General features: G+C 43.9%; 4 protein-coding genes, 1 long non-coding RNA gene and 1 pseudogene across 8 annotated transcripts; 1 reads left to right on the forward strand and 5 right to left on the reverse strand.

The window, feature by feature from the left end:
- Window positions 1-22,123: 22,123 nt before the first annotated feature.
- CDRT4 (CMT1A duplicated region transcript 4) lies at window positions 22,124-114,792 on the reverse strand. The gene is made up of 3 exons (XM_084861451.1): window positions 114,231-114,792; window positions 83,307-83,411; window positions 22,124-23,877 (listed from the first exon to the last, which is right to left on the reverse strand). Exons 2-3 carry the CDS (start codon window positions 83,365-83,367, stop codon window positions 23,420-23,422), a joined length of 519 nt encoding a protein of 172 aa, XP_084717577.1. The 5' UTR covers window positions 83,368-83,411; window positions 114,231-114,792; the 3' UTR covers window positions 22,124-23,419.
- Window positions 114,793-114,899: 107 nt separating this feature from the next.
- LOC311610343 (Golgi apparatus membrane protein TVP23 homolog B) lies at window positions 114,900-132,048 on the reverse strand. Of its 3 annotated transcripts, XM_084861449.1 has the most exons (8): window positions 131,791-131,848; window positions 129,452-129,586; window positions 128,840-128,922; window positions 127,444-127,588; window positions 122,810-122,899; window positions 121,289-121,420; window positions 117,324-117,452; window positions 114,900-116,050 (listed from the first exon to the last, which is right to left on the reverse strand). In XM_084861449.1, the coding sequence occupies exons 4-8, from the start codon at window positions 127,489-127,491 to the stop codon at window positions 116,024-116,026; spliced, it is 426 nt and encodes a 141-aa protein (XP_084717575.1). In that variant the 5' UTR covers window positions 127,492-127,588; window positions 128,840-128,922; window positions 129,452-129,586; window positions 131,791-131,848; the 3' UTR covers window positions 114,900-116,023. The 3 variants fall into 3 exon arrangements, with proteins under 3 accessions (XP_084717575.1, XP_084717574.1, XP_084717576.1); XM_084861448.1 differs by lacking the exon at window positions 129,452-129,586 and having other exon boundaries at window positions 131,847-132,048; XM_084861450.1 differs by lacking the exon at window positions 129,452-129,586 and having other exon boundaries at window positions 131,791-131,847.
- A 2,597-nt stretch (window positions 132,049-134,645) lies between these two features.
- On the reverse strand, window positions 134,646-174,588 carry FBXW10B (F-box and WD repeat domain containing 10B; the record flags this gene model as incomplete). The annotated part of the gene is made up of 14 exons (XM_084862301.1): window positions 134,646-135,502; window positions 138,529-138,678; window positions 140,958-141,223; window positions 143,144-143,302; window positions 152,224-152,366; window positions 153,216-153,364; window positions 158,586-158,707; window positions 161,387-161,587; window positions 163,210-163,319; window positions 166,699-166,821; window positions 167,571-167,698; window positions 167,795-167,995; window positions 171,220-171,378; window positions 174,090-174,588. 14 exons carry the CDS (start codon window positions 174,586-174,588, stop codon window positions 134,697-134,699), a joined length of 3,216 nt encoding a protein of 1,071 aa, XP_084718427.1. The 3' UTR covers window positions 134,646-134,696.
- A 9,162-nt stretch (window positions 174,589-183,750) lies between these two features.
- On the reverse strand, window positions 183,751-203,333 carry TRIM16 (tripartite motif containing 16; the record flags this gene model as incomplete). The annotated part of the gene is made up of 6 exons (XM_084862202.1): window positions 183,751-184,885; window positions 189,636-189,731; window positions 190,194-190,359; window positions 192,533-192,766; window positions 195,783-195,878; window positions 202,638-203,333. The coding sequence occupies 6 exons, from the start codon at window positions 203,331-203,333 to the stop codon at window positions 184,302-184,304; spliced, it is 1,872 nt and encodes a 623-aa protein (XP_084718328.1). The 3' UTR covers window positions 183,751-184,301.
- LOC311610684 lies at window positions 201,081-203,576 on the forward strand. Its single transcript, XR_014793007.1, has 3 exons — window positions 201,081-202,084; window positions 202,268-202,523; window positions 203,162-203,576. It is a non-coding gene; the product is annotated as an uncharacterized lncRNA (long non-coding RNA).
- Window positions 203,577-240,076: 36,500 nt separating this feature from the next.
- LOC311610780 (phosphofurin acidic cluster sorting protein 2-like) lies at window positions 240,077-263,414 on the reverse strand (annotated as a pseudogene). Its single transcript has 11 exons — window positions 263,280-263,414; window positions 262,242-262,353; window positions 260,250-260,314; window positions 258,946-259,057; window positions 245,255-245,366; window positions 245,102-245,156; window positions 244,730-244,840; window positions 242,587-243,192; window positions 242,217-242,503; window positions 241,685-242,046; window positions 240,077-241,318 (listed from the first exon to the last, which is right to left on the reverse strand). The product of its transcript is annotated as a phosphofurin acidic cluster sorting protein 2-like (transcript).
- Window positions 263,415-279,752: the final 16,338 nt, after the last annotated feature.

Below are 279,752 nucleotides of genomic sequence, written 5' to 3' on the forward strand. Positions count from 1 at the left end.
TGAGTTCTGATGTTGGGGCCACTAAACAGGTGGATCGACTAAGGCTGCCAATAAGTGATAGGTTCCCAATGTGACAAAATCCTCAGAGTATGTTCCCTGCTACCAGCCAGCCCAAGGCGTGGCTCACTGAGTGCTAATAAAGGTGGATGATCAGATGATCAGATAACAAGTATCACAGAGCTTGATTGCACTGAATTTGTTTCTCAATGTACACTATCCAACACAGCTAGCCACTGAGCCCCAGAAATGTGGCTAGTCCAAATTGAGAAGTGCTACAGGTGCAAAATATGCACAAGATATCAAAGACTTGGTATGAGGAAAACGATGATATCTCATTGAAAATCTTTGCATTGATTTCATGTTAAAATGATAATATTTTGCATATGTGGGGTTAAATGCAATGTATTATTACAATTCATTTCAAGCATTTCCTTTTGCTTTCAGTGTACCACTTTAAAGTTTAAAATTACACATGCGACCCCCATCGTACCCCTGTTGGTCAGCGCTGTTCCGGGAAGCTCTTGGTTCCAGAGGCCTCTTTCTGCGATTTGGTTCCAAGACTGTTGACCAGGGTCTGACTGGCGGGGTGGTGACTGATGGTGGATGCACGGTGGTTGCTGACAGGACAGGGATGTGAAGTGAGAGCGCTGGCGCCGAGCTGTTGGGCACCAGGGGCCTCTGCCTTGTCCCTCCTCGTCCCCACCCTGGAGACCATGGCCTCCAGGTCTCCACTTACAGTGTCAGCAGGAAACCCAGAGCAGCCGCAGATCAGGGATGAGCTATGTGACTGTCTACAGCCCCTCAGAAATGGAGCATGAAATCCCAAGCTGACTGTAGGCCTGAGGGCACAGTGACCCTCAGGATGATGGGACTTACCTGTAGTTTGAATTAGGGGGCAGAAGGATGACCCTACACAAGAGATAAAATTATATAGAACTAAATACATACAGACACATGCACCTGGATAGTTTCTTACAATTGCATGCACATCTACAATTTTCCAAAGTAAAAATGTTTAAAAAAATACAGCCCTATTTCTACACTCATGTTCATAGCAGCATTGCTAGTACTTGCAATAGTCAAAAGATAGAAGAACCATGTGACCATAAACAAAATATGGATATACGTAAGTGGAATAATTCAGACACAGAAAGGAATTAAATTCTGACACATGCTACAACATAGATGAGCCTAGAAGACATTAAGCCAAGTGAAATAAACCAGCCACAAAAGGACAAATATTGTATGACTTCACTTATGGTGCCTAGAGTCATCAAATTCATAGAAGGAAGGTAGAATGGCGGTTGCCAGGGGTGGAGAATGGGGAGGAGGCTGAGGTGTTTAATGGGTACATATTTACAGTTATCTGGAGAGGGTGATGGCAATGGTTGTAAAACAATGTGGTTGTGTTTAATGCCACTGAACTGTACACTTTAACATGGCTAAGATGGTAATTTTTATATTGTGTGTTTCATCACAACTTTAGAAAATTTAAAAATTTGACCTAAGGATCAATGACTCTTACAATTTACTCTGTTCAAGGAGGTAGAACCAGCAAGCTACTGAGCGTGTTAGTAGGAACCAGACTGCCAGCTTCTGGGTGATGAAGTTGCAGGAGGAAGAGGTGAGCATGTCCTTAGCAAACGTGTTGGGTGTTGGCAAAGGTGTAGGCCAGAGGAGCCACACCAGTGCCCACATCTCACCTCAAGCACATTGCACACCAAACAAATCTTTCACACCATCCAAAGGTGGACCTAAACCTACTAGTAAAGTGCTAGCCTCAATAAAAAATATGAATAACTGCGGAGATTAGGGAGGTGAAAATCTGGTGGGAAATGCTGATGCCTAGAGCTCAAAGGGCTTGGAAAGGCAAAAACTAATCCCAGAATCAGCAAATGAAATCTAATCTGATGTGAGCTGTGGAACTGGCATCTGAGGATGTACTCCTCCATACCATCTCACTGAACTCACCAGGTTTTCCCTGTACAAACTAAGAGGGGTAACTTTATGGGCCACCCCGACTGTACAGTTGAAGTAGCCCTGAGTTTCCTAATTGACAGGAAGAGTGTAAAAGAACCCACTGAGTGGGGTATGGCAGGGGGCCTCTCTGCACACCAAGAAATCAGTCACCCAAGGGAGAGGACTTCAGTGCACCTCCACTGAGTCACTCAGAAACATGGGTGGGTGGGGAGGAGGGAGCTGCCAGAATGGGAGTTATCAGAGAGCACAAATAACCAGGGTCCAATTTTGGTTACGGGGCACCCCCAGAGGTCTTCCCCCTAAAATTCATGCTGGCTGCTCAGAAGCCCCTGAACTGCCCGGCCTGTTTAAGAATGCAGAGATCTCTGCAATAGTGCTTGAGCTCAGGGTCATTCATTACCACATGCAGTGCCTGCCACCCCTCGTCACCTCACAGGCCATCACTCAGACCTGTGCCAGACAGTAGCTTCAAGGGGGTAGGGTCTGCCTCTGCCTGTGACAGACATGAAGACATCTGTCTGATTCTGCTCTGTTTTGAGTTTTCCTCAGCCACTGTTCCCTAAGCCAAGTGATCTGTGTGTAAAAAACAGCATTGTTTTCCCTCTTGGGCATGTAAGTCAAGGGACATTTTTGTGTGATGATGCATAAATCCCAGAAATTTGGGTTGAAAAGGTCTCGAAAGTGTGGGAGTGTCCATAAAGCAAGCCTGGAGATTTCACTGGAACAGCTCCCTGGAAGCCCTCGGGACTGCCCGATGCCTTCATTAGCAAGTCCTAGCAGTTGACTGCTGGATGTAGAACTTTTAAACTCAAAATGATAATCAGTCCACCAGCCAGAAGTATCAGAGTTGCTGGGAATGGTGTGTTTCAACTCACTCAAGGACAACCCTCTTGTGAGCCCAAACCCCTCTGATAAAGCCATTGTAACGTGTCATAAGTAAGTTAGCTCTTCTCTTTGAGAAGTTTTTCTTAGATGTTTTACTCAGTCCATCAATAATTACTCATGAGTGCCTGTATATCAGAGTGTGGCTCTGATTCCTCTTCATCAAGAAAATTAACTTGCCTGCAACCCTCCCATAATAATCTAAGTAGTGGCCACGGAAAGTGGACAACTAGCTCATTGTCCGGAAAGGTGGAAGGACTCACAAAATAGTATGCACTTAATACCATTTTTTAAAAACCAAAGAATACATGGTGATCCCACTTTTGTAAATGTGTATTTATAGATAGATACATATATAGATAGATTTCAATACAACGAATCTGAAAGGATATATACAAGTTCATTGTGATCTTTAATTAGTAGGATTCTTTTTTTTTTTCTTTTAACTTTTCGGGTAAATGTACTACATGTGAAATCAAAAAACAAAAATATGTCTTAAAAGAAACATTGGCACTGAGAGTAATGGCAGTAGATGGTGTGTGTGTGTGTGTGTGTGTGTGTGTGTGTGTGATTTGGGAAAGTCGGGGTCCTTGCTGAGATTGGGAATCTCTACACAAACGGTTTAGGCCTACACAAAGAAGAGTGTAAATTTTGTATTTTCCTATGTGACTGGGATTAAAAGTACATACCGTTGACCCTTCAACAACATGGGTCTGAACTGTGTGGCTCCACTTTATACATGAATGTTTTCCAATAAATACTATAAATATATTTTCTCTTCCTTATGATTTCTTAATAACACTGCTTTTTTTTTCTAGCTTACTTTATTATAAGACAATTCATAATACATGTAACATACAAAATATGTTAATCAACAGTAGGCCATTAATAGTTTAGTTTTGGAGGAGTAAAAAATTATATGTGGATTTTCAATTGCATGGGGAGGGTGTCAGTGCCCTTGAACCCAATGTTGTTCCAGGGTCAGCATATCTCTGTGTGTGTGTGTGTGTGTGTGTGTGTGTGTGTGTGTGTGTGTACTTATCAGATATGTGATTATTTATCAAGGAGCCTTATGACCACTAGCATTATAATGCTTATACTTATTAGTGCACCAATCTTAGCTCTTACAATAGGAATTCCACTGCCTATATCACATTCACTAATCAACATAAATTTAGATGTATTATTTATACTAGCCAATTAAAACCTTGCTGATTATTTCATTTTCTGATAAGGATGAGTTTCTAATTTAAAATATACCTTAACCTGGCCTGTGTGGCTCAATGATTGACTGTCAACCTATGAACCAGGAGATCAGAATTTGATTCCTGGTCAGGGCGCTCAATCCCCAGTGGGGGCTCTGCAGGAGGCAGCCAATCAATGATTCTCTCTCATCATTGATATTTCTATCTCTCTCTTTCTCCCTCTTCTCTCTTAAATCAATAAAAATATATTTTAAAAAATAAAATATATCTTAATTGATGCACTCTGAGGAGTAGCACAAATAATTTCATATGAAGCAGCTTTGGTAACTTCAGTAATTACTCTATTTTCAGCACTATCAATCAGATGCATTAAGTAACATCTTTGCAACCTTCTCTTGGAAAGTGAAGATGGACTCTTGTTTGGCCTTTGTTGTTCTGTTTGGGTCACAGACTGGAGAAGAGCATAGAAAAAAATAGATAAGAGAAGCTATTTTTATCTACATAAGAAAAAGCATGACTTTACCAAAACTGGAAGATGGGGTGAAAATACACAAAATAGGGAAGGAAGTTGAAAGAGCATGGACAGAGCTTGGCCGGTGTGTCTCACTGGTTCAATGTCAACCTCTGAACCAGGAGGTCATGGTATTATTCCAGATCAGGGCACGTGTCCAGGTTGTGTGTTCAATGCCCAGTAGGGGGTGTCAGGAGGTAGCTGATCAATTACTTTCTCTCATCATTGATGTTTCTATCTCTTTCTCTCCCCCTCCCTTCCTCTCTGATATCAATAAAAAAAAAAAAGAATATATATATATATATATATATATATATATATATATATATATATATATATATATTTAAGTTCATGAACAGAGAAAAGAGGCAGATGCAGGGAAGAACCAGAGAAGCTGCGATTATTTAGAAGAAAAATGAGAGGAGAGAGGAAGAGAAGAGTGGAGCAGCTGCTATGTCATGTGGGAGTTTGGGAGAGGGAAGTGGAGAGAAGAGCAGGCGACATTAATTACAAGAAACTGAATCTGACACATTTTGCCTCCCCCTCAAGAAACTCTTCAGTAAAGAGTTGCATTCCAGGTTTGGGCTCAAATTTGTGTCTCTGAGAAGTATTGGCTGTCAGTCAGGAATCCTGTTGATCTGATAAGCTGAGCAAAGAAAGGGAGGCCCTAAGAAGCAGGGGACACAGCCCCGCCCTGACCCTGCTGAGCAGCCTGGGCAGCTGCTGTCAGCTGTGACCCATGCCCCATACCCCATGCCCCATTGTTCCACCGCCCCCACCATGGCTGGATTCATGGACTTCTGGGACCAAGTGCCACATACTGGTGGGTGTGTGTGGGGGGGTGTGCTTTAAAAGAGAAATTTACCATCTCTGTTCTGGAGGCTCTGTTGGCCCCTACTGAGGGCAGTGAGAGCAGCATCTGCTCCCGGACCTCCTCTCCAGTGAAGACAGGCACTGTGCCCAGTGTGTGTGGGTGCTGTCCCCTGTGTGTGGGGGCTCTGTGTGTGGGGAGAGTCTGTGCCCTGTGTGGGGGCACTGTGCCCTATTTGTGGGTGCTGTACCCTGTTTGTGGGTGCTGTCCTCTCTGTGTGGGTGCTCTTCCCTGATTGTCACTGTGCCCAAATCTTCCCTTTTCATAAGGGGTCAGTCATGTTGGATTAAGGCCCATGCTAGCAACCTTATTTTAAGTTGGTCGCCTCTATAAAGATTCCTTATACAAATAAGGTTTCCTTCTGAGGCACCAGGGCTTAGGGCTTCAATGTTGAAGTCTGTAGCACAGTGTTGAAGTGGGAACACAATTCTACCTCTAATGCCTGCTGATACCCATGGCCCACACAGCCCACAACCTGGGAGGCCATGCTGGGAGAACCCCCTCTTTTTCTGCACACCTGCTCACTCCCCTCTGCCTATGCCTTCTGACCTCTTGGTGTCACAGAAAGTCCTCACACTATGGTGCAGCTTCACCACGCCGCCCCAGCCAGATGCGGAGGGTTTTCCAGGTGCTGTATCTCTCGGGACTCAGTGGTGACCCTCAGAATCCCACTTAAATCCCCTCACTGAGAAGCTGCTCCCCGGATTTGAGGCCCACATTGGAAGAAAATTAATTAGAAGAAATATTTTAATATTGCTATTCGCCTTTTCTCTATAATAGAAGTGTCAACCAAATTCACGATCAACAATGACAGATGGAAACACATGGGTGTGATTGGTGTCAGCGAGAGCTTTATATGTATCGCGCATGCACGAGTCAACTTAGCCTTTACATATATAGAATAAACTTCCTTAATTAGACCTGCTTTCTGATGTAGCTAAACTTTTCCAAACCAGTAAAGAACCCGATCTTTTCTTCCACATAATTGTCAGCAACACAGCAGTAAATATTAACATGAAGCAGATTATTATTGTAGATCACTCAGGGAGAACAAAGGGTAAAATATTTAACTGCAGCAGTGTTTGACTATATTCTGCGCAGTGAGAAAACCTGAAGTCATTTTCAAGGACCACCATTTCTTCTTCTCAGTAAGGTCAAGTTTCTAAGCTTTCTAAATCTCCGTTTTCTGGCTAATGAAAAGAAAATAGGATTCCACCGAGTCTCCTATCTACCTACCCCAGGCCTTCTCTGAGGATCAAATGAGATGAGGCATGGGAAAACACTTCACAGACATTTGGTGTAGGTGCTGTCTGAAATGTTTGCACCTGGTTATAAAGCAAGTTCTGCACAGAAGAAACTGCAAGGACGCTAGTTGTTGCTAGAGAGAGGAAGCTGGACATTGCCACCTGACGTCATTAACATGCTCCCGTAGTAACCATTTAAAGGCTGGGCTGGCTAGGCTGTGGGCCGCATTTTGTGCCATGGGATCTCAGCAGCATTGCATCTTTCTTCCTTTCTTTCTCTTTCTTTCTTCCTTCCTTTCTTTTTTTCTTTCTTCTTGTGAGAATCTAAATATTATTTATTGTTTAAAGTATTACATATAGTAGTACATAGATCTCCTATTTTTTCCCCATTGACCTTCCCCAGCCTCCCCTAACCCCTGTCACATGCCCTCATCCCACACACACCCCAGCGTCTTGTGTCCATTGGTTGTGCTTATATGCATGCATACAAGTCCTTTGGTTGATCTCTTCCCCGCCATCCCCTGCACTCCCCAGCCTTCCCGCTGTAATTTGACAGCTGGTCCTGAGGTAGTGAGTTATCACAATTGATTGTATACAGCGTTGCATGTTTCTGTTTCAAAAGAAGCAGGTCACAGGGCCACTGTTCTGACATTCCCATCTTGGGGACTAACAATTCTAACATTTGAACACAGGGTGCAGTAAGCAAAGTGTCTGGGAGGAGAGATATCAGGTGACCGCCTGCTGTAGGCCCCACTTTAATTCTGTTCCCCAATATCAGTGGGGCTCCTTCTGTATGGAAATCACTGTGCTGAGCACTGGGGGTTCAAAGAGAGAAAGAAGGGTTCTTGCCTTCAAGGGGCTTCCAGTGCCACTGGGGAAAGAGAATCTTTTGACAGATGATCGCATGTCCTGTGGAAAGTGACATCTGAAAGGGGCACCATTCTTGTTCCAAAGGTTCCCAGGCTGAAAGGGGAAGCCTCCTGGGGCCCCTGGCAAAGCCACCTGCAACACCGTGGCAGGGCTCTCTGTATGGACTCCTGGTCTGTGAGTTCTTTCTGCCATCGCAGATGCACTTCGCAGGAGCTTAGAAACAACCTGGACATCCATTTAGCTGAGCACTGGTCTGAGGCTGGAGCCCTGGACGACACACCATAGGATGGCATGCTGGATTTCCTCAATACAGGGGACTCACTGCACCTATGGGGGAGGGGTTGGGACTACCTGAGCACCCCCTGAGAGGGCCAGGGTTTAGAGCCCGCTCCAAGCATTAGGGAGCGTGAAGGCTGAGGAACAAGAATGATGTTCCCGGTGTGTCTGTCTGCTCAGCATGCCCAGGGCCACACACACAGGGATTTGGGGGCCTCAGGTGCAACTCAAGTTGTGTAAACTGAACCTGTGCTGTTCTTCCAGCAGGGCGTGTACCCCTCAATGCAGCCAGCTGGCCTCAGAGGGTTGGGGGAAAATGCACAGTGCCCTCCACAGTCTGCTCCAGGCTCAGCCATGGGTCTGGGGTGACCTGAGCTCTGACAGGGCTCTGGCCTCAGCGCAGCTCAGCAGGTGCACTGTGCTTAGTTTAGCCATGCTGCTCGCCTTGCTTTGGAGAGTTCTAATTTCACTGACATATTTTTATGCGAGGGCTTCCGGCTCATATTTCTAATAGCATCGAAGGTTCTCAGGAGCATAGGAGAGTGTCTCCATTAAGCTTCTCCAGGTAAAGTCCCATTATCTGCACACTGTCACTCAGAGTGCTTTTCAGCCCCTGGCTGCCTACAGACCCCCCCTTTTCTCAGCCACAATGGCACGTTTAGCCTGCACCTCACCAGGTAGCATCCCCAACTGCATCCTGCCTCCTGCGAGTTCCCACACTTGCCTCTAGGTCATCCTCCTCCCAGGAAGCACCCATCTGCAGAACTGTGTCTCATCTGCCTCTGATCTTCTATGAAGCACATAGACGTTAGTGAAGAAATGAATACAATTTGAGCCATGCCTTAAAAATATATATATATCAATTTATGGGGGGAAAGGAAATGATTAGAAATCATCGCCAACAAGCAGGTGTGTGTGTGAGACAGAGATGGCCCAGAGTCCATGCCCAAGTGCTCAGCAAGCAGGAAATGGCTTGATAAACAAGATATGTACACAGCCGGCTTTGTCCTTCCCTGAGCATTAGCCATTACATCTAAACACTGAGCAGCTCTTTCCTTCGGCACTGCATTTGGTTTTACACCAACATAAGGAGAAATGTTATCATGAGAGGATTGCATTGGTGTGATGATTTGCATCCTGTGAACAAACCATCTTCATGTGCCAGTGATGGGCTGGGTGGTTGCTGTAGCTCCTTCTAGATTTAATCCCATATTTTACAGAAATGCAAGAGACATTCCTGAGTTCCCACAGGGAGGTGTGTGTGGACCTGGAACTGCACGTGACCCATGCCAAATCCACTGCCCTCTGTGTCTCCTTCCCTTGCTTCTCCTGGAGTGACTTTCTTTACAACCCCTTCAAATGACCTATTGGGAAGCATCTTTGCATTCAGGAAAAAGCTGTGGTGGAGCACATTGAGACCCAACTTACCCAGTGCTGACAAATTACTCATCACCAACCCAATCACCACTAACATTCTTCCAGCCTGCCCCTGAGGTTCTCCAAACCATTTGCCTTGATCACAAGCCCTTGTAAGTTTTCTTCTGTTCCCACAGTGAAGTCCACAGGAGGTAAACCCTTCCCTAATTATATTTTATCATTCTGATAAAGATGTTTTCTCCATTTAAGAAATCTGGGAAGGCCCATTTTTGGGGGGGTGTTTTGATTTTTGTAGGAGCCAATTCTATGATTATTTCTATGTCAATAGGAGTATAACATTAGTATTCATGCTGGTAAAATGTTTTTTTCAGAAAGAAAAAAAAAAAAAAAACACAACAAAGCAAAACCCTGATCTGTAGTGTTTGATAATTCCTGTGGTGTAAACACTCCCACCATGGTCAGTTTCAAGCTGCCAACATAATGTCATGGAACTGGCCAGCGGCCAGTCACACGTGGTGTTGGAAAGAGGTATGCACACTTGGCTCCTAACAAGCTGGTACAAGTGGTGGCTGCAGCTACCACGTATACTAAAATTTTTTTGAGGTAGACACATTCTTAGGCTCACTAAATCCTAGCACTTCACTGTGATTTATCTCTAAAAATAGAAATAATGGAAATACTTACCTCACAGGTTTTGTGAGGTTTGAATGAAAATGATTTTGAGTAAACAGTGCCTGATACATAGTAAACACTCAATAAATACACAGAATCATAACTGTCATTATCCCTATGTACCTCATCACATTTAATCTTTCCAATAGCCAAATGGGGCAGCTGTCCATTGGACAGCTGATGGGAGCCCCTACTTGGTGAGTACGTGTGTGGTTAGAGCTAAGAACATCATGTACAACTTACTGGTCTCCTGGGAAGGCAATGCAATGTGACACATTCTTCTTTTGACTCCAACTCCCAGTTTACCAGACCTCCTGAGGATGACTGTGATGGCCAATTTTCTGTGTCAACTTGACTGGGCGAGGGGATGCCAGATAGTTGGTGGGACATTTTTCTGGGTGTGTCTGTGAGGGTGTTTCTGGTCGAGATTAGCATTTGAATCCATAGACTGAGTAGAGAAGATAGCTCTCACTGGTGTGGGAGGGCCTTCTTTAACACACTGAGGGCCTGAACAGAACAAAAGGGCGAGGCAGGACTAATTTCTCTCCCTGCTTGAACTGCTTTGTCTTTCCCTGAGACATGTACCTTCCCCTGCCCTCAGACATTAGTGCTCCTGCTTCTCGGGTTTGGGATTTGTATCCTCCTTGATGCTCACCGGAATTGCACCTCCAGCTTTCCTGATTCCTCAGCTGGCAGAGGGCAGATTGCAGGTCCTCTTGGTCTCTATAACCAGATGAGCCAGTTCCCATAATAAATATCCCCTGGAAACCCTAATACAACAACAAAGTGAGGAGCTCTGGGAAGAGAGAAGAGGCACCTATGTTGCACACATCTTGTGCAACAGAGAAGAGCATTTTAACTGAAAAGATCAGCACAAACTAAACTGAGTGAGAGAATAAGAAGACGTCTTCTCACATTGCTAGCTAGAGCCAGCCAGGGCGGCCTTAGCACCAACAACTATTCTGATCACCTAAGAGACAAGGTTGCAAATTTACTACCTAAAAATCACTCACTTTCTTTCTTGCCAAAAGGTCCCACAAATCAAGCCACTTACAGGTGTGTTAGCCCATCTTACCCCACCACTGGGGCAGGTCCTGCAAAACACCTATCAGGTGAACTGGACATGAGGGCTGAGAGGGTGCCTGAGTTGAAATTGTGTTTCTTGGCATATGTGTAAGGATGAGCTAGGCACATCTTGACTTATAAGTGTCAAGTTCTGGGCACCTTCCTTCCCTGTTGGTGAGGTCTGAGTGATTCTGCAGCAATAAGCACTTGAGGGAAAGAGAAGACCTGAAGGCATCCCTCTGAGTTCTCCCCCCTGCTTCCCCCTTCTCTCTGTCAGGGTGAGGCTGGGCTGGGGTGAGCCTGGAGTTGTCTTCTAGTCGTTTCTCTGTGGGATTGAGCTCTGCAAACTGGGTTCTCCATGCACTCAAAGATGGATGAGGCCGCAGAGGGCACCCTTCCCAAGCTGCCCAGGGCAGGGCTGCACAATGGGGGCCTTTTCCTGTGGAAGCCAGGCATAGTCTGTGCGAGAGAAACCGAGAAGAAAAAAAAGTCTAAATATCTGCTTTTGCTTCCTACGCCTCACCCACTGAAAACATTAACTTCATACCAAGCTCCCACTAAGGAAGTGTTCAGGGACTTGAGGCGCCCTGGGGGTGGAGGGAGGTTCCACACTAGCTCTGGCTGCCTGGCTTACCCCAGACCCCAGGATTTTGTTTTCTCTTAAACATTTGATGGAATCATTTGCACAGTCATTTTCAGGGTTCCAATGATGGATATATGTTTCTGACTTGTATTTTCTTTCCATTGTGATATTTTTGCTTAAGTAGAAAGAGTACACCTTTAGGCTGCTACATTAATTGGTAAATTCAAGTATCTACCCTTCCAATCACACCTTCTAGAGGTAACCAGATCACAGCACAATTTCAACAGTTGGGTTTGCAGGCAGGTTTATAACTTTGGGGAAGTGAAGGAATATGGCCAGCTTGTATCTGATTTCCTTTATTATACTGTTTGGCCTTTCAGCAGACAACAAGGCTTGTTCTTAAGAGGATCAAGGAGCCTCCATTCCACTAACCTTTCTGATCATCTAAGAGAAAAGAGTGCAGTTTTGCTACCTAAAAGTCAATTTCATTCTTACCAAAAGGTTCAGAGACGATCAGGAAAAGTTGCCCAAAGGTACTCTGGGCTCATGCTTATCAGACAACAAAAGAGATTTTAAAGCTGCACTAATGAAAACAACTTGATTCTGGCACATAAATAAATAGACAGATCAAAGAGCCAAAATAAAGAGTCCCAAAAGAGACTGGAAAACAGAGTAATTTAATGTATAAGAAAGGGAAATTTCCAGTCACCAAGGGAAAGGTGGATAAATATTGTTAGAAAGGCTGGCTCACCCTGGGGAGAAAAGTTAAACAGAGTTCTCCTTCATGTTCATATAAGTTAATTACAAGTAAAAATATATGTAGGAGGTCATGGTTCAATTCCTGATCAGGGCACATGACTGAGTTTCAGGCTTAATCCCCAGTACGGGGCGTGCAGGAGGCAGCTGATCACTGATTCTCTCATCATTGATGTTTCCATCTCTCCCTCCCTCTCCCTTTTTCTCTGAAATAGGTAAAAATCCTATATAATAAAAACCTAATATGCAAATAGACCAAACTGTGGAACCATAGGTAGGACTATGATGTGTACTGAACACCAGGGGGCAGATGTTCAATTAAGGAGCTGCCCCCAGCCCACAGGCCCCAGGCCAGTCAAGGCAGGTGCCAGCGGGGGGCTACCCTGATTTCCCCAGGTCAACCTGCTGAGGGAGGGGACCAGTGGCAGTAGCTGGGCAATTAGTGGGTAAGGCCAGCAAGTAGGCGGTGCCAGGCTGGCCAAGGCAGGTGGCAATGGGGCCCCTGCCTCCAATCACCATATAGGTTGCCCCACTGATTGGCCCTGATCTCCAGCCAGGTCTAGGGACCCTATCCGTGCACAGATTTCCTGCAACAGGCCTCTAGTATATTTATAAAAAAAGAAATAAACTCAAATATGGTTCCCAGCTGGTACATCACAGCCAGGACACTTCAATGTCCTCAGAAGCAGGTCTCAGAGAGTGGCTGACACTGAAGGAAGTGGGTGTGAGACATGAAGGGAGGGGGCCCTCAGGAATGACACAGGGTCCACTGCAGCAAGAACTGTAATAAGGAAAATCTGGTGCAACTTGAACATCCCCTAGGGGAGGAGCATACCACACAGTAATCCAAAAGGAAGGGGACAGTTTATACACATCCACAGGGAGGGATGTTAAGTGACAAGAGTGAGTAGCAGAATATGTATTCCATTAAAAATAGCTGTGTATATTCTGATATGTATGTAGAGTTTGTGCATGTTCATTAAATACATCCACAGTTGCATTGAAAAAAGCAGGCCTGGGAGGATATATGACAAAATGTAAGAAATGGTTGCATCTTGGGGTAGATGTCCAGGGAGAGCAGCTTCCATGGTTTGCTTAGCTGCTCAGTAGAAGAAAGGTGTTGAAGTCATGACAACTGACCTTAGGCCCAATTCTCACCATTTTCAAATTAAAGTGCACGGGATGAAAAAAAGAAACCAATTATTTTAAAACTAAGTAATCAAGTATTTTTACAAGGAAAGTTGGCTAATTGTGCTGTAGATTTCTTAAATGCACTAAATAACAAGATGTAGCAGTCATCTCTGGATGACACCCTCCTTTGCTCCCAAGAGGGAGCACTCTGAAGAGTTTCTCAGTGCAGAGATATAGGGTTTCTTAGGGTGTCCAGACTGTGAAATAACCCAAATACAGATGCCTCTGATGGAGATGTTACATGATCTGTTGCTCAGTGGTTCTCAAACTTTTTAATGCCTCGACCCTTTAATACAGTTCCTCATGTCATGGTGACCCCCAACCATAAAATTATTTTTGTTGCTACTTCATAACTGTAATTTTGCTACTGTTAATGAATTATAATGTAAACATCTATGTTTTCCTATAGTCTTAGGCTCTATAGCAGTGGTTCTCAACCTGTGGGTCACTAGCAGAGTTGCTTAAGACCTTAACAGTTAGCTGATGTAAAATATAAAATAGGTCTTATATTTCCAGCTTTATTGAGACATGGCTGGCATATAACATTAAGTTTGTATACATTTATGAATTGCAAATGGATCACCACTCTACTATTAGTGGTCATCTCCATGTCACATAATTATCATTTCTTGTTTGTGGTCAGAATATTTATGGTCTGTTCTCTTAACAACTTTCAAGTAAGTGATAAAGTATTATTAGCTTTAATCACCATGTTGTGCATTAGATTTCTAAACTTGTTAATCATAGCAGGATGTTTGAAACTTAGATCAACAGCTCCCATTTCTCTATTTCCCTGGCAACCTCCACTTTAGTGTCTGTTTCTCTGAGTTTGTCTTTTTCCAAATTCCACATATCATATAAGTAAGATTATGCAGTTATATGCCTTTCTCTGTCTTATAACATTGGTCTTTTATTGAGACTGTGTTTTTGATGGTTTAGGAGTAATTTTTCCATTAAGACTGGACTTTCATAAATTTATTCATTGGTGATGTAATAGTGTTGGTGGTAATGATGGAGTTGCAGATGGAGGAGGTGAAGGAGGTGGTGTGGTCATAGAGATGGAGTTGGTGGTAATGATGGAGTTGCAGATGGAGGAGGTGAAGGAGGTGGTGTGGTCATAGAGATGGAGTTGGTGGTAATGATGGAGTTGCAGATGGAGGAGGTGAAGGAGGTGGTGTGGTCATAGAGATGGAGTTGGTGGTAATGATGGAGTTGCAGATGGAGGAGGTGAAGGAGGTGGTGTGGTCATAGAGATGGAGTTGGTGGTAATGATGGAGTTGCAGATGGAGGAGGTGAAGGAGGTGGTGTGGTCATAGAGATGGAGTTGGTGGTAATGATGGAGTTGCAGATGAAGATGGTGATGGTGCTGCTGCTGCTGCTGTGTGTTCCATTCAAGAGCTGACCACTCTTGGACATCAGGAGCCATTACTTCCCCCACACACTGGCAATGGGACCCTAAAGAGGATGAGACAAAAGCTCTCGTTCTGCTGAACTTTCCTGAAGCCCCAAGTACATGATATTGAGTACTGTGAATATCTTTTCCAGGCCAGGAGAACTAAACCACATTATAAAGGTGAGGGAGTGGCAATTTTGGCTGTGACCAAGAAAAGAGGGAGGCTATTTACAGGCAGAGGTGTGGACCCAATATCTCCAGGATTAAGGGGAATTGGATCTGGATTCTGAGTTCACGGAGTTGCACTGAGACTCATGTTGGAGGCAGGACTAGTCATCATCAGGGAACAGAATTCAGATTTAGGCATGTGGGCCTGCCAAAGCTGACACTTCTGGTAGCAATTGCAGTTTACTCTGTTGTGCTTCTGCTGTCCCCAAGTCTTCGGGGCAGACTTGACTGCCACAACACCAGCAGGGCTATGCTTTGAGGAGCTTCAGGGGGACCCAATGGCTAGGTTGAGAAGCGAGACAGCAGTGGCCTGTGTCCTTGGAGTGAGAAGATGGTGGGATTGCCAGGTGATCATGAGGATGACTTTGTGGAATACGCAAGCATTCCTTAGAGCTTTTCAGAAAGTTCCTGGGAACTTCCATTGTCCTCAGAATAGCAGCTCAGACTCCTGGTGTCTGAGCATTAGAGGGATGTGCCTATCCTCCATTTTTTTTGCGGTCAGGGTCACTCTAGTCTCTCACATTTTAGGGAGCCTGAGTCTCTTTAAAAAAGCATTTAAGTTTACGATAACAAAAAATAAATGCAATAAAGATAAAAAGGAAAGGAAGGAGGAAAGAGGGAGGGAAGACGGAGGGAGAGAGGGAGGAGTTATAGATGTAATCACATAGAGTAGGGAGATGGAACAAGGGCAATGCCTAGCCAGATCATGGTGTGCTTTCTCCCAGTGTTGACATGCACCCCGCCCCAGTCTACATGGGGCCTACAAATGCCTGGAGCAGCTGGCAGGAAGCAGGGACTCTGTCATGGAGAGGAAATGGAAAGCCAGAACTAGTCTTCTGCTCTGGAGACCTGGGCAAGTTGAGATGAAGCTCAGTGAGACTCAGATTTGCTCAAAGTCTGGTGGGAACAGTCAAGGGCGGCTGTCTTCTTTGAAGCAGCCCAACCCGCTCCTCCAGAACAAAAAGGTGGGCATCTGTATTGTTGCCAAGGGCCAAGAGGGGAAGGCCCTTCTCTAAGCACAGCAGAGCTAGGTGACAGCTCCATGGTGCTGCAGAAACAAACATGAAAGTCAGGGCCAAGTATTGGGTCGGCAGCTAAGTAATTGCGGGTTTCACACATATATGGCTTCAGTTGAATTTTTAGTTTGCAGACGTAGTACAAATGTAAAACACATTTTGTTATTTGATAGTTGGCTATTCAGCTGTTAATCAGTAAAAAAAGTTTTTTGATCTGTTTTGTAGTTTTCGTTTGGCGTTAGTTGAAAAATGGAAAATCAAAAGGAACATTTTCGTCATATTTTGCTTTTTTATTTCCGCAAAGGGAAAACGCATCGCAAGCTCATAAAAAGTTATGTGCTGTTTATGGTGACGAAGCCTTAAAAGAACGGCAGTGTCAAAATTGGTTTGCCAAATTTCGTTCTGGTGATTTTTCACTCAAAGATGAAAAACGCTCTGGTCGTCCAGTTGAAGTTGATGACGCCCTAATCAAAGCAATAATCAATTCGGACTGTCACAGTACAACACGTGAGATTGCAGAGAAGCTTCATGTATCACATACATGCATTGAAAATCACTTAAAACAACTTGGCTATGTTTAAAAACTCAATACATGGGTTCCTCACGAACTGAAAGAATCACAGTTAATGCAACGCATTAGCAGCTGCGATTTGCTAAAGAAACGTAATGAAAATGACCCATTTTTAAAACGACTGATAACTGGCGATGAAAAATGGGTTGTTTACAACAATATCAAGCGGAAAAGATCGTGGAGCAGGCCAGGTGAACCAACTCAAACAACATCAAAAGCTGATATTCATCAAAAGAAGGTTTTGTTATCAGTTTGGTGGGATTACAAAGGAATTGTCTACTTTGAACTCTTACCACCCAACCGAACGATCAATTCTGATGTCTACATTGAACAACTAACGAAATTAAACAATGCAGTTGAAGAAAAGCGGCCCGAATTGACAAATCGAAAAGGTGTTGTATTCCATCATGACAATGCAAGGCCACACACATCTTTGGTCACTCGGCAAAAATTAATGGAGCTTGGTTGGGATGTTTTGCCACATCCACCATATAGTCCTGACCTTGCACCATCTGATTACTTTTTGTTTCGATCTTTACAAAACTCCTTGAATGGTAAAAATTTCAATAATGATGATGATGTCAAATCGTACCTGATTCAGTTTTTTGCTAATAAAAACCAGAAGTTTTTTGAACTTGGGATTATGATGCTGCCTGAAAGATGGCAAAAGGTCATTGATCAAAATGGGCAATACATTACAGAATAAAGTTATTTAGTTCCATGAAAAAATTGTCTTTGATTTTCTTTAAAAAATCCGCAATTACTTAGTTGCCGACCCAATATAAACTGAAGGCAGCTTTGCAAAGTTTGACAAATTTACCAGGCCACTAAAATTCAACTTGGCCAGAAAGTCACGGTGACCTCACTCCTTTTTATGAGCAGCTGTCCTGATACTAATCCTGCCTCCTTCATAATCCCTCTTTCATGAGACTGGAGAGAACATATTATGAGCCTAAAGCAAATGCCCTCTCACAGAACCCTGTGCCTCTGTGTAACTTGCATCACAATTGCAATCTGATAATGTGATTGTCCAATGTCTCCAATGCCAGCTCTAAACCTGAGCGTGTCTGCCACTTTCGAGGTTGGGCACCAGGTGCAGTGCCAGGCACCAGCAGGCACCCAATGTCTGTCTGTTCTTGCCCATAGCATGGCTGTGAACATGGGAACTGAGGGAACATGATGAGTCTGTGAAGTTATGTCCCTTCTGACAAAGGCCAGAGGAGAAAAGATAACTGACATTGAATTTCATCAGGTAGGCATGGATTGGTGGTTCAAAGGAACAGAAGAACTAGATGTTAAGTTTTAAAACACAAACTCCTCTTCCTTCTATTCCTCCAGCACCCCCTATAGAAGGGCACATCAGAAGCACCTAATGATCCTTTATTTGAATCATCCTGTCACGACTAGAAGGAACTTTATAGCCAAGTTCCCTACTCAGCTCCTCACATTTTCTACAAAACCTGGCCTTGAGGTTTTTCCAGCCTCTGATTATTATGAAGGAAACCACCTCTTCCCAATCCATTTTGGTTTAGAGGTTAAGACTCACTGTTGTAAGTAATCTCGATAAATAGTTAAGCACCGACTACGTGCCAGACCATGATGGACAGGGCTCTGGGACCATGACAGTGAACATGTCTGACCTCATCGAGGTTTCCTGGCATTTTCTAACTCACCTTCCTTGCTCTGCTGGTCTGGCAGCACATGATAAATTGTCTCTGGGTAACTGTGCCTCTCAAAGCCATTTCACAGCCAATGGCACCAAAGCTGAACTGGTGCGTCAGTGGCCACAGGCTGAACACACCTGGCAGACTTGAGGGCACATGGGGTGGGGTGCCACTGCTGAATCAGGGAGGTGGCGAAAGGGACCTGGGTATAGGGGGCAGCTGGCCTTTGAGTGGAGAGCCTCGTTCCAGTCCCAAGGGGCTTGTTTGTTTCAGTGTTGGCTTGTCTACCAGAAGCCAGGATGTAAGCGGCGACTCTGGCACTGACTTTGCTTCCCATAAAAGCACCCCCCACTGACCAACACACGGAAATTGTCCCACAGAGGGGGGTTTCAAACTTCCCTGAAATTTTTGGCATCTCACATCACTTGCCCACCAAAAATAATGGAATGTTCCAGAAGCTGAACAACTGAAGCTGGAGCACAGGTGACTGGTGCCCTGAGCCTGGCTGGGCTCCAGCGCTGTCACTTGGGAAGGCCTCAGGTAGAGTGACAGTTTCTACTGCCCTGGGAGAAGAGATGGAGGTCTTTACACCAAGTCCAATGTCCTTTCATGACATGGTTTATCCTGCCCTGTCCCAAATGGAATCCAGGTTATGGTCAGGGTCAAGGGGTGGCAGTGGGTCCCACCAACACTTGAGCTATTCCTGCATTCTCTATGGACCCTCATCCCTGGTGCCCTGAGGAAGCCCATGTATGTACCCAGTGCCATGAGCAGCCTGGTCCAACCATGTACTTTGGATTTCCATGTACCTAAGGGGTTGGATGAGGCTTTGGAAGAGTGAGAGTTTTCTGATTACTCAACAAACCTAGATCTAAACTCCAGCCCGGACCCTGAGGATGTCAGATCAATAAATCTCAAGTCCCGTTTATTCCCCTCCCCAGTCTCTCCTTCAGCCTTATCTGCACTATAAAGCACAGTTGTGACAGTGTGCAGGGCACTGGAGGAGGTGGGGACTCTCAGGCTTCTAGGACTGAAAAAGCACGCTGAAGAGCACCACCCTGTGGAGACGCCGCCCTCTGCCTGCACTCATCTCCCAAAGTGCCCCAGGGTCTTTCTATGGTATCCCAGCTCCAGGGACACACCTCAGGTCCCTGGTTGGAAGTCCTGTGCAGTAACCTCTATTCCTTGAGATTTCTGGGCTACCTCCGAGGATTCCCATAAGACCCCAGGGTCAAAATCCCCCTATATCCAGGCCTCCTCCTCCAGTTTCCCAGGTCAGGGAGGTACCGTATTTTCCGGCGTATAAGACGACCCCCTAATTTTACAGTTAAAACATAGGTTTAGGCTTATATTCGCTGTATAAGACTACCCCCCACTTCCGAGGCAACACCAGTTCTTTTTTTAATAGACCGCCTCTCTGACTCTGGCCAATCTGAGCAGGCTTTTTACTAGAAAGCAGGCTTTTTACTAGAACACAGTGTAGCTTAAGCCTGCTCAGATTGGCCAGAGTCAGAGAGGCGGTCTATTAAAAAAAGAACTGGTGTTGCCTCGGAAGTGGGGGGTAGTTTATACAGTGAATATAGGCCTAACCCTATGTTTTAACTGTAAAATTAGGGGGTCGTCTTATACGCCGGAAAATACGGTATCTGTGTTGTATGTCCTGAAGGAAGAGACTAAGGGGTCTGTAAGGCAGTCTGTACCCCAGTGGTCGGCAAACTCATTAGTCAGTAGAGCCAAATATCAACAATACAACGATTGAAATTTCTTCTGAAAGCTGAAAACCGACTTCTGCCCAAGGGCCACCAAGTTTCAGTTGCGCTGTATGTGCACACCTGTGGTATTTTATGGAAGAGCCACACTCAAGGGGCCAAAGAGACGAATGTGGTTCACGAGCCGCAGTTTGCCGACCACTGACCTAGGCCAACAATGGCAAAAATAGGACTTCTGGTCACTCCACACAGGCCACCGGTGCTGCTGATCCAGTCTGGCACTCACAGGCCTGCAGTTAGGTTCTACCCCAGCCTCCTATCCCTGGTAGGGCTCCCAGGCCACCAGGCAGCTGGCTGGCAGGATCCTGCACCAGCACCTATGTTTATGTGGTATGTCCTTGAAGACTCCTGCAACCCCTTATCTGTCAGGCAGCCTTATCTCCTTCAAGATGTGCCCTAGGCCCTGACTGGGCTGCCTGTGGAGCTGTCTGATGTCCTGACAGCCCGGCCAGAGCAAAAATGGCCAGCAGGCTGTCACATCTGAGGATTTCAACACCAGCTGTGGAATTTGCAAGTGGATGAATGCCATACTGTGCCCGGGAGCCAGAGAATGTGTTCAAAAACAGCTCCTCAGTATATGTCGCATGGGGCCTTAGTGACACAGCTCCTGGGCATGTGTCAGAGGGGGCCTTAGTTACAGCTACACAGCAGCCAACAGAGAACCCTGCTTCTGCTTGAACAATACCAGCAGGGAGACTAACTGCCTCAGCTCTCATGCCAAACAGAAAATTCCAGGTGCTGAGGAGATGAGAGGAGGCAGATGTGGGTTGTGGGACATCCAAGAAAGCTAGTTTCCTCTTAGAGAAGGAAGCTCAGTATGTCCAGCATAACCTGAACTGCCCCGACCTCGGCTTGGAGGGCAGATGCGACCATACTAGGAATAGTCCGCATTCCTGCCTGCGCCCGCCTGCAGGAGTCGGCTGGGCTCAGACCCTGGAAGGGCCCCAGGCCTGCTCTGGGAGCACCCGGGATGCCTGTTGTGGGCGGGGCCCAGGATGCCTGGCAGGTTCTTATGAACAAAGCTGACGCTGCCATGTGTCCACTTGGCTCCACCAGACCTGGCTGCAGCTTTGCACAGGCCCAGGCAGTGGGCCCCATGTGCTGGTACTTGTGAAAGCAAGAGGCTCTCTCCCTAACTCTCCACTTATATTGCAGGGCCTTCCAAGATTTTAAACAAAGAGCCCTTGAAAAGTTGACTCCATGGAGCTCACAAAGATCTGCACCAGGAGACAAACCTCAGCAGCAGCCACCAGTTACTCAGCTGCCCCTCTCCCCTGGCCAAGACACGGCTGCTGGCTCAGCTGGCCTCACCCAGCTGCTTCTTCCCTGGAGGAGGGTTTCCCAGCAGCCTTCTTAGCCTTGTGCACATGTGGCTAGACCCGTGAGCCCAGCGTGGGCTTGAGCAGAGTCCACATTTCAAATAGAATCAGACATTTTCAGTATTAAAATTGCCTCAGGAGACAGTCTGAACTGCCACAGATGCAACCCATTCTCGTCACACGTGGAGCTCAGTGTTGTTGTGGTTATAATAGACCTTGAATTAAATTAATCTAAACCCTATTTATAGACACTCATTTAAATTTAGAGAGTATAACTTTTCATAAGAACTATTAAACACCTAGAAATTTAATTTTAAAAACTAAGTTCTCTGCTCACAAAAGGATTGGAAAAAAAAATAATTCTAAATTCCTGCAAACTGTAACCATGGCTTTCTAAATCTACTCTAGTAATAAACTTCCATGAAAGGACAGATAAAAATTCTTGTTGGAGGAATGTATCCTGATGCCTGTAAGCTCTCGATGCACACAAAACACAGCCACTTGGATGAGATGGGTTCACTTGTGTTCTTTCTCGAACTCATTCTGGCCAGAGCTGAGATGCAGGATGGGTGGAGCCCCTCTGGGCAGCTGCTCCTGCCTTGCTCACAGCAGCCAGAGCTGAGCACACTCTCCCAGGCTCTGGGGTAGAAAGGACACATTTGTAGGGCAAATTCAACTTTTTCCAATGGCATTTATAGCAACAGGCACATTTCATCCTCTACATCTCTGTGAGGGAAGCGTGATAGGTATTAGCTGCTGTAGAAATAGAAACACAGAAACTCAGGGGAGGTTGAAGGGAAGAAAAGCCCCTGGAGGAGCTATGCTCAGAGGTGAACCTGCACCTGAGACTGGCTGGGGCCTCCCTCGTGTGTGAAGACAGAGCCTGTTTGGCTGGGATGGTGGTTTAGCAACCCATGCTTTGGCCCCACGCAGGAGCCGCTCAGAGCCTGAGTGGTCCCAGTCTAGCTGTACTTAAACAAACAACAGCCGAGGTCCAGCTGTGGGCTTCCCACCAGCTCTGCTGCACAAGGCAAGCCTTAAAAAGGTCAGGGAGAAAGTCCTCCATTTCCTAGCAGGGGACAGCTGAGCCTCCCTGCACTCTGTAAACCCTCCAAAGCAAGACATCTCAATACCAGGTTCAGATGCCTAGTGGGGCAGCGAGGTGGGACCACAGGAACCCCATCGTACTGGGTCAAGCTAATTTTCTCATGGCTTCAAGTCCATCCTTTTATCCTATTCTTTGAGATGCTGGGCTTGGGATTCTGCAACCCACATTCCTGCTCTCCGGCCTGATAGGCTCTGCCCACAGTGAGTACTAGAGGGAGCCCAGAGGCTGGAGACGGAGGAAGTAGCTCATGTTTGGTTTACTTCCTGCTTATCTCTCTGGGCTTCCTGTGCCTGTCCGATTCCCTTAGCAATGCTTTTGTTCACTCAGGTAATGTCAATTCCTTCAGAAGCATTTGAGGATAGCTTTTTAGTTTTCCCAACACGCACAGAATCAACCTCAGCCAAAACAGCCCCCTCCTCACTGAAGGAGCACCATCCCCACGGGGGCTCTCCTCTAAGCTCAGGCACTAGCACCAGCTAAGGAGCATCCCACTCCCTCACCTCGGGAACCTAGGATTCAGCCCACACCCCCTCCAACTGTCTCACTTTTAGGAAGTCCAATAGCTTCCCTTTGTCTTATCCACCCGCGGCCTTGGAGGTGATACCTGCTTCCTGTGTTTTCAGTTACCTGGATAATAATTCTTTCTATTCAATTATCTCTAATAATATCACTGGTGTGACTTCTGTCTCCTGTCTGGACACAGCCTAGTTTACACACAGTTAAGTCCCACAAATTGATAGTGGGAACTAGAGCTTGGGCTTCTCAGCCTGAGCAGGGGCAAGTTCAGCCTTGAAGGACATAGTGAAACTTGTGGCAAAAGAAGCTTAATTTCTGTACAATCTTGAGGGGTTGTTGCAGGGACTGCTTGCTAAACATTTAAATGTTTTTCCTTGCTGGCCAGAAGGGAGCTATATGGAAGCATCCTCATCAGAGGTTTTCGAGAGAAGATGATCTTGTTAAAGCTTGCAGTGGGACTTTCTCTGGGATCCATGTGATAGGGTTTGGGCTCTGGGGTGACGATGGGACCTGTGGCTGATGTCGAAAAAGCACTCCACACCGACAACAGGGCCTCAGACTTCGAGTCCTTGAATGCCATTTTGCTAGAGTTCTTGGATGACTTTTTCCTTTTCAGCTGGACCATGCTGGACCCCTTGCTCTGCCTGTGAGTCCTTCGGCTTTCCTCCAGAGCATGGGAGCATTCCAGTTCTCTAATTTTGCTTTTCTCAATGAGTCTTTGCACCATCGGGGAGGTATATGTGACATAGGCTGGCCAGGGGTCTTGTTTTTCAAGCAGTTCCAGAGGAAGCCCAATGTTTTCTGTGAGTTCTGCCAACAAAACAAAACAAAATTAGGCAATTTAGAGGCTCTCACAGACATCAATTCAATTCTTCAAAGAAGGAGAGGGTATAGGAAGTACATTTTGAACTTCCCTTAGTCCTATAATAGCTGTCTCACACCTCTGTTTGGGGGAATAAAATTAATCCAAAATTAGAAAACAGAATGACATTCCAGAGAGCATACCAAGTAAAGAACAGCATGGTAGTGAGAGCTTGGATCACCCAGGCTGGGTTTCAGATCTTTATATAAGACCAACTTGTTTAGCTCTGAACTTCTATTGTTTGACAATAAAAAAGGTTACCGTAGGCTACAGTAAGGATTAAAACCTGTTAACCGAGCAGGACCTATAAATACGTCAAACGTAAACAATATCGGGAACGGGTAGGACGTAAGAATACATCTTGAAATATATGTTGTGCCCTGAGAGGGACGGTATATATTTTTTGTAATCTTTATAATTGTTTGTAAAATTTATAATTTTTTAATTCGATGTTTCCATTTTTTTGTTGGTATTCTTTTCTATTTGTTTGTAATTTTGTATTTTCCTTTGTGCTTTATGTATAAATAAATGAAAAAATATATTTAATTTATTTTAATTAAGTATAAATAAAAAAATAATAATATGAAATTATGTCCTCCGGGCATGACGTACTGACACTTCCTAGTGAAAGAGTACGCGCCCATTACAGGTTGCGTAATTAAAAAGAGAACTCCCCGGTTAACAGGTTATTAAATAATGTGATGTATTTCAGGATATGAACATATGGGCTTCTCACTTCAACTGCTTCTCTGCCACCTTAACAGCTGTGAACTTCCAACAAGTGTTTTTATTTTGTCTCTTTTTAAAAATGTATTTTTAAAACATAATTTAAAAAATCTTTATTGTTGAGAGTGTTACAAATGCCCCCTCCCTCCCTCCCCCACGTCATTTCCCAGTTCCTACCCCACACCAGGCCTTCACCACCCTATTGTTTGTGTCCATAGGTAGTACATATAAGCATATAAGTTCTTTGGTTAATCTCTTCCCACCTCTCCTCCCCTCTTCCCTCTGAAATTTCTCAGTATTTTCCATGTTTCCATGCCTCTAGTTCTATTTTATTCATCAGTTTATTTTGTTCATTAGATTCCTTGTTCATTTATTTTGATTTTTAGGTTTAATTGTTGATTATACACACACACACACACACACACACACACACACACACATATATATATGTATATATATATATATGTGTGTATATATATATATATATATATCTCCATTGATATATATATCCATTGATATAGATAGATAGATAGATAGATAGATCCATTTTATATCTGTTGAGATATATATATATATATATATATATATATATATCCATTTTATTTTTCTTATTATTTAATCTTTTTTTTCTTCTTCCTAATTGCTTTTCTTTTACTGCTTTTAAGATTCTCTCTTTATCTTAACCTTTGACATTTTAATTATGATGTGTCTTGGTGTGGGCCTCTTTGGGTTTCTCTTGTTGGGGATAATCTGTGCTTCCTGGACTTATAAGTGCATTTCTTTCACCAGGTAGGGGACATTTTCAGTCATTATTTTTTTCAAATAAGTTTTCAATATCTTTCACTCTCTCATTTCTTCCTGGTACCCCCATAATGCTATTGTTGATACACTTGAAGTCGTCCCAGAGGCATCTTATAATATCTTATTTTTTTTTTAATTCTTTTCTGTTTTTGCTCTTATGATGGGGTGTTTTTTGCTTCCTCTATACTAAATTGTTTATTTGATTCTCAGAATCCTCTACTATTGAATCCCTGTAAAGTATCCTCTATTTCAGCTAGTGTATGCTTAGTTTCTAACTAGTCCTTTTTCATGTCTTTAAAATTCTCACTATGATCTTTGAAAGTCTCACTAAGTCCCTTGAAGTCCTCATTAAGATTCTTGAGTTAACTTACAACAATTGTTTTGAACTTTGTCTAGTAATTTGCTTGCTTCCATTTCATTTAGTTTGTTTGTTTATTTATTTATTTATTTATTTATTTATTTATTTATTTATTTATTGTGTGTGTGTGTGTGTGTGTGTGTGTTTGTGTGTGTGTGTGTGTTTCCTGGAGATTTCTCCTGTTCTTTAATTTGTGACATTTCTTTGTATCTGCATTTTGGCTGCTTTCCCATATTCAGTTCTATGCATTAGGTAGAGCTGCTGTGTCTCCTGAAATTGGTAGAGTGGCCTTGTGCTATAGATGTCCTGTAGGTCTCAGTGGTTCAGCCTCCTCATTCACCTGAGCTGAGCATTCTAGGTGCACCCATGTGTGGGGTGTATTTTGCTAAATTTGAGTCTTGGTTGCTGTTGGTGTCACAGGAAAGAATTGACCTCTAGGTCAAATGGCTTGGAGGACCAACTTCAACTACAGAGGAAGATCTTCCGTGCAGGAGACACTCCTATGGAGTAGGACTTGCTTGAGTTGGGCTTTTATTCAGAGAGGAAAGGGAAGGGAGGAAGAGACAAACATTAATGATGAGAGAGAATCACTAATCAGCTGCCTCCCACACACCCTTCATGGGTGATCAGCCTGAAACTCTAGGCATGTGCCCTGACCAGGAATCAAACCATGACCTCCTGGTACATAAGTCAATGCTCAACCACTGAGCCATACTGGCTGGGTTCAAACAAGTGTTTTAAACCTTTCTAAACCTTAGTTGCCACATGTAAAATGGTGATTTGCATAAGATCAACTTAGGGCTTTCTGTGGATTAAAAGAAATAATTTATGTAAGGTTTTAGTACCATACCTGTCCAGAGAATTTCAGGTTTTCTACAATTCATTAGTTTATATGCTCAGTTTTGCCACTTCTGTGGCCTCTGAACAGGTAAAAGTATCATGGAGCATTTCTGTTCTTACGTGCCAATGCCCATTGAACAAGTCTCAGGTGATTTATAACAAGTTTCCCAGGAGATGCTGATGATGTTGGTCAGGAGACCACACTTTGAGACCATCATTCTAGGAAAATGCTCAAATTTTCATGAGCACTAGAATCACCCAGAAAGCTAGTTAAAACACAGAAGGATGAGTCCTACCCCAGTGGATCTGATTTATTAGGTCTGCTTTGGGGATCTGAGAATGCATTTCTGAATAACTCCCAGGTAATTTACCTGGCCTGAGGACAATAATCTAAGAATTTCTAATTTAGACTGAAGAATGCTTTTAAACCTTCTTTAGCTGACTTGCTCACGTGTGAAACACTTCCCTGAAATAAGCAATTCCCAAGTGTTCCACCCTTTATCTTTCTACTCAAAAGAAGCTTTGTAGAATACAAGTGAGTGTGTTGTACATAGTAGAAGCCTCAAATTTCACTATCTTTATAAAGTAAATTATTTACAAATGTTAGCATGTTATTATAATGAAAGATAGCATCTTAGAGATTTATTCATATTCTTTTTTTTTAAGCTAGCTTTGTCAAACCTCTGATTCAGGCCTGACAGAGTCCCTTTTATTGTCTTAGTGAAAATCATTCATGACAATACATTATTAGGAGAATTCAATGTCATTTTTCTAAGGTGAGGGAAGAAGTAATGCTCAAATAGTCCTCTAACCTTGAGAGTTTCACATAGTAATAAAAAAAATTGGAAGTGAAAGCATCTTACCTCTTTAAGACCTACCATGGGATCTCAGAATTTCAGTGCATCGTTCCAGGTTCCTAGTAATATAGAGTATGACCCCCAAAATCCCTCAGCCCACACCTGACTATCTACAATGGAATTGACTTATTATTCATATTTTTAGAGCTGGTAGGAATGTGTTTTTACTTCACCTCATATGTACAGTAGGGTTACTCAGTCATGCCAGATGGTGACAAAACTGTCTTGAGTTGGTGGTATTTGAGGAATTTTGGATAATTATTTTTATCCTTCCCTCTAAGTTTCTAGTTAATGAACCTTGAAACCTCAAAGAAGTCCAGTTATTAATAAGCTGTTTGTTTCAACATTAATCTACAATTGTATAAGTCACCATCTTATTCAAAACTCTTACCATACATTTCTGGACCCTACAGCAGTCCTCTGGCCAATAGCACAATTCTAGAAAATGGCAAGATTGTCTCCTACCTGCTGACCCAGGAACTAAGAAACTAGAAAATTAAGGGAGCGAATGTTCGAGACAGCCTTAGAAAGCATGGGGAGAACTTATTTGAAAATAAGAGGAGACAAATAGTTGACATTAAGTCTGAAGACAAGCTTTGGGCTTTGACAAAGATTCCATTCTCTCTGTAAATGAAATGCAGACCAGCAGTCTTCAGATAGAAATAGCCCCGATGAAAGGGCAGGAGGCACAACACTAATGTGGTTTTTGTGTTTCTCCCTCAGACACAGGCCCATGATCCATCCACTGGGTTTTCAATCCCAACTCCTTCCCATCCCTATCCCATCCAATCTCTTATCCCACCATTTCCAGCATCCAGTCTGATATGCTGGATGTGATCTACATAAATTCAAAAGAGTGACACTTGCATGGAATCTGGCATGAATGCATGAGCTTGATCATAATCCTTAACTTCTTGGGACTTCTGTTATCAAACAAGGTGAGGATGAGGATAAATTCCTGACCTGCTTCTCTCACAGAGGCACTGCTGTTATAAATATCTAGAAATAAAAGTGTTCTAAACCAGCGATCCCTCAACTTTGCTGCACATTGGAATTACTAGCGAACCCTTAAATATTCAAATGCCTGATTCCCACCCACAACATTGTGATTGCACTGGAATGGAATGCAACATAGGCATCAGAATTAAATGCTTGATTCTAATGTGCAACAAAACTTGGCAACTGCTGTTTATTTTTTAAATATATTTTATTGAGTTTTTACAGAGAGGAAGGGAGAGACATAGATGAGAGAGAAATATCAGCTTCCTCATGCACACCCCCTGCGGGGATGTGCACACAACCAAGATATATGCCCTTGCCTGGAATTGAACCTGGGACCTTTCAGTCTGTAGGCTGACTCTCTATCCATTGAGCCAAACCAGTTTTGGCAGCAACTGCTGTTTAGAATCTAAACCATAAAACACTGAAGATTTATAGGATATTTGCTATTTAAGAAATGGGAAATGGATCCAGATCATTCTAGTACCCTGGCAGTTCTAGAAGTACATTTTCATTCAAGAACGATCAACCAAAAGATGTGTATGCATGCATATATGCATAACCAATGGGCAAAGACAGCAGGGGGTGAGGGCATGTATGGGAGCAAGGTGGGGGGCAATGGGGGATATGGACACATATGTAAACACCTTAATCAATAAAAAATCAATTAAAAAAGAATGCTTTGTTATATATAGTCAGTACTGCATATCAGTAACTTTTAAACATTTAAGGTGTATGGAACTTTCCCACCACCACCTGCCTATTCTGGAATTGACTTAAATATAAAAGCCAGTACCTTAAAGCGCTAAGCTAAGAAAACTGTGGCTGTGAATGATATTCTCATGCAAAACTCATCTCACCCTGTCTGAGGCCCAAGCTGCCTCCTTATCTCAGGAACCATCTTACAAAAGGACTTTGTGGTTTTCAAGGAGGACTGATGGATGAATGCACTAGCATAAGTCAACCCCACTCAAACCGTTAGCCCCAATAATGTTATGAAAGTAGTGCCATTTGCAATCTCATGATTGCAAGACATTATCTTAACCCAGTGTTTCCTAAGCTTGTCCCATAGAATGCAAGGATATCTCAAGATACTAATAAGTGTTGGATAAAGGGGGAAAACTATCCATGGCAAGGATTACTCTATATAATCACATTCATTTTTTAGTCCGGAGCACTATCAACATAGTCTATGGTGTGGTAGGCTATAAGTTTGGTAGACCTGTCCTCAGTCAGGTAAGTTTAAAAACTGACATGTTAAACAAATTCCTTTAGTGCAGGGTTACTCAGAGCTGGTGCTATGTTGACTTGCTCTGTAATCTTCAAAGGTAGGTTGATTTGTAGCAGGTAAAAAATGTAGCATCCCTAATCTCATTTGACCAAGGGAACCTTCTTTCAGTCATGCACTCATTAATGGAACAAGTAACCAGGAAAACGTTTGTGTGGATTCTGAGGTATTTCTCCAGCCCTTGTTTCCAAACAGTGAGCAACAGAGAATGTTATAATATAGGAGGATGGAAGGATGAACTTTCTCAGTGGGTAGCTGAGTCTTTGATGGTTCACTACCTCTGAAATCCATCTCAGAAGGTTGGTCCCTCAAAAGTGTCCATATCCAGAAGTACAAGCCAGCATGAGGCCTAGTGTTCCATCAGAAACCAGACTTATTTCCCTCTGTTGACATCTCTCCTCTCTTCTCTACTCCAATCTGCAGCTGCCTTGTCTAGCTGTATCTTAGCTCTCACTTTTTCCTCAGCCACACCTAAGAGTCTTGTCTTGCCCCAGAAGGACAACCACATTATCTGAAACAGGAAACTGATGCAGTTTTGTTTCACTCTGACATGTTATCCTCCTCAACCTCTTATTTCCTCCCCTTCCCTATTTCTTTGTCTGCCCTCTGGCTGCTCCTCATTTATTTTTAGCTGAAGAGGAAGCTGCCACTTAGGCCAGAAGACTTTTCTCTAAGATGCAGAGCAACGTCGCTGGCATGAACCAGCCTGGCGCAGGGTAGGTGTGTTCTTCTTGGGGGTCTTCATCCCCAGTGCCCCCCATCTTAAAGACTGCCCATAGGCTCTGACCCCTGCATTTTAGGCCTAGGAAAGCACGATGCTCACCACAGACTCCCCATTTGCCCCACTGTATCACAGTTCTCTCTACCTCTTTACCTTGCCCCAATCCCACAGAAGTTATGGAAATTCTTGCCACGGTCTCACCTCCACCTGAGGGCTCTGAGGGTACTCACAGACAATGGTTTGGTGTGCCTTTAGCATCAGTGATGCTGGGAAGCACTGGGAACCTTAGAACTGTTTAGACAGAGGGAAATGGGGATTGAGAGGGGTAAGTTAGCCTTTCAGAAAAGAAGAGTTCTCTGGCCCCTCCTTATGCTGCCCTCTTCTCATCCTCATTGCTGCCCTTTCCAAAATGCAGGCACACTCCAGGGAGAGGAGGAACAAGCCCATTCTTGCACTCTATTAAAAAGTCAAGTTGCACATGAAGAGCAGCTTTGGTAATTGTGTGTTCTGATACAGCCATGTCTCTTTCTGGGGGAGCAATTTCTCTAACCTCATCTGGGCAGGGAGGTGGGAGTTTAGTCAGAAGTGCCATCTTCTCATAGATAACTGGTATCATCAATTCACCACTTATAATGTGTGGGAGGGGCCCACCCTTTTTGTGGAAATGCTTCTGTATGCTATGTATTTTCTTGGAGAATTATGTGTATACCTTGAGAGACACAACAGTGGAGAGAGAGGTCAAGTGTCTATGGTCATGCAACATCAATTCATTCATCCATTCATGCACACATTCAACAAATCTATATTGGGGGAGGGGGGTGCGCTGCTCCCACACAAAACACATCATGAATTCTTCACACTCACCTCTTACTTTGAACTCAAGCAAGAGGTGCTTCTCAATGTCAAGATTCCACAAAGCATGTTTGTTTCCCATACCAACAACTCAAACAAGAATAATCCATGTCAAATTGTCATCAGAAAAAAAAAAAAAAGGAGATACACCCTTGTACATAGGTCCAAACTCTGCAGGCAGGTATTGGTGTCCCCATGTGCCAGGAAGTGCAGCAGGTCCTGGGGAGATGGAGCAGGAGGAGGCAGAGCCTTGGTTCAAGGAGCCTGCAGCCCCATGAAGGGACAGACACAGCCTGCATGGGAAGATGTCAAGAAACAGGTCCAAGAAGAGAAAGGTGGTGCTGATGAATCTTGAAGTACAAGGAAAATGATGGGCAGTGGGTGTTAAATGTCAGCCAGCCTCAGTGTTTTCAGACCCTGAGTGAAAACAGGGTCAGTGGCCACATTTTCATCCCAAATCACATGGGCTGTTTCCCAACAGCAAATTTTCTGCATCTGAACTAAAATGTTGAGTGGGCTGAATAAATGCTTTACAAATTCACCATGGGAAAAAGTACTGAAGCATCGTATACCTATCAAGTACAAATATGAATTTAATTTTATACTGATCCAAGGAATATTAAATCATAAATATTAAAATTCTCATTTTAAGATGTAATATGAAGATCCATTAGGCACAAAGCATATGACCATATGATCTATAGATCAAGTTTAAAGTTTAAAATGAATATTTCAGAACAAGAAAAACAGGCACGATTGGAGGAGAGCCTCTCAGCCTGTCCTTCTGTGGACAGTTTGGGGGGGGGGGGAAGTTTGCTCTAATGGCCAACAAGTAGGAAAGATATAGAGAAACAGGTCCTGCAGCCCCACATTGAGGAAATTGGACATGACAGATGTTAGACGACGTATGCTCAAAGGCCCTCCCTCTGCTGACAGCTGGCTCCTGAGCAATGAGCCCATGGAAGTGCGTGGCTTCTCATGTCTAATCCATCAGGAAAAGGAAGTCCTGCTCCCTGGAACAATGGGGGCATTGTGCACCTAGAGAAGCAAGGGGAGACCGACAGGCATTTCCCAGGACGTGCCTCAACCAATCGACCAGGGCGCCCCTCCTTTAAAATGCTCAAAGCACTTGCGACTCAGGCCAGTGTCTGTTTTGAAGAAGGTGATTTACATTTGAGGCTTTGCCTAGAAGCAAAGAACTAAAGTAGCTGCCTTTCTATAGGATTCAGTCGTTCCATTAGCCTATTGACATCATGTCCTCAGTGTCATGATGTCAATCACTTTCCAAAACCCCCAAGTTGATGCCCAACTGTGAGAAAATCCATGCATTGTACATTGTGTCCAACTCTCAGCTAATAGATATCCTTCAAATATCTATAATAATCTATAATAATAAAAGCATAATATTCTAATTAGACTGGACAGCCAAACATCCTTCTGCACAAAGCTGCGGCAGCTATGAGGGCCAAGGGCAGACAGCCATCATGGCAGGCAGTGGCAGCAGTGGCGTGGTGATAGGGGTGGTGCCTTCCCCTAATCTGCCCAGTTGCCTCCTGCAGAGGGGCCTAAGTCATAAGTAGGACATCCCCTGAGATGTCCCAGACTGTGAGAGGGGGCAGTCTGGGCTGAGGGACCCACCCTTCCTGCCCCAGTACACAAGTCCTTATAGTTAGAGATGAGTGTTCCTGAGATGAACCACAATCTAAATAAATCACCTCCTGAAAATCAAGTTTGTACTTTGCCCTGAATCTCTTTTAAAAAAGAAAAACACAACATTTGGGTATGAAGCAAAGCAGGGAAAGCTCTGAAGATGGTAATCAGCCTGTTGAAACAGAAAACGGAGTGAAGGAGGTTATCTCCATGCTGTGCACAGACAACTCTCTCCAATGAACAGAGTCCCAATCTTCTCCTCTTGTGCCCCTGGAAGACCAGGGGAGGCGCCAGAACAACCATCTCCCCTCCTAGAAGAGCAATTCCTATGAATGCCATGTCACCAAGTGCCAGGTATATTTTGCTGTATTTATTCTACGTGTTCTCATAACTGAAGTTATACGTCAGTGTGGTAGAAGGTTTGGAAAATGTTGTTTTTCATCTTGTAACTCCATTAAGTATTGCTCAGTTGGTGCCGGTGTACTCTACTGGCTCTTACACTGCCATGGTCATCAAATGCACATATCTTTTTTAATCCATCATTTTTGCCCTAGCATTATATTGTATTTTCTCATGTTCCTAAAGATTTTTCATGATTATTCTAGAGGCTACTTAATAATCCATCCAGTGAAGAACCAATATTAGTCATGTCTCCATTGAGGAAGACCCTTCAAAGTGTTTTTAATTTTAGCTGCTGTAAGTAATAAGCTGTGTCTTTTAAAATGGAAACTGATCAGCATGCTTCCCCTATTTATAAACCTCTGTGTAGCAAGGTGTTTGGCAAATGTTGGCCACTGATGGTTGCTAGTCTCCGCCAAAATTCAGTATTGCCAAAAACTACTGCCCCTTCCTCCTGAGAGGTGGGTAGTGTCCTCCATGTTCCCCTCTCTTCAGAAACAAGAAGCAGCGAGGGTATTTGCTGCATTGTTCCCTAGGGGTCCTCCCAGCTCCAAGGCCTCCCATTCACTAGAATACAGGCTCTAGTGATGAGGCCAGACACTGAAATGGAATCTGTGAACAAATGCTCTCGGCACCAGTGTGAGGTAGACTTCAGGCAAGAGAGCCAGAGCAATAGCCCCACTGCATCCCAGTCACAGGAGGTCCAGGGAAGAAGTGAAAAAGAATCAGCTCCCTGTGGCCAAGACCAACTACACACAGGGAATTGCCCCCAAAAGTGTCTTACACATTTGATGATTTGTTAAAATTATATGTGCCAGCAATGGGATCAATGAAAAATACTATCTAAGCTTCAAGGTTTGGTGCCTGGAACTCACACTATAGGAGCCAAATGAAGGCCACCTAACAACCCTCTCCAAACAGAAGATGCAAAATCATTCATCCAATTGTCAAGACATGGTGTGTGACACTTGAAAGGACCAAGAACCACGAGGAGCAAACCAATTTCCTACAGAAGCACAGAGAACATGAGCCACCTAGTGAAGGAGCCACTGGTCTCAATTCCCCCTCCAGTCCCCAACACTAATGAAGCCATTCCAATCGTGTTGCTCCCACTCAAAATCATTGGTGCTCTTAATGAAATCCCTGAGCCATCATGAAATTGTCAAATTGTGTCTCATATTTTCTGTCGAGAAAGTAAGAAAGTGTAGAGAAGATCCTTCTAATGTTTGCAAGTTTCCTCCCATGCTGTGCAAAGGACAGGGTGCCATGGGCTTGGGAATGTCCATATTTGTTCTCTGAGAAGTGAATAAATAAAAAGAGGGGAGGGTCATTGGCTATATAACTCAATAAAAGTGTCCCCTTTTGTTCCTGTTCACTCAGCAGTCTTCTGAAAATTGATATAACAAATAGCACTTAGGTATATGTCCCATTATAAATTATTACATTGGCATCCTAAATTATTAATCATTTTCTTTTTAGTTTGGTCAAAATTAATCACTTTCCAAAAGCTTTATTTCTGTGTCTTCAGTACCACTGAGATCTGGATAGTTAACCAAAATATATTTCTAGGAACCATCTCTCTCCTAAGAGATTCTTATTTCCAACTCCTTATTAAATATGTGTTGCTTTTTCATCAAATTTAAATCTGTTCAAAATGAAGCTCAGTATTGCCACCCACACTTCTACAAACATATCTGCCTTCATGCCTTCTTCTGTCAATGGCATCACTGTTCTTCCTGACCCTCAAAGTAGAAACTTAATTTTTCCTTCTCTCTTATACCCTGAATTCAGGGTACATTCCCCAAATGGATCTTCCAACCTCTCTATTCTATTTCCTCCTAGTTTATCCTCCTCATGTTAATGCAAGAATGATCATTTATAAATATATTAATCCATTCATTCAACAAATACTTACTGAATGATTATACTGTGCCAAGCACTACACCAGGCATACATTCTAATGAAAGAAAACCAAGGAAAATCTGATTATGTCACACTTCAGTTCAAAACTTTCGTATTCTCTATTGCCTGTAAAATAAAATGCACATTCCTTAGCAAGACCCTTCAAAGTGTAGTCCTAGGAAACCTTCCCAATCTTGGCCCCTATCACCAAACTTCATACACATACAAAGCCAGAAATGCACACTTGACAGCCCTGTGACTCTGATACCGCATCATCCCACCCTCGCCAAGCTCTCATGCCTTTACTTCTTGGTATGTCCTGATGACCTGTTGCCTTTGTCCTCAATTCTCTTCCATCTCCCTACTTCTAAGGAACTGCATGTCCTCCAAAACCCAGACTGCAGCTCAGCTACTCGGAGACCTTTCCTAATCCTCTCCCCCCTCCCCTCTCCCTCCCACCCCCAGCAAGAGATGCTGTTCTTCCCTGTGCTCTCAGAGGAAGGCAAAAATAACCCTAGCATAAGTAGCATTCCACATTATCTTAAGAAAATTGTCAGGGAACAAAAAGTGTGGGATTTGCTCCGAGTTTTGAGTAAACTGTTAAAATGCAGCCAAAATCAGAAAAGCTAGGGATAAAAAGCTGCTATTTGGAGACACTACTACTACCTCCATGCATCCTTGAGACTTTCTGCCAAGAATGCTTTGTCAGATCATCACCAAAGAGACTCCCTCTCCTTGGTCCCCACAGGTCTCTCAAGGGAGTGCTATTTGCCCGCTCACAGACTACAGGTTTCTGGACCCCAGATGGTACTTGTCCCCTGTCTTCCCTCTGCCATTCTCAAGCTATTTTTCTTTCTGCATCTTTGAAGCTCATGCCACCCCCTCATCCACCTGGTTGCTGACCCTCAGTCACTGACAATTTTACCTCCTGGACACAGGCTTCCTTTTCACTTTTACTTTTACCAGCATAGGTGGTTTTGTCATCATCTCATAAATGATTTATACAAATTCTTAGCCCAACCTTCTTTGACCAATCTCATCCATTAAAATGGAGACAATATAGCAACTAATACACATCTTCCTTTCAGTCTCTTCCACACATTTCTGTAGCTAGTCCATTTTTCTCATCATTACCAACTGCATATATACACAGTCTCAGCTGTGAACACCCCAATCTGTTACCTCCTCTATCCTTCCAGTTCACTCCCTCAAGCAGCTCCCAATCTAGCAATTCCTCTATTTCAACCCACTAATTCTACCTTCCTCTCTTAGGAAGGTAGAATTAGTGGGTTTGTGCCCTCCTTTATGCCCTCATTTCTTGCTCTATCCTGTTTAAATTCCATGGTCTCTCCTTATAATCTCTTGCAAATGACCTTAATCCCCATATCCCAACCCTACCATATTTGCATGACCAAGACCAGTACTAGTGAAACCCAACTATTGGGCTCTCCTGAGTGTGCCTCAGGCAGTATGAGAATTAAGTTAGTTACTGTAAGTGAGGTGCTTAGACTGTGCCCAGTACATAGTACATGCCACAGGAACTGTAATTATCATTCTCTGTGAGACCACAGTGCGGGTGCATTTTTTCTCCCAGATTGATCAGCTGTTGAGGTCTCTTGACCTTACTCCCTAATATCTTCCTTTCCAGTCTTTTTCATTTTAGAGAGAGATGCCATCATTCAGCAAATTGGCTCATTCAAAAATCTAAGTTGTCTTTGATTTATCTTGATTCTTCACTTATTATAGTCAACCCATTATTCTCCCCCCCACCTCCCTCTACCATTATTTAACTTCTCTACATCACCAGTCTTAACTAAGACATCAACATCTGCTCATTGGACTACCAAAGACCTTCTAAGTATTCTTCCACTTTTTTCCCTTTCAATGCCTTCCCCACAGAACACCCAGAGCGATAACTTTTAAACATAAATCAAATCAAATCCTCCTTCTGCCAACACTCCACAGGCTTCCCATTCCATTTAAGACATAACACAAATTCCTTACTTTGGCCTACAAAGTCAGCCAAAGAGTTGAGTGGCTCCTGTCTGTCCTTGTAGCCTCAGTTGGTGCCACTCGCATCACTCACTGCACCAGCCTCCTCGGTCTTTCTTGCCTTCTCATACACAACAAGTTTGTCCCCATGTTAGGGACCTTCTCCATCAGGTACCTCTGCCTAAATAGGCTTGCCCCTTATCTTCGCATGGATGGTTCCTTCTTCTTTTTTAAAATATATTTTATTTTATTTTTTTACAGAGAGGAAGGGAGAGGGATATAGAGCTAGAAACATCCATTATCTGCCTCCTGCACACCCCCTACTGGGGATGGGCCCACGACCAATGTACATGCCCTTGACCAGAATCTAACCTGGGACCTTTCAGTCTGCAGACCGACGCTCTATCCACTGAGACAAACCGGTTAGGGCAAGGATGGTTCCTTCTTATAAGTCAGCCTGAATGTGAACTCTTCAGTGAGGCTTTTCATGACTGCCCAAAGCAGCTTCCAATCACTACCATCTCTTTTATTTTAATTTTCTGCATAGCACTATTCCTGCTGGCATTCCTTGCCATCTTCTCATTTGTTTGTTTCCTCAACCAACTAGAAGGTAAGAACAGGGATCTTATTGATCACATTCATTGCTCTGTCCTCAGGCACTTGAAACAGAATCATTAGATGAACAGGTGTTACTGCAATTGCCAGAGCAACTTCCCCTGGGGTTGCCAAGGGTTGCTGGGAAGCCAAACTTCAGGGAGCCACACACTTGCACAGGGAACCATAGATTAGCTGGCTGACAGTAGCCACTAGTGGTGAAGGTCAACTGGCAGAGGTAGGTGTTATCCTAATAAACATGAAAAATAAATATAACTAATGGGATGGCCTGAATTCAAATCCTAGCACTGTTACTTACTATTTTTAAGTGGGTAAATCTCTCTCTCATTCTCTCTTTCCCTCCCTCCCCCCTTTTCTTCCTCCCTCTCTCCCTCCTTCTAGGATTTAACTTTCCCATCTGTAACATGGAAATGACATGCCTCCTTTGCAGAAAGACTGTGAAGACTGAATGACTGAATAAGACCTGCCTGTGAAGTGCCCAGAAGAGCAACAATAGTATAGGGAGGTCTACAACAGTATAGGGAAGTGCAGCCCTGTCTGATACAGAAAGTTCCTGGGGCCCAAATGTACCCAATTCAAACTCTGCTTTTCTTCTGAACTTCCGTGTCCATTCTTACTGGTCCATCATTTGCTCCATTCCAACAGACATGGCCAGGTCTTACCACTATCAGATGCAGTGCCCAGGGTACCTGCCACTTGCTGTTAGTGGGCATACTTGCCTCTTCACAAACGTGTTTTCTTCCCTCAGAATGACTGTAAATATAGATGTGTGGCCCCTGCTCTCCTGGCCCTTTCTCTTTCCTTCCAGAACTGCTCCTATGACTCTCCTTAGGGGAAGCCGGCTAGCCCTCTAGGTAAGCTTATCCATAACTCCCCCTTCCCCCCATGCAGTATCTACTTAGGACTGCTTAGGATTGCCCATCCCACTATTACTTGCTTTGTCTCTCCCTCTCTCTCCTAAAGTATTTCTTAAAAATTGAGGCAAGATAATTAAATTCCAGCCACAAGTTGTCTACTTTAAAGACTAATTATGATCCACACCAAGGCCAGACTGACTTGCCTGGTTCTGATCTCCTCTAGTGCTCACTTTCTGGCTGGGAGCTTTGGTAGGTCTCTGGTGAAGCTCATTTCGCTATGTTTCTGAGAAACAGAATGAAGGAGGTAAACTGGCAAAATATAAATATAATGTAACTATTATGGATTGTTTTGTGGGAAATTGACAAATATTGCCTAAGGTTTCAAGAGAAAATAACAACTATCAATTCCCCCGGAGGTCAAGAAAGAGGCCTTTTGAAATTGAGGAGAGATATTCAGTATATTCAAGGCACAAATATACTCAAGTGGTATACAGTAAGATTGCTAGCCGTGTAGAAAATATGTGTGGGTAACATGCCAGGAGATTTTTAAGTCCTGACAAAAGGAGTGTTTGTTGAGTCAGAGTCCAATCAAACAGGGGCTGTGATGTGTCTGATTGGCACAGCCATGAGATGCACAGAATCCTTGTAAATCTGGGAACAGCCCTTCACAGAGTGTGCCATATCACATGGCTGCCCTTTCCCCAGGAAAGGTCTGGCCCTTAGCGTCCACCTCTGTGTGGCATGGCAGAAAACTAGCTCGCTCCTTGCTGCTCTTGTGGTGTTTCTGTAATGTAATTACATATGTAATTCAATATCTCAAGAGGGCAACTAGTAAGAGAACTAGCCAAAGTTCCTAATAAGGAAAAGCTGCAAATTAAATAATTGTTTGGACTTTGGAGACAAAGTTTGGACTTTGGAGACAAAGTGTAGCATAAAATTAAGAGCATGTGTTCAGTGCAGGCCAACTGCTTCTTAGCTGTTGGAGTGGAGATGTTGAGTGGAGATGAGATGCTTAAACTTTTGAAGTCTTATTGTTCCCATCTGTAAAATAGGGACAATAACAAGAACTATCCGTGGATTGCTCTGAGGATTTTTGTCATGAGATAATTCACATCAGGCATTGGGCACAGGGCCTGAGTGTGTGGTGAGGACCCATTGGTTAAACCGCTGTCAACATTAGTATGTAGGACTGTGGCATCCTCCACAATGTCAAATAGCTGGTTTCAACTTTCAGTCTGGAGCAATAAGTAGCAGAATGCATCCCATCAAAAAACAGGTCAATAAGCCCTAGCCAGTTTGGCTCAATTGATAGAGCGTCGGCCTGTGGACTGAAGGGTTCTAGGTTCGATTCTGGCCAAGGACACATGCCTGGGATGCGGGCTCGATCCCCAGTAGAGGGTGTGCAGGAGGCAGCTGATCAATGATTCTCTCTCATCATTAATGTTTCCATCTCTCTCTATCCCTCTCCCTTCCTCTCTGAAATATATAAAAATAATTTTAAGTAAAGGTCAATAAGTAAAGATCAGGAAAGAGACTAGAACAGCAGAAGGTAAGAGGATGGGCTTGGGGGACCCTGCAACACAAATGCTACCACACTGCTGCTCCCACCCCACTTTGCAGATCCACACAGCCCTCTTTATGTCACTTACACCCTCTGCTCACAAAGGAGACCCTCTGCACAGCATTCTTGACCTTGAGTAGTTCTGAGGCATTTGTGTTCACCTGTAGGCATGTGTCCACATGCACATGTACACACAGAACCTTGAGTGGGACATATAAATGTTCTCTGGGATGACCCACACACTCAGCATGCACAGATATGTGCTCACATGCATGTGCACACACCCACTCACACACACACATTGTGTGACTAACTTGAGTCAGCAGCTATGTCTTCCATGCAGCCTCCAGCATTGACACCTCCTTACTGGCTGAGTTCTATGTCCCTTCTCAGGTCTCTACAACCTGCTCTGAAATGACTTAATGAGTGACACTGGGCCAAGAAGTCTCGCCAAATTCCTACTGGGAATAATCTGGAGACTGAGGAATGCAGGCAGTGTTAAAGGGGACATGGGGTGGAGATGGGACTTAGTGTTGGGAGAATTGCTTTTGAAATCCGGCTTCACCTTTTTATGCTTAATCTTAAGCCAGTTCTTAAACTTTCTAAACTTCAGTTTTTTCATATCCAGGATGAGAAACATCCTGCCTCAATATATGTTATGATGATCCAATTAATTCATGACTGCCCTGGCTGGGGGGCTCAGTTGGTTGGGGCATCATCCTGTGCACCAAAAGGTTGCAGGTTCAATTCCCAGTCAGGGCATATACCCAGGTAGCAGGTTCAGTCTCAAGGGATCAATGTTTTTCTGAGAAGTCTTCCGGATACTCGGACAGCAAAGCTCTGAGGAGTGGACACAGAAATCGCTCCCTCTGCCTGTCATGGCCACTGGCTGGTCAGAACTGCTGGGCAGCCAGTCTGTAGGCTGCACAGGCTCCACAGCAACTGGGCTTCCTCAAGGAGGCAGCCTCCAGGATGACCCTATTGGTTCACCTCCTGGTGCTCACATGCTGATGAAACACTCCCCTTGAGCAGCAGCTCACTTCTAACAAATAGAATATGCAAAGTGACAGGATGCTATATCTGAGATTAGATTATAGAAGTTTGGCTTCTATCTTGAACTCTCTCTCTCCCCCATCTCATTCATTCTGTGGGAAGTTATACAATGAGCTTCCCTCTGGAGAAGCCAGCATGCCAGGGGACTGAGGGAGGTTTCCAGACAAAGGCCCTTAATGGAGCAGGCTGTGAGGACTTGATCTCGCCAATAATTATGTGTGTGTGGAGTGGAGCCTCCTGCAGCTGAGCCTCCATGTGGGACCACAGCCTCAGCCAAAATCATGCCTGTCTCTTCTGCAGACAGAGGCACAGAGGAAGTCGCACCCAGATTCCAGGCATAAAGAAACTAAGACAAACGTTTGCTTCAAGCAACTAGTGTGGGGTAATTCATTATACAAGACGCTGCCCGCCACTCAGAGGAAACTCCTGCACGAGGCTGCCCAGCAGAGGGCTTGCACTCTGCCAACCATGGGAGACACTCCACTGAGTAACCACTCCTCTCACCCATCCTCACTCCCCACTCCTCCCACCCATCTCTACAGGACAAAACCATTGCTACTGAGAGAACACAAGTGAGTTATAAAATAGCAAAAAATGAAGCCGTCATCAATTTTGAAGGGGTCATTTTGAGACGGCAGACTTACTCTGCCAGCGGGGTCAGGATTGGAGGGAGGGATGGGACAAAGTGTGAAGGGGATGCAGAGCTGCTGCTAGGGTGCCTGCTTTGCACGTTACTTGAGGGGTACAGAAAGCTGAAATTTTAATGGTTTGTTTTTAAAACCAAGTAAACATACCCTTGGCATCAAAATGGCTTTGTGAAAGCAGCCAGATCAAATGACAAGTTCTCTTAGGCAACTGTTTTACCCAACCCCACTATGTAAATACTGTATGGACTCTACCAGGTCCTGAGGTCAGGGTTGCCACCACCTTAACTTCCTGCTGTGCCTGCACAAGCTCACACATGCATTCACACCACACACACACACACACACACACACAAAACCATAAAAGGGGCTTTGGGGTCTGAGAGCACAGGGTCTAGAATGATATGAGTTTCAAGGCCACAGTCTGCCCCATGCCATACTCGCACTTAGGCTGTTCTGAATGAAGAGGCTGAATGGTGCTGGCTGGTGTGGTTCAGTGGGTTGGAGTGCCATGCCATACACTGAAAAGTCGTGGGTTTGATCCCAGTCAGGGCACATACTGAGGTTTCAGGTTTAATCCCTGCTTGGGGCATGCATGGAAAGGCAACTGATCGATGTTTCTCTCTCTCTCAAATTAATAAAAACATGACTTTGGATGAGAAAACAAACAAACAAACAAAAATAGGCTGAACAGCATCTGCACAGAGGCCAGTGCTTTGCCAAAGACTCCACAGATGCAAGTCATCTCAGAGTGGCCCTGAGTGGTCCTCAACCCAGAACACTGGATGAAGAAACTGTTTGCTACATAAAGCAGAAGGGCACCATTATCTTTGAAATGATTTTATTGGTTTCCTGAAGTTCTTGGTGTCCTTCCAGCCATTGATTTATCAACACTTACAATGAAGAATGTCTTTCATGGGTTGTGTTGTCATTGGTCATTTTGCTCAGCAATAAATCATAGCAATAGGTACAGGCGACTACAGTCTCCAACCCCATGGTTCTGAGAGCTTTAACCAGCCAAGCTGGGGCCAGGTCTTCCCAGCCTGATTTTCTATCCTTCATGTCATTAGGCCTCCCTGGGCCTAAGTTTCCTCCTGGGTATAAATGAGGATTCGGGTTTACCACCCTCAGCTCCATCTGGCTTTGCCCTCCTGGCACAGCAGGCCCCAGAAACCGGATGTGCTCACATTGCCAGGACCCACCAAGTGAATCCCTCAGGAGCCCAGCTCCTGGGTTTATACTGCAGAGAAAATGCTGCAAGCCAGACCGTCAGAACTGGGCTGGCTTTCGCTCCCTGCTGCATTTCAAGAGGAAAGCTGATTTTTGCTCTGAAGGGTGGGAAATGCTAAAGCACAGTGAAAGTTCTGAGGGGGGCCCACAGAGCCGGGCTCACAGTCTCTCCATCCACCACATGGAATTCCAGACACTGAAGGCGCCCAGCGGGCCCACTTCCACTGCCTGCCAGCTGCCATAGACCTGGGTTTGTCCGTGCAGCTGCAGTGTGGAGCCAGAAATCTGGAAGAATTTAACACCCTGCCGGTTCAGACATAGGCAAACATTGTTCCAAGTAAACACTGGAGTCCTCCTCATCACCCAGGAATGTGCAGCCAGCAGGGTTGAGATCAGCAGCGGCTCTGCCTGGCTGAGGCCTGGGAGGGCCTGGGACTCCAGAGCTGCTTTCTGTTTGAGCCACGGTCAAGGCTGAAAGGTCAGCACATGGGCTTTTCCCCTGACAGCTACAGAACCCACAGGAGCCCACAGGACCTAGCCTGCATGCAGAACCCGCATGGCCCCTGACCCTGGGAAAACATGAGGCTCATCCCCGTAGACTGAGCTGGTCAGGAGGTCTGGGCCTTTGGGCTCCTTGGCCTGCAGCAGGCTGTGAAAGAAGCACTTTTCCTGCAGGAAGAAAGGGGCTCTGTGCACAGGGAGGGCGCAGGGCCTGCACCAGAAAAGGTGTGCACGATGGGCTGTGGCCACCAGAGGTCACGAAGCCTTGAGGGAGACCGAATTCACTCTACCTCTCAGAAGCCAGGGGCCAGGCCCCAGCGCTTTCCTCCCCCCGGAGAGCAAATAGCAGCATTTGACTCATCAGGGGCCATGCGATGGGTCCAGGAAAAATGTTACCCCTCAAATCACTGTGTCATTGTGTTCCTCTGCCTAACCTGCCCCCCCCCCAAAAAAAGCTGCAGACATGAGCTGAATTGTTAAAGGACTCCTTCAAAACAAAACCCTGCAGGTTAGAAAGGGTCCCCCAAGAATGCAGAGTCCACAGGTGGCTGCTTGGCCACAGGAGCTCCAAGCAGAGCCCTGCAGGGCTACCCAGGAGCAAACCCAGGGACAGCCTTTCTCTGACTCAGCACAGCTCTCACCTCAGCATCAGCCCTTAGGGGTCCACAGAGGTGCATTTAATTTTCTCATTTTCCTAAGAACCAGGAAAGCCAGAGGGACATCATCCCTCCTCTCAGGGAGCATGGGACCTGGACAGGAGTCCTCAGGCTGGTCTGGGGACCAGCAGCAGCACCATCATGGCAGCGTGTTAGAAATGCATTTTCTCTGGTCCCATCCTGGCCTAGATCAGGCACTCAGGGGTGGCACCCAGGGACTGTATTTTAATATGCCCTCTTGGAGATGCTGATGCCTTTGAAAGTTTGACAAGGAAGTTTAAGAATTACCCAAATCTTATCTGTGTTCTCCTTACCAGAGATCAGAAAAGCAGAAAGGTTAATGATTTGCTTCAGGCAAGTCATAGACACAGTGCATTAATATGCTCCTAGATTCAGAACAGCTGTGCCAAACTGTGATGTCACTGGAAACATTGAGTTCAGTTTCAGAAAGACTTCTTCACGTTGGCCACCTTTTACTGGTGGTTTCTAAGCAATCAAACAAATGGGATGTCTTTCAACTTGTGCCTCGTGGCTTCATTTGAAGGCTACTTTGAGAGGACGGTTGTCTTTGGGGTGTCCTCCTCACTAAACCTCAGTGGCCATCAAGGAGATTATAACACCAGACTTTCTGAGTTGATTTTTAAGTGAAAGTACCAACCGATGAAGTAAAATCTTAGTTGTCTATTCAGCAAATGTCTTCCATGTTTCCAAACCCAATTACCTACTTTGTGTTTGCACCCAGCTTGTCTGGCCTATTGCAGCGATGGAACTTCCGGCCACTCTCCAAACCCCTCTTCCTCAGCTCCATCCCTCCCCCTCTGCCTGGGGTCACCACCTCACTGCATGCTCTTTCAGGCTCTTTGCTGGTTTTTGCTCCTCTGCTCCACTACCTGGGTGCCCATCTCTTCCCCAGGGAACCCTCTCTCAGAGTGACCTCATTACTGTGCCACGCTCCCACATGTGTCTCCAGCCATGGACTCATATTTGAACTCCAGGTTTACATAACACATCTCTAAGGGAATAGCCCTCCTTGGAAGCTGACAGTGCCTCAGAATTACTCTATTCCATATATACACACACTCCACACCTGTTCCTTCATTGGTCTCCCATGTTTTATTAAATAGCACAACCAACACACCATTTGCCAAAAGAAATAGGAGTTTTTTTCAACTTTCCTTCATCCTTAAAATCCAATTTATCATCAAGCTATGTCAACTCAGCCTGCAGAAATACAGTATTTTAAATATATTGTCTTCTCTACATTCTCCTCTGACAACTGCTACAACTACTACTAATAGCTCTAGCATGGGTGCCCATGATTTACATGTATTAACTTGTTGAGCCTTCCCAATATACCCATGAGTTAAGTGCTACTTTGAGCCCCTCTTACAGAGGGTAAAATTGAGGAAAATGGAGTCTCAGTGACTTTCTCAAGGCTATACATCTCTTGTGGCGAATCCAGGGTTGGTTGTTGGCACCTGGAACCAGAACCCATGTGACTAGACTCCATGGCCAACACATAGAGTGCACACAGAAGGAGGGAGAGGGTTGTAGGGAGAAGTTAGTTTGTAAACAAAGGTGGAAATCAAACCATGAAGGTCCCACCTTGGTGTGCTGTGCTCCCTGTTTCCTCACCTGGAGCATTCATGCTGAAGAGTTACCTTTAGACTGGGCACTGTGGTGACTGTTGAATGGCTTTAAGCAGGGAGCAGCATTGTCAGCTTTGGCTTTTAGAAAAATCCCCATGGCAGAGACCTATAGCTATCCACCAAGGACTTGTACATCCTGTCCTTTGTATCAACTTGATGCTGGAAATCAATGGCCCAGCCAATAATTCTATTTCCTCCACTTTGTATCTAGGAAGTCTTATGTCAGAGTTCTGGCTACCTGCAGACTTTGTTCCAATGTGACTCTTCATTCTCTTTCTTTCTCTGTTTATAAACTTGAGGTAAAGGAATCTAATTTCCAAGGAGATAGTACCACACAATGGAAGGAACCTGGATCCCTGAACATCACATGACAGTTGACCACAAAACACCCAATTGAATTATACTTCTATTGAGTGAAGTCCCTGATATGTGGATGGTTATTTGTTACAGCATCTGGGATACCTTAATAACCCCTATGGCCTTGCTGTAATAATGGACTGGAGCCAATAAGGCTGGAGGATAAAAGTCAGTAAATAAGCTCCTTGACAACTGGGGGAAAATATATGAGAAACTGAACCAATTTAATGGCAGTGAAAATGAACATAGGGGAACAGAATGCAATCACAACTAACTATAGGGATGGAAGAGAGATGGAGTCTAGAATGATACTCAGGTCTCTGAGATGAATGGTAGAGAAGAGCAACAGAGAAGATCCATTGTGGGGAAAGAGTACTTAGTTTCACTTGAGGCATTTTAGAAAATTCAGGAAGTGTGCCCAATGAGCAATTGGTTGTATGAATTTGGTATCCAAGGAAATGGCAATGGTTATAGAAATAGATTTGGTTAATAGTGAGGACAAAGATCATCATATACCTTATTTGCTTAAAATGAGTTGAGAAAGGGATTGATCCTTGAACCATGACTGAGTGGAATCCATCAGAGAGAAGAATGTGGTATAATAAAATTATTTTTAAAAAATTGTTCTGTCTTTGCTGTCTTCCTGGCGCAGAGCTCCTAAAACCTTTGAGACATATGTCTTTTGTAGGCTAATGATATGGCCATGGAGGACCCCTGGATGGCTTCAAATGAGGCCTATGGCCAGAAAGACCAGCCAAGTGATTCAAGGGCTCGGACTTTGGGCCCCTCCCAACCACCATGGAGGGGAGGGGTTGGAGACTGAGTCACTGGTCAGTGATCTGTTCTATTCTGGCTACATAATGAACCTCCATAAAATCCCTGTAAACTGTGGTTCAGGGAGCTCCTGGTGTGTGGATACATGGCTGTGCTGGGAAGGTGGCATGACTGAAAGGGCATGGAAGCTCTGTGCCAGCCTGTCTCTTCCATGTGGTTGTCCCTGACTAGCAGCATTTATAATGAATTGGTAAACCTAAGCAAAGCATTTGATCTACAAAATGATCAAATCAGAGGAAGAGTCATGGGAACCCCTGAATTTATAGTCAGTTAGAAGAACAGATGGCCTCCGGAACTTTAAACTAGTGTCTGAAGTGAGGGCAGTCTTATGAAACATTGCCCCTAACCTTTGCGGAGTCTATGCTAACTTTGCATTGTTAGTGTCATATTTGAATTGAATCCTAGGGCACCCCATTGGTGTTTGAGAATCGGAGACTTGGGTGGTGTGTGACACATCACACATTTGGTATCAGAAAAAAAGACATCTTAGGGATAGACATGTCAACAGCCACAGGAATGTCAAGAGACTCAAGGTCTAAATGAGCCCATTGGAGGTGACATTAGAAATTCATTTAGGAGGGTAATTCCATTAAATGAGAGGATAAACGCCAGCCTTTGACACACTGTGGAGATCACAGGGAGGGAGGAAATGAGGGCCGTGTCTGTAACAATAGATCCTAATGGAAGCCTGACCAGACCTGCTCAAGGAACAGATGCTCCCTCTCATTTGTTCCTTAGCGGAACCTATGAGAGTGCCACCATTCTGTAGTGAGGGAAACAGCCTTGAAAAAAATCAAGCAATGTTTTCAAAATCCTACATCAGATGGTGAGGTTAAAATTCAAAACCAAGTCAGTGTGATTCTAAAACCACTGTTCTTCACTTGTACTCTATGATTGTATGTATAGAAACCCAAATAAATATGTACACAAGCCATAAGCAATGGTGAGGTTAGCCAAGTTGCTGACATAATTACAGTATACAAAAATAATTTGCATTTCTAAATATCAGACATAAACATAAAATAAAATGTCTAAAATGATACAATTGCTTCAAAAATATCAAAGTTAAGAATGAGTCTAACAAAAGATGTACAAAACCACCATACAGAGAATTATACATGAATGGAAAAAAAAATCTTTACAATCTAAATAAATGGAGAAATGTACCATGTATATTGTAAACATGTCAGTTCTCCTAAAATTGAGCCATGGATTCGATATAGTCTTAAGAAAAATTCCAACAGCATTGTTATTAGAAACTGACAGGCTAGTTTTAAGTTTTATATGGACATTAAAAAAAAGCTAAGAATAGAAAAGGCAATCTTGAAGATGAACAAACTTGAAGAACATATTATGTTAGTTTTAAAAATGCATAAGCCCCAAATCATTCAAAACAGTGCAGAACTGGTATAAGCACAGATAAACAGGCACATAGCATAGACCAGAAAGGTCAGAGAAGTTTCCTTGTGACTCAGAAGAGCGGTGAGGGAAGGAAAGTATTGAAAATACTGGATCACGTGAATACCCATGTGGAAAAATAATTACATCTAATTCCTACCCTCTCACAAGATCCAAGAAATCAAGTCTAGGTGGGTTGTAAGTGTTTGCAATGGTAGAGCTAAACAGCAGAGCCTCTAGGAGATAGCAAAGGGAAACACATCCCCACCAGCAGGGCAGAAAGAGATTCCTTAAAGTTAAGAATTTCTGTTCACTAAGAGATACCATTAAGAAAATGAAAAGGCAAGCCTCAGTATGGGAGATTTTTGTACTCTAATAACCAAAAAGGGCTTGAATACAGAATATATTTAAAATTAAAAAAAAAAACTTACAACAAGTTTTAAAAGACAAAAAAAAAAAACACAATCAAGACATGAATAGGTTCATCACAAAAGATGATATCAAAATGGTAAAATAAACAAATGAAAAGATACTCAACCTGTAGGGAATATGCATTATAACCACAATGAGATACCGCCATTAGAATGGCTAATATTTTAAAATTAACAATGTCAAGTGGAGAGCAGATATCCAGCGATGAGAATGCCCATAAGACTGCCAGTGGGAACATAAATTGAAAATGTTGACATCATCTACTAAAAATGAACTTATACCCACTCTATGAACAAGCAGTTCCACACCCAGGTCAGAAATCTGTGACATGAAAATGCAGGGTCAAGAATGTCTATAACCACACTATTTATATTAGCCCCAAATTGGAAATGACCCAAATATCTGCATAGAGTGAGCAGGACAGTCGGATGGAATAGAATGGACAGTGGCATATTCATTCAATGGAACACATTATAGCAATGAATATAAATAAGTTATACCTATGTGTAACCACATGAATCTCACAAACATAATCTTGAGTGAAAGAAGTCAGGCAAACTATAGTATTGGAGACTACATTTCCTTGGTGTAACGCAAGGGTGAGAACACCACAAATTTCAGAGAGTAGTTACCTCTGAGGCTTAGAGGTAAGTAATGGGAGGACCTGGGAGGACTTGGGGGTTAGCAGTGCCCTATTTCCTGACTTGAGGGATTATTAGAGGTGGTCACTTTTGCTAAATCACGAAGATGTAAGCTGTATGTCTTTGTGCACTTGATGTAATTTCACATTTTAAAATATTTTCTAAGATGTAAGGGTGGTAGGGCTAGACAGGGGGGTGGAAAAGGTGGGAAGTAATAAAGTAAAAAGTGCTAAAAGAATGAAAACAGAAGATTGTGTGTAATTGTTTGGTTGTTAAGCCAACCACTGTTAGCATGATTTTAGGGTTACCAGTGCAGGAGGTGGGAGGGGGGCGCGGTAAGTGTGGTGTGCATGTGTGTGTGTGTGTGTATGCATACAATGCATGCGAGTATGTGGGAATGTAGATGTGGGTGTGAATAGGTGTATGTGTGGGTGTGAATGGATGTGGGTATGTATGTGTGGTTGTGTGGGTGTGTGATGTATGTGTTTGAGTGGGTATGTGGATAAGTATGGGTGTATTGGGTATGGGTGTGAGTGTGGGTATTGGATGAGTGTGCAGGTGTGTATGATTGTGTGTATGTGTGTGTTTAGGTGGGTGTGTGGGGATAGGTGTGTGTGTGAGAGAAAGAGATTCTCTTTAGCATTACTGAGGAGACTTGGATTAGGTGGGGGAATAAGAGACAAAAGATCAGGGTATAGTGGAAAACAAGGGGCAGTGGGGTGGGGAGGCTTAGAGTCTTCCAATGTGAGGGAAACAATGGGCCGCAGGGCCTGGCTGGAGATGAACACAGTGTCTGAGATGCACTGCAGGCAGCCTGCACCTCTCAGGGGCCTGGCCATCAGCCCGTGGCTTTAGGCTGTAATTAACCAATTGGCCCTTGTTTCTCTAAGGCCAAAAGCAAGTCTCTAAACCCAGAATAAAATCATTCTTTCTCATGTTCCTAAAAACCTTAGGAATTACAAAGATAAAATGAACATTTATTTTAGAAAAAAACAATGGAAATTAAAAGTCAAAGTAGTCCAAGTATTTCCCAGGCAGCCAGCCTGACCTCCTAGCACACATTCTAGTGTCTGGTTTCAACTCACTGTAATATAACAAACTTTTCTTCCTTTCTCATTGGTTCTCTAGCATAGGGGTGTCGAACTCAATCAGAGAAGGGGCCAAAATCTAAAATCCAGCCTAAATCGTGGGCCGAATGGTTTACTGAACAGTCATAAACTGACAATGTCATAAACTGACAGCGGAGTGCAGTGATGACAGCGCGGTGCGGGCCACATTGCAAGGCCTGGCGGGCTGGATTTGGCCCGCGGGCCTTGTGTTTGACACATGTGCTCTAGCACATTCTGAACAGCTGCACCCATGGAGAGCCATGGACTCACTGCCCGCCTTCTCCCTGCACAGCAGACTCCCCACCAGGCCACGTACTGGACGTGAGTTTGGCCCACTCAACTTAAAATACCTCCTCAACACCTTCCTTTGAGCCTATCTTCCTGCCTGCCTACCTGTAGGTACTGTCACCAGAGATGTGGCGGTATGAGGGAAACTGGGGTTGAGGAAGTCTCTTGATGTCCTGGGAAGAAGTAGCAGGGGTCCTCAAACTTTTTAAAGTGGGGGCCAGATCACGGTCCCTCAGAGAGCTGGAGGGCCGGACTATATGAACTACTAATTCCTACTGTAACACCTCGGCTGCGCTCACTGCCCAAAAAACCTGGCGGGCCGGATCAGACTCCTCTGCGGGCCACATGTGGCCCGCGGGCCATAGTTTGAAGACCCCTGAAGTAGGGCAAGGGTCAAGTCGGGGGCCAGTAGCTGGTGGAGAAGTCTGAGCTGAGATGCATATATGCTGACTGAAGTTTAAACAGTGAAGGGCCAAGTCGGGAGCAAACAAATCAATATTGAAGGTCAAACACTCAATAAAGTCAGAACTCAGATGGGGCCAGGGACCATCTGAGAATATGTCATGGGAGTTCAAGTGTGGACCTTGGTATGAGATGATACTAGGTTTAAGTCCTGGTTCTGGAATTAGCTAAATGTGTAACTCTGGGCTTGTTACTGACCTCTCCTCACCTTATTTTTTCTCTGGTAAAGTGGGGATTGGATGGGCAGGGGGATAGGCATGGGCATGGGGTTGGACATGGGATGGGGATGGACATAGGAATGGGGATGGGAATAGACATGGAGTTAGAAATGAGATGGGGATGGACATAGGAATGGGGATGGGAAGGGGGATGGGCACAAGGATGCAGATGGAGATGGGGATGTGCTTGGGGAGGGTGAGGAGACAGGTTTGGGAATAGGAATGGGCATGGACATGGGCATGCGTAGGGGTGAAGATTCATGTGCTAGGCAAGCTTTCAAGTGCGACTGATACATCCATACCCCAATGGATCCTGAGCCTGTAAAAGGCAGACTTAGCCCTGGTGGGAATCCCAATGAGGAAGTGAAAATACCTGGGTGCATGAGCAATAATATTAAGCTCACCTGGGTGTTTGCCTTTTCTAAGCTTGCTTATTCTGTCGGCTCCTTTGCTGGTGGAGTCCATTCCCGACTGTGACAGCCCCGGGTGCTGGGGTCCCAGCTCTCTCCAAGCCTGGTACCAGTCCTGGGGTGAGAGCAGTTGAGCTGATACCCATTTTCCACTCCTGCCCTCACACTCCTCCAGCCTCTCCCGTACAGCCTCACTCCCGGCCTCCTCTCCAGCATTGCCAAGTGTCCCTCTCCACTGTCCCCTCTCTTTCTGCTTTCAATTATTCCCAAGTCTCCCGCTCCTCTGAAAAATTCTTTCCTTGACCCCAAGCTTCCTGACTTCTATTTTTCTCCTTTTCTACAAAAACTCCCAGGGAATGGCCTGGGCCAGCTGCTGCTCTTTCCACACTCCCCAGAGCCTCAGAGCCTCGTGTCCATCCTCGACTCTGACTATCATTGCAGGAGGAGCAGAAGGTGCAGCCAACAAGGGCCTCTGGAAAGTGTGGGCATGCAGGCACACACATACAGAGATACACACAGACACACAAACACAAAGGCACACACACACAAATACACATAAACACCTGTGTACACTCAGAAACATGGACACACAGACACACAGATACATAAACATATGGTTATACATATGTACACAAACAGACACACACACATGCACAGAGATACACAAAGAAATACCCATAGACACTAATACACATATACTCTCAGGCACACATAGAAATACACAAATACACATAGGAACATACGCACAAACATGCATACACAGGCACTCAGACATACACAGAAACATGTTCGTGCACACCCATGGACATGCATGCACAGGTGCAAACATGGAAATACACACAGAAATACAACCACATATACACAGAGACAAACACAGAGAAACAGACATACACATGCACCGAAATACAAACATAAGCTCATACAGACACATCAGAAACACATACACACACACACACACACACACACACACACACACTTACCCATCCAATATGGCAGTCAGGGGGCCCTCAGTTCAAGGAGATGAGGAGGAAGCTGCAGGCCACCTCCACTCAGCCTGAGGACTCCAGATCCCCTATCCCCCAATGGTGGCAGCAGGAGGGTGAAGTGGGGCCCAAAAGTTCTGCAACTAGGGCACTTAGAAGATGTCAAGAGATTGAAGTGCTTGTCAGGAGGCTTGGAGGGAAACTGTGACCTTGAGACCCAGAAGGTCAACAAAACACACACACACACACACACACACACACACACACACACACACACAGAAACAGGAGCCACCACCCCTGCCAGCATGAAGCAGATCGAATCTGAACCCAGGAACTCTGGCTTCCCATGTGCTTGCCCTTTCTCGTCTTTCTGCTTCTCTCATGCTGACTCAATGGAGTGCAAACAAGTGCCAAACCAGAGCTCCCAGCGCAGAGCGGCCTCCAGGTCTCTGGATGCAGAAACACCACCTCAGGTGGTACCTGGGGCTGGCAGAGTAGAGAGGAGAGCACCTCCTCACCCATAAATAAGACTCCTGCTCTCTCCTCACTCCACAGGGCCTGCATTGATCATAAGGTTTATGAATTGTTCTTATTTACTGACACTTTTAAAATATATATATTTTATTGATTTCAGAGAGAAAGGGAAAGAGAGAGAGAGAAAGGGAGAGCGAGAGAGGAATATCAATGAGAGAGAATCATTGATCAGCTGTTCACATATGCACATGAACATAAATGCCCCTTACTGGGGACTGAGCCCACAACCCAGGCATGTGTCCTTGACCAGAATCGAACCCAGGACCCCCCAGTCCTCAGGCCGATGCTCTATCTACTGAGCCAAACCAGCTAGGGCTACTGACACTTTTTATTTTCTGTTCTTTGATATGTTTAAATAAGCAACTTGAATATTCATTATTACTTTTTAAACTCTGCTGTCCATGTGGCTGTTGACCATCCTCCCAACAGCTGTCTTAACGGAACAGAAAAGGCACTTACCTGCTCGCTCACTTCTCCCTGGTGCTCAGCTCTGTCTGGATACCAAGCATCACAGGGGGACTCAGCTAGCCCCTCACCCCCACTATCCAGGAGGAAGCATGGTTATGTTACTTGTGTTCCTTTTTAAGTAGAGTTGTCACTCTGACTGCATCTTGGGGTCACCTGACTGTTTCTAAAAGCCAAGCCTTCTGCAGACAGCTCATCAGAATCGGGGAACTGAAACCGGGCTGTGGGATGTTTTGGGGGTCAGGGGCTGTGCCAGCAGATCTGGGCCACGGATGCTCATTCCGGGCTCTGCAGTCCTCAACCAGCAGGAGGCTGTGAAGGGCATGGCCTCCTGGCCCTGGACTCTGCATTTTTACCTTTGCCCTGTGCTCCCACTCAGCCCACTACCTGTCAGATTCTGAGGTCCCCTTGTGACCCTTACCTGAAATATTTCTGAGGTTCCCCATGCTTCCTTCGGTGTCTTGGTGGTTCCTCCAGGTGCTTATGTTTTGTCTGGAACGGTTCCAGTGTCCTTGATTCCAGGTCACACTGGGTCAGTTGCTTTGCTGCTGCCAGCCATGCTCTCTCTGCCACCACAGGTGGTCCAGGAGCCTGAGTCCCGGTAAATGGGGGCATTGTGACATCAGCAGTTGCCATGCACCCACCCTTGAATCTTCTATCCTGTTCTCTTCCTCCCCCGAGCCCAGCCTGCCCCAAGGACGCCGTCCTCGCCTTACCTGCCGGGCCTTACACCAGCTGCATGGTCATCACTCATGTGACATCTCTAACACAACGGGGGACTGACATCACTGAGGTCACTTCATTCTAACAAATATTTTCTGTGCATCTGATCTGGCTGGGTACAGAGGTGAAGGAGACTGGTAGTGGGCTCAGTGCCAGAACCATCTAGAGCTGATTAAGACCCACTGTGTGGGGTCCCACCTCACAGTTTCTGACTCAGTAGATCAAGGGTACAGCTCAAGAATTCATCTTTCTAACAAGCCTCTCTCAGCATTCTCCTGACACAGATGCTCAGGATAAACAGCAGAAAATCACTATCACCAAGAAGCTGTTTGGAATCAGCCCCACAGCCTCCAGTGGTCTATCCCTATTCACAACAGGGCTCCTGTGCAGCTCATCTCACTGCAGCCTCAACTCTGCAACCTCCTCCAGGATTCAAGGAGGCCTGGCTGGAGCAGTCCTGGAAGTGTGGCCTTGTTCCTGCCGCAGTGGCCTGGGGACAGCACCGGAGCCAGACCTGACTTCTCTGGCAGTCCCCGCACACATTGGGAGCCCCTCAAAAATGTCTCCTGTGCCATCGCCTGGATGCTGCCCTCCCCCCCCCCCCCGAAGCTAGTCCGCCCCACAGCCTGCCAGCCAGGACCCCAATGTCCCCTGGCTCTGTCACCAAAGCCAGATCTTCATCCACCCCTGCATCACCACAACACCCTGTGGTTTCTCTGCTGCGGCTCCCCTGGAATCTGGGGAGAGAGGTGCACACTGGGCAGGCCCAGGACTAGAAGGCAGATCTTTCTCTTTGCTGTCACATGATGGTGGGGAAATGTGTCCAATGTTCCCAATGTTTCCTTGCTGCCTTCCCTTACTGCCCACGAACCAGAGCCCCTCAGACCTTCCTCATTGCTGCTCCAGAGTCTTCTTCTGCCCCATCCCCCTCTTCTTCAGTCAGGTCTCCCCTCCTCACTCTGTAACGGCCAGCCCAGTGGGACGGAGCCTCTAGTATCTCCTGGGCATCATGAAAGACACTGCAAGCAGGGACTGAGCCCACTCCCAGTTGTTGGAGATGCTGGAGGGCACGCATGGCCAGGGGAGGGGTGGTCTGGGAGGGCCTGAGTTCTCTCCGGGATGTTGTAGGGGAAACTGGACACCTCTGTGTGCACAGGCCAGGAGCAGGCAGAGGTCTGAGGTGTGGGGATAGCCAGTGAGCTGCCCCCTGGTTTCACAACAACCGCACTGCAAGGGACAGACCAAGACCCAGGGGGCGTCAGACGCCTGCACCCACTGGTTAAAGAGCCAGAGTGGCAAATGGGGGCCAACTACCCTGCCACTTGCCAGCGCCCAGACAGCAGCTGTGAGGATGGGCTGTGTGAGGGTGCAAGGCAAGCCTGGTCCTCCCTAGCACTGACCAGCCCTAGGACACCCCCTGCCTTCAGGGTCCCTCAGTGCACCCCAGAGCCTCTGCACTGGTGTTCCTTACAGGCAGGGACTGAGAATGCCCTGTTCTTTCATTCAGGGCAGATGAGTTAGGCCTCCTAGGGTTCCAGAGCTGGCTCAAGGTCACTCCTGCACGCACCCAGTGCCAGATCTGTTCTCACTTGTCATGCACTCACTGACCCTGTGTTCAGTCTTCCATACAGACCTAATACGCATTTAGTCCCCATTTTACAAAAGAAGAAACAAGCACGGAGAAGTTGAGTGACTTGCCCAAGGACACGCATTCACAAGTGGAAGAACCAGATGTGCAAACTCTAGAACATGAGCCACTTCAAAGGGGAAGCCCAGGCGGTTCTGCATCGATCCGATGGGAGGTCTTCCCTGGAGCCCCACAGTGAGCTTGTCCACACCACCTCCTCCCTCCCTGTGTGAGCAAGGTTTTGGGGAGGTTTATTTTTTTAATTACTAATTTGGTTTTGTTAGCAATTATTGGTCTGTTCAGGTTTTCTCTTTCTTCTTGATTCAGTCTTTGAAGATTATATGTTTCCGGAAATTTATCCATTTCTTCTAGGTTGGTCAATTTGTTGGCATATAATTGTTCATAATTTTTCTTATATTTCTTTGAATTTCTGTGATGTCAGTTGCCATTTTTCTTCCTTCATTTATGATTTTATGGGTCTTCTCTCTTTTCTTATTGATGAGCCTGGTTAAAGTTTTGTCAATTTTATCTTGGTTTTATTGATTTTTTTCATTTATTTCTGCTCTTATTTTTCTACTCATTTGGTCTTTGTTCTTCATTTTCTAGTTCATTGAGGTATAAGATTAGACTGATTGTTTAAGATTTTGAGTATTTACTGGGTAAGCATGTATTGCTATGAATTTCCCTTTTGGAATTTCTTTGGCTGTATCCCATAAATTTTGGGCTCTTTGCATTTTCATTTTCATTTCCCTCAAGGTATCTCTTGATTTCTCCCTTGATTTTATTGTAGTGGCATGCTATTTAGCCTCTACATGTTTGTGTGGTTTTTTTTTAGTTTTCTTACTACAATTGATTTCTAGTTTCATCCCAATGTGATGGGAGAAGATGCTTAATATATTTTCAATCTTCAAAATTTATTGAGACTTATTTGTGACTGAAGTTGTGGTTTATCCTGGAAAATGTTCCATGTGCACTTGAAAAGAATGTATATTCTGCTACTTTAGGGTGAAACCTTCTAAAAATATCAATTAAATATATCTGGTATGGTGTTTCATTTAAGGCCATTGTTTCCTTGTTTATTTTCTGTCTGGATGATCTATCTATTGATGTCAATGGAGTATTAAAATCTCCTACTATGATTGTATTACTTTTCTCCCTTTATGTCCATTAATATTTGCTTTATATATTTAGGTGCTTCTATGATGGGTACATAAATGTTTATAAGTGTTATATCCTCTTTTTGGATTGATTTATTTATCATTATAAAATGTTCTTCTTTCTCTCCTGTTATAGCCTTTGGTTTAAAGTATTTTTTCTGTTATAAATATTGCTATGTCTGATTTTATTATTTTTCAATTTGCATAAAATATCTCTTTTTTCCCCAGGTTGTGTATGTCTTTCTATCTGAAGTGGACCTCTTATAGGCAATATATGTATGGATCTTGTTTCCTTATTCATTCATACACCCTAATTGAATCATGTAATCTATTTATATCTAAAATTATTATAGGTATGTAATGCCATTTTATTATTCGTACTTACGTTCTTTTCTTCTTATTTTTGAATAAGTTTTTTTAACATTATTTGTAATACTTATTTGGGTGATGAACTATTTTTATTGTCTGGGAGTTCTTTATCAGTTCTTGGATCCCAAATGATAGCCTTGTGTGGTAGCATAACCTTGGCTATAGATCCTTGCTTTTCATCACTTTGAATATTTTATGCAATCCCTTTTAGCCTGCAAAGTTTCTATTGAGAAATAAGCTGAGCCTTATGGGAGCTCCCTTGTATGTAACTAATTGCTTTTATCTCACTCCTTTTAGGATTCTCTTTAACCTTTGGCTCTTTAGCTATAATGTGTATTGATGTAGGCCCCTTAGGGTTCATCTTCTTTGGGACTCTTTGCATTTTTTTGGACTTGTATGTCTATTTCCTTTGCCAAATTAGGGAAGGTTTCAATCATTATTTTTCAAATAGTGTTTTAATCTTTTGTTCTCTCCCTTCTCCTTCTGGTAAGCCTATGATGCAAATATTGTTCATAATGGAAATTTTATGTCTTTATTTAAATATATTTATTGATTTCAGAGAGGTAGGGAGAGGGAGAGAGAGACATAAACATCAATGATGAGAGAGAATCATTCATCAGCTGCCTCCTGCATGCCCCACACTGGGGATGGAACCACAACCTGGGAATATGCCCCAAATGGAAATTGAGCCATGGCCTTCTAGTTCATAGGTCAACACTCAACCACTGAGCCATACCCACCAGGCTTATGTCTTTATTTAAATGAATGAGACAAACCTATATAGACAATGATCACAATAAATATTTAAGCAAAAATTGAAAGACCTTTAAAATACTATAACCCAAGAGAAACAAAACAAAACTAATTAATGTCGGCTATACATGGGGAAAATAGGCAAAAGTAGGTGACTTTTGAAGCTGAGTGACAGTTATGTGAGGGTTCATTGTACTTGTCTCTATTCATGTGCACATTGATAAAATAGCTCTTTATTATATAGGAGATATATATATATATATATATATATATATATATATATGCATTCCTAATACCTTCTTTTTCTTGTTCTCCATAGGAATCATTTTTCATCACTATAACATCCTAATCAGCTTTGTAGTGAGCACCTGTATCTTAATCTGAGGCTTTCTGTACTCTTCTAGCCTTTTAAAATGACACCCTAATGCCTCCAAACTTATCCTGGTTTCCCATCTGGTTGGCTAATTCCTAAGCTAGCAGAGCAGTGCACAACTGCAGGTCCTTCTTAATTAAACCAGCTTCCTTAAACTGGTTTTTATTTTCTAAAGATAAATTCTAAATTATGTGCACTTGAAAAGTGTGTTAGTTTCTGTCATTTCCCCAGTTTGTATGAGCACTCACTTGTTTTAATCAATTGAATAAGGACCTTTCACAATTTCAATTTACAAATCAATTCTGGCAATACTATCAGGCAGGAAAATACACCTTACTATAGCATGCATACAAATATATACATAAGCACACAGGCAGCACAATATACAAAACTCAAAAGGAAAATTATGGATTCAAACCTGTTCCCTAGCACATGAACTAAAGTGAGGCTTTGCTCAGATGGCCCACGTTTTTGCATGCTGTAAGAATCTCTTTAAAGATGATTTTAAAATCAAAGAATGCACTCCATTGTCTCAGAGGTTTGAGATCCTCTTCTTTAAAGTTTCCTCTGAAGGTGGGCTTATCAAAAAATACAAAAAGAAAATATTGACAATAAAGTTGGAAAGATCAGGAAGTGAAGACAGTGACCTTTAAGGCCTGAGTTTTAAAAGGGCAGATTTTGCCCAGCAGGCATCGCTTAGTGGTGGAGCATTAACCTTTGAACCAGGGGTCATGATTTGATCCCCAGTAGGGGGCATGCAGGAGGCAGCTGATCAATGATTCTTTCATCATTGATGTTTCTATTTCTCTCTTCCTTTCTCTCTGAAATCAATAAAAATATATTTAAGATAAAAGCAAATAAAAGGGCATATTTTCCAGGGAAGAAGATTGAAAAATGGCTTCGGAGGTGAAGCTTGATGGTAAGAGGGCTGCTAAACATCTGTGGGCAAAGAAGGGAGGGGAAGGAAGGGGGCATGGGAGAGATAGGGCAGGAAGGGGGTTCGTAAAGGAGAGCCCTACTGGGTTGTTTGCTAAACCTGACTTTGGAGTCCCAAGCACAGGGGTCAGAGGAAAAGTTTTCCAATGATCCCTCTTTTGTTCCAGCTTCATGAGCACCAGTTTCCTTTTTAGTTTTATTAAGGCATTTGCCCAATTTAGAATTGCTTTTCCCTGAGGGAGGTGGTGGTACCCTCTACATTTCATTTAAAACTCTCAAGTTACCAATTTAAAGGAAAAAAGCTTCACATTGTTTCTGGAAGTTATGGCATTTTCTTTGTTCTAATTGAATGTGCAAATAGACAAGCTTTGGGGTTTCAAAGAAACCCCATCTTGGCCAACAGAGCTTGAGAACATGTGTGGTTTTGTCCAGAGGCCTGGCCAATCACGATTTTCTGGATTGCAGTATTTGGACATGCCATCAGCCAAAGTGCCCCTGCCACCACCAGGAGGTGCTGATGAACGTGAGAATTTTAGAGCATGGGTTACCCATTTTGCACTCCTCATGGGCAGCATCTCCCCTGAGTGCCCATGCGTGTGAACATTCTCACATGCAGCCCTCCATATGAAAGCATCCTTGTTGGTGCCCATTAGTGTAGGACTACTCCCAACCTGGAGAATACACCCTTGGTACCAAACGCAATGAAGGAAAGCCCTCCCTGGGTGATACCCTCCCTAGTGCTAAATGTGAATGAGGGATGCCCCTCCTAGGCACCAAACTCAAATCGTATGGAGGTGCTCTATTGATTCAAATACATAAGAGGTCACTGGATGAGGTCTCCCCTACCTAAACTGCATAAAATCTCCAAGACCTCGACCACAAGTGTGAAAGGTCTTGGACCTAAAAGGTCTTAACCAAGACCCTCTGGCCCTGTAGGCACCAAGTATGTTCATTTCAAGATGGTGTCAGGTTGTCACTTCAAACCTGAGGTCACATGGCATGTAATGTCAACAGATGTAAACAGCCCTATTGTGCTAGAGCACAGCTATGAAAACAGCATGGCTGTGGAACAGCGTGACTACAGGAAGCCCAGAAACAAGGTGACCCAGGGGTAAGGCAGCCTGTAGTCCAGGCCCCTCTCCTCTGGTCTATTCCTGTTAGTCCAGGCCCCTCTCCTCTGGTCTATTCTCTGGTGTTTCAGCTCCTGCAGGGAAAATGCAATCTTAAGTCTTCGGTGAAAAGGTAAAATGTACTCTGATTTATATAGAGAGCAGTCCCCACCCCTGGTTCCTGATTGGGCAGTGCTCATGCACATGAGGACTCCAAATCCTCCCAGTTTGATTGCTCCAAAAAGCACTGTCCTAACTGGTTGGTGAAAATGCTAATGCAAATGTAACTACACAGCCCCGATTAGACAGGTAATCCTCAGTCCTACTTGCTGAAATAGGACTCCAGGAAGTCTTTTATAAGGGCTGGCTCAGATGGCAGAAACAGTATTGGCTGGCAGTTCAGTGTGGGAGTCAGGAAGCTCAGCACAAGCCTCTCCTTGAAGTGTGGTTTGCATGAGAGAACTCCGTTTAGAAATAACTGTTAGGCTCTGTTTTAAATTAGCCACCAGGAGTCCTTCTTAGTAGGCATCTTCTTTCTCAGGTCACAAAAGGATTCCATATTTTATGACTCCATTACATGAAATGTCAAGAATAGACAAATCCAGAGATAGAAAGTAGAGTAGCGGTTGCCAGGGGTTGGAGGAGGATGGGACAGTTGGGAAGGTGACAGCTAAAGGCTGTGTGGTTTCTTGTTGGTGTGATTAAAATATCCCAAAAGATGACTGTGGTGATGGCTTCACAACTCTGTTACTATACTAAACTAGAGGCCCAGTGCCCAAAATTCGTGCATGAAGGGCAGGGCAAAGTAGTGTCCCTCAGCCTGGCATGCACCCTCTTGCAATCCAGGACCCCTTGCGGGATGTCCGACTGCCAATTTAAGCTCACAGGGATCAGGCCTAAACTGGCAGTCAGACATCCCTCCCACAATCCAGAACTGCTGGTTCCTAACTGATCACCTACCTACCTGCCTCATCATCCCTAACCACTCTGCCTGCCTGCCTAATCACCTCTAACCACTGTGCCTGCCTGCCTGATTGCCTCTAAATGCTCACCTGCCTGCCTGATTGCCCCTAATTGCTCACCTGCCCATCTGATCACTCCAAACCACCTCTTCCTTGGCCCCTGTAGCCATGGCTTTGTCCAGAAGGACATTTGGAATGACATTCAGAAGGTCATTCAGCTGTCTGGTCTAATTAGCATATTATGCTTTTATTATTAGATAACATTGAATTGTACAATTCAAATTGGTGAATTACATGGAATGTGAATTAATATATTAATAAAGCTGTTTAAAAAAGAAAAATGCCTGTTGATTATCTTTCCAGATATATTCCAAAGGTTAGATGAGGATGAGAGTAGATAAAAGATACATTTAATAAATAACAGATAATGGTAGATTAGATAGCTAGCTAGGTAGACAGAGATCTAAAATAAATCACAGGCATGTTTCCTGTTTATTTTTTCATCATGTTTTCCCTTCCAAGATCAGCAACTGGAGAGAGTAAAAGATCTATCAACAAATCATAATTTGTTACTAAGTTATCAAGAAGTTGACAAACAACAAAGAAAGAGTATTAAACACCAAGCACACACACACACAGGTGCTCCTTAGTCCTAATGTCCAACACTATGTGGATTGTCTGTTAACTCTTAGATATACATTAAAACCCACAGATTTAAATTGTACCATCACGTTGGAGCACAAGACATATTTTACCTAGTCAGCCTTCAACTTTCAGCTCAAGAAAAAATGCTGCAATATAGTTATCTGGAATATCAGACAAACCCATAGGAATTTTTTAATCTTTGGAACACTTTGTATAATTTATTTTGTAAGAGATCCACATATCTAATTTGTTTTTCATTGGCAACTATTAATATGAGTTCATGTTCTTAGAGGAAGCTCTGTAACTAGACAGGGTGTTGGCAGAGGGTGTGAGAGGTGAGACAGGAGAAAGAGCCAGTTCTTTGAAACAACAGTCCAGGAACACAGAAAGGAAGGGTCTCTGTGTCAAGCTGACCTCACCTACTGTGGGCCCTCACCTACCCATCAGCTATGGACTTCTACCATCCCACAGCCACAGAATCAAGGGAGAGGAGAGGCTCAAATGCTCGTGAGGGGATGGAGGCATGCCAGCAATATCTTGCCCCATAAGAACTAAACAACCTTTTGAGGTTTCCCTATGAGCCAACCCAGTGGTATCGATGTGATGCTCTGGAATAGTAATTTTCAGCCTTCATCGTGTCATGGCATATAAAATGATTACTAAAATTCTGCAGCAGACCAAAAAATATATATTTTTGCCAATCTGTTAAAAAATTGGTATAATTTTGATTCATTCACACCAGGAGACTATTGTTGTGTTGGCTGTTATCATTTTTTTTAATTGACAACCTAAGGGAATAGAAGTTGTACCCTTGACTAAATAGTCAGGTATAGCAGGTTTTAAATTTCTTGTGGCACACCGGTTGAAAATCACTGCTCTAAGAACATTACCATTCCCAGCTACATCAGGCATGTTCTCGCCACCCCACCCCTGTCTCTCTCACACAGGCACACACACACGGACACACACACACACACACACACACACACACTTGGATGCCCTCTTCTCCTCCCTACTCTGCAGAGCTCTACTCACCCTTAGAGGCAAGGCTTCTGTGAGGCCTTCTCTGATTCCATCAGGCAAAGCTAATCACTCCTTTTTTTCTTTTTTTTTTTTAAATTCTCCTAACACTCTGTTCATACTTAATTCCCTGTAATATTGTTGGTTCTTCATGTGTTTGTTCATTTCAGTGGTTCCTAAGCGTAGCAACTGTGTTTTAGTTACCACTGCATCCAAGGCACAGAGAACTGGCCACAGGCCTGCTGCACTTCCTGCTGAGCATTATTGAATCGTTATATTTTGGAAATCCTATAATTAATTTAAAATAGTGCAATTATATTGCGCTGTAGCTTTAGTATATTGAAAAGCATGGCCTGGTTTTAAAGACATTATTTTTAGATGAGTTTCCAATTTAAACAAAATTGAGAGGCTGATATAGAAATTTCCCAGATACCCCTTCCCCCACACACAATATGTCCCCCATAATCAATATCTCAGCACAATGGTACATATTTTATCAAGGACAAACCTACAGTGATGCATTATAATCACCCCTAATCCATAATTCACCTTAGGGTTCACCTTTGTCATTGTATGTTGTATGTTCTATGGAATTGGACAAATGGATAATGATATATGTCCATCATTATATTCCACAGAACATTTTTGCTACCCTAAAAATCCTCTGTACTTCACCTATTCATCTTCCTCCCCAACCCCCTGGTAACCACTGGTCTCCACAGCCTTGCCCTTTCCATATATCGTGTAGTTGGAATCATACAGTGTGTAGCCTTTTCAGATTGCCTCCTTTCACTTAGTAATATGCTTTTCAAATTTATCCATGTTGTGGCTTGATAGCTCATTTCTTCTTAACGCTGAATAATATTCCATTTTTCTAAATGTACCACAGCTTACTTATTCATTCACCAATTAAAAAAATATCTTGGTTGCTTCCAAGTTTTGGAAATTATGAATAAAACTGATAAAAATATTCACACGCAGGTTTTTGTGTGGACATAAGATTTAGTTCATTTGGATAAATACCACGAGTACAATTCCTGGAACATACAGCAGGAGTATATTTAGTTTTCGCCCTAGCCAGTTTGATTCAGTGGATAGAGCATTAGCCTGAGGACTGCAAGGTCCCAGGTTCAATTCCAGTCAAGGGCACATGCCTAGGTTGCAAGCTCGATCCCCAGTGGGGGGCATACAGGAGACAGCCGATCAATGATTCTCTTTCATCATTGATGTTTTTATCTCTCTCTCTCTCCCTCTCTGAAATCAATAAAAAATATGTCTTTAAAAAAAGAGTATGTTTTTTTTGTAAGAAACCTCCAAACTATTTTCTTATTGCTGTATTTTGCATTCCACCAATGAATGAGCTCCATTGCTCCATACCCTTGCCGTCACTTGGTGTCATCCATGCTCTGGATTCTGGCCATGCTAATAGGTGTGCAGTGTTTTCTTATTTTAATTTGCATTTCCCTGATGATATGTGATATGGAGCAAAAAGGCGTTACATTTTCAATGTGAGCGTCAAAAGTATCACAGCGAAATTGAAAACATGTTTCTCACTCCTCCTTTTACAATTCTAGGCACCCTGGGGTGGCTGTGCTCTCGTGACCTCTAACAGACCCTAGGATACATCAAAGTCCTCAACAGGGAGTGTCCAAAAAATAATTGCCACTTTTCCCAAAAATTCCTTTAAGATGGAGATGGACCAATGCCAGAAAATGGTGATTCTTCTATTGGGAAAAGAACTTGATACTTCTCCATTTCCTGTGCAGCCCGAGGCTATTGGGTGCCGCCTGCCCACACTTGTCCCGTAAGGCCTGTCTCTGCCATCTGACCCCGCCTAGCAGCACGTCCCCAGGACACATTCATCCTGGAGCTACTGAACGTCTGTACCCTGAACATCTGTACACCCCAGGCAGTGAGTGTCCAGTCCCAAGCACCTTGTGGCTCAATAGAAAGGGTTTGGATTCTAATTTGTACAAACCCAGGAGCCTTAGGGAGGCCTTTTCTTCTTGAGGTAGAACCATTTCTTCATCATAGAAGAGACAGCAAAGTAACACCTGCCCGGCTCACTTTGCAAAGAGTGGTTCTGACATGCGCCACCACCCACCCTCCCCAGCTGAAAGCCACTGTTGGGGCTACTAAGTCTTTCCATGTGCGGGGTTTATAATAATAACTATCATTTGTTGAATATTTATTGTGTGCTAGGGCCTGCTCTAAACATTTCATAGGTGCTGACTTATAAAAGCAACAGCTTTATAAGATATGTATTCATATTTCTTCCATGTTACAGGTGAAGAGGCTGAGGCATGGAAAGGGGAAGTAATTTGCTCAGACATATAGCTAAAGAGGGACAGAGCCAGGCTTTGGGTCCCTACATTCAGTTTAGTCAACTCCCTAACAAAGCACTGAGCCACTCAATGGGCTTCGATTCGGTTTCCATTTAAGAGTGAATAAGCTTTTGGGCGCATCTGCAGACTGAGCTGCTGCCATAGGAAGCCCACCAAGAACAGGGCATACCAGCACACCCAGCAATGAGCTGCTCTGGGGTGCCGCTTCTCAGAAGCCCCTGCTTATACCCACTCAGACTCCAAAGAGTCTTCCTAAATGTCCCATGAAATGTCCCAAAGAGTCTTCCTAAATGTCCCATTGGTGTTTCTCTTCAATGTTCCTGGCTGAGAAAACTGACCTGGACAACACGGCCTTCAGGCGGCCAGAGCACATTCAGACCCAGGTGTCTGTGGAGCCTGCCTTTTCTTACCCTCCCTCCCCCTCGCACACCCCTGCCCAGGGCTGGGAGAGCCTCCCAGGTCCCTCGGACACCACATGGCTCCGTCCTGGGTGAGGAGCACGCTGAGCTCTCATCTCTAGAGCCTGAACAGAGATCATGTCTAATTTCCCAGAAGCCCAGCTCCCTCAGGAGGAAATTCTAACCCTTGCCCAGCCTGAAAGCTCCATAGATTTTCAGAAAAATTCAAAAACCCCATGTAATAAGCATTTGTTACATTTCTAAAACATTTGTCCAACTCTTAAAAATTGATTTTTTTTTTTACAATGAAGCCTAAAAGCTGCTGAGCATAAAGAAGAGAGACATGGTATGTGCTGTTTTAAAGCACAGAAAATACTGGAAATTGGTTATACTATCAAGGCTACATACACAACCAAGGTTACAACCAAAAATGAGACTTCCTTTGGCAAGAGGGTGTAGGTGACATAAAGTCAGGAGGACACCTGATGAGAGAGAGCAGCACCAGGCACGTGCCCCCCGTACAGCCCTGTACAAGCCCACTGAAGCCACATGGCAAACAAAAACCTGGCAACACCCTGGGCGCAGAGGGTGGCCGTCACCCACAGCTGTGCGGGCAGCAAGCGGGACTGCACTAAGGGAGGCCTCGGCCTGTCCCTATTCCCTGAGAAAGAGCCATGTGACAAGAAGCAAAGGAGAAGCCAGGAAGGTACCATGACGTCTCCCAGGCCGGAGGGGCACTGGCTGGAGGAGAAGGCTGCCGTGGAAGGACTGGCACCCACACCCAGAGTCCCAATGGGGAGAGATCACCCGCCCCAGGCTCAGAGCAGAGCAGAGCGCCCCAGGAGCAACACGGAGGCCAGACCTTTCTCTGCCTTGGTTCTCTCTAAAATGTGGGGGAAGGGTTTATGCTGTTGGCTTGGCTGCCCCAGAATGGAACGAAGACATCACTAACCCATCAGAATGTATGCCCCTAATACTCCAGTCTGTTGCTCTTGTTCACTGTGGCATCCGCAACACCTAGAACAGCGCTCAGCATAGAAGAGAAGATTGCTTTTCTGGTGTGGACTTGCTAAGAAACGAGCCAAAGAGAGATGTGCAGACATCTTCCATCCGTTCAGGCCCAGGCGGCCTGCCACAAGGAGCTGCCTGCCTGTGACATCAGCTCCCGTGTCGGGACAGCCCCAACTCCAGCTTCACCCTCCTCTTCTCACATCTTCAGCTGCTACTGGGCTGGGTAACCTGTCACCCAGAGAGAGACTGTAACAATACCAAATAAATACAGGAACCCCTTTGCAAGGAAGTGATAGTAGTCAGCTTAGATGTGTTTTTATCCCAGGATTACTAACTCATGAGGAAAAAAAACATAGGACTGTGAAACTTGGGCCATACATGTGGAGATGATTGATAGATAGATAGATAGATAGATAGATAGATAGATAGACAGATGGGAAGATAAACATGGATCGGTAAATAGAATTACATAGAATTCATATATATAGTACACCAAGCATGTCAAACTCGTGGCCAGCAGGCTGCATGCCTCACTCATTTAAACTCACCGGCCGTGAGTCTGACATGCTGGCTGTATACACATGTATGTCTATATCTGTGTGCATACACATTACAAGAAATGTAAAGTGCTACCTTCTTTTCAAATCCAGTTTGTTGTTTATTTTGTTTCTGGCCTCCTTTCATCCAATCATATGGAAAGATTGTATAGGGAAAAAATGAAAATTCCTGCTATTTATTTGGAAAGCTTCTATAAAATACAGGATTTGCTTTATGAAATGGAAACATTAAGCATGTAAGGTTTCACCCCACAACAGGTATGGCATGGGCTGAATTGAGTCTCCTAAAATGATGTTGAAGCCCGAACACCCAGTCCCTGTGCATGTGATCTGATTTACAGAGGTAATCACGTTAAAATTAGGTCACTAGAGTGGTCCCTAATTCAAATTAACTGGATGTTAAACCACCCAGGGTGTGTACTTGGCTACAACAGTGCTAGGAAACTGAAACAGGTGCACGTGGCTGAGGAGAAGCAATGTCATCAGAACTCGATTTTTCTGTTTCTCCAAGCTCCACTTTTCTGTCTGGGCCCCCCTCGCAGGCAGCTGTCACTCATGGTGACAGACTCCAAACTTTCAGTTTCAAGGCTACTAGGGGACTGAGTCTTTTCCCAGGAATTCCAAAAAATACCTGAATTCAAGTCTTAGTGACTTGGATCTTGGGGGTTGGGTTAGCTAGAGTCGGAGAGTGAGATAAGAATTTTTTTCTCCACGGAAGTATAGGGTTCTAATCTTCCAAAATGGGGAAATGAATGTTGGATGGTAGGAAGGTGTCTAGACTGCATTTTAACATTCAATAAACAAGTATTTATTGAGTGCAAAGCATAATTCTAGGTACTTGCAATACATCAGTGAACAAAATGGACAGGGATTCCTACCTTCCTGGGGCTAACACTGGTGGGAGGAGGAAGAGTAAGTCACTGGAAGCCAATGAAATCCCTGTGGAAAAAGATATCAGTCCCTGGTATCTTATGGGCTCTGGCTACTTGTTGGATGAAGAAGTAAATGGAAATGAAGGCAAGTAGATTTGCCAACTGAATTCCAGCTACATCTAAAAGCTCATAGAGATAGGACTGTAGGATTCTCAAATGCCATGTAAAATAAATTTCAGTAGAGAAAGATGGATGGATCTCTGAACCCCAGAAAGTGATAATAAATAATTTCATCCATACTGGAGACACTAATGCCTGGTGATGTGACATTCTGTGACAGACAAACAGAAAACTGGTTTAAAAGGGGAAGGGGGGGCATGCAAAACTCCTATTACAATGGTCCTTTTATGGTTCTAAAACTGAATGTCTCTTAAATACTGTTTTTCTGTTTCTTCAGGGAACTCCTCACCAGGATACTCTAGTGTGAAAAGAACTGTGATTATTCTAAGGGGGGAAAAGAAGAGCATGAAGTCACCCTATTTTGCAATGAGGATTCTTCAACAGCCAAATGTGCTTAAATCCAAACACTCCCTCCCTAAATGAGATCACAAATGGAGTGAGAACTTGCAGCTGAGTTGGTGAGCTTACGGAAAAAAAAGAAGAAAAAAAAAAAAAGAAAAAAAAAAAAACTTCAACCCATGCAACTACCTTTTCCCATTTGCTTTAAACAAGGACAAAGATGCTGGCCACTGGTGAGGCTTTAGTGATATTTACCACCTTCAAAGTCATCAGTGATATTTTTGCTTGTTTATTCACTCATCAACAAATATTTTTTGAGCATTGTGTCCAAGTGTGAAAACACTGAATTCCTCCCTCATGAAGCTATGACCTATCCTAGCTTAGAGTTTGTACAGCCTACAGAGTGGCATCAATCAATCCCAAATAAACATACAGTTCAGGTAGCATGGAGCATAAATTGGAGATTGGACCTAATTGGGGGAGGGGGGGAGTGTCAGACTTCTCTTCTGATAAATTATAAGAAGACTTCTGATAAATGATAATTACAGAGAAGTGATAATTCAACTGAAATGTAAAGGATCAAGTAGAAGGCATCTAGTGAAGAGACAGGAGAAGGAAACATTCCAGGACAAGGAACAGAATGTACAAAGGTCAGTAGTAACAAAGAATGTCCCTCAGATACTCATGGGCGGGTGCAGGGATGAGCCCAGGAAAGCTGGCAAGGTCAGACAGTGAGGAGAAGCCACGTGAAGAAGTGCTGTCTTCATCCTGGGAGCCTATGGTGTTAAGCAGGGAATGAACCATGCACATTTGTATTTGAATTCGTGGTAGACACAATCTGGGAAAGAATAAAAGGATCATGAAGGAAGGTGGCTGAGCACTGAGGAGGCTATCCTGGGAGTGCCTGTGAGGGCTGATGAATTTGGATGGAGGAGGAGGAGGAGGAGGAGGAGGAGGAGGAGGAGGAATGGAGGATGAATTGAGAGTCATTCAGGGGGTCAAAGTGGCTATCATTCTGATTAATTAGGTGCAGAATTTGAGAGTGAAAAGGTATCAAGGTCAACTTCTCCATTTCTGGCTTGTATAATTGGATGCTTGTTGGAACCATTGATTGAGATGGGGTAAACTGAAAGATGAGCTGGCTTGAAGTGAGTTGGTGAGCTTTTGTTGTTGATTTAATTAACATTGTTTTTGCAGCAGTTTTAGTTTTATAGGAAAACTGGGAAGAAAGTACAGTGTCCCCACATGCCCTATCCCTCAGCTTCCTATTGTTAACACCTTGCACTAGTGTGGTGCTTTTGTCACAACTGAGGAATCATTGAAACATTATTATTAACTGAGGTCCATAATTTATATTGGAATTCACTCTTTGTGTTGTATAGTTTGATGGGTTCTGATAAATGAGTAATGTCATGGATTCATCATTGCAGAACCATACAGGTAGCTTTGCTGTCCTAAGCCCCCTGTGCTTCTTCTATTCATCCCTTCTGTCCACTGAAACTCCTGGCAACCACTGATCTGTTTGCTGCTTCCCTGGTTTTCACTTTTTCAGAATGTCATAGAGCTGGAAGCATATAGTCCGTAGCCTTTTCACTGAGCAATATGCATATAACATTCCTCCATGTCTTTTTGTAGCTTGATAGCTTGCTTATGTTTATTGATGAATAATATCCCATTGCTTAGATATATGCCATCCACCTACTGAAGGATATATTAGCTAATTCCAAGTTTTAGCAATCTATAATAATAAAAATGTAATATGCTAATTAGACTAGATGACCTTCCAGAAGACCTTCCGGACTAAACCATGGTATCCAAAGGGCTGAGGCAGAGGCAGCTGAGGCAGAGGCAGCCATTGCGGTGGCGGGGACTGAGCCCCTTGCACGAATTTCATGCATTGGGCCCCTAGTTATGAATAAAGCTGCTGTGAACATTTTATGTGAAGGATTTTTGTGTGGCATATGTTTTAAACTCCTTTGGATAAATACCAAGGAGCACAAATCATATGGTAAGAGAGTGATTTGTAGTATAAGAAATGTCAAACTGCCTTCCAAAGTGGCTGTACCACCTTGCCTTCCACCAGCAATGAATGGGCATTCCTATTTCTTCACATCCCTACCAGCATTTGCCATTGTTCCTGTTTTTAAAATAGGTGTGTAGTGATATCTATTGGTTTAACTTCATATTCCCTGGTGATATATGATGCTGAACATCTTTATATTGTCTTTGGTGAAGTTCCTGTTCAAATATTTTGGCCAGTTTTTAATTGGCTTGTTTGTTTTCTTCTTGTTCATTTTAGGAGTTCTTTATGTATTTTGGAGATAACTCAGTTATCTGATATGTCTTTTGCAAATGTTTTCATCCAGTTTATGGTTTGTCTTTTCATTCTTTTAACAGAGTCTGCTTTTAACAGAGCAGAGCAGGAGTGGTGAGTTTGATTTTGAACTTGTTTCCTTTGAGCAGCCTTTGTGGCATCAAGAGGGAAATGCCATGCAGGTGGCAGGAGGGAGTCCCAGAGATAGGAGGGACATGTGAGCCCCAGGGACAGGAGGAGCCTGTGAGTCCCAGGGACCCAAATGAAAGAATGTGGCAGGAGCAGAGAAAACAAGACTTAGTCTGTCTACTCAGGGGCCTGTAAGTTTGGGTGAGGAGTTTGCTTTCTTTCTGATTGAAGAGTTGATTCCTGAAATTCTGGTGAGTCAGGCATCTTTGAAGCCAAGCCTGTCCATTCTGGTAGAGTTAATATTGCAGCCAGATCCCTTGTAATAGGCAGTGAAGCAAATGGCACCTTAGGGTCTAATCCAGTGCCTGGGTTGAAAATTTGTTTAATCAATATTTGTTGGTTAAATGAATTAAATATCTAATATATTGTGTGGTGGCATTTATATAAAAATCAACATGATAAATTTATTGATTTATTAAATATCTATTTCATGAGTTACTATTGTCTCAGACACTGTACTATTTGTGTGAACAAAACAGACTAAGATTACAGTCCCCTGGAGCTTATATTCTATCGGGAGGAAATAGTAAGTAAAATATAATACAAACATAACAAGTAAATTATATTGGGCATTAAAGGGATTGTCAAGTTCTAGGAGGAAAGGAAATGTAGATAAAGGTAAGGTAGTGCCCAGATTGTGGTGTTAAATGGAAGGCCATCGTATGCTTCATGGTAAGCGACATTTAAACAAAGATTTTAAGGAAGAGAGGGAATAGCCATATGGATACCAGGGGGAAAGCATTGCATGGATAGGAAACAGCTGGTGCAAAGGCCCTGAGGTAGAGAAGTTCCTTTAAAGTTCAAGGAACAGCAAGGAGGAGGCTGGAGCAGAGAGAGAAAGGGGTAAGAGATGATATTCTAGGTGACAGGAGGCCAGATCCCATAAGACCCTGCAGGCCAGTGTGTGGACTTGGACCTTTTCTTCACTGAAATGGGGGAGTGTTCCCAGTGTTAAGTGGAGGGGTGATATAATCTGGCCTGTATTTCAAAAGGATCCCTCTAGTCTGTTGAGAATAATGGAAACAAGAAGAGATGTTAATGACGGCAGTAATTCAAGCAAGAGATGACAGTGACCTCATTCTAGATATCTCCAGAAGGCAGGTTTCACAGGTTTTGCTGACAGAGTGGCTCTGGGGGGAGCAGAAGATAGGCAGCACAGGTGACTTCAAGGTTTTCGACTTGAGTAACTGGAAAGATGGGTAAAAGTACAATCGATTGAAATAGGAATGGATGCAAGGAGAGCAGGTTTGGGGCGGGGTTGGTTTTGAAGTTCAGAGGCCTCAAGAGCTAACGTGGAGAGTTGTCAAGTGGGCAGCTGGCAGGATTCTGGCTGGAGATTTGAAGTTGGAAGTCTTAGTGCAGAGAAGACATTTAAATCAGGACTCTGAGCGAGGTCACAGGGAGTGGAGATGGAGAAGGGAATGCAGAAGGGACCTGGATTCTCTCACCCGCCACTCCTTACCACTTCCCCTGCTGCCCCCAACCCAAGCCCCTCACCAACTGCACCTCAGCAGCCCACCAGCTCCACGTGCCATCCTGTGCACCTTCAGCCGCTACACAGTGGCTAGAGAAGTCCTGTAAAGTTCAGTCCCATCCCTCCTCTGCTCATCCCTGCTGTGGAAAACAGCTGGTGTCCATCAACAGACAAATGATATGTAAAACGTGGTGCGTTCACAGAACGAAATATTATTCGGCAATCAAAATGGCTGAACGGTGGATATGTGCTTCAACATGGATGGTGCTCAGAATATGTTAAGTGAAAGAAAGCCAGTCACAAAAATTCCATATTGTATGTTCCATTTATACGATATGGTCAGAACAGACAAATCCACAGAGACAGGAAGTAGTTGATGGTTGCCCAGGGTTTGAGGGAGGGAAGAATGAGAAGTGCTTGCTAACAGTTAAGGGCGTTCAAACATTGCATGGTAGTGATGGTTGCATAACTCTGAATCTACTGAAAACCACGGAGTGGTACAACTTAAATGGGTGAATTGTGTTGGCCATAAAGTCTCTGTCCACGTGCCTGTGTAAAAATCCTGCTGTGGATCCCCATCTCACACCAGCCTGGCTGCTCAAGGCCCCCGTCCGGCTCATGCTGTCCGTCTAACCTCTGATCTATAAGCCACTCAGCCTCCTCCTCCGTTCCCTGGCCTCAGCCTTCTCTGTTCCTGATAGGCACACTTCAGACACATCCATCTGCACCTGCTGCTTCTCCCTCTATGAATCTGCATGTTTCACTACCTCACCTCCCGCAGTTCGTCATGCGAACGTTGCCTTGTCACCTTGCCTACAAGGCTTCCCGGCAGACCACACCTGCCTACAGTGGCACCGCTCCCTTCAGCATTTCCTCCACCTCCTCCTCACCATCCAGCCCACTAGCTACTTACCCATTTAGTTTTCTGCCTGTGTCTCCTCTGGAAGGGAAGCTCCCGTGTGGGTGAGACTTTACATTGGTTTTGTTCACTACTGAGTCCACAGGACTTAGAGCATGGCTGCCTGGAGGCAGTCAAACAGCACATACATGTGCAGTGAATAAAGGATCATCTCTGTGCTGCCTTAGGGGTACCTCCAGAGTTTGGTTTTTTCCGAAAGTGCTTTTTTCCTGCAAGTTTTCTACAGTGAACATGTGTTACTCACATAGTCAGGGTTATATAAACGTTATATAAGGAACAATCACCCAGCCACCACTCTCCACAGCTCACAGGATGAAATCCTACACTCCTTAGCAGATCCTGTCTTTTTTCAAAGCCAAACTCCACGTCCCTCTCTCCCCTTGAAAGTAAATGCTTTCTGAACTTCTGAACTTCAAATCTTCGAAGATGTTGAAGAGGGTTTCCTTTGCTTCAAAGATGTTGAACAGGAGGCCGTGTTTGTGTTGCTGAGAGCCTTGCACATCCTTCTGTACACAGGGGACTTGTGCGAGGCCGTGCAGCAGGCCACGCTCTTGACACACTGGCCCAGGCACCCTTTTATGGTGGCTGGTCTCCAAGCACCAGAGTCCCACCCGAGCCCTTGGCAGCCTGGAATCCTTGTGGCTCTCAAGATGACGCTGCTGGAACCCTCAAGCCTTCTCCGCTCGCCGAGATGACGGGCTGGAGAACCCAGCAAACAGCGCCCTGCCCGTGTGCCTTGCTCCATCCTGCTCTAATTGATGTCACTCCCCTGTGTGGCTGCAGAACCATATGTATGATTAAAGCTTGTGTTATACTCATTGCTTGAGTCCTTCTCAAATACTTAAATGCCTGCTTCCAAGCCAGACTATAAGGCCCTAGGCACCTGGGCACCTGGGCATCTGGGCACCTGGGCACTAGACTCTGGGTCCAGGAAACTAGTGGTGAGAAAGTCCACATATGCCTCCTTTCAGCTCCCCTTTCTGTGTATCCGGCAACTGAGGGAGCGTGTCCAGGATATTTTTTTTAATATATTGATTCCAGAGAGGAAGAGAGAGGGAAACAGAGAGAGAAACATCAATGATGAGAGAGAATCATGGATTGGCTGCCTCCTGTACATCCTCCACCAGGGATGGAGCCCGTAATCCAGGCATGTACTCTGAGGGGGAATCAAACTGTGATCATCTGGTTCATGGGTCAATGATCAATCACTGAGCAACAGCATCTGGGCTATATGTCTTTTCAAGTTGGTGTTTTTGTTTTCTGTAGATAAACACCCAAAGTGGATTGCTGGTAGTGCGTATTTTTACTTTTTTGAGGAACCTCCATGCTGCTTTCCATAAGTGGCTGCGTCTATTTACATTCCCACCAACACTGCACAGGGTTCCCTTTTCTCTACATCATTCCTAACACTTGTCATCTTTGTTTTTTGAATAATAACCATCCTAACAGGTGTGAGGTGGTAGCTCCTTCTGGCTCTGGTTCACATTTTTCTGATGATTAGTAATGTTGAACACTTCTTGTGTACCAGTTGACCATTTGTGTAAAATGCCTGTTTTTAAATCAGGTGATCTGGGCTCTGAAATTAACCTGGCCTGACTTGATTGTGTCAGATTGAACCTAACATCTTCTACCAGCTCATTAGTTGGGAAGGGAGTTATTTAGAAAAAAAAAACAAAAAAAAAAACAAAAAAAAAAACTGTCACTCGGTGGAAGGAGGGCTTATCTGTTGGGACTGGGAGTTGGGAACAATTCACTAATTTGAGTCAAACAACGTCACTAATATTATAAGGGTTTTGGGTCAATCACATAACTTTTCTGAGCCTATTTCCTCAATTCTAAAATAAAAAGATCTTAGAGATTCCTTGAATTCTAAGACTAAAGATCAACTTAGATGACTAGCCCTCAAGGTTATATTTTCAAAAAAATTTCTTTTAAAAACATTCTAATGGCATATTGTTCTGCCTTATGTAGTGCAGCTTCATGATCTCCATGGCCCCCAGCAAGAAACATCAGCTGAGATTCTCATGCACCTGCCAGGCCCTTCCCAGGTGGTCTTGGAGAGGGGTGTGCAGTCAACATTTGTCTGGGTAGAACATTGGAGACTCAGGTCAGAGAGAGCTGAGTGTTATGTGCACCCACCCAAAACCACCTCCCTTTGGGCAAGCCATATCCAGAGACCACATTCACAGGCCAATGCAAAGCACATGGTCCTCGTGTCCCATCAGCATCCTCTCTCCATTCAAGCCTCTTGTCCTGATTTAATTTGGGGGGAAATGATCACTATGGCAATAGCTTTGTTCCTCTTGCAGGCAAGAAAGCCAAGGAGAGAATGAGTCAACTCTTCCTCTGAGTACAGGGAGGAGGACAGGGAAGAGGAAGCAAACAGAAATCCTAGAGACAGTCATCAAAGCTTTCATCATGGCATTGGTCCTGGGACCCTCCCTGCAGAGCATGAGGGGCCATTAATCTGGCTGAGGGAGGAAATGGCCCTGAATGGGTGACATCTCAGACAGGAGAAGGCACAGCTGTCTGTGCTGGCTGAGATAAGAGGATTCTCAGGAAATCTGAGTCACCTTGGGCCAACTCTTTTTTGGAAGCATGGAGAACTCCAAGCAGCACACCCCAAAGGCAATGCCAGCACTTCCTTCCAGCCAGGAGACCCTGGGAGTCCGCATTTCCTGTTGGTGTCCTCTGCCCTAGGCAGTCACCACTCATGGGAAGTTTCCAGGTACCCTCACTAATGGACTGTGAGTGTGCTGTTAATGGGTCTCCATCTCTCTGCTCATCTTGCATTGGTTTCCTCTGGAATGTTCCAACACCCTGTATCACCCTGGCTGGAAATCTGAACATTCCAGGGTGAGAGGCTTCGTGTGACTCAGCCTCCATGTGATCTCCCAATGAAAGACCCTGAGACCTGAATTCTGGCCCAGGTCTACACACTTCTGACAGGGTGAAAGCCCCTCTCTGAGCCTTCATTTCCTCATAGGCCAATTTGAGGTGAGGAGAAGGTGAACCAATTTTGGAAAAACAGACTTTTAGAATTGCAGTGATATTAGGACCTTTGTGTCTCCTGCAAATGGTTTGCTCCCTGCTGGCCAATGCCTGCCATCCCATCATTAAATGGAAAAGAAATACTTTAAGTTGCTAACACGCATGTGTCCTTAGTGTCATTAAAGATCTAAGTAGATTTTCAATAGAAGCAAACTAATGGTAAATTACACAATGCCAGTTCCCTTTGGGGGATAGAGGAAGCCCTGGTGAGGATTGGGAAGGAAAGAAACACAAATAGAAGATGCCACTCCTCACATTTCTTAGGATATGACTTTCAGAGATTGTGACATAGGAAATAGATGTTAGAGGGGGAAAAAAACGGTCAAATTCAAATAATCCACCCTTGATTTTCTAAGTAGGGACACCACAACTTCAGCATTTTATCAAGTTCCTAAAATCAAGAGCAGTGTCTGGTATCTCATCTTCATAGCTCATGACTTTGGAAAGCTACTCAACTTCTCCAGTCTCAGTTTCCTCAACAGTTAAATGGGATGACAGTAGGGTTGTGAGGAATACGTGAGACTATACCTAGTATGCTTGGCAATTGTAAGCATGCAACAAATGTTAGAATAATAATAATAATAGTACCACGCAGGTTTGCCAACAACTCTTTCCCCCAGAACTACAGCTAAACCATACTTCTAACAAACACTCTATACTCTTCTGTAAGATTTTTCAAAAATGGAGGTAATATAAAGTAGTTCTAATTTTTCACAGCCCCGGTTGCCCAGACCTACTGTGGTAAAGATGGAAACCCATCAGTCACAATCCTGCCTCCTCTGGTGGGAGAGTGGGTTTACTGTAGGGGTCATTCAAAGGAATGGATGCTCAAACTCTCAAAGAGAAATGGCATAGAGGTGTGATCAGGCAGCAAAAGGGACTGAAGAAAACGCAGCCAAGTGTGTTCTCAGAGACCTTTCATAGGAGAAGACTACACCTGCCTAAGTCTGGGTCTCACTTAGAAGCTGAAAGAGGGAGAGGACACAAGAGAGCAGGACATGGGGTCCAGAGCCTGCCTCTGGGTGGTTGCCAGGGACAGTGCTGGGGGCCAGCTTCCATTACTGAGTTGTGCTGGCCCTGAGAACATTAGTCTTTGTCAAAAGAATGCATTGGCAACTCAAACCCCACAGGGCTTCAGCATTGTGGATCTGTCTGTCTGCATTTCACTCTGGGCTTCATCCTCTGGTGAAGGTGATTCTCCGGTCACACGGCAGCCAGAGCAGCAATGGCAGCAACACGCAGCCTCACCCTTTCATGCCAAGAGCTTTGTGTGGTTTTGGCCAGAGCCCTGTGCTGGGGACAGTGACAGATACACAGAATCAAAGCAGCTGGGCCTGCCCACAGGGATTTGCCTGCAGAAGAACCAAGAGCATGTGAAGCAATGAGAATGAAGTGCTGTCTTCCTTGAGCTCTGCCATTCCCACCTAAATACACATTACTGACAGTAGCTCAGCTTCCTTAACATGGCCATTGAAAACTCACTACTCCTGGAGTTCCTCCTTCAGTGTTTCACCTCCAGGTAGAAATGCAGTCTTCCCTGGAAAGGAAAAGTGCACTCCCAGAACTAGAGGGAAGCTGACTTACATAGACTGAAGTCCCTGCCCCTGGTTCCTAATTAGTTTGTCTTCATGTAAATGAAGACTCCAAATCTTTACAGATTGATTGGTCCAAAGGCACTATCATGCTTAGTCAGAATGGAGTCATTCTGATTGGTCAGTGAAGAAGCTGATGAAATATAGCCATGCAGCTTTAATTGGATAGGGAGAGTCTCAATCCTATTGGTTGAAATAATATTGCAGGAACACCTTTATAACGGCTGTCTCAGATGATAGGAACACAGTTCAGGTAGACAACTCAGTGCAGAGGCAGACAGCTCTGCACTGAAGCGCAGTTTGTGTGAGAGGCCCCTGTATAGAAATGGCTGCTAGGCTCCGTTTTTTAAATTTGAGCCCAGTTAGCCTTTGGAAACCCTTCTTAGTAGGTATCTAAAGAAGAGTATGTTCCTAGTAGTTGTTAAAATCTAAATTGTTAAACCTAAGTCTGGGTACAAATTACACAGACTGCACTAGGTTACCCATCTTAGCTTACTTTCTTTTGATAAGATATGGTTTATCTCAATTAATATTTCTCATTATTTGACGGTTATTTCTTATAATGTTTAGGTTTCTTTTTTGTTATTGTTACTATTGTTTCATGGTATAGTGCTATAACACAAATGAATCAAGGGTTCTAAAGCAATTCCATGTGAAATTAAAGTAGTAATGAAACCAATGGCATAGGGTATACTCAAAAAAACATAATAGAAACAGAGTACATCTTAGAATAACAATAATAGTTAACTGTAAGCACAGCCTCAATGGCAATTCAGACTGATAATTTATAAATTCCGTGGCTGGTAAATCTGAAAATTCACTCATTTCTAATACAACGTCAAAAATAAAAACATGAATAGGAATTATGGCAACTTGTATCTTAAAATTGAATTTAATTTGAATGATTCAGTGGATTATCAGTTAAGAAACTATTAAATCACTTGCAGGTAACTCCACTAATTTTTTTTTTACAAGTGTAGTCATGTTTTTCAAGAAAAAAAAAAAACTAATTCTGTCACTAAAGGTGAAGAAGAGATTTTAAGTTATGCTTTAGTAACAAAGCAGTTCACACTATTTCTAAGATTCTGAGGAATAAAAGACTTGAAAATGAGGATAAATGTTGGCTTAGAATAAAAACACATGCTTTTATTTTAATTTAGCAATAAATTTATTTACCAGATGATAATAAAATCAATATGTAAAAGAAATTACTACTGAGTGTGACAGCATATATTTTCATTTGTGATTTGTCTAAACCAGTGGTTCTCAACTAAGGTCAATTTTCCATGCCTGTCCACCTCTGGTGACATTGGCAATATCTGGAAATATGTGTAGAAAATCCAGGATGCTACAAACATCCTACAAAAGCACAAACAGTCCTTACAACAAAGAGTTATCTGGCCCCAAAATGTCAGTAGAGCTTAAATTGAAAACTCTGGTCTAAACCACTAATACGCAGAATATGGATTATCTGTATGAATAGACTGAAAGAGAGAGGGGAGAGATGGAAATGAACTTGAAGACTTGGTCTGTCTTCTCTTGAAAATTCATGCTGTAGAAGAAGAGATGCTGTTGTTAAGATGATAGTACTTTGTGATTCATGATGCTCACAAAGTCCTGGGCCTCCACACAGAGGACAACCAGATGTGTGCAACCATCCCACGTACACCTGCTTGATTAACAGAGACTAGGCCAACAAATTCCCTCCGTCGTGATTCAGTGTTGAAGTAAATTGTGAGAACTGAGAATATGGTCAATTTGTGGTCACTGGAAGTTCATCTTATAAGCTCATCTCATGAGGAAATGAGTCCAAGTTCAAGATTCTTCTTTTGCGCCTGCAGAATACAATACCAGGGGGGAAGCACTTTCTTGGGGTTTTGAAAGGAGTATGTAAATTACAAGAGAGGCCATTCTCAGGACCTCGAGTAGCTTATAAAGGTGGTGCATCTCACTGATATGTTAAGGATGAATTTTCAAGGCAAAAGCTGCATTCCTGCTCAGAGCAAATAGACTTCAGAAGTGAGCCTGCCAGAGTTCCAAGTGGTGAGCATCAGGGGTGCTCTTTGTTGTTGGATTTCCGAATCCATTGACAGCTCTTTTATCCCCCACCACCCCAGGCTTTGGAGTTAACCTTGTAGGCAGTAGACATGTGGCCTTCTACTCTCATTTTAGGTGAGAATGTTTCCATTCTCAATGGGAAAGAAAAGGAGAGCCTCCTGCAGAGGGTGCCCAGACAGCTAAGTTCCTCATAGAGTCCTGCACACTCCTGGGGTCAGGGGAGTGGCTGCATTCTTAAAGGTGGCAGGCAGAGGACCAAGAGCCATAGACCTGAGATCAGAGGGATAAGATACCAAAACATGTGCAGTAGGCACTGCAAGACTTGTAGCCAGTGAGGATGAAGATGCAGGATTGGTACCAGTGCAGACAGCAACATCTCTCAGACCGATTCTTCTCTCCCCTGCCCCCTGTTCATCTTAGATATTGGGCAACTGGACTCAAATACTTATTTGGAAAAACAAGAAAGGTAAGAGAACCCTAGATTTGAATTTAAGGAGAAGAAAGAAAGAAAAAAAAATGTGAGAAAATATCTGCAGTGGGACTGAGTGTATTCTGAATATTCTGAATTAGCAAAGTTGTTTTTTACTCTTGGGTAGAATTGAACTCAGGATCTAAAATCCAATGATGCTACTGGAGTTAATACAATGATTATAATAAACAGAGCCCCTTTCTTACAATGCTGAGTACAAAGTTTGAAAATCTGCATCCCACTGCACCCCAGAAGGTGTAGATTTCTATCAACAAAAGTTAGAATAATGCTTGTTGACCAGTGTCAACAATTAGAAACTCACAGCTGGGACAGCTGCTCTTGCCTGGCTTTCCCCCTGAGGACCACACAATCACTTGCTGGGTGACTGTGCCAGGAGGGGTCTGGCCCAGAGAGCACGGAGAAAAAATATCTGTCATAGGGCATTTCCTTGGAGCAGATACTTGGGCACTGGGAGCTTCATAGAATTTTATTTACAGAAACCAGGGTGCTGGCCAGGAACTGGCAAAAAGGAGATGGTTATGAGAAGTTAGAGTTTCAAGGAGCCTGTGGATTCTCCCAGTAGAAGAAAATGAACAGTTTCAAAGTGCTGTCTTGGAATTTCCATATAGATGCCAATCCCCAGAAGGCAGCAGGTTGTCAAGTGGCATCCCTGGCCTAGTCCCTCCTCTCTTGCTGAGTGGGAAAGGGTGTAAGCACATAATCACAATGACTTACAAAGCATCCTTTAAAGCTTACTCCAAAATTAACCACACGTCCACATAAAACAGCAGAATACAAAGCTCATCAGATATCAGGGCTGAGAAGTGCTTCCAAAATTATCCAGTCTGGCGACTCCATTCTGTGACCCAGAGACCCAGAGACTACATGCCTGATCTTTGTGACCACGTCAGGTATCGGGAATAAAATTGGAAATAGAACTCTGGCCCTCAAATTCCTAGGGCAGACTGCTTTTATCCGTTGCTAACATTTTTAAAAGCAAAACCAAAAAACGCTGAGTTGTTTTTGTGGAGGATTGGTTTGTTTTGTTTAGTTTTTCTGACTGACTTGCTCCAGGATGACAATGGGACACAGCGAGGAAATAGAGCACAACAGTGTGGCCCAGGAGGTGGGAAGGGGCAAGGGGGTCCCAAGTGCCAAGATGAGCAATGGCCCTGAATAAGAAAGAGAGTTGGTCTCAATAGTCCTGAGCTGTGGTTTCCAAATGTGTTGATCACCTATTGCTAAAATGTCTTAGCATTAAATTGTAGCTATGTTCTATTATATTTGTATATTATAAATACAAACATGTGCACCAAATATAGAAAATTTTAAAAGATATTTTAAAAAATAATTTTAATAGAAGTTGACTTAGTCAGTATAGGCTAATCACTATAACAAACCACAAAAAAATCCCCCCAAATTCAGTGGCTTGATACACTAGTTTATTTCTTGCTCATGTCAGAAGCTAGTGTGGGTTGTGGATGGGGTTCTGCTCCCTGCATTCGTTGGAGGGTTTAGGATCCTTCCATCTTATGACTATTCCCTCCTCCAGGGCCTTGGGGTCTTCCTCATTCAACCAGCAGACAGAAAAGGAGAGGAGATCTTGATGACTGCTCAGGAGAGGGGTGGGGACAGGGGCAGTGAGGAACACACCTGGAAAGGCAGCATCACAGCATCTGGGCTGTCTGGATTCCACTAGTCCAAATGCAGTCATGTGGCCTCAGCAAGGGAGGCTGGGAAATGCAGTCCAGCTTGTGCCTGAGAGGAAAAGGCAATGGGTTGGTGATCACCTATCATAGCGGTCGGCAAACTGAGGCTCGCAAGCCCACATGCTGCTCTTTCGCCCCTTGAGTGATTTCTACAAAATACTTTGTGTGGGCGCGCATGTACAGTGCGACTGAAGGAGTACCCTAATTAAGGTAATAACAATGTACCTACCTATATAGTTTAAGTTTAAAAAATTAGGCTCTTCAAAAGAAATTTCAATCATTAAACTGTTGATATTTGGCTCTGTTTACTAATGAGTTTGCTGACCACTGACCTAGCAGACTCTGAGACAGTCTCCCTCCTTGTTCCCAAGGAGTTACTGAGCCCCCTGAGAGGTACATGATCCTGCCCTTAGGAAACCATTGGTCTGGAAAACTCATCCTGTTGCCTCCGCCATTTTCCTCTCCCACAGAACAGGACTCCCTGATGAGAGCCAGTTTTGGGGTAACATAGGAAGATGTCAATAATTGCTAATATTACTGAGCATTTCCCCTGTGTCCAGCACTAACTAAGCAATTTACTTGTATTGACTCATGTAGTTCAACAAGCAACCAAAAGGGGTTGATGCTACTTATTATCCCCATTTTTCGTATGAGGAAACCAAATCTCAGAGACATGAGGTAACCTGTCCCACATTACACAGTGGCAGATTGAGACTGAACCTCAGACACTAGCTCCAAAGGCTATGCTGTCAGCCAGGGGGAAACTGGGAGATTAGCTCCCAGCTCCTGCCAGGTATCCCTTCAGGTAGAGAGAAGGCCTGAGAGGAGCCAGGCTGGGCTGGGTGGCATGGGTGTGCATTGAGTGGAGGCAGCCAGGCCCAGGGTACCTGGGAGCAGGATAAAGAGCAGGTGGGCCTGCAGAGGTGGGCTGTTGGAGCCCCACAGTGAGCAGAGTCAAGGGTTCAGAGAACCTACACGGTCCCCGGTTGTGTTGGTGCCTCTCCTTGGTTGATCTTGGCATGAAAACTGGGAATAAGTTGGCCCCATGGGATGGTCTCTTAAGGTGGAGGGTGCGGCAACTCCTCCAGACTCCAGCAATGGGGTGAGGTGAGCTCTGGGTCTCACCTGCCCCTGAGAGCCCACCTGGCTGGCCTTACTCTGAACTTGAATAGGTGCTTTCCCAGGAGGAAGCCCGCATGGTGGCTCCAGCGTCCCATCACCATCATCACTATGCTCTCTGAGCCAAGCGCCAACAGGCCTGGGTCCGACCTGGGCTTGATCATGGCTGAGCAACAGATGGTCATACTGTGTGGCCGAGAGTTGCTTCTGACTGCAGGACACAGGCCATTCACCTCGTGGCTCTGTGCCTCTTTTCCCTCCAGTAAAATGGGCTAAAAGTGATGGCTCCAGCTTCCAAAGAAATTCCTCAGTAGCTCTGTGTCTCTTCACCTCATACTTCTTATTCAGAGTGAGTGGCTGGCTCTTCCTCTAAAGATATGTGGTCCTAATGTTCCCCGAGGGACCCAGTTATTCTAGGTCTGTCTGCATGGAAGAGAGGCCCCTCTCTGCCAATGCCAGCGTGCCAGGAATGTCACAGAGGCCGCTGGTCCATCAGCAGTCCCCTTTCTTGGGGGGAGCTGTCACTCTACTGCTAACAGAAGCCTCTGTCACCAGGAGCCTCCGCCTTGTTCAGTGACCCTCCTGGACCACAACGCCGGCTTCAGGAAACAGGGAGGACTGTGGCTTCTGTTTGCATTTTTGATTGTTTTAATTATCCCGCTTATCAGCCCCCACAGTGCACCATTGGTTTTAACCAGTTGGAATTGGATGTGCTCTGAATGGGCAGGGAGTATTAGGTCCTGCAGTTCACTCAGAACCCTCAGTCTACCTACTGCTGTCCCAAGCTCTGCCCCCACACAGTCCCTTTAGCCCCAACAGCAGTGCCCGGGGAGCCCACTCCCTAGCCCCACTGTAGGGATGATGCATGTGAGTCACTTGGTCAAGTTCACAGAATCAGTCTGTAGCTGAGGATTCAAACTTCGGAGTCACTTTTCTCCAAATCTCAGCCATTGTCACTTCACCCAGCCTCATCAGTGAGAAAGTAACATGAGCCAGATGTATTAGTAGAAAGAAAAGAAAGAGAGGAAGTGAGGAGACACAGTCAGGGGAGATTTGACTCTCCAGTCCCTACATTGTATGACTAATATGGCAGACTCTTATCTATTTGATTTCTTCAGACTTGCAAACTGTTTTCCAGTCTATAATTTATTCATTCATTGTTTCAATAATAATTTATTGAGAAATTATCATGTATGAAAATCTTATAAACCTTATACTTTAAGGATATGTGGAATTATTATTAATTGTCAAGCCTAGTTGGAGGTGCAAAAGATATAGAAGACATCACTTCTGCCCTTAAAGAGCTTATAACTTGTAAAACATATTTCCCCTAAGTTTCTTAGACCAAGGCTCTAGCATCTTCTATTAACAGAGGGAAGGTCTGGAATGCAGCTGAAGTATTTCTGGCAGGGTTTCCTAGTGCCTGTGCCTTTCCAGCAATGCCTGATCCTACTGACTCATTTCAATTTGGGATTCACTATGATCACTGGATCCTTTTTTTCTGTCTTCTATTCCTCTTGGAGTCCATTCTGACCACTTGAAGATTATTTTTATTCCATATTCACAGTGTCTACCTCCCTAATCTTGAGATGACTTGGCAGCTTATTAACAAATAGTGACCTGATACATAGATTCATGCACATTGAAAGGAAATTAATTAGAAGGTGACTGGTGGGGTGGGACTGCACTAGCCAAGCTGGACACGCCCTGGAGCCAACCTCCCATAGTTTTCCCTGGTAACCCACTCTCTGACATCCCCCAAGGGGTCCCAGAGTGCAAGAAAGCACTCTGCAAAATTGCTGTCCAACAGGGTGTGGAACGCAAATGGAAGTATGCAGTAAACCAGATTTGGGGCAGACAGTGCCCCAGCAACAACATAACCCATGGCCAAAGGTGGAATCGTGTTACCCCACAAGGAATCAGGCTCCCTCCTCTCTGGTTCTAGGGTGTGTCACTTGAGAACCGCCGCTGCCAAGTCACTGCAGCTTGGCAGCCCCTTCATTGAGTGTCTGCCACCGGGTTGTCAGTGTGCATCATAGTGATCAGTCAGATGGTAGGAGGAACACTTAGCATATTAGCCATATATATATATATATATATAATGAGTGGCCAGATTATTAAGACTACCCCATCAGTACTTCATTGGGCCACCTTTTGCCTTCAATGCTGTGGCAATTCTTCTTGGCATTGACTCCACGAGATGTGAAAGGTGATGCGAGGAATCTGGCACCATGCCTGATGAATAGCACTGTCCAGTTCTGTTAGATTTTGATGGTTGTGGAGCCAGCTGCCTGATGGTTCTTTTAACTTTGTCCCACAGATGCTCAATTGGATTGAGATCTGATGATTGTGGGGGCCACTTAAGCAAGGTAAAGTCTCCCTCATGTTCTTGAAACCACTCCTGCACAATACAAGCACCATGGCATGGCACATTGTCTTGGAAGAAGCCATCTGCATTGGGATATACTATCAACATGATAGGATGAACTTGATTAGCAACGATACTTAGGTATGTTGTGCTATTCAGATGCTGTTCCATACAAATTAAAGAGTCCAAAATCATGCCAGGAAAATATGCCCCAAACCATAGCACTGCCCCCAACAGCTTGAAGGGTTGTACTCATGCCTGTGGGATGCATGCTTTCATGATGTTTCCTCAAAATTCTCACTCTGCTATCTGCATGATGCAACTGGAAACATGATTCATTGGACCACATTACTTTTTTTCTCTAATGCTCGACTGTCCAATCCTTATGTTCCTGTGCTAATTGGAGACATTTTGTCTTGGTAACTGCAGACAGCAAAGGTGTTCAAACAGACCTTCAGCTTCCATAGTATACAGTTAATTTGCCTACAAGCATCAAGTGGTCATAATAATCTGGCCACTCACTGTATATACTGTATATCTACAATAATAGAAGACTAAGATGCAAATTGACTGTACCTTCATGACACCCACCAGCCAATCAGAAGTGAGTATGCAAATTAATCCAACAAAGCTGTTAGGTTAATTTGCATATGCAGGCACCAAGCGGCCGGGGGTGGGGCAGGATAATTGTGCCATTGCCATTGCAACAATGCAGGTGTTTTGCACCGCCCCCAGCTGCTCCTGGCCTCTGGGCAGCATGGGAAGACAGAAAGGCAACTCTGGCCAGAGCAAAGGCAGTGCAGGCAGCCAGAGGAAGAAAGGCCCATTCTTGCATGAATCTTCATGCATCAGACCTCTAGTAGATAGATAGATAGATAGATAGATAGATAGATAGATAGATAAATAGATAGATAGGTTCTATTTCATGCAATTTGTCCCTGCGGAACCTGGCATTTGTAGGACTAACTATAGTATTCTTCCATTCAGAAGCTCATGACTTGCTACTAATAATCCTTCCTCAAGGAGTTCCCTGGGGAAGGGAAGGCAGGGAAGGATCCAGAAGTCAGTTAAACTGGCCTGGTGGCTCTGCCTCGGAGCTCCGAGCCCTTTCTCCAGCACAGGCCCAGGAAACACAGCCTCCAGGCACAGTGGCTGATGAACTGGTCCATGCTGGGGCAGCCAGCGAAATGGCTTGAGATGGAAACACAGTCAAAGTATAAAATGATTATATTTAGGGGCTGCCACTCACCTGAGAACATGGGTAACCCTCAGTGGATAGAGCTATACAGAGGCTGGCCCAACTCCTCTCCATGAGGAGAGGCCCCAAGAAGAGGAGGGAGAACTAGACCTCACTCTCCAAATTGGAGAGTCGCCACCACTGAGGTGCAGCCCAGAGGGGTGCCCAGCTGGCAAGACCCCCATCTTCTTCCATGTCCTCCCCCCTCTGATCTCCTTCCCACCCAGAGCAATATCTGGACCTCTTAGCTGTCTTTGCCAGCACTAGGCACTTGGTAGAAAAATCAGTAAACTCCATCATGAAGGCCCAGAGAAAATAAAAGATGAAAACAAATCAGGGAAGGAGGTGGGTAGAAATACAGATTTCCTGAAATTAGAACCTCTAGCCTTGCCCATTAGTCACCCAAATAAGCAAGAGTACATCAACCACATAACATACAAAGGAGGGAGGTGGCAGTCTCCCAGCTCCTGCTGTTTCCCCCTGGGAGGGACCCATGCAGGGAGAAGGGACTGGCAGGCCCAGAGCTCAGGGATCCATCTGCCATCCTTTGTTTGGTCCCTGTTGGCTCCCTGCTTCCTTCCTCCAGGCTGGGCCTTGTCACCCAGAGCGGATGTGCAGGGGCTGGACCGGCCTGGCAGGGGCAGAAGCACACCCTTCCCAGGAACTAGGCCTTGCTGTGCTGCATTTTCTCTGCCTCTTCCCCTCCCTAATCTCTCCCTCCCTCTCGCCCTCTCTCTCTCCCTCCATCTCCCCCTCTTTCCCTCTCTCCTTCTCTCTCTCTCTCTTCTAAGGAGGTGAAATTTAAATTTGTGGAGTGTAGTTAACAAATTCCAGATGCCAGAAGAAATCTTGGCCCAGACTCAGCAGTTCTGCCAGGGCCTCTCCCCAATGCCTTGCCAGAAAGGCCTAGGAAAGCCGGCAGCCTGGCGCCACCTGTCGGAAGCAGCACAGAGCTCAGCGGAGAGGAGGAGGATTTCAGGGTAGGGCTGGAGGCAGGGGTCAGTTCACAAGTCCTGGGTGGAAGAATTTGGTTTATCTGATGAAAAGTCCTTGGGCAAAATATGACATAAATCAGAACGCCCGGTCCTTAGAAACAAACCGAAAAGGGGACTAGAGATTTACAGAGCTTTTGGACACTCCTGCCTCATTCTGCTCCTTGGTTACGTTCTGTTTCATGTTTTCTAAAACTCCAGTCTGGAGCCCAGCTGGGTTGTTTTGAACGTCAAATCGTTTGAAGAGTGGGGATTTTTGGGTCCAATCTTGAGTTAAATAAAATTAGCCAAGAGGAGACTGCGCAACTTAACTAGTAAGCCTGTGCTTGATGAAGTGTAATAGGCAGAGGAGGGGGGGAGTTTGAAGTGAGTGAAGCAAGGGGGAGTAAATGGGCCTGTGATTGTGGGGAAACGCCGCCAAGGAGACTTTCAAGGGCAGCCTGCATTCCACTCACACTGGAGGAAACTTCTTCAAGGTGAACTATGGCAGCTGTGCCAGGAGTGGACACAAAGTCCATCGGTAGTAGGGATAGGGAGGGGCTGGGAGGGCTGTGGGAGGAAGGGAGCACATGAATGAAGTCCCAGCACCAGGGAGTCAGGCACATCCTGCGGCTAGGGGGGCAGCTCAGAAACCTAAGTAACAACTTTCAGGGGAAAAGCTCCTGAGAGCAGAGTGCAGCTCCAGCTGCCTCTATGTCATCGCACCTGGTCCCTTCCCCAGCACAGCAGGCCAGGTCATGGACCCGTACATCCCAAAGCCCTGTGTCCTCCTCCCCAATCTGCCCAGGGCCCAGGGCCCAGGCAGGGCTGGTGTGAGGCCTCCTGTACAAGGCTTTTTAGTTGTGCATTTGCAACTGGGAAAGGACCGCTTAACATTGGGTTTTGGAGCCCTTTCTTCCTTATGTCCCATGGAAGAGACAGTGGTGAAGGACCTCTCCAGATAAAGCAGTCCTGAGCACGGCCTTTCTTTCCTCTTCTCGATGCTCAGAAGCTTCACCACTGTCCTCTCCATTGCCCCTCCCAGCAATACTTTGTGACTCTGAGAAAATAATTGACGTACAATATCTAAATATGTAAAAATTGGGCAATCCAGTATCTTTTAAAATATAAATATTTTATTGATTTTTTTATACAGAGAGGAAGGGAGAGGGATAGAGAGGCAGAAACATCTATTAGAGAGAATCATTGATCAGCTGCTTCTTGCACACCTATTGGGGATGTGCCCGCAACCAAGGTACATGCCCTTGACCGGAACCCTTCAGTCCACAGACAAACTCTCTATCCACTGAGCCAAACTGGTTTTGGCAATCTGATATCTTTAAAGCTTCACATGAGAGTTAGATTATAGAAATGCAAAGAAGACTCTGAGGGTGGAGATTATGGTTTCATTGGCAGCTTTCAGAGCAGCGGGTCTCAAACTACAGCATCAGGGCCCTAGGCCACGGCTAAGACACCCACCACAGAGCCCCCTTCTCAGAGCTGCTGATTCACTGGGACTGAAGGGGATATTGAATCCACATTTCTGGAAACTTCCAGCTGCTGCTGGTCTTGGAATCCCACTGTGAAAGCCACTGACCTAACAATGCTTGTTGGAAGAGTCAGGGAAGACCAACCACTAAGGCCTTCTCTGTTCTCCTTGGTTTGTGGGTTGTTATGGTGAAGGGGCCAGGCCAGGAAAAGACTGGGGAAGGCATGTGGGGCAGAGATGAGTCTCAATTGTAACATTTTTGCCAAAAATTTTTTAAGTCAGATTATATACTGCCTGGACAGTCTCCCTCAGAAAGCTAGGAATCATGAAGTCTGAAGGCCTTTTAAAATCAGGCTTTGTCTATCTCCCTGGAACCCCACAGGACATTCCCTGACATTTCCCACCCAACCTTGAAATGCTGAGGGGTTCAAGAAAAGGAGATTACTTTGTCCCATGTAGTGATACCCAGCCCCTGACTGGGAAGTAATTTGTGCTGCCACAGTCTGACAATATTGGGAGTGTTTCCTCTGCTATGCATATTGATTATTGGTTAAATAGTATATTTATAAATATATATTAAGATATATATTTTAATAGCCCATAAAAGGTCATAGAGGTATTTTTATTCATGTAATATACTTCAGATTTGTAAATACTGGTGACACTCCCTGCTTACCAACTCCGAAAGTATTCATTGTGTGTTAAGCAGACCAATCCCATATCATGAACAAACTTAGTTGTACCAAAAAAGGTGCCTGGATTAGAGGGAGACACTGAATCGAGAGGGAGACACACTGTCCACTCCCTGCTTGAGTGGCTTGCAGAAGAGGAAATCACGTGGGCAGTGTGAGCCTCAGGCCAACGCCTCCCTTTCCTGGATTCTCATTTCTTCTGCAAAGTGAGGATGCTAACTCAGGATCCCAGGAGCCTTTGGGCCCTGACTACTGTGAACAGTAGCTCTCTGTTCTCTCCTGGGCCACTGCTGTCCCCAGTCCTTGTGCTATGCTAGGAACGTGCCCTCTCATCAGAATTGAGTTAGGGGGTGTTGGATGGCCAGAAAGGCTGAGGACAGCTCCTAGGAAACCAAGGCAGACTTCAGACTGAACGGCCAGACTCAAATGGCAGGGAGCTCACACAATGTTCCATTGTGGAGTTTAAAAAACACACATTTTTAAGAGCCTGGGCTTACTAAGTCAGCGATTTGAAACATTCTCAGGAAACTAAAAATATCTCGAGAGTGGACTGATTTCTCAACAAGGCTTTAAAAAACTTTCTATGCGGAAACAATTGGGTATTTCTTCTTTAAAACAGTATGCATTTTCTTTATTTAGACTTTCACTAGTGGAAACAAGTATCGAGGGGGTCAGGCTTAGAGGAGGGCCTAGACATCATGGGCCGAAGGGCCCTGAGATTCTACCCAGAGATGAAGGTTTATAACTTTAAACCTCTCAAACAATGGACATTTTCAAAGCAAAGAGATAAATGCTTTCCCTTTTCCTCCTGCTAATCGTGGAGGGGAGCATGCCCGCTGTGGTTTTCTCCATGCAGGACAGTCCCAGAGGGAGGCCAGAGACCCAGGCTCTGTCCCTAACCAGAAAACTACAGCATCAAGAAGGCGCCTGCAGCCAAAAAACGTTTGGCTCAGTGGTAGAGCGTTGGTCTGCGCACTGAAAGGTCCCAGGTTCGATTCCGGTCAGGGGCATGTACTTTGGTTGCAGGCACATCCCCAGTAGGGGGTGTGCAGGAGGCAGCTTGTTGGTGTTTCTCTCTCATCAACGTTTCTAGCTCTCTCTCTCCCTTCCTCTCTGTGAAAAATCAATAAAAATATTTTTTAAAAAAAATAAATAAAGAAAGAAGGCACCTGCACAGCTGAGAGAAACACCCTATTGCTTTCTGTGGGTGCAGCCACTCAGCTGAGGTTGCTGACCGAGGCTCAGAGGTTGGACCTAAAGTGAAACTGAAGAGTCTTCGCTCAGGTTTTTTCCACCCACCTTATCTTAGCTAGCGAGGCTGCCACACTAGAATACCATAGGCTGGGTGGCTCAAATAATATAAATTACTATTTTCTCATAGTTCTGGAGACTGGAAGTCTAAGATCAGGTGCCAGTATGGTCAGTTGCTGGTGAGGGCTTTCTTCCTGGCTGGCAGATGGTCACATCCTTTCAGTGTTCTCCTATGGCAAGAGGTGGGGGGAAGGGGAGGGAGTGGCCCTTCTTTATAAGGGCACTAATCCCTTCTTTATAAGGGCACTAATCCCTTCATAAAGGCCCCACCCACATGCTCTCATATAAACCTAGCACCAAACTTTTGTGTTAGGGTTTAGGGCTTCAATGTATGCATTTCAGGAGGACACAGTTCGGTCTATAGCACATCCATTCAGCATCCATCTACTGAGCACCTATTATGTACCAGACAAGTGCTGGGTGGCAGGGATATGGATACGAATAAGACATAGATCCTGACCTTAAGGAGCTCCCAGTCAGAAGGGGCCTGAGGGCAGACAAATTCCTGCAGTTCAGTGCAGAAGTTACAGTAATGGAGGCAGGGAGAGCAGGGGAGGCAGAGAGAGAGCCTGGAGCACCCCAGAGGCTTCCTGGGAGAGGCAGCCTCTAAGCTGAGTCCTTCTTTCTCTCTTTTTTTTATTTTTGCTTTTCCAAATTATAAATTATGTAATTGTGGTCAGTATAACATGTAAAAAGAGAGAAAGGTTTATTTGTGAAAAGTATTCATCTTCCCCACTCTGCCTACAGCCCCACCTCCCTAATCCAATTAAGGTTACCAGTCTGGTATGCATCTTTGCTCAGCTTTTTCTGTGCCCTTTAAAGAGATAGGCACATATATGGAAGTATCTTTCTATGTTTTTAAACTTTGTAAGAAAAACTAAGTGATTCTGTGCACATCACTCTGCACCTGGCTTTCCTCATTTAACTCTGCATATCGTCATCCCCTGGCAACGAAACGCCTGGAATCGCCCTGCTCTCTTTAACTGGTTGCACCTAGGGTAGCTTTGCCCACTCCAGCTTATCTTCACCATCAGTATCAAAGGATCAAAGCACGTTCTTTCTTAATTCTTTTTCATTTAATTTTATTTTAGTTAGCAATCTCACTCTTCTTGGACCAACACAGTGATCAAAATCTTGACAAAGTAGCAACAGCTCCCTATAAACTTTAGGGTGTTGGAGAGGATTGTCCCAAGTCTGCCTGCATGACCGACTCAAGAGTGCACACAATCCTTGATTCCCACTGTTCACTTGTCAGCTCTGTACACTAACGAGATGGTCTTCATGCCCCAGCTGAGACCTGGGAAACACACCTGAGCTTCTGGATGGATGGCAGATGGCAGGTCACCAACCAGAGGCTGCACGGGTTCTCAGCAGCCCTTCCCCATGATGTACGGCAGTGCAGGGCGCCCAGCGACCAGAGGTGTCCGAGGCCCCGTGGCTGGTGCGGTGGGGTGTGCAGAAGCCAGGGTGCAAGTTCTGCCAAGCTGCCAACTGCACGTGCTGAAGCTGCCACTGGCCACAGTAAACAATACACTAGTTTGTTTCCCCTGGAAGTCATGATGGACCAGATACAATCTGCGATGGCTGGGCTGGGACTTCTTAAGCTCCCCCAGCTAGTGCTGGATCTCCATCTCCCCTGCAGTGTCCCTTCAGCCTGGCCCAAGGCCACATAGCCAGGAAGTGGTGAGCTTGAACCCAGGCTGCCTGTTCTTGGCCAGCTCACTAAATGAACCCATGCCAATCCTCACTGTGCCGGCATGAATGTTGGAGTGATTGATGGTGATGATCCTGGCAGTCGGGAGACCCTTAGCCATAGGCATGGTTGGCTCTGAGAGTATGAAAGTCTGGGGGAAATGCTGCAGGCTGAGGGGGGCGTTGAGGACACCCTGACAGTTCTGCTATTGCTGTTCACATTGGATAATCATTGAACTGATTGACTTAGAGCATGACTGACTTGTCCCAGATGATGGGCAGAGCCAGTAAACCCCAGATGGTCAGAGTCCAAGCCCCAAGTCTGCCACCAGCACTCTATTCAGGGGGACAGAGGCATCTCCTCCAGCAGCAGCCGTGGGTGGCTTTCACAGCAGACAGAACTCCGTGTTCACGAGACCTGCATCTGTGCCATACACATTGACAAGGTAACTGACAAGTAAGAAGGGACACTTTAAAGGAACTGTATGTTCCTAAAGAATGATATAATTATCCTTGAAAAACAAATCTTGAGATTCTGTAACATGCACCATAAACACATTGCCTCTTCTCAGCTTAGTCCCAGACACTGAATGCTTGTCATAACGGTGGATAGGTCTAAGGATTTCCGTACTTGCTTCAAGAATCGTATGCCCTGTCTATCATTTATTACTCTCAAGGAGAGTATACACAAAGCTGAACTATATGTAATATAAAGAGCATGAAGGAAAGAGAAAATGGAATTAGGGCTCAAATTCCAGCTGGAGAGAAAGAGATGAGCTGACATCATGGAGAGGGGAGTGCCAGCAACTTCAGGTCAAACTGTGAGGTCTGCATCTGAAGGACTGGCGTCAAAGGTGAGATTCATCTAACAGGCCTGCAACCCTGTGGTGTGGGAAGGTTTGTGCGGTGTGATGGCTCCCACCATAGGACAAAGGCAGGAGCGGGTCCCCATGATGAGCTGGCTTGGGTGGATGGAACTACAGATGGGAACAGAGGCTTCAGTGGACACTGTTGTGCTCCAGGCCCCAGGTCCCTCTCGTGAGCAGGTGCACCGCTCCCAGCTACAGTGGCTTTCCTCCCAGAGTGAGGGTGCCCCTCTGTCCCAGGGCCTCGTGGCTGCAGTCTGCCTGGATAAGCTAGAAGCGGTGGGCATTGCCAGGGTGGGGTGGCCCTTAGCCAGTGATTGATGGGAAGGGCAGAGGAAAGCCCAGTGCCTGCTCCCACAGACAAACTCATAACCTGGCTTAGCCTCCACTCCACAGCCTACACTTTCACTGTCTGTGCTCCGCCTCCCTGCTCTGCTGGGTGTCTCCTCTGGGCCCAGATCACCCATGTCGCTCTGGGAAACATGACTGTGACGAGCTCCTACAGGAAGGGGCAGCACCAGCACCCCGGGAACCTGCTGCCCCAGGAGCAGTACCCCCACTCCCCGAAGCCCTGTGCCCTTTGCAAGGCCCAGACATGAGCAAGGAGACCTGGGCTGCAGGAGATGTGACTTCTAAGCTGAGATGTCACAGTCATTCGATTCAGAGCACAGTGAGGATTGAGTGTTTTTTGCTTGGTTTTGTTTGGGGAGAACCAGAAGTAGAAAGGCCAGTGACAGAAGACAAGTCTCTGAACACCTCCCCAGGAGTTTGGCCCATAATTATCCTGAAGCCCAGCTCCCATCATGAGCCTCACACTGTCCGCAGAGTGGATGTGGATGTGAGCACTGCCCCAGGCCAGGGCACCGCAGCAGGGCCCGCATAGAAGCAGCACAGGGAAGGAGTCCTGGTGTTGGGCTGGAGGGGAATCTAAGGGGCTTGATGACCAGTGAGAGCTGAGTGGAACGGTTAGCATATGTATCTGCTCGGGCTGCCATAACAAAGAGCCACACCCTGGTGGCTCATACAACAGGTATGTGTCTCCTCACAGTTCTGGAGAGCCTGAGAGCCACGTGTGAGCAGCAGTGGTTTTTCCCGAGGCCTCTCTCTCCTTGGCTTGTAGAGGCTACCTTCTCACTGTTCTCACAGGATCTTCCCACTGCTGTGCCTGACTCCCATTCTCCTCTCCCAAATGACCCCATTTTGCATCACTGGCTTTTTAAAGGCCCGTCTCCAAGTGCACTCACATTCTGAGGTGCTGGGGCTTCAGCATGAGTGTTGGAAGGACACAAAGTAGTTCCTAACAGTTAGCAATAGGACGGTGAGTTTGGCTCCAGGAAGGCTGAGTTTGAGGTGACGGCCAGACCTCTCAACTCCGCATGAATATCCAACAGGCCTCCCTGGAGGTTGAGCACAGAATTCAGGCAGGAAGCCCTTGTTGCCAAGATTAGAAGGGCCTGCTTGCGGCCTGACTCAGCAGCACTCAGGGAACGTGCTATCTGGGGAAGCACCCAGATGCCAACATCTCACTCAGGTGTGTAAGTCCAGGAACCCAAGTTGGCTGTCCACCCAGTGCTGACCAAGCCCAGGAGTCAGATCATGCCCAGCAAACTAAAAGGAGGCCCCATGTAAATGAGAGTGCCTACTTAATAACTTGCCCACGGAAATGTCTGGAAGGACAATGAGTGCCAGTCATTTCCATGAAACACTCTGTTCCTGCTGACTAATTGGCTTTCTGTTCCCTGTCCCATCATGACGGTTTCTGTAGTCCAGAAACCATATCCTACTTGATTTCACATCCATTCCTAAATGTATCTTATTAATAACTGCACCCACCCAGTCATCTAACATAGTGCCTTGCATGAAGCAGGTGACCAATAAAGCCGTGCGATAGTCATACAGGTGAGACAGGGACTGGCCTCTCCCAGGTGTACAGGAGAACAGCTAAGAAAATCAGCTGCAATCAGACTTCCCAGATCGGAATCCTGACTCTGCAACGCTGAGTGACCCTGGGCAAAATCAACCACTTCGTGTCTGTTTCCACATCTTAACAAATTGAGGTGATACTTAAAGTGCCTTCTTCTTCAAGTTATGAATATTAAATGAGTTAATATATGTAAAGGGCTTAGAGTTATGAATATTAAATGAACTAATATATGTAAAGTGCATGGCACACAATAAACATTGCATAAGTGCTGGTAGTTTTAATATCCATTATGTACTTGACCTTTTACCTAGTGCGTCTCATTAAATTTCCAAATCATTTGAGGTGGGCATTGCCATCCCTTCCTTAAAGAGGAAGAAGCCAGATTTGAGGAAGGTAAGCAGTGTGCCCCTCAGCTGGTGAGCAAGCTCCAAGCTGCCTCATGCTTATTTTCTTGCTGCTGCAGCAGTTAGGCTCAAGATAACCTTCAGTCAAGAAGAACACGCCCAGTTACTCGTACAGGACTCCACAGGCAGGAAGAGTCAGAAGTGGGACCAGTACAGCATCAGGCTCTACCCAAAACTAAGGGGTTCAGAGATGGGATCATGTCTCAACTCCTACCCTAGGTAATTGCAACCCTGCGAACTGCTTCAACAGCACATTCAAACTCAAGAGGTTTTCCATTTACATCACCCATTAGCACTCAGTACCCCGAATGGTGACCAGCCAAACCATCAGCACGCAGGCCGTGTCCACATAGCTCCTCCGTCTGGAAAGCCAATGACAGCTGAGCTCCCAGCAGCTGGTTGAACACATAGACTGTAACCAGGTTGTTACTGTGCTTTAGAGAATCCTAAGCATTCCTCCAGCCCCAGGATGGCAAATAGTGACACACTGTCAGGAGTAATTGTAATTAATTAGAAATGGTGGTCTAGAACCACAGCTGAGACTGAGGTCAGTGGAAAAGAGCTCCATAGTTGACTAGTGATGTCTGTCAAAGACACAGGAGGGGAACAGCACACAATATGCATGTCTGCAACCCTCTTCCAAGCCAAACTGCTCTGTGTTCACGCAGGTATTGAGGAAGCAACTGGTATCCACTTGGTTTGTTACAGGGGGGAGGGGGAGAGGCATGAAAACATGGAAAGACATGGTCCTGCCTTCAAGAAAAGGCACAGAGGTGAGATATCAAATAAAAATACCAATAATGTGTAGGAAAAATTGCTCTCTTTCAAACCTTATGTACTCTAATTTTTTAATGGAGCTTTTAGTTTTCTCAATATGCTTCAAAAATAGTTGGAGTCACCTGCCTCTTATAGAAGCAATGAAACCTAAACTATAAAAAGTGTTTATAATTGGGCCTGGATGGCATTTGATTAATCCCTTGTGCACTGCAGGAATATCTCCATCTTTAGCAACACTCTTGTCCAGTCCCTTGGTCTGCAATCTGGAACCACTAACTCCTAACCACTCACCTGCCTACATACCTGATTCCCCTAACTGCCTATCTGCTCTCCCCTCCTGACCTGATCCCCCTCCTGACCTGATCCCCCTAACTGCCTATCTGCTCTCCCCTCTTGACATGATCCCCCTAACTGTCTAACTGCTCTCCCCTCCTGGCCTTATTCACCACACTGCCTATCTGCTCCCCCTCCTGGCCTGATTCCCCAAACTGCCTACCTGCCACCTTCTCCCTTCTGCCTTCTCCTGTTACTTAGCCTTCTCATCTTCTCCCTTCTCCCGTGGAGTTGCCTTCTCTCTTCTGTCTTCTCTCACAACACAGGCCTTCTCACCTCCCTTCTCACAGGTGCTGACCTTCTCCCTTCTCCAGAGGTGCCACTTTCTCCCTTCTGCCTTCTTCTATGGCCTGCTGAGCAGTAGGTGGTTATTGTGATGGCATCATGACTAATTTGCATATTACCCTATTATAAATATAGATGTACTAGAGGCCCAGTGCATTAATTCATGCACAGGTGGGGTCCCTCGGGGTGGCCTGCAGATATCAGGCCCCAGCTCACCCCCAGCCTCGCAGCCCCACCTGGCACCCCACGTGACCTAGTGCTGCCCCCTCATCTGTTCCACCATCCCATCACGGTTCTGCTCTCATCAGGGCCCATTGGGGCCAACAGTGTTTCCACTGCTGCCCTCTGCCAGTGCCACCTTGCTGATGCCTGCCATGTTCCATGCCGCCCCCTGGTGGTCAATATATGTCATAGTGAATGGTTGAACTTCCAGTCTCCTGGTCAAACTCACAGTCAAATGACCACCTGAGGGGACAATTTGTAGATATAGATATAGATATAGATATAGATATAGATATAGATATAGATATAGATATAGATATAGATATAGATATAGGTATAGGTATAGGTATAGGTATAGGTATAGGTATAGGTATAGATATAGATATAGATATAGATATAGATATAGATATAGATATAGATATAGATATAGATATAGATATAGATATAGATATAGATATATACTAGAGGCCCGGTGCATGAAATTTTGCATGGGGTGGTGTCCCTCAGCCCAGCCTGCACCCTCTTCAATCTGGGGAATAAATGTCTGACCGCCTGAGGAATGTCTGACTGCCCATTTAGGCCTGATCCCACCAGAATCAGGCCTAAATAGGCAGTTGGACATCCCCCTCACAATCCAGGACTGCTGGCTCCAAACTGCCTTTGCCTGATTGCCCCTAAGTGCTTCTGCCTACCAGCCTGACCACCCCCAACCATTCCTTTTCCAGCTGCCCGATTGCCCCTAACTGCCCTCCTCTGTGGGCCTTGTCACCCCTAGTGCCCTCTCCTGCAGGCCTGGTCGCCCTCAACTGCCCTCCCCTACTGGCCTAGTCATCCCTAACTGCCTTTCCTGCTGACCTGGTAGCCCACAACTGCCCTACCCAGCAGACTTGGTCCCACCCCTGCCAAAAAAAAAAAAAAAATACCCTCCCCTACAGGCCTGGGTCCCCCCCAACTGCCCTCTCCTGCTGACCTGGTCTCCCCCAAATGCCCTCCTCTGTCAGCCCAGTCGCCTCCTAACTGCCCTCCCTGCTTGCCTGATGGCCCACAACTGCCCTCCCAAGCAGGCCATCTTGTGTTGGCCATCTTGTGTCCACATGGAGGCAGCCATGTTTGACCACATGGAGGCGAACATCTTGTGTCTTGGAGTGATGGTCAATTTGCATATTATTCTTTTATTAGATAGAATATCTTTTTAAACAGAGTAAAAAATTGACATAGAAAGTCTGAACAGACTAATAGCAATAACCTGGTTAAATCAGGAATTTGGAACATACACACACTGTCACCATGGCTGCAATCTGACAAGCCTGTTCTACCAAATAGTCAAGGAACACATATTTCACTTTTTACACAACTTGTTCCTAAAGAAAGAAAAAACAAGAAACCCTCCCAAGCTGATTTATGAGGCTAATATAACAGCATGCTCAAGAGGTTGCTCCAATACCAATAATTAAATAAACACCATTTCCAGTGTTGCGCAGAGAAGTCTATGACATCAGGGAGAGAGGGAATGCCTGCCAACACAGTTTACAAGGCCATCATACCTCTTCATATCAAAACTCACAGGACATTCTGAAAGAGAAAGTTTTCAGATAATCTCACTTATAAACATAGATGAAAAAATCACTTTAAAATATAAAAGCAATTCAGCTATACATAAAAATGGTAAAGCAAGACAACCAAGATGGTGGCATTGGTAAATACCTGAACTTGCTGCTGTACACAACCACATCAAAACTATAAGACAAAATGAATACCATCCAGAACCAAGGGAAGGCTGGCTGAGTGGAAATTCTACAACTAGAAGGAAAGAGAAAAGCTCATCGAGTCTGATAGGAGGTGTGGAGGTGTGGGATTGTAGAGGTATGAGGCACATGGAAAAGGGCTTGCAACTGGGTATGCTGTTGTCTTTTTCAATTAGGAGGGAGATACAAGCCCCCAGCTGCTCTGAACTCCAGTTCGGAGTGAGACTCTGGGGACCCAGACTCAGACAGAGAGAAGCTGGATTGTCTGGCAATGAGCTGGAATGTAAGGAAAGCTTTCTCTCAGAGGTACTTGCAGTGATCATTGTTCCTGTGTGGGGCACAGGACACAGGCCCAGGGGTCTCTCCAGGGTGGAGCTGGTGGCAAACATTGCTGTTTGCTTCACCCTGGTGATTCTGAGATTCCATCCCAACCAATTTACAACCCCACCCAAGCTGTGTGCAGAGGCTTTTGCATATGAATAACCTGGCCTTTTGCAATCTAACAATCTGCAGCTGGCTCAGAGATCCCCAGAAACCCAAGGCTCCACAGCAGCTTGCATTGCTTCTCAGCTGGGCCTCATCTGGGCACCTCCAAACCCCAATCAAAGAGGAGGAATCTGCAAATCTCCCAACTGCCCTCTCATGCTTGTCTGATTACCCACTATTGCCCTCCCTTGCAGGCCTGGTCCCTCCCAACTGCCTTCCCCTGCTGGCCATCTTGTGGTGGCCATCTTGTGTCCACATGAGGGCAGAATCTTTGACCACATGGGGGCAGCCATTTTGTGTGTTGGAGTGATGGTCAATCTGCATATTACTCTTTTTATTAGATAGGATAGAGGCCTGCTGCATGGGTGGGGGCCAGCTGGTTTTCCCTGAAGGGTGTCCCAGATCAGGGTGGGGGTTCCCTTGGGGCATGGGGCGGCTTGGGAGAGAGGCCTGTGGTGATTTGCAGGCCAGCTAGGCCCCCCCCCCCCCCATCCCCTCGAACCCAAACAGAGGCCCTGGTATCTGGGGTTTATTTATCTTCTACAATTGAAGCTTTGTAGCCTGGAGCAGAGCCAAGCCTTCTACTTGCTCTGTGGCTTCCACCATTTCTGTTTGGATTTGTTTACCTTTTATAATTGAAACTTATAGAAGTTTAAGCAGAGGCATGGGCTAGCCAGGGTGTGTGGAAAGTTTGGCTTCTTCTGTCACTAGGGGCAACCCTAGCCTCCTGCTCTTTCCAGCTCTGTAGCTGCCACCATTTCTGTTTGGTTTTATGTATCTTCTATCATTGAAACTTTGTAGCCTTGAGTGGAGGCCTGGGCCAGCCAGGGCAGGCGGAAAGCTTGGCTTCCTCCATTGCCTGGGAATCCCAAGCATCTTACCTGCTCTCTGTGGCCATAGCCATCTTGGTTGGGTTTATTTGCATATTTGCTCTTGATTGTGTGGTGGGTGGCTGGTGGGTGTAGCGGAGTGATGGGTAATTTGCATATCACTCTTTTATTAGATAGGATATTCTTTTCATGAGAGGGATCTCCCTTCTAATTTGCTGCCAGAGAGGTTCAACCCCAGTGTTGTCATGCCAGCTGTTATACAGGTGCTTTAGGTCTGCTATTAGTGGGGCTCAGTGGGTTTTTGTCTGATGTTGCTGAATCTGGTCCCTTGGTGTTTCCATCCTGGGCCTCCTGGGAGCCTCTGAGTCACTGTTCTTTCTGTCCCTGGGTAACCTGGTGGAGGTCTGAGAGGTTGAAGCCCTAGTAATTCAGTGGTTGGGGATTCCTTAGCCCAGAGGCTGGTCTGCCTTGAGTCTCAAGCTTTGATGCCTCCTATTCTGAGTTGTATTCCCTTCTCCCATGGAGCTGCTTCCACAGGTGTCAGCTGCAGGTGCTTGGGGCGCACAATCTGGGGTGGTGTCTGAGGCGGGGACCCAAACACTTGTGTTTTTTTTACTACATTTAAAGAGAGAGGGGAAAAAAGAGAAAAAAAAAAACTTGTATAAGTCAAAAACACCCTAAACTAAGTTGAAATTGTAGACTGGAAGAAGATATTTTCACCACGTCACAGACCAAGGACAAATATCCAGAATACTTAACCGATGTCTTATACACATAACAAGGCACTGCTGAAGGAAGCCAGCACATGTGGAGAGGAACCTGATGTCTCCCATGGTTGTACCACCAGGTGGTGTGTGTGTGTGTGTGTATTTGTGTGTGACCTACCTGCATTCACTCTCCACACCTTTGCATAAGTAATTCCTTGCCTTGCCCTGCCAGCATGGCTCAGTGGTTGAGTGTTGATCTATGAACCAGGTGATCATGGTTTGATTCCTGGTCAGGGCACATGCCCAGGTTGTGGGCTTGGTCCACAGTGTGGGGGCATGAAGGAGGAGGCAGCCAGTCAATGATGCTCTCTCAACATTGGTGTTTCTATCTCTCTCTCCCTCTCCCTTCTCTGAAATCCATAAAAATATATTTCTTTTAAAAAGTAATTCTTTGACTTAGAATCCCTTTCCCCCAATTTTTTTTTTTTCCTCCTGGAATTAAAAATGACTTCATAAAAATGAGCTTTCTTCTTTTATGCTTCTCTGTCACATTTAACATCAAGCTTTAAGATGTTACAATTCATTATGATTAGTATTGTATTACCAAAGATTGGCTGGCTTATTTCTCACAATTCTGGAGCCTGAAAGCCCCAGATCCAATAGCCAAGCCAGTTCTCTTCCCAATGAGAGCTCTCTTCTTGGCATGCTGGCAGCCGCTTTCTCTCTGTGTCCTCACATGGCCCTTTCTTGGTGTGTGCAGTTGGAAAGAGAGATCTCTTTTTGTTTTTGTAATGCCACCGATTCTTTCAGATTAGGACCTCACCCTTATGACTTCATTTAACCTTAATTATCTCCTAAAAACCTTATCTCCAAATATAGTCACAATGGTGATTAGGGTGTCAACTTATGAATTGGGGGGTGGGGTTAGGGTGGAGTACACAAGTCGGTCCTGGCAAATATTCCACCTCCCCCAGTCCTGTTTCATTCTACAGGTCTTTCAGCCTCTCCTACAAGTTGTCTCTGTCCTGGGTATTAGGGATCAAGATGAATGCTTGTTGCCAGACTCTATATGTAGATGAATCTAAAGAAGGATGTGATGGATGGAATTCTAGGAGGAAGCATGATGTAATCCTAAAGAGGAAAGAGAGTAGAAAGGAGAAGAAGCATTCCAATATGTTTTTAAATTCTTATCATAGGAGGTGATAAGAATTCTCTTTAAAGTGGGGAAGATATAAAGTCAGATGCTTCAGGAAACTCCCAAAGGGAGTGCATTTGCAGCCTCGCTTTTTGTTGGCTGCTGGGCCTCGGAAGGAGCTCGCAGGGCCTGTCCTTTGGTGACCACAGGCACTAACAGACCCACACTTCTCCACCCTTATCTAACCTCAGCAGGTTTAGCTGCTGGAAAACCTTTGTGCTTCATTGACAAAATTGCAAATAGAGTCAGGAGCTAGAAACCGGTGCCAACAGAAACAAAAACAGAGACAGCATACGCACAGTACGGAGTACTGGGACCCCAGTGAGCTCTGGGTGGTGACAGCCCTGCTCGTTGCCCAAGCTGGTGGTAACCATCAATGGCTTCATCGTCGTCTCCTGCAGCTCATCCAGGGGCCCCAAAGAAAGCAATGTGCAATTCTCTGTCATGTGAGAGGTGTGCAGTGGAAAACAGGATGCATATGCTCACGCTCCCTGGGCTGTTAAAGGGGGGCAGGGTACACACCCAATAAATGTTTGTTGAGGGTCACTCGGTGCTGGGCATTGGGCTCTGCACTGGGAATGTAAAGGCAAAGCAGAAAGTCACGGAGCTTTCAGACAACAGGAGGGGAGTGACAATTAGTTTTATGTGTTGACTTGGTTAGGTTGTAGTACCAGTTATTTAATTAAATTAAATCCGCAAGCATTTTGTGGATATGGTTAACATTTTCAACCACTGCCCCTTAAAAGCAATGCCCTAGAGCAAGGGGGTGGGTCTATCTAATCCAATTAGTTAAAAGACCTTAAGAGCAAAACTCAGAGTTCCCTGAGGAAAGAGAACTTTGGCCTGGAGATCACAGCGTAGGCCCCTGCCTGAGTCCCAGCTGCTGTCTGCCCTGCTGAACACGCTTGCCAGCTCCCACAATTATATGAGCCAATTTCTTGAAGTAAGTATCTTTTGTGTGGGTGTGTATATACACATATACATATGTAAAGAGATTCACTTCCAGGGACATATCTGACTGATACAGAGCTGTGGGTATACAGATATAAAGGCGTGTTTCTCTCTCCCATTGGTCCTGTTTGTCTCAAGAATCCGGACGGACCCAGGAGACTCAGAGACCGAGGGCATTACTAGCAGAGCCCTAGTGCTATCACTGGGAACATCATAGGTGTATCTAGCTGTGTAAACCTAAATCAAACTCTCAGATTTTAATCTTGGATCCATCATGTACAGACCTTGGGCTACTTCCCACATTTTTGAAGCCTCAGTTTCCCCACCTGTAAATGGGGACAGATCTCCCTCATAGGGCAATTGAAAGGAGTCAAAGTGGTTCAGTATCTTGCCCAAGAACACCCATCCGGAGAGTATGGAGTCATGGTTTACTCCAGGGGTCTTCAAACTACGGCCCGTGGGCCACATGCGGCCCGCAGAGGAGTCTGATCCGGCCCGCCAGGTTTTTTGGGCAGTGAGCGCAGCCGAGGTGTTACAGTAGGAATTAGTAGTTCATATAGTCCGGCCCTCCAGCTCTCTGAGGGACCGTGATCTGGCCCCCACTTTAAAAAGTTTGAGGACCCCTGGTTTACTCTTTGTCTGTCTCCAGTGCAGGCACTGTAACTTTCTGCCTTCTCACCTTGCTCCTTGGGAACTGCATTTCAGCTGTTCATTCTGTTACAGACACTTTTGCCATAGACAGCCCCTTACACGTTACAGCTTCAACTCTGCTCTCCAGGATCCTCTCAAACTCTGCCTCTGGCCCAACTCTAAAGCAGAATTCCAGGTTTCCATCGCATTCTGGTCCTTGGATGTAACCATTGACTTCAAATCCAGCATATATTCAATTCAAAGTCATCTTCACCACCATTGATTGAAAAGTCCTGGCTTCCCCTCTCTCCAGTTGTATGGTCCTGGGAAAACTAATGACCCTTTAATCCTCAGAGTTCTCATTTGTCCACTGGGATGGGTGCAGAGCCTGCATCTCTCTGTGTCTGTAATACCTACCTCAGTGTCTGGAACACTGAGGAAGGTACTACATATATTATACTGAACCACTTCGACCCCTTCCAATGGTCCTATGGCCCCATTTACAGTACTAAATATATTACTGTACTTATTCATTTAGCATTTGTTCATTCATAAGCACTGGCTCTAATTAATTGCATAACAGGAATCATGGATTTAGTTCTAACTCACTAATTGCAGGCTGATTTTCCAGGAAAACCATTACTTCCCATTAGACCTGGTAACTAAGGTGAGGCAATATGGCTGTTTCATTTACCTTTTATGTTGGTATATTGCCACCTAGTGGAGGACATGCAAGCTACAAGCAAAAGAAGAAAAAGGGATGCAAAGAAAGTAAATCTTAAAAGAAATGTTTGCCACAGTATAGTTGAATTTTAACACTCTGAAAAACGTAAAAAACAGGATGTTTTAAATATAAAATAAATTACAAATGAACACTATAGCAAGTTATCAGCTCACAATTTTATGATCTCTAATAGTTCTCGGTTAAATAAAATTTTAAAAATCTGCATCCTTTCCTTCAACTGACTGCTTTGCTCTATTGGAATTCTCCACACCATAGATTGGATGTGAATCTGAATTAAAGAGAAGACACTTAACTAGCTGTTGGATTTCCTGATAGCTCTATTGTTTAGCTAAGCAACTCTTATTTTGCTTTTTGAATAAATTAGTACTATCAAGCACTTACCCTGTGCTTGGGACTATGCTGAATATTTTATACAGATTATCTACCTCATTTATTCCTTATGAACCCCTTCCACCGCCCCTCCCCCCCAAAAAATGGAATGTAATCTTACTTATGACTCTCAGCTTACTGGCTCGACTGTAAAAATGGGATAAGTAGCCTATTCAAACTCAGAACCAGGAAGTAGAACTGGATCCACAACCCTGGTCAGACTGACTCAAACACAAGCTCTTCTTGATTACATTTTCCTACATCCATCTCCAGCATGGAGAACACACGTTTGAATGCTTCTATAACAGAATGTTAACACTACAAATCGGTGTAAAATGCTTTATGGTCTATTGGGACAATCTTTCACTAAAGTATTCGGTAAGGACTGCCTTTTTTCAGTACTGATGTCTCCTCTGTCATTCCTTATTTTAGGAACTTTAGTCTTTTTTCCCCCTAATGAATTCCTTCCTTCTCTTTCCTTTGGGTTTACTTTGCACTTCCTTTTTCTAGTTTCCTAGGGTGAAAGATTATTGATTTTAAATCTCTTTGATATTTTTAAGACTACTTTTCAAAGTAGTCTTAGATTCACAACAAAATGGAGAGGGTGCCACATGGTTTCCCATACCCTCTCTACATATGCATAGCCTTCCCCAGCACCAACATCCCCTACTTGTCATAGTCAATGAATCTTGATCAACACATCATAATCATGTTAAGTCCATAGTTTACCTTGGGGTTTACTTTTGGTGTTGTATTCATTCTATGAGTTTGGGCAATGTATTACATGTATCCATCATTATAATATCACACAGACTAGTTACACTGCCATAAAAATCCTCTAGTCTCCATCTATTCATCCTCTCCACCCCAGTTCTTAGCAATCAGTGATAGTTTTACTCTCTCCATAGTTTTGCCTTTTCCAGAATGTCATACAGTTGAAATAATATAGTATGTAACCTTTTCAGATGGCTTCTTTCACTTAGTAATATGCACTTAAGTTTCTTCCATATATTTCCATGGCTTGATAGCTCATTTGTTTTTTAATGCTGAAAAATATTCCACTGTCTGGATGTACCACAGTTGATTCATTCACCTCTAAAGGACATCTTGGTTGCTTCTAGTTTGGGGCAATTGTGAAGAAAGCTGCTGTAAACACCTGTGTGCAGGTTTTGTGTGGACATAAGTTTTATTCCATTTAAATAAATACCAAGGAGTGCAATTGCTATGTTATAGGTTGCTGGTGGGGTGTCCTCTGCATCCCCACCTGTTACTGGTGGAAGGGGGCTTTCTGGGGTGCTATGGGAACAAGAATCTCCTGAGGCCCGCCCAAGAGGAAGTACCATAGAAAGCTTTGCTGATGATGTAACCTTAAGGGGGCTGGCTCCCTTCCAAGGTCCCATCTCCTTCTGTCCCACATGGGAAAAGCCCCATCTTGTCTTCAGCAGGGCTAGACTCAAAGCCAGAGCTTCTGCTCCCTATTAAGGTCCTGCCCAGGCCAGCATCTGGCTAGGTTAGCTTGAGTTTCCAGCTGCAGTCCATCATGTGTGGGGTCTGCATGGCTTCTAGGGCCAAATATCAGACTAGTGCAGGCCACAGAGCAGGCCAGTGCAAGGAAGCAGGAGTGAAACAAGGGAAACAAGAGGGTGAGAATTCCTTTGTCTCTGGCAAATTTAACTAGAGCAAAACCAATTAAGCCTCAGGGTTCTGTATGCTTGCAATGGCTCCATCCCTCTGGCCAATTATTGTTTTCCTAGGTAAGACTGAAAAGCAAGCACTTTCCCTACATCACCCAACTAAACTGTGCATGTACCCCTTTTCCTCCCCCCTGTGATCGCCAGGGAAGGGACCATGGCTCCCTGTGGAGCATGGAGTTGCAGCTTCCTGGTGAAGCTGCCTAGAGGAAGCTGCCTAGATCATATGCTTACGCCTGCCTGGCCTCTCCTTTGCTCCTTTACTGTTATTATGAGCTAGCTAGTTACAGCGATGACACAAGTACCCTTAGTTCTGTAAGAACCCACCAAACTGCCTTCCCGCATGGCTGCACCATTTTGCATCCCCATAAGCAACAAATAAGTTTTCTTTTGTAATAAAGGGTTTCTTGTTATAAATCTCCCTCGAACCATTGTTATGGCTGCCTCCCATACATTTTGGTATGTTGTGTTTTCATTTTTGTACATCTCAGAAGTATTTTATAATTTTCTTTGTGATTTCTTTTTTGATCCTTGGTTATTTCACAGTGTATCGATTACTTTCCACGTATTTTTTATTTTTCCAAATTTCCTTTTGTAGTTGATTTCTAATTTAATTACACTGTGGTTAGTATGGTTTTAATATTTTTAGATTTACTGAGGGCTGTTTAATGGCCTAACATTTGGCCCATCTTTGAGAACACTCCATATGAACTTTAGTGAAATGTGTTGTCAGTTACTGGAAGTGTCTGTGACTCTGCTGGTTGACAGCACCCTCGGATCCTCCGTTTCCTTGTTGCTCTGACCAGTTTGGCTATCCATTACTAAAAGTGAGATATTGAAGTCTCTGGCTACTATGGTTAGATTTCCTGATCTCACCACCTTTCAACAGCAAAGAAACTAAGTTTTTTTGTTCTACATAACAGTTTTTCTTTCTAATTACCACATGCCTAGAACTATGCTGAATATTTTACATAGATTATTTCAATCATTAAAATAAGTGATTCACTTATTTTATAATAATAAACATGTAAATTGACTGCACCTCTATTATGCCACCAGCTACTGAATGATATGCAAATTAACCCAACAAAGATGGTGGTGTCAGCAGCCAGGAAAAGGAAAGCCCATCCTAGCACAAATCTTCCTGCATAGGGCTTCTAGCTATTTAATAATAATAATGAAATTGTTTCTCCCTTCAATCCTCTCAGCTTTTGCTTCTTACATTTGGGGCTCTGTTGTCAAATACATATGTTTATAATTATTATGTCTTCCTGATGGGTTGACCCTTTTATCAATATACTAGGGTCCCAGTGCACAAATCCATGCACCTTGAAAGGAACTGTAGGTCACAAGGCTGCGGTGGGCACAGGGGTGGGTCTCAGCTCATCCTCCATGCTCCACACCCCCCCATACCCTCTCTGCTGGCAGCCTGCTCCCACCATTGCCACTCCCACTCACTGCCAGCACTGGCCCTGCCCAGACCTGCTGATAGTGCAAAGTGATTGGGGCCAGAGTTGGGCACTGGCAGCAGGTGTGAGTGGCAGCTCTGGTGCTGGCTGTGGGTACAAGCAAAGCTGGCGCCTGCAGCAGGTGCAAGCACCAGGAGGGACCATGGCGTGCAGGAGCGAATAATTTTCAGTAACCAAAGGCTAACCCCAATGATATCCATGAGCATCCTACCTTGGTCTGTCACCCCTATTCACCTGCTCCACCATCCCACTGCCAACACCCTGGTGGTCAGCAAATGTCATAGCAAGTAGTTGTTTCTATGGAGGACCAGATCTTTAGAGACCCTTACTCTACCATTCTTGAAATGTTACTCCAGGATTTCTTTTAATAGAAAGTGGTATACAATGGATTTCTCTTAAATTAATGCAACAGCATATACTGAATTCACTTAGAACATCAGACATTCCACCTATGATATACCACCCAAACAAGAATTGTTTGGCTTCTCAAATTTCATAGAATGCCAGCACTAGTTTCCAAAGTCTATGGCAGCCATCCTGAGTAAGAACTCAGAATATTAGAATACCTGCATACCAGCTCAAATTTGCTTTCCAGCTCCACCTAAGCAAGTCTAAGGGACAGACTGTCCACATGTAACTCAGACCAGTGTTTTTAAAACCTTCAGACCCACAGCAATTTTTTATTACAAGTATTTTTAAATACCCTTCCTATTATTCTAAAAAACATATATTTGGGTAGACTACAACTTATCTCGGGCATTTTTAAAGTCAATGTCTAATATAAAGGAGAAATAAAAGGAAGCAACTTATGGAAATATGTAGTTCAATATGAAAGTAAATGGCCACAGCTACTGAAGATGCAAGACAGTCAGGTGCTTTTATGAGAACGTAATTACCAGGAGTGTGGCCCTACAAATTGGACAATGCAACTGCAGCAGGTCTGACTTGCAATTCAAAGGCCATGAGCAAGGTTGTCATTGGTGAGTTTTAAAAATGAGGGAAAACTCTTGGTAAAGTACTGAATAGAGTATAACCTTTCACCTGATAGTTGCTTTTGATGTCAAATATTGCAAATCTGCAACTAAAAATGTAAAATGGAGTTTTTATATGTACAATGGGACTGATAGTGTAGGCTCAGATAGCTGTCAATGCTCACAAGCTAGAGACCGTGGGCAATAGATCCATGGTTGAAGAGTTGGGCTTATTAGAATCTTTTGCACAAGAAAGACCACATCAAGGGTTTCTCATAGAGGGTGCTAAGGGCTTATTTATAGGATATGGGCCTATAGGTGGGCCTCTGTTACTTAATGAAAGGTTGGCTCCATGGATCATAGTTGGATTGGGTGCTTTCAGAAAGCAAAGCAAGCCTGAGAGGTATCCTACTAATTTTCATCTGGAAAGTAGGAAGAACAGTAGTCTGAAGCTGTATTTAGTAGAGCAGCAGCCACTCATGTAAGCCAGGGGAGGGGGTTTTCAGTCTTTTTTGAGGTTTGCACAGCACTTCTATGCTACATCATGATCACAGGGTCCTTATTTTTTCTTGTACCCTCATGGTCAGAATGGCTCAGTCAGATGTTGATGGTATATAAAATTATGTTCAACAAGAGACCACCACAGCCTGGCTGTCAGAACAGGTCAGTTTCCAGGGGTTGCTCTTTCTTTCTCATGATAAAAATTATTTTATGTATATAACTATTCATGAGATATATGGGAATTATTAGACATACATGACAATTTTTCGTCCTGTCCTCTGCTTGGCCTGGTACCGCTAGGCTCTGCCCACTAAAATAGCCAATCATTGTGTCAATCAATCCTTCTCTCCCTTACTACAAAACACTATCCCTTGTGGGTAGAACCACTGCTCTGAATATTCTAAATCCAACCCCCTAATCATATCAAAGGATACATAATTAACAGATTGAGGACCAGTAGTTTTCTTCCTAGCTTTACCCAGTGGCCAGATAAGTTTCTATCGAACGAGTACAAAAAACATTTTACATAAATGTTAAAGGGACACTTTAAAATTAAATACCCATTGCATTTTGAAGTTATTTATTACATGTTCTTACAAGCTAATATCTTTTTTAAAGAATTCTTGTGATTGACCACAAGCCTTAGAAAACCTGAGAATTCTCATGATCCGTCCGCAGTGTGTTAGTACACGAGTCTTCACCCTCACTGAACTACTTGCTTTAATGGCTTTGCATAAAAAGTTGCTTTATCCGAAACCAGTTTGGCTCAGTGGATAGAGCGTCAGCCTGCAGACTGAAAGGTCCTGGGCATGTATGTTGGTTGCGGGCACATCCCCAGTAGGGAGTGTGCAGGAGGCAGCTGATCAATGTTTCTTTTATATCGATGTCTAACTCTCTCCCTTCCTCTCTGTAAAAAAATCAATAAAATATATATTAAAAAAAAAAAAAGTTGCTTTAAAGGGCCGTCTAGACCAAAGGATGCCAAGAGCATTGGCCACCACAGAGGCTGGTGTACCTTACAGAAAGCCCCACATGAGAAGTATGTGGAAAGCACTGCTAGATGCCTACCCAGTGTCCCTTTTCCCTACTAACAAAATCTCTATTATTCAAGGCAGCAGTGTGCCTTCCTTAATAACCTGTTTTCCCAGACTTTCTTACCCCTGGGTGACACTATTTTGGCTAATGAGATGTAAGTAGAAGCAAAAATCTCCTGTGATTTCTTCAGCTGTGACAGTCATGACCTTGAGCCAATGAGCATGGGGACAAAACCCAGCTTTCTAAGGAACTGTTTGGTGACTACATCAACACCAGCAATCACCCACTTTCAGACTTATTGAAATCCATTATTTAAAGAATTTTCTGTTACTGTGAGGTGAACAACTTACTAATAGAGGAAATTAACAGTTACAACAGGTCATTGATTAAAAAAAAATGGAGTTTTATGCTAAGCCTTTAATATTACCATCAATTGGACAAAGAACAGACTCAAACTATATATGGGGAGGGGGGGTTGAGTTAAATCTTCATTTTTCACAGAAGTCAACAGCTAATTATAAAGTTACTATGTCAAGAAACAAGGTAAGCGCTAAGCATATTATTTAGAGGTACAGCAGTAAATATCCCAAAACATAAAACCAAGCAGTTGAAAATGTTTGCTCCTGGGGAACAAAACTGAGAATGGGATAAGACTTGCATTTATTTGTTGCCCTTCTGTTCTACTTGATTTTCTGACCATGGGTGCTTTCTTTCTTTAATTAGTTGTAGTGGGAAAAAGTTACAAATGAGATTACATTTTCCTTGGCACTAAATTATAACGTCAGGAAATGATAGGCTTGTTCCTTTCTTATTTAGAACAACATAAAGGTTTGAAGGAGTGTTTCCTGATTTTCACGAGAATTAGATATTCTTTTTATTTTATTTGTAATTAAAAAGTATATTTAACATACGATTTGAGACTATAATCTTCAAAACCAGGAACAGACTGGTTTCACTTTCCCTAGTAGTGGTTTCCAAGCAGCAGCTCAGGAGGCTCCTTGGAAATTGGTAGGTAGGGCTGAGAGGGTGACTCTAGAGCAGTGTTTCCCAAACTTCTCTCATGATGAGAATCACCTGGTGGAGTTGTTAAAGCACAGATTCCTGAATCCCAACTAAGAAGTGCTAAACTAGAATTTTTGAGAACATATAGGTAAAATTGCATACCTAACTTAGTGCTCTGTATATAACATCTGTCTTAGAGCACTAGTTAAGTATACAATTTTACCTATATGTTCCCAAAAATTCTAGTTTAGCACTTCTTAGTTGGGATTCAGGAATCTGTGTTTTAACAACTCCACCAGGTGATTCTCATCATGAGAGAAGTTTGGGAAACACTGCTCTAGAGCCTCCAATCCTGTTTCCGCAGAGCAGCCCTGCTTTATTTATTATAAATATTAAGCTTCGACACAAGACTTGGAAGAATGAACTAGTATGAAAAACCACTGCACTATGGGCAAAAGTTAGCACAGCTGAACAGGTACCTACTGAATTATTCTATCTAAATACTATACTAATGCAAACGATTAGGGGGGATGCTGAAACCACACTTTATTGAAGAATTCAGTTAAGGCTCTAGCAACAGAAAAGCCAAAACAATAACACTCAAGCAAGACAGAAGTTTGTTTCTTATTTAAAAACTAGAGGCCGATGCACAAAATTCGTGCAAGAATGGGCCTTTCTTCCCCTGGCTGCTGGCACCAGCTTCCCTCTGGCACTCAGGACCCAGTCTTCCCTTGCAGCCCCATCTTTATTCAGAAGGGTGCCCGGACTAATTAGCATATTATGTTTTCATTATTGTAGATTCAATAGGCAGTTAGGGTAGCTATTCCCATTAGAGGGAGCTCAACACCCACCTCATTTATCTGCTAATCACAAGCTCCACCTTTGCGGTCCACATTTCAGCTGGCAGGAAAAAGAAAAGGGGAGGGGACGGACATGCCCCCCTTTTAGGAAGTTCCTGAAAATGTGCCTGTGGCCAGAACTCAGTCACATGGTCACATAAGATGCAGCAAGCAAATCTGGAACAAGCTGTCTTTGTTGCCACGTCCCAGCTAATAAGTAGGAAACATGTAGAAGAGAAAATGGATATTAGAAATAAGTGGTAAACCCTGCCACATGCATATCCCAAAAATCAATTCATATTTGGCTTGTAGGACTGCAGGATCAAGTAACAAGTTATATCAAAACCTGTATCAATGTGTCCCCTGTCAGACTCTCAACTTTAAAGATTCAGATCTTTCAAATTAAATAATAACATGTCTGTATGCAGCACTGACTTACCTCACCAGATAAGCACAAGTAAAATGGCAAACAGGCACTTAATAAATGAATGACTTAATAACTTAATGATTCTTAAGAAAGGAAAAGACATTAGAGAAAAAATTTCCTCTACACACAGAACTGTATACTGATGAGACTTCCTGTAACCTGTTTCCTTGGACAAGTCACTCAGTAACCTGAAGTTCCAGGCATCACACGAAACGGGTACGTCACGAATATCAAATGAGATTACACGTGTCAAGTGCTTTGTAAACATTAGAGTTTTATACAAATATAAAGTTATGCACTTTCAAAGCTATCACTCCAAATAGACACTTATTCAATTAAACAAAACATCTTTAAAACAATTTAACAATGTATAAATACATTGGCAAAAACAGTTTGTAGATTGAGACTCCAACAAAGGTTGCCGAATACCTATAAGAGAATTTACATGCGTCTGTAACAGTTCATAGACTGTTACACATATTGCTTTTTAAGAAATACCATTAACACAAATACATGGTTTACAATATCCCCACTAAAGCAAGAAAAAAATAGATTCATAAAAAAAAGTGTCTCTTAGGCATTTATTATGCCAAGTATTTAAATAATTAGTCTTACTCTGACTGAAGAATAATGCTCTCTTCATGGCAAAATGTTTTGTTAGGCCAAGAACACTCTTCAGGAGCTTCCTGGCTGTAATCTCCAAAAACAAATAGAACACAGCAATATACAAGTATCTCTTACACTTAAACCATGAAAACTCATTTATATTAATAGACCTAAAATACATGACTTGTTACAATAAAAATAAACTAGCTCATGCCACTATCCAAATTTGTTTTATATCTGCCTGTGAATGCCTAGAATAAGAGTTTCATTATCAAGTACACAGTAAGCCATAAAATTAACAATTATTTCTAACTTATACATAGTCGAAGTGCTCACTCTTACCATGGAAACAAAATTTTCTTCTGAAAATAACCTACAGAAATATTTAAATATACATAATTTTGAAATGAGATTAAGAACAACCTTCTATATTCTATGAATCAAAATACAAATGTCTTATTACATATGTACACAAATATAAAGACTCTTATCAAACTATAATGCGTGGATATTACATGACTGGGCACACACATATGTACACCATGAACCAAATTTTGACAAATGTTGCTAGCAATACAATATTTTAAGCCCCAAATGCTAGCAAGAAAATGAAAACTACTTTTTCGTTTTGTTTTTTTTAAGTAAATTTTTAAATGGAAAAACAAACCCAATACTTCTCTCTGCTACGTGTACTGAGTTCTAAAAGGCTCAGAGTGAAGAATCTCTTCAGTTGTTCCCAATATAACAGACCACAGGGGACTTCTCCCCCTCTTCAGGAAGTCTGATCATCTCCAGTGTTCTGCAAAAGAGTAAGAACTCCTGAATAAAAAAAGCTATTTTACTTAACACAGACTTCAAAGAGCTAGAAAAATACTCCGTATTTGTAAGCAGAGCCAGCTACATTAACTTACATTCCATGGCCCCAATCATGTTAAAAATTACAAACATGCTAGAGAAGCAAATCAATGGATCCACCCCAACGTCCAGCAGGTCAGTGTCATTCTAGCAGAGTACCACCAGGTGCCAGGTAAGTCCACTAATCTACCTAACATTCACTTTCACTGTATTCAACAGCCACCTTCATTTCAGAAACACTGAAAATCCTAAGGAAAAACACCTCCAAACACACACCTGACAATCACCATATGTGGACCACAGCAAAGCTATTTTGGCACCATGCAAAGACCCTCGGGAGGAGAATCATATCCCTCCAAAAATATTATTTTTCTCTACTCCTCATCCAAGAGAAACCACAGCAAAATGAAAAGAACAATGAATCTCAGAGGAGAGCTGGATTAAGCCCTAGTTTTGTACCATTTATAAGCTGTATATTCTTCAGTCGGGCTTTAGTTTTCTAAATGCAATCGTTGGACTCATTGGGAACTTGTTAAGACATGCAAACCGATACCCTACCCAGATCAAACAAGGAACTGTGGAGAGGGATTCCCCCCCACCTGTTTTGGCCCTCTTGGTGATCCTATACCTGCTCAAGTTTGATGCTCACTACTAACACAATGCTACCTGACTACCTACTGCCTGGAAACAAAAACCTAAACATTTTTCCCCAAGAGATTTAACAATCTAAGATTACTACTTATCCCATTGAAAACCCCCATAAATATTTTTATTGGGGAATTGTAGTAAAACCAGTATTTTATTAAAAAAAAAAAAACTTAGTAGTTTAAAACAATCTTTAAATATACAGTCTTATTTTGTTTCTAATTGTTCTTCTATAGAAAACCTAAAACCTTATAGTTATCATTCTTAAAAGCTGTTAGAGCCACCAGAATTAATGAAAGTAATTAAACTATTTTTTTTTTTCTTCTTTTAAGTAAGCTATTAGCAATGACAGTTTCTCTCTCTAGTTCTAAAATAATTTTAGGACAATACACTGGAATGTCTTAAAAGCCTCCAAAAAGTAATTAAAATAACTATATCATCACAAATATCAATAAATATGTGCCTTAAAAAAGTTAAGTATTTCATAAAAACTAAATTCCACAAGAGTTAGAAATCACTGTATTAGTCACCTGACACATCAAATTTAGCCTCACAGCCAGAAAAAAACTTACTTGTCTTAAAAACTGCTTTCCAAGATAAGATGTGGCCATGCTGGTTAAATTCTTTCTGCTGCCCACTTTGCACCTGATGTAGCCATATAGGTTGGCACCTTGTAGCACCACGCCCATGGTAACCACTGCCTACAAGAGAAAAATAAGCAGTAATTACTGACCTGCACCATAAATGAGAGTCGACAGTGTCCCGGGGAGAAGGAAAAGGAAGCTCTATGAAGGGGGGGTGTGCCAATAAGACCCCTTCACCTGCCAGAATAGATCTCTCCAGCAGGTAGCCATCCTATCTAATAAAGAGTAATATGCAAATTGACCATCACTCCAATACACAAGATAGCCACCCCCATGTGGACACAAGATGGTCGCCGGCAGGGGAGAGCGGTTGTGGGCAATCAGGCCAGCAGGGGAGGATAGTTGGGAGCGATTAGGCCTGCAGGAGAGGGCAGTTAGGGGTGACCAGACTGGCAGAAGAGGGCAGTTGGGGGTGACCAGGCCTGCAGGGAAGGACAGTTGGGGGAACCCAGGCCTGAAGGGAAGGGCAGTTGGGGAGGCTCAGCCCTGCAGGGGAGGGCAGTTACGGGGGACCAGGCCTGCAGGGAAGGGCAGTTGGGGGTGACCAGGCCTGCAGGGGAGGGCAGTTGGGGGGAACCAGGCCTGCAGGGGAGGGCAGTTGGTGGTAACCAGGTAAGCAGGGGAGAGCAGTTAGGGGCAACCAGGCTGGTCAGGGAGGAAAGTTAGGGGTGACCTGGCCAGCAGGGGAGGGAGTTAGGGGCAATCAGGCCGGCAGGAGAGCAGTTAGGCATCAATCAGGCTGGCAGGGGAGTGGTTAGGGGATGATCAGGTTGGCAGGCAGAAGTGGTTAGGGGCAATCATACAGATAGGCAGGCAAGCGAGCAATTGGAGCCAGCAGTCCTGGATTGTGAGAGGGATATTCAACTGCCCGTTTAGGGAAGTCAGACATCCCTTGAGGGATCCCAGATTGGAGAGGGTGCAGGCTGGACTGAAGGACACAGCCCCCTAGGCCCCGGTGCATGAATTTCATGAACCGGAGCCTCTAGTTCAAGAATAAAATCAATAAGCTCACATCCTTAAACATGACAGAACTAAAGGAAAGCAACACCTGCAACTTGTTTTTTAAATCACCCAACAATGAAATTTAGCCAACCAGCCAGGAGGTAAGAGGGAAAACTGAAATAAAAAGACTGAATTCATGTATTTTAAAATACTGTATATCAAAGACTAAACAACTGGTCAGAAATGTCATTCAAAAGATAATTATTATGAACCTTGACAATGAAAATAATACTAGAACAAACAAAACAGGTGATAGAAAGGGAAGAAACAAAGGAGGGAATTTAGGAGAATTCCATTTCTTTTCTAAACAAAGTTAATAAACAGATTTAATGGTATTACTTAAAATAACTAAAATAAGATTATATAGTAAAGTTTTTGGGAAGTCCAATGTTACACACAGATTTCTTACTGCATTCATGGGTCAACTATATAGTCAACAAAAGTCCAGAGGTAGAAGCAGGGAGGAAAGGTAGGAGAAACCATGATTGGTAACTCTACCATCGCCATAGTAGGAAATCAACATATATTAAATGCATTTCCTAATTCATGAAAGAAGGTATGATACAAACATCTAATAACATAAAAAATAGAAAAACTAGAGAGAACCCAAGATGGCAGCGAAGGTAAACACACCTAAACTGCGGCCGTGCCCAACAATTTTAAAACTACAACTAAAAGACAAAACGTCTATCACTCAGAGCCACAGGAGGGCTGGCTGCGAGGAAGTTCTACAAGCAGAAGAAAAGAGAGGGGAGCATTCAGTGCACAAAAGCTGAAAAACTGAGGTACGGGGGCACGCTCACTTGCCTGCCTGCCTGATTGCCCCTAACCACTCTGCTTGCTGGCCTGCTTGCTCCCAACTGCACTCCCTGCCAGCCTGCTCTCCCCTAACTGCCCCCACCCCGGCTGGCTTGCTCACCCCCAACTGGCCCCTCCTGCCAGACTGCTCACCCCCAACTCCCCCCACTCCCCCAACCAGCCTGATCAAACCAAACTGCCCTCTCCTCCAGACCTGATCGCTCCTAAACACCTCTACCTCTGCCCCACCATCATGGCTTTGTCCAGAAGGACATCCAGAAGGTCCCCAGGACTAATTAAAATATTATCCTTTCATTAGTATAGATAAAGGCCTGGTGCATGGGAGGGGGCTGGCTGGTCTACCCTGAAGGGGTCCCAGATCAAAGTGAGGGCCCCCTTGGGGAACGGAGCCAGGCTGGGTGAGGGATGTGGAGCAGTTTTCAGGCTGGCCACACCCCCATCGGGGTGAGGGTCCCCACTGGGGGCATGGCCAGCTGGGTTAGGGGCTGAGGAGTGTTTTTAGGCAGGACATGCTCCCATCAGGGTGAGGGTCCCCGCTTGGGGACGTGGCCGGCCTGGGCGAGAGGCTGAGGGCTGTTGGGGGTGGTTTGCAGGCCGATCAACCCCCAGCTTTGTCCAGAAGGTCTCCCAGTCTAATTAGCATATTACTCTTTAATTAGTATATATACTAGAGGACTAGTGCATGAAATTCATGCACTGTCTGGAGGGTGTCTCCCAGCTCAGCTGCACCCTCTACAATCTGGGACCCCTTGGGGGGTGTTTGACTGCCAGTTTCGCGCCTAAACCAGCAGTAGGTCATTCCTCTCACAATCCAGGACTGCTGGCTCCCAACCACTTGCCTGCTTACCTGCCTGATCACCCCGAACCACTCCCCTGCCAGCTTGATTGGCACCTAATTGCTACCCTGCAGGCCAGATTGTCCCCAACTGCCTTCCCCTGCCAGTCCAGTTGCCCCCAACTGCCCTCCCTTGCAGGCCCAGTCCCCCACAACTGCCCTCCCGTGCTGGCCTAATCGCCACACTAACCTTCCCTGCAGGGCATCCTGTGGCGGCCATCTTGTGCGAGGGTGTGACAGTCAATTTGCATATTACCGCTTTATCATATAGGAGGATAGCTACCTATACTAATAAAAGGGTAATATGCTAATTAGACTCGAGACCTTCCAGAGTCCTGCTGGACAAAGCCATGGTGGCGGGGCCGAGGCAGAGGCAGATAGGAGTGATCAGGCCAGGACTGGAGAGCAGTTGGGGATGATCAGGCAGGGGGGGGGGGAGCAGTTGGGAGTGAGCATGCCAGTGGTGGGGCAGTTGGGGGCAATCATGCCAGTAGGGGTGGCAGTTGGGGACAAGGAGGCCTGAGCAAACTCATACAGTTGTAAAAGGTAATTCAGGTTGTGAGCTGAAACACTCTTAATTGGAGCTTGATCCTTCAAGTAAGCAATCTAATTGCCATGGGGCCAACAGAATATGAGGAAGCCCAAGCCACTTGTTCAGGCCATGTGAGAGGCTGTGGGCCTCATGAAGAGGAGATGCCACTCCAGCTCCCAGTCACTCCAACAACTGTCTGATTGCAACTACAGTAGCCAGAACTTCCAGACCAGCCCTTCCCAAGCTCATAAACCAGAGAAACTGAGAGAGATCATTAAATGACTGTTGATATTTTAAGCCACTAAATTTTGGGAAGATTTACTAAATAAGCGATATCCAAAACAGGTTAGCAACCAATATTTTTTAAAAGACCACTCTAGTTCCAAACTAAGCTAAACATGTTTGTCTGCAATGTACTGAATATCCCATCCCAGAAGTTAACTCTGTGATAAATACAGTAATGTCTGTACAAGGTGGGTTAAATTAAAATTCTGCCAGACACCCAAGGAAATGGTGAAATGGGGTCTTTGCTAGGACTCTGCTCATCAATACTTAAAAAGGAGAGTTGGAAAATCAAACTTGGGAAATTTAGGATCCAGCTGCCCATTCAAGATGGGACCCTGATGTTAATATAAATGGCTGATTACTATGATTACCCATCAGACATCTTAATGGATTATTCAATAGCTATACACTGATACTCACCAACCACTTCAGTCTGAAGGAGAAGAGAGAGCTGAAGGCAAATATCACCCAAAGCACTGGACAGGCAATAAGTCCTAACCAAAAAATTCTTGATTCAGCCTCGGAAACAGTTTTATTATCTTGAGGGGATGCCTATACAAAAACATGAATTTAATAACCAATGTTTTGTGATATTTATCAGTAAGACTGTTTAATATTTATTTATGAAAAACACCTGATCCTCAAATTCAAATAAATACAGACAACCAAAGTCCTAAGTTAGAACCATCACCCTCCTCCCCCAACCAAATAAACAAAACAGCTATTAGGTCTACCTCTATTGTAACTTTAGGAACTGGTTTTAATACACTTGTTTTAAGTCAAGAATTTTCAGGACAGAGTAGAGAGTTTGTTTAAGAATGGTCTTTGGGCCGGGACCGGTTTAGCTCAATGGATAGAGCGTCGGCTTGGGGACTGAAGGGACCCGGGTTCGATTCCGGTCAAGGGCATGTATCTTGGTTGCGGGCATATCCCCGGTAGGGGGTGTGCAAGAGGCAACTGATAGATGACTCTCTCTCATCCTCATCGATGTTTCTAACTCTCTATCTCTCTCCCTTCCTCTCTGTACAAAAATCAATAAAATATATTTAAAAAAAAAAAAAAAAAAAAAAGAATGGTCTTTGGTAGACTTCTATTCAACTCTTCTTGCATTTATGTTTATTCATAAAGAAGCTTTAAACGATATCTTCTTAGGTGAGGATCAATGATATCAAGATAATAGTCATGCTAAAAAGTTAAGTCAGGGTCCACAGGAAAAAAAAATAGAATTGAGGGATTCTGGACAATGACCACAGTATCTCAGCAGAACTCAGGAATTTAAAAGGATGATGAGTTGTTTATAAGGTAGATTTTATAATGTAAAGGAATATGGGCTTGCTAAGCATATGCTGCTTTCTGAGAAAGACTTGTCAAGGCCCTTCCAAGCCAAAGGCAAGCAATTTCACTGGTACTGTCTCTAAGAATTTTGTCCTCTGCCTCCCAAACAACTTTCATTATAGACAAGCAGCCAACCCAAAACAGACCAGGGTCCCCTAGGGCTCCTGAAGGGCCAACTTAAAGATGGCACTGCACTGATCAATTCAAGATTTTCTATCCAGATACAAACCTTCTTTCTTTTTCCTGCCCACGAATGGGAAAGGACCATTGGAGCAAGGACAGGACAAGCTATTAGAAGCGGATTCCACGCCAGACAATGTAAGGAAAGAGACCATTTGTCATCAGCTCCTAACAGGCAGCTTAGCACACTGTATAAACTCTAACCCAAAGTCCACCCCTTAAGGATTCCTTCCTGTACAGTTAGTTTCCAGTCTGAACTAGTCAGAAAAATATAATTAGTTTTAGAAGGCCATCTGGTTTACCATTGACATGACAAATGATTTGGGTAGTACTTTTACTCTTGAACACTTCATCCATAAACACTCAAATGTAAACTACACATAATTCATTGAATGATACTAAAAACTGGGGGAGGGAGGAGCTTACCTTCCTGGACTCAAACACCCAATGGCTTTTTCCATCTTCATCAATATGATTCCACCAACGCAGGCCAACCATTAGTCTTCCTGTGACATTCTGGTAAAGATTAATATATACCACATATTTTAAAAGCATTATTTAAAGATCTACCATAAGGTCATTATTTCAGTGTAATATTTCACAACAAAACAGCATTAGCTTTAACTCCATAATATTCAGCTAAAGATCATTACATACCAGGCCTGGACGAAAGATTAAACATACGGCAATGGCAGGACAAGCAAGGGTGGAGGTGACAGGGTAAGCATATCTATAAACACCTCCTTTTCCCTCATGAATTCTTGTCCTTTCTCCAGTTCAGTAATTTGTTCCTAAACCCCTTGCTCTTTAGCTACTGTGACCTATTTTTCCTATATATTCTGACTGCAGCTACATATATTTTATATGTAACTCTTAAATTGGTTATTATGGACTGAATGTTTACATCCCCCCAAAATTTATATGCTGGCACTCTACCGGTGTAGAGTGAACTTTAGGTGGGTAGGATTAGATTAGGTCATTAGGGTAGATCCCTCATAGGTGGGATTAGAGCCCTTGTAAGAATCAAGAGAGAGCTTTTGACCTGTTCTCTGCCCTCTACCATGTGAGGTTACAAGGAGAAGTCAGCAGTCTGGAACCCCAAAGAGTCTTCAGGTGAAGTCAATGACACTAGCACCCTGATCTTAGATTTCCAGCCTCCAGACTTTGGGAAATAAACCCCTATAGTTTCTATGGCATTCTTTTATATCTGCTCAAACTAAGACAATGGTTCCAAGTACTGAACTTCATTCAGTACTTCAAATGTACCAAGTTATTTTCTTCTTATGAACATTACTAATTATTTTGATAGCTTTCCTAGTGCTTATTATTCAACAATTTATTAAGCATGTAATAAAATTGGGATAACAGATATATTTGCTGTCCTCCTGGAGCTTCAAGTGTTTGTAGGGAAGAGAGGCAGCCAACCAATGGGCATAAGTTCCATTACCAAATGTGGTAAGTACTGTGAGGGAGAGGTGTGGGGTGCCTTAAGAGTCTAACAGAGAAATATTATCTCGTCAGGAACCAGAAAATGACTCTCTGTGGGATCAACAATTGGAATGAAATTTAAAGAATAAGTATAAATCAGTAATACAGATTTTTAATTAGTGGCATCCTATGAACTTTGATGGGAAAAATTATCTTTATTTTCACTATCACCTGGCTAAATTTAATTTACCTTTAAATTATGAATATAGACAATTAACCACAGTAGAATTAACAGTACTGGTGATTTTGTCACAATAAAAACCATAGAACAGTATTTAAAAGCACTATTCATAGCTTCATGGGACTGGAAAAGGAACCCATGGCACAAAAAAAATTAGGAATCCCTGTGTTAAGGTAATATGTAGATGGGAAGAACATTCTAGGTAGAAAAGCAGACAGTTCTGTTTTCTTTTTAAGCTAAGATATTTTTTAGATTGTATCTTTTTAAAATTCCAGATTTGACATTCATTTTTTATTAATTTCTAGCTTTGTTGCGCTGGGCTAGAAAATGTAGCTGCTCTGAGCACTTTATTTAGGTTTCCTTCATAGTGACATTTGATTAATTTTATAAATATTGCACAGGAACTAAACTAGTTATTAAATTGAGGCCCAGCGCACAAAATCATTTGTGGGTAGAGCCCTAGACCTAGCCTGCAATCAGGGCCATCTTGCACCTGCTCTCCAGTCCCCAGTCCCGCCCCGCTGCAGCCCACCCCATTCCCCATGGTTCCTCATTGGCCTTCCAGAGATCAGAGCCTGCGGGCTGGAGGGAGGAACCAAGAGGTGGTCAATGTACCTCATAACGACTGGGTGATCAGTCGTTCTGGTCATTAGGCCGTCATGGTAGCTGTCTTTTTATTATAAAGGATCCTTGCATGTAAAAAGTTACAAATACCACTGTTCAACTGACTTCGTTATTCATTCAGGTCCTTTCCACCTTATTATTTATTTATATTCAGCTTTCGTTGCTTTGATTGGTCAAAGACAGTGGTTTGTCAAACTCCTATTATTACAGTAATGTTCCTTCCATTTCTCCGAGCTTCTAAGTTTTTCACTAAACATAGTTTGCTGTAATGTTATTCTGTGAATTAACCTTACTATGAATCATAAAATGATTTTTCTTCCATTGAATGCTTACTCCCATTTCTATTTTGTCTAATAATAATAATGCCAAGTTTCTTTTTGAATTGGTCTGAAGTTATCATTGCATTTTATACTTTTTTCTAGTATCATGATTTTAGTTAGAACTTTTTGGTTGGACTTTTGATTTTTGCCCCAATCTCAGAATTCTTATTTTTAAAAAAGAGAGTTTAATCAAATTACATTTACTGTTAGTACTAATTTGCTACTACTTCCACCACCTTGCACTATGCCTTGTGACAGTTAAGCTTCCTTGGCATGTGCTTTCTTTCCCTTGCTTTATAAACTGTGTTTTAGTTGCTCCTATCTTTTCCAATGCTGTGAAAGATACACAACCTATTTTACTAATAGTTACCACAAAAATTTAAAAACCATTTAACTTTTTTACTCCATCTGAGTATGAAATAAAGCAAAAGCACCATATAGACTATAACATTTCAATTAAAAAAATTTTAAATAAATGTTTTATTGTTTTAATGATTATAATTTCTTCTCTTGACAACTGCACTGAGATTTATAATAATTATGATAACATCTCTGTTCTAACTAGGTTTCGAACCCTGCCTACCTCCTTTCCCAAGTTCATTCAATAATTTCCTCATCTTGACTTTTTAATCACTCTTCATATAGCAATTGTTTGGATATCTGTAAGTAATTTTGCCAGATAAAGGGTAACATTTTTTAATCCCTCATTAAAAACAAACAAAAAACCCAAGTTATCAAAAAATATACTTTTGGGGCACATTTTTTAAAACCCTAAACCCAGAAGGATTTAATTATAAGAATTTGGAAATTATAAGGAAAAAGTTACTGAAGGCCATGCTTTATCTGGCTAAACAGAAATTACATGAATAATAAAAAGGGGACAACATTGTTACCAAGATATAGCAAATACTTTGTAGGGGTGTCAAACTCAATCAGAGAAGGGGCCAAAATCTAAAATCCAGCCTAAATTGTGGGCCAAATGGTTTACTGAACAGTCATAAACTGACAGCGGAGTGCAGTGATGATAGCGCGGTGCGGGCCACATTGCAAGGCCTGGCGGGCTGGATTTGGCCCGCAGGCCTTGTGTTTGACACATGTGCTTTAGAGCATAAAGCAACAGAAGAAATTCAAAGAAAAGCAAGCCAAAGAAGACTGTACAAAAGCTTAAATAAAATAGACTTTTGTACTCTTCATTCTCAGCATTTTGTGGCCTATGGAAACTGGCCACCACCAAACCAACCATTGCTGGTATCTGTAAGAATAAAAGGTCTAAAAACTGCTGTGTAGCCAAGACCAGTTTGGTTCAGTGGATAGAGTTGGCCTGTGGACTGAAGGGTCCTAGGTTCGATTCGAGTCAGGGGCATGTACCTTGGTTGCGGGCACATCCCCAGTGGGGGGTGTGCAGGAGGCAGCTGATTGATGTCTCTCTCTCATAGGTGTTTCTAACTCTCCCTCTACCTTCCTCTCTGTAAAAAAAATCAATAAAAATATATTAAAATAATAATAAGAAGAAGAAGGAGGAGAAGGAGGAGGAGAAGGAGGAGGAGGAGGAGGAGGAGGAGGAGGAGAAGGAGGAGGAGGAGGAGAAAAATAAAAACTGCTGCGTTGGAGGTAGTGAACAAACTTGTCACATCTTGCCCATCTTTGAATCAATATATGTCTCTGAAATTCCAAAATTAGCTTTTGCTTTTCCCCCTCTGTCCCAAACCATCTTACTATGAAAATTCCAAGCCCACAGAAGAGTAGTTTTACAGTTAACACCTACAAACCTACAACCTAGAGTATACAGTTTCAATTTTAAAAGTTACTTTATCACATGTCCATCTACCTCTGTATCTATCCATCCATCTCTCATCACTGCCTTTGATTTTGAAACCATTTCTTACATTCCTTTCTATCCCCTACAACTTCAGCACTACTGACATTTTGGGCTAGATAATTCTTTGTTTTGGGAAACTATCCAACCTGTGCATTTAAGATGTTTAGCAGCATCACTGGCCCCTACCCACTAGAAGCAAAGAGGACTCTTCCCCCACCTGTTGAGATAACCAAAAATGTTATTAGACATTGAGCCATACATGCCCTGCAGGGCAAAAACGGGTCCTGGTTGAGAACTACTGCGCTAGAGCCTTCACAGATGGTGGTACTCCTTAAGTTCTGTGAACAAGCTATCCTGAGGTCTTATCTAGACAGCCAGAAGTGACCCCGAAGCAAAACAGGTGAAATGGATTAGAAGCAGTATGTAGTCACATTTGTTAGATTTTAAAGCTGATGTAGGCTGACACAAGGCACAGATACACCTGGCACTTTAACACAGATGAGGCCCAAGGTAACAAAAAGATAAATTAATGGCAACTCAAAATACTACGTTTCATTTTTTGTACCATTTATACACCATTCAATCTCATCATATTAAGTGGTTTCAAAATATAAACAATCAAACCTACCTTGACTGCCCAAAAATCACATGACAATAACAAGATAATCGTCACCATACAGGCAATAAAGCTGCTGCTGAACAATTCACAGAGAAGATAGACTACAATTGCACTGACTCGAAAGAATAAATGGAAAAATGATGCCACTGGATGTCTGAAAACCAAAACATAACAAAAGAAATGCGATTACATTTTAGACAGTTACTGCAGATGTAGATGAAAAAATGTTTCAGCCATAGCATAATCATGCAGATTGGTCAAAATAAAAGATGATTTGAGGAAGAAGCAAATCACCAATCTCTTTTTTCTTAAGCCCCATTATTTGACTAAACCCTGTTTAAAACAGCAAATACACTATGTAAACAGGACTTTAACAACTCATTGAATACTTCAGGCATGAAGACAAAGTAATCATTAGAGTGTATTTAACAGCTTTATTGAGAAATTTGTGCTTGCGGAAAAGGGGGACGCGGGGGGGTTGTCCCTCAGCCCAGCCTGCACCCTCTCCAATCTGGGACCCCTTGAGGGTCTCACAATCCAAGACTGCTGGCTCTAAACTGCTCACCTGCCTGCCTTCCTGATTGCCCCTAACTGCTTCTGCCTGCCAGCCTGATCACTCCCATGCCAGCCTAATTGATGTCTAACTGCTCCCCTGCCAGCCTGTTTGCCCCCAACTTCCCTCCTCTGACTGGCCTGGTCAACCCTAAGTGCCCTCCACTGCAGGGCTGATCGTCTTCAACTGCCCCCCCTTGCAGGCCTGGTCCTTCTCAACTGCCTTCCCTTTCAGGCCTGGTGCCTCCCAACTGCCCTCCCCTGCTGGTCATCTTGTGTCCACATGGGGGCAGGATCTTTGACCACATGGAGGCAGCTATCTTGTGTGTTGGAGTGATGGTCAATCTGCATATTACTCTTTTATTAGATAGGGCCTATTCTGGACAATTTATATAAATAAAATTGTACAATATATGGTTTTTGTGACTGGCACCTCTCACTTTGTTTTCAAAGTTTAGGTAGAATCTGATTCCATTAAGTGAATTTCTTTAGAGAGAACTAAATTTGGAATAGAAATGTTTGGCTTGATATTTTCATGTTAGTTTATATAAAAAATGCAATTCTGAAATTTGCACAATAAATCAAAATGTCATAATGCATTTACAGAAACTACTAGAATTTAAAGGAAAACATAGTAGTGGTCATGTAATTGGATTTCCGGATTTGAAAACAGTGTTGAGTAAAATTCCATGCCAGTTATGCACAATGAGAATCTGAAATGTCCCCATTTTTGTCTAAGACTAAAGATCACAAGAACATCTCAACCACTCTGCTTGAATCCCATCAGCCGTCACCAGTTCACAGACAGAACAGTACTGGACACTAACGCAACTCGTAAACGTTATTTTCATACCTGATTTTGGATTTTGGGGGTCGATTAGTTGTTTCCTCTTCTGCATCAAACAGTGCAACATCTTCACTTTCATCATTACTGTCCTAATAAGAAAATTAAAAACCCATGAAGCAAAACGAATTCAGCATGTACCTGCTGACTACATACAAGGCAAGCATGCTAGTCAAAATGGAAAACAAGGTTAAGACATGGTCAAAGCCAACTGGCAAAACCCCCATTACATTTTAGGCAGTTACTGCAGATGTAGATGAAAAATGCTTCAGCCATAGCATATTCATGTGGTTTGTAGTGAATAGTTATTAGAAAATGTAGCTGCTCTGAGCAATCTATTTGTATTTCCTTCGTAGTGAGATTGGAACAAGGACAGAACAAGCCCCCTACCCCCACCCATTAAGGTGGGGGGAGGGGGGGGGCTTGTTTTGCTGTCTCCATCCAAGTATCTACTGTCTCCATCCGTACCCAAGCTGCTGAGCCTGTGAGAAAGCACCAGGGTGCAGACTATGGTCCTGCATTGGGAGAAACGCAGTATTTCTGGCTCCTTCACAGAATAATTAGACTTGCATTATTTCCCTGACCCCTTCTCATAACTCCTTTTACCCAAAGCAAAACCACCTGTGCTCTGAATCACTTTTCTTCCTGCCTCCTCGGGGGCTTGTTCCATTAATTTTCCCTTTATTTACACTTTCTTGTATCTTCAAAGCTTTCTATTAGATCTTTCCAATCAGCATGGAAACTTCTTCAGATGTCCTTTATAGAGTGAAAAGATATTTTTAAAAACCTTGATCCTGAATCTCTCCTTCCATCTTCCACTTTCCAAGGGGTTCCCTTCTTTTCACAACTTTAGGCTTCTAAGAGTGGTTCACATTTCAAATCACTGCAATTCACCTTCAGCCTCAACCACAATAAATCTGCTCTTTATACCTTTCCTAGTGCCAGCCACTCATCCCTGCTTCTAGTTCTAGTGGCTTGCTCAGCTCTACTCCAGCCTCTCATTATCTACTGAGTAATCCCCCCAACATGAAAATCATGCCGTGTCACTCCCCTGCCCAAATTGTCTACAGAGCCCCTCCACGTATGGAACAAAACTTAACTCCCTCACACATAGCTCAGATCTCATGATCTGATCCCCCTGCTTACCTTCTGACACTCCCTCCCACTGGACACTACAGCAATAGTTACTACATGTTCTGAAAACACGGGGTCTCTCCATCCGTCTGCCTTTCACGTTTACCCAGAGAGCTCTTCCCTTTTCCATCCCCTACGTAGCTCACCAGTAGGCAAACATCAAATCATCTTTCAAATTCCTGCTCAAATACTGATTTAAAAGAGAAACTTTCCCTGAAGTCCCCAAGCATACCATTTCCCCTTCCACGGCACTGGAACAAATCTCCATCTGAACAATTATCTCAGGATATTCTTCTGCAAGTGTACCCTCCCTCCCTCCCTCCAAACTGTAAGCTACTGGGGGGCAAGGTCTGTCCCTGCCCTTCAGTGAGTCCTAGTATCTAGGAGAGCACTAGGCCAGACAATACAATCCAACACAAAGGAGACGACTGACTGCCTTTAAAGCATGGCGACTGATCAGGGCCAGGAAAAATACAAGTGCAAGTGGGAGCACAAGTCAGAGGACCTGGAGAAGCTTCCGGGAGGAGTTTACCAGCGGGCCTCCACAGAACAAGTAGGCCTCCTGCTCATTCCAGGCCCCTAACGAGGAGTATGTTCAAAGGTCTAGAAGTGAGAATATGCAAAGTTTGTACAAGGAACGGCAGAGCCCTCAGAGTAAGAGAAAGGTGGAAGAGGAGGAGGAACTAAAGCTAGAAAGGTAAAATGGACTCAGGTGGGAGACCAGTTGTTCTCAACCTTGAGTACAGGCTGGAACCACCTGGGTCCCACCCTGAGGTTCAGGTGTCACTGGTCTGGGGTGTGGTGTGGGCATCTGGATTTTTGAAAACTCTCTAGATGGTCATTTAGTGTGCAGCCAAGAGTATGATGCTATGGAATTACTGTCCTAATAAGAACATTCAATACCCATGAAGCCTCCAGCTCTTGATCCAAACAGTCAATCTCCTCCCAGCAGCTGAGGTGACCTTTTCACATGAGGTCTTATCATTCCGCTACTCGCAATCCACAGCACTGCGGCTGAAAAACAGACTCCTAGGCTGACACGTCACAACCTGGGCCCTGCTCACCTCCAAGTCCTGTCCCAGGCCATCCCCTCCATTGACCAATCATGCCTCCTCTCACTCCACCAAAGAAGCCCTCGTTCTAATCCCTGCATAATGTGGATATGTAAATCTGCTTGGGAAAAAAAATATTTGGCAGAAGTGATTAAAAGGTCTTGAGATGGGGAGATCATCCAGGTGGCCCCAATGATGCCATTACAATGGTCCTCGGAAGAGAAGCCCAGAGGGTCAGAGCCAGGGAGGTGATGAGACAATGAGGAGAGGTCACATGACGGAAAGTGGCGGCTGCGTTACCCAGTCCTCAGTGACCTCACTGACGGCAGCTGCAGGAGGGCAGGGCCTAGAACGGTGCATGGGCCGGGATGTTGCCTCTAGTAAGAGAAAGCCCACCTGTGACCACCAAGTCCAAGTGCACTTCACAGATCTCTTTTAAAGAAAGGATTACGACTTATTCATAGTAATCTCTGACTGGAAACGTGTGGGCTGTAATTAAATCCACCAACCACCACCAATTCTGGTTTGGCTGGGCAGCGCGGCCCTCGGGTCGGGCCAAGCCTCCCGCACTAGGAGCTGAGACGGCAACCCCGCTCCGCCCGGTGCTTGCAGCCGCCCCGGGGTGCCGAGCCGCTCTGGCTCCGCACCAGCGGCGCGCCCGAATCCGCCGCGACCTGGACAGCGGCCCGCGCCCGCCCCCGTCGCTCCTCCTCGGGCTCCGAAAGCAATCCCGGCGCGGACGACAAAGCCCGGGACGCTCCGCTCGCGCCCTACCCTCTCCAGGCCGAGGTAGGGCACAGCAGCCCTCCGCTGCCGCGGCAGCCCCTCACCTGATGCAACATGGCGGCCCAGCGCAGCCCACTTCCGGGAGCCACGTCAGCGCCGGCCGCTGGGCGGGGCCTGGAACTCCTGCGACGCGGTCACCAAAGGCCCCGCGGAGCCCAAGTGCAGGCCGCCGCCCGTCCCCACTTCCGCTTCTCCGCGGCTCGCGGGAGGAGCCAGTACCCGGACCTGAGCGAGCGTGGGGGCGGGGCGAGCGTGGGGGCGGGGCGAGCGTGGGGGCGGGGCGAGCGTGGGGGCGGGACTCCCGGGGACGGAGCAATGGAGTGGGCGGGACGAGCGTGGGGGCGAGACTCCCGGGGACGGAGCAATGGAGTGGGCGGGGCGAGCGTGGGGGCGGGACTCCCGGGAAGGGAGCAAGGGAGTGGGGGCGGAGCAGCCAGGAACCGAGCAAGCTGCGCGGGCGGGGGCTAGGTTTGCCTCGTGGAGCTATTCTTCCGAGCAGCATCGATGTCGGAAGGCGAGGGTATCATATTTGTACCTTAAAATATAGAAACAATTGAAAAAAAAAAAAGTGGATGTGCTTCTGCGAAGGGGTAAAAAGTTATTGAGGAGAACAAAGCAGGAGGACCCCACGAAGTAGTGGAGGGTTTAATTAGGAGAGGAAAACACGCTCGGGAAGAGTAAGGAATAGAGGGAGGCTGAGAGCTGGTCCCTGAGTTTGAGCATCTGGGTTGGAGCTGCTCCAAAGCGCCCCAACTCTGCTCCTCTGCTTACTGATTACCTAACCGCTGTACATTTTCCTTTGTAAAGTGGGGGTGATAATGGCGGCATACAGATAAGTACCTAATAAACAGAAGATGGTACTCGTATTACTGTTTTAAAGTTCAGCTGCTAATGGTGTGGTCTTGCCCGTGTGAAAGCTCTGAAACTCAGGGATCGTAAATCATCTTTGTCACCGATCATAACAGTATCCTACCCGGGTGGCCTCAGGTCAAGCTGCCATTGAAGGCTTGTGAAATAATGTGCATTAGCACATTTCCTTAATTGAGAAAATTATTCCTAATAAAATCACTATTTTTACATGACTATTTGACAGTGCTACTTTAAACCTAATAGTAAAAAATTGTTTTCAATTTGGCAAACAATAGTATTCCTGCACTGAAAGTGAAAAGTGGAGGCAGTGAACAGGTTACCTGTGCATCTAGACAGCCCATGCCATGCAGGGTGTGGGGGGTTGTGGGTTGGGGTTTTCCTTATTTTTGTTTTGCATTCTATTTGAACTCATTACCATCTGTATAGGAAAATCTCAATTCAGTTTATAGCCTGTGTAGGAAAAAAATAGTTCTTCCCTACTGTGTTTCTCTCCTGTGTGTCTTCTTCACTACTCATATAAAACACTTCATTTTTCTTGTCACCAAATATGTCGAGGTTTTTCTCTACATCAAGCAATTATCTGCAGCACCAGCCTCTCTCTCTCTCTCTCTCTCTCTCTCTCTCTCTCTCTCTCTCTCTCTCTCTCTCACACACACACACACACACACACACACACACACACTCAGATGCCAGTCACAAGCCCTGATTCTCACCTGTGCTTCTGACCAATCAGCTACAGATCAGAGGTTGCAAGGATTCCTCTTCTCGGGTTCAATTAACTTGCAAAAGCAGCTAACAGAACTCAGGGAAATACTTACTTACAGTTACCAGTTTATTAACCAAAACAAAAAAAGCAGCCAGAGCCAGATGGAGACACATAGGGCAAGGTCTGCCAGGGTCCGAGCTTAGGAGCTTCTGTGGAGGTGGGTGTGTCGCCTCCCAGGATGTGGATGAGGTCACCAGCAGAGAAGCTCTCCAAACCCCCTGCTCCTGGGGTTTTTATGGAGCTTTCTCATGCAGGCATGTCTAATGGTTAACTCCATTTCCAGCCTCTCCTTCCAAACCTCATGGGTTGTTTTTTTCTGGTGACAAGAGACCACCCAGCCACATCATTAGAACACTAAGTGCTGATATCACTTAGGAATTAAAAGGTTTTTCAAGATCTCTGTGCCAAAGAGGGGGTTAAAGACAAATATTAGAACAAAAGATATTTATTCCTAGTATTCTTATTGCTTCGGAAATTACAAAGGTTTCAAGAGCTATGCCAGGTATGAGTGGCAGAAGCCAATATATATTTTCTTTTATCTGACAGCATCCTGTGGCCATGCTGAGCCACTGAGTAGGAGCAGTCCCCTTTGGATGGGGCTTGCTCTTTCCAGGGGTGGCCTGCACTCTTCCCAATTACCTGCCTGGACCCTGATTCTGTTAGAGGTAGGGAGATTTCCACATCTCCATCTGTTGCTGGTGGGAGAGAGCTTCTTGTGATTTCCCCAGAAAAGGAATTTTCTGAGACTCTCATGGGAGGATGAGATACTGTAGAAAGCTTTGTTTCTGTGGAATTACACCCCCGAGTTTCCAAGGTCCTGTGTCCCCTTGTCCCACGGAGGAAGCCGTGAAGCTGTGGCCTCAGCAGAGCTGGAATCAGCCAGTGTCCGGAGTTTCGCTCCACCTTGGAGCAGTGTCCAGTCCAGCATCAGGCTAGCTTAGCTTGTATTCCCATCCGCAGTCTATCAGTCCACTGCGTGTGCGGTCCGCAGGGCCACGTGGCTATGGAGGAAACATGGGCAAATGCAAGGAAGCAGGAACAAGAAGCCCCAAGAGCCAAGAGAGTGAGTTCCTGGGGATTATGTATTCCCAGATTTTCACAGGCTTGCATTGACCCCACTTATTTCTGTTCCCAGGTTTGACTGACAGCAAGCACCTTCCCTCTGTCATCCCAACTTCACTATGATAAAATAAGCCAAACACCAATGTCTACTTTGCTTCCTTTTTATTGCAAGACATTGTAATCTCACAAGGCTGGTTCAGATAAAAACATTTGGACCAAGTTCAGGGGCTGCGGTTTTCCCTTGCTTCATGAAGTTATCTATGGGCAGGCCTTTGATCTTCCTGATCCATGCAGCTTTTCTGGCCTTTTCTGGGTTGACCACTCCAGTGGGCTTTGTGGCCTGATATTCTTTCAGTTTGGCTTCCTCATACTCTTTCTCCTCCCTCACCGTCAACAGCATGAAGTCGCTGTTCATTCTAAATGGATCGAGGGTCATGCAGTAGAAAGGCCGTTCTTTCTTGACAGGCTGGGTTGTCTTGCCTACTTGTGGAGCCAGCATGCGGTTTGCCTTAATGACATGCCTGCTGGTTAAGGGTCTGAAGCTGTGTACTGCCCGGCCAGTGGAACTGGCGACTTGGTCTTCACCTAAGCTGGAGCGAATAATCATGGGCTGGGGTATGGTAGACTGGATTTGGGAATGGTGCAAAGAGTTCTTCAAGTTGGGCTGCAGTTTTTGTATTTCAAGGGAAATACTGGTTTCTTTCATATCTATGGAAGGGTGGATGGCTCTCAAACTGTCAACGGCATGTTGTAATGATTTTCCTTTGAAGCCTATGACCTTCCTTGGGTGTGAAATTGAAGGTTCCCAAACATCAATGACTTCGGACTGGACCCTATGCGGATAGGCATACTTTCCTGAATTATGGGCTTGCTGCAGGGCATTAACTGTCAGTAGGAACCGGTCCGGTGACATAGAGATTTTCCAGGATTTTTTGATTGACTGTTTGGGCAGGTATCCAGAAGTTTCCAGTTGTCCTTTTATTGGTACTCTCTCTGTATCATCTAGTTTAAAAAAAAAAAGAAAAGAAAGAAAGAAAAGAAAAAGAAAAGAAAAAAGAAATCAGTGTCCCATGAAAAGCATTAAGTATTTAAGCATGAAAATTAAATGTGTTCTAATTTATTCTAACAAATAAAACATATTTGTTGCCCAATGGATATGTCATCCATCATGTGGGCAAAAATCCCCCATGATACCAGAAATTACGATATATTCAATACAACAAGTCTTTAACAAATATGCTAGTACTTGTGTGTACGTGTGCATTAACCTCTAGATATGCATATTTTGAAGGGAACATATGTAATTCCAATGCTCCACACATATTTTGAAATGTCATACCTCATTTATAATACACACAAAATAGGCCTTATAAATTCACAGTAACATACCTGTTTTTAAAGAAAAATTGAATGAAAAAATTGGATTCCCATCTTATGAATCAAATTTGACTCCAAATGATTTTTGGCTATTTTCTAAAGTCAAAACTACCTGTACCCCTGGGAAATGCTAAATATCACAGCAAGACTGAAAGGCAGTTCATGAATAGGTTTGTTCTGCACAAAAGCAGCAGAACCAAAAGCTGCTGACAAGAACCAGAGATTCATCCTGTCACACTAGATCACATGTGTCAAACACACGGCCCGCGGGCCAAATCCAGCCCGCCAGGCCTTGCAATGTGGCCCGCACCGCGCTGTCATCACTGCACTCCGCTGTCAGTTTATGACATTGTCAGTTTATGACTGTTCAGTAAACCATTTGGCCCGCGATTTAGGCTGGATTTTAGATTTTGGCCCCTTCTCTGATTGAGTTCGATACCCCTACACTAGATCATGGTCAAGACCAAGGAGCCTAAGATCTGAGTTAAGAATGTCTTCACAGGTGAGCAAATCTATCACATCTCAGTTGAGCCTTTCGACTCCTACAATACCTCATGGATTCACTGCAAGTAGTATTCCCATTTTATGAAAGGAATAACTCAGTCATGAAAAGTAGAAGTCATTTGTTTAGTCTGACCCAGCAAGTAAAAGTCTGTACCACCAACTATAGCAATCTATAACTAGCAAATAAAATGTGACCATGTGCAAAGCATATAATCTTCCTTGACCATATGGTTTTATCCCAAGATGTTTGTGTATGGACATTTTAGGATGGAATAAAACTTCATATATCTCCCTTTCACTTTGTGAATTAAATAATACTGTATGAAAACATATAAAACAAAATAAAACTAAGATGTCAAAATCTTCCCCACTCTCCTTTCAATCCCAGAACAAACCATTCCACTCCTATATGTGTACATGTGTGACAAACCACACAATTTTTTCTCCTCTTATAAAAATTGTGATAACTCTTTGTTTATTGACTTGTCTTTTTAAAATAATATATTGTGGCCAAAACCGGTTTGGCTCAGTGGTAGAGTGTCAGTCTGCGGACTGAAGGGTCCCAGGTTCAATTCCGGTCAAGGGCATGTACATTGGTTGCAGGCACATCCCCAGTACAGGGTGGGCAAGAGGCGGCTGGTCGATGTTTCTCATCGACGTTTCTGGCTCTCTATCTCTCTCCCTTCCTCTCTGTAAAAAATCAATAAAATATATTTTAAAAAATAAAAAAATAATATATTGTGGATTTCTTTCCAAGTCAATATATATAGATCCTCGTGATACAATTTTATCTGTTGTGTAACATTGCGTAATATATATTTTTTCATTATTATTCATTGCTCACTGATGAACATTTAGTTTGTTAGTGATCATTCTTGAAGAAAGGCAAAGACCAGTTTTTCTTATGTTACAAGCAAGTACAAAATGATAGATAGCCCTAGCCAGTTTGGCTCTGTGGGTAGAGGGTAGGCCTGCAGATGAAAGGGTCTCAAGTTCTTTTCTGATCAAGGGCATGTACCTCAGTTACAGGTTCAATCCCTATCCCCAGTCAAGACATGTTTGGGTGGCAACTAACCTATGTGTCACTCTCACATTGATGTTTCTCTGTCTAGCCCCTTGTCTTCTACTTTCTCTAATAATCAATAGAAAAAATATCCCCAGGTGAGGATTAACAAAGAGAGAGAGAGAGAGAGAGAGAGAGAGAGAGAGAGAGAGAGAGAGAGAGAGAGAGAGAGAGAGGAAATGCTAGATTGTTGGCATGCATGCAGTGGGAGTCCTCATGCATTCTTGGTGGGATGGTAAATGGATACACCATCTTTAAAGAACCACCATGACAATATTTTTTTTCTGGTTTTTAAATGCAGTTATCCTTTGGCTCAGCAAAGCCCTTCCTAAGATTTTACACTACAGGTATACATCTACATGGGGACACAGACATAGGTACATACAAAGATGCCCACAGTTAGTAGAACCCTTCTAAAACTTAATTGTTTTCCCCTCACCCTTGAAACTAGTATCTACAGGGAGTTTGATTCAAAGAAGTGCTGTTGTATTATCCAAACTATTTGAAAGGCATTTTACATCTTTATCGAAGTTCCTCAAAAACAACAAAGGGGCACACTATTTGTGGCTGTCCAGTGATTCTTCTTAAAAGCCCCTTCCCCATCTCTTGCTTATCTTCTTATCTCATATATGTAGCACCCATCCCCAAATCTATCTCTTTCCTTATGAAATCCCTAAAACACCCTCTGAAATCAGCCGCAACTTCCTCTTCTTTCTTCTGTTCCTCATCACTCAGACCGATGACTTAACCATCCAAGAACTGAGGAGGCTGAATGTCAGGGAAAGGAGTCACGCTATGAGCCCAAATTTAGCTCTTACAAAGGTTCTCACTCTGTGGACTCAAGTTCTTAAGTAGACAATTAAGTAAAACCAATCACTCTCAGGAAAAGCCAGGCATTTTTTTCCATTCTGAAGTCTCAGATAAGCAACGTTAATGATCTGCTGAAAAATTAGACTGAGAAAAGGGAGCAGGGGGCAGAAGGAGGGAAGAGGGAGAGGGAGAGAAGGAGGAGGGGGGGGGGGAGAGAAAGAGAGATAGAGAGTTGAAGCATGCCTCTGAGACAAAACATCAGTGCTCATCTTACCTCCTGTAAGGGGTTTTGCTTCCAGACTCTCCTGCCCACCATCCAAGCTAATGGCTTCCTTAGAAACAGGACTCACTTTAATTTTGCTGTCTCCATCTCTTCGGGGTGATTTTACCTTAACTTGACTTTGAGGGGACTCTAATGACTCTGCTAAATTAAGATTGATGAAAAAAAAAAAAAACATAGTAAGTGCATAATTCAATTAAGCCTGAATAATGGGGGCATAGCCAATAATTTGATTATTTTTCACCCAAACCATCATCTTATTGTTTGTCATATGAACCTAGGAAGTCACCTGGAGCCTAAGGATTGATCACCCCACCTACTGATTATTGAGCTCTAAGCATTATCTGAAACTCTCCATTCTCTTTCCTAGCTGACCATTTGCAGTGCTACATTCTGGGAGGTGATCTATTGATCTATGGATCTAACTTCACAAACCAAATATAGGTTAATAATACACAATTTATTCATTGTATGTCTTATAAATGGCATGAGTCATGCCACTCCACTGCACACTTACACACACACACACACACACACACACACACACACACAGAGGTACCTGCTTCATAAGTAATATTTTCCAGGTATGCATGTTCTCATTATCAGGGGTAGAGATAATACATTAGGCAAAGAACATTTTTCTTCTGCCTTATAATAATACTAGAGGCCAGTGCACGGGACTAGGGTGTCCCTCAGCCCAGCCTGCACCCTCTCCAATCTAGGCCCCTTTTGAGAGATATCCAACTTCCCATTTAGGCCTGATCCCACTAGGATCAGATCTACATGGGCAGTTGGACATCCCTCTCATAATCCAGGGCTGCTGGCTCCCAACTGCTCACCTGCCTGCCTGCCTGATTGCCCCTTACCAACTCTGCCTGCCAGCCTGATTGACGCTTAACTGCTCCCCTACTGGCCTGATTGCCCCTAACTGCCCTCCCCTGCTGGTCTGGTTGCCCCCAACTGCCCTCACCTGCAGGCCTCATTGCCCCCAACTGTCCTCCTCTGCAGGCATGCCGCCCCCCAACTGCCCTCCCCTGAAGCCTGGTCCCTGTTAACTGCCTTCCCCTGCAGGCCTGATCACCCCCAACTGCCCTTCCCTGCCACCCCGGTCACCCCTAACTGCCCTCACCTGCAGGCCTGATCGCCCCCAACTGCCATCCCCTGCAGGCCTGGTCCCTCCCAACTGCCCTCCCTTGCTGGCCTGATCGCCTACAAATGCCCTCCCCTGCCAGCCATCTTGTGGTGGCCATCTTGTGTCCACACGGGGGTGGCCATCTTGTGTGTTGGAGTGATGGTCAGTTTGCATACTACCTTTTTATTATATAAGACTAGAGGCCTGGTGCACAAAATTTGTGCACTGGAGGTGGTCATCCCTCAGCCTGGCCTGCGCCCTTTCGCAGTCCAGGAGCCCTCAAGGGATGTCTGACTAATGGCTTAGACCCGCTCCTGCCATTGCTGCTCATGATGCACTAGCTAGTCATGAGCCTGGCTTCTGTCATACTGACCACCAGGAGGCAGCTCCTGCATTGAGTGTCTGCCCCCTGATGGTGAGTGTGCATCACAGCAACTGGTCATTCCGCCATTCCGTCAATTTTCATATTAGCCTTTTATTATATAGAACTAGAGGCCCTGTGCACGAAATTCATTCATGGAGGGTCCCTCAGCTCAAACTACACCCTCTCCAATCCAGGACCCTTCTAAGGATGTCTGACTGCCCTGCGGGATCAGGCCTAAATCAGCAGTTGAACATCCCTCTCACAATCCAGGATTGCTGGCTCCTAACTGCTCACTTGCCTGACTGCCTGATTACCCCAACCCCTCTACCTGCCTGACTGATGCCTCTAACCGCCTCTGCCTGCCTGATTGCCCCTAACTGCCTATGCCTGCCTGTTTGCCCCTAACCTCTTTGCCTGCCTGCCTGATTGCCCCTAACTGTTCTCCCTGGCCAGCCTGATTGCTCCTAACTGCCTCTGCCTCGGCCCCCACCACTGTGGCTTTGGCCAGAAGGATGTCTGGAAGGATATCTAGAAAAATGCCTGGAAGACGTCCAGTCTAATTAGCATATTACCCTTTTATTAGTATAGATTTTGTCCTAAGAAAATAATTATGTACCATATGTTTGGCTAGGGGGTGTGGAGGGAAGATGTTAGTTGCTTGCTTTTTGTTTTAATGACAAGTATTAGGGGTTAATGTTAGCTACTCTACAAAGATGCTAATAATATGAAAACTTAGGCCTTGAAAATCAGGAAGTTACCTTGAGCTGCCTAACAAATTGGTGAATCAAAGAAAATTGCTCCCACCTTTCTTAAAGGTGGAATTTATAGCATCAAAAAACAAAATATCCCATGAAGAAACTAGTCCTGGAAGCCGGGGACCTGCTCCATTGGGTACCACTTTGATGGCCTGGGGGTCAGTTCTCTTACCTAATGGTGTCCTGGTTCCCTTCAGCTGAATGCGGGACCTCTGAGATTTACTTATCGTGGACTCCTGGGCCACCACGTATTTACTGGACATGGAGCTCCCCAAGTTGGGAATCGGGGTGCTAGTCTTGGAGATGACTTCCAGGAGGTTATCTTCCCTGTCCTCTTTATCCTTGTACTTTCTTTGTTTGGTCCGTTCCTGGAAGTACTGCCACTTGATATTCTCAAACTGGAATGTGAGGATATTGCTCTCTGTGTTGATCACCATCCTGGAATGAAAACAAGATTTCCCAGAAAAGAATCATGAAGGCCACCACTCCCGGCCTCCAGATCTGCATGCCAACTACTGTCCTGTCCAGTCCTGGGCCAAGGAAAATACCCCAGGAAATTACTGTGCCAGTAGGGGCTGTAGGTTGTTGAAGAGTGTAGGATAGTAGGCCATACAGCAGGGCCTACTGTAACTATTTGTTGTTGGTGTTATTGTTGTTATTAATTAAATATGAACAGGGCACATATGTTCTTTTTTTTTTAATACATTGACTCTTTATTTTATATTTTATTGATTTTTTACAGAGAGGAAAGGAGAGGGACAGAGAGTTAGTAACATCGATGAGAGAGAAACATCGATCAGCTGCCTTCTGCACACTCCCTACTGGGTATGTGCCCGCAACTAAAGTACATGCTCTTGACCAAAATCGAACCTGGGACCCTTGAGTCCACAGGCCAACACTCTATCCGCTGAGCCAAACCGGTTAGGGCTCAGGGCACATATGTTCTAATTACTTTGCTTTTGGAATTAAAATACTTTTAAAAGAATTTCCATTCTTGGAGTGAGTGACAAGCACCTCAGATGCTCTAGGGAGAAGGCTTAGGTACTTTGCATGAATGTTAGGTCCTGAAACTTACCCTTATTTTAAGCTTGGCATCCAAATGCCATATTTCTATTGCTGTGATGGGGATGTGGAAAACTCTTTAATGGGAGAGGTTCCTGCCTCAATGATCCTCCAGCCCATTCCCTTTCACTCTATCTCTCCAAGGTCTCCAAGCATGCTCTACTTTAGACTTAACATGTAGGGTGTTTTAAAGCAGGATAGTTTCCATCTTCTCTAATCCCCATTTAATGAACTGGTGGGAAAGAGTTCCAAACCTAGCCAACCACTTCCCCTGCCCTCACCCCCATCTCCCCCCACCCAAGAACTGCCTCCCACCTGCCTCTGTGGTTCTCAGAGCAAGCCACGTTCTCTGCTCTACCTGGACCTCCTTTCACCATAAACAAGGAACAGAGACACTGAACGAAGGTTCCTTTCTGCACAGAAGGCTACAATTTTAAGATCACAATAGTTAGTGTAAACCCTATAAGAGAGTGACTTGTTTTGGTTGAAAACACTGGAATAAAATTTGGGGAATCATTCCAATTACAAATCTCTTTCAGATTTATGTTTTACTCAAGCCAAAAGGAAACAGTCTCTCTTCAGATATCAGGCATGAGAAAAATTTAGGGATGATTTTAAAAAATATATTATTACTTCCTGACCGAACAGAGTTCATTTACTGAGACTTATTACCAGTCCTCCCTCTTTAAGATGAGAAATAGTGAAGTTTCATTAAAGAGAAGGCAATATGACTCATGGAGATTAACTTGATGTCTAAAGTGAGTCTGTGGTAGAATTTTTAACCAGTAAATTCTACATGAGTATATTTCACATAATAGCACCCTGAACATGGCCTATACCAAGCACAGTACTATATGCAATTAGTTTAGTCCCAGTTCTGGTTTCTGTAAATTCACTTGCTCAGCCCTGTCCCAGTGGACATGGGACCCTTTGTCCCTGCCTTTCCCTGCCTCCTGCACATTTGGGCATCTGAAGTGAGGCTGCAAAGACAGTGGGTGGAGCTCTTGGGCCATAAGTGCAGGCTCAGGGAGCAAGCAGGAGCTGCCCATATCAGAGCTGTGGTCCCTGCAGCTGAGCCATGCTGCACTCACTGCATGAGTTGCCCAGACATATAGCACAAATCAAGAGTGATGTGAACCTTGACTGCTAAGTTTGGTGAAAAGTCCAGTTAGTCTCCCATGAGACCATGATTCTTCTCCAGCCGAAGCCCAGCTTTACTGACAGAAAGTCCAGGTCTGGTGTCCCAGAGGAGGCAAAATCATCCAAACAGAATTGTTCATAGCTCGGACCACCCACCTGTTGCTGTCAATAAAGAATGACAACACGGGATCGCCTCTGCCATTGGCTTTCATCACCTTCAGACAGTTCCCATTGAGGAAGTTGTAAATGCGGATCTTGCCATCTGCACAGGAACTGATGACCCGGAGGAAGAGCAGGGCCACATGGAGAACCTCCCTGGAAGGGGACAGAGCAATAGGCAGGGTCTGTCTTCTGGTAAGCTGCTTGGAACTTCTGTGGTTCAGGGTATTTTGTGTATGGTCAGAAGTTAGTGGTTATAACTATCCTTGAAGTGATGTTTGGCATCATTTCATAATTCTGGATGTAAAACCGTGAACCCTCAAGACATGGCTCTACTCATTCCTCCCATTCTGTGATGATTTCTTCTGAAATTTGCTCACAGTACCACAAGATAGCAAAGTGCAAACGCCTATGTCAAATTTTTGTGGGGTCTGTTTTATAGATGATTATACTTCTATAATTTGATCCTAGCTATTGACTTCTACAAAAGTCCTGCCAAGATTTTTTTATTTTAATCCTTATTTGAGGATATGTTTTCATTGATTCTGAGAGATAGAAAGAGGTGGGGGGTGCATGGAGGGGCATGGATCATCGATTGGCTGCCTCCCACACAGCCTTGACCAGGGATTGAACCCATAACTTTTTGGTGCACTGGATGACATTCCAACCAATTGAGCCACCTGGCCAAACTAAATTATTTAACATTTCAATTCCTTTTTAAATAATATATATATATATAAAGTCTATATCTATAAAAGGCTAATATGCTAAGTGTCCAACCATCTGACTAGTTGCTATGACATGCACTGACCATAAGGGGACATACACTCAATGCAGGAGCTGCCATGATGTACACTACTGACACTACAGACCTGGTGCCAACACACCAACACTCAGCTTTCCCCAAGTGGGACACAGGAGCTGCCACCACCCCAGAGTGATACCCCACCAAATCACAGCCAATGCTGCCAAGACCCCAATATTCCATGGCACAAAATGTGGCCCACAGCCCAGCCCAGCCCCAAAATAGTGGCTGTGGGTGCTGGGTAATGACATTGCAATGTCATGTAGCAACACCTGGCTTCCTCTCTCTAGTGACAACTAGCCTCCTTGCAGTTTCTTCAGCCCAGGGACACGACTTGCTTTATAGCCAGGTGCAAACATTTCACGTTAACCAATTGTATCTGAAGCATTTTCCCGTGCCTCATCTCATTTGATCCTCACAGAAGTCCTGGAGTATGTAGATAGAAGACTCGGTAGAATCCTATTTTCTTTTCATTAGCTGGGAAAATGAAGATTTAGAAATCTTAGAAACTTGACCTGATTGAAAATAAGTAAGAAATGGTGGGCCTTGAAAATGACTTCAGGTTTTCTCACTGCACAGAATATCATCAAACAACTGCTGCAGTTAAATATTTTACCCTTTGTTCTCCCTGTGTGATCTACAATAATAATCTGCTTTGTGTTGATATTTACTGCTGAATTGCTGATAATTAATTGAAAGAGAAGATGGGGTGCTTCACTGGGCTAGAAAAAGTTTAGCTAAATCAGAAAGCAGGTCTAATTAAGCAAGTTTATTCTATATATATAGTAGAGGCCTGGTGCATAAAATTTGTGCACTGGGAGATGGGGTCCCTCAGTCCAGCCTGCATCCCTCTGAGGGATATCTGACTGCCAGCTCCTAACCTCTTGCCTGCCTCCCTGCCTGGCTGATCACCCCTAACTGCCTCTGCTTGCTGGCCTGGTCACACCTGAACTGGTCCCCTGCTGGCCTGCTTGCCCCTAATTGCTCCCCTGCCAGCCTGGTCACCCCTAACTGCCTCTGCTTGCTAGCCTGATCACCTCCTAACTGCCCCCCTGCTGGCCTGGTCACCCCCTAATTGCCCCCTTCCAGTCTGGTCACCCCCTTCCTGCCCCCCTTCCAGTCTGGTCAGAAGTCAGACATCCAGAAGATATCCATTTGACCTGGTCTAATTAGCATATTACCCTTTTATTAGTATAGATAAAAGGCTAAGTTAACTCATGCATGTATGATACATATAAAGCTCTCACAGGTGCCAATTGCACGCATATAGTTCAATCTGTCATTGTCGATTGTGAATGTGGTTGAAACTTAATATATATATATATTATTGATTTTTTTACAGAGGAAGAGAGAGGGATAAAGAGTTAGAAACATTGATGAGAGAGAAACATCAATCAGCTGGCTCCTGCACACCCTCAACTGGGGATATGCCTGCAACCAAGGTACATGCCCTTGACCAGAATTGAACCTGGGACTCTTCAGTCCACAGGCCGACACTCTATCCACTGAGCCAAACTGGTTTCAGCATGGTTGAAACTTTTTTTACAGAGAAAGGGCAAATAGCAATATTAAAATGTTTCTTCTAATTAATTTATTTTCAATGTGCACAAATTCATGTACCGAGCTACTAGTTATTAGATAAAGAAAGGAAAAACAAGCAAAGATGCTCATTTTTAAAAAAATATATTTTATTGATTTTGTACAGAGAGGAAGGGAGAGAGATAGAGAGTTAGAAACATCGATGAGAGAGAGTCATCTATCAGCTGCCTCTTGCACACCCCCCACTGGGGATATGCTCGCAACCAAGGTACATGCCCTTGGGAATCGAACCCGGGTCCCTTCAGTCCCCAAGCCAACGCTCTATCCATTGAGCCAAACCGGTTTCGGCAAAGATGCTCATTTTCATACGAAGAAAAAAAATCTGGTATTTTGCCGAAACCAATTTGGCTCAGTGGATAGAACGTTTGTCTGCAGACTGAAAGGCCCCAGGTTCGATTCTGGTCAAGGGCATGTACAATGGTTGCAGACACATCCCCAGTGCGGGGTGTGCAGGAGGCAGCTGGTTGATGTTTCTCTCTCATAGATGTTTCTGCCTCTCTCTTCCCCTCTATAAGAAATCAATAAAATACATTTTTTTAAAATCTGGTATTTGAGCAGTTTCTTTGGGGTCTTAAATTGGTAGCTTTTATTTCTCCAGTTAAACATCCTGAAGGAAAACTGAGGTTAATCAGTTCCCTTTTGTGATGACCAGTAAGAAAAGAGACAGGAGCAGGAGATGACTTAGATGGATTCCTCTAACAAAATCCTCCCTACAACAGCTGGTCCAAGTGGGACTCCAGATATGTGTAGTAATCAGTTCTGAGAAGTGTAGTTAACACATTCCTATTAATGATTCTGAATAGTTGAATTTGATGCCACCAATTTGTTTGATTTTATTTTATTTATTTATTTTTTTAAGCATTTTTAAACATTTATTTATTTATTTATTTTTATTATTTTTTTTTTGTTGTTGTTGTTTTTTTATTTTTTTTAAATCAATCTTTATTGTTCATATTATTACAAAGGTTCCTCATTTCTTCCCCCCTCCACCAGGTTCCCACCCCACCCTCTGCCCCCTCCCCATCCCCCATTGTCCTCATCCATAGGTGCACAGTTTATGTTCAGTCTCTTCCTCCCTCCCTTTCCCCGATAGTAAATCCCTTTTCAGATAGTAAATCTGTTACTTAGCATTTTCTCATATCAATAATACCTCCACATGCCCAATGATAAACTTCACACAAAAGACATTTTCAAATAGGTCAACCAGCCTCATCCAGGCCCCACCCAAGGCACTCACAGATCAACACCCCAGCGCTATACTAACTCAACACATCCAGATCTAAGCCTTCATCACTTGATTCAGCAGACCCTCAAGTTCCCGCAAAAGTTTCCAGCCATGTCTGAGAGGCAGCCATGGGCAGGTACATGCGAGGAGCGAGCTGTTTCGGGCCTGGCTGCTCCGGGCCTGGCCTCTGTTGCTCTGGTTCGTTCCACAACCAGCTGCTCCGGGTCTGGTCACTGCCGCTCCCGACCTAGTTGCTCTGGACTTGGCTGTTGCTGCTACAGGCCTGGCCGCACCCGACCCAGCTGCTCTGGGCCCGGTTGCTCCGGTCCCGGCCGCTCCGGGCCTGGCCGTTCCCAGCCTGTCAGCCGCTGCTCCTGGCCTGGCCGCACCAGACCCGGCTGCTCCGGGCCTGGCCGCTCCCAGCCTGGCAGCTGCTGCTCCAGGCCTGGCCGCTCCCAGCCTGGCAGCCACTGCTCCGGGCCTGGCCGCACCAGACCCGGATGCTCCGGGCCTGGCCGCTCCCAGCCTGGCAGCTGCTGCTCTGGGCCTGGCCGCTCCTAGCCTGGCAGCCGCTGCTCCAGGCCTGGCCACACCAGACCCGGCTGCTCCGGGCCTGGTCGCTCCCAGCCTGGCAGCCGCTGCTCTGGGCCTGGCCGCACCAGACCCGGCTGCTCCGAGCCTGGCCACTCCCAGCCTGGATGCTCCGTGCTTGGCTACTGCTGTTCTGGGCCTGGCTGCTCCCAACCCGGCTGCTCTGGGCCCGGCTTCTCCGGGCCCAGCCACTCCGTGTCTGGGTGTTCCTGGACTGGCCACCCTGGGCTTGGCCGCCTCTGCCTCAGGCCTGGCTGCCACTGCCCCAGGTCTGGCTGCTCCAGTGCTGGCCGTTGATACTCTTGTTCTGGCTGCTGCTGCTCTGGGGCCTGGCCACTGCTGCTCCGGGCCCAGCTGCCACTGCCTTGTGCCTGGCCACTCTAGGCCTGGTCGCCGCTGTTCCAACATTCTGTCCCTTTTTTCTCTTTTTTTTTCTTCTTTTTTTTTAAAAAAACAAAAACGCATTTATGTTGCAATGTTTGCTAGTGCGTTGAGTTCTGACTTAGTCTTTGATTTTTCAAGATCTTCTTTGTATTCTTTCTTAAGTAATTTTACTATCATTTGCTCTCACTTGATTTCTTCACATTGAGAACTTCTTTGGTTTCTTCCTCCTTGTCCTGGGAGCTCAGCAGGTTGGCCTGTGGCACCCCTTTGTTCTCCGCGGGCTCCTGCTCTGCTCCAGCCTGTTGCCGGGGTCGGCGCCGCCCAGGAAGCAGCCCCCGTCCTTGGCTCCGTTGCCCGCGCTCAGCAGTCGAAGGCTCAGGGGCACCCCCCCCCCCCTGGGGGCCCCGTCGCCCGGCTCCTTGCTGGCGCCCGGCTGGCCAGTGTCCGGCAGGGGCTCCTGCTCCCTGTCGTGTTCCTCCAGTCTGGAGCTTTCTTTCTCCCTCCCACTAGGGGAGTCCAGGATCAGAGTCAACAGACTGTCCTCTGCGCACAGTGTGCGCGACTCCGGGGGCTCGGCCTTTCGCCGCACTCCCAGGACTCCACCTCACAGCTCCATCTCCCCCTGCCCGAGCCTGGGTCCCCAGGGACTGGCCCAGACCTGGAGTTCGGGGCGGTCTGGACTGAGGCTCAGAGCCGCCGCTGGAGGCTTTGTTTCTTCCGGCTAGGGTAATCCAGCATCAGAGTCAACATTCAGTCCGCTGCGCGCCATGTGCGCGCGACTCCGGGGGCCCCGCCTTTCGCCGTCCCCCGGGATTGTCTCCCCCTGCCGGAGCCTGGGTCCCCAGGGTCTGGCCCATAACTTGGGGCTCAGCGCTGCCGGTTCCGGGGTTCAGCCCAGGCTGGGGGTTCTATTTCCTTCCTGCTAGGGAACGCCAGGCAGCACGCAGCCCTCTCCTCCTCTCCGGCTGCGACCTCTCCGCGCGCGCGTGCGTGCGAGCGCGCTGCATGTCTCCGTACCTTAGGCTTTTTTTCAGCTCCTCTGATTTTCCTTCTGGTTTTCTCCCTCCTTCCTATTGTAGAGTTTTCAGTCAGTCGACTACCTGTAGCTCTGGGCAATGTCCACTCTACATTTTAGTTGTATTCCCTTGAAATTGTTGTGAGCTGCTGCGGCTAGGTGTATACCCGAGCAGCCATCTTGGATCCTCCAATTTGTTTGATTTAAAATGCAAAGCAAGTCCACCCATCCCTGCCATCTCTACCCATCTAAGTCCACCCATGGCTTAGCTCTTAAAACTATCTCTTGTCATTACCCCCACCCTTGCATATATACATTCTTAAGAAATAAATAACAGAAGAAAACATGGAAAATTTATTCATAGGGAAATACATAGCAGCTGATGCCTACATTTCTCTAATCAATAACCTAACTTTCACCTTTAAAAAACTAGGAAAAGAAGGTCAAAATAAATGTAAACCACAGAGAAGGAAAATAAAGCTTGAAGCATAAATCAATGAATTAGAGAATTGAAAAACAATAGAGAAAAATTAGTGAAACCAAAAGTTGGTTCCTTGAAAAGATGAACAAACCTTTGGCTAGACAACTGACAATTATTTACTTAGACTGACCAAGAAACTAAGCGAGAAAACTGAAATCACTAAAATCAGAAATGAAACAGAGGACATTCCTATTGACTGATGGAAATGTTCTCTAATTAGATAGTAGTGATGGTTATACAACATTACAAATACACTAAAAACCACTGAATTGTACACTATGACTTCTATGTTATGCAAATTCTATCTTTATTTAAAAATTAAAAAATGTATTATTATAAAACATTAAAGAATAAAAGACATGTTTGTTTTTTTAAGATACTACAGAGTACAAAACTTTTATAGGGATCATCATTTCTATATCTCCTATTTTGTATCCTCTAATTTTATTTCTTTTATCTTTTGTTTCCCACACTATATGCATAATCTTCATTTTGGAGGAAAAAAAAGTTAAGAAGACAGATAGCAACTATGTCTGTGTTTACACCTCTATCATATTCAGAAGATGGATATCAGTCCAATCATGACAACTCTCCAGAAAGGCAATCTGTCAAATTAATCCTTATTAAAAATCAATTGAGAATATTTATGGAGCACTTACCAGTACATAAACACAAGAGATAGTAGTAGGAGGAACCCCATAAACAAGAGCATCGACCATGTCTGCCAGCTGTCTATGGATTCACTGTAGCTATACAAGGCATCAAGAGCCAAGGAGAATGGTATGTTGGGGCTCCTATTCAATGGGAGTGACAATGGTTTAGGAATGTCTCATAGCTGAGGTGGAGTGGTAGGCTGGAATAGTGACTAAACTACTGGGTTTTCTGGGAACAAATAATTTTCCAATACTTAAACTAAATTCTACTGAATTGTGGTTGGGAAGTTTTTAAAACATATACAATAGTTGCAAATTTCAGATAACATAATAAGGTTTGACTCCCTCCTTGGAGTCCAGGTTTGACATGCTAGGAGAGTTGCTGACAGTCACCTAAGGGTTGGATAAATCACCGAACACAGGCCCTTCCCAGCACCCACTCATCAAGAATGCAGTCACGCACCACAGACAAAGGATACCTAACTATATAAAAGGCTAATATGCTAAGTGTCCCTCCCTCCATCTGACCAGTTGCTCTGATGCATACTGACCACAGGGGCAGATGCTCAAAGCAGGAGCTGCTGAGCTGCAATGATGTGGCAGCAGTGGTTCTCAGTGATGCACCCTGAGCCAGAGAGGAGGGAGCACAGTTTCTCATGGGGCTGTGAGATTCCATCTTCGGCATGGGTTATGTTGTTGCTGGGGCACTGTCGGCCCCGAATCTGGTTTGTTGCACACTTGTGTTTGCATTGCACACCCTGTACTACAACTTTGCAGAGTGCCCTCTCACACTCCAGGACCCCTCAGGGGATGTCAGAGAGCCAGTTTTGGCCTGATCCCCAAGGACCAGGTTGAGGGACCCCACCTGCCGGAGGGACCTCCCTCTCACTCCACAGATGCCTTTCAAGCCACAGCACCACCCCAGGTGTGGCCAGCCAGGGAGGGATGGTGGGAGGTTGGATCCATGGCAGGTCTGGCCCATCTCTCCCAGTCCCACCCCACCAGCCACCTTCTAATGAATTTCCTTTCAATGTGCACGAATCTGTGCACCGTGTCACTAGTACACATATATACCCAAATCCCCTTTTACCTCCTATGAAGCCAGTGTGCCTGCCAAGAAGTTCTTTGGAGGATATAAGGAAATTTAGAGACATATTTACTAAATAGCTATCACCTGATAGATTTCCCTGGAAGATTTATTTACTCTTTTAATCAATTGGTATAGCCTTCATTCCCTGGGGTTGTTTATATTGCACTCAGAGAAAAAAATAATTATTCACATAGTACTGGAGTGGCACAGAACAGACTGTAAAACCTTTGTTCATGGCAAACCCATTAAGTGACCACAATACCCTTTCCAAATAAGCCCCAATGTGACCTCAGACTACTTCTGAAATGGCTCTAAGCAGCCACTACCACTAAATTGGGATTGGAATTGTAAAATGAAATCCATTTCTGTCCTGGAATAGAATTGAGCCCACAGACTTTAAGTAAGCTCCTTCTCTAAGCCCTCAGTTAGTATTTTCAATTACAGCTAGCATTCAGTGTTATATTAGTTTTAGGTGTACAGCATAGTGATTAGACATTTATATAATTTAAGAAGTGATCCCCCAATAAGTCTAGTATCCACCTGGCATCATACATAGTTATTACAGTATTGTTGACTATATTCCCTATACTGTAACTTATATCCCCCCACCATGACTATTTTGTAACTACCAATTGCAGTTATCAGTCCCTTTACCTTTTTTACTCAGCTTGCTATTCATACACATCTGGCAACCATCAATTCCTATCAGTCTGTTTCTGTTTTGGTTGTTCATTTATATTGCTCTTTAGATTCCACATATAAGTTAAGCTTATCAGACAGAGAAGGCCCTCAATTATTTTTAAACCTTTTAACTTGGAACATTTCAAGCTTTTGTGAACACAAACTTCCTGGGGCAAACACCAATTCCAAACATATTACTTTGATTGGAATTGGCATTATTTGGGACATTTCTGTCAAAATCCAGACATTTAGTAGGTAACAGACACCAGTATATCATGTGTGTCATACGTATAACATTTCAGACATTTCTCTAAATCCACATCTAGTAATGTTGTTTCTTAAGAGAAACAAGTGAGAATGGCAGAGGGACTGGCCAAACAGAGCAGGTGGTAGGTAATAGATAAAGGAGGAGGAAAAGAAATGGGTTGAGTAGCAAAGGGGACAAAAGGTCACAGACAGCAAAAGGGACTGATCTGCCAAAAATCAAGGCAGAGGTGTGACAGGAAAAGGAGAGAGCACCACACACTTCAGACAGGGCTTTCCTGGCACATACTTAGGATGCTTGTAGGCCATGAGGCATCGCTCATACTTTCCCACCATGCTCCAGGCCATGACTAGGCCATCCACACTTCCCGAGAGGAGATGCCACTGGTCAAAGCACAGACACTTCACAGCTCCCTCGTGGCCCATGAGAATCTGCAAGAAAAGTTGATTCTGTTTTTAGCCAATCCTCAACCCAAAGTGTGACTCCTCCAAGGGCCAAAGCTGGAAGGTTCTTTAGGTAAATTCCAAAGCCACTGTCCACCAACCATGAGTACGGCTCACTTGGTATTTAGCTAGCCAACTTTACTTTTGCTCTGAGGAGGCTTTCTCTCTCCAGAGCTCCCTCTCCAGTGAAGGGCGAATGGATCAGGGAGAAGACTGCTGGTGGGTCTGTGGCCGATGCAGGCCCATCTCTCTGGAGTACCAGAGAGGGCCTGGATCATTGCATTGTTCTCTTCTGCCAGAAGGAGAAGGGCCAGGTGTTCCATCCCCAGCTTCTTACCAGGACCCAGTGGGCACCCGGGGCATCATGTGCCTGCAAATGCTGGTTAGACCACAGTGACAACAAGATTAGTGGTAAAAAGCTGTGAGCCTGTGCTCCTGGCCTAAATGATATCTCACCACCATCCGTGAGGGCCAGGAGGTTTCAAGAACATTTTATGTATTTGAACATTCAGGCACTTTCAATACAGCCAACATTCTCATCAGAGAGTAATGGTAAAACCATTTTGTTCCTTCCCTTGCCAGAATACCATGCCAGAATCAGGGTAGAATATTCTCTATTGTTGTAAAAACATCCTGAGCCCATATATAATGTCTAATCAGAATGCAGCCTTTCAATACCACCCCCATGACAGCGTGGGTCACATGGTCCTGACATCCCACCAACAGTCAATGGCCCATTTTTTTTTGGAGCGGGGCTTCCCCTTCAGTTCTTTAGGACTGCCCGTCTGGTGACTGTACCCCCAGTGCCCAATTCCCTCCACAGCCTACTGCCCCCACCTTTACCACCTGAGCCAGGACAATGTGCCACACTTTCACTATTCCTCGCTCACAGCTGCTCACGATGTAGGTGTCATTGATCTTGGTGGCCAAGATGGGGTCTTTGTGTTTAAATGTCTTCAGGCACTTCCCCGTGTCTACATCCCACTCTGAAAGGGAGGATAGAGAAAGGTGAGGTCAGACAGAGGGAGGAGAGCAGATTACAGGTTTGCTCAGTACCCCATCACAGAAGCTAAGTGGAGCCCGTCAAGTCAGACCACAAAAGATTTTAGCCTGGCCCAGCACCCCCACAGTTTCACCAATAGCTCCATGTACCTGCAACACAGAGCTCCCTAATCATGAGCCCTTGGGAGATCCAGCCATACCTAAATCATGGCTCTAACTGAGGAACTTAGCCTTAGAGTCCAAGTTCTGGACAGCTCATCTCCAATGATACTTCTCGAGCCTGAAAAATTCTTGCCATGGAGATGTTGAAAAAATGGTGGCATCATCTTTCAAGATGCTATGCTCCTGACTGACACTTTCCATCCCCCAAAGAAAAGAAAGCTGTCTATTTCCACTTTCATTTTTTTAATATTTCTGAATATGATTTGGATTGTACTAATTGAGAGGCTATGACACCTGGAGGCAGGTTTAGTGCTGCTCCTACATAGATGGTGCTAGAGCAACAGCCCAGTGTACTGTAAGATGGGTGGATATGAAAATAAATGGGGGAGTGGGAGAACAGAGCTTAAAGGTAAAAATTAAAAGTGTGCACCATGAATTCAGTGATAAGACTGTTATAGTCAACTTCATCATCCCTAAAGTACCTCCTTGGCAGCAGAATGAATAATCTAAGACAAAAATGACCACAGCTAATATTTATATAGCACTGACAAAAAGCCCGGCATCATTCAAATTGCTTGACATGTATTAACTCATCTTCACAAGACAAATATTATTATTATTTCCCACTGTACAGAGGGGGAAACTGAGGCAGAGAGAGGTTCGGTAACCTGAATCACACAGGCGATTAGCAGAGTAAGCTGTGATTAGAACCCCGGGAGTCTGGATCCAGAGGCTATACTCTTAACCATGTATACCAGATTAACGTTAAGTATGTTTTTCTTATTTTACATACATACTGGCTCTTTTATTAAATAAGATGTGTGAAACTTGAAATGTTAATTAAAATATTCTTGGGAAGGGGCCATCATTTTAAAGAACTTAAAACGTGGGGAGTTACCTTTCAGGTTTTCAATTGTCTCTTTCTCTTGGGTTTTGGTAACCCAGGCAGGTGGGAAGAGGCCAGGGGCTGCTGGCAGGGCAAAGCTTAGGGGAAGAGAGATCTTTTGATAGTTTTTTCATCATGTGTATTAGTTTTGACTTTTAAATGCTGCATTAAAATATGTAACTTGATTATGAGGTTTTATTGGTGCTCCCTCAAGTTTTATACCTGAATTAAAGGCCTAAATCCATTTGCCCTAGTTTCACCTTTGCCTGTGTTATCATAGGATTCTTTCAAGCTTGAGGCCTTGTCTATCCTTGCATCTTCAGACCCTCATCCTTTCTGCTCTACTCCTTAAAGCAATCATGGCAACAAGACATGTTCAGATAAAAAAGAGCAAAAAGGTAGGGAGTATCTTAAGAAAGTCTAAGTGTTTGCATATGTGTCACCACTCTTTCTCCCTTTTCCACATCTTTTTCCTCCACGTGCCCCTAATATGCTGAGGTTTTTGGGTCTCTTGCTTTTCTTCTTGTCATGTTTCCTCTAGATTTGCAGGGAACTTCTCACCCATACATAGAGCTTCCAACTTTAATTATCATTGATAACCGCCAAAACAACATACCTGGAGCTCAAGACTTGTGTAGACACACCTGCATCTTCCTACTGCAATTCTCACCTGGGTAACTCTGGGAATCCCATACTCAATTAATTAGCTTTCTATTACTGCTGTAACAAGTTCCCACAAGCTAAGACGCTAAAAGCAACACACACTTATTATTTTATAGAAATCTGACATGACCTCAAAAGGCTAAGATCAAAGTGTCAGCAGGGTAGTGTTTCTTTATGGAGACTATGAGGGAGGGGATCCACTTCCTTGCCTTTTCCACCTTCTAGAGTCAACTACATTCCTTGGCTCATGCCTCCCTTCTTTTACCTTCAAACCAGCAACATTGCATCTCTCTGACAATTCTTCCATAATCACATCTCCTTTTGATCACAGACAAGAAAGTTTGTTTTTAAGGATCCATGTGATTACTCATGGCCCCACATTGAAAACCAAGGATAATTTCTCCATTTTATTTATTTATTTATTAATATATTTTATTGATTTTTTACAGAGAGGAAGAGAGAGAGAGTTAGAAACATCTATGAGAGAGAATCATCAATCAGCTGCCTCTTGCATACCCCCTGCTGGGGATGTGCCTGCAACCAAAGTACATGCCCTTGACCAGAATCAAACTGGGGACCTTTCAGCCTGCAGGCCAATGCTCTATCTACTGAGCCAAACCGGTTTTGGCTAATTTCTCCATTTTAAAGTCCTTAATTGCACCTGCAAAGTCCCTTTGGCCATACAAAGTTACATAGTCATAGATTCTGGGAATTAAGACATGAATATCTTTGGTTGGCCATTATTCTGCCCACCACACTCAACATGTCCATAATTGAAGCCATTACTGCTTCCTCCATTCCTCACCCTTCCCCATTGTTGCCAGGAGATTGGGTAGGTTGCAATTCCCTGTCATAGTGGAGGTGGGGTTCTTAACAATATCTTTAGTAAGGAGTTTTCTAAGACTCACATGGGAGAAATTATATTTTTTTGGGTTGCATGGAATTATATTTATTGGGTTGCACAGTCCCATGTCTCTTAACCCGGACCTGGAAAATACATAGCTGGACCTCCAGCAGAACCCACAGCAGGTTCAGTGTCCAGAGTTTTTGTTCCATGGTGGAGCTGGGTCTGATATAGTATTAGGCTACCATTAGTCCACTAGTCCATTGTGTGGGTGCCACAGGACCATGGGCCACATGAATTCCAGGGAGTGTATCACCAGCCATAGTAGTTCCAGAGCACAAGAACCAAGAGAGAACTCCCTTGGTTCTGGAGTTAAGTGTCTCAGATTTCACACCCTTCTGTCCACTGACTGGCTCCCAGTTGTGACGGACAGATAAGCATCTTCCCAAATCATTCAACCTTACTGGGCATGCACCTATTGTCCAGTCCCTTCAACCCATTGATCTATAGGAACAGACTTGGGGAATGTTAAACTGTAGTTTTTTGGCAAAGCTGTATAAATAGCATGCTTATATTATTTAGTCTCCCCTTTATTATATTTCTGTTAATTAATAACCAGATTGTTATAATGGTATCACTGCTATTCCCCTGTAGTTCCTATTTACATCAATGGCACTTCTATATCCCCAATGGCCTGAGTTCAAAAGTGTGGCCTCATTATTTGCGCTTCTGTCTTTCTCACTTTTCATATCCAATTGGTGGTAAAGCCCTGCCAATTCCCCCTCTAGAAATCTCCCTTCAGAGAATCTATACCATTTAATGTAAACTCACACCTTCTGAGTTTCTTCACTTGCCTGCTCTCCAATAATATAAAAACACCACAGTCTCTAAACTGAGTAGTGTCTCACTTTGTCCCCTATTTCCACATGGTCATGGTCCTCCAGATTCTTCTTCCACACTATCACTAGAGTTATCTTTCTCAAAAGCATACTTACACTAATAAAAGAGAAACATGCAAATTGGCCCACCAGCCAATCAGGAGGGAATATGAAAATTAGAAGGACAAAGATGGCAGCTGCCCAGCTGTTCCAGATGCTGAGTGGCCGGTGGGGCAGGATGCCTGCTATGAGAGGGAGGGCAGGGGCGAAGGGATCTACAGGAGCGGCACTCTGGTGCAGCAAAAACGACTCCAGCCAGAGTGTGCAATGAAGACCAAGATGTCAGACTCAGCCAGGGTGTACAGTGAAGACCAATATGGCAGAGTCCGGCCAGAGTCTGCAGCAAAGATGAAGATGGCAGACTCCGATTGGAGTCTGCAGTGAAGACGAAAGCGACAGACTCTGGCTGGAGCCTGCAGCAAAGATGAGGAAGGCAGACTCCAGCTGGAGCAAAGGCCTGGGTCCCAGGTTCTGGAGGAAAACGTGCTAGAAGCCAAGGGAAGAAAGGCCTTGCAACAGGCCTTTAGTTTGATCACGTCAGTCCTCAGCTTAAGATGCATTTATACTAGTAGCTTCCTATGTCCTATAGGATAAGGTTCATTTTCCTTCCATGATGCAGAAGGCCCTCGATAATCTGGCCATAAACAAATTCTCTTTAACACCACACCCAGCCATAGCAGCAAGGGGAAATTTCCTGAACACACCATTTTCTTCAACCTTCTATGGATTTGCCTGTGCTATTCCTTCTACTTGGATTGTCATCTACTCTCTCTCAGGAACTAAATAGTATCCTGTCTGTGCTGTTTTCCCTCCTGCTCTTAGTTCCATGGTCCCACAGAACTCTGCATGTTGGTTTGGAACATATAATTTAGTCAGACACTCTACCACTCGGCAGTTTTAATTTAGGGAAAATTGTTTTTCTCTTTGAGTTTGGATCTTTCATCTGTATCCACCACATAGTATTCTTATGGGGATTAAATAAGATAATATATATAAAGCATCTAACGCAGTCAAAAAGTTAGTACTCAATAAGTGGCAGTTGTTATATTAGTCACATATTTTATTATATTCCCCATCATATATTTATATATCTATTTTCATTAAGAAATGACAAGCCTCTGGAGGAAATAAAAGGCTGTATTGAAAGAGCCATTTCATACTCATTTTATTTCCTTAACTAGAGGCCTGGTGCATGAAAATTCGTGCACTCAGGGGGTCCCTCAGGCTGGCCTGTGCCCTCTCACAGTCCGGGAGCTCAGGGGATGTCCAACTGTGGCTTAGGCTTACTCCCAGGGAGTGGGCCTAAGCCACAGTTGGACATCCTTAGCGCTACCAAGGAGGCGGGAGAGGCTCCCACCACTGCACTCACAGCCTTCAGCCCAGCTTGTAGCTGAATGGAGTTCCTCCTGTGGAAGCACACTGACCACCAGGGGGCAGCTCCTGCGTTGAGCATTTGCCCCCTGGTCAGTGTTGGTCTTTTCTTGTTGCTCAGCTGTTAGGGTCAATTTGCATATTACCCTTTTATTATACAGGATAGCTCACACAGTATCTAGCATATTGTACAGATTTAACCAACAATTGTCATGGATCAATAGGTATATAGATGGGTGGGTAGATAAAAAAAAAAAAAGTGGATGCCTGTAGAAATGAGCAAAATATGTATTTTGACAACCTATGGATTTGGGAAAACATCTTAGAAAGTTTCTTCTCACCTTTCACCTGGCAATCTTTTGCTCCAGACACAAGTGTATTCTTATATAAATCGATGCAAGTGATTGTCCCCTGGTGGCCGGTGAAGATTCGTATGCAAGTCCCACTTCTCAGATCCCAGTATCTGTAGGAATTATGCCAAAAAAATGTTTTTCAGATTTTCGAAGGACCCAAGGGCTAATACGGCATAGTGTTCCTGTAGATAAAAAATTAGTTGTAAGGCAGAAAAGTTTCCTGGTCAAAATCAGAGTCCTGGAATTTAATCTCAGTTATAGTACCTACTAGATGTGACTTTGGGAGAGTTACTTAATTTCTGTGTAAGCTTCTTTTCCTGATTGATGAAATGGAAGTGATAATATTAATAGTTACCACATAGGATTTTTGTGAAGAATTAAATACATGAATGGAGTGATTGTCAACCCAGGGTGATCTCCCTCCCCCGCAGGCAAGGATTTATTGAAAAACTGGCCTGGCCAGGACGGCCACAGGAGCACCACACGCAGGTGGGCCCCACACGACCGCACTGATCCAGGAACACACATACTTTTAAAATTATTAAGAAACATTAGCAAAGTTGCTAGATACAAAATCAAACTACAAAAATTTTTTTATCATTTCTCCATACCAGTAATAATCAATTTAAAATATAAATGAAAATGAAGTACTATTTACAATAGCAACGTTATAAATTCTTAGTTATAAAATAAAAAGCTTCTGCATAGCAAAAGAAACCATCAACAAAATGAAAAGGGAGCCCACTTTTTCTACGGGAGAATATATTTGCTAATGATACATCTGATAGGAGGTTCATTTCTAAAATATATAAACAGCATATATAACTCAACGACAGAAAGACAAACAATCTAATTAAAACATGGGCAAAGGACCTGAATAAATACTTCTCAAAAGAGGAAATAAAGGTCAATAGACATAAAAAAATGCTCACTAATCATCAAAGAAATGCAAATTAAAACTACAATGAGGTATCAAATCACACTTACCAGTAAGGTTACTATGAATAAATCAACTAACTATTGCTGGCAATGATATGGGGAAAAGGGAACCCTAGTATACTGCTGGTGGGAATGCAGATTGGTACAGCCACTGTGGAAAACAGTATGGAGTTTCCTCAAACAATTAAATATTGAACTGTGGTATGATCTAGAGGTTCCATTTCTGGGAATACATCCCAAGAGACCTAAAACACCAATCAGAAAGAATATATGCACCCCTAGGTTCATTGCAGCATTAACAATAGCTAAGATTTGGAAATACCCCAAGTGCCCATCAGTAGATGAGTGGATAAAAAAGCCATAGTACATTTATACAATGGAATACTATATAGCTATAAAAAGGAGGAACTCTTACTCTTCGTGACAGCATGGATGGACCTAGAGATTACACCAAGTGAAATAAGCCAGGTAGAGAAAAACAAATATCACATGATTTCACTTATATGTGGAACCTAATGAACAAAATGATCTGGCAAACAGAAGGCCTGGCTACTTTGAACAGACTGACAGATATCAGAGGAGAGTCGGGTGGGGAGCATTGGAAGAGATCAACCAAGGAACATATATGCATAGCCCATAGACACAGACAATAGTGTGAGGAATGCCTGAGGTGGTGTGGCAGCTGGGGGAATGGGTGCAAAGTGGGGGGAAATGGAGTACACCTGCAATACTGTCAAAAGTAAAGATAAGGAATTCATGCACTACAGCTAACAATACTGTGCCATATATTCAAAGTTACTAAGAGAGATCTTAAAATTCTCATCATAACAACAATAACAAAAACTGTAACTATGTGTGGTGATGGGTTTGTTTATACCTAAAACAGAAATGTTATATGACAATTATATACCCCCAATAAAAAATTTTTTCTAAAAACTCATATATACAGGCACCAGGGAACAAATCCAAGAACACATATGGCAACACTCCTTGAAAGAATAGAAAACCTAGAAACAATCAAAATATCCATTAACAACAGAATAAATAAATGAGTTAAGATATATTCATTCAATAAAACACTATATCTCAGTAAAAATACGTTAATTACTGCTGTCTACATCATATGGATGAATCTCAAAATCATAGTTCAGTACAAGAAATCAAATATGGATGAATTTTTTAAATTCCATTTATGTTAAGTTAAAAAATGGACCAAAGTAATAAATATATTTGGAGATATATATAGGTTGCATAACTATAAATAAATCAATAAAAAGGGAATAATTAGTATAAAATTTAGAATAACATTACCTCTGGTTGGGAAGAAGAAAAAAGCAAAAGGGAAAGGCACATAATAGTATTTGGAGACTGACAATGTTTTATTTCTTGGCCTAAGTAATGAGTACAATGGTCCTTTTATAATTCTTTAAATATATATATATATATATATATATATATATATATATATATATATAATTTTACTTCCATATCCTATTTCATACCCACAAAAAATACTTTTCCCTGAAGGAATCTATGAAAAGAAATATAAATTGGTACTTCATCTAGGAATGCTAAAAAAATACTTTCTGATTCAGTCTTCAACTAGAAAATACTAGTAGATCTGATCATTGTTATAAGCCTATCTCATCCAAAGTTTAAACAAATGCAAGTTTTTGGTTTTTCCCTTGCTAAAAAAGCAAAATGCTGTGGGCTATTCTAGAAGTTAGTATTTTTTTAGGATAACTTATCAATAACTACAAAAAGGAAAAAAAATATATGTACTTCTTTGTTCCACAAACTGGACTTAGGTCCTAGGTTGATGAGGAACCACAACTTGCTGGCCCACTCACCTTATACTCAGGTCATAGCTCCCGCTCAGGAGAAAGTTTTCCGCCTCACACAAGAAGAGGGCACGGATACTCCCAGTGTGGCCTCGGAATTGGACGGGGATCTCCTTTGCTCGTAAGACATCCAGAAGCTGGATCTTCCGATTGGATGACACAGCTACCACATCTCCCCCAGAATAGTGGATGATTCTATTTCTGTCCCACCTGGGTTGCCAGGAAAAAGGATGATCCATGAAAAGAGAGTTAGTGTCCAGCCTGGAACTCACTAGCACGGTGATTTCACCTGCAAGTATATGAAAAGTCAAGGCCTTCCAACAAGGACAGTAGCAGAGATAAAGGCCTAGTATTAATGGGCCCTATTATATCACTACCTCATAGCATAACAAAAAATCCATTTGGGGTAAAATTAAAACCTAAAGACAAGGCGCAAAATCTAAAAAAAAAAAAAAAAAAAAAAAAAAAAAAAAAAAAAAAAAAAAAAATTTGTTAATTAATGTATAATATGATAAATCCCCAAAAGAGAGAATAGGAGAATAGAGTATGCAGTATTTCCCAAACTTATTTAACCACAGAACCCTTTTTAATGGAAAACCTCAGAGGAACACAGTTGGGAAGCCCTATACCCACTGCATATACCACTATTTCTTTTTTTTTTTTTTTTTTAATTTTTCTTAACCAATATCCATGAGCATCTATTAAGTTCCAAGTCCTGAGCTAATAGGAGCCATGAGGAATGCAAAAATGAGTAAGATATGGACCTTGACTTCAATGAGCTTGTAGTCTGATAAAACAAGTTGAATTGAATTAATTTTTCAGCCATAATATTATTAACAAATAGATAAAATGTGATCAGGATGACCAAATAATTATTATCCAAATATTTTTTATTGTGAAAGGAGACACTATTATTAATTACTCCAGGATCACAGAGTAAAGTGGGATTGCTTCAGTAAAAAGGAATGTATGGTCACTCTAAATATGAGAAGCAATTTTGTCCTCATTGCATTTGTCATTCCTTGAGCCCAACCAGTCACCATCTTTTCTAAAGAGTACCTATCACCATACCACTCATAAAAAGTCAACTTTGCATGTCTCCTATGTGCTCTGTCTTTCCCTTAAGGACTGGTCAATATGCAATTTGTTAGTATGGCTCACAGCCAAAAATAAAATAGATATGGCCTTCACAAAACCTTGTGAAAGAAGAGTGAAATCCTAGGCCTAAAGATGGCAGAAAGTTGACTGTTAAAGGGTCTTATAGCATATCTACATGATGTCACACTATGTAGTTATCATAAATACTATTTTCATATTTAACATGGAAAAATACCCACAGTATTTTGCTGGAGTGGGTTACAGAAATATGTATAGCATAACCCACTTCTATTTAAAATATATATATTTATGCATGCAAAAAAATTCTAGAATAGACATGGTGTTATCTCTAGAACACAAAATTATAAGAGATCTTTGCTTTTCTCTATACGTTTTCTGGCATTTGAGGATCCCCCCCCCCCCCCCCCCCACTAAGCATATTTTACTTCTGATATTAGAATAAAACAATAAAATATTTCAAAAAGAAAAATTTGATGCATGTAAGTTGTACATGTTTGTTGGTCAGTATATCCAAAATTTATAAAGGGAAAATATCCCCCACTCACTGCTGATAATAGTGCAAAAAAAAGCAAGCACCTATTGTCATGTTAATTTAGAGCCTGAGGTGAGGAAGGATTGCCTTTCCAAGTGAACCAGGGTCATGGGAATCCTAAGATGCCAGTGTAGGCAATTCAAAGATCTCTGAAGACCTATATTCAGATCCTAGTACCTACGTGTCAGAAAGAATGTGGATGTTGTAAGACCCACAGAAGACATTTCTCTCCTCCATCTGGATCTGCTGGGTTTCCTGGTTCTGGTAAGCCATCCACAAGTTGTTGTCATTCTAACAAGGGAACACTTGGAGTCAAAGTACAGTGTCAACTTTACCCCTAAAGTCTCCCCCCGCAAGGATACAAGGGCCCTCTTCAGGCTGTGGCTGTTGCTAAGTGGTCATGGGGAAGGGCCAAGGAGCAGGCAGAAAGGTAATCTGTAAGTGAGAAAATATTGAGTCCAAGGTCCTAATTTTTCTCCCATTTCTTTATGTTTCATATGCATTTTGATTCCATCAACTTTCAATATTGCTGATGCTCAACTTTTTAAAAAGTGAGCTTACAAAGGGTATATTCACAGATAAAGGCACAGGTCCCTTTTGACCAGCCATTGCATGCAGTAGGGTTTCACATTTATATTACATATACTTGACAATACAAAGTATATTCATGGGAACTGCAATATATGAAATTACTCTATGAGTTCGCACTTCAAAGTTTTCATACATCTACAATCTTAATTTCTCCTTACAGCTGCCTCACAAAGTACATCTTTCACCCTACAAAGTGTTCTCATCATTTTACAGATGAGGTATCTGAGCCTCAGAGAGGAGAAATCAATATATGAAACCTCAGCAGAGGTGCTTGCTTTTCCTTTCCCTTCCTTCTTCCCTGCCTCCCTCCCTCCCTTTCTCCCTCCCTCCCTCCCTCCCTCTTTTCTTCCCTCCTCCTCCTGTCGTCCCTATTATTTTTCTCCCTCCCTTAATCAAATACTTGCTGAGCAGCTATAGCCTTCTAGGCATGCTGAATTCTGGCACAGATGACTCAACTGCACTCCTAGTTCCATTCTTCTTTCCAGCCATACTCTTCTCTCTCCAAAAGCAGAAAATAATACACGACCAGGCAACCAAACACAGAGTGAGTTTGTCATGAAAGCAAAGAAGACCAAACCATCGTATTTGCATCTGGAAGACCTTATAGGGACATCTCTTCCTAAGTCTCCTTCTAAGCCTTAGGCATCTTCATGCCTATAGGCTCTTCCTCAGAATGGTTGCTTTCCTCAGCTTACTCTCCTTTTTTTAAAAAAATATATATACTTTATTGCTTTTTTATAGAGAGAAAGGGAGAGGGATAGAGAGTTAGAAACATTGATGAGAGAGAAACATGGATCAGCTACCTCATGCACACCTCCTATTGGGAATGTGCCAGCAACCAAGGTAATGCCCTTGACCAGAATCGAACTTGGGACTTTCAGTCTACAGGCTGATGCTCTATCCACTGAGCCAAACCGGTTAGGGCAGCTTACTCTCCAAAAATTTAACCTAGTGATATCCACCCACAAGTCTCTCCTCAGAAGAATCTATCAAACGGCCTCCCCTCCAGAGGGCCAGTTTGGAGTCCAAGCAGCTCTGTTACCTGCCTTGAATTAAATGAGGCTTTCCTGGCTTCTCACAGTCATGCTGGAATTCCTTGGCTCTTGCCCACCAATTAAGTTTGGAGCGCTTAGAATCTACATGGCAGAGTCATTGGGAGGAATAAGACCTGAGTTCAAATTCCAGCTTGCCACTGACCAGCTATGGGAGCTTGGGCAAGTTTTCCAGCAACATGGCCTTCATTTCCACCTCTAGAAACTGAGAGCAATGCTATATACCTAGCCTAAGATGAATATCAAGTATATAATGTGTACAAAGCCTAGGCACCATGCCTGGCACACTGAGCTCAGTACCCATTGCAATCAGCACCTTTCAGCAGTACTCACCCTCCACCTTTTCCTAGCAGACCCCTTAACTCTTTTGTCTCACTGCTTCACATGTCCTCATTTGGCCTCATATTGTCTCTCTGTTCCTAAATTATACATTTCTAAAGTATTACACCCTGCCTGGGTGGTTCTTTTTTGTCAGCTATTTATAGCTTTTTCACCTAAGAAAGAAGCATGTTCGTTTCACTATACCCAACAGCAGGTCAGCATTTCACTTATATTTGTCTCTATTATTCTGCTGGTTAGAATCCTGAAACTCTCTGTGCCTCAGTTTCTTTATCTATAGAATGAGTGAATGGACCAACTCAAAGATTTAAAAAATTGCAAGTCAAATGAGGTAAAAAAAAAAAAAAAAAGTGTATTTACCTTGGCCCATATTTTTTTAAGTGCTTTTAATTGGTTGCCAGCATTTAAAAAAGCAAAGAATGGCCGAAGCTGGTTTGGCTCAGAGGTAGAGCGTCGGTCTGCGGACTGAAAGGTCCCAGGTTCAATTCTGGTCAAGGGCATGTACATTGATTGCAGGCACATCCCCGGTAGGAGGTGTGCAAGAGGCAGTTGGTTGATGTTTCTCTCTCATCGACATTTCTAGCTCTCTTTCTCTCTCCCTTCCTCTCTGTAAAAAATCAATAAAATATATTTAAAAAAATAAAAATAAATAAAAAGCAAAGAATGTCACATGATAATTTAGGTTTCTAATTTCTCTCAAAAGTTCAGGTGGTCTAGGAGATTGATCTTCACAGTCTTCCATGGCAATAATTAGCTCTAGCTGAGTAGCAACAGGCCCCTTCAGATGGAAAGTGAACCCTCTAATCCATCACTGTTTCACTGTTCTTTAGTACTTATACCACTGCCTCCCTCATTCATGAGGCCTGTCTGGCCTCTACAACCATGAACTAGATGGTCTCTCTGGACACTTCTTTTATCATTTTCGATGCAGTTTTCTTATTGGAAACTACAGTCTGATCACCCCTCAATAAATATTCTTTTAGGACCCATTGAATAGTTTCAAAATAGAAGGCCCTTGAGAAAAGAGGAGGAAGCAGTAATCTAATGAATGGCTCTAGGAATGAACCATGCCTGGATAGGCAGAACATAGAGTTCAGGGTCATCCATCTGCTCTTCATTATTGCCTAAGATTTTGGTAGGGAGATCTATGGTTAAGTAACTTTCCCCTTCTATCCTAGAATCAGAATGAACCTGGACATGAAAAGTGAGAAAATTTAATTCATTCTGGATCCTGTACATTCTGGACGGGCCCTCCTGTTCTCATTCCAGAGCCACAGACTTCTGCAGCCTCTAGATGCCTGGATAAATGGGTGTGGAGGAAAATCCCAGCTATAATTGGCATTGCACCTGGCTCTGAGCTTTGCACCAGATGACTTGGTGCTGGGACATAGCAATGAGATTTTAAAGTAAGGACAAATGCTGAGACAACAACCAAATCAATCCATTTGTTTAACACCTGAGGTATTTCAGGGTTAAAAAAAGGAAGTAACTTAAGCTGAAGGACACATGACACAGAATTCTGGTCTTCCATAAGGAATATCACTTCCAATATCCTATATCCATATGCTTTATCCTATATCCTCCCATTTTCTATACCCTATGTAAGGACTGAGCCTGGACTTCAGCTTTTATTGGCCAATAAGAGATGATTTTCACAGTTATTTGACCCCGATGCCATCAGAACCCACCTTTGTTTTCAGTTTCCATTTCTGATTTTTCACACGTATGCGCTTTATATCATCTGTCATTTTAGGAACTGGGACGAAAACCTTGCAGGCATAGGTGGGATCTATTCCCTTTGTGTAGGAACCCTGGGGGGGAAACAGAAAATGGCTACTTTTGATTCCTCTCTCTGAGAGAAGGAAAAAACTAGTGCTTGGCAAGATTCAAAACAAGGATGAGCTCTAACTCAGGGAGGCCTGAGCCTGGCTAGTTAGGCAATAGGGTGTGTAGACTGGCTTAAAGAGGATAATACTAAAGATTTGGAATGAGACCAGAAAGAGGGGTCAGTCATCCCCAGTTTTCCAGGATGACCTGTTTCTTCTCCTCTTCTCTCATCTGTCTGCTGGGAAAAATTCTAGCTCCCAAGAATCCTTGATTTGAATTAGGTTTCAGGTAAGAAACAGAAGTAAAAATGCCAGAGAAAATTGCATTTTAACCTACAAATAGACTTTGTGGCCTTGCAGACATCTGTGTACTGTGTTAGGCTGACCTAGAAACATACACATGACTTCCTGATGGCCTAAGCCACAATGCAGCTCTATGGGCCAGCGGTCAAGGGTTGGGGCAGGGGTGGGTGGTGAGTCCCTACTTCACATGATTTCCCAAGGCTCTGCCTTTCTCTTCCAGATAGGTTTCTACCTATTGTCCCTGCTCAACACACTTACAATGGTATAGATTAATGGGGAGTCCACACAGAAAGGAAGTGAAGCCTATGAAGCAGCAAAATGGAGAAGGAGGCCATTCAAAGGGTCTGCTGAGTGGGCTGAAAGGCTCCAGTCTCTCAGCCTCCACAAGGAAGTAAGGCCAGTCTGCAGACTGCCCCTCCAGACAGGAGTACCTGCAGTAAGGCGATCTGGTTGTGAGTGAACGCATGCATCGAGTAGTCCTTCTTGACTTTCTTTGCCAGTACAGCCCAATGCTGGCTCACAGAGGCACATCTGCTCAGGGTGTTTTTATCGAGCATACCTGTGGGGAGGTGGGGAAGGTAGATAAACCTGGGACCCTTTAAACTGGATTACAAAAGGAAGACTCTTGAGAAATCACCAATACATCTTAGCATACTTAGGATATACTTGGAGAGATGGATGGGCAGTTGACGGATGAAGTCCCGGTATTTGCAGGCTCCAGAAGACAAGTCCTTGACAACATCCTGGTCAACCAACAGATTGGATGGGATGTACCCTACCTTGAGCATGTGTGCTTTTTTGGAATATAGCTTATTCATCTCAGAAATGCACTGGAGCGAACTCGTCCATTGTCCCTCTAGAACCGAGACAGAGAAAGGAACATGGTTTGTCTCTTGTATAACTCCAGGCCAGAATGCATCAGAGTCTGCCCTTAGGCTACTGGAGTTTTGTCATTTCTTCTGCAAAAATGAAATTAGAAGCTCCCTAACCAAGTATGTAAGTACTTTCCAAACTTCCCAGTTCAAGGAGATGTCTGTAGTTTCAAAGTCTACCCTGCTCAGGAATGGCATCTGGAATTTCCTTCAAATTAAGGAAGCACTGTAAACAATTTTAAAAGAGGGGAATGATGAAATAAATTGGTAAGATGTTGATAATTGTTGAATTTAGGTAATGGTTATGTGAATGGTTATTATACTACTAGAGGCCCAGTGCATGAATTCATGCATGGGTGGGGTCTGGCCAGCTTAGCTCCAATCATCGGATTGAGACTAGGCCTGTTGGGAGGAGGTTAGTCAGCCAGCCCACCAAGCAGGAGGTTAGTCAGCCAGCCCACCAAGATTGGGGCTCAATCTGGGCTGAGCTGGCTGGGGGGAGGGAGGAAGGCAACTGGCTGGTGGACCCCACCTTCAAATGGGGTGGGGAAGACCAATCAGGGGTCAGCTGCCAGAGGAGGGGCTGTAGGAGGTTGGCTGGCCAACCCTACCCGATTGGTGTGGGGGGCCGATGATCAGGGACAGAACTGGCTATGGGGAGGGGCCATGGGCCCATCAGGGTGGTAGGGGCTGATTTGGGGTGGGGCTAGCCATGGGGAGGGGCTGTGGGCAGTGGGCTGGCCAACCCTGCTCCCAGATTGGGATAGGAGGACTGATCTGGGGTGGGGCCAGGTAGGGAGGGACTGCAGGAAGTTGGCTGGCTGGCCTCACCCTCTATTGGGGTAGGGAGGCTGATTCGGGGCAGGACTAGCTAGGGAGAAGGGATGCAGGCCAATTGGGATGGGGTAGGCCCATTGAAGGCAAGGGTGGCAGGGAGGGAAGAGCTGTGGAGCATTGGCCAGCCGACCCACCCTCAATTGGGGTGGGAGAGGCTGATCAGGGATGGGGTGGCGGGGGGGGGGGGGGGGGGGGGGAAGTGGTTGCAAAAGGTTGACCACCAGCCTCACCCCCAATCAGGCCAGTTCACTGGCCACAGTGAGCATCATAGCAACCAGTCATTTAGGTCATTGTGGCATTCTGGTCACTGGCACATATATATATTAGAGGCCCAGTGCGCATATATATATATATATATATATATATATATATATATATATATATATATATATATTAGAGGCCCAGTGCATATATATATATATATATATATATATATATATATATATATATTAGAGGCCCAGTGCATGAAATTCATGTATGGGGGTGGGGATGTCCCTCAGCCAAGCCTGCACCCTCTCCAATATGGGATCCCTCTCATAATCCAGAACTTCTGGCTCCCAAATGCTTGCGTGCCTGCCTTCCTAATTTCTCCTAACCGCTTCTGCCTGCCAGCCTGATCACCCCTAACCACTCCCCTGCCAGCCTGATTGATGCCTAATTGCTCCCCTGCCAGCCTGTTTGCCCCTAACTGTTCTGCTCTGTATGCCTGGTCACCCTTAACTGCCTTCCCCTGTAGGCCTGATCCCCCCAACTGTTCTTTCCTGCAGGCCTGGGTCCCTCCCAAATGCCCTTCCCTGCAAGCCTGGTAACCCCCAACTTCCCTCCTCTGCCAGCTTGGTCACCCCTAACTGCCCTCCCCTGAAGATATGATCACCCCAACTGCCCTCCCTTGCAGGCCTGATCCCTCCCAACTGCCCTCCCTTGCTGGCCATCTTGTGTGGTGTACATATGTGTCCACATGGAGGCAGGATCTTTGACCACATGGGGGTAGCCATCTTGTATGTTGGAGTGATGGTCAATCTGCATATTACTCTTTTATTACATAGGATAGAGGCATGGTGCACAGGTGGGGCTGGCTGGTTTGCCCTGAAGAATGTCCTGGATCAGGGTGCGGGTTCCCTTGGGGTGTGGGGCAGCCTGGGCAAGGGGCCTGTGGTGGTTTGCAGGTGAGCCACATCCCCTGGTGACCTAAGCAGAGGCCCTGTTATCTGGGGTTTATTTTATCTTCTACAATTGAAACTTTTTAGCCTTAAGCGGAAACCTGGGCTGGCCAGGGTGTGCAGAAAGCTTGGCTTCCTCCATCGTCATTGGGGGCAACCCTAGCCTCCTGCTCTTTCCAGTTCCATGGCTGCCACCATTTCTGTTTGGATTTATTTATCTTCTATCATTGAAACTTTGTAGCCTTGAGTGGAGGTCTAGGCCAGCAAGGGCAGGGTGAAAGCTTGGCTTCCTCCATCACCGGGGAAACTTAAGCCTCCCTCCTGTTCTCTGTGGCCATAGCCATCTTGGTTTGGTTTATTTGCATATTCATTCCTGAATGTCTGGTGGGTATGGCTTGTAGGTGTAGTAGAGTGATGGTTAATTTACATATTATTCTTTTATTAGATAGGATATACCGTATTTTCCGGTGTATAAGACAACTTTTGAAATGATAAAAAGCCTGCTCAGATTGGCCAGAGTCAGAGAGGCGGTCTATTAAAAAAAGAACTGGTGTTGCCTCGGAAGTGGGGGGTAGTCTTATACAGTGAATATAGGCCTAAACCTATGTTTTAACTGTAAAATTAGGGGGGTCGTCTTATACGCCGGAAAAATACGGTATATAGATTCCATCTACTTTTGAAATTTTCTATATAAAAATGGTTTAGAACCTACGTGTCATATTTTCTGTAATTGTTTCTTGTATATGTCTTGCTTTGATGTCCAGCTTTGAAAGGCCTTGAGGTCATGGTTCAAATCGCCCACTGCTTCTATTTCCTATCAAGTAATCCAGTGCTAAAAAAACAGCCATTGCATTTTTCAAAAAGAATGGTTGAATTCTAGGGGTACCAACCATGCTACAGGTCAGGGGCTAAACAAGGAACTTAGCCTGGGACAGAGAGAGGCTTCCAAAGAAGCTCTTGAGAGTTTCCTTTCTGATGTCTAGTCTCAGGTAGCTCTCAGAGGCACCTTGCTGTAGATTTTTTTAGTGATAACAACTGATTTTTACCCTTCTTCTCCCCTTCCCAGAGATTCCAGCACAGCATAGGTGAAAAATGAAGGTTAATTCCCCAAATCTGTCATTCCCAGATGCTATTGCCCTCGCAGCCCCTCCAACTCCATTGGGGCTGCCCAATCTCATATCTATTGGCTTTCTCACTACAAACCGACTTACCAGTATTAGATGTTTCCCATTCAACATTTTTAAGCAAGCTTTTTCCCTCTGGATCTTTGGACAAAGGGAAGGATGTGCTCCTGGCTGTTATAGTATCAAGCTGGAGGTTGTAGTATTTTTCAGGAAATAAAAGCATAAGACTGGGGTCTTGACCAAGTTCTGAAAAACAAAAGATCAAGACAAGGTTGTTCTTTAAGCAGGTATGTGGAAGAATAATGGCAGTAAATTATTTAATTTCTACTTGCTTCTTTTAAATCTACGTAAAATGGGCCAGGCCAATTATGTCGGTTTTCATTTGGGGTCTTTGAGTTTCTATGCAAATATCACAGAATTCCCATACTTAGATTTTGCCAGCCTACCTACAATGCAAAATTTATCAGAGCTCTTTTACAGAGAGCATGAGAATGCTGTGGGCAAGAGCTGGAAGAGGGACTGCTTTTCTGGAGCTCTAGGTGCATTTTCTTCAATGACATGAATAAGTATCCTTTAGTAAAAAAAAAAAAAAATAATAATAATAATAACTTTTTAAGAAAGAAGTTCCCTAGGACCTTGGTTGGCAAACTGCAGCTCGCGAGCCACTTGTGGCTCTTTGGCCCCTTGAGTGAGGCTCTTCCACAAAAATACCACAGCCTGGGGGAGTCTATTTTGAAGAAGTGGTATTAGAAGAAGTTTAAGTTTTAAAAAGTTGTCTCTCAAAAGAAATTTCAATTGTTGTACTGTTGATATTTGTCTCTGTTGACTAATGAGTTTGCCGACCACTGCCGTAGGAGAAAGAGAAGGCTGCACAACCTGTAACTGGGCTCGACCCTAATATAAGTATCAATAGCTAATTGCTGTGGAGGGTGATGAAAACCTTTGAGAGTAAACCACAGAGCAGTGTATGTGGGTGTATAAGCCAGACCTGCTGTAGTCTGCCCTTCCTTGTGGTGAGGGGTAGCACTGCACAGTGGGAGATGCTCAGGAAAGGAGTTCTGGTTTTCAACCCCCTTGCCTGGGTGACCCAGTTCCAATCTCTCAGATTTCCTGATCTCTGGCTTACTTATCTATGAAATTCAGGAGCTGGACTAATTTTTTTCATCACTTCTTCCTTTCAGATTATCATTCTTTCACTTCCCTAATGCACAGAAGAAGCCAAGTGGCATAAATTGTGATCTAATCACCCATAGTTCATCTACCGTGTTTCCCTGAAAATAAGACATCCTCCAAAAATAAGACCTACTTACAGGTTTCCTTCTGAGTGAAATATAAGGCATCCCCCGAAAATAAGGCCACCCTAGGCTAAACATGAGAGCTTTGGTCCACTGATTCTGAAAGAAATGGAGTCACAAGAAATTCACCAGGAAATTCAGAAATTGGATTTTTATGATGGTGTTCCAGAAGATGATGACATGATTGTCATTGAATAAATGAGTAAATTCTTGATACTGTAGGATTCACAGTTTGTCTGATTTGTGTTGACAACTACCGTACTACCGTACCGTATACAGGTAATAAATTCCCTTTATTTTCATTTAGCAAAAAATGTGTACCGTATTCTTCTTCATGGAAAAATAAGACATCCCCTGAAAATAAGACCTAGCGCATTTTTGGGAGCAAAAATTAATATAAGACACTGTCTTATTTTCGGGGAAACAGGGTAGCTTAAAAATCCTTTTGGGTTCCACTCGTCTACAATTATAACTACAAATAAGTTCTCATGGACATTAGGAATTTCTATTTTTCAAGACCTCACACTCTTGCCGAAACCAGTTTGGCTCAGTGGATAGAGAGTCGTCCTGTGGACTGAAGGGTCCTGGTTTCAATTCCAGTCAAGGGCATGTACCTTGGTTGCGAGCACATCCCCGATAGGGGGTGTGCAGGAGGCAGCTGATCGATGTTTCTCTGTCATTGATGTTTCTAACTCTCTATCCCTCTCCCTTCCTCTCTGTGGAAAATCAATAAAACATATTAAAAAAAAAGAAGAAGAAAAAAAAAAGACCTCACTCTGAAACTCCTGCACCTGATAGCTCCCTTCCAGCCTGCTTTTATCTCCACTAAACCTGTGCTTCCCCACACTGGACCTTTCACTCCTGGACACCTGAGAAATCTACCTCTTGCCTTCTTTCTGGTTGTTTTTGCTTCCCCGATTGAGCTGGCCAAACATTTCTAAGATCTTCTCACCAACACACTATGGCTCTCAAAGTGAAGTCTCAACCAGCAACATCAGCATCAGCTAGGAACTTGTTAGAAATGCACTTTGTCTGACCTGCTGATTCAAGAGTTTTGAGGGAGCTCAGCCAGCTGTGACTTTATAAGTCCTACCCCAGATTCTAATACAAGTTAAATTTAAGAAGTGTGCTAGCCTTACTTAGCCCTTTCACTATCTCCAGCCTTGGATAAACTCCACTTCAAGGCTAGATTTTATGTGCAAGCAAGAAACATAATGCAATGAGTGAAAACATAAAGCTCTAGGTTTTGATCTGTTGGCCTGGTTTCTGCAGTGAAGGGTAAAGGACAAAACAATTCAATTGCTTCCCCTTTGCATCCCTCCCAAGGCCAGACCAATCTCTAGCTCATTGATTCAGGAATCACACCAGCCTTAAGTGATAGACACACAGACTAGCCATTTCTGTGCTGAAGGGAGGCAGAACCTGTTTTAAAGGCTTGGCAGTTAAAAGTTCCATACACCCTGCTGCATTTATCATTTGACTATTTTCTAGAAGGAAATTATATTAAGCACTTTCTCCTTTGGTAAATAGGATCTGGTGTCAGCGCAAAGGACTCTATTCTGCCTTCTGGAAAATCCCAATCTACCTCATAAGTTTGTCCTTTACCGACTTCAGGAACCTGACTCTCCGGGCCATCTGGTCTCTACCTGTAGCCTCATTTACCTAAAATGGTATCATGCTCCTTCTGAAACAGGACTCTGATGACGTTGGCAGCAATGAGCAGTAACTTGGGGTCGCACATCTGCAGCAGCAAGAGTGTGTAATTTGCTTTAGTCCGGTGGGTGCTGTTCCTAAACCAGCACAGTATCTCCTTCATATTCTGCTCTACTGTCTTATCCAGTATCTGGCTCACGGAGAACTTCATGATGTCCACCTCCCGCTTGCTGAGTTCGATCCGGGACCTGTTATAGATGAAATCCTTCCCCTGTATGGTCTGAAGGAGAGTTAGGAAATAGTGTAACAAATATAAGCTATCTAACTGTCCCAGAATGCTCACTAGAAACCTCCTCTGAGCTATGTCACTGACCCTTCGGAACCACTCTTTGGTGGAGAAGATCTTCCTAGCCAAGATGCACGTTTCACACCTCTGACACACGGGCACAGTTTCATTCTCACAGCGAAAATAGGGGACAGTCTTGAGCCTTGATTCCATGTTGTTCATGATCCTGAGAGGACCAGCTCATTTTATCCTTGCCCGTGGTCAGCTCCACCGAACAGCAGAGGGACAGGAGAAGCTGATAAATATCCCAAATGACACTTTTCTATTATAAGCATCTCCTAGAGAAAAAGCAAGCCTCTGAGATGGATGGAAAGCTTAGCTCTCCCAGAAACTGCCAGTAGAAGTCTGCCTGTTGGTACTGAACTCCTAGGAAACATGGTTTTACCATAAATCTCCTAAACCTGGCACTGCTTTTGTGGAGGCAGTTGCTGTATATTCTGAAAGAGCTGGTCATCTCATTTCTAGAACAAGAACAGTGTTAGTCAAACTTAAATAATATATGAACAATTTTTAAAGGGAGAAAATATTGGGTAGCTTGGTGTTGAGCTCCAATTGGTATTGTTATTAATGACTTTTAAATATTTGTGAATGTAAAATTAGATGTAACTTCTTATGATTATAGCTGTTTGATTAGAAGATGGCTATCCCAATGACCATGAATATATTTATACTCATTTTCTTAACTCATTATCAAAGTAAAAACACAAGTGTTTAATATAAATTTAAGTTATTTAGCTGCTTGAGAATGCTAACCAGAAACCTCTTTAGGGAAGCACTCAGTGGAAAAATTTTCACTGGGACAAAGAGTGTACTTGGGGACTTCCAACCTCAATCACATGCGAACCCATGTGTCTAGGAGGCAGCTTCGGAGGGAAAAGTGTGGGGTGTGGGCCAGACTCTTGAGTTTAGATCCCAGACCACCTGCTTACTAGTTCTGTGAACACAGGCACATTGCTTCATCCTCTCTGCTTCAGTTTCTGTAGCTGGGAAATTGAGATAACACTTTCTACTACATACTAGTAAAGTCCTTGTGAGGATTAAATGAACTACTATACACAAAGAATTTAAGAGATTGTCTAGTATATAACTAGCCCCCAATGAATCCTAATTATTGTACCCTTGTTACCATAATTATTATTGTCATTGAGATCACTCTGCTGGCAGCCAGGCAATCAATGTTCACTAAGATGTTCATATGTGTGTATGTTCATACATTGAGATGGATGTAAAGAAATAATGTGGGAGGGGGGCAATGTTAAAATATGTACACAGATAATAATTTAATAATAATAAAAAGAAATAATGTGACTATGGGTGTAGTTTTTAAAAGAAAAATGACATGAAAATAACTTACTTATTTCATGAGATCTTTACTTTTTAACTCTGGCTTATGATCCATTCAGGTGTGACAACTGGGGCCATTAAAGACAACATAAGGGTGCACATGGCAGTTAGAAATTTTTCAAAATAATTAATAAAGATGTACTGTTGCTGAGTTGGGAAAAATTGCTGTACTAGACTATTACCTAACATAGCTACCCAGCTTGTCCCTGCAGCCAAAATGACCTTGTAAATTTTGTAAGCCCAGAGAGAGACTTGAAAGCACACTGAGACCATTTTGCTTCAGACAAGACAAGGTTCAAAAACTGATTCTGGTACTTAGGAACTACATGGTCTTCAGTAAGCTACCTGATGAAGATGGCAAAGATGAAAGCAGGTAATAAAAATTATAGCCACCTTCTGAATTAAAGCAAATGTGTGAGACCAGTCACTGCTACTGTTGTTGTTTTTATGGTTATTATTCCAGATTAAAGAGATTTGCAATGCCATAAGCACTTCCAGTCTAGAGATCTGGCAGTTAAAGACAGGCATTGGAAATCATTGCCAGAGGTGGTTTGCAATGGCAGTCCCATACAAGGGTCGGGTGGGGGCAAGAATCAAGCCAGGGAGGACAGTGCTAGTAGCTCAGCCTCTTCTATCTGAAGAGATATTTGAAAGGCAAAAGCAGATTAGTATATAGTAATCTATCAGGAAGGCCAGACAAAGGAGGATGGGAGGCCCAAAGCAGAGGATTGGGGATATATTGTCCCCAGAAGGACTACAAAGTAAAATTAAAAGTAGCTTGTTTTTGAAAATCCAAATTAAGATTTTAATCTGTGAGGTTGATATACGTGAAGCAGTTTTACTAACCCAACAGCCTTTACTCCATGCTCAGAGGCCCACCGTGGCCCACAGAGACACTAGGTGGAATCCCAGAGGTGCGGCCTTAAACAAGTACCTCCAGCCTCACTGAGGCCAGTTTCCATCCTGTGGATGACACATGATCCTCCCTACCCTGTAGAATGTAATGTGAGGGTTACATTCATCAAAGTAGGTGATCACAATACTTCTGCTGCCTATCCATTCCACTCACCACCCTAAAAGCACATGCACACACAGCCTCTCACCTGGCTCAGGAGTCATTTGGGATCTGATGGTAGAGTTTAGAAAATGGCCTTGGTGAAGGGCAGGACAAGATGACCAGATGGGATAAACCAAAGGGCTAATAGGCAACCTGGAAACTCAATGATTTCTCACGGTGAAGAAATAGCTCGGTGATACCCAAAGGAGTGGGCAGGCAAACAGGTCTCAGCCAGAGTGAGACCCAGGTCATCGTTGACAGTATTACAAATGTCCCTCATTCCCTGCCTTCCCCCATTTGTCCACCTCCACCCAGCTCCTGCCACCCCTCCTCTTATCTCCACCACTCTGTTGACTGTGTCCATTAGCTATATATATATCTTTTTTGGCTACTCTCTTCACCTTCTTTTACCCAGTTACCCCAATCCACTCCCTTCTAATATCTATCAGTCTATTCCATGTATCCATGCCTCTGGTTCAATTTTGTTTGCCAGTTTATTTTATTTATTAGATCCTACATATAAGTGATACCATGTGATACATCTTTCTCTGACTGGCTTTTTTTGCTTAGCATATTACTCTCCAGCTCCAGTCATGCTGTCACAAAGGGTAAGAGTTCCTTCTATTTTTATAGTGTGTAGTATTGTGTAAATATACCCCAGTTTTTTTTAGCCACTCATCTATTGATTAGCACTTGGGCTGTTTCTATATCTTGGCTATTATAAATAATTATGCTATAAAATAGGGGTGCATATATTATTTATGATTGCTGTTTTGGGATTCTTGAAGTATAATTTCAGAAGTGGGACCTCTAGGTCAGAAGGCATTTCCATTTTTAATTTTTTGAGTAAACTCCATAGTGTTTTCCACCAGTCTGCATTCCCACCAACAGTGCACTAGGGTTCTCTTTTCACCACAGCCTGATCAGCACTTGTTTGTTGATTTATTGATGGTAACAATTCTGGCAGGTGTGGGCTGATATATTGTCATTTAATTTGAATCTCTTTGATGATTAGTGACATTGGCCCTTTTTTCATATTTCTACTGGCCAAAATCAACTTCTTGTGATCAAAAGACACAGCTAGTTATCTTCTAAGTTACTATATCTTAGCATCTAACACAGTGATTATACTTGAATTGATTTGATTTGAAGACATGCTGAAACAAGTTGAAGAGATAGGGGCTTTCAGATTGAGCAAGTATTCATATCTCATCATTTTATCATGAGTCTTGGAAAAATGTGGGAATTTACTCAAAATTCATAAGATATCTATAAGAAAATGGCATATGCCTTTGTATTTCAAAAGTCCAATCAAGTTGGTTTAGCATGTAAGTGCAATACTAATATTCTCTTGCAACCACATCAAAATTACAACTAAACTACAGAACAACAATCATTGAGAATCACCTGAAATATAGCTGAACAGAGTCTTATAACTGAGGATATGTGGAGACTGGTAGGAGTGAGAGAGAGATGTGGACAGGGGGTCCCACAACCACATGTGACTGCTAAAATTCCAGATGGATATTTCAGTTGCACAATCCCCCTTGAGGAGCAAGGCATTCCAGCCCCACACCAGGCCCCCAAGCCCAGGATTCCAGTGCCAAGTAGAATAGTCCTCATAATTTCTGGCTATAAAAACCACAGGGATTGTGGCTGAGTGACATGGAGGGCTTATGTATAGTTCTAGATGTTTCTCTTAAAGGGCCTGTGCACAAATTTACTCAGACTCACTCACTCTGAGATCCAGCACTGGGGCAGCAGTTCAAAGGGGGTCAGGGACATATGGGGAGGAACTGAATTGTCTGGCATCAGAGCAAGGGCTGGAAAGGCAGCTTTCTCCCAAACAAAAGTATTGGCAAAGGCCATTGTTCCTTTGCTGAGCTCTCACAGATATGGCAGGTGGGCACCATATCTGAGTCTCCATCAACCTGGCAAACACTGTTCCCCCCAATCTGGTGATTCCCTGAGACCTACCCCACTCAAGTTTCAGGACCACTCAGTGCCTTTCCATGCAAACCACCTGTCTTAGCTCATATTATGGATTTCGCTAAAATCTCTAAAACAAGCACCATTTGGCCTTAAAATGCCCCAAACCACTTGCTAAGGGGCCCCACGCCTGGCACTAGAAGCAACCAGCCTTGGTTCACAGCTTGGTCTCTTCAGGCACCTCTAACATCAGCACAAATAGCAGCCATCTACTTGTGCTGAGGTTAGAGGTGCCCAGGAGAGACCAAGATTGTTTTGTAGCTTATGCTGGGTAGCTCCAGGCAAGACACAGGTGTCAGCTGACCTTGGCCTACACCTCCCATGGGGCCCCAGAGCCAGTGAACCCAGTGAATAGCTCAGACCACAGATAAACACCAACCATCCACCTCCACTAGCAACACATTCCAGGGAAGGACTTAGTGGATATTAGAGCCTTCTGAAGTGTCATGAACCTGCAGAGTAGATCCTTCATGGTGGTTATAGCCAGTCCTCACGACCAATTTGCTTGAAGGTAAATACCTCCCATTAATGTGCCAGCAGCAATCAACACTCAACTACAATAGGATGGTACACTTAGCCCACATGGAGGGCATACCTGGAGCACCCAGCTCAGGTGACTGAGGGGGCTATGCCAATGGAATCTACAGAACACCTACTACATAAAGCCATTCTGTTAAGTCTGGCAGACCTAGCAGGTGAGGATTAATAAAACAATAAAAATAAATAAAAACCAATGGGAAAAATATCCAGAAAAAGAACTAAACAAAATAGGCCAGAGTTCCTTTTGTATAGTTCCAAACATTGGTTATGACAATGCTCAATGAACTTAAGGAAAGAGTAGAAGAACGTCAATAAAGAGATAGAAAAAATAAAGTTTCATATAGAAAACATAAAGAAGAACCAGTCAGAAATGAAGACTACAATAACTGAAATGAATACATTACAGGGAATCAACAATAGAGTAGATGAAACACATAATCAAATCAGTGATTTATAAGATAAGGAAGCAAAAAACACCCAATCAGAACAATAAAAAGAAAAAAGAATCCAAAAAGTGAAGATATTTACAGAGCTTCTGAGACAACTTCAAGTGTACCAACATTTGCATCATTGAGCTGCCAGAAGGAGAAGAAGAAATTAAAAACCTACTTGAAAAAAATGGTGGAAAACTTCCCTAACCTGGTAAAGAAAATAAACTTCAAGTCCACAAAGAGTCTCAAACGAGATGAACCCAAGGAGGCCCACACCAAGATATATCGTAATTAAAATACAAAAGGTATTTTGTCAAAGAAAAAAAATCTTAAAAGCAGCAAGAGAAAGAAAGGTAGTTACCTACAAGGAAGCTCCCATAAAACTATCAGCTGATTTCTCAACAGAAACATTTCAGGCCAGAAAGGATTGCCACATAATATTCAAAGTGATGAAAAGTAAAGACTTCCATCAAGATTACTCTATCTAAAAATGCTATTATTTATAATTAAAAGACAGATAAAAAGCTTCCAGACAATAAAAAGTTAAAAGATTTCATCACCACAAACTCATATTATAAGAAACTAAAGGCCCAGAACATAAAATTTGTGAATGGGAAAGGGGGGGAAGGCCCCTCAGCCCAGCCTGCACCCTCTCCAATCTGGGACCCCTCGGGGGATGTCCAACTGCCTCTGGAAATCCAGACCATTGGCTTCTAACCACTTCCCTGCCTGCCTGATCTCCCCTAACCACCTCTGCCTGCCTGCCTGATTACCTCTAACTGCTCCCCTATTGACCTGATCATCCCTAATTTCTCCCTTACTGGCTTTATTGCTCTTAACTGCTCTGCCTCCCCTCACACCTGGGACCCAGGATTCCCTCCTCTGGCCTGTCACAGGCACCTGGACCCAGGATTCCCTCCCTCTGGCCTGCCATAGGCATCCAGGACCTGGGTTGGCTTTGCCTGGGCTGACCATAGCCACAGGGGAATGTGGGGGGAGGCTTCGCCTGGGCTGCAGCTGCAAGCCCCCAGGATCTCAGGGATGGCAGTTTGTCCCTCTCCTGGGCCACAGCCTAGTTGATTCCCATTTCTCTCTCAAGAACTCATTTGTGCCTGGCTGGTCCCCATTCCTCTTTCCTCAGCGTTGAGTATCTAAGCCATTATGGTGTGATGGTGTGACAGCATGAGGGTGTGACAACCATTTGCATATTATCTCTTTATTATATAAGATGTTAAAGGAATTTAAGGAGAAGAAAAATATAAAAAATATGTGAATAATAAAATGGCAATACATACCTATCAACAATTACTTTAAATGCAAAATATTAAATGCTCCAATCGAAAGACATATGGTAGCTGAATAGATAACAAAACAAACTCCTTAAATATGCTGTGTACAAGAGACAGACTGAAAAATGGGATAGTAAAATATGTTGGGGGCAATCAGGCCGGCAGTGGAGGGCAGTTGTGGGTGATCAGGCCAGCAGGAAAGGGCAGTTGAGGGCCATCAGGCTGGCAGGGGAGCAGTTAGGTGTCAATCAGGCAGGCAGGCAGGCAGGCGAGCAATTAGAAGCCAGCAGTCTTGGATTGTGAAAGGGATGTCCCTGTGGGATTGGGCCTAAACTACCAATCAGACATCCTCTGAGTGGTCCCAGATTGGAGATGGTACAGGAGGGGCTGAGGGACACCCCCAGCCCCCATGCACCCGGCCAATAGTATAGTCAATAATATTATAATAATTATGTATTTTGTCAATGGAAACTAGTTATTAGGATGCTCATTTTGTAAGTTATATAATGTCTAATCACTGGGTTGTGCACCTAAAACTAATATAATATTGTATGGCAACTATAATTAATATATATATATTTAAAAAATTGACATAGAATATATTTATGAAGTGGCTAAAATCACATTCTGACTTTCCAATCACAAATGATCTAATAATGGAACCAAATAATCTGGCACCAAAAAGAGCTCTTGATGAGTTCAGTTTTTGTTTGTTTTCCTTTCCAGAAAGAGTCCACATAATGAGAGGTAAATACAGAAGAATGACACACAGAGTTGGGGAAAAGACAGAGAATATAAAATAGGCCTTTATTTTCTTGAAAAAAAATTTGTGTGTTTTAGGTAATTTTCAGTTTGGGGGCCAAATAAAAGAAAAGAAAAAAGCCTCAGTTGAAGCAATGACAGAAAGAAAGCAAATTATCTCCAACTCTCAATTTTGCTTTGATCTTTTATATCAATAAGAAAAGTCTCTAAACTGAGAACAGGTGAAAAGAGCTGACAGGGAACAAAGTTCACAACAGGTGAGGAGACACCCAAGGGGTTCCTTTCATCTGAGCCAAGTATTCTGGTCTGAACTGATTACATCTCATGACAGACACACCTCGTCAATGTGACTAAACACTAGGCTTTATTGTTTGAGAAATTAAGGAGAATGGTAGAAGGTGGGGACAGAAAAATTGTTCTGATATTTAAAAAGAAAAATAAGGTAGATTCTGGAAACAACAGATAAGTAAACGATGTTAGTCCACGGCAGAATTCTTAAATGGTTTATTAAATATTTGGTGAGCATTTAGAAAAGAAAATGACAAGCACCACCAGCCCACAGGGGCTCAATAAAAACAAAGCAGGCCAAGCAGATCTCATTTTCTCTTTTGAGAGGATAGACAGGAGTAGCAAGCACTGCAGACATAGGAATGCAGCAAGGAATGCTTATCTTGTTCTCTGCCACTGAAAAGGGGTCTTCTTTGGGTCCAGTGGACAAAGTGGCAAAAGTTCTACCGATGCATAAATTATTGAATAATTGAGACCAAAGAGCGTCGACTGCGTACTGCAGGATTCTGTATTTTGCCCTATCCTAAACAATGTAGGTATCAACAAGATCAAGACTTAAGAAGAAAAGGTTAACAATTGTTTAGTTGACTCTAGATTAGGAAGGAGAGCTAATATATTGGAAATAGAATAATTAATCAAAACCATCTCAGCAAGCAGCAACAATGTGATGAACTTTAAAATTCAAGTAAAAAAAAATAATTCAATAGAATTCAGATTTTTAAGAATTCACTAAAGAGCCCTGACCACTTTGGCTCAGTGGATAGAGCATCAGTCTACAGACTGAAGGGTCCCAGAATTTGATTCCAGTCAAGGGCATGTACCTTGGTTGTAGGCACATCCCCTGTAGGGGTGTGCAGGAGGAATTTGATCAATGTTTCTCTCTCATTATGTTTCTAACACTCTATCCCTCTCCCTTCCTCTCTGTAAAAATTTAATAAAATTTTTATTAAATTTTTATTATATTTTAAAAACTCACCTACCTCTTTTCCAGGGGATCAGCAGCCAGGTGAACAGGTTTGCTTTGACAAAGAACCAGAAGTTATATTTCCTATGGACTTTGGGTTATATCTCAGAAACTCATTTAAAAATAGTTTGTCATTTACATAAATTAAAAAAATGTGAATGTTTTCCATAAATCTTATGGATTTCCACATCTGTGGAAAGGAGGATGAAATGCTAGGGGAGTGAAAGACTTGAAAACCATGAAGGAAAACAGGAAAATAAAGTGTGAAAAGAAGGAAAGTGGGGAATACAGTGTGAAGAGCTTCTGGGGAGAATATGTTGTGAGCGCCACCCTTAAATACTTGAAAAACTGTCATTTGAAAGAGAAATCACAAGTCTACACACTCCAGGTGACTTCAAAAGGAGAGGAATGAGCCCCTTGCCTAGAAGTCATGGGGTCTGAGACTAACACACTTCTTATCATCCTTGCTGTTCCAAAAACGCACGAGTGAGCCATCTGTTGCAGCACAGCTACAGTCCCATCAGAGGCAGGGGCTGCAAAGAGATTTGCAAATTCTGAGAGGAGGGTTTAGGATGCTCTGTTGCCATGGAAACAAGTCATCATGTAGTTTACTCCCTTATTACACAACACCCCCAATCCAGTGAGGAAGTCAGCACGGTATAGTGGTTGAAAGTTTAATGTCATCCCTTCAAGTCTGGACCCCAGCTCTGTCACTTACTCAGCATGTGACCTCAGTGACCTGGACCATAGTTTCCCCATTTGCAGATTACGGCTGATATGAGCTCCCACCCATAGGATTGTATGAGGGTCACGGAGCTGATGTACAGGTAGCACTCAAAACAGTGTCTGGGACCTAGGAAATGCGTGATAAAGTTAGCAATTTATTGTGATTACTCTGTGATTTTTTTTTAATCTCCCTGAAGATTCCTGGTTACCAGTCCTAGGTACAATGTGCCGTTCACCTGACAGACAGGAGAATGTCACTCAAAGATGGGAGACCCAAGTATCACTCCAAAGGGACTTTCACCTGAACATGACTACAAACTTGAAGAACAGCACAGCATAGAGCAAAAGGGAGAAGCCAGCAACTCTTGTCCTCATTCACTGACCCACATGTTTCTAAAGCCAGCTACCCCTGGCAGAGATTTCTGCCTCCAGAGGGCAAGACACTGCCCTGTCCTTAGCAAATGTCCGGAATGTGGATCCCGAGTCTAAGCAGCAGCCTCCACGGCGGCAGGTGCAGGCTTCTCAGGCTCCTCTCCCAGATCCACAATGCGGACGGTGTCTTCCTTCTTGGAGAGCCAGAAGGCTGGGTAGACTGGCTCCGAGAAATTGCAGTCAAACCTGTGAACCAGAGTCATGGCGTCGGGCGCCACGCCGTAGAAGGAGAGCATCCCTCCCGGGAAGTTGACGTAGATGCCCAGCCTCCGGAAAGGGCTGGCTTTGAGCGGGGTCTCCGTGTCGCTGTGCCAGGCCGAGAACTCCTTCCCGTTCCAGTGCAGGCTCCAGGAGAAGTTGTTTCCTGATATACAGCTGTTGCGCTCCTCCCCTTTCCGGTCGATGCCTTTGCAGGTCAGGCCAATGTAGGTTCCTGCCCCGGAGATCTCTACCTCAAAATAGTACCTGTGCAGGTACAGGCTCTGCTGGGACAGCACCTGCCGCCAGTGCAGGAACCTGCTGGGGAGGTCCGGGTAGGGATGCTCCCAGGGTGTCGTGTTGGTGACTTTGCGGTTGTCCTCCTGCAGCCGGAGATACCTGTGTGCCGTGTCAGGGTCAAACGCGATGTCACAGGCATCTGAGGAGACACAGAAGTCAGGGAGAGTAGGTCAGAAAGCCAACGGAGCACCTCAAACCTGACCATCCTCCCAAGTATGAGAATGCACCCATCTCTCTGTTCTGCTTACCCAGGCTGCTCTGTCCCCTGGAAGGAAGGTGCTGCCCTGTGGTTAGCAAACCAGGAAATTGAATACAATGTGATATTGTGATTTATAGTAAGAAGTATTATACATGCTTGGTTCCTGCCCCCACCCCTTCCCGGCACAGAGCTCCTAAAACCCTTGTAGTTTCCTGGGTGATAGGACTGACTTTTGTTCTAATGAGGTGTCTAAGGTGGGCCTCTGGATGGCTCCTGGATGAGGCAGAGACCAAGCCATGATTAGAATTTTCAGCCTCACCCCCACTTCAACAAAGAAGGCAGGAAATGGAGTGAACTGATGGTGGCTGCAAGAGGAAGCTCCATTTAAAAAATCCCATTAGTAGGGGCTTCAAAGAGCTTCTGTGTGGGTAAACATTTCTGTGTGGGTAAACACTTCCACCCTGGGAGGTGACACACCCCAACTCCACGGGGACAAAAGGTCCTGAGCTCAGGCCGCTCCCAGACCTCACCCTCTGCAGCTCTTTACCTGTATGTATGCCTGTGTCCACTATCATGTTCTGTAATAACCTGGTAAACATGTATCCCTGAAATCTGGGAACTGCTCTAGCAAATTAACCCAACCAAGAAGGGGTCATGGGGATCTACAGTTTGTAGCCAAATTTCATGGAAGTTGTGAGTAACCTGTTACTTGGAAACAACATCTGAACTTGGGTGGGAGCAATTTCAAGGGACTGAACTTGGGATCTGACACCATGGGATCTGACACCTGTGGGATCTGACACCATCTCCAGGTAGACAGTGTCAGAATTGAATTAAATTATGGGCTACCCAGCTGATGTCTCAGAGAACTGTGTGTTTGAGAAACCCACACACACGTTGAAAGTGATCCCTGATCCTTTTCAATAAGTCACTCCACTTCCTTCCTTTCTTTCTGAAGCTCAAATTACTTGGCATTTTCTGTATTATTTGCTGAACTGAATCAAGCAATAAAATCCATAGATTTACTTATTCATTCTTTCAACAAATATGTGCTGAAAACCAGGCACCATTCTACCCAATGTTGTCAAGGGTTCAGGGGAACAGGAACTTACCCACTGAGTGGCCAGATTATTATGATCTCTGAACGCATAATAATCTGGCCACTCAGTGTATATCCTATATAATAAAAGGCTAATAATATGCAGCCGGGACCGGTTTGGCTCAATGGATAGAGTGTCAGCTTGGGGACTGAAGGGTCCCGGGTTCGATTCCGGTCAAGGGCATGTACCTTGGTTGCGGGCACATCCCCAGTAGGGGGTGTGCAAGAGGCAGCTGATCGATGACTCTCATCGATGTTTTTAACTATCTCTCTCCCTTCCTCTCTGTACAAAAATCAATAAAATATATATTAAAAAAAAAAGAATGCAAATAATCCTTTAAAAAAAAAAGGCTAATATGCAAATTGTCCCCTCCACTAAGAATTCTACCAGCAGGCAGGCTGGCCAACTTCCCATGTCCCCTCCCCCTGGCCAGACTGGCCAGATCCCACCCATGCATGAATTCATACACCGGGCCTCTAATATATATATTCTGAGTGGCCAGATTATTATGTGTTCCAAGATCATAATAATCTGGCCACTCAGTGTACATCCACATTTTGTCCATTATTTGTAAGGGTTTTTAATATCTGACCAATATTTAGCCTGATGAACTCTCAAACAATCCCCACACATCTCTTCTCAGTCCCGGAAAATATCACCTCCATGCACCCAGTTGCTCAAATCTCACTAAAGTTATTTTCAACATTTCTTTTGCCCTCATCCTCACCCCCACCATGCCCCTTCTTACACGTACAGGCATCAGCAAGACCTTTAGATGCCACCCACTTCTCTCCAGGGCACTGGTTCACTCACCCCCTCCCTCAGATCCCACTCAGACTATGACTGCAGGCTCTTTGCTGGTCATGTTGCTCTCCCATGCCCCCCTCTCATACCTTCCTCAGGAAGGAGCCACATTGTTTGTTTCAGAGTGTAGGTCAAGGTGAGTCATGTCCCCCAGCTTACAGCCCTTGGGTAGTGCCCTTGCTCTTAGGATAAAGCAGTGACCCCTCACCCTCTCCTACCTGGCTCTGCTTAATGGGTCCTTGCCTGTGTCTCTAGCCTTGTCAACTGCCCTTTCCACTGATCTCAGACTCACCTAAAACTGAACCCCCAAGGGCTTAAGCACAGGCCATTCCTCAGTGGTGCCATTGCTGCCCCAGCCAGGTCTGGGGATTCCTACTAATCCTTTCGGGTTGTGGCTGAGATTCCTTTCCTTAAAGAGGCTCCCTGTGACTCCAGACCAGAGCACTCCCATCACTGGGCACTCTGGCCTTTATAAACTTCGTGGTACTCATCACAATGTGTAATAATCTCTTTGTACTTTGTTTCATGCTTGTCCTCCTCATCTGTAAGAGGAGCATTTTATGTGGGACTCTCTCCTGGGGTTCTAACTCAGAGAAGATGTGCAGTATGTACTTGCCAAATGACTGTGCATGTTAAGGGCTATTTTAAAATCCATTAACTTAAAAAGCCCTTAGTTTGATCTGGAGCTTTCCCAATTCCTTTGGTAAGAGGAATTCTTAGTAGTCAATGAGACTACATCCTAGAATAAAAGGACACAGCAGTTCGGGAAATTAAAAGGGAAAAATGAGTGTAAACTGAGGACCATCAAAGGCATATAGTCTACAGCTGTTACTAAAAGTGGCCCCAATAGTATCCACAGTATTGCTCTTGCCCACCACCAACTTTTTGGGAAATCCTTGGCATCCAAATATCGAATAAAAATGTTCCTCTCATTTAAGGGGATGAAGGAGTCCCAAGAGGGCAGGTGATTCTATGTTTTGGGGCAAGAAAACTAGTATAGGTCTGGAATATCCCTAAAAACTATGTTATTTCTAAGGATATCAGAGGCAGAATGCCAATGTTTAAAAGAGGAAGAGGCCAGCGTACAAGTGGCTCCAACTGTTCAAATTGGCAATTTGAGCTCCAGAACTTTGAAAAGTGAAAATCTGAGTCTACGAAGGTTAAAGGTTCATAGCAACACTCAAAGAGAAATAGTAATATTGGGTGTACAAAAATTTATTTGTCATGCAAAAGAAAATAGATTATGTATATTAATAAAAGGGTAATATGCAAATTGATCATGATGCCCTCACAGTAACAACTGAACAGAAGGCTGCTTGGGCAAGGCTGGCAGAGGGGTTTTTGAGGGATGACCAAATGACTGACCAGCAGGCTGCATGGGTGACCAGGCCAGCAGAGGAGTTAGCAAGGGATGATCAAATGACTGACCAGAAGGCTGGGTGGGGTGACTAGACCAGCAGCGGGGGCAGTAAAGGGCAACCAGAATGGCAGAGAGGGGCAGTTGGGAGAAACCAGGCTAGCAGTGGGGGCACTAAAGGGTGATCAGGCCAGTGGGGGGAGCAATTAGGGGTGATCAGGCAGGCAGGCAGGTGAGCAGTTAGGAGTCAGAGGTCCTGGATTATGAAAGGGGTGTCTGACTGCTGGTTTTGCCCTGATCCCAGGCCAAAACTGGCAGTTGGACATTCTCTGAGGGGTCCCAGATTGGAGAGGGTTCAGGCTGGGCTGAGAGAACCCCTCCCCTCCTTGTACACAAATTTTATGCACTGGGCCTCTAGTAATAGGAAATGTGTCAATTTTGTTTTAATGTTAAGAATGAAGTGTATTTGGCTTCTTGTATTAATCATATATGTTTGTCAAATATAGATGTTCTACTGTCAGGAGAAGGCAAGAATAAATCACAGAAACTGTGTGGAAGCCAAGAGATTCTGGGAAAAGTCAGAGCTGTGGCAGGAGTACCAGGCAGGCATCAGAACCCGAAGCTGCATATGATAACTGGAGAAAAAGGGGCCCAGGAGTTGGTCAGCCAGGGGTCATCTCCAGAAACAATAAGAAGCAGAGTTCAATGTTGTATCCCAAAAAGACGAATTAGCCATCTCACAAAACGAGCCTTAACATGCAGATGCAGTCCTTCCTCTATTAGGAGATGAAACATCATGGGCTTGTTAACCATAATGAAGTGTTGACTGACAGCATAGTGTTGTGATATGCTAACAGACCAGGTCAATACCACGTAATGACAGGAGAGTGTGTTACACAATCCTGGCCAAGCCCGACTTTATGGGGAGCCATGTGGTATCTAGTTAGGCTGTACAAAGTGCCAAGGTCACGAAAGTCAAAGAAGGACTGCGGGACCAGACCCAGATTGGGGGAGTCTAAGGAGGCATGGAAACACCTGTGACCCTGGATTGGAGTTTAGGTTAAAAAAAAGGACAATGGTTAGAACAGTTGGTGAAATGGAAAATACATTTTGTAGATTAGTTAGTATCACTGTAGCAATAATGCTTATTTCCTGGTTTTGATCAATGTACTGTAGTTATGCAAAGTATTAACATTTGGAAAGGCTGGATAAAAAGTAAAATGGGAACTCTTTGTACTATTATTGCAATATTTTTTTAAGTTTCAATTGTTTCAAAATAAAAACAATTGTAATTAAAATTTTCTAAATGTACCATTTAGGGACAAACCACAGATTGCAAGAACCCGAACCCTATGTGAGAGAAAGCATTCTTGCTTCAGCAGAGCATTGCACTGACATCAATAACCAGGAGGAGAGCTGTCACACTTACATTGGAGGAACTGTTGCCTGGTGCTGGGCTCAGGTTTTGAGGTCCGATACTTGCGCTCCACCACAGCTGACACTTGAGTTCTGATGTCATATTCCTCTAGAAAGGCAGAGAGTTGTGAATGCACACCTGTCCAGGTGGTCAGAGAACTTAGAAGCAGGTCTTCCCAGCCGCCCTTCCCCAGGTTTCCCAGAGGGAAATGGGGCTGGACCCTCATCACGTCCCAGAGAACCATGCTCACTGGACCACATTTCTCTCATGGATAAGGCAAAATAGTCTGAAAAAGATGTCAGATTGGCCTGTATTTCACTTAAAAGGTAAAGGTGTCAGCAACCTGAGAAACAGAAATGTCAGCTAGTCATGGTGTGACTAGCGCACTTTATCTGGGCCTCAATTGCAAAATGAAATCAAGACCTGTCCATTAGGAACACAGTCTAGCCAAAGGATAGTTTTGAAAATGAGATGTCCCCCTGATTTCACCTCCTCCCCTGGCTCTCTGTCTCACCTTCCCCATCAACCACTCTGAGAGACACACACCACAGCCCACAGGAAGCTTCTCACCGTCCTTCGCGAACTCCTGGAGCTTTTCCTTATAGTTGTGCAGCAACTGGACTAGGTGCACGGTGGAGTCTGTGATGACCTTGCGGATGCCCGAGAGCTTGTCCTTGAGGCCTATGTAGACACTAGGGAAGGCACTGTCCTCGGTGTTCTTAAACTTGCAGTACTCCTGCAGGGAGGGAAGCAAGGCAATGCCCTGGTTTCTGTGTTTCCTTAACTGGCTGCTCTCCTCATTCTGTCCTCATTCTCTGCTGCTGTAAAATGAGTTGATGGCCATGTGCACTTCACAAAGGACGTACATCATGTGAGCAGCTAATAACATAGAAACCATCTATTTTTTAAGCTAGGAAAGTGGGTTTTTAAAAATCCAGAGATACTAGATGCCCATGAGCAACTCTAATGCACAGCCCAGACTGGTGCCAAGAACACATTTAATGCCAACAGCCAAAGGAGGTGATATTCCTGCTATGCTCATACCCTCAGAACTTTTTAAAATAATTTAGATAGGAGCCACAGTGGGGAATGGAGGAACCGGTATGGTGCTCAGATGTGCACGGTTAAGACCTCAGACAGGAATGCTGGCTGCTTTCCTCTCATTCTTGTGCTGTGATTCGGAATTTGAAAAGTGCTTCCACAGAGATAATCACATTAAGTCAGTGATACTTCAAGACAACGTGATGATCAGGAAATGTTGTTTGCAGACATGTTATCCAAACTCAAATGTAATTGAAGCATTGAAGAACTGACTGGGTAGTATGTAAAACTTAGTGATGAAAACAGTTGCACCAAAACAGTAAAATAGATGAGTGAGAAAGATGAAACAGTCAAACCAGAGAGTTGATAGGGAAAGGTAGATGAACATCGTAACACTGTATAGAGATTTTGAATCATACACAATAAAAGTAGCCAACGGGGAAAGGATAGGTTATCCAATAGCTGTCATGTCAGCTGGCTAGCAATTTGGGGAAAAGGAAATTATCTTTCCCCAAAGTAAATAAGTTAACTTATTCCAAGGTATTTTGTGCATATTAAGGTTTTTATGTTAAAGCTATAAGAGGAAAATGAAAAGAAATTGTGTATATTCTCTTTGGAGAAGCTCTTGACATGAATCAACTTTGATTCATAGATTTTTCTTGTTTTGATATTGGAAAGCAAGGAACTAACAAAGACATTCCATCCATATTTTTGTTTTTGCTTCTCTCTCTCACTCATTATAAGGTGGGGAAGAATGGGTGATTATTTTCCTTCATATTTTTCTGGCTTTCACACAGTAAACATTTATGTTTGTTATAACTAGAAGGGAAACTTTTCAACACTGCAATAGAGAAAACTTATCTGTATTGAGGGATATTGGATCTGAAGGAACTAATTATTTACTCGCCCTGATCCTTTGATAAATGAGGAATTTGGGACCCAGAGAAGTTAAATGACTTGCTAAAAACTACACAGCTACTTAGTGATGGATCCAAGATTGAAGTCCAACCAAGTGTTCCTCCTCTGCAATAGTACAGGGCCTTGGTCTAGATCTAATGGCCCATTTCTGCATACAGTGCACTGCAGTGAAAGTCTCTCCTCGATGCCGAAACCGGTTTGGCTCAGTGGATAGAGCATCAGCCTGTGGACTGAAGGGTCCCAGGTTCGATTTTGGTCAAGAGCATGTACATGTACGTTGGTTGCGGGCACATCCCAATAGGGGATGCTCAAGAGGCAACTGATCGATGATTCTCTCTCGTTGATGTTTCTAACTCTCCCTCTCTCTTCCTCTCTGTAAAAAATCAATAAAATATATTTCTTAAAAAAAAAGAAAAGAAAAGAAAAGAAAAGAAAGTCTCTCCTCAAGGGGCCTTCCTCAATCCCACATGGAACTGGCCTCCGACCTCACCCTGCCAGGCAGGCCTCATCACATCACAGTGGTTCTAAAGCACACTCTCTGAGTTCATCCCTCCCTCATCTGCAGTCCTTCACAGCTTCTGTGACTCCCTGATGAAGAGCAAAGGTCTCTCACAGCCAGACATCTGCCAGGCCTGGCCATCTCTGGGAAAGCACCCCACCTCTCCCATCTCTGGGAAAGCACCCCACCCCCCAAATCAGGGTGCTTTCTCACCCCGCCCCCCTGCCTGTATACATGCTTTCTCTAACCTCTGAAAGGTTTTTCTGAGCAGTACTCATCTGCCCTGACTGTTTCCAGCTTCTGGCTCTGCAAAGCCTCCTCTGCCCTTCCTGTTCTGTGCTCTGCTGAATCAAGTCCTGCCTCCCTGTCTCTGTCCCCCTTGCTCCTACTGATCAGAGGGCAGCTCACTCCCTGGTGGTCCAAGGACACCTCTGCCCCCACCCAGCCGTACCTCCAGGAACAGCACGGTGTTGCTGATGGCAGCAATCCTGCCCAGCTCCTGCCTGCTCTTCTCCATCTCTGCGCTGCTGTGCTCCAGGTGTGTCTTGATGCCATTGGCCTGGCTCAGAGTGGCTTGCTCCTTCTCCTCCAGGAAGAGCATCACGTCGGCCTGGGCCTTCCTCACGGCAGCAAGGAGCTCCCCAAACTGCTCCTCAGCCACCATCTTCACCTCTGACACTGACACCTGCCGAGTGGGGAGGAGGCACAGCAAAGAACCTGTTAGCAAGGTGTCCACTGTATGGAAGTGTAAACCTGATAAACAGATTAAGGAACAAGTTTCTATTGTAAAAGGAAGCTTTGTTCTCATATGAACCCTGGGTTCTGAAAAGATTTACTCCCCAGCAGGTAAAAGTTCTTGTGTACACATCATTCACTTGGGCCTCACTCACTGGATGAGAGTGAATTTGTCTGTGTGTCAGACGCCTTCCATCTCTGACAGTTGGGCTGCTATTCAACGTTCTGAAATCAATTTCTCTTCCAAGAATTCATTGTACTTTAGAGTTATATTTATTGAGGTTAACTAATATTTTGGCATCTTTGTACAAATATGTAGCATGAATTAGCTTCCTTAGCATTTTGTTATATCTGCTTACACAGCCCACTGAGGCTATCAGCACCAAAAGCACAAGTAAGTTTACGGCATCCTGCCAGGCATGAATGTTTAGGGTGTGTTCGGTGCAGAGTGAGTGCCACATCCAAATAACAGATAAGCAAACTCAGAGTGATAGCGATCACACAGCACTGTGCATGTGGGACTCTGTTCTTTCACAGGTGAATGTCATATAAATGCCTTCCGTCAGTCTCACATTTACAATGTCAGTCCAAGTGGTGAATGGCTTCTGCTTCTCTTTGGTAGTTCTTAAGTACTGGTGCTTATAGTTCTTCTTAAACAGTACTCTTATACTATAGTTAAGATTTTTAAAAATATAGTAAAAATATTGTATTCTCATGAACAATGAGCCATACACTCTTAGCTCTAGAATTGGCTGTTAGGCGGTCTGGATGCTGGGTGCCAAGTTAGCTAGGATATGGGTGCCAGGGGCTCTGGCCGCATCCAGTGGTCTATATAATAACGTCACTCTGATGTCAGGCAGCCTGGGCATGTGAGCTCTTCAGGAGGGAAATGGGGTTCCTGGGGGTCTGGTGTATGCAGATGGCTATCCAGGCATTGACACAGGACTGGAAAGTTCAAAAAGCTTAAGTTCCCAGGATAGTTAGGGTCTTGCCTCATGCCTCAGCTCCAAAATGTCAATAATGTCAGCAGCTTGTGAAAGTGACTTTATTTTATGTATTTCCTATTTTCACTCTTTCCTCAGAGGCAACAAGCATTTATTTGGAATTAAAAAGAATTGCAGCTCATAGAACACTAATTCTGGCATAAACCCAGAATCTCAATTATAGGATGAGGGCAAGGGGATATTATGAGAAAAGAAGGGAATAACTACATGAACAGGAAAAAGAGAAATTTCTGTTGGTGCTAACAAGTTGGGTCACTCTTTAACTGTACACGACTGGTTTCTAATTCTTCTTCAGGAAGAGAGTCCATAATTTTCAGTCCTTCTGGTCAGATGTTTGCTTTCCTGTTGCCTTAGCAATACAATGTTGGTTTGGCCTGGGATATTGTGGGAAAGGAGGGGAATCCACTTACTCCCTATAATGATGATGACACGTAGGTTCCTCATAGAAGCATGATTTCATGAAGCTCAGAGGCATTAGACTAAAGACAAACTTTATGGTTCAAACCCCCCCTCCTGAGAGGGGTCCTCCTGAGGAAGAGTTGTAGACAGGAGGCCTCAAATGATGCTGGTGGATTTACTCTTCTGCTATTATGGGTAGCCTCTCACTCCTAAACATTCCCATAGAGAAGTACTTCTTCCTTGCATGTAAATGGAATGTGTGAAGGATTTAATTTACTGCCCAAATGATGACAACTAAAGATTATGGAAAAGAGAGGCCACAAATATATCGAAGTACCAAAGGTAATGGTGTAAAGAGGGTGGTGCCCATGTACTGAGTCATTCTTAGGTCAAGGGAGGGACAGTTCCAGGTTCACCTGTTCCATCAGTCTGGAGGCCCTAGACAAGTCTTATCATATCTCTATCATCATGTCCCTTATACATGGTGACTTGATGATAACCACCTCCACCAGTTACCATGCAATTATGAAAAGAGCTGGGTAGGGATGTAAGTGTCTGAAAATGAAAGAACTGGGAAAAGGCAAGGTGCACTGTGTGGTTCTCCTATTATGGAGAGGAGCCTGGGAATCAACAATCTCTGGAGGTTTACAAGGCTTCAAATGGGCAATTGTTTGTTTTTTCATATGATTATGTGGGTAAGAAAGAAGTGTTTACCCTAAAGCAGCTAGTTAGTTATAAACATTGAGGAGGAAATTAACTTGAAATGAATACCTGCATTATATATGGGTGGGTGGATGGAGGAAGGGATGGATGAATGAGTGGATGGAAGAGTGAGTGGATGAGTGGGTGGATGGATGGATGGATGGATAGATGAATAGATGGATGGATGGATGGATGGATGGATGGATGGATGGATGGATGGATGGATGAGTGGATGGATAAGTGGGTGTATGAGTGGATGGATGAGTGGATGGATGAGTGGATGGATGACTGGATGGATGGATGGATGGATGGATAGGTATATTGAGTTCTCTTCTGAGTAGTGGTTATTGGTTTGCCACTAATGAGAAAAATTTATGGGACTGTTTGGGTCTACATACAGTTTATATGGAAAGTGGTCACAAAACCAGAAAGACTAACACTAAGTAGCCTGCACACCATTGACCTTAACAACCACCATCCACTAATCCAGCAGTTTCCAACGCTCTTTTCTGGCTGCCAGGACATAGTGACACACATGCAGGTGGAAAGGCAAAAAGTTATGTATAGTTCCTGGAGCTCTATCTAAGCACTCCCTGCTGTCCCCACACACTTTTCCCCTGCTCAAGAAAGAATATGCAAATGTAAAAATAATGCTAGTCTTGCTTTTATTCTATATTATGAAAAAGTAACTCACTTGCCAATTTTGAGCCTTAAACTAATTTCATAGAAAATTAGCTGAGAGACCCCAAAGAGCCCCTGGACCTGAAGCCCCATGTTCTATAACCCAGATGAGCCTTGCTGAGCCTGCAGCTGCATCCAGATGTGTACTGAAGCCTGACAGGTGACCCAGACCAGCCTTACCAAAACGGATTTATGATTGGCTTGGAGCCTGGCAATGGCATTTTCATTCAACTTGAGTTTCCGCTCCAGGTCTAGCTGGGTGTTCCGAAGCTCAGCCTAAGAAAAGAAAAGGACAGCATTAAGTAGGAAGGAGTCCAGCATGCACAGAAGGTCCCAGGAGCAATAACACTTTGAAGTTACTTCCATGGAAAGGAGAGTTTGACTTCGGAAGCTGCTCTCAAAGTCAGCTCAAAACACCCTAAATGGAGGTGCCCAGGATCATCTGTGTGCCAGCACATCCTGGAGCTGAATGCAGCTCGAACTGGCTATAATATGGGGAGCATATACATGGTGCATGCTTGTCATTATTTTAAGCTGTTATATAGATTGCCTCATATCATTCTGACCACACCCATATTAGGTTAAGATCATTATCTCCATTTTACAGATGATAACATTAAGCAACCATGGAGTTGAACCAGGCCATCTGACCCAGGCCAGAATAACCTAACAAGGAGCATGGGCTTGGAGCTGATAGAGGGGATTCCAGGCTTTCTACTCGACAGTTGAGACTTTGGAAAAAAAAAAAATCTACTTAACACCTTGGACCACCATTTCTTCACCTGTGAAATCCTAATTTGCAGGGCTCCTGTGAGGGTAAATGAGGTAGTCTGTGTTAATAAAAACTTTGCACAGTGGCCAGAGTATTATAAATGCTGAACTGATGCCAGCGATGCCGTCACCTTTGCCAGTATTCTTAGTATTGTTGCTGCCACAGCTGCTTTCCACCGAGCCTTCTTGTTCACTCCTGGAGGAGGGTATAGTGAGCCAGCAAGGCAAGTGCCCACCTGGGAACCTCGGTGTGCCTGCTTTGACCCCACTGCCCAGCTTCACTCTCATCTCCTGGGACACCCTGAGCACTTTCTGCCACAAAATGTGCCAAGGCATGAAACATAAGCCTTTGAAAACTTTCCAGGCCCTCTCACTTTCCTGCTTCCACAAGGGCATGAGGCAGCAAAAAAGAAAAAGAATAGCTCTAGCTGTCATTGCTTTTAATAGGTTGTCTGCATTCAGAGCTGTGAGCCATTGTGCCCTAATAGAACTCAGGCTACAAATAAAGTGTCTCTCCTTTCTCCCACTGAACCCTGGGGACACCCAGGCCTCCCAGTGAGGGAGCCTTGGCAGGCAGGTGCTGCTTGCTCAGCTCTGGGGCACTGACTTTGAGCTGAGGAAACCCCAGTGACCTCCCTCCCACTCCTGAGACCTGAGACCTGATGCCCAGGAGTGAGGATGGGGGAGGGGGTCTGCCCTATTTGGGGGGCAATTGTGGAATCTTGATCTGTCTAAAACAGCAGACACCAGCCTTTCAAACCTTGTGGACCACGAGTGGTCTGCAGGCTACCAGTTGGTGATTGCTGGTCTAAAAGGTTTACACAGCGACCTTTTCCAGAGGAGGGGAAGGAACATGAGCCGCTGTTTAAAAGTGGACGCCAACACAACAGAGCACCCTGGCAATGTGAGAATGTGGTGAAGCAGGGAGCCCCAGCGTGAGAGCCAGAGTCACAGGGAGACCCCAGAGTCTCCAGGGAGGCGCTTCTCTCACTTCTGCAAACCACCATAAAAGGAGAAAAAGGCTCCTGCGAGCCTAACAGTGACCTCTCTGAGTGAGTCACCCCATGGGAAGTCACTCCTGTTTACCACAAAAGGTGGGGTCACTTTGAGAAACCAGTATCTCCAGTTGTTCCTCCTCCGCAGAAATGATGGTGTGGCTCAGACTCTGTCTCAGGGTTTCCTATGGTGCCTGTCATACATAGCATAGGCCAGGGTGCTCAACAGGACAGCAGTGTCAATCGCAGAGACAGTCCCATGTTGAATGACATAGCGTCCTGCCTACTTCAGGGGGCAATGACAAATGTGCAAAAGGCACCGTATCTGAGGTCTGGAGACTTGGCTGCTGCCTGCACTATCTTCATCAAGTCATTTAGTGTCCCCTCTGGTGCAGGGCCACAGGACTACATCACAGATTTGTCCTCGTTTCTATCTACAGGGCAAAGATGCCCCACCACCACCTCCCCTTACACCCCCCCCCTCCCCCCCAGCTCGTGGCCAGGAACCAGATTAGAGATGCAAATAGGAAGAGCAGAGAGCATGAAAAAAGAGCAGAACATTCCAGATGGTGGTCGTTCCTTTGCACTTCCCACCACAAGATGCTGGTCCTTCAGGAGTGTTTGCATTTGGTTCCCACCTGACTTCACTCCTCAGTTATTGGTCACAACCGGCCACGTGCCAGTCCAGTGAAATAAGACATCCTTCCTGCTCTTGAAAGACACATAGCCTGTGGAACGTTTATGAAAAACAAGTTACATAAGACTAAGTCTGAGGCATTCCTCAGTTTCTATCAATAGAAGAAATTCTTTTCCTGAGAGGCCTTCAATCACTGTTTCCCGGAGGCCAGCAAACAGGCTGTGAGTGACGCTGGTTCACTGATTCCCAGAGATGCACTGATATCGAGCTCTGAGTTCTCAGAAGCTGGGCTCCTGTCCCACACGGAGACAGTGTCTACAGGCAGCACAAAGTCCTGAGCTCCCGAAACCAGTGCTCATGTGCAGTGCAGTGGCTTGTCACTAATGGAATTCAAGATCTGAGTCAGGGCCCAGATCAGTCTTCCTTCCCTCAAGAACCCTGCCTGCCCTGACCTCAGCACCACGACCACACCCTCTCTGATCACGCGGCAGCTGTGTTGCCCAGCCCTCTGGCATTCCAGGGAGCCACAGAATGTGCCTTGGCTTCCTATCCCTAAGGACAGACAGGGCAAATAGCATGGCCAGCTGTGAGGACACAGCCCATAGGAAACATTCCATAGTAAGTGATAAACTTGAGGAAAAACAGGAAAGACCCTAGTGCATTTCATGGGGCAGAACAAACAGGACAGCAATCAGAGAATGCACACTTGACCATGCATGCATGTAGCACAACCCCACAGTAGCCAGCCTGAGATTTGGAGGAGCGAGAGGAGGTAAGACCAGAGGCTCTTAGGAGCTAAGGGGTCTTGGAAAGATGGTTTGGAGCAAAGGAAAGCTCTGAGATCCCATTCAGAGCAGTTCTGGCTGTTCTTGATTATTTGCAGAATAGAACAAATAATCAAGAACAGCCAGAACTCCCAAATTCGTGTTTGTTCCCTGGCATAGCTAAAGGCTGTGGGAGCTTCAGAAAGGGCTCCTCTGGTTAACTGAGGCATAAGTTGCTCTGGGCTGATGCAGATTTCGGCTACTTTGTGTCCTGATGGCTGACCATGCTATTTACAGTTTTCTATGCACAACATGCTTGCTTGAGTAATTAGCCCTTAACACGATTCAAAGTGACTTTCAGCAAGTGATGCCAGCAGGTTTGGGCCAGCTGAAGGGAATGTAACGTTATCAAATAAAACTTTCAAAATAATCCTGGTGGCAGTTGCTCCTTGCAGACAACCTTTGGCTCCTAAGATTTGGTAAAGCCATCTAGATAGTGCTGCCATTGACAGAGTAAACTGACTATTTGAGCTGAAAATAAGGATGCAGGTGGGCAGGACAAGAATTCTCTTAGGCAGACCAGAAAGCAGAGGCTGTGAATTGGGGTCATCAGCAAAAATCTGGTGTCTGGGGCTGTCGCACTGTATTCATAACCATGATTGCTTTTAAGCACTAAAGCCTTCCCTAGAACTCCTATCCTGCTGTCTTCACTTTATCCTACCAGTCCCCTTAGGGTCTCTGAATTTGGGGGTCCACAAATGCTCTACACTTTTTGCTCAGAATTGCAGTTACCCCAAATCTCTTATGCATCAGTATACACTACGTTTAAAATTCATTCTGTGTCTATGCTGCTATAGGCATAGAACATTCCTTCAGGAAAATAGAAGGGCCCTGGCCGTGCTCAGTGGTGTGCTCAGTGGTTAGCGTATTGGTCCACACACTGAAGGTCCAGTCAAGGGCACACACCTGGGTTGTCGGTTTGCTCCACGTCTCCAATGGGGTGTGTGAAGGAGAGGAAAGGGAAGGGACGGGGCTTAGGGCACTCGGCACACACTGATTGGTGGTTTCATATAAGGCACATAATGCCTTATATGAAATTGGTGGTTTCATATAAGGCACATAACTCAAACACCATTGTGAGATACACCCCTTGATTGTTACCCCAAATCTCTTATGCAGTAACAATCAAGGGGTGTATCTCACAATGGTGTTTGAGTTCTCTTTCTCATCCTCTTTCTCTCTCTCCCTCTTTCTATCTCGCCCTCTCTCCATTTCCTTCCTTCACTTCCACTCTCTCCTAAAAGCAAAAAAAAAAAAAAAAAAAAAAAAAAAAATCCTCAGGTAAGGATTAAAATCTTTTTAAAATTAAATTTAAAAAAGAAAACAGAAGAAAGTGTAGATGGTAGCATTTGCCTCCAGAGAGGGAGATGGAGATGCAGGATAATCTATTGCAATATTTGGTGGAGATTGCTTTTCAACATGTGCACACATCACTTTTCCAGTAAAGTGTAAGAAATCCAGACATTATACCCTGATAGATCCTCCCTTCCCCCAACTGATGGACGGAGAATGAGGTAAACTCCACCTGCAGCCTGAACATTCCTGAGCACCTAACTAGGCACCTTATATGGACTATACATTGAACCACCAATCAGCACCTGCAAAATCCCCTAAGCCCCTGATTCCTAAGTCCCTAATTATGTGCCTTATATGAAACCACCAATCAGTGTGTGCCGAGTGCCCTAAGCCCCGTCCCTTCCCTTTCCTCTCCTCAAAAGGCGCCTTCATCCCTGCACATGTGCTCTCTCTTCCTTTGGAAGGTAGCCTGGCAAGGGTCTTCTCCTCTAATAAAGCCTGTGTCCTGGTCTTCGGCCCTCAGTCTCATTTTTCATCTCATCTTTAGGGTGTCTTCTCGCCAATCTCTCGACCCTTGGTCTTTCTGACTACATCAAACTAAAGAAGCTCTACCTGGCCACAACATAAACTTGACAATGTCTCTCTGTGGCCTGAAAATGGCACTTGTGATTCCAATATCCTCCAAGACCTAGATAATTTTTGCCACCGGATTGGAAAGCAGTCCAGATCCCTACAAACAGGCTTCCCCATCCCCTAACCCCCCTCCACCTCCCGCTCTCACCCCTCACTTTACTCCTCATGTTCCACCATCAGATCCTCCTTGTAAAGTCCTCTCTGCCCTCTCAAACCCCTTTCTCTGTCTTCTGACTCTTTCGACCCAGCTCAGCAGATCATTCCTCTCCACAAGTCTCACTCCTGCCACCTCCTTACAACCCTGAACCTGTCCCTCCCTGACTAAGCACTCTTTCCCAGGTCAATGGTCGGACTGCAGGTGGAGTTTACGTCATTCTCTGTCCATCATTTGGGGAAAGTGAGAGGATCTATCGTACCCCAAGGAAAAAGCAGTGCACTTTGTCATAATAATTCTACTATATGTGTGGTAGGCTTGTTAGTACAAAAAAAAAGTCAGGTTACCATATTGTGATCTTGGGGTTCTTCCCTGGGGTTCCTCCAGTGAGATGGCTCCCAGGAGCTCTCACTCCTCTCCCCATGACTTAGTCATCTGTGCAAGTTTAGACTAATGTGGAGACAAAAGCTCGCTACCTCCCAGAGTTATTTGAGGACTGGATGGGAAAATCCACGGAGAGCAGTACATACATAGCAGTGCTCAGTGGAGACTAATTTCCTCAGTTATATGAGCTTTTCCCTTTGACCCTCTATCTGTTCATGGGAGCCTGTCCATGGTTATAAAAGTAGAGAAATGGGTGACATTCCCTGAGACTGGAAACTCTAGGAACTATTGGCGAGTGGCTCCCAGATTTGGAAATGGAGACTCACTGGTATCCTGACTACAGTGCTTTCCAAAACAGTTTCCACTAACACTAATGGGATCTAAGCCTAAAGGCGGGGTTGGGGGGAGTGGGGGGGCTGGCAAGTAAACTACCCTTCCCAGAAGCCTGCTGCCTCTGCTGTCCACTGACCACCATGGGCCTGCCCTGTGAGCAGTGAGCATCGCAGAAATAGCCAGCAGTGAGAATACCAGGGATGAGGGACAAAAGCAACTGCACTTCCTCGCTGGGAAGTTCAAGGCAGAGAAACAAAGTAGACAAAGTTGCTAAATCCATTCCCAAGAACTCCAGGCTCTCAGCTTTAGGGCTAGCTGTTCTAGAAACAGTTTCCTATCTGATGGGAATAAAATTACAGGTTATGAGCACAGGGTTTTCGGTGCTCCTGATTCTTCTATCTGATAAGGAACTTGCATTTTCCCTGAGTCAGGTGTCCTTGACTTTGTGCCTGGAGGTAAGTTTCCAATTCTTTGTAATCTTAGCCCTTTTCAAGCTCTTGAATTTCACCCTGGTACCTCTAAGGGGCACATCCTACGGGCCTCCTCTTTGTGGGAGAGGGAAGAAGAGAATTTAGGGGAAAGGCTTGATTCTTTTTCTGGAATTTGTGCCGAGCTTTGCATTTCATTTACTGCCATAGAGACCTAGGCAGAGGGGACCAGCACTGCCCTGAACCCCACAGCTTCTGCACCCCACATCCAGACATGGAACAAGGACGGAAACTGCGTGAAAAACAGCAGGAAACAAGCCAGCATGAGGAGAGAGATACAAGCAGAGACAGGACAGAGGCAGCAGGACTTCCATGGGGACAGAGTGACCTACTTCAATTTCCAAAGCCAAATGAAACAGATATTGACACTGGGCACAGCCGGCTACTGGGGTCAAGTCCTTCTCAGGTAAACACAGAGCTCAGAAGTGAAGTGAGCACCCTGGGAGGAGCAGTGTGGCTCAGCCCCTCCCGGGGCACAGAGTCTCCCCACCTCCCTCTCCCAAGGGGCCCTGGCACTTGCCTCCTTGTCCCTGCGGGCAACATCCAGGGAGACTGAGGCATGGCCCTTGTGCTGGTCCTGGCCACACTCCTGGCAGATGCACTGCCGATCCGGGTGGCAGAAGGCGACCAACGGGCTGTGGTGGGCAGGGCAGGTGGGCAGGTCCTGGTCCTTCACCGGCTCGGTCAGTTGGTGGCTGTGCAGCTTGCTGTTCTCCTGGTGTGGCCTCAGGTGCTCCTCACAGTAGTTCAGCATGCAAGTCAGGCAGGACTTCACCGCCCTCACCCTCTGGGTCCCCAGGCAGAAGTCACAGAGGATCTCCTCCTCACCACTGCCACTATCCTGGGAGCCAGCGCCCGGCCTCTCCACCTCTCCCTGGGGGCTCTCCTTATCCTCTTCTGCTGGGCTGGCTGACCCAGAGTCTGGGCTGAGAGTGACCAGGGAGTGAGCTGCGATCCCGGGCAGTGGCCCTGGGGTCATCAGGTCCAACTCGGCCATCCGGAATGCGCAGCGGCCAGCCCGAGCTTTCCTGCTTCTGCTCCTAGGCCCAGGATCCTTGAAGCCAAAGTCAGACAAGAGAGCCACGCCCAGGTGATTGCAGCTGCTGCAAGATTTTAACTGTTTCCTCCCTCCCAGAGGAAGCTGGTTAGTCATTACTCCACTCAGAGCTTGGACAGCGGCCAGCTGTGGTGACGCTACGGCAGTCAGATTACTCATACTCAGGACAGCCGCTCAGGATGCCTTCCCACACGCACAGGCCCCTCCTTGGGGCTGCTCCAAAATTTCAATTCTTCTGTCAATTATTTGTTCCCATAGGCTAAGGCGAAGACCATGTGTGTCTGTGGCTGCTCCGGAAAGGACTAGACATTCCTGAGCTCTGTTGTAAGAAGCCTGTATTGCTTTACATGGTTTTGCAGGCTACATTGTTTGTTTTTTTATTTTTATTAAAGAAATAAAGCCACATTTATCCATTCTCCTCTCACAGGCAACCAGGAACAAGTACACGCTTCTGCACCTGACAGCGACCTTTCCCACACAACTTTTTGCACATTTCAGTTCAGGTGGGTATTTAGTGTGGATTGGGAGGGTCAGGGAGGAGCTCCATTCAGACAAACATCCCGCCCTTTAGTCCTGGAGAGGGGTGTATGCCAAAAAATAGCCCTTTTGCCCACTTAATAAGGTGTTCCCAGAAACGCCGTATGAGTTTGCTTGGGCTGCTATAACAAAATACATGGATTGGCTGGTTTTATTAACCTGGAAATTAAAGACCAAATTGAGAAGCAACATGTGTTTATCTGAGGGAAAAAAAAATAGCTATTTGGAAAACACTGATTCAGGCAGAAACCTGTGGGGGAGGAAGAAATTTTCCTCTACCCTTCTAGGTTCTTCCAGCTGGCCTAATATTCAAACAAACATGAGACAGATTAACAAGAGAAAATAACCAAATTTAATTCCATACATATGTATGGGAACACTGTAGACCTGGGAGAACCAGACACCCCACATACATGACAGTTTCAGAGACAGAAAGGGAAAATTATATATTTGGCATTCGGAGCTCAGGATGAGGTAAGGCGCCTTGGGGCTTCAGAGAGGAGGAGAGTCACTGGAGAACAATAAGAAGAGCCTATGTTCAGTAATTAGAGCCTCGCCCCACCCTACTATCTAGGTAGGTCATAAAAAGTTACTTCTGATGGTAACTTATTCTGGGCAAGGACCCAAATTTAAATTATGTAAGGGAGAGGTAAACATTTTTCCTGAGGCTGCAGGGTCTTGATTGCCTTCAGCTCAAAATAATTTAAATGCCAAAGTGGCACATGTGGGGACACCTGTACTGAATATCTTCAAACCCAAATAGTCTTTTGATTAGGGAGTAAAGGAAGGGGGATAATCACATGGATAAAGGAAAAATTTCTGAAGTTGCTATTAAGCTGTTATTCTTTAACTTTACGTTCTTTAACTACACAATGTTGGTCTGGCCCAGTCCAGAGATTACTTTTCCAAGTTCAAACGTTCCAAACGTTGGACGAGTAAGACATGCAAGGCTTCCCTAATTCTATTTTTAAATGGCTTCAACATTTCAGTTTGAACAACAGAAATTTATTTTCTCACAATTATGGAGGCTGGAAGTCCAGGATGAAGGTGTTGTCAGGGTTAGTTTTTCCTGGATCTTCTCTCCTGGGCTTGGAAAGGCCTCTCCTCCCTGCAACCTCACACAGCTTCCCTCTGTACATGGGTCCTATTCTCCCTCCTTATAAGGGTACCAGTTTTATCGGATGAGGGCCCACCTGAATGACCTCATTTTTCTTAAATGACCTCTTTAAAAACCATGTCTCCAAATACAGTCACATTCCGAGCTACTGGGGGTTAGGACTTTAACTTATGAATTGGGGTGGGGACAGAAACAATTCAGCTCAACACAATGCCAGGGGATGAGATAGGAAGTATCTAGCCCCTTAGAACAAAGGCATAGCCACTGGATGTGGGGGTACACAGCGTACCTAGTATTTGCCAGATGAGCACCAGTGAACCTAGGGTACCTGCTCCCAACTCTGATTTCTGAAAAGACTCTGCAGCTTCCCCCAGACTTCTTCAGATAAACTCATAAGGATTTAGAAAACAAATGAAATAAAGAGAGAATGGGGGAGGGGGCCCTGGTCCAGCTCACCCCTGAGATCAGGGCTCGGAGTGTCTCCCAAATGCCACATTCCTCATGGCTCTTCACCCATGGGGTCAGTTCTGCAGGATCTGGATTAATCAGATAAACCAAAAGATGTTTCTTCCCAGTGACCAGGGGAAGGAGCCATGAGGGAAGGAGCTGGCTTCTGCTGGTCAGCCTTGGGCTTTCTCAGTTATTAACAGGACAAGGTTGCTTCACAAATGCAAGAAATCCAGCATCTGCTTATAGCTGGAGAGCATAGAAGATTATAACGATTTATCTCAGATATGGCCCAGCAATAGGTATAAAATTTCCCAAGTACCCTGTCCTAACTACCCTCCTCCACTGCTGAAGATCCCCCCACCCCCCAAGAAATTTCAATGCTGAAGATTTCCCCCCGCCCCCCGCCCAAAAATTTTTCTTATGTTTCCTTTCATGGTTTTTAAATCTTCAACCATGAGGGAAGGAGCTGGCTTCTGCTGGTCAGCCTTGGGCTTTCCAGTTATTAACAGGACAAGGTTGCTTCTCTGCCAGAGTGACCTGATGCTGGGAACGGAACAGAGTCTTTGCTGTTTCTAGGGAGGCAGAGGGAAGGTGGGTGCCTGTTTGGCCAGTTCCACAGTTTCAAGTGCCAATCAGAGAATATGGGTCTGGCATGGGTTTCCTGTGGCCTCTCACTCATTTCCCCTCATTCCCACCCTTTCCCCTTCCATGAGTTGTTTCCCTGCAACACCTCCTTTACTACTAACCCTGTAGGGCAATTCATGGTGCTCAACATTCTTTAGTACCCCATTGGGACCCTTGAGCTATTGATATTCCACAGCCAGGTGGAAAACAGGAAATCCCAGGTTGGTTTGAGAAAATAATTTGTCCTCTTTTAACCTCAATTTCCTTGTCCATGAAATGAGCAAGGCAGGGTTGGTAAGTGTAAGGTTCCAGCTGAGAGGTTTGATACGCAGAAGCAAGACACAGAGTCCAGGCCATTAAAAAGGGCGAAGCTTGCTGGTCCGAGGGTGAGCCAGGGAAGTTCGCACCAAAAGGTGGTATAGGTACTTCTTTTTTTACAGCTGTTTAGTGAGGGGAGGGCAGAGGGCAGGAGAGGTGTGGAATTCCTGCCTCAGGCCAGGGGTCTAGGAAGGCCCTAGGAAGGCTCCAGCTAGCCTGCTATCTTTGTCACCATCCACCTTGCAGATGCTTGCATCCTGGGCTTCCCCCCTGCCTTGACCTAACAGTAAGTAGGTTCCTGGTTTGGCTCTCTGGGAAACTGTGTTGTGTCTCAGTTCATCTCTGAGCTGAATGGGAGAGGCACCGCCATCACACACCCTGCTTCCAAGAACTACAGCGTACCTCCTCACGCTTCAAATCCTACCCACACCTCAGCAGCAGGAGGCTGGGGCTGATGTCCTGTGTGTCTTCTAAACTCAAGTTCCCTGTTGAAACAGTCACTCAGCAACCACTGCCACCATCCCTTTCCTTCTTGTGTGCCCTGGGATGTCCGATAGTCTGTCTTCTCTAGACAGTTCTCTCTGCCTCCCTGCCTTACCAGGAATGTGGCTTTCCCCCAACACCATGCTTCCCCCACTGCCTCTCAACCGGCTCTCTTCCTTCTCTACCATGTGTGTATCTCAGAGCCAAGGTGGAGTGGGAGGCTCCTCATCCCTCTAAAACACCCAGCCATATTGTCAGAGCTGCTCCCCCGATGCTCATCCCAGTCGACATTGCCACCTCCTCCTCTCCTCTGGACTGTCTCTGCCAGCCTCCAACCATGCCCTTGCTTGTGGAAGACTGAAGCCCCTGGGTCGCAGCCTCTCCCTCTCTACCCCAGCTCTCAGAACCTTCTCCTCTGAATTTCCCTTCACCACCTCATATCATAGCTGAGGTCCTTCTCCTCAGCCTCCCACTCTGGAGTCACACCTGATATATAATATATATTCATGTGGTAAAATACACATATAAAACTTACCATTAACCATTTGTAAGTGGCATGGAGCACATTCATAACCACCATCACCACCCACCTCCAGAACTCTTTAATCTAGAAAAACTGAATGTATGTTCCCATTAAATAACTTCCCATCCCTTCCCCAGCCCCTGGAAAACCACAATCTACTTTCTGTCTCTGTGAATGTGACTATGCTAAGTACCTCATGTAAGTGGAATCATTCAGCATTTGTTCTTCTCTGTCTAGTTTATTTCACTCAGCATAATGTCCTCAAGTTCCATGAATGTATCAGAATTTCCTTCCTCACACATGGATTTTAAATTCACTAGAACTCTGTCTCCAAAACCATGAATTGATAATCTTACTCTCTGATTATACTATGGCTCACTTGCTTAAATGCCTTATGGAAAAAAAGGGTCTCAGGTTCAACAGGCCTCTAATGCACTGTTCTCCACCATTTCCTCTTAGTCACCTTTCCCCTCCTGTCATCATTTTCCTCTTTGTCCCTTTTAGACTCCATGGTCCACCACAAACATCCTTCTCTTGCAGCTGTCCTCAGCCTCTTTCCCTCTCTAACCTCTATCACATTCTCCTGATAACCCCAGAACTCTAAGTAACCCCCACTGTTCACCTTCCCTGAACCTACATCTAAACGCAAGGATTACTGGAGCAAAATCACCAAGAGGAATGCCATTGTAAGTTCAGGATCAGTACCCTTCAGGGGACCCTGGCACTGCACTGTCATTATGCTGTATTCCTCTCTTCCCTCCCGAACAATTAGATTTCTCAGTCTTCAACCCTCTTACATCTCCCACTTCCATAAGCAATGTAACTCATGCTTTACTATGAAGGAAAGCCACAAATTTGGAACTCCCATGGCCAAGTCTACAAAGACGACAGCATCTGTAGCCTCTCCTCCCCTTTTCCTCTGCTGCAACTGAAGTGGAATCCCTAGATCTGTGAAAGTCTAGTCCCTCCTCCTACACCTTATCAGGGACTCTACCCCTTCAGTGACAAGCATTCCTTCATACTTACTCTGCCCTGGTTCATTAGAGAGCTCCCATGAACATGCAAATACACTCTAGTATCTTTCATCTTTAACAAAATTTTCTCCTCACCCCACATTTTGGTCCAACTCAGATCTACAAGTCTCATCTTCAATGTCCCTCCCCAGAGCCCCACCACCTCCCGACCACTCACCTTGTCATTCCACTTCCCACTGTTTATCTAGCACCTATCATTTGAGCTATAGATTTGCTCAGTGAATGAGTGAATCACTACATAGGGTTCATCTGCTCCTATAGGTTCCGTTGATGTGCACAAGATCCCTTATACTAATAACTGTAAGGTTGACAGTTTCTGACACATGTCCATTTTCTGTTTCATGCTCCTGAGCCACTATGAGGATCTGAAACTCTTACCGAAACCATTTGCCTTGCACAGTCACTCAGACAGTCTTGCTTGACCACTCAGGGAACAAGAAGTGACACCAAAGGTTTGGCTGCTGAGAGGGCAGGGCGGGGCGAGGACAGACTCCTGACTCCACTGTGGGGCAGGGTGGAGTTATCCTCCATTTTGTAACTAAACCCTAGCCCTCACCCAACCAATCAGGGTTAGCCTAGGCAGTGACATCACCACCGACTGGAGTAAAACCCCAGGGTTTGGCGAAATTCGCTCTCTTCCGCCATGCTGCCGCCATGAGTGGGACAGAGCCCATGCTAGCATGGAAAAGGCTCTTTTGTTTATTGCATCGGACTCAGCTCCCTGGTGGTCCTTGGGGATCATGAAGTCTGGGCGTAACAGCTGCCATCTTCCTCCCATGCCTGGCTCTGTTCAGTTCAGCTCTGACCATCAAGTCCTACAGGGCATTCTACAATCTGCTAGTTGGTCTCTTTAGCTTTGAATCATTATATGCTAACAATTCACCAAGACCAATTCAGGCAACAGGATGGTCCTGCCAGAGTGAAGGCTTACCAAGTGGTGTTAATCAGACACCACTGACTTCATCTACACCAGCCATAAACCTTCAGCCCAGTACAAAATGAAGTCTCTCTCTCTTCTTCACAAAACAAATGTGATTTCACCTGAATGCCCCTTTCTGAATCAAACATGATACCAAGAATATTAGGGCCAAGTTGTGGTTTGGTCTTCCTTACAGAATCCAGAGAGATTTTTCTACCCAGAATTCTTAGGACTCAAATTCTACCAAGTGGTAGGTAATTTGTAGATTGGAAGATAATTCCTAATCTTTCCTCCTGTTGACTTTGTGTCAAATAACCCCACAAACTAACAAAGCTCATTGTTTATGTACAAGGAATTCAATACATAAACAATGAATGCTAACAGATCCCCTCCCACTTTGTGAGTGTAAGGTCATTGCCTTGGGGAATCTGGAAGAATTCAAGAAAAGCTTCCTTAACCCAAACACTCTATTTGGCTGTTTCTGACTCCTCAAGCTTTTCTCCTAAGCAAATAGCTTTCAGTTCATCTCTTCAATAATCACATTGGATTTTTCATTTGCATCTCTGCTAAGTCATTCAGTGCTCTTATTCACAAACATAGGTAACATTTGTCCACTGGCCTATAGAAACTCGGGAAAATCAGACCATCTGACAGAAAATTAAGAATAATATGATAAACTACTCATACAGCTGAATTTAATCAATTCCAAGAGATTGAACTTTATTAAGACTGTGTCCTTCCCTCTTTTCTGGTATTAAAAGTCTAACATCTTATGAAACTATGGGGATAATAATGTGTGTGGTTGGGGTGGCGGTGGAGGAGTTTTCTGGAAGTTACATCTTAGTCATCTGAATTCACTGTGCAACTTTTCTGGTAAGATCTCAAAGTCTGGGAACCTCAGAATTGGAAGCTGCATTACTCAGACACCAACCTGGAATTTTCCTGGAAGCCAGGGGGCATTGTCCCAGTGGGGTTTTGAGCCTGGGGTTGCTATCAGCAAATTGGTTCTCAGCCTTGCTTTTTTCATAGAATACTCTGGTCATTAATTATTGCTAGCAAAACAAGAGAATTAACTAATGGAAAGGAAAACAGATTACCTACTCAAAGGATCATTGCTCCTAGTCTCAGAACACAATGGTTGTTCCCTGCTCCCCATGCATATCTCTTTGTGGGGTAGTAACTGGCCTCTTAAAGAAGGGGCCTTCCTTGGGCATTGCACATTCCCTCTCTTCATAAAGACTGGGGGGACATTCAGAAGATGAGATCGCAAGCTCTTGTAGGGTCCAGTTGCCAGCACCTACCACATTGCCTAATGGACTCCTGCTGGCGGTGGAAAACACAGGCAAGAAGCAGCTTCAACAACAAAGCCTTTAGCTACGGATATCCTCCAACTAGGAAAGTGTGCTGGGGTCATTTCCTCCATAAGCCACAGGAGGGCTAGTTTTGAGTTGCTTCCAGATTATCTTCTGTTTGCCAGTGAGGTGTGGCCACAGTGCTCTCTTGATTACTTCTCTCTATCCACCCAGATATGCTAAGGGCTATAATGAACAGCTGGACTACCCAGGAGCCTTTGATACCCTGGAAATGGAGAGGTCAGGAATTTGACCACACTCTCCAGACCCAAGGGCAGGACATTTTTATGAGACAAATAGTTCAAACATATCATTGATCTGTGCTCTTTTGAATCACCATAGCAACCTCCATAACAGCCCTAAGAACCATAGGTGTAATAAAACCCAAAGTAATTTCACAGGTTAAAATCGAGTCATTTTTTTTAAGGGTGGAAACTTTTTCTTTATTGTTTAAATTATTTTAAATAGTAGTACATATGTCTCCCTTTTCCCCCATTCACACTCTCCCCGCATCCCCTACACCCCAGCACATGCTCTCACCCCCGATGCCCCAGTGTCTGTGTCCATTGGTTATGCTTATATGCATGCATACAAGTCCTTCAGGTGATCTCTTACCCTGCCCCAACCCTCCCTTGCCTTCCCACTGTAGTTTGACAGTCTGTTCAATGTTTCCCTGTCTCTGTATGTATTTTTGTTTATCAGTTTATGATGCTCTTTATATTATGTTATGCCCAGATTTCGTGATCTTCAAAGACCACCAGGGAGCCGAGTCCAATGCAATAGCAGAAAGCCTGTATTCCATGCTAGCATGGGCTCTGTTCCACTTACATCGACAGTGGCGAGGTGGAAGAGAGTGAGCCTCAACAGATCAAAGGGTTTTATAGGGGTGGTGATGTCACTGCTTTGGCTGACCCTGATTGGTTGGGTGAGGGCTAAGGTCCAGTTACACAATGACATTCAAAATGGAGGATCAGGAGTTAGCCCCGCCATGCCCTTTCAATTCCACAAATGAGTGAGATCCTGTGATATTTAGCTTCTGCAGACTGGCTTATTTAGCTTAGCATAATGCTGTCCAGTTTCATCCATATTGTTGCAAATGGTAAGAATTTCTTTTTTTTTTTTTACAACAGTGTAGTATTCCATTGTGTAGATGTACCACGGTTTTCTAATCCATTCATCTGCTGATGGGCATTTAGGCTGTTTGCAAATCTTAGTTCTTGTAAATTGTGCTTCTATGAACATAGAGGTGTATATATCCTTTCTGATCCGTGTTTCTGTTTTCTTGGGCAATATTTTTAGAAGTGGTATTATAGCAGTTTCAATTTTAATTTTTTGACAAACACCATATTGTTTCCAAAGTGGCTGCACCAGTCTGCATTCATACCAGCAGTACACGAGGGTTCCCTTTTCTCCATATTCTCACAAGCATTTATCCTTTGTTGATTTGTTGATGGTTGCCATTCTGACAGGTGTGAGATGGTATCTCACTGTTTTGATTTACATCTCTCTGATGATTAGTGACTTTGAGCATGTTTTCATATGACTCTTGGCCTTCTGCATGTCCTCTTTTGAAAAGTGTCATTTTATGTCCTTTGTTCATTTTTTTAAAAATATATTTTATTGATTTTGTACAGAGAGGAAGGGACAGAGATAGAAAGCTAGAAACATCGATGAGAGAGAGTCATCAATCAGCTGCCTCTTGCACACCCCCTACTGGGGATATGCCCGCAACCAAGGTACATGCCCTTGACCGGATTCAAACCCGGGTCCCTTCAATCCCCAAGCCGACGCTCTATCCATTGAGCCAAACCAGTCTCGGCTGTCCTTTGTTCATTTTTTGATTGGATTATTTATATTCCTTTTGTTAAGTTGCATGAGCTTCCTGTACATTTTGAAGATCAAACCCTTAAAAGAGATAACATTGGCAAATGAAGGCTTTCTTGTTGTTTTGTTGTTAATTTCTTTTGCTCTGCAGAAGCTTTTTATTTTGGTGTAGTCCCATTTGTTTATTTTCCCCTTTGTTTCCATTGCTCTAGAATCTGTATCAGTAAAGATATTGCTATGACAAATGTCTTCTATTTTGCTGCCTATGGTTTCTTCTAAGATTTTTATGGTTTTCTATCATACATTTAAGTCCTTTATCCATTTTGAATTTATTGTTATGTATAGTGTAAGCTAATAGTCTAATTTCATTTTTTTGCATGTATCTGTCTAATTTTCCCAGCATCATTTATTGAAGACACTGTCTTTACTCCATTGTATGCTCTTGTCTCCTTTGTCAAATATTAATTGAGCATAATGGCTTGTGTCCTATTCCTCTGGTCTATATGTGTGTTCTTATGCCAATACCAGGCAGTTTTGAGAACAGTAGCTTTGTAGTATAACTTGATATCTGGTATTGTGATCCCTCCAACTTTTTTCTTCTTTCTCAAGATTGCTGCAGCTATTTGGGGTCTTTTTTATTCCATATGAATTTTTGGAAGTTTGTTCTAGGTCTGTAAAATATGCCATTGATATTTTATTAGGAATTGCATTGAATTTATAGGTTGCTTTGGGTAGTATGGACATTTTAATGATGTTGATTCTACCAATTCAAGAACATGGTATATTCTTCCATTTGTTTATGTCTTCCTCTGTCTCTTTTTTTCATCATCCAGTAATTTTCTGAGTACAGGTTTTCCTTATCCTTGGTTAAATTTATTCCTAGGTATAATTTTTTGTTGTTGCAATGGTAAATGGGATTGTTTTAGTTTATCTTTCTATAAGTTCATTATTGGTGTATAAAAAAGCCATAGACTTCTGGGTGTTAATTTTATATCCTGCTACATTGTCAAATTCATTTATTAAGTCTAGTAGTTTTTTTTATGGAGTTTTTAGGGTTTTCTATGTACAATAACATGTCATCCTCAAATAATGACAGTTTTACTTCTTCTTTTTCCAATTTGGATGCCTTTTATTTCTTCTTCTTGTCTGGTTGCCATGACTAGTACTTCCAGTACTATGTTGCACAGGTGTGGTGAAAGTGGGCATCCCTGTCTTGTTCCTGTTCTTAGGGGAAATGGTTTTAGTTTTTTGCCAATTAAGTATGATGTTGGTGGTAGGTTTGTCATATATGGCTTTTATTATGTTGAGGTATGATCCTTCTATTTCCACCTTGCTGAGAGTTGTTGTTTTTTAATCAAGAAAGGGTGTTGGATTTTGTCAAATGCTTTTTCTGCATCAATGGATATGATTATGGTTTTTATCTCTCAATTTGTTTATATGATGTATCACGTTTATTGATTTGCTGATATTGTACCATCCTTGCATCCACAGAATAAATCCCACTTGGTCATAGTGTATGATCTTTCTAATGTAATGCTGGATCTGATTTGCTAGGAATTTTTTTTTTTTTGAGAATTTTGGCATCTATGTTCATGAGGGATACTGGCCTCTAATTCTCTTTCTTTCTATTGTCTTTATATGGATTTAGGATTAGGGTAATGCTGGCTTGGTAGAAAAATCTTGGAAGTGTTCCCTCCTCTTGAATCTTTTGGAATACTAGAGGCATGGTGCATAAAATTAGTGCATGGGAGGGTGTCCGTCAGCCCAGCCTGCACCCTCTCCAATCTGGGACCCCTTGAGGGATTTCCAACTGCCCTTTTAGACCTGATTCCAACACCCCCCACCACCCTGTGCACGAACTTCATTCACTGGGCCTCTAGTTGGAAAATAAACAGATTTCTAGCCAGATTGACCAAGAAACAGAAAAACACTGCACATAGTTCCAAATAGGTGAAACGGATCAATTCCTTGAAAGAAACAAACAATGAAACCTTCCTCAAAAGAATGTGATGCCCTGAGTAGTCTATTAAAGAGATTTAATTTGTAGTTAAAGCATTCTAATGAAGGTCTTCCTGGCCCAGGTGGTTTTTCTAGAGAATTAAACAGAATAAATTAAAAGACGCTTCACTGAAGAGGCTATAACATGACAGAAGTGCATTTGAAAAGTTCAACATCATAAGCCATTAAGAAAAGGTTAAACCACAAGGAGACTAAATAGAAGCCTATGCTGACACTCAATGATGGTGAAGATGTGGAGAAACTGTCACGCATACAGGGCTGGTGGGAATGTCGACTATTACAGCCACTGGGGAAAGCAGTTTGGTTGTTTCTTATGAAACTAAACATGCAGCTACCACACAGCTCAGCATTTGCACTCCTGGAATTTATCCCAGAGAAATAGAAACTTTCATCCACTCAGAAACCTGAGCACAAATGTTTATAGGAACTTTATCTTAGCACCTTAAAGCTATCTCTGAAACCCCTTATTGGGATTAATATCTAGAGTTTGTAAGAATCACCTGTTACAAAAAAAATGGGTAGAGTATATGAAAAGGGAATTTCACAAAGAGCAACTCAAAATGTTAACACGATATGAAGAGATGTTAAATCTGACTTCTGGTCAGAGAAGTAATGAGATGCTCTCTGCACCAATCTGATAATGAGGAGTGTTGGTGAGGCTATGGAACACATGAACTGTGATGGTGCTATAAACTAGTATAGGCACCCAGGAGGGCTATCTATAAGGATATAGAAAAATTAAATTAAAATACTTTATATATATTTGAATATTCATATGTATACTTTTTCTAAGCCCTGATAGTTGTTCTGATGGCCTATGTTAGGATATATACTATATATACATATATGTGCATGTATATATAAACATTCATCCATATCTATCTCTCTATCTCTCTATCTATCGTCATCATCATCTATCTACATCTATCTATCTATCTATCTATCTATATCTATCATCTATCTACATCTATCTATCTATCATCTATCTATCTATCTATCTATCTATCTATCTATCTATCTATCTATCTATCATCTATCTATCATCAGTCTCCTATTGCCTAGAATCCCATTCCTGGCATATACCTCACAGGACTTGTCTTAAGATCCATAGTGAGACATGCAAGGCCGTTCATCACAGCCTTGTTTGTAACAGTATGAAGTCAGTTGTTCATCACCTGGGGAAATGGATAAATAAAATCTGGTGGATACATGCATTTGTTAAAAGAAGCATTGCTCTGCCTGGGTCCATAGTGCTGTAGACATGGACACACGGGGGCAAGCTAGGACATGGTCAGGGAAAGCATTTTCACTGTACATGGTCCCATTCTCATCACTCAGGATCTGTATGTTCAACTAAACCAAAGCTCTTCCTCATGTGCATGGCACTTATCCAGGCCTCCTCATATGATCTCCTTCAGGGAAAATGATCAGATTCTTGCTCCCATCCAATTCCCACCAGGAAACAAGCCAAAGAGCATTAAGAATTACTGGAGGAGAATCTATAACATAAGCCTCTCATTCTCAAGCTTGAAGTGTCATTTTTTTGAATAACATTTGCTCTGCTGGGACACACGAGAAAAAGCAGGCCTTCTGTGTCAAATTATAGTCTCTCAGAGTTTAAGAGCATGAACCCAGCTTTCAGGTCAGCATCATTGGGTGGGCATGGACCACTGGAAATATTGAAAGAATAGATAACAAAGAAGCAGCTGGAATAAGTTCCAAAAATGTATTCTGTCAATTCCATCTCAAAAACATGAGCGTTTTAATGAGTATTTTCCCACTGACTAAACCTCTTCAGGTGACGTTAATTGTATTATATATGAACATAATAAATTCATGTGATGTGATGAAATGTGGCCAAGTGCTGTGATAGAGCCTAAAATGAGAAAATGGATCATCGGTGTACTTTCTTCTGTTGTTACTTGTCAGTAAAGCAATAACATATAAATAAAGAAGTATTACTCTAGGTGTACATATAGACACATGAATATTTTTATAATTTCTTAAAGTGTGAGTATTACAAACACACAGACTGGTGTCTAGAATAAAACATGATCACCTGTGTTACTACTAAATATTAAAATGCTGCCGTTATATGTGTGTCTTTAAATAGAACATTAGGGTGACAGTTGGGAGACAGTTGAACTCCTGATTCCATCCCAGTTTTTCCTTCCCCAGAGCTAGTTACTATCATCCACTTTGTGCTGGTCCTTCTTATGAACGTTTTTATAAAAAGTTTTTATAATTTTACTCTAATGTAAAATCCACAAAGTATTTTAATTTTGTTTTTGCATTTTTGAAATTTTATTTCAACAGCATCAATCAGAATATATCCTGAAACTTGCTATTTCACTCAGATCATACTTTGAGATTTATCCAGGTTGCTACACATACTCCAGTCCATTATTTTTTCACTTTAATAAAGATTTACTATGATTACTTCATTCTCATGTTGAAGGATATTTAGGTTATCTCTAGATTTTCACCATTGAAAACAATGTTGAAATGGACTTCCTTATATCTCCATTCTGGGCACGTGAATGAAGGTTTTCTAGAGTATGTTGCTAAGAATCAATTTATAAGAGGAAGACCATGCACAGCTCAAGTGTTACTAGTGGGTGCAATTTCACTGGCTGGTTCAGCCACCTCCCAGCTGCTATGGATAATGGTGGCTAAAGGCTGCTAACTGCGCTTTCCCTGGCCAGATGAGTTAGATGCTCCCACTCCACTGCCCTGGGATGTAGGCTCAGCCAGAGGCCAATAACTGACTGGCACTGGGTAGACAGGCCTGGCTCCTTCCCTCCAATGGGACTCATTCATTGAGTAAATTAGTGTTTCAGATCCCCTTTCAAGACCAGGCTGCATGTAATGTGCTGAGTTCACATCTCTGCTCACCTCCCTCCATCTTCTTCTTCTGAAGTCACTCCTTCACTAAACTGTGCCAGTTCCCAGGAGTCCCTTTGCTTCCAGGGAACCTGATACAAGATGACTAATATTGCCAAAGTTTCTCCACAAGGGCTGAACCAAGGGCCACAGTCAGGAGAGGCTTAGAGGCAGAGCAAGAGAATGCCATTCAAAAGTTGAGGTGTGGTAGGAGGAGAAGGTAAAGGCTCTGAGATTAAAGGTCTGTGTGAATTCAACAGACTGAAAAAAAAAAGTCAGTATAGCTGAAGTGTGGATAGCAGAAGAAAGAGATGGATACTTGTAGTTGGAGATATATAGGAGCCAAACAAGTAGACCTTACAGCTGGTTTCCATTTTTCCCCCTCATTGGAATAGGAAGCTTTTGAAATGCTTTCAGCAAGAAAGTTATAGAGTTCAATTTAGACTTTAAAACAATTAGTCTGAGTGTAGAGAGAATGGTTTAGAAAAAAAATAGGAGAATCAGAGATTTGAATATTCATATTGTAATAACAGAGGATCATGAAAATTATATTGTCAACTCAGAAAACACTATGGAATTTATAGCACGATACTAGGTGTCTGTATGTATAAAACATACAGACATACAAAGACATGAATTCTTCAAGCATACATGCCAATTTTGAAGTGGCTATCTATGTGAAAGGAGAGGGAAATAGAGATTAGAGGTAAAGGGAAAAAAGCTAATAAAACTAGGAAGATGTCTTGCAAGGAATGGAGGTGATAAAGTGTCATGAATTGAGGCATATGATTTAGGGAGCTCTGAACCAAGAAAACAAAAATCCAAACAACAGAACTATCCACCTCCCCATCCATTATTTTCCTTCACTTTGTAGAGATTTATGTCTGGGATGGGGAACAGGTTTTCTGAGAAACCTTCCAAATAATCCATATTTTACTATTTAATGAAAAAGCAAAATTAGAAGAACTTTCACCAAAATGTTAACAGAATCTGGGGTGATTTTTACTTCCTTTGGATGTTATATTTAAGGATATTAATGAAAATTCAATAAAATCCAAATAATATAAATTAAAATAAGTGAATGCAAGTTTACTATGGAAGTTAATGCATTGGATATCATAATAAAGAGTAAGATAGGCACATACAGAATAGCAGCTATGGACCAACTTATTAATAGCTATGATTATAAAAGGCTAAATTAAACATTAGCATATCTACTTCATTAGTTTATACTGAAACACAATATTAGGAGAGCTTTTCAAAGTGATATGCACTACCCCTATGTTCAATGAAGCATTATTTACAATAGCCAAGATATGGAAGTAACGTAGGTGTCCAACAACAGATGAAGGGATGAAGATGATGTGGGGCATATGTGCAATGGAATATTAATGGACCATAAAAAAAGAAGGAAATCTTACCATTTGCAACAACAGGGGTGGGTCTAGAGGGTGTTATGCTCAGTGAACTAAGTCAGGCAGAGAAAGACAATTGCCAGAGAGCTTTTTTTTATATGTGGAATCAAAACACAAAACAAAACAAGAACAGATTCATTTTTAAAAAGAGACCAAAGGATGGTTACTAGGAGGGAGGGTGTGGGGGATAGGTGGGAAGGGGAAGGGAAATAGAATCAATAATACTGTGGTAAGTTTGCATGGTGGCAGATGATTATAAGAATTGGTGAGGTGATAAAATTGTCAAATCACTATATCATACACCTGAAACAACATAACCAATATATGATTATATAGCAACAATACTTAAATAAAAATAAATTTAAAAATTAATTTTCCAGATGCTTTAGGTTTTTTTGAAAATTAAACTTAGGAATGAATTTTTTTAAAAATATAATAAAAAGTGATAGGCTCTGAAAAAGCATTTGATCAAAAAAATGCAACAGCCATATCTGATTCTTAAAGTACTATTGTAAAATGCACGTGGAAAGACAGTTGCTAAAATATCTTTCACTTAAAATCCTCCAAACCTCCTCATTGCACTTGGAATAAATCTTACAACCTTAACAAGGGTGGACCCAAGGAGAGCACCCTTTAGACTTTGGGATGAATATTCAGGAATAAACTTGCCAAGGCCTTGGGGTACTAGATTACCCTTTGGGGCAATAGGAAAGATGAGTCAGCGGGACAGTACTAAATGCTCAAAGTCTAGATGAAGTGGGGGAAATGGTAATGGTAAAGCTCTGGAAATATTTTCTGGATTCTGTCTAGGATACAGTTCATCCAGACTAGCATAACCAAAGGTAGTTAAGTGTGAAGAACCACAGAGAGATGATCTGATCCCTGGTCCTTATGGAATAGGTAGATTCCCACTTACAGAAAGGGAGTCTCTAAGGTCACAGAGCAGCGGTTTTAGCCCATATGCCTGGTTTTCCTTCATAAGAATTCTGCCTGTGAGGGGAGCTCATTCTCTCCAACCCCACAGTGTCTGCAGAACCAAGAGTGTCAGGAAGGTGACACACTTCCCCTCTGCTCATTAGACCAAAGGGGCAGGCACTGCTCCCAAAGACAGGAGGCTGATGACTTAGGTGGCCCAGGGGGACTGTGGAGGATTCCCAGGAACTCACTGTTCCGTCCTGCTGACAAGGGTGGGAGCACAGGTCCTGATACCGTCCTACTATGCCAACTGTTGTGTCTGAGCCCCTCTGTCAGGGGCTGGAGCTTCTGGGATCCCGGGTATTTGAAGACAGAGAAGCCTTGAGAAGTTGGAAGTGTATGAGAGTCTTTATTTTAGGAGCCAGTGGCTTGTAGCCAATGCTAACAAGAAGCTCTAGACAAAATAGTCCCTAAAAGCAAAGTCCCATTCAGCAGGTAGCTGCACACCAGCTAGATAACAACACAGCTTTCCTATGATAAATTACTGTGATGGTCACTGAGAATGCATGAGGGGAAAAAGGCTGAGCTGTGCCCACCTGTGGAGATGTCAGGTTACACAAGAGCACAGTCCTGATACCCTCTCCCAACAACAACCCGCACACTGCAGCACTGAGATTAAAGGTGGAAACCTCTTGTTCTTGGCAATTATCTCTTGGTAGAAAGAGTGAATGTGTCATCTTTTGGTTCACATTTAAATCCTTATTAAACTAATAGACATTATTTTTTCTGCCTAGCCCATGTGGCTCAAAGGTATTGTGTTGACTTGGTTCATGTTGACTCATGAACCAAGACTTCCCCAGTTAGAGACTGGGTTAGGACACATGCCCAGGTTGCTGGCTGGATCCCCTAAGGAGGTATGCAGCCATTCAGTGGTTTCATCTCATCTATATTTCTATCTCTCTATCCCTTACTCTGTCTCTAAAATCAATAAAAACATTTTTTAAACATTATTTTTCCTAAAACCTTAAAAATATATTTTATTACTTAGTACATGATGATAAAGGGAAATATCTGACTTCTATATTCTCATACTATGCACAATAGAAACAGAAAACAAAGCCTGTCCAGGAAAAGGAAGCTTTAAAAGATGTCTCAGAGACCCAGGCATTTCCCTATGGTTTCCAACTCTCATGTCATAATTCTCAAAGTGGTCCATACCCCAAAGTAATGCAAATATTTAATATGGAGTCTTCTTTTTACACATTATGTTTGTCTTTTAGGGATTTTCCCTCTTAATAAAAAATTGTTTTTATTCTCTCCAAATCACAATCAGTCTTCTCATCTAATTCATTACACAGTCAGACAGGAAAGGCCTCATATGCTATGATTTCATTTCCATGAAAACCCACAATAGGTAAATCCATGGGGACACTTAGAGATGAGGGATGTCAGGGGATGAGTGGGAAGAATGAGCAATGACTGGCCACCTGGATTAGTCTGGATGAAATATTCTGGAGAGGGTTCTCACGTGATGCGGTGGTTGTCAAATATTGTGGATGTACCTAATGATGTTGAAATTAACACTTTGAAGGATCATAGAATTAAATTTTAAATAATTTAAATTAAATTGATATTTAATTGTATTTTATGAAATTTTATTTAAAATACATTTCATTTTACTCAATAGTATAATAAAATCAGTAAAATTCAAAGTATGTATGTAAGATAAACACAAACATCAAAAAAATTCTTTTATGGAGACAGTGGATACAAGCTGCCTCCAGAACCTGGGACAACAGGCCTCACAGGAGGCTGAGGTGAGTGGCTCACAAAGTACAGGTAGTTACACATCTGGGAGTTCAGGGACAGCTGTGCCTGGAGCCTGCTCTTGTTCTGCAGAGGGCACTAAGTTGGTTTTCCCTCTTTAAATCTTTCTTGATCTTGCTCAGGAGCTGCTTCTATAGATCCAGGAAGAGAACATGTTACCACCATGACTGCCTTTTGTGTGCCTTCCAAGGAAGGGAACCTTCCTTGTCCATCACTGAAGTCCCAGTTCAAGCCCCCAAACCAGGAAGTCCTCCAGACTGCAGGCCATGGGCACTGACCTGGACACCAGCTTCTGGGAGCTCTTCTCTGTGCAGTCCATCCCCATCCCATCCCGACTCACCCACACCACCCGAAACCACATGCATGCTCTCTTTGACTCCCTCCCTTTTTACTAGGAGAAGCCCTCAAAACTGTGTCTTCTTTCAGAAATCCCACAACGTGGGATTTTGCCAGCATCTCAAAATGATAGTTGCCTTTTCTCCTCACGGCTTTGATTCTAAACCCACTCACATTTTTTGATGGTTCAGAGGTCTACCCTCTTCTTCAAAACATGGGAAGATGCAGAGATACGTCCAAGAGGCCAATAGGATATCACTTCAACCATCCTATGGACACGACCTGCCTGTGCAGACCACTATGATTGAATATCTCCTGAATAAAAGGAAGCTCGAGAGTGCAGGCTTGGGGTCTGCTCTGTGCACTGGATATGGTCAGTGCCTACAGACGTGTCTGTACCTGGCAGGGCTTCTCATGTATTTGCTTAATGAATTAGCCCAAAGCAGTGTGATATCATATAGTTGAGTCTGAAGCCCAACTGCTCACCTCTGGGATTTCTAATGTGCCATCACTAAGGATAGATATGCCTAATGGAATCTCTAATCTCTTTATAAAAAAGAAAATAGCTTAGCACAAGACCCAAAGGAGAATCACAATGAGACAGGGGCTCTGTCAAGAGGGACACAAAATGGAGAATTAGCACAACTACAGCCTCTCCAGGAGACCTCTCCACTGTCCAGACACCCAGAGAGCACTTTTAGGGAGAACCCCATGGAGTCCCTACAATAACCCTGTGAGGCTGGGTTTTACCCTGTGCTCAGAAGAACAAACACTCAGAGAGATGCAATGCCCTGAAGACTCTCAGCAAGCAGGTGGCTGAGTGACCACTATGCTGAGGAGGAGCAGGGTCTCACCTAGTATATGGTTGGTCCCACACACATTGGTTAGCAGCAATTGTTTTGGATTAACACAGAGGAATGAGAGGGTATGAAGGTGGGGTCACTGCCTACGACTGTGGGCACCAGATATTCCATCTCTTTGTCCAGGCAGGGTGCCTGGGCAGTCTGCATCTTACAGGTCCTCTTTTGTCTGTGGGCATTGTTTATTTGGAACCCAGAGTGAGTGGTGCTGGGGCCACTTTGCTGTTTGGCAGCTGAAGTCCATGGCTGGGTTGACTGGCTCCCAGTTCTGCTCAGGGTTCCCTAATGGGAGCCAGCCTTTTGGCCTTTGGCCATCCAGCTCTTAGTCTGGGCACACAATGGATCCGGCTTCCCAGGGAAGCAGAGTTCTGGCTTCCAGGAAGGGCAGGTTTAGAAGATGAGTACAGTTCTCATGGGAGTGTTCAGGGTCCTCAGGCCAAAACATGTCTTCCATGATTCTCTAGCTCAGCACTGCCAACCTGACCTTCCACCCACCAGAATGTGCTGGTTAATGAGCAGAGCAGATGGGGGCTTCTTGTGGGTGTCACCAAGTTAGTTCCAGGCTGGGAGCACATTCACATTTCAAACAGTTTTTTTGTGTGTTTCCAAGGTTGGTCTCTGTACTAAACTGAAATGTTAACAGGAAAGCAATTGCGCCCTCCAATACTAAGCATCAGCAGGGCCACAGGCGTGGCTAGAAGGTAGACCTGAGTGTCCAGAGATGCAGATGGGGTAATTCTTGATGTGGGAGGACCTCTAGGTTGCCAGTTGGAAGAAGTTCAGGTCTTTCCACACCACATGTTTGATGAGGACCCTCAGCATATTCTTGGTGCTTGGCCCTGCAGTCCAGATGGCTTCTGCCATCCACACAATAGCTTTTGGACTTCATGTCCCTGTCCTTGTTTTTGTTTTTTTGTTTTTTGTTTTTTTTTTCAAAAACAGCACCTTCTTGTTCATCTCCCTGGTGATCACTGTCATAGACATGGTGGGTAGCCTGGTGACTTGGAGAGAATGGAAGGTGCACTTATGTGTATATTTGGTGGTAACCAGGTTCTTCTTTCCTGAGTTTCTCTTCCTGGGCTGCCATCAAATAATCTACCTTAAGCCCCATCAGTTCAGTGTCAATGCTTTGCCTGGGAGAGATGGGTGGGGTGGGCAAGGCCTCCTTATTGGCCACAGATCTGTATGGCAGGGTGGACAAAAGCATACTGCAGCCCATCTGTGTTTCCTGACAGGGCCGGAGAATATTTCCACTATTCCAAGTGCCAACAACCCCATTAAGGGATTGAAGTGGAAAGAGTCCTCATTGGGGCTCTTCTGTTGTATGTGAACATGGCGTCCTTGATGGGCAGCTGGTGGACACAGCTGGCCCCCTGGATGTACCATGTAATTCTCAACACCATGCATAGTGTGTCCTGCACAGGCCTCCAGCTTGTGGAACAGGTCCTGTCAGGTCAGGTATTAGAAGAAATTGTGGAGTGGTAATTGATGGAGCACAGGTACCTGGCCATGGGGTGTTAAACCAGTGGGATAACCAGGAAGCACACATAGCTCTGCCAGTTGGGAAGGTCCTTGCACAGCTGCTCCACGAACACCCACAGCACAGTGCTGAAGTAGAGCTGTGACCCTGCCACCACGATCTTCACTGGCGTCACTGTCTGGGAATTGTAGTGACAGTATCTCTGTTTCCATAAGATGATAAGAGCTGAAGACCACCTGAACCTCAGGAGCAGGTGCACACCACAGGCAGCATGTGTTGCTGGAGCATGTCCCTGAAGGGGTGACAGGTGGAAAAGCCAGGAACAAGTGGTCCAACAGATAAGATGACAAGTACTGCCAAGACCAGCCGAGCCAGCTTCAGATCCCCAGGAAGACAGTGAAAGTCAAGCTAAACCACATCCTCATCCCTGACACCAGCTGCCTGAGAACATCCTCCTCCTCAATGCCTCTGATGGGGCAGTTCCATTCTGAGTCCTGCAGCAACACATGCTGCCTGTGGTGTGCACCTGCTCCTGAGGTTCAGGTGGTCTTCAGCTCTTATCATCTTATGGAAACAGAGATACTGTCACTACAATTCCCACCTGCTTCCCTTCTCTCCTCCTGCACCAGGACTGCTGGTCACTGCTGGGGACCATTATACTAGGGCTCCCAGAACTGGTGTCTGACTTTCTCTCTGCTCAGACATCCCTGTTTCTGTCTTGGGAACCAACATCCTGATGATCCCAGTACTTGCACCCCCACATTTCTTATTGTATCCTGACTCAATTAAATTGTTCTAATTCTTCCTTCTCCCTGAAATTTTAATTCCTTGCTTGCCTGGTTAATATGTATCTCCACATACTAGAAATGTCAACTGCTCCTTAATGATTCTCTTTGAAAGTAGAGAATGCTTCTTCACAAAATGTTCTCTTCCTGTCACAATACTTCCTCACAAAATGTTCTCTTCCTGTCACCTTAAGTCCACTTGTGCTATGGGAACCACATTACATCATTGTCCTCAAATATCTGTATTCCATGAGAATGTTGTTGAAAAGACTTTAGCATCACTGATCTCTAGTATTAGTTCCAGCGCACAGGACTTACTCTAAACCATTTTCTGCTCAAATATACACTGTGTGGCCAGATAATTATGATCTCTGAACACATAATAATCTGCCCACTCAGTGTATATCCTATATAATAAAAGGATAATATGCAAATTGTTCCCTCGACCAGGAGTTCAACCAGCATGCAGGCTGGCCAACTGCCCATGTCCCCTCCCTTTAGCATCACTGATCTCTAGTACTTAGCAGTTCCAGCATACAGGAATTACTCAAAAAAACATATTCTGTTAAAATATATTTGTTCAAATTCTGGTCCATAACATCTACTGTTAACAACAATCATAAATGTAAAAGATCATGGACTCTAAAGGGACCTACCCTCCCTTTATTTTTCCAGACATTGTTTATTTTGAAAATGCTTTCCTCAATTGCTCTGGCACATGTAAAATCTGGGTAAAGAGGGTAGACAAATACTTATTCAACCTCTGGTTTGCTTTATGAATCCCATCCTAAAGAGCCTTCTGTATGCTGCACAGATGGGCTCCTTTTCTCAATACTTAAGGTACCAGGTCAACTATAGGATTCATCACATTCCACTACAATTGTTTAATGCCTGTGTCAACCCAGAGAGAGTAGCTCATCTTGAGGGCATGCATTGTGTGTCTGGTCCAAAATTTATTCCCATTTGTCCTGAGACATTTTAGCTTTTTCCAGGACAAGGTGCCTAGAAGGGTGTTAGTCCCATCTCTCCAGATGGTTTGCAGTGCTGAAGAGGACTGATATAAAAGGAGAAGCCAGACTACATAAACAACCTTGATTAGCATTAGGGAGTGAGATAGAAGGACCTCAGGAAAAGGCCCAGAAGAACCAGAGCTCAGGGGCTGAGGGTAGGGAGAGGCTCTGACCCAAGAGGTCATGAGTGTGGACCCCCAGGCCCTGGAAAGTGCCAAGTCCCCTCTTCAGTGCTATGCGCCAACAGAAGAGGTGCTTGGGATACTGTTCCCTGGGAGTAGAGCAGGGTAGAGTTTCTGTCCCAGGTGCAGGTGGTAATCAGTGTTCAGTAACTCTTCCTGCTGCTTAACCCTACAACATTCTGCAAAGTGGAAGCTAGGGGGTCGTTAAATCATGTTTTTCCGATACACTGGTAGGAGATGAAGTCAAATGAAATGTGACTTCCCAGGTACATTCCTGACATAAAGGGTCTCTGCCCAAATGCCCTTTGGTCAATTTTCCTCAAAGTCCCATTGTCCTGGGTCTCAAGAACGTCAAGTCCTTAGAGGTTTCCTGAAAGACTAATTATTCCAAACCTATGACTCATAGTAACATTATGAAGGCCCAGAAGAAACACAGTTGCTCAAGGCTCTGAAGAATAATAGTGCTAAATTTTATATAATCAAATTAAATTTATATTGAAGGGTATTTCATTAAGTTTTAGTTAAAATAGATTGCATGCTACAGCAGCTGCGTGTTACTGAAGGATGCCCAGGACCAAATCAGAGACGGCCGGACCTGCATCACCACCATTTGCCCATCAACCAGATCTGAAATAGCATGGCTGACATGTACACATAAGGAACTATTTGACATTGAAATTGGGTCTCAAAAGAACTGTTGGCCCAGAAAGGAACTCACTACAGTCTGATTCATTTTCCTCTCAGAATAACCATTATGGCTTGTCTCAGTTTAGGTTCTTAGAAGGGTATTTCTTAGATCACATGATCTCACACATCTAGAGGAAATAATGAACAACATAAACTGATGAACAAAAACAGACCCAGAGAAAGAGAGGCAGCGATCAGACTCTCAAACCTCAGAGGGAAAGTAGGGGAGGTTGGGGGTAAGGGGAAGAGATCAACCAAAGGACTTGTGTGATGCATATGGGCCTAGCCAGTGGCCATGGACAACAGGGGGGTGAGGGCATATGTAGGGAGGGATTTGGGATGGGAATGGGTGTGGGGGGATAAGGACAATTATGTGATACTATAATCAAAAATAAATAAATAAATAAATAAATAAATAGAAAAATGCAGTAAAATTGTAAATATATTATAATAATAAACACAAATATATTGAAACAACATCCAAAGAGGGTACAGAGAGCCATCTCTGTCTATGCAGAGGACACAGAATATGGGCCAGGACATAGTTACACAGGCCTCAGAGGAGCTGGATGAGTTGCTCCAATGGAACAGGTGGTTCCAAAACTGGAACTTTAGTGACAGCTGTGCCTTGAGGCTGCTCTGGCTCTGGACAGGGCACTAGAGTTGTTGTTTCCTCCTTAGGTATTTCTTGAGACTGCTCAGGAGCTGGTTATGTAGATACAAGAAGAGAACATATTATCCCCATGACTGACCTTTGTGGGCCTTTCAAGGAAGGCAACCTCCCACCTCCATCACTGAACTCTCTGTTCAAGACACCCCAGGAAGTCCTCCAGACTGCAGGCCATGGGCACTGATCTATGCTCCTGCCTAATAACAGGCTCTGGAGGCACTTCCCTGTGTGGTTCAGCCACATCTCCTCCCCACTCACCCACACCACCCAAATCCATATCCACATAAGTCTTTTGCTACCTCAATGTTTTCTAGGAGAAGCCCTCAGAACAATGCACTCTTAAAGAAATCCCACAAAGAGTGGGAACCAAGGTCTTGCCAGCGTCTCCAAGTCACAGTTCCCTTACTTCTCTTTTGGCTCTGAGTGAATCCAATTCACTTCTTCTGCTGGTGCAGAGATCCACTTTCTGCTTCAAAATATGCAAAGATGAAGCAATAGTTAAAAGAGACACAAGGTGTGGGAATCAAGGTTTTGACAGTTTCTTAGAGTAAAAGTTCCATACTTCTGTTATGGCACTGATTGAAACCAATTTACTTTTGCTGGTCCAGAGATCTACTTTCTGCTTCAAAATATGCAAAGATGCAGCCATACTTTGAAGAGGAAGACATATTGACTGACCTGTGGACACTGCCAGCATGTGCAGCCTAGAGTAAATAAAATATTCCTGACTAGAAGGAAGCTCTGGAGTGCAGTCCTGGGCGCAGGGCATTTGCTGACTGAATGAGCCCAAACAAGTCCCATCTCAGATAGCTGGGTGACCCTGGGTCCTCCCTGGTCAATCCTGGAATTTCTAATCTGGCTTCACCCATGACAGGTGATTCATAATGGAATCTCCAATATTTTTATCACAATAGAAAATAGCTTAGCCTAAGGCCCCAAGGAGAATCACAAATAAGGCAGAAGTTTCTTTAAGAAGAAGAGAAAATGGCCAATTAGAACAACCACATCCCCTTTAGCACGCCTCTCCAGTGTCCATGTACCCAGAGAGCCTTTCCCAGGAAGACACCCCACACCCCTGATTCTCTACTATTACCTATTGAGGCTGGGGCTAAGCCCTCCCCATGTTCAAAGAAACAAACCCTCAGAGAGATGCAGTGACATGAAGACTCCCAGCAAGCAGGTGGCTGAGTGACCACTGTTCTATGGAGGGGCAGGGTTCACCTGGTACATGGTTGGTCCCACAGATTGCTTAGTAGAAAAAGTTCCTTATTTACAGAGAGGGATGTGTAGGTTCAAAGTTGGAGATGCTGCCCAGGAAGCCAGGCACCAAGTATCTGATCAGTTTGTGCAGTCATTGTTACAGGGATTTCTGCACACTACATGTCCTTTTTAAATTTTCTTATGAGGGTCAAGGTTATTTGGTGAGCAGTATTGTGGTCAGCATGGAGGCCCATGGCTGGGCAGACTGGCCTCTATGTTGGGCTCCTAATGCCCCTTAGCTCTGGACACCCATCACTGAGTCTGGGCAAGGGGTGGAGCCAGCTCCCTGGGAAGCAGAGTCCTGGCTTCCCAGAAGGGCAGATGGAGAAGGGAAGGACAGTTCTCCCTGCCTATGCCAAGGTCCAGAAAAACAGATTTACTCCAAGCTCTGATGGTGTCTAGATGTCAATTTTATATAATCTAAATTATGATTATGGTTAGGGGTATTTCATTCAATGTTCTCTACTGACATTGTGACTGAATATCATAAAAATACAGTAAAATTATAAGCTTATGTAACATTAGCACAAAACTTTTAACATTGCATCTAAATGGGATTTGGTGTGCCCTCTCTTCCATGGCAGCTGAAACTCTCTGTGGCCTGAGACTGGCAGCACAGGCCTCACAAGAGGCTGGGTGAGTTGCTCCAATGCAGCAGGTGGTTCCACCACTGGAAGTTCAGTGAAAGCAGTGTCTTGAGACTGCTCTAGCTCTGGACAGGGCACTAGAGTTGGTGTTTTCTCTTTAGGTGTTCTTTGAAACTGTTCATGAGCTGCTTATATAGATACAAGAAGAGAACATATTAGCACCATGACTGATTTTTGTATGCCTTCCAAGGAAGGCAACCTCCTACCTCCTTCACTGAAGTCTCTGTTCAAGACCTCACCCCAGAAAGTCCTCCAGACTGCAGGCCATGGGCACTGATCTATGTTCTTGCCTAATACCAGCCTCTGGAGAATCTACCCTGTGTGGTTTAGCCACATCCCCTCCCCACACACCTACACAACCCAAACTCATATGCATAGATGTCTTTTGCTCCCTCAATTTTTTTTTCCTAGAAGAAGCCCTCAGAAATCTGCCCTCTTAAAGAAATCCCATAAGGTGTGGGAAACAAGGTTTCGCCAGTGTTTCTAAGTCAAAGTCCCCTTACTTCCCTTATGGCTCTGATTGAAACCAATTGACTTCTTGTGCTGGTGCAGAGATTCACTTTCTGCTTCAATATATGCAAAAATGCAGCAATACTGCCAATAGGCACATGGTGTGGGAACCAAGGTTATGCCATCATCTCCAAGTAAAAGTATCCTTACTTCCTTTATGGCTCTGATTGAAACCAATTCACTTCTTCTGCTGGTCCAGAGATCCATTTTTGCTTCAAAATATGCAAAGATGTAGCAATACTTTGAAGAGGAAATCATATTGACTGACCTGTGGATATTACCTGCCTTTGCAATCTGTAGTCAATATAGCATTCTTAACTAGAAGTAAGCTCTGGAGTGCAGTCCTAGGGGCAGGGCATTTGCTGACTGAATGAGCCAAAAGCAGACCCATCTCAGATAGCTGGGTGACACTGGGTCCTCCCTGCTCAATCCTGGGATTTCTAATCCGGCTTCACCCATGACAGAGGAAGCCTAAGGGAATCTCCAATATTTTTATCACAATAGAAAATAGCTTAGCCTAAGGCTTCAAGTAGAATCACAAATGAGGCAGAAGCTTCTTTAAGAAGAGAAAATGTCTAATTTGAACAAACACTGCCTCTCCAGCACGCCTCTCCAGTGTCCATGTACCCAGAGAACCTTTCCCAGGAAAACACCCCACAGCCCCTGATTCTCTACAATAATACATTAGGCTGGGCCTAAGCTCCCTCCAAGTTCAAAGAGACAAACACTCAGTGAGAGTCAGTGACCTGAAGACTAGAAGCAGGCAGGTAGCTGAGTGACCACTCTTCTGTGGAGGGGCAGCGCTCACCTGGTCCGTGGTTGGTCCCACACATTGCTTAGTAGCAAAAGTTCCATAATCACACAGAGAGATGTGTGGGTTCAAAGTTAGAGATGCTGCCCAGGAAGCCAGGCACAAAGTATCTGATCAGTTTGTGCAGTCATTGTTACTGGGTTGTCTGCACACTCCATGACTTTTTAAAATTTTCTTATGAGGGTCAAGCTTATTTGGTACCCCAAGTTAGCAGTGTTGTGGTCTGCATGGAGGCCCATGGCTGAGCTGACTGACCTCCATGTTGGGCTCATATCCACCCATCTCTGAGTCTGGGCACAGGCTGGAGCCAGCACACTGGGAAGCAGAGTCCTGGCTTCCTGGAAGGGCTAATGGAAAAGGTGAGGACAGTTCTCCCTGAATGTGTCAGAGTCCAGAAAAAACAGACTTACTCCAAGTTCTGAGGGTGTCTAGATGTCAATTTTATAGAATCTAAGTTAAGGTTATGGCTAGGAGTATTTCGTTCAACGTTCTCTACTGACATTGTGACTGAATATCATAAAAATACAGTAAAATTATAAGCTTATGTAACATGAACACAAAACTTTTAACATTGTATCTAAATGGGATTTGGTGTGCCCTCTCTTCCATGGCAGCTGAAATTCTCTGTGGCAGCACAGGCCTCACAAGAGGCTGGGTGAGTTGCTCCAATGCAGCAGGTGGTTCCACCACTGGAAGTTCAGTGACAGTTGTGCCTTGAGCCTGCTCTGGCTCTGGACAGGGAACTAGAGTGGGTGTTTCCTCTTTAGGTATTTCTTGAGCCTGCTCAGGAGGTGCTTATGTAGACACAAGAGAACATATTATCCCCATGACTGACCTTTGTGGGCCTTCCAAGGAAGGCAACCTCCCACCTCCTTCACTGAAGTCTCTGTTCAAGACACCCCAGGAAGTCCTCCAGACTGCAGGCCATGGGCACTGATCTATTATCCTGCGCAATACTCGCCTCTAGAAGTTCTTCCCTGTGTGGTTCAGCCACATCTCCTCCCCACTCATGCATGCAACCCAAACTTATAGGCAAAGATGTCTTTTGCTCCCTCAATGTTTTTTTCTAGAAGAAGCCCTCAGAAATCTGCCCTCTTAAAGAAATCCCTTAAGGTGTGGGAACCTAGGTCTTGCCAGCGTCTCGAAGTCAAAGTCCCCTTACTTCCCTTATCCTTTGATTGAAACCAATTCATTTCTTCTGCTGGTGCACAGATCCACTTTCTGCTTCAAAATGTGCAAAAATGCAGCCACACTTCCAAGAGGCACATGGTGTGGAAACCAAGGTTTTGCCATCCTTTCCAAGTAAAAGTACCCTTACTTCCTTTTTGGCTCTGATTGAAACCAATTCACTTCTTCTGGTCCAAAGATCCACAATCTGCTTCAAAATATGCAAAGATTCAGTGATACATGAAGAGGTAGTCATGTTGACTGACATGTGGATACTACCTGCCTGTGCAGCCTGGAGTCAATAAAACATTCCTAACTAGAAGCAAGCTCTGGAGTACAGTCCTAGGGGCAGGGCATTTGCTGATTGAATGAACCCAAACCAGCCCCATCTTAGATAGCTGTGTGACCCTGGTCCTCCCTGCTCAATCCTGAGATTTCTAATCCGACTTCACCCATGAAAGCAGATGCTTAATGGAATCTCCAATCTTTTTATCACAATAGGAAATAAGCAGATGCTTAATGGAATTTCCAATATTTTTATCACAATAGAAAATAGCTTAGCCTAAGGCCCCAAGTAGAATCACAAATGAGGCAGAAGCTTCTTTAAGAAGAGAAAATAGCCAATTAGAACAAACACAGCCCCTCCAGTACGCCTCTCCAGTGTCCATGTACCCAGAGAACGTTTACCAGAAAGACACCCTCAACCCCTGATTCTCTACTATCACCCATTGAGGCTTGGTCTAAGCTTCCCCCCATGTTCAAAGAAACAAACACTCAGAGAGATGCAGTGACCTGAAGACTCGCAGCAAGCAGGTGGCTCAGTGACCACTGTTCTGTGGAGGGCAAGGCTCACCTGGTAAATGGTTGGTCCCACACGTTGCTTAGAAGCAAAAGTTCCATATTCACAGACAGGGATGTGTGGGTACAAAGTTGCAGATGCTGCCCAGTAAGCCAGGCACCAAGTATCTGATCAGTTTGTGCAGTCCTTGTTACTGGGTTGTCTTCAACTACATGTCCTTTTTTATTTTTCCTATGAGGGTGAAGCTTATTTGATATCCCAAGTATTGTGGTCAGGATGGAGGCTAATGGCTGAGCTGACTGGCCTTTATGTTGGGCTCATAATGCCCTTGAAGGGAAGAAAACCCTTGGCTTCTGGACAACCAGCTCTGAGTCTGGGCACAGGGTGGAGACAGCCCCCGGGAAAGCAGAGTGCTGGCTTCCTGGAAGTGCAGGTGCAGAAGGTAAAGACAGGTCTCCCTGCCTGTTCAAAGGTCCAGAAAACAGACTTTCTCAAAGCTCTGAGGGTGTAGAGATGTAAATTTTATAGAATCTAAGTTAAGGTTATGGTTAGGAGAATTTCATTCAATGTTCTCTACTGACATTATGACTGAATATCATAAAAATACAGTAAAATTATAAGCTTATGTAACATGAACACAAAACTTTTAACATTGCATCTAAATGGGATTTGGTGTGCCCTCTCTTCCATGGCAGCTGAAACTCTCTGTGGCCTGAGACTGGCAGCACAGGCCTCACAAGAGGCTGGGTGAGTTGCTCCAATGCAGCAGGTGGTTCCACCACTGGAAGTTCAGTGACAGCTGTGCCTTGAGCCTGCTCTGGCTCTGGACAGGGCACTAGAGTTGATGTTTCCTCTTTAGGTATTTCTTGAGCCTGCTCAGGAGGTGCTTATGTAGACACAAGAGAACATATTATCCCCATGACTGACCTTTGTGGGCCTTCCAAGGAAGGCAACCTCCCACCTCCTTCACTGAAGTCTCTGTTTAAGACCTCACCCCAGGAAGTTCTCCAGACTGCAGGCCATGGGCACTGATCTATGCTCCTGGCTAATACCAGCCTCTGGAGGCTGTACCCTGTGTGGTTCAGCCACATCTCCTCCCCATTCACCCACACCACCCTAACTCATATGCACAGATGACTTTTGCTCCCTCAATATTTTTTTTTCTAGAAGAAGCCCTCAGAACTCTGCCTTCTTAAAGAAATCCCATAAGGTGTGGGAACCAAGGTTTTGCCAGCACCTCTAAGTCAAAGTTCCATTACTTCCCTTGTGGCTCTGATTGAAACCAATTGACTTCTTGTGCTGGTGCAGAGATCCACTTTCTGCTTCAAAATTTGCAAAAATGCCACTATACTTCCAAGAGGCACAAGGTGTCGGAACCAAGGTTTTGCCAGTATTTCAAGTCAAAGTTCCATACTTCCATTTTGGCTCTGACTGAAGCCAATTCACTTCTTCTCTGGTGCAGAGATCCACTTTCTGCTTCCAAATATGCAAAGATACCTACAGCAATACTTCCAAAGGCACATTGTTTTGGAGCCAAGGTTTTTCCAGTGTCTCCAAGTCTAAGTCCCCTTACTTCCTTTATGGTCTGATTGAAACCATTTTACTTTTTCTGCTGGTCCAGAGATCCACTTTTTGCTTCAAAATATGCAAAGATGTAGCAATACTTTGAAGAGGAAATGATATTGACTGACCTGTGGATACTACCTGCCTTTGTAGCCTGTAGTCAATAAAGCATTCCTTACTAGAAGTAAGCTCTGGAGTGCAGTCCTAGGGGCAGGGCATTTGCTGACTGAATGAGCCAAAAGCAGACCCATCTCAGATAGCTGGGTGACACTGGGTCCTCCCTGCTCAATCCTGGGATTTCTAATCCGGCTTCACCCATGACAGGGGAAGCCTAAGGGAATCTCCAATATTTTTATCACAATAGAAAATAGCTTAGCCTAAGGCTTCAAGTAGAATCACAAATGAGGCAGAAGCTTCTTTAAGAAGAGAAAATGTCTAATTAGAACAAACACTGCCTCTCCAGCACGCCTCTCCAGTGTCCATGTACCCAGAGAACCTTTCCTAGGAAAACACCCCACACCCCCTGATTCTCTACAATAATACATTGAGGCTGGGCCTAAGCTCCTCCCATGTTCAAAGAGACAAACACTCACTGAGAGTCAGTGACCTGAAGACTCGCAGCAAGCAGGTGGCTGAGTGACCACTGTTCTGAGGAGGGGCAGGGCTCACCTGGTCCGTGGTTGGTCCCACATGTTGCTTAGTAGCAAATGTTCCATATTCACACAGGGATGTGTGGGTTCAAAGTTGGAGACACTGCCCAGGAAGCCTGGCACCAAGTATCTGATCAGTTTGTGCAGTCATTGTTACAGGGATTTCTGCACACTACATGTCCTTTTTAAATTTTCTTATGAGGGTCAAGCTTATTGGGTACCCCAAGTGAGCAGTATTGTGGTCAGCATGAAGGCCCATGGCTGAGCTGACTGGCCTCCATGTTGGGCTCATAATGCCGCTGAAAGGAGGCAAGCCTTTGACCTCTGTCCACCCATCTCTGAGTCTGGGCTCAGGCTGGAGCCAGCACACTGGGAACCAGAGTCCTGGCTTCCCAGAGTGGCTAACGGAGAAGGTGAGGACAGTTCTCCCTGAATGTGTCAGGGTCCAGAAAAAACAGACTTTATTCCAAGCTCTTAGGGTGTCTAGATGTCAATTTTATAGAATCTAAATTAAGGTTATTGTTAGGAGTATTTCATTCAACATTCTCTACTGACATTGTTACTGAATATCATAAAAATATAGTAAAATTCTAAGCAAATGTAACATGAACACAAAACTTTTAACACTGCATCTAAATGGGAGTGGGGGTGGTTCCGTGTCTGCCATGGCAGCTGACACTCACTGTGGCCTGAGATCTGGCACCTTAGGCCTCACAGGAGCTGGATGAGTTGCTCCGATGCAGCAGGTGGTTTCACAACTTGAAGTTCAGTGACAGCTGGGCCTGGAGCCTGTGCTGGCTCTGGCATAAGCAGCTGTGTTTCCTCTTTAGGTGTTTATTGAGACTGCCCTGGAGCTGCTTATATAGATAAAAGAAGAGAGCATATTAGCACCATGACTAACCTTTGTGTGCCTTCGAAAGAAGGCAACCTCCCACCTCCTTCACTGAAGTCAATGTTCAAGACCTCACCCCAGTAGGTCCCCCAGTCTGCAGGCCATGGGCACTGATCTCTGCATCTGGCTAATACCAGCCTCTGGAGGCTCTTCCCTGTGTGGTCCAGCCATATCTCCACCCTAATCACCCACACAACCCAAATTCATATGTGCAGATGTCTTTTGCACCTTCAATGTTCTCTAGTAGAAGCCCTCAGATCTCTGCCTTCTTAAAGAAATCCCATAAGGTGTGGGAACCAAGGTTTTGCCAGGGTATCAAAGTCAAAGTACCATATTTCCCTTTTGGCTCTGAGTGAATCCAATTCACTTTCTCTGCTGGTCCACAGATCCACTTTCTGTTTCAAAATATGCGAAGATGCAGGGATACTTTGAAGAGGAATTTATATTGACTGACCTATGGATACTGCCTGCCTGTGCACCCTGGAGTCTATAAAACACTCCTGACTAGAAGGAAGCTCTGGGGTGCAGTCCTAGGGGCAGGGCATTTTCTGACTGAATGAGCCCAAACCAGCCCCATCTCAGGTAGCTGTGTGATATGGGGGTCCCCCTGCTCAAACCTGAGATTTCTAATTTGGCTTCACATGGCTTGCCTAATTGAATCTCCAGACCTTTGTAACAATATAAAATAGCTTAGGCTAAGGCCCCAAGGGGAATCACAAATAAAGCAGAATCTTCTTTAAGAAGAAGAGAAAATGTCCAATTAGAACAACCACAGCTTCTCCAGCCCAATTCTCCAGTTTCCAAGTACCCAGAGACTTTTTCCAAGCAAGACACTTCCCCTTCCCCCATTCTCTAAAATAATTCTATGAGGCTGAAGTAGGTTCTCCCCATGTTTAAAGAATCAAATACTCACAGGATGCAGTGACCTGAAAATTCATAGCAAGTGAGTGACCACTGTTCTGTGGAGGGTCTGGGCTCACCTGGTTCATGGCTGGTGCCACACTTTGGTTAGTAGTAACTGTTATGTATTCACTCAGAGGGATGGTGGGGACAAAAATGGAGATCCTGCCCAGAAAGCCAGCCACCAGGTATTTGATCAGTTTCTGCAGGCAGTGTTCCTGGGAGTTCTACATCCTACATGTCCTTTTTCTATTTTTCCTGTGAGGGTCAATGTTATTTGGAATCCTGAGTGAGTGGTGTTGTGGTCAACTTGGAAGCCCACAGCTGAGCTGACTGACCTCCATGTTGGGGTCAGGATGCCCCTGATGGGAAGCCAGTCCTTTCCCTCTGGCCACCAAGCTCTGAGTTTGGGCTGAGGGTGTATCCATCTCCCTTTGGAATCAAGTCCTGACTCCAGAAACTTCAGGTGGAGAAGGTCAGGACATTTCTCCTTGCATGTGTCAGAGTCCAGAAAAACAGACTTGCTTAAAGCTCTGATGATTTATAGATTTAAATTTTATAGAATCTAATTTAAGGTTATTTTTAGTAGTATGTCATTAAATGTTTTCTATAATACACTGTATGTTACTAAATATAAAAATACAGTAAAGTTCTAAGCACATGTAACTTGAATACAAAACTTTGAACACTGCATTTAAATGGGGTTAGAGGTGCCCTCTCTGCTATGGCAGTTGACACCCTCTATGGCCTAGGACCTGGCACCACAGGCCTCACAGGAGCTGCATGAGTTGCTGAAATGCTGCAGGTGTTTCTTCTGCATCTTGAAGTTCAGTTAAAGCTGGGCCTGGATCTGGCTCTGGCTCTGGTGTGGCCTCTAGGGTGGCGTTGTCTCTGGAGGGTTTTCCTGATGTTGCTCTTGAGCTGGTTCTGCAGATCCAAGAAGAGGACATGTTACCACCCCCACTGCCTTTTGTGTGCTTTCCAAAGGCACACTCACCCACACCATTCCCAGAGGACTCCTCCTCCACCTGTCTCAGCCTCAGTGGGCTCAGGTGCTCCTGCTGTGAATGGAGGCACTGGTCCTGGTTTGGCAGGTCAGGGACTGGAAAGTTGGCTCTATGAAGGCCAACAGCATCATCAGTTTTGTAAATTCTGACAGTGGATTAAAATCCTGAGGATACTTATCCATCCAGATGCCCAGGTTGCAGGAGATGGCACTGGGGAGAGAGAGGTGGAAAGCAGAGTCTGAGGCCTGGCCTTCCTTTCGCATGGCCCTCCCAGAGCACCATTCAGAGAGCTTGTGGTCCTGTGCCTGCTGCTCCTGCCCATACCTACTCCTTGTCCACTGACAATCTGGCAGTTCTGGCAGTGACACACCTGGTTACCCAGGAGGGGCTGGAAGAAATCCCTCCAAAATGACAGCTTTTGATCAATAAGTGAACCACCTGTCCCCTTCTTCCATGGAGCATGACATGCTCTCATTCAGCAAATATGTCAGAAGTCTGCCAGTAACATACATGTCTTGTCCCCTCACAATACCTTCCCACCAAAATGACAACTCCCTGAGGACAGGGTAGGCTGGTGTCCACTCTGTGCATGTCACTCATTGACACACAGTAGGTGCTCCAGAAATAGCTGACCAATGAGTGAACAAAGAAACTCTGTCTCCATCCCTGGCTTCCAAGGGCCTTCCTATCACCTCTGACTTTGGCTCCTGCACCTATGTGCTGCCTAATTCACTAGCTGCCCTCTGGGGTTCTTCGGCTCGCACTGAAACTCAACCCCCACAGGGCAGGGTATACTTGACAAGCTGCCACTGAGGAAGCTCTGCCAATTTAGTGAGCATGGTCCTGGGATAGGGGTGCTGGCAAGGCTGGGATTAGAAGAGGAAGGGTATGAATTTTCTAAGAGTCTGACTTTCACACTGAACTCCCACTGCTCTCCCACACCACCCATATTCACATGTAGAGAGCTTTCTTTGACTCTTTCTTTTTTATTGGAGAAACCCTCAGACCTCTGCCCTCTTGCAGAAATCCTACCATGTGTGTGATCCAGGGTTCTGCCAGCACCTTGAATTCACAGTCCCCATATTCTCCCTCCTGGCTCTGATCAAAAACTGACGTTTTCTGATGGAACAGAGGTTCACTTTCTTCTTTGCAGTATGGGAAGATGCAGCCATAGGGAGAGGAGGCCAGGAGGACATCATATCAGCTGTCCTGTGTATACTATTGTATGAGCCTGTGCAGCCTAGTGTGATTGAATCGCTCCTGACTAGAAAGAAGCTCTGGAGTGCAGGCGTGGGGTCTGCTCTGAGCACTGGATTATGGTCAGTGCCTAGAGACATGTCTGTAACTGGCAGACTTCTGACATATTTGCTGAATGAGTGAGCCCAAACCAGCCCCATCACAGAGAGCTGGGAGAGCCTGGGCACCACTGCTCACCCTCAGGGTTTCTATTCTGGCTTCACCCAGGACAGGGACCAATAACAGAATCTCCAGTCCCTTTATGACATGAGGAAAGAGCTTAGCCCAAGGCCCAGAGAAGAATCACATATGGGGAAGAAAAATGGCCAACAAGCACAACCACAACCACTGTCCAGGCACCCAGAGAAAGCTTTAGGGGAACAACCTATAGGGTCCCTATGGAAACCCTATGAAGTTGTTCATTGACTCACCTTAGGGATTCAGTGATCTGTCACAGTTGGCAAGTGGCCAAATGACTACTGTACTGCAGAGAAGCAGGTTGCTCACTTTGTCAATAGCTGGTCCAACACCTGTTGTGTGGCAGCAAATGTTCTTTGATAACAGGAAGAAGTAGATGAAGGTGGGTCACTGCCCAGGAAGGAGGGCACCAGTTTGTCCAGCCCGTGTGCCTGTGGGTCTGCACCATACAGCTGTTTTTTGTTACTTTGCCCTGTGAGGCAGGAGTTCATTGGGAACCATAAGTAGATGGTGCTGGGGCCACTTGGCTGATTGGCAGCTTGGGTCCAAGACTGGGCTGTCTGGCCTCCATGTTGTGCTCCAGATGCCCCAATGGGAGGTCAGACCTTTGCCTCTGGTGGCCCAGCTCTGAGTCAGGGCACAGGCTGGAGCCAGCTCCCTGGATTAAGCAGAGCCCTAGTTTCCAGGAAGGGCAGGTCTCCAAGGCCAGAACCCTTCTCACTGAACGTGTTGGGGATCCTGAAGCTAAAACACACCTTCCATGATGCTCCAACTCAACAGTGCCCACCTGACCTCCCACCTACAGGAGTGTACTGGTTATTGAACAGAGCATTTGGGGGTCCCAGTGGGGGCAACCCCCTTAGGTTCCAGGATGTGAGCACATTCTAACTTAAAACAGTTTCTCTGTGTTTTCAGGGTCTATGAGCATAGTAAACTGAATTGTTAACAGAAAAGTAGCAGGGCCCTTCTGGGGTTGGCCCAGGCAGGGTGAAGGGCAGGGGGAGGGGCAGGACTAGAAGGTGGAATTGGAGTGTCTGAAGATGCAGATGAGGAAGTGCTTGACGTGGGAGGGCCACTTGTCTGCCAGCTGGAGGAAAAGTCACGTCATTCCACTCCACGCCATCAATGAGGACCCACTGCCAGGTCTCCTCTTGGTTCTTAGCTGAGCAGACCAGACGGCCAATGCTCTGGATGTACTGGCTTCTGGACTCCAAGTCCTTGCCCTTGTCTTTCTTGGGCAAAAACATCACCTTATTTTCCTTTTCCTTGGTGAGCACATTATGGGAGGGCCTGTATCCTCGCCACTGCTGGGCAGCCTGCTGACCTGGAGAGACCGGAAGGTACACTGGAGTGTGTTTTTGGTGGTAGGCTGGTCTTCGTTTTCCTCATTTCTCTTCCTGTTTATGGGCTGGGCTGTCATTCAGTAATCCACCTGCAGCTCCATCAGCTCAGCACTGACACCCTGGTTGGAGAAATGTAGGCCTCCACTCACTGATGAGGAGGAGGTGAGGTTGTGTGGGGTCTCCCTGACCATGGACAAAAGAACTTTGGAGCATGAGGGGTCCACATCATCTGTGTCTCCTAACATGGCTGAAATTGGTTCCCCTCTTCCAACTTTCACTGCTCCTACAAAGGGGATGAATTTCTGTGAGGCCAACTTGCACAGGCTCTTCAGTTTAGAGATGAGCATGGTCTCTGTGATGGGCAGCTGGTGGACACAGTTGGCCCCTGTGATGTACTCTGTGATTCTCGACACAATGTTCTGCACAGCACTCTGGGCCTCCAGATTGTTGAACATGTCCCACCAGTCCAGGTTATGGAAGAGGTTTTGTACCTGTAATCCACAGAGCCCAGGTAGCTGGCCACAGAATGGGAATGCAGCAGGATGACCAGGAAGTTCATGTAGCCCAGCCAGACAGCTGCTCCACAAAGACCTGCAGCTGAAGTAGTGCTGAGCCCCCACCACCACAATCTTCACTGGCATTGGGACCTCAATATTGCAGTGGCAGTATCTTTGTATTCAGGAGATGATGAAGCTGAAGGCCTCCTGGACATCCACCATGGAGCAGGTGCGTACGATGGGCAGCGTGTGCTGCTGCAGGATGTCCAACAGGAACTGCCCCTGCCTGTCAGAGGTACTGATGAGGATGATGTTCTCGGGCAGACAGTCATTGGAGATGAGGGTGTGGTTCGGTTGATTGTACAATGTCTTCCTGGAGATCTGCAGGTTGCTCTGTAAAATTGGGCAGCGCTCCTTGATCAGGTTGTTGGATGACTCATTCAGAAACCTGCTCTAACCCCAGCAGGTGGGCTGCTTTCCCTTGGAGTTGCTGGAGGGAAGGACTAGAGACTCGGTCTCGGGGGTGCTCCTGCTGAGTGGCAGCTTCTTAGTGAGCATGTCCTGGGCCAAGATCTCCGCCTCCGGGATATCCTCAGGGTGTGCCAGCTGCTACCCAGAGTTGGACATGCTGTGGGCCACTATCACTTGACAGGCTTTCAAAGTATGACCTGGGCTTGGGTTTGGGGATGCCTAAGACTCTGTCATTCTCCTCCATATCTGGGCCACTTGATAGGCTTTCAGAGTATGTCATGAGCTCAGGCTACTGTAGCTTGGGTTTACCAGCCTGTAAAACAGAAGAGCCAGGTCCTTGTCCATGTTGGGAACTTGCTCCTCAGGGTCCTGCTCTGAGTCCAGGACTCCCTCAGTCATTTGGAACCTGTGCAGACATGCTGCGACTTTCTGCTGATAGTTCTGTTGCTTTCTGGAACTTCTTCTTCCTATCAGCTTCTCCAGGTCCAAGTCATCCTCGTCCAGATCATGCCTGTGAGAAGCATTGTAGCTGACCTCCATTTCAGAGAAGACGATCTCAGTGTCTCCCAAGCAGAAGTTGTCTGTGGACTCTGCCTTGGTGTTGGCCGGCAGGCACTGTCCAGGTGGTTGACGGGCTGGTTCAATAGGGAGAAGATTCAGGTCTTGTCCACCTTGGTGGCAGGGGTAATGTAGGCCATCAAGTATGAGACACTGCCACTGAACAGTTTGCCACCAGAGCCCTGGATTTTTACAGGCATTTCGGCCAGCAAAGGAGGTTCATTCTGCCTCCAGGCACTGTGTATGCTCTTCATCTCAGCCTGCTAGCTGGAGTGTGTCAGGCCTTCAAAGTATTGGCTGGTCTTGGTCTTGGTGTTGCTGAGGATGCTACCATTGTCCCCCATGTCTGGGCCACTGTCACTGGGATTCTCAAAGTTGTCATACAGAAGGTCCAGGTCCTCCTCCACATTGGGGACATGCTCTGTAGAGTTCTGATCTGAGTCTAGGACCTCTTCTGACAGGTTGTACATGGAAAGCAGCTCAATGACTTTCTGCTTCAAGTTACCTTGCATGCATCGCTGTTCCTTCTTGGGCAATCTCATGTCAAAGTCATTTTCTTCTAGGTCCTGTCTGGGTGTTGCATTGTAGCTGGCCTCCAGCTCAGAGAAGCTCTCAGATTTCCCCTTTTTTGTTTTATTTCTTTTTAGGAATTTGTGGACTTGGCCTTGGGACTGGGATTCATGGTGCCATCTTCATAGTTGATGAGCTGACTGGACAGGGAGGAGATCCAGATCTCAGTCACCCTGATGGAGGACTCCTGGATGTTGCTGCTGAGGCTCAGCATCTGGCCACCCTCCAGGGGTCGCTGCATCACTTCAGCCATGTGGATGGCACCTGTGACCAGTGTCTTGTAGCCCAGGATGATTTGGTTGTTATTGCACTTCCTCTGTAGCTTGTTGCCTTCTCTCTTGAGGAAGTGGGGGTACTCCAGGGAGAAGGTCAATGCCAGGTCAGTCTCCACTTGACCATTAATGGGCAGCACAGTTTTGTGGGATCTCAAAATGCCCTTGGAGCCCTGCATCTGCACTGCTATCACCATAGAGATGAGCTCTTCTCCAGCTCTTTCAAGACCACCAGCCTCTTTAAAGTCAGGCTACACAATCTGGGCACACAACTGGGCTGGAGCAGTCCACCTCCCAGGTAGAAAAGAGGTCCATGGACACTGGAGTATTGAGCACGGTGGGCAATCGGGCCAGGCCTGCAAGTGATGAGGAAGCTGCAGCTGCTTGCAGCATACAGGTACTTGATGATTTCTCCCCCTGTGGTCAGGCAGAGGAGGGACAGACAGGCTAGGATGCTTATTCCCCTCAGTCTAACACTAGACATTTTCTATTCCTAAATGGCATTACTGCTTTAATACTGTTGCTTTTGTTCCTGGTGGTAAATGTTATACTAGATGCAAAATAATAAACCTTAAGACAAGCAGCAAAAGGACTGTTCATGGGAGCTCAAAATTTAAAATTGATATAGAGTACATTTTAACAAGAACATAAGGATCTCATGGCCTCCCATTCATCTGCCTTTTTATTTTGAATACAAATTCCACCTTGAATGCCATTTAAGTTTATAGTTTTGCTTCATCTCCAATGGCCCATTGTTTAGCAAGACAAAACACTCACTCTCATCATCAATGCATAATTTGTATTGATTTATGAACAAAAGGAGAATGTGTGGATTAAAAGGAGCCACATGCTAACCTGACTAGCTCAAGGAAGTCCTGTGTGGAGGTCTTGCAAATTCAGAGACCTTAAGTAACTACAAAGGATGGTCTGAAATTAAAACACTAACTAAAAGGCGCTCATGGTGGGTAGTCATGTCGTAGTCTGGCATCTTCCCTGACAAAGGTCAATCTTCACCTTAACTGAGCCCGTGTACTGCCTTTTTGCATCTATGATAACATACCTTTGGATTATCAAAGAAATTTTCTTTATTTTGGACAACTGAAGCACAGGCACCACTCTGTGCTCTATGGAGATCACAAATCGCTTCATTGTTATTGAGTGTATTGTTGACTTGAAATTATCCTACATCCACTTATGGAAAAGATTTATGTGCCTATCATTTTACCATTTATCCAATCACAGAAGTTTCCACACTTTGTTTTCTCATCTCTCCCTTATCTATCACACATGGATTTCATAAGTCTGCTCTTTGCTTGTAATTTATAACATAAGGTGCAAAATTGTCATTCTTCTGTGCATTCTCTCAACCCATTGAGATTTTGCTTGCCTACATTATCCACACTTTGGTTCAAATAAACACATAAAACCTTTTCACAGCTTTGAAAGTTTTTCCCATTGATAAGAGAAAAGATTCTTGGCAGGGAAAGTAGAATTGGAGGTGAGGAATATGAAACACATTAATATCTTAGGTCATTTTTTTAACAGAGGACAGACAGCACATGCTTTGTTAACAGTGTCACCCATGTGATTTCTGACAAAACATCCCAATGTAAGATGAGAACAAAGAGGCTTTTCCTGGGGTGGAGGGTTTGGATATTAGGACATGTGGTATGTTCAGGGTGCCACCATTGTCATGGCCACTAAAGGGGATAAGGCCCAGATCCCACAGCAATGAAGACATGGATTGCAGTGATAATCAGTCCCTGTTCTGGTACAATGTGCAGCCCCAGGGTGGGGGCCCAGCTCCTGACCTGGAAGACATAGGGACCCAGTTTCCTTTGAAAACTGGATGTTAGGAGGGATCTCAGGGGAGTAGCAGGGTGCCTTCTGGAACCTGGTTCACATTGACTCCCTGGGGTTTTGGAGTTTGGGTCAACTGGACACCTACATTTACCCTGAGGTCATGCTGCATCCTTGTGGATATACCAGGTATCCGTGCCTCCTGCAGGGGCATGGAGTTGAGGACCCCACCTGTCATCTCTGGTCTGTTCTCCTGTGTAGAGCTCTGTAAAGACAGTTTCCAGTCACCAGGGGAAAGCTTCAGAGTTCTGTTTTTGTAAGTTCTCTGTCCCTGTGACCCTCCACTCCAAACATGCACATATTGTGATCTGCTGAGACCTCCACTGGTGAAGAAAATGCGTGACAGCTTAAGGGCCTAGGGTTCCCATTGGCACAAATAAGAGACCCCCTCTGGAAGCCTATCTCCAACTATCTGCCCTGCCCTGCCTTGCCCTGGGGCGTGATCACAGGAGGACCTCTAAGTTACCTGCTGGCCCAAAAGCTGTTCCTGCTCTGAGGTTCTTCCTTCAGGTCCCTTTTCCCTCCAAATAAAGGGAAAGAGGTGTGGGCTGCACAGGGATGGCCAACAGAGGAAGCTGGCCTAGCTTGAATAGGTCTGACCCAGGCCACCTTCTGTTACCTGAGAGAATCTTCTTGAACATGGCCAGAGATGTCGGGCACAAGTGTTGAACCATCTACAGAGTCTGGAATGACTCTCACTTCAGGGTCACTGGGAACCAGAGCCCCAATAACTGGGAACACAACAAGAGAACATCTTGAACTCCCAGCTGTCTCTTGCCAAGTGAGTGGCAGTTGGGCTGTTGCTAGAAAGTGGGTGCCTGGTTACAGGGATTCCAAGTTCTATTAGGAAGTGACCTCACTTGCTGGGATTGCCTCTCCTGACTCCTCTCACCTAATAACAGCTAGAGACAGTGCTGTGGGCTGATGATTGCTCACCCACTTTCTCCATGGAATACCAAGAGTGTACACAGTAACACCAACATACCCCTCTCCACAGCTCCTAGAAGGTCTGGCTGCAGCCAGGATCCCAGATTTGAGGGGAGAAAACTGGGCTCAATTTCAACCCCTCATTCCTACCTGTTCTTTATCCTGAATAAGTCATTGTATCTGTCAGGACCTGTCTCTTTCCTGGCTGCACAATGGATTATTGAAGCATGTGCTTCTTAAAGATGTTCAGGCTCATGTGGGGTAGTAGCTACTATCAAGTAGAAGGAGGACTGTCACAGGCAGAAGTGCCTCCAACCTCCTTTAACTTCCTATTGTCATCTCCTCAGTGTCTGCTGTTCCTCTAATTTCACCCAATTTGATCTAGCACGATCACGTGTGTGTGTGTGTGTGTGTGTGTGTGTGTGTGTGTGTGTGTGTGTTAGGTTGTATTGTGTTAACAAAGTCCTAAATCTCATTGGTTTGCCATAGCAAAGATTAATTTCAGAACCGCATGATTTCAATTATCTGATGAATCTAAAAATAGTTCCTATTTTTTGGATTGTTCATTTTTTTTTCTTCTTGTAAGGATGAGTGTAAGGACTTCCAAGCTCTTTATATGTCAGAATGGAAACCAGAAGTTGACGTTTTATTTGATAATGGTCTATAGTGAACATGAAGTCTAGTTCCCTCTTTCTAACAGCTGCCAATTTCCATATGCATCTGGTTCAAGGGACTGTGGTTCAGGGCCCCAGAGTGGAGGTATCATCACATTTAACTGGTCTGGCCACAGTGATAATGGTTGTATGTGGACATGTGACTTCAGTGAGTTTAGTAACATTCTTTTTATTTGTGACAAAAACAAAAATTCTGTTTTCATATGTCTCTTGGCCTTATGAAAACATGCTCACTGACACTAATCATCTGAGAGATGCAAAGCAAACAACAATGAGGCCCCTAGCCATTTTGGCTCAGTGGATATAGTGTGGACCTGCAGATTGAAATGTCTTGGGTTCAATTCTGGTATGAGCACATGCCAAGGTTGTGGGCTCAATCCTCAATAGGAGGTGTGCAGGAGACAGGCAAACAATGATTCTCTCATCATTGATGTTTTCATCCCTCTTTTCCTTACTTCCTCTCTGAAATCAATAAAAATACATTTTTTAAACAAAAAACACAATGAGGTACCACCTCACACCTGTCAGAAGGGCTATCATCAACAAATCAACAAAGAACAAATGTTGGTAGGATGTGAAGTAAAAGGAACCCTGGTGCACTGCTATTGGGAACGCAGAATGGTGCAGTCACTGTGGAATACAGTATGGAATTTTCTCAAAAAATTAAAAATAGAACTTCCATTTGACCCAGTAATTCCTCTTCTAGGGACATATCCCAAGAAGTCAGATACACTAATCAGAAAAACATATATATATATGCACAATAGCTAAGATTTGGAGATGTCCTAAGTTCCCATTAGCAGATGAGTGGACTGAAAAATTGTGGTACATCTACACAATGGAATTCTATGCTGCTGTAAAAAAGAAAGAACTCTTACCACTCACAACAGCTTGGATGGACATGGAGAGCATTATGCTAAGCAAAATAAGCCTGTCAGAGAAAGATATTTATAACATGACCTTACTCATTTGTGCAAGGTAATGAACAACATAAACTGATGAACAAAAATAGATCCATTGATAAGATCAAAGATGGCTGCCGAGAGCAAGGCAGGCTGCAAGATAGTGTGTGAGTGAGAGAATGAAAGGAGAGTGTTTGGACATACAGGGAATGTCTATTTGTGAGTGAGGGACAGATATATTTCCAGGGACTTTTGGGGACTGCCAGACCAGGCTCCCCAGACCTGGCAGACTCCACTGCTACTGAAATCTCTGCCAGAGCAACCAGCTCTGTCTCAGAGGCCATCTTGAAGGGGAGAGTAGCTGTGATTGGAAGCCCAACCTTACCTTCATTCGGGAAGAATCAGATACCTCCCAGGACCCTACAACCACAATACACATGGAACAGCTGTGAACCCACAAAACAGTGCGAATACACAGACTTGGATGAGTTCTGCACCTTCTCATGGAAAGGTCAGATTTCACCCAGAAAAAGGTGAGGTCTGCCATCCAGGCTGAAGGGAGAAACATGTGCAGCAGGACCTACAGATTCAGAGGAAGTTTGCACCACACCAAATCCATGGATGTTGGGACCAGCATAGTCCAAGAATGTGGAAGGAGGTCCACAGGACTGCTGAGAGAAGGGAACTCTAGAAATAAACCCATAGCTGGGATGGGCACAAAAAGGCAACCTGAAGCTTTACCAGTAAACTAGCTTTGCTGTGTCAGGGAGAAAAGACATGCACAGAGAAATGAGCAGTCATGCACTGTGCTGGGATGAAAAAGTCGAGAGTTTGAGCACTTACTCTGGATCTTTTTTCTCCTTAAATCTATGCTTTTGATTACTAAGCCCAGTACATAGGATCACCCAATAAAAAACATTTTCAGAGACTGCAGGGGAAGTTGTTTTTGTGGAACCTGGGGATCAGAGGAGGGAAAACCAATCAGAAAGCCAGTGTCGGGGCAGTCCATACCCTCAAACCAATATTAAGTGCAGAAGGGAAAACACATTCTAAATACTGGGTAGTCAGGACTTATATCCCTGTATGTCAACACAGCAACATTGCTACCAAGGGGATGAATCACAAACTGACTCTTGTGTAAATACAACCACAGGCAGGCTGAATAACAGAGAAATACTGCTTGCTTGAAAACAAGACTGTGGCTTATTACACAGAGGAGTTGTGGAACACAGGGAACTTCAATACTGTCCTGACTACCTAATAGGAACAGATTTCCCAAAAAGAACAGTTGAGGAAGTGAATTATCTTCACTACTGCCCATTTTTATTTTTTATCTTTTACTTTAAAAAAATATTTTTTTCATTATTTTCTCACTTGATTTACCTTTCTAATTATTATATATTTTTATTTTTAATTACTATTATTACTACTATTATTTTATCTTTTTAAAGTTTCATTTTATTTTCCTTTTATTTTATTTTGGGATTAATGTTCTACATCCTATTTTCATTTTTCTTTTAGCATCATTTTACTCTATCTCAACTTTACCTTTATGCCAACACTGTCTTCCTCACTTTTTCCCTTTTGTTGTCTCTTTTTCTTACCTTCTCCCTGCTTTATATTTTCCATATTCCTTCTTTTTTACCCCATTAAAAATTCATCCTACTTATATACATAACTTCCTGCTCCAATTCCATGCATGCTTCTCTCTTCTCTTTCTTCACTATCCAATTTTTTTTCTTTCCCCCTTTTTTGTTTGTATTTCGTTGTTGTTGTTTTATGTTTTGTTTTGTTTTGCATTTCTTTCTCTCTTTTCTATTGTTGTTGTTAGTTTGACTCTTAATTAAATTGGGGTTTTTTATTTGTGTGATTGTTTCCCCTTTATTTTTTTCCTTCTGTTTTTTTCACTCCTCACTTGTTATTAGTTGTTGTTTGTAGTTTGCATTCATATCTTAGTGTTAGTTGTTTGCATGTTTTTGGATTGCTCTATTGTTGTTCTATTGGAGTTTTCTCCCCATAAAATAATTTTCCCCTCCTTTTTTTATTCTCTTTTTTCATCTCTATTTTTTCCCTTTTCTCAATATCATTTTTGCACTCTTTTATTTTTATCCCTGAATGCTCTTTTCTTTGGTGGTCACCTTTATTTAGGTATATTAGTATCATAAATACATTTGTGTTCAATACCTTGTGTATCATGCCTTGTTTTGTTGTATTTTGTACCTTTAAGTCAACTCAGGATAGAGAGCTATATAACCAGACACCCAGAGAGGAGACATCATGAGGAGACAAACAAACAGCCCACATACAAAAGAAATGGAAGTATCACCAGAAAAGAAAGTAAATAAAATGAAGTCAAGCAATATGTCAGAGAAAGAATTCAGAGAAATAGTCATAAGGTCGCTGAAAAGGTTGAAAAACAAATTTGACGATATTTATAAGAACCAAAGGAAATGAAGAACTAAGAAGAAATAAAAAATGACATCACTGTAATAAAGAACTCAATAGAAAGCATCAACATTAGACTAAAAGAAACAGAGGACCACATTAGTGAGCTAGAAGATCAGGTATCAAAGATTACCCAAGCAGAGCAGTATCTAGGAAAAAAGCTAAAAAAGCAAGAAGAGCTGAAACTGGTTTGGCTCAGTGGATAGAGCATCAGCCTGTGGACTGAGAGGTCCCGGGTTCAATTCCGGTCAAGGGCATGTATGTTGGTTGCAGGCACATCTCCAGTGGGGGGGTGTGTAGGAGGCAGCTGGTCGATGGTTCTCTCTCATGGATGTTTCTAGCTCTCAATCCTTCTCCCTTCCTCTCTGTGGAAAATAAATTTAAAAACAAAACAAAAACAAGAGGAGATCCTAAGGGAACTCTGGGACAACATGAAATGAAACATCTATATAGTAGGGGTGCAAGAAGGAGAGGAAACTGAGGAGAGAATAGAAAACCTATCTGAAACAATAATGACAGAAAACTTTCCCGATATAGGAAAGAAAAAATTCACACAAGTCCAAAAAGCTCACAGAGTCCCAAATAAAATGAACCCCAAAAGACCAATGCCAACACACATTATAATTAAATTGGAAAACACCAATGACAAAGTAATCTTAAAAGTGGCCAGAGAGTTACCTACAAAGGATCTCCCATCAGACTGGTGACTGATTTCTCAACAGAAACACATCGGGCCAGAAGGGAATAAAATGAAATATACAAAGTCATGCAAAGGAAGGGTCTGAATCCAAGAATACTGTACCCAGCAATGCTATCAATCAAAATTGAGGGTGAAATTAGGAGCTTCACATACAAAAAAGGACTAAAGGAGTTTATCACCACCAAACCAGAAATGCAAAAATGCTAAAAGGTCTGCTGTAAAAAGAAGAAATAGGAAGCGAAGAAGGAACAGAGATATAAACAATAAATATGGAGACAAACAAGTACCTATAAATAATATCTTTAAATGTAAATGGATTAAATGCCCCAATCAAAAGACATAGGGTAGCTGAATAGATGAGAAAACATGACCTAATGCCCTAGTGGGTTTGGCTCAGTGGATAGAGTGTTGGCCTGCAGGCTGAAAAGTCCTAGGTTTGATTATAGTGAAGGGCACATGCCTGGGTTATGGTCTCCATCCCCACTGTGGGGCATGCAGAAGACAGCTGATAAATGATTCTCTCCATTGATGTTTCTATCTCTCCCTCTCCCTTCCTCTCTGAAATCAATAAAAATGAATTTTTAAAAAAGAAAGAAAATATGGCCCATATATCTGCCATCTATAGGAAATACACCTCATTAAAAAGGATTCACACAAACTGATGGTGAAGTGATGAGAAAAGGTATTTCAAGGAAATGGAAATGAAAAATACTTATGTCTGACAGACAAATTAGATCTCAAAGTGAAGGACATAATGAGATAAGGAAGGTCACTCCATAACACTAAAGGGTACAATCCAACAAGAAGATATAACTCTGGTAAATATATACACACCCAACAGAGGAGTACCCAAAGTGATATCCACCACTTCTGGAGGATATCAAGAGAGAAATTCACAATAATACAGTCACAGTAGGTGCACCTTTAATACCCCACTCACATCACTGGACAAATCCTCTAAAGAAAAAATCAGCAAAGAAATATCAATCCTAAATTACACACTAGATCAGATGGATTTGACATCTTCAGAATATTTCACCCCAAAGCCACAAAATATACATTCTTCTCTAGTGAACAAGGGCCATTTTCAAAGATAGACCATTTGTTGGGACACAGGCAAAGTCTATTCAAATTTAAGAAAATAGAAATCATACCACTCATCTTCTCAGATCACAATGGCATAAAATTAGAAATCAACTACAATAAAAACAATTTAAAAAGCAAACACCAAGAGGCTAATTCGCATGCTGTTATACAATGACTGGGTTACTAGAGAAAACAAAGAAAAAATTTAAAATACATCATGCCAACAAACAATAATGAAAACACAACAATCCAAAATCTAAGGAACACAGTGAAAGCAGTCTTGAGAGGGAATTTCAACAATGGTAATAAATTACCTAATCCTACAACCCAAAGAGTTAGAAAGAAAGCAACAAGAAAAGCCCAGTGTAAGCAGAAGGAAGGAAATAATTAAGATCAGAGTAGAGATAAATGAAGTAGAGAGGAAAAAATACTTAAGATCAACCAAGAGCTGGTTATTTGAAATAATAAACAAGATTGATGAACCTCAAGCCAGGCTCACCAAGAAGCCAAGAGAGAGGGCCCATATAAACAAAATCAGAAATGAAACAGGCAAAATAACAACCAATGCCACAGAAATTCAAACAGTTATGAAAAAATAATATGAACAACTCTGTTTCATCAAAATGGACACTCTAGATGAAATTGAAATATTCCTAGAAAAATACAGGTTCCCAAAACTCAACCAAGAAGAATAAAAAAACCTGAATGGGCCAATAACTACTGAAGAAATTAAAACAGTGATTAAAAAATCTTAAAGCAAATCAAAGCCCTGGTCCCTATGGCTTTACAAAAGTTATACCATGCATTCAAAGAAGAACTAAAAACTATCCTCCTCAGACTATTCCAAAAAAATTCAAGAGGAAGGCACACTTCCAAGCTCTTTCTATGAAGCCAGCATTACCCTCATCCCCAAACCAGATAAAGATATCACAAAAAAAGAGAAGTACATGTCAATATCCTTGATGAACATAGATCCTAAAATCCTCAACAAAATCCTAGCAAATCAGATTCAGCAAAACATTAGAAATATCATACACCATGACCAAGTGGGATTTATACTGGGGGGATTAAATTGGGGAGTTTATTGGGGAGGCTGACCCACTGGGCCCTATGGGACACGTAGCACACAAAGCCACTCTATCAACACAGGGAAGCAGCCAAAATGCAGGGACAAAGAAACAGGTCACAAATGAAAGAAATGGAGGAAAGCAAACTTCTAGATATAGAGTTCAAAACCACAATTATAAGGTTTTTCAAGAATTTTCTAGAAACCAATGATACATTTAATGAGTCCCTGGAGGATATGAAAAAGGACCAACTGGAAATTAAGCATACACTGAGTGAAATAAAGAATAATATACAGATATCCAACAGAAGACTAGAGGATCCCAAGAATCAAGTCAAAGATTTGAAATTCGAAAAAGCAAAAAACACACAACCAGTAAAGCAAAAAGAAAAAATAATCCAAAAATATGAAGGTAGTCTAAGAAGCCTCAAGCAATGGTCCCAGGTGGCATCAGGCGCAGCCCGTCAGGCCTGCCCGGTCCCCAATGGCAGCCTGGACCCCGCAGGTGGCATTACGCACTGTCCTCAAGGCCTGCCTGACCCCAATGGCTGCCTGCACCCCACGGGGGCGGCGTTAGGCACTATCCGCCAGGTGTGCCTGGTTACCTATGGCTGCCTGCCAGTCCTGCCGGGTCCCTGATGGTGGCCTGGACCCTGCAGAAAGCATTAGGAGCTTCTCACATGGCCTGCCTATCCCTGATGGCTGCCTTGACCCCACTGGCAGTGTCTGGTGCTGGCCCCCATCCCCACTCCACCCCCACCTGCCCTGTTACCATTGGTGGCCTTAAGCCAACGAGGGCCATCAGGAACTGTTCTCCTGGCCTAGCCAACCCCTATGGTTGCCTGAACTCCATGGCTGCATCAGTTGCAGCCTGCCTCTACTGCATATGCAAATTTACCCTCCATCTTTGATGGATTAATTTGCATATCACTCCTGATTGGCTGAGGGCATATTAAAGGTAAGATCAATTAGCAAGCATTTTTCTCTTTTATTAGTGTAGACTAGAGGCCCGGTGCACAATATTTGTACATGGGAGGTGTGTCCCTGAGCCTAGTCTGCACCCTCTCCAATAGGAGACCCTTTGAGGGTTGTCCAACTGCCTGTTTAGGCCCTATCCCAGTGGGTCAGGCCTCACGAGGAACAGGCATCAACGAGCAATCGGCCATCCCTCTCACAAACCACAACTGCTGGCTCCCAACTACTCACCTGCCTGCCTTCCTGATTGCCCCTAACCGCTTCTGCCTGCCAACCTGATCACCCCATAACCACTCCCCTGCCAGCCTGTTTGTCCCTAACTACTCTCCCCTGCAGGCCTGGTTGCCCTCAACTTCCTTCCTCTGCCAGCTTGGTCACCCTAAACTGCCCTCCCCTGAAGGCTTAATCGCCCCCAACTGCCCTCCCTTGCAGGCCTGGTCCCTCCCAACTGCCTTCCCCTGCTGGCCATCTTGTGATGGCCATCTTGTGTCCACATGGGGGCAGGATCTTTGACCAGATGGGGGCAGCCCTCTTGTGTGTTGGAGTAATGGCCAATCTGCATATTATGCTTTTATTAGATAGGATAGAGGCCTGGTGCATGGGTGGGGCCAACTGGTTTGCCCTGAAGGATGTCTCAGATCAGGATGGGGTCTCCCTTGGGATGTGGGGAGGCCTGGGCAAGGAGCCTGTAGTGGTTTGCAGGCTGGCCATGCCCCCTGGTGACCCAAGCAGAGGCTCTGGTATCTGGGGTTTATTTATCTTCTATAATTGAAACTTTGTAGTTTGGAGCAGAGCCAAGCCTACTGCTTTCTCCATGGCGGCAACCATTTCTGTTGGAATTTATGTATCTTCTATAATTGAAACTTTGTAGCCTTAAGCTGAGGCCTGGGTAGAACAGGGCTTATGGAAAGCTTGGCTTCCTCCATTGCCAGGGGCAACCCTAGCCTCCTGCCCTTTCCAGCTCCATGGCTGCCGCCATTTCTGTTGGGATTTATGTATCTTCTCTCATTGAAACTTCGTAGCCTTGAGTGGAGGCCTAGGCTGGCAAGGGCAGGTGGAAAGCTTGGCTTCCTCCATTGCCGGGGAAATCCAAGCCTCCCTCCTACTCTCTGTGGCCATAGCCATCTTGGTTGGGTTCATTTGCATATTTGCTCCTGATTGGCTAGTGGGCATGGATTGTGGGTATAGTGGAGTGATTGTTAATTTGCATATCACTCTTTTATTAGATAGGATGTGTTCATCTATGTGTTGTGTATGGTGAATTTTCAGCCTCCAGAAGGTAATACTAGGATATATCTTTTATTGGCCTTAAAAGATTAAATACTTATATAAATTAAGGATAATTCTGCAGTCTCAACAACATTTTTAATATTAAAAATGTTTGTAAGTATGAGTTATTTAGAGTTATTATCACATATATGTGTTTACTTCCCTTGGATTTACAAAAAGTCCATGGAATAGTCTTTTGTGTACTTATATTTGACAATCTTCCCAAAGTTCTCATTTTAAGATATTTTACAACAAAAGATAACAATGGGCCTTGGAATACCTCAAGGATTTATTCTCTCTCATTATTAAAGGAACATTTTTAAACTAAATTAGGCATACTTAATATACTTGAAATTACATGGGAAACTTTGCCAAATTAAAAAATAAAAATAATTGCACTATTTGTGTACACATATATTTATTTTACTTTTTCACATTTATTTATTAAAATAGATCTTCTAAAAATTTCAACCTGCCCTAGGAAGGAACATACAGAGAGAGTCAAAGAAAAGTTCAAATAGGAAACTCTCAGGTGTATCAGTGGTCTTGGAGTCAGGAATAATGGGTCAGCCAATAGGGATGGTTCCCTGTGAGGGTGTCTGGCAGTGGGACTCCAGATATTTGTGGCACAAACATTGGAAGTTTATGAATTATTCCCAATGCTCAATATAAGAAGCTATGGACAATGTTTTAAAATCTTATATATTATTTGTTCTTATAATATTGAAATTGTGTGTATTGAATCTGAATATATATATATATGTTTTTATATTATTCTGTCATTTATAGTAATTATTATTTTCCAAAAATTATTGCCTTGAAATATTATAGTTTACAAAAAAACAAAGTTTTTTATCAATTGCATTACAACCAAAACTGTAACCATGCCACTTTGTTTTGTAATTCACAGGTAGTTATTGTTTTACACTACTGCATTTTCAAATATGTTACATCTTTAGAGAAATCCATGAAAAGAACTATGGCTTACTCTAAATTATAGGTTTCTAAGCAGGTCATATCTTTGAACTGAATGAAGATGTAAAGAAATCTAGGGAATAACTGAGTACATGAAAATATTGGCAAATAATCAGGATATACAAAAAATAGATATGAGATTAAATGAAGTGAAGATGATTATTAGTTTTATGATATGTTTAAAATACTGCTGATTTTTAAATCTTTTTGTTTTCCAAATATAATGAAAACTAAAAGCAGACATCCTACATTACTATCAACTACTCACTAAGAAGGTTATAGGGACTGATAAATTAGTGACATTCATTTCACAGTACTCCCAAGAAACTAAGACTTCAAAGACCAAAACATAAAACCAGAAGTTATGTCTATTGAAATATATTAATTAAAGACTCTCTCCAACGTGTTAAAAAGTAAGTTACCTTATAAGATGCCTAACCTTAAATGAACATCTGTCTCTGATACTGGCCTCCATCTACCATAGAGACTGAGGACTTTATAAGGTTAAGAAAACGCTGACCATGGGAGTTGACAGCTATCCCAAGAAGTCAACAAGGCCTGAATGCTCACAAATTACTGCTGCTCAAAACTTATTTTTATATCTCCAAATTGTTATTGGTTAAATGTCCATCAAATTATTTTTATATTGCTATTAATATTACCCTCCTTATTACATGTGAAAAGTTGAATCTGGATATCTGCTAATTTTTCCCAACTACTGGACAAATGATATTCTGATGATCAGTTATGATAATGAAATAGTAGAGAGTCTTAATTCATCTGGCCAAACATAGCATGAGTACAAGTGACAGTAGATGAAGAAAACATATATTTATCTTAATAAACAATTATGAAAATACATGTAAAGTGTTTTTCGGTTGGCCAGGATGCTTATTCCTCTGTCTAGTACTAGACATTTTCTATTCCTAAATGGTGTTACTGCTTTAATGCTGTTGCTTTTGTTCCTGGTATGTAAATGTTATACTAGATGAAAAATAACAAAACTGAAGACATGTAGCAAAAGGACCCTGGCTCATGGTAGCTCAAAATTTAAAATTGATTCGGAATACTTTTTAACAAGGTCATATAGGATCTGATGGCTTCCCATTCACAGGCCTTTTTATTTTGAATAATAATAAAAATTTGACCTTGAATGCCATGTAAGGTTATGGTCTTGCCTCATTTCCAATGGTCCATTGTTCAGCAAGACAAAACACTAACACTCATCATCAGTGCATACTTTTTTTTTTGATTTATGAACAAAAGACTTCATAAATCTTTTGGATAAAGGGGTAACATGCTAACCTGACTAGCTCAAGAAAGTCCTGCGTGGAAGCTTTGCAAAGTCAGAGACCTTAAATAACCACAAAGAATAGAAATTAAAACACTAACTAAAGGAGTTCATGGTGGGTAGACATGACCTAGTCTGGCATCTTCTCTGACAAAGGTCAATCTTTACCTTAACTGAGCCTGTGTACTGCCTTTTTGAATCTATGATAACATATCATTGGATTATCAAAGGAATTTTCTTATTTTGAAGAACTCAAGCACGTGCACCACTCTGTGCTCTGAGGAGACCACAAATCCCCTTATTCATTGTTGATGGGTAACTATCCTGTACCCACCTATGTAAAAGATGTAAGTGTCCATCATTTTACTGTTTATCCAATCACAGAAGTTTCCTGACTTTGCTTTCTCCTCTGTTCCTAATCTATTGCCAATGGATTTCATGTTACCCTCATAAGTCTCCACTTTTGCTTGTCCTATATAATAAAAAGGTAACATGAACAGTAACCCTAAAGGCAAAATGACCAGGAATGGTCATTCACCATGATGTGCACTGACCACCAGGGGACAGATGCTCAACACAGGAGCTGACTTTTGGTATTCAGTGAGCTCCCATAGGAAGAGCTCTGCTCAGCCATAAGCCAGGCTGATGGATGCAGCTGTGAGCACAGTTGGGGTGGTGGGTGCCTTCTCCACTTCTTTGATATCTCTTGAGGTCTCCTGGATTGCCAGAGGGATGTCTGTCTGCCATCTTAGTCCTGATCCATGGATCAGGCCTAAGCTGTCAGATGGATATCCTTGGAGGGGTTCCTGACTGTGAGAGGGCACAAGCCAGGCTGAGGGACCTCCCTGGTGTGCAAGAATTTTCATGCACCATGCCTCTAGTAATGTATAAAATAAGGTACAAAATTGTCATTCTCCGGAGTATTGTCTCAGCCCATTGAGATTTTTCTCATCCCCAATTGTCCACACTTTGGCTCAAATAAACACAAAAACATTTTTCACAGCTTTGAGGGTTTTTTTCTCACATTGATAAGAGGAAATATTCTTGGGAGGAAAAGTAGAATTAGAGGTGATGAATGATGAAACACATTAATATCTTAGGTCATTTCTTAGCAGAGGACAGACAGCACATGCTTGTATTAATAGGGTCACCCATGGGATTTAGGACAAACATCCCAATGTAAGATGAGAACACAGAGGCTTTTCCTGGGGTGTAAGTGTCTTGATATTAGTACATGTGGTATGTTCAGGGTGGCACCATTGTCATGGCAACAGAAGAATATAAGGTTCAGGACCCATAACAATGAAGACATGGATCATAATGATAAGCAGAACCCATTACTGTACAATGTGCAGCCCAGAGAGGCCCCAGCTCTTGACCTGGAGGATACAGGCGCCAGATTCCTTTGGAAACTGGACACAAGGAGGGACCTCCGGGGAGCAGCAGAGTGCTTTCTGGAACCCGGGTCCCATTGACTCCCTGGTGTTACCCTGAGGCTATGCTGCATGCTTTTGGATGGTTGGAGCACCAGTACCCCCTACAGGGGTATGGAGTTGAAGGTCTCATTTGTCTGCTGGCCTCCATTCTCCTGTGTGGAGCTTTGTAAAGACAGTTCCCAGTCACCAGGGGAAATCCCCAGACACCTGATTTTGCTGTTTCTCTAACACTGTGACTCTCTACTCCACACACACACAGTGTGATCTGCTGAGACCTCCACTGGGAGGAAAAGGCATGATGGCCTGAGAGCCTAGAATTCCCATTTCCATAGATAAGAGACCCTTCTGGAAGCCCATCTCCAATTACCTGCCCTGTCCTGGTGGGTGATCACCCTAGGCCAACTAAGTTAACAATTGCCCCCAAAACTCTTCCTGCCCCAGGACTCTCCTATCAGGTCCCTCTTCCCATCACATGAAAGGGAAGGGATGTGGACTGCACAGGGATGGCCCAAAGAGGAGGCTGGCCTGGTGTGAACGGGTCTGACCCAGGCCACCTTCTGTTACCTGAGGGGATCTTCTTGAAAATGGCCCGAGATGTTGGGGATGAGTGTTGAACCATCTTCAGGGTTTGGAACCACTCTCCCTGCAGGGTCCCCAAGAACCAGAGCCCTGATAACTGGGAACACAGCAAGAGAACATCTTGAACTGTCGAAAGTCTTTAGCCAAATGAGTGGCGGTTGGGCAGTTGCTAGAATCTGGGTGCCTTGATACGGGGGTTCCAAGTTCTATTGTGAAGTGACCTCACTTGCTGGGATTGCCTCCTCTGAGTCCCCTCATCTAATAAAAACTATGCATATATTGCTGAAGCCAGTTTGGCTCAGTGGTAGAGCGTTGGTCTGCGGACTGAGAGGTCCCAGGTTCGATTCCTGTCAGGGACATGTATATTGGTTGTGGGCTCATCCCCAGTGGGGGGTGTGCAGGGGGCAGCTGATTGATGTTTCTCTCTCATCGACGTTTCTGGCTCTCTATCTCTCTCCCTTCCTCTCTGTAAAAAAATCAATAAAATATATTTTTTTTAAAAAAAGCAAAACAAAACAAAACAAAAAAAACTATGCATATAGTCCTGTGTGTTGCTGACTTCTCACCACCTTTTTCAGGGAATACCAACACTGCACACATTGACACCAACACACCCCTCTCCACAGCTCCTAGAAGGTCTGGCTGCAGCCAGAGTACCAGATTTGAGGAGACAGGGGCTCAACTCAACCCCTCATTCCTACCTCTTTGTGATCCTGGTTAAGTCATTGTACCTGTCAGGGCATGTCTCTCTCCTGCCTGCACAATGGAATATTGCAACATGTGCTTTTTAGTGATGTTCAGGCTCATGTGGGGAATAGTTATAAAGGAGGAAGTGGACAATCATGAAACAGTAGTGCCTCCATCCTTCTTTTTCTTCCTATTATCACCTCCTCTGTGTCTCCTTTTCTTCTAATTTCACCCAAAGTAATTTAATCTATCTAGTGCTCTTTCTGGATCCCAGAGAAAAGAGCCCCATTGTCCCCAGATATGGAGGAATAAGAAGGAGCTTCTCAATATGTCAGACCAATTCTGTGGGAAGTTGAAGCCTGGGCCTGCAAGGTTTGAACTCTGGACTCTAAATGTCATGGATATTGGGTAATGTCTGCCACTCTATGGACATCAGTTTCCCAATTTTCCAGTGAGGGTTAGGTTCACAACTGCATAAGCCCAACTTCAAAATAAAAGGCCCAACTCCCTCCACTCTGGGTGGCTATTGGACAGAGGTGCATGTATGTGGTTCCAACTCTGAGCTCCTTTTCAGACAAACACTGGCCAAAGGCCCATCTTACCTGCAGAATGCTCAGTATCTCCCCGATGTCATCTCCATTTCTGTGCATGATGCCACCAGCATATCCTTGAGGACACACAGCTGGGTTCATCTTGGGCTCTGTTGTGTTCAGTGTCTTGTTCATATATTTCTAAATACATATTACCCTTCTGGAAAAAGTGTGTATGGGTTCCATGAAACAAACAAAACACCACTCCCTATCCATTGAATTGGGGAAGACTTTATTAGCTAAGATATATATTTGCTTATATTCCTATAACATTCCATAGTTGGAAGGAAACATGTTTTGATTCAAAAACAGACATTGGTTAAATGTTTCTGCCATTTATACATAAGCTTTATTCTGAAGGGGAAGACAATTAGTTTGCTGTGGTTAGGAACCAATAAAGCAGCCCTAGTATCTACAGGGATCTTAGTTGCTTCTCTTTCTAAGATAATTTTAACTTCTCCCAAACTATCAGTGAGAAGGAGAAACACTAATGGATCAACCCTGTGGTTGTTTTTGCTTGTTTTCTTTTTTCTAAATCCCATTTCAGTTTCCTATGATTCTAACAATAGACAGACATCTCCACAGGAATTTTCTTGTGAACCTTAGTGTTGCATTTGCTGGCAGAACCCAGAAGCTATATTAATTGGAATAGGTAAGAATGCTCAGGGTTATGTGTTCTATCAGTTAAATGTCTTTATGTACCCATCAGGTCCTAGAGAACATGGGGACCAATTGCTGGTTCCCCACTGGCTTAGACAAGCTTTTCTCCAAAGGAAGCTAGTAGAATTCCTGTTCTCATTATTCCTTAAGTCTGTAGGGCGTAGTAGTGGAGGAGACTGAAGGGAAGGAAGAGGTAGAGAAAAGAGAAAAGGATATAGTGAGAGAGCTAGGAAGGGGTGAGAAAGGAGAATTAGCATTTATTAGCTTCAGAAGAGTTTAGAGACAGTCTCTAAAATTTCTAATTTCTTAACTTTTTAAATATTTATTTGCTCTTCTCCTTAGAATCTCTTCATTTCCAAATCAAGATAGTCTTCCCATTCACTCATTCATTCATTCATTCATTCATTCAGTGTAATGTTAGAAATGTGGGTTTTTTTTCTAATTTTTATTTCATGCCAAAAAGTTAACTTAGGCACACAAAGACAACTGCATTTTGCCCATTTTTAGGTGGATATTTTCTAGTTAAATCTTCCCATTTCTGTAAAGCACTTGCAAGTAAAAGCTTCCTATCAGGAGGATTAATGAGGGCTGGGATCTGGGAGTTCCCAGCCTTGAGGGCACAAAGTCCCTTATTAATTTGGGGTGTGTTTTCTTGTTTTGTAGGGGTGTGTGTGTGTGTGTGTGTGTGTGTGTGTGTACACACATGTGCATTTTTGGGAAGTGTTTTGTTTGTTTTTCTGTTATCTCCAGAACATGAGCAATTTTTCTAGGGTTCTTATATAATGTAGTTTGTCAAAGTATGTTGCTTATGGGTTGAGCTCCATGAGGCTTTCAGACCTCAGGTCACATTCAAACTCCTTATGTGCCTGGGTTTATCTCCCTGCTGTCTAAAAAAACCAGAGGGTTCAGCTGACCAATCTCATGGGGATTCCCCCACAAGAACCAGTCACTTTAATTACTGTTGAGCTGAAATTTCGCTATGGGGCTTCTGCATTTCATGAGGAATGACCTGACACCTCCACACAGATCCGTAGTCACCTAAGAATACCTGATATTTGGGCTGGAGGGAGGATATACCCCTTTATTTTTGGAGCTGAAAGAGTACAGTTCTAATTTATACAGCAAATTTTTTTTGTTTTGTTTTTTTTCCTCCCTCAGGCTCTAAGAAAGCAATTTTAGTTAGAAAGCCACAATTTAAAACTACCACGCACTTTTCCTCCTATCTTGTCTTAGCCTAAATTCCCTCAACCTTATCTCTACTTGGAATATTTAAAAATACAGCTCAAATAAAGTCACACCCTCTACACCAGCAAGGGAAAGTCCTGGATCTAAGAAACAACTCACCCAGGTTCACCCCATGGTTGGGAACCAGCAGCTCAATAGGCCTTTTGTTGAATTCTAGCACCAGGTCCACAGGTTGGTTCTGGGTGAGCTTCTTTAGAATCCTGACCCAGTACTCCAAGTAAAGAAAGAAACACTCAAAAGTATGAAGAATTTTTGTGAATTTATTTAAGCCCAACTGTCAACAATTGGCAGAAAGAAAATCTCAAGGGAATGAGATAATACTCTAGAATGGCAGTTTTGCACCTTATTTTATAAAATACAATCAAAACAGGACATATGTGTTGGTAACAAAATACAGTAGTCATACATTAGGGTCCCTTAGAAATCAAAGTGTGTAATCCTCTGTGGCTGGATAAACAGTAAAATTACAAAGAGGTAGTTCTTTTACATATAGCATAATTACAAGTCAACAATTAACTCAATAGCAATGAGGGAATTTGTGGTCTTTGCAGAGCATTGCCTGTGCTTTCAGGAGTCCAGGAAAAGGAAAAAAAATCTCACATTTCAAATATATGTTATTGTTGATGCCAAAAGGTAATACACAGGCTCAGTTAAGGTAAAGATTGGACTTTGTTAGAGAAGATGCCAGCTTAAGACATGATGACCCAACATAAACAGCTTTCAGTTTAAAAGTTTTAATTTCAGACCACCCTTTGTGTTAGCTTTGGGTCTTTTGTGTTTGCAAGACCACAATGCAGGCCATCTGTGAGCTAAACAGTGAGCATGTGGTCCCTTTTTGTCCACATTATTCTTGAATCAGTTGTGTCCCGTTTCTTGACACCAATCACAGAGAGCATAGGGGTCATATCTGAGCTGCAGCTCTCAATCCACTTGTCATTTCATGAACTGCTGCCAATGGAATTTCCTCTTTTGTTCCAACACAGGAAGAGAAACCACCGACCAAGAATCCCAAAAGGATCTGTATGTGCAAGCAACTGCAGCTTCCTCACTGCCCATAGGCCTGACCTGCACTTCCCCCAGGCTCCATACACCAGGACCCATGGACCTATTTGCTACCTGGGAGTTGGACTGCCTTACCCCCAGCTGCATGCCAAGGTTGTACAACCTGACTTCAATGAAGATGGTCATTTTCAAAGAACTGGAGGACCTCATCTCCATGCTGATTGCCATGAAGATATAGGGTTCCAAACTCATATTAGTGGTGATTGCCATGAAGATTCAGGGCCATAAGCACATCCTATGAGAGTGTGATGCTCCCTGCTGGACAGTTGGAGAAACCTGGGCTGGCCTCACTGGTGGACTCCCACTTCTTTAAGAAAGAGGCAACATTCTCCAGGTCCTGTTGCAGTGCTTTAAGAACCAGACACTTAGAGCTACAAGACACACCCCATGGGTGCTATCCACATGGCCAAGGTCAGGCAGCAACCCCTCAAGATGACCAGGGGCTTTGTCTCTGCAGCAGAAGCAAGGAGGTTTCTGACAAAATGCCTAAGATCTGGATCTCCTCCATGTCCAGCCAGTCCATGCATCAGGAGGACAATGCCATACAGGCCAGAAGCAAGGCTAAGTCAAGTTTTAACTACTCTGAGGGGGTATAACAGAGTTTTTTTTCATCTGAAGAGCAGGCCATTAAAAATGCCACTATGTGCAAGAGTTGGTTGAGGAGGACATTGACAAGAAGATGCCCAAGAAGCAGACACCTTTGATATTAGGAAAGACGTCCATTACCAGGCCACAAAATATCAAGAGAAAGTTGTGGCATGGATGGGTCAGATGAGGTTGTGTACTTGAGAAGGACACAGCAGAGCATGTCTCCAAGTTGGAACCACTGGAAAACCCAAGGCCCAGACATGGAGGATGGTCTCAGGCAGTGCCCTCAGCACCAAACTCAGACTGTACTTCAAAGGTGCAGCACATTCCAGCTGACAGACAAAGATGGGGAGCATCCACAGTGCCCAGAGCCAGAAGGAGCCTCTAAATCTGGCCAAAGTGCAAGAGATCACGTGGGCCCTTGGGCGTCAAACAGCCCAGCAATAGTGTTTCAGAATCGGTGGCCCATAACACCTCCAAACCTAAGGTGGCCAGGGTCTGGATCTCTTCCTTATCTACTCAGCCCATTCTGTGTGAGAACAGTGCTGTTCAGGCCGGCCCAAGGAAAAGTCCACAGATCACTACTCTAATGAGGAACATGAAAGCTTCTCCTCAGAACAGGAGACTAGTGAAGATACCACCCACAGGTAGGACCTGAACCAGGATAATTTTGAGATGGGAGAGCCCAGGAAACAGTGACTATTGACAGTCACAACAATGTCCATGACAAGGCATCCAAACTTAAATCAGAAAGTTATGGCTTGGCTAAGCAGTATCAAAATGTCATAGGAGGCCCTGGACCCAGATCAAGACCCTGCAGATTATGGCCCCAAGTGGAGGACAAGCTTCACATTCTGTCTAACATGCTGGGGGACACCAGCGACTATAGCCCAGACATGGACGATGATGCACCACCAAACCCAAGCTCAAGCCATACTTGGAAATTCTGTCACATTTCAGTTTGAAAATGGACATGGGGAGCATCCATGGTGCCCAGAGGCAGGCAGAGCTTCTGAGCCCTAGCAGCTTTCACTCAAGGCTAGAGCATCAGCTTGCCAACTAAGGGGTCCCAGGATCAATTCTGGTCAATGGCACCCACGTTGGTTATAGGCTCAATCCTCAGCCCTGGTTGGTGACACGTACAGGAGGTAACCAATCCATGTGTGTCTCTCCCTATAATGTTTCTCTCTCTTTCCTTCTCTACCTTTCCCTTATACTCTTTCAATGGAAAATGACCTCCATTGAGGGTTAACCAAATAAAGAAAAAAACAGAAAGAGCTTCCTAGTCTGGCTGAAGTGCCCGAGAAGACCAAGCCCAGGAAGCAATAGTCAAGTGACAGTGTCTCCCCACTTAGTGACCCAGAGCATGCCCATCCAGAGAGAAGCCAGCACAGCCCAAGGACAGCCCAGAGGCAGCAACCTCAGCCCTGGAAATGTTCACCAAGAAGCTGCTGCCCAATGGGCACATCACCAAGACTGAGTCTCTGATCATCCCCTCCACCAGGTCCAAGGGGAAACAGCCCATCTATGGTGGCTTTGGTAGGTACATGAAGAAGTGGCAGACACCTCATCCACAGAACAAGTGGACCAACAGCCCAGACAATGAATGCTACCCAGACTCAGGGAGCCAGCTGTACTCAGAATACCATGTACAACCAGCTAAACCACATCCTCATCTCTGATGGCCAGTTGCCTGAGAACATCATCCTGTTCAACACCTCCTACTGGCAGGAGCAGTTCCCCTCAGACATCCTGCATGGGCACACGCTGCATTGCTGTGCACCTGCTCCACGCTGACCGTCAGGCAGCCTTCGGCACCATCATATCGTGAAAACAGATACTGTAACTGCAATGACCAGTTCTTAAAGCCAGTAAAGATCTTGGTGGCAGGGACACAAGCACTACTTCAGTGCTTAGCTGCAGATCTTCCTGGAGCAGTTGTCCTACAAGATGCTTGACTGGTTGAGCTTCATGCACTTCCTGGTCATCTCCCTGGGTACCCACACGTGGCCAGGTACTAGAGCTCCATGCATTATATCTACAACAACTTCTTCCAGGACCTGGTCTGTTGGGACTCGTTCCACAATCTGGAAGCACAGAACATCATGCAGGACACATTGGGCATCATGATGAGAATCACAGTATTTCACAAAGCCAACTCTGAGTACCAGCTATCTATTGAGTAAGCCATGCCCTCCTACAAGCAGAAGAGCTACAACAAGGAGTCCTTGCAATGCATTCCCTTTGTGTTGAAGGGGTAAAAGTTGGAATAGTGGAACCGGCTTTAGCCACATCAAGAGACTCAGATGATGGGCCGCCTTGGGCTGCAGCGTGTTTTTGTCCATCCCATAGTCCATACCACTGGTCACCAAAGAGGCCTTTTCTCCCCACTCTGATCCCCATTAATGAGTGTGGCTTGGCCTCTCCCAACCAGGGTGATAGCACTGAACTGATGGGGCTGCAAGTAGATTCCTGAATGGCAGCCCAGCCCAGACAGGAAGAGAGACTCTGAGAAGAAACTCATGCCTACCGCCAAAAACATACTCGAGTGCATCTTCCACTCTCTCCAGGTCAGCAGCCTACCCAGCAGTGGCGAGGTCACAGCAACACCCACCATCCATGACAGTGGTCACCAAGAAGAGCAAGAGGGTGCTATTTTTGCCCATGAAAACCAAGGACAAGGTCATGGAGACCAAAAGCCAGTGCCTGGAGGAGATAAGCTGCCTGGTCTGTAGGGCCAAGCACCAGCAGAACATGCTGTGGGTCATCATCAAAGGTGTGGTGTAGAATGAAATTCTTCCAGCATGCAGCCTGATGGTCCTCCCACAACAAGCACTTCCCCATCTGTATCCTGGCACTCTGAGTTCACCTTCTAGCCCTGCCTGTCGCCCTGGTGACACCAAGCACAGAAGGGCCCAACTGCTTTTCTGTTAACATTTCAGTTTAGTACAAAGACTGACTCTGGAAACACAAAGAGAAACCGCCTTAAGTACAAATGTGCTCACAACCTTGAAACTATTGTGTTGGCTCCCATTGGAAACCCCCAAGTGCTCTGCTTTTTACCCTTCTTGTGAATGGGTGGTCAGAGGGGCACTGTTGAGCTAGAGAATCGTGGGAAGTATGTTTTGGCCTTAAGACTCCTAACCCTCCTATGAGAAGGGTTCTCACCTTCTACACTTCTACACTTGCCCTTCCTGGAAACCAGGACTCTGTTTTTCTGGAGAGCTGTCTATATTGCGTGCCCAGACTCAGAACTAAGTGGCTAAATTATAAGGACTGGCCTTATATTGGAGGTATCCTGAGCATTAGACAGAAGCCCATCAGCCCAGACCTATGCCTTAGCTGCCAATGAACCACTCATAATTCCCAATAAACTCCAGCCTCACAGAGAAAAAACACACCTGTATGGTGCAAACCCTCAGACACACAGGACTGGAGAAACTGATGGAATACTAGCTGCCGACCTTCCTGAGCAGGGACTCCACTTTCATCCCCACCTTTCTGTATTACTTCAGAATATTAGTACCACCCAACAGGTGAGAGATAAACTACTTACCACCTGCCTCTCCACAGCACAGTGGTCACTGGGCCACCTGCTTACCGAGAGTCTTTAGATTATTTCCTTTCTCTGAATGTTTGTTCCTCTGAACCTGGAGAGGTGAGGGGACAAAAGAGCAAGTTCATAGGTTTATTGCAGAAACTCAGTGGAATCCTCTCTGAGTGCCCACACAGTAGAAAGGTATGCAGGAAGGGCTGTGGTTGAGCTAATTGGCCATTTTCTCTTCCACTTATCCAAGAATCCACCTCATTTGTAATTCTCCTCAGGGCCTTGAGCTAAGCTTTGTTCTTAGATAAAGAGATTGGAAATTCTATGAGGGGTCCCTGTCCTGGGTAAAGCCAGAACCCAGATTCCCAGGAGTGAGCGATGGAGCCCTGGGCTCACCCAGCTCTGAGAAAGGCTGGTTCATTTGCATTCATTCAGCAAATACACTTAGAGGCCAGATTGTTATGATCTCTGAACACATAATAATCTGGCCACTAAGTGTATATACTATATAATAAAAGGCTAATATGAAAATTGTCCCCTCGACCAGGAGTTCGACCAGCAGGCAAGTCATCCAAAAACCCATGTCCCTGCCTTTTGGCTCAGTGGATAGACCAGTTTGGCTCAGTGGATAGACCATTAGCCTGCGGACTGAAAGGTCCCAGGTTCGATTCCGGTCAAGGGCATGAACCTTGGTTATGGGCACATCCCTGGTAGGAGGTGTGCAAGAGGCAGCTGGTCAATGTTTCTCTCTCATCGATGTTTCTAGCTCTCTATCCCTCTCCCTTCCTCTCTGTAAAAAAAATCAATAAAAAAATAAACAAACAAACAAATTAAACCACCCATGTCCCCTTCTCCCCCTGAGAAGGCTGGCTGGAACCCACCCATGCACCAATCCATACCCCCTCCCTCTCTCTCTCTCTCTCTCTCTCTCTCTCTCTCTCTCTCTCTCTCTCTCTCTCTCTCTCTCTCTCTCTCTCTCTCTCTCTCTCTCTATATATATATATATATATATATATATATATATATATATATATATATATATATATAGCACTGAGAGGCCAGATTAATCTGGCCACTCAATGTAAATCAGAAGGCCTGCCAGGTACAGACACATCTATAGGCACTGACCATAATGCAGGGAACAGAGGAGTCCCCAAGCAGGCACTGCAGAGCTTCCTTCTAGTCAGGAGGGAGTCAGTCACACTAGGCTGCACAGGCTCATAGTGTCCACAGGACAGCCGATGGAGCGTCAGCCAGGACCTATGTCTGCATGTTCCCATTTGTGAAGAAAACGGTAGATCTCTGCAACAGGAGAAAAGAGTGTGGCCTTTGGTTCATAGCAGTGAGGGGAGTATGAGGACTGTGAATTCAAGTTTCTGACCAAAGACTGGATCTTACACATGAGGGGGTTTCTGTAGGGCAGAGGTTGGAGGACTTCTCCTAGTAAAATGGGAAGGAGTCAAAGAGAGCAGTGGATGTGGATTTCAGAGAAATAACATAGCAAAGTTTATCCTTGACTAAAAGGATACATAGAAAGTGTGAAATAAAATTCTAAAATACTAGATACTGTCAATACTGTGTAGAGAATGAGAGTAGGGGAATACAAAACAGGAGAGCATGTTAAAGAGTATGTCTTGCTAGGGAATATATACATGTGTATAAGAAATCCATAGGGATACATTACCTGAATGTATTTAAGTTAATGGAAAGGATCCTGGCTTATAAAATAGAATGTGTAAATTTTATTTTTTAAAATATATTTTATTGATTTTTTACAGAGAGAAAGGAAGAGGAATAGAGAGTTAGAAACACTGATGAGAGTGAAACATTAATCAGCTGCCTCTTGCACACCTCCTGCTGGGGATGTGCCTGCAACTAAGGTACATGCCCTTTACCAGAATTGAGCCTATACTCTATCCATTGAGCCAGACCAGTTAGGGCACATTGTACATTTTAAACATCCCTCAAGAAATGGGACCTATTAAATGAGAAGCAGTGAGTTATTTTTTAAAAATCAGAGAAAATTTGACAAACGGAAGTTATTGCTTGCTTTGTTACACATATTATACACTGAGTGGCCAGATTATTATGATATCTGAATTTATAATAATTTGGCCAATCAGTAAATATATATGTTAGAGTCCTGGTGCATGAATTTGTGCATGGGTGGAGTCCAGCCAGCCTGACCAGGGGGAGGGGACATGGACGGTTGGCCAGCCTGCATACGGGTCGAACTTCTGGTCATGGGGACAATTTCAATATTAGCCTTTTATTATATAGAATATACAGTGAGTGGCCAGATTATTATGTGTTCAGAGATCATAATAATCTGGCCACTCAGTGTATTAGCACCTAACATTTAACACCAAGTCTTTTAAATAAAATAAAACATTTGCATGTGCTATGCCACATAGGAAATATCAATAAATTTTAAAGAAGAAATATGTTTGTTCTTCATTGCTATGTTCATGAACCATAATAAATGATGCTTTAAAACTGCCAAATATTTGTACAGATGAGAAGTCATAAGGGAACCTGAGTGAAGTATAATCTACATAAACCCTGGGTTCAAAGGAAATCATCAGTGAAATTATGGAATATTTACAACCAAAAAAATAAAGAAAAAATACAAATCTAAAGAGGCCATAAAAGAGAGTTTTAGTTTTAAATATACTTTTAAGGAAAGAATTACAGCTGTGAAGAGAGATCTAAGTGTCCAAATAGTAAATTAGAGAGACAACTGAGTGACCTTGAAGAAACAAGAAAGGGAGAAAACATAATGGAAGAAATCAGTAAAACAAATAATAGTAAAACAGCCTTCAACAAACTGAAAAACTGCTTCTCTAAAAACATTGGTAAAATAAACTAATTTCTAGCCAGACTGACCAAGAAAGAGAAAATCATTGCACATAGTTTCAACAAATTAGGTGAAATGAACCAATTCCTTGAAATAAACAAACTATGAAAACTTCCTGAAAAGAAAGTGATGACCTGAGTAGTCTATTAAAGACATTGAATTTGTCGTTAAAGCATTCTAATGAAGGGCATCCATGCCAGGTGGTTTCACTGGAGAATTAAACTAAATAAATGAATGGACACTTCACTGAAGAGGCTATAACATGTCACATGAGCACTTGAAAAGTTCAACATCATAAGCCATTAGGAAAAGGTTAACTAAGCCAAAGGAGACTAACTAAAATAAATGACTCTGATAACACTCAATAATGGTGAGGATGTGGAGAAACTGTCACTCAGACAGGGCTGGTGGGAATGTCGACTATTACAGCCACTGGGGAAAGCAGTTTGGTTTTTTCTTATAAAATTAAACATGCAGCTACCACACAGCCCAGCATTTGCACTCCTGGCAATTATCCCAGAGAAATAGAAACTTTCATCCACTCAAAAACCTAAGCACAAATGTCTATAGGAGCTTTATCTTAATACTTGCAAGCTAACTCTGAAATTTTGTTGGGATTAATATCTAGAGTTTGTAAGAAAAGTCTGTCACATAAAAAATAGGTAGAGTATATGAAAAGGGAATTTCATAAAGGGAAACCTGAAATGTTAAGATGATATGAAGAGATGTTAAACCTCACTTCTGGTCAGAGAAGGAATGAGATGCTCTCTACACCAATCTGAGTGCCGGATTAGAGACTGATCATGAGGTGTGTTGGTGAAGCTATGGAACAAATAGGCTGTGATGGTACTGTAAACAAGTACAGGCACTCAGGAGGGCCATCTATAAGTACATAGCAAAATTAAATTTAAATACTTTATATATATTTGAATATTCATATGTATACTTTTTCTAATTCCTGATAGTTGTTCTGATGGCCTATGTTAGGATATATACTATATATACATACATGTGCATGTATATATAAACATTCATCCATATCTATCTATCTATCTCTCTATCTATTTATCTATCTATCTATCATCATCATCTATCTACATCTATCTAAATCTATCTATCATCTATCTACATCTATCTATCTATCATCTATCTATCTATCTATCTATCTATCTATCTATCTATCTATATATATATATATATATACATACCTACCTATATATCTATCTATCATTAATCTCCTATTGCCTAGAATCCCATTCCTGGCATATACCTCACAGGACTTGTTTTAATATCCATAGTGAGACATGCAAGTCCATTCATCACAGCCTTGTTTGTAGCAGTATGAAGTCAGCTGTTCATCACCTGGGGAAATGGATAAATAAAATCTGGTGGATACATACATTTGTTAAAAGAAGCATCGCTCTTCCTGGGTCCACAGTACTGTAGACATGGACACACAAGGGCACGCTAGGGCATGATCAGGGAAAGCATTATCACTGTGCATGGTCCCATTCTCATCACTCTGGATCTGTGTGTTCAATTAAACCAAAGCACTTCCTCATATGCATGGCACTTAGCCCTGCCTCCTCATATGATCTCCTTCAGGGAAAATGATCAAATACTTGCTCCTGGCCACCTCCCACAAGGAAACAAGCCAAATAGCATTAATTAACCAAGCGGGACGTATAAATACGTCAAACATAAAAAATATCGGGTACGGGTAGGACATATGAATATGTCCTTGAAATATATGTTGCGCCCTGAAATAGGCGGGATGTATACTTCCGAACAACAAAGGTATTAGTCATCCATACATGTCTCGACATGAATTTAAGACACGGAGGGAATCAGTATAATTTCGCTAGTGAGAGTGGTGGACATGCTCTGGGTGAGCAGTGACGGGTACGTACTTACACTTACCTACCTATTTTCGTATTATATATTATTTACTTATATTTTTTATATCTCCAACCTTTATATAATAGAAAAACATATAAAATTGATCCAATCATCAATAATTTGTCAGAAAAGTTTAAAAGTTTTTATGCATGTGAATGAGAAATATGTGTAGATGAATCTCTTTTATTATGGAAAGGGAATTTATCTTGGAAACAATATATATCTACAAAAGAAGCTAGATTTGGAATGAAGTTGTTTATTTTGAGTGAAAGCCAATCTGGATATGTACAAAATATAATTTTATACACAGGCAAGGACACAAATTATGGTTTGAACTACCCACAAGAAAAACAATCAACAAGAATTGTTTTGGAGTTAACACATGACTTACTGAATAAAGGGTATAGGATTTACTTAGATAATTTCTATACTTCAATTCATTTGGCTGAACTCTTGTGTCAAAACAATACAGACATTGTTGGAACAATGAGGATAAACAAAGTCAGAATCCCCACTGAAATAAAAACAGAAAAATGAACATATAGTAAGAATCAAAGACAAACATATGGTTTTAAAATGAAGGATAAAAAAGATGTATTGATGCTCAGTTCTATTCATAATGACGAAAAGACAATGATTGAAAAGAGAGGAAGAAGGCAAGAAAAACCGAATGTTGTCCTGGATTATAACAGGAATATGGGCGGCGTAGATTTGGGAGACGGAGTTATGGTGGCCTACACGGCTGCCTGTAATAGGGTAAAAAAATTTTATAAAAAAATTTTTCTACAATTAATTGATATGTGCTGCTTCAATGCATATGTTATATACAAAAAAGATAAAGGTCATTTGGATCAATTACACTTTTTGATAGAGTGTGTAGAGAAATTGGTAGATAACAACATAGTGAAAACCCACCCAAAGACATCAACAAGCAGCTCTACATCTAAATCATCACGCTTAGTTGAAAGGCATTTTCCAGAACAAATGGAAAGCGATATAGGAAAAATTAAATCCAGGAAATGCCGAGTTTGCTACAAAAAAGGTGTTAAGAAAGAATCTACATACTGGTGTCCAGATTGTAAGGTAGCACTATGTATCAACAATTGTTTTAAAATATATTTTAAAACATATTTTAAAATATGTTTTTAAAATATGTTTTAAAGTTGAGTTTTGAATTTTTACATCTATATTTTAATTTTTTAAACTCAATATTTCTATTTTATTTGTGTGCTTTTGTTTATTGTTCTGTAATTGTTAACTTTTTTATACTTTTTATTGTGTATAGAAATAAAAAATATATATTTTTTGTAATCTTTATAATTGTAAAATTTATAATTTTTAATTCAATGTTTCCATTTTTTTGTTGGTATTCTTTTCTATTTGTTTGTAATTTTGTATTTTCCTTTATGCTTTATATATAAATAAACAAAAAGTATATTTCATTTCTTTTAATTAAGTATAAATAAAAAAATAATAAAAAATTACTTCCACTGGGCATGATGTACTGACACGTCCTAGTGAAAGAGTATGCGCCCATTGTTCATTGCGTAATTAAAAAGGGAACTCCCCGGTTAACAGGTTAAGAATCACTAGAGGAGAATCTATAACATAGGCCTCTAATTCTCAAGCTTGAATTGTCATTTTTTGAATAACATTTGCTCTGCTGGGACACACGAGAAAAAACAGGCCTTCTGTGTCAAATCATAGCTTCTCAGAGTTTAAGAGCATGAACCCAGCTTTCAGGTCAGCATCATTGGTGGGCATGGACGACTGGAAATATTTGAAAGAATAGATAGCAAAGAAGCAGCTGTAATAAGTTCCAAAAATGTATCCTGTCAATTTCATCTCAAAAACATGAGTCTTTTTATGAGTACTTTTCCACTGACTGAACATCCTCAGGCGATTTGTATTGTGTATAAACAGCATAGCTTATAAATTCATGTGATGTGATGAAATGTGGCAAAGTGCTGTGATGGAGCCTAAAAAGAGAAAATGGATCATCGATGTACTTTCTTCGGTTGTCTTTTGTCAGTAAAGTGATGACATAGGAATAAAGAAGTATTACTCTAGGTGTACATATAGACACATGAATATTTTTATAATTTTTAAAGTGTGAGTATTACAAACACACAGACCAGAGACTAGAATAAAACATGAACACCTGTGTTACTACTAAATCTTAAAATGCTGCCATTGCATATGTGTCTTTAAATAGAACATTAGAGTGACAGTTGGGAGACAGTTGAACTCCTGATTCCATCCCAGTTTTTCCTTCCCCAGAGCTAGTTACTATCATCCACTTTGTGCTGGTCTTTCTTATGAATGTTTTTATAATTTTACTCTAAATTAGTATGTCCACAAAGTATTTTCATTTTGGTTTTACATTTAAGAGATTTTATTACAATAGCATCAACCAGAATATATCTTGAAACTTTCTATTTCACTCAAATCGCACTTTGAGATTTATCCAGGTTGCTACACATACTTCAGTCCATCATTTTTTGCTTTAATAGATATTTAATATGAATACTTTGTTCTCCTGTTGAAGGACATTTAGGTTATCTCTAGTATTTCACCATTGAAAACAATGCTGAAATGTACTTATTTATACACTCTATTCTGGGCACATGAATTAAGGTTTTCTAGAGTAGTTGCTAAGAATGAATTTGTAGGAGGAAGACCTTGAACACCTTAAGTTTCACTGGTGGGTGCAATTTCACTGGCTGGTTCAGTCACCTCCCAGCTGCTGTGGATGCAGCCATTAACTACATTTGGTGGTTAATGGCTTCTAACTGCCCTTTCCCTGTCAGAGGGGTTAGGTGCTACCCCTCCAGTGCCCTGGGATGTAGGTTCAGGCAGAGGCCAGTAACTGACTGGCACTGGGTAGACAGGCCGGGCTTCTAACATCCAATGGGACTCATTCAATGGGTACAACTAGTGTTTCAGATCCCCTCTCAAAACCAGGCTGAATGTAATGTGCTGAGTCCACATCTCTGCTCACCTCCCTCCATCTTCTTCTGAGATCAATCCTTCACTAAACTCTGTTCCATTTCCCAGGAGACCATTTGCTTACAGGGAGCCTGACACAAGATGACTAATATTGCCAAAGTCTCTCCACAAGGGCTGAACCAATGGCCACAATTAGGAGAGGCTAAGAGGCTAAGAAAGAAAAAACCATTCAAAAGTTGAGGTATGGTAGGGAGAGGAGGCAAAGGCTCTGAAATGAAAGAGCTTTGTGAATTCCACAAATTGAGTGAAAGCCAGTGTGGCTGAAGTGTGGGGAGCACATGAAAGAGAAGGATATGGGTTGTAGTTGGAGATGTATGTAGGAGCCAAACAAGTAGACCTTATAGGCTGGCTTCCGTTTTGTTTGTTTGTTTGTTTGTTTGTTTGTTTGTTTTCCTAATTGGAATAGGAAGCATGTGAAATGCTTTAAGCAGGAAAATGATACAGTTCAATTTAGACTTTAAGAAAATTAGTCTGAGTGTAAAGAGAATGGTTTGGAAAGAATATAAGAGAAGCGGTGATTTGAATATTCACACAGTAATGTCCGTGGATCGTAAAAATTATAGTGTCAACACAAAAAGTAGGAAACACTATGGAATTTATAGCACAAAACTGGGTGTGTCTATAAAACATACAGACATACAAAGACATGAATTCTTTAAGAATACATGCCAATTTTGAAGTGGCTACCTATATGGAGGGAGAAGAAAGAGAGATTATAGGTAAAAACAAATAAGATAATAAAACCAGGAAGATGTCTTGCAAGGAATGGAGGTGATGAGGTGTCATGAATTGAGACATATGATTTAGGGAGCTCTGCAGGAAAAAAAAAAAAAAAAAAAAAAAAAAAAACACAACACAAAACACACACACACACACACAAAATAACCAAAAAACAACAACAAAAATCCAAACAACAGTAATCAGCCACCTCCCTACCCATTATTTTCCTTCACCTTTTGGAGACTTATGTCTTGGATAGGGAACAGGTTTTCTGAGAGAACTTCCAAATAAACCAACTTTTACACACTAAGTGGGTTGAACTGGATGGAAAAGACCTTCCCTAGTGATTAATGCAGCACTTTTGCCCTCTTTTATGGGGCATTTCACATAATATAACTGTAGCCTCTCTACACCTAGTCCATGAAGGACTAGGTGGCCACAGTAGGCTGTGGTCACCCCACAATGAAGAACACTTTCATCTATACCTAGGGAACAGGACACGCATGGGGTCTTGGGAAGACACCTCATAGGGAAAGCCTTCCAGAGGTTGACATGAGGGTCATTTGGGGCATTGACATGGAGACTGGGAACTTGCTCCACCATGTGAAGAATATTGCCCTATGGGGAACACAAGAGTAAATAGGACAGAGCTCCTGCTCAGAATGAGCTCACAGATCTGTGATGAAAAAACAGACAGGTGTAATCCAAGATCCCAGATCTCACCCCCCTTGGCAATAATTAAAGTCATGAAAACACTAATAATTAGAGGATTGCAGGGTCAAATCCTTCACTTACCTGACCATAGGATCATAATGCTCCCAACCCAGCCTTTCAAAATATACTCGGTTATGATCTGGGAGGGGTATTTCTCTAGCACATACCTACTCACAATCCTGACAGCTGGCCCTCTCAAAGGAGCCACTACTTGTAAGCCATTTGGAGGAGACACCTTGCACTACCCTCCCTGCAAGTGTTCTGTGTGAGGCTGTCCCACTGGTGATGCTCTGCTGGGTACAGCTCCCACTCCTTCCATCTGACCCAGTCTCCCTGAGACAAAGCCCCTCCAATTCAGGCAAAACTTGTAGAAATGTACTCCTTTGATCTGGGTTTATTTTTGTCTCTTTGGCCTTAAACAATACTGACTGTGCCTTTCTCCTCCTTTCCATTTCCCTATGGGAAGACCCTATCCCTGGGTAGCCCATCATAGCCTTTATTACTGTGGCTCCTCACTCCATTGCTCTTGCAACCACTTCATTCTTCACTCATCACAAAATTCTCAGCATATCAACACACATTCCTGAACAAGGGTGGTGTGGAGGCAGTAGACAGGATGGAGGTAAATGGGAGATCCAATCTCTACTTAGATTCAACTGCCCTGTACAATGGCCTGGCTACAAAAGGGATAGTAACTGATGAAAAGATGCGTCATTGGCAAGTGGCAGTTGGGAAGAAAGAACAACCCTTTACAGCTGAGTCAAGGGAGCTAGTTCTGACCTAGACCTTGAGACAGTTGAATTTATCTGAGGTTCACTTCCTTCCATTGATAATGACTGCCTATTAGGCACCTCAAATTGGGTTAAGAACATGAATCAGGAACTCACATGGACAGGAAAGAAGAAAACATTAATGCAATGAATTCCTGAAGGGTTATGGTCTGGGCAGAAAGGTTGGGGCCACAAATTAGGAAAGCCCAGCCTGCCTTGTCAGTGATGGAAGATTCAGGGAAGGCTTCCTTAAGGTGGAGACAACTGAGCTAAGATTAATGGATGCTGATGAGTCGCTGAGGAAAAGTGGCCAGCGGGAAATAAGATCACTCCCAGAGGGGCAGAGGCATAGAGTAGAGGGATACTCCTATCAGTCTTGGTCAGTTCTCCCATCCCTAGGGTGTTTGTGGAAGTCGCTCACCATTCTAAGTGTCCTCTTCTCCCCTGTAAACTTAGAACAACAGCATTGTGTAACTCAGGGTAGCTGTGAGGACTAAATAGATACTATGCATGAGCAAAGTGCATGACCGTGACCCATAGTCAGGGGTTATTAAGCAGAATAGCTGGACAAAAAGGCAGAGAGCAAAGATTGTCCCAGATGAGTGTATCTGGTGACCAAGACATAGCAAGCCCTGTGGCTGAGGAGGACATTGTGGGGGACTGGCCACCAATCCCTTTTTGAAGAGCTCAGAATATATTGTGTAGGCGATGGGATACCATTGAATGTTTACTATTATTTTACTTTTATTGTTTTTATTAAACCAGCACTATATGTTATTGTAGAAATAGTCAAGTAAAAATAAGCCAAAAATAATTACCTGTATTTAAATTTTTTATCTTGGCTAAATATGAGTCTTTTAAGAATGAACTCAAATTGTTTTGAAACTTGCTTTTTTTCATAATAATGTCTATGTTAGTGTATTGCTACTTAAAGCCTATGCAATATTTCAGTGTGCAATTCAATTATGATTCAGAGTTCATTTCATAAACTTCCCAATATTCAATATTTAGTTGCTTATAGTTTTCCCCATTGTTTACTACATGGTAATAAATGTCTTCCTCTTGTTCACTCACACGATTGTTTGCTGAAGCAAATCTGATGAAGTGGACTTGCTGGACCAAAAGTTTTTATAAATTGATCCAAGCATTAAATCATTTTTCAAAAATGACCTGTACAAATCCACCTTACATTTTCACCAGGCATGAACACAAGCTGTGGTTTTTGTTTTGTTTGGGTTTATTTACCTGTTAACCAGTTAACTGCCACACGTTCAAAATGGAAACCAACTCCACATGCCACGAAATTTCGAATTCAACTAAAAATATCAATTTGCAATGACTATTATAAAAATAAACATTATCACAATTTGCATGCTCTTGAATATTTTCAGTGGGAAATTCTCACCAAAAAATGATTTTAAAGTTGGTCAGGGCTGTCTCTTAGGGAAAACATTGTTGTTATAGACATGCCTGGCATACTGCTTGCTTCTACAGATGCTTGTGGCATACAGCGGGTTAAGGTTCAGAAAGGAGGGAAAGCTTGGGAACTCTTAAGTGCAATAGAGAAAAGCAAAAGTAATAGCATGCTTCATTAGCTGCCGACACTGTGCTAGTTGGCATTCTATTAGAAATAGGAGTACTCTTCCATTTCAGATCACCAGGAAAATAGCTGCCTGGAAGTTAGTTCAAAGTTCCAACCTACACTCGTATGGGAGCAGGTTTTGTGAGCCGTCTCCTGGCTAGTTGCTGCTATTGCTGTTGCTGATCCTCACCAGAGGATATTTTCCACTGATTTCTAGAGAAAGTGGACGGAAAAAGGAGAGACACACACAGAGAGAAAGAAACATGGAGACACATGGATTCGTTGCCTCCTGCACATACTCCAACCAGGGCCAGGTGTCCAGCCTGCCTACAAACAAGGGGATGTGCCCTTGACTAGAACCCAACCACTAAAGCCTTCAGTGGACTGGCTCCCAGCTATTAACAGGCTAACTGCTCTGTCTCTTTCTCTCACTCTCCAGCTACTCTCATTTAATTGAGAACGTCTAGAATTTTTTTCTTGTCAGTAATATAAAGAATTTTATTAAACTCACTGAAGTCACATGTCCATGTAGAATCATCATCACTATGACCAGGCCAGTTAGATGTCCTGATACCTCACTCTGGACCCTGAACCACACTCCCCAGAACCACCTGGATGTGGAAATTGGCAGGAGAAATAGAAGTCATGACCCCATAGTCAAATAAAATGTCAACTTCTGGTTTCCACTCTGACATATGCCATATTTTCCGGTGTATAAGACGACCCCCTAATTTTACAGTTAAAACATAGGTTTAGGCCTATATTCGTTGTATAAGACTACCCCCCACTTAAAAGAAAAGACTTACTTTGCTGTCAAGATCTGCAGGTAATTTTTGTGCAATTTTGGTCTTTTGCCCCCGAT

Source organism: Pipistrellus hanaki, assembly GCF_964339955.1.
Source record: "Pipistrellus hanaki genome assembly, chromosome: 16".
Classification (NCBI taxonomy): Eukaryota; Metazoa; Chordata; class Mammalia; order Chiroptera; family Vespertilionidae; genus Pipistrellus; species Pipistrellus hanaki.

Coding starts and splice junctions, on each gene's coding strand:
- LOC311610343 (XM_084861448.1), bottom strand. Junction 121,421..122,809: donor GGGTGTTTGAGTCCAGGAAG/GTAAGCTCCTCC, acceptor GTTTTTGTATAG/GCATCCCCTCAAGATAATAA. Junction 117,453..121,288: donor CCTTCAGACTGAAGTGGTTG/GTGAGTATCAGT, acceptor TTTCTCTTGTAG/GCAGTGGTTACCATGGGCGT.
- CDRT4 (XM_084861451.1), bottom strand. CDS start 83,367: ATGACTGCATTTGGACTAGTGGAATCCAGACAGCCCAGATGCTGTGAT. Junction 23,878..83,306: donor CTGTGATGCTGCCTTTCCAG/GTGTGTTCCTCA, acceptor TTTTGTTGGCAG/AACTCACAGAAAACATTGGG.